At 39.8% G+C, this 288358-nt stretch overlaps 5 protein-coding genes across 19 annotated transcripts; 3 read left to right on the forward strand and 2 right to left on the reverse strand.

The window, feature by feature from the left end:
- The first annotated feature begins 11211 nt into the window (after window positions 1–11211).
- ctps1b (CTP synthase 1b) lies at window positions 11212–18177 on the forward strand. Of its 2 annotated transcripts, XR_003410087.2 has the most exons (19): window positions 11212–11480; window positions 11998–12176; window positions 12259–12429; window positions 13170–13270; window positions 13363–13479; window positions 13595–13678; window positions 14251–14331; window positions 14474–14625; window positions 14729–14861; window positions 15079–15167; window positions 15674–15768; window positions 15972–16034; window positions 16129–16172; window positions 16337–16433; window positions 16595–16650; window positions 16760–16856; window positions 17020–17164; window positions 17426–17626; window positions 17915–18177. XR_003410087.2 is itself a non-coding variant. In XM_027001623.2 (18 exons), the coding sequence occupies exons 1-18, from the start codon at window positions 11416–11418 to the stop codon at window positions 17499–17501; spliced, it is 1845 nt and encodes a 614-aa protein (XP_026857424.2). In that variant the 5' UTR covers window positions 11212–11415; the 3' UTR covers window positions 17502–18177. The 2 variants fall into 2 exon arrangements, 1 of the variants encoding a protein (XP_026857424.2); XM_027001623.2 differs by having other exon boundaries at window positions 17426–18177.
- Window positions 18178–18339: 162 nt separating this feature from the next.
- taf12 (TAF12 RNA polymerase II, TATA box binding protein (TBP)-associated factor) lies at window positions 18340–22832 on the forward strand. 3 transcript variants are annotated; one of them, XM_027001594.2, is made up of 7 exons: window positions 18340–18471; window positions 20104–20200; window positions 20611–20844; window positions 21139–21216; window positions 21624–21738; window positions 22028–22116; window positions 22201–22832. In XM_027001594.2, exons 3-7 carry the CDS (start codon window positions 20674–20676, stop codon window positions 22234–22236), a joined length of 489 nt encoding a protein of 162 aa, XP_026857395.1. In that variant the 5' UTR covers window positions 18340–18471; window positions 20104–20200; window positions 20611–20673; the 3' UTR covers window positions 22237–22832. The 3 variants fall into 3 exon arrangements, 2 of the variants coding, with proteins under 2 accessions (XP_026857395.1, XP_026857394.1); XR_003410085.2 differs by lacking the exon at window positions 20104–20200 and having other exon boundaries at window positions 18341–18471; window positions 22201–22321; window positions 22408–22832; XM_027001593.2 differs by lacking the exon at window positions 20104–20200 and having other exon boundaries at window positions 18341–18471.
- On the reverse strand, window positions 22528–26344 carry rab42b (RAB42, member RAS oncogene family). The gene is made up of 2 exons (XM_027001591.2): window positions 25862–26344; window positions 22528–24770 (listed from the first exon to the last, which is right to left on the reverse strand). The coding sequence occupies exons 1-2, from the start codon at window positions 26077–26079 to the stop codon at window positions 24329–24331; spliced, it is 660 nt and encodes a 219-aa protein (XP_026857392.1). The 5' UTR covers window positions 26080–26344; the 3' UTR covers window positions 22528–24328.
- A 1882-nt stretch (window positions 26345–28226) lies between these two features.
- Window positions 28227–40706, reverse strand: si:dkey-34d22.1 (discoidin, CUB and LCCL domain-containing protein 1). The gene is made up of 15 exons (XM_027001614.2): window positions 40089–40706; window positions 37314–37535; window positions 36016–36153; window positions 34405–34456; window positions 34078–34150; window positions 33751–33884; window positions 33498–33535; window positions 32853–33035; window positions 32512–32624; window positions 32214–32385; window positions 31926–32012; window positions 31507–31609; window positions 31248–31288; window positions 31051–31158; window positions 28227–29537 (listed from the first exon to the last, which is right to left on the reverse strand). The coding sequence occupies exons 1-15, from the start codon at window positions 40186–40188 to the stop codon at window positions 29143–29145; spliced, it is 1959 nt and encodes a 652-aa protein (XP_026857415.2). The 5' UTR covers window positions 40189–40706; the 3' UTR covers window positions 28227–29142.
- Window positions 40707–52976: 12270 nt separating this feature from the next.
- ptprub (protein tyrosine phosphatase receptor type Ub) lies at window positions 52977–190343 on the forward strand. 12 transcript variants are annotated; one of them, XM_035530547.1, is made up of 31 exons: window positions 52977–53247; window positions 94035–94166; window positions 124030–124301; window positions 131812–131887; window positions 135712–135827; window positions 137405–137579; window positions 142609–142902; window positions 147465–147782; window positions 149284–149393; window positions 152978–153179; window positions 155104–155206; window positions 155553–155826; window positions 160357–160393; window positions 163974–164112; window positions 165408–165437; window positions 165639–165799; window positions 166970–167157; window positions 170820–170892; window positions 171090–171166; window positions 172835–172852; window positions 174886–174922; window positions 176027–176115; window positions 177090–177206; window positions 178455–178609; window positions 178788–178923; window positions 179445–179594; window positions 183107–183421; window positions 184323–184448; window positions 186369–186526; window positions 187488–187623; window positions 187733–190343. In XM_035530547.1, exons 1-31 carry the CDS (start codon window positions 53178–53180, stop codon window positions 187793–187795), a joined length of 4347 nt encoding a protein of 1448 aa, XP_035386440.1. In that variant the 5' UTR covers window positions 52977–53177; the 3' UTR covers window positions 187796–190343. The 12 variants fall into 12 exon arrangements, with proteins under 12 accessions (XP_035386440.1, XP_035386439.1, XP_035386438.1 ...); XM_035530546.1 differs by having other exon boundaries at window positions 170820–170889; window positions 176027–176124; XM_035530545.1 differs by having other exon boundaries at window positions 94038–94166; window positions 176027–176124.
- Window positions 190344–288358: the final 98015 nt, after the last annotated feature.

Consider the following 288358-nt stretch of genomic DNA (forward strand, 5'->3'; position numbering starts at 1 on the left):
GTCCTGCAGGATCCCTCTGCTCCAGCCATCAGGACAGTGTTGAAGCAGCAGGGCTCCAGAGCAGTGGGGAGGTGATGGGGCTGGCCCTGTGTGCTCAGGTGACACGAGTGTGATTACAGCTGCTAGATGCTAACTAGGCAGGGATGCTAACTCCAAGGCGACAGTTAGAAGTCACATCTAATGACAGGACACGCAAACAAAGGAAGGCACAGGGAACATTGTCCCTGGAATACAAATCAACATTTGATGGAGACTAGGGCATGATATTAGCAGAGAGAGGTGTAAGGTCTAAGATGTACATGTGCCTCCTGACAAAAAAGCACTATCTAGCACCTCCACCCCTGAGCCTGGATGTTTTTCCCATGTGCCAGCCAGCACTGTGGGCCGATGCAGGCTTGGGGAAGCAGGTCTCAATGCGGCTCAGTGTGGCTCAGTGCGACTCAGTGTGGCTTGAACTGCTTCATAGTAAGAGACAGCTGGCTTCTTTGCTGGCTACCTTGTCTCTGGGGGGAGCAAAGGGCACCTACAAGCAGGAGATTGGGTTTCCCCTTGCATTCAGCCCCTCTGCCCCACTCCCTCCCAGTCTGTTAAGCTTCCCATGTTTCTCAGAATGACATGCTGTTGTGGTGCAGATGACAAGGCCTTAGACTTTGGGCTATACAATTCATGATAGGATTCTACAGAGGCTTGAATACCAGCCTGTTTCTCTAAATGTAAATGTTGACTGATGAAGTGTTTGTGGCATTAGTTTTGTTTGTTTTAAGCAGCTGTCTTCCAGCAAAAACTGTAAACCTCATGTATTGTTGGTATTACTGAAACCACTTAGTTTCTGTCCCATTCTTGTGCTGTTTACATCTCTGTTTTATTTTCTGCTTGCCACTCCCTGCCTATCAGAGGGTGCTTTGATTGGTCAAGTGGGGCTCTTGGATCTCTTCAGTCAAAGCTAACATGACATAAAAAAGTGGCCAAACAGGGATCTGGAGTTATTTTAAGTCTTATGTGAGTGTCTTTCACAGCTCAGACACCAAATATAGATTGCCAACATTACCCCAGCAAAATGATGCCATATCTATGGCCTCAAATCTGTTTAATCATATCCAGCCAGGGAGAGAGTCAAACCCTATGTGCCTGTTTCTGAGAAAGAGGGACAATATTCAGACGCAAACACCTATTTATATCTTTATGATCTCTATGATTCTGCATAATTGGATTGTCTAAAATAAGTCTATTTTGGAAACAGAAGTATGTAGGAAGCTGTTTGTGTCCACTCTGATGTGGAGTAAAACTTGGAGAACAGCAAGCTGGGTACAACCCCATACATCAATGGCTGCATCCTGTGATTTGGAGCACAATGGACCTAAAGGAAGTGAGAAGTCTTACTGGAGCTTTTCTATCAGTGATATTTCATTGGGTCAGTTGTTCCACTGGACCAATACCCCTAAAGGTTTATGGGAGACAATACCATTCCTAGCTGTTCTAGCTGTGTGATCTGCTATAAGCAAGTGACAACATCAGCAACATTTATTTTATTTCTGTAAAATTCACAAACTCTCCAGACATCACATCAAGGGAGCAAGCTAATCTACACCAAGGATTAGGGCCTAATGGGAACACATCCACACACTATATTCCTCAAATATTTTCAGTTCAATTGACAGACTGTTCTATTGTGCAATTAGTTGTCTCCCAATTGATTTTTTAAACCTCTTAATTTTAAAGCAGTTATATTTTAAATATATTTTTCTCTTACAGTTCCCAGGTTATTAAGTTGACATTTAGTATTAAGTTTCCTCTGGTAAGAATATTTAATGAAAAGATACTGAAGAGTTACCCTGCTCTGCCTATTCCAGCTTTTGGAAGAAAAAGACTTTTGAAACCATTTCTTTCACTAGGACTCCATTTATACCTGGTATTACAGTGGGCCCGCAACTAGATTTAGCACACAGTCAGGTTTTAATGGCCACATGCAAATACTCAAAATCGCATTTAAATGAAATCAAAAACAAAATCACATCCTATGTTGGCTGTATGCAATGTGACTGTGGTTGGACAAGTATTGATGGTTTCAGCTGTCAACCCCTCTCTTTCCTTTTAGCAGCTTGTGCCAATGAAAGGAGAAATGTGTTTATATTGTATAGAACTGAGATGCCTTTGAATTTTGTTGTGATGTGCGGTGCAACTTACATTTGTGTGCAGACTATGTGGCTGGAGGTTTCCTCTGCTGCACTGAACATTCTATACTTGCTGATGACTTGCATTCTGATGATCTTGTGTTGGTAGTATCTTGTGTGTAGTGTCTGATCCTGAGCTGGTATGATTAAGCTCTCAGTCTCTCCCATCAAGACTGAGCTGTGTAGCCATGCTAAACTGGCTTCTTTGTCCATGAATACCTTGTCTAGATGTTGAAGGAACTATCCATGTTCTGACTAACTCAGCCTTGTCTTGCTCCCCAGCAACTCTCCAGGGGGCTGTCACTCCAGGGAGCGCTTGGCCCTGCTGGTTTTGTGCTTCTTTAACATCATTATGAAGTTGTCTCTGCCTTGATTGATGTATTTACTGAGGCCTGTGATGACAATGTCATACAATGGCTCAAGTTCGATGAGACCATAGCCACCGTTTCTCCATTTGATGTACAGCCTGTCTGCATCAGCTTTTGAATGGTGGATGACATGCATTGCGGTCAGTTTATGGGTTTGCTTGTCCATGTCCTTGATCTTTTCTGATCTCCAGTCCACTATTCCAAAGCTGTATGTGCAACAGGTACTGCTAGGCTGTTAATGGCAATGATCTTGTTCTTCAAGGTGATCTTAGTCTTCAGTACCAGACAGACTTAGTACTCTTTGTTGATGTTGTCCTTTATCTTGTTGAATACCATCGCTGTCATCTACAGCTATATATAAGGTACTAGATTCTTGTTTTATTCAGTCTGTTTTGATCTTTTCTTTTATTTGCTGGTTTGTGTCACTTTTCATGAAAAACAGGAACCGGTTGAAAGGAATTGTTATGGCATGCAGTAAAATAGCAGGTATAAACCTGAATTATCTTTTTCAGATTTACAGAGTCAGAACTATAAAGAACACTCAGGCAGGTCTTTCTAAACCTAGACACACCTTGTTCAGTGAGTTTAGGTTGTTTCTCATCTTGTCACAAATTTAGTCTGTAAAGATGCAGGACTAACAATTTTAAAAATTCATTTGTCCCTGTGGTTATTGGCCTTTTGAATAACACTTGTTTTTCTGTATAGATTAGCTTGTCTGTGGTGTGTTGATTGTTGTTCATGTTTGCCTGCTGTTTATGCAACAAATTACCCTTTTGGGGATAATAAAGTTTACCTTGACCTTGATCTTAACTCGAATTTGTGGTTCTACTGAAAGCTCTTGATGGTCAAGTCATTGTTTAGCTGGATGCTTTGGATTTGAACTCATTTGCCATTCTTATAGTATAGTATAGTGATGCACTTTTCCAGACCAAACTCCACTCTGATGTCATCAGTGAACATCTTGACAATGTACATTTCCTGCCTCATTTGCTCTTTGCGCTTTCAGAATGTCTTGAAATCATCCATGTAGAACATATTGACTTTTGTTGTCCCCATCAATCTTGTATCCCAGGCTTTGCATGTTGATCATGTTTGACAGTGGGATAAGAAGTCATGCAACAAAGAAGTGGTGATAGTCTTTCTGGAAGACTCCTCACTTGATGGTAACATTTTCTATCTGTACACTACCTTTCTGGTGAAAAGGTGCATCTTTGTGTTCCATTCCTTCATCGATTCCTCTACAATCTGGATAATTGTTGAACTGTGGCTTCAGTGGTCAGCCATTCTGGAATACCTTTGGATCTCTCAAACCTCATTTAGTTCTCTGGTTAGTTCTTGATGCACTGTCCTGAAGCTATTGATTCAGATGATTTGCAACTTGTCTAGACCTAGAAACTACCAGTTTTTGGCATTCTTGTTGATCTTGGTCATGTCACTGGGACTAAAATCACTCAATTCTTAGGTTGTAACTTTCTGGTGTGATCTCTCTTCACCTTGATCCAAGTTGCCTCACTGTTGTGCTTGGTGACATCTTCCAGAATTCCATGCTAAAATGTCTCAATCATTTGCTGAGGAGGGATTTATTGGGACCATCTGCTCGAAAAGATGGTGGTAGAACTTCTTTTAATCTTCTTTGAACATCTTGTTTTGGATGAACTGTACTCTTCTCTATTCATACCATCCTAGTGTCTAAGCTCACCTGAGAAAGGACCTCAAGCTCGATGTGCTCAACTAAAACATCAGTGTTTTAGTTGAGCACATCGAGCTTGAGGTCCTTTCTCAGTAACCTGTTAATATGTTGATGGATGTGTCTTTTGGCTACTCTACTCTGCAGTTCACTAAGGATGGAAAACTCATGCTCAATCTTGCTTTTATACCTTCTCTTTTAAAATTGGCTTTTTTTCTTGCCTTCTTGGGAGCATCCTCTACCTCACTAGTTATTGTTGGGGCTGCTGTGTATGTCTGTTAACTTCAGCGATATTTAGAGGGTACTCCTTAGCAGTCTTTGCCAGTATTTTGTTTGCTGTGTCTATCTCACTCAGGAGTCAGTCAAAAAGCTTATTGTTATTTCAGCTATACACAAGTATACATTGCATTTGTGTCATACAAGAAGCTGCACCCTTTTAATGTTGTTCCTCAGATAAGAAATATATAGTGTTCTTGCTATGTTGGCTCTGATGGTGCAGCTGGTTGTGTTTACTGCCTTCAGAACATGGTGCTTCAGAATATCTTTGCTAATCTGGTTCATTTCAAAGTCATGTAGCCATTTCCTTTTGTAAAATCTTGTTCCTTTGAGTGTTCGGTATATTTTAGGGAAGATATAAGAATTTCTCTGTTGCCGTATGGTGTAAGCGCTTCTGGTCTTTGATGCCTCCATCTTGGTCTTGGTGGTGTAATATGATCTACAGCGGCATAAGACCACATCAGATCTTTGTATTGGTTGATAGTCCACTGTTGTCTTGCCTTTTTGAATAAGTTGCTGGCTGTGGCTCTGGTGTTGGGCTAGCTAGGTCAGCACTGTAATCTGCTTAAAATTGATATCCATTCTGCCTGCTCGATTCAGTATTACACTGGTTGTTTTTCCCTTTGCAGCAGTTTTGTAGGGGAACAGACCCCTGTTAGCACTGCCACTGGGGCACCTGGCTGCAACACCTATGTCTAGCATATAACAGGTCCTATTTATGTTGTTCAATCAATTTCTCTTCATGTATTTGTTGCTTGATTAAATAAATAAATATACGATTTATTTATTTATTTATATTTGGTTTTTTTTCAGTGCATCTTCAGATTTTTTAGAAAAACAAAGGTGCTATGTGAAGTGCATAGTGTGTATTAATAATATGTAAGAAGATTCTCTCTGAAACTGTTAATTAGGTAACAATACAGATGGAAACTGGGAAAACTGGGATGTTGGTTAATTTGATATTAATACCTTAAATAATGCCTTTCCTTTACAAAAATACATTACCCATCTACTTGTTCTCACAAATACCAGTTTTGACTCTCTTTTAATGGTGCATTACATAGATGAAAACACAGCAATTATTCACTAAATATGTAGTATTTAGGAATATTCTTTGTCATTGTGAGGCTTGACCTGGGAGGAGGTTCAGCCATACGGCTCAACTCTTATGCCTCTTGTCAGCGTCAGCTCTGCATTGTCATGCAGCAGTTATAGGGAGCAGCTGGATTGGGAGAGGAAGAGTGCTTAAACAGGCACCTTTTGTGGATCAGCTGTGTCTGTCTTGGCTTTGTCCAGTTCTAGTCACCACCCCCCCCATCCCAGACTGTTGACTGGTTTTGAGATGCTAATGCCATGGCTATTCCACATCGTCCAGCTGAAGAGCATAGCTTAATGTGGTGGTGTCGGGGGAAGGGTGGGTGCAGACAGTAAGTGATTATGGAAATTATCCAGTGCATTTTACCTTGTCTCCTCCACACACACATACACATACTGTACACATACACAAACATACATACACCCCCTCCAACACACACATAAATACACACCTCCCCTCTACACACACAGTTTTGGGCATCATAGAAGTATATGTTTGTCAGACTCAAAAAGAGGCGGCCGGTGCTGAAGCAAATCTTCAACTTTGTCCAGTTCATTCAACCCAGCTAAGCATTAAAGAGTATAATTTTAAGAAAACAAACATAACATGCATTTTAACCACAAAGCACATCCTTCAATGTACTGTGTTTACTTGATTTTGTTATGTTTTGTTATGTAGCAAACAAAAATTGGTGGTGTTTGACATGAGTCACCATCAAGGCCTGACCATGCCATGTCACTCCTCTTTCTCCACATTTTTAAAGGACATTCATTCACATGTTCTTTATAGCTCTCTGTCTTAAGGAAAAATCACTGTAATACTCAGAATAAGATGGATAATTACATCTATTGTGAGTAATGCAAATCTTAAGCAAGGTTAGTGCTCACACTGCCCTCTTCTCAGAACTGGCAGTGCTCCCCCAGAGTTGCTCTCTTTGCCAGAATGTGGACTTGAGGGCAAACTAAACTTTTGAGTTGGACACTTTCTGACATTTGTCTGATTAAATGGAGATGTTCTGGCAGCAGAAAGGTGCATACAAATATCTGTTACCACACCTGCTAACTGCACATGAAAATCCCCAGCATCGAGTTAACAGTTAAGGTTTTGAATTAACCCTCACTGTGTCCAGGTGGACACAAATGAGCAGTGTACTGGTTTATTTTCACAGCCAGTCTTTTGCTGTGGATCTGTCGCCCGTCACCCTCAGTTGGTCCAGCTGCAGTCCAGGATTCCTCTCTGCCTGTGGTCCCCATGCCAATCTGTTCTTCCATCGTGCTAGTGACATCTGCTTCTGGGTGACTGCAGGATTAAAGTGCGACAAGAAGGGTGGGTAAAGTGTGGACAGCACAGCAACTTCCCTAGACCCAGATGGTCCATCCAGACACTCTGTGGTTCAAATGACAATCCCCCTTGCACACCCACATAAGCACATACAATGGCTCAGACAACAGACATTGTGCACATTATTCTTTGGAACTAAAATACAGTGGACTTAACAGAGTGAATACAGTATTTGTTAATGGTTTCTTCATTACACTTGCCTTGTTCTTTATGAGCAAATTTGTGAAACAGTCACTGCTGCAGATGTAATATGTTTCTGATGGTAATAATATCTGGTCCCTCAAGAGCTGTTGTTGATACATGCAGATGGACAGATGAAGTGATATTTCATCATGATTTACAGGATTGTGTCAAGAGCTGCAGACGGTATGCATGTATACTGTATAATTCATCTAAAAACAGTGCATTAAGAGCACTCTCAGTGGTAAAGATCTGTGTGGATGCATGTGTTTTGGTGACCTGTGGGTCCTTCTCCTTGGTAGGTTGACTCCTACCTGAGATGACACGGTCACTTGGATTTGCACCTGGGTGACAGGTGGTGAGTCAGCAGTGCTCTGCACCTCATACTGTTTACAATGGAACTCTGCATGTGTGTGTGTATATGCAGGTGTGTGTGCAAGTGAGTGTGTGTGAGAGAGAGAGAGAGAGAGATACACACGTGTGAACTCAAGATAGAATGTTCAGTGAAGCAGATTAAAAATTTGAATCTAGGTAGAAAAGTCATATGTTTCTTATCTTTAAAGACTATTAAATAACACTTTATTTACCATGCATATGAAATTTTAAACATATGTGCCTGCAATGAAAAACAGGTTTTACAATAAGTATTCATTAAGAATCAACTGCAAACATTGTCTTTAAAAATTAAATAAACACCTTGTTTTCCCTCAAGTTTCACAAGATAAAGCTGTGGAGTTCAGAACGTTCAGTTACCTGTTGGTAGATATGGAAATGAGTTGTGAAATATCCACAATTTCCTCATCTGAACCACGTCATGATGACTGTTCATCTGGAAGAGACTGTACAGTTTATTCAAAGCATGTAAAAAGGATTAAATAATAGAATTAATGAGAATTAATTCCTCTTGACCACTACCTAGGCATTTGACTTAAGTATGATAGGAATTCAAGGAGTTGTGTGGCTCCCAATCACATGGTAAAAGCTATTTTCTCTCAAACCCTAAGTTTCTTATATATCAAATATGGTCTCAGAAATTCAGATTAATGACAGATTGCCAGGGAAATTAATCTGAAAAGAAACCTACTGGATTAAACACCAATATAGAATTGTACTAAACCTGAAATACCTCCAAAATTTCACTGTGTTAACTGTAATAGGATGTTGTGTCTCAACAACAATTCTGAAGAATACATAAATTGCGACTAATCAATTCTGCTTTGACATACAATTACATCTAGGCTTGTTGTTCTTATGGAAAAGCCATATTTGTTCCTCATTATACTGAATGAAGGGTCCTGTGGGGGTACATAGCACAAGCCAACACACATTTCCATTTAATTGCATAAAATGTTCATTCTAGACTGTCCTCAGCCTCATAGTGATCATTAAGTGGGGTCAGAAAGAAAATGTCATGGAGTGTTAAATAGCACATAAAAAAGACAAAAAAAATGTACTCGCTGATCAGTTAATGTTGTCATATCACGAGATCATAAACAGAGAGATAAAGCTCTCAGCATGATCTACAAAGTGTCTCCACCACTCTTTCTCTCTCTGTCTCATTACCCACCTTCATAATGAAATTAGGCTAATCCAGGCAGAGGGAGGATGCTAGTTATACACAGACACACAGCAGACTACACCCTCCAACTGCTATATTGTTTTTCTAGCAAATTGGGGCTTTGCCTAGCTGGGAAAAGGATGTTGTGGGTGGTTTCTGACTGCATAGCCCTGTAACAGTGAATATGTGATTGAGTTAAGTCATGCCAGTAAAGTTATTTGTGTCTGAGTTAAAATGATTTTGTCATTTTTTCCCTCTAAGGCTACATATCAAAGTCCTTTCATGTTTTGTGGTGAATTATGTGCCTGGCAAAATTACAGTATGGAATTGAATATATTTTACTGATTTATAAGTATTCAAGAATTCCACGTATTTATTTCAATACAGTTCACTGGATTAAATTTATTAGTGTAAGGCCAGTAAGCACCATTTGGGAGTCATAAACCAATATAAATCAGTGTTGTATCTATAATCTAGAATAATTATCTGGTGGCAGTTAACCAGTTCCTGTGCAATACAAACCTTCTCCAGGAGCCACCAGGCTAAGTCTGAGTCCGTGCTATAATTAAATAGGCCTGAGGTCAGCTGCTGCTGGATCACCAACTCTGTCTGTGACTGAAGTGTTATTTAATTTAAGTAACAGTAACATCAACTATTATTATTATTATTATTATTATTATTATTATTATTATTATTATGTACTTCTTTTAATTGGTATGTTGCCTTACACCTTACTTATTCAGGTAAGAATAAACCTTTGTAAGAAATATAACTACTAAAAGTTCTCTCATTTTCTGAAGTCTTTTGAAATAACTGATACAAAAAAAATAAAACCTCATTATCAATTTCAGTTGCTTATGAAACAAAAGCGCCACCTGTTGACTATAGATCGAAAAGCATGTAGCAATATTTATGTACACACAATGACCACTTTATTAGAGACACCTTTCTAGCAGTGTTGCACTTCTTTCAGCCTTCTTCTAGCCAGAACAATATCAATTCATCATAGCATAGATTCCACTAGATGTTGAAATCTTTCTACAAGACTTTTGGCCCATGTGGACAGGATAGCTTCTTGCAGGTGCCGGAAATTAGATTGAGGTACTTATGTGCTCTGAATAGCCGGTTCTATCTCATCCCAGAGATGCTCTATAGGATTAGAATCTGGGGACTATGAAGGTCAGGGAAGCAAAACTCACTGTCATGTTCATGAAACCAATCCATGACAACGTTTGTAGCAAGGTACATTGTCCTGCTGAAAGTACCCTTCTGCCAAAGGGTAAACAGCTGACATGAAAGGATAAACTTGGTCAGCCACAATGCATAGGTAAGTCCTATTGTCCAAATGTCCATACACAGGTATCAGAAAACCAAGGGTGTGCCAAGAAAACATACCCTGCACCATTATCAGCCTGAACTGTTGACACCTGAGAGGAAGGACTCATCAGTTCATGCTGTTTGTGCCAATTTCGGACCCTTCCTTCAGCATGGTGCAACAGAAATCTAGATTCATCTGAGCAGGCAATGTTTTTCCACTGCTCCATGATCCAATTTTTGGACATGTTAGTTGGAGCACCAGAGTTGTATTTAGCTGCAATTTGCTTGACTGTGCACCTCCTGTTTGTCTCGACTTCCTCCTCTGACCCATTTTGTTGATGAATTGTTTATGTTCACAGGATTCTCTTTCGCTGGATGTTTTTTCCTTGATCATACCATTCTTGGTACACTCTCAACACCATTTCACAAGAAAACACCATGGGTTTGGCAGTTTCTAAATACTGACCCCAGCTAGTCTACAAGTGATGACCATGCTTCATTTGAATTTACTTGGATCGCTCAGATTTCCCATTCTAATATGGATTCACAATGAAACTGAACCACAGAACACTTGCTCACGTGATTTTATTCTGCACTCTGGAGTCACATGTCTAACTTCCTTACAGGGCAGCTACAATTGTGAAAGGGCAGTTGATGTAATAAAGTGGCCATTCAGTGCATACATAATGTTGAGAAAAATTGTCTTTGTTTTTAGTTTTAGTCCATATAAAATTGAAATAAATAAAAAATAAAGCTGCTCAGTTTTGGTTTGAAATATAAGGCCTACTGCACATGCATTTATTATCAAAACTATTGTACAAATAAGAACATTTCTATGCATTGATAAATAGTGTCAGTATTTGCAATAAAATCATCTAACAAATGTTTTAAAAATTACATTTTTAAAACTGTTTGACTTTTTTCAATGCACAAAATAATTCAAATTAAAATTACATTAAATGGAAGTTTTATCGTACTTTTTTTTTGTCAAGAGTATGCTTTATACAAAACTTCCTACTTAGAATTTTTGGATAACAGAAGGTTCAGAAGAAGAAGGTTCAGAAGAAACTGTTCAGAATTTCCTGTTTAATTGTTCACTGTGGATAAGTAGACCGTTTCCTTTAATCGGGCAGACTAGTGCACGCTACGTGACGTGCGTACTCGCAAGGGCGTGCGTTTGACGACGTAAGATGCTGGCGCTGACGTTGACGTCAACAAGTACATGCTGATTTGCTAACAACAGGAATAGGTCTTACGCGATTTTACAAGACCATCGTTTTTGAGAGAGATTTCGTAGTATGCAACGGCTTTGCTCGGATTTAGTTACACCGCACGTGTTGTTTAAATGCCAAGGTGTATGTCCTTGCTACCTGGCTGACATGAAATACAAATAAGAGTGATATTTGTTCTGTGTAATACGAATGCTTTTAGATAAATATTCGGACAGTGTCATACTGCTGTTTGTGGTATATGGTGTTCGATACTGGTAAGGCTAAACACTAGCTACATATCTTAAGTACTTATGTTGTCTGTATGCTACTCTACGAATTAAAATCTCAGAGTACTTCAGCTATCTTATTAAAATTGTGGCTAATAACACATGCATTCTTTACAAGCGGACAAGGAGCTAGGTCTCTACTAAACTACCTAGCTACATAGATAGCTGTTAATCGAGAACTCATGTTGAGGTGTAAACTTAGCTTAATTGCACTCTGTTATGCCTATATTTGTTGTGCTAACTTGGGAGCTATCTTATCTTGGCATCTAGCTAAGTTAGTGAGCTTCTAAAGCCCTAATATTAGCAGTTTGAGTGTATATATATGGAATCTTTTTTCTTTAATTTGAAATTCATGCTCACGTTTGATATATTTATGTCGAGCTACTGATGTTTGATGTTACCTGGCACCATTTTCGTGAGGGAGACCCAGGAACGATTCTGTATTTCCTGTTTGACATAAACAAGTTTCTAAAATGTATTTATTTATTCATTTTATTATGTCCAGGTTCTGTCCCAAAATGAAGTACATCCTTGTGACAGGCGGTGTCATATCTGGAATTGGCAAAGGTATCATTGCCAGTAGTGTAGGAACCATACTCAAGTCTTGTGGCCTTCACGTCACTGCAATCAAAATTGATCCCTATATTAATATTGATGCTGGCACTTTCTCTCCTTACGAGCATGGTAAGTTTGCAGTCAGTAGTTGCTGTCTTTTTATGTTACCTTCTGGACTGTGACCCATTCTTACATCAGCCTGGGTTTGCAGGTGAAGTGTTTGTGCTGGATGATGGTGGTGAAGTTGACCTGGATTTGGGAAACTACGAGCGCTTTCTGGACATCCGACTAACTAAAGACAACAACCTGACCACTGGGAAGATCTATCAGTCTGTTATAACAAAAGAAAGGAGAGGGGATTATCTTGGCAAAACTGTGCAAGGTGAGTCTCGTTTTTAAACATGGCATCCGTTTAGGAAAGAGATCAAGACTCAAATGCATGAACTGAAGACTTAAACTGAATAGTTTTTTTGTTTGTTTTTTTTCCCCTATGATTGAATAGCCATTTAAATAGGGACCATTACACACTAAATATTTTGGAGCAGTAGTTTTTAATTCCCAACATATTTGTGAAAATATTCTTAACCAGTAGTTAATGCCTTCAGTTCTGATTCATTCACTTGTATACTTATTGTCATCAGTACATGGACGAGTGTAGCATGGCTTGGTACAGGGTTCTTTTGCCCATAGCAATAGTATTCAGTTTTCAATGAAATGGTGCCTCCTGTGTCTTCATTGATCTTTTAAAAGGATTCAATTATGTGCAAATTGAAAGATTTATATCAGCATATTTAATTCCTGCCTTTTATCCGTACTGTCTTTCTGATGAAATACACTAAAATAAGCATTGTTTTCTTAGTTTAGTGATTTGAGTCACAGTAGGGCTGCACAGAATGTTGATTCTTAATCTGTACATTCTTGCCATGTTGTTCCCTGCATCATATAAATAAATGATCCTTAAATATTGTTATGAGTGCATGTCACACTAATAATGAAAGTTCTGTACTTTTCCAGAGAAAGTTATGAATTCATGTACAGGTGTAAATAATCTAATTTGAGGTGATTTTTTTTTTTCTTTTCTAAATGTGATGGATGACTGATGAAAGATCTGTGTTTTTATAGTGGTGCCACACATCACTGATGCCATTCAAGAATGGGTCATGCGACAAGCAAAAGTCTCAGTGGATGATGATGGTGTTGAGCCACAAGTCTGTGTCATTGAGGTAGGGCTCTTTCAGTGTAATATATTTGAGTTTATGGTTAAACTTGGTGTTTTACTATCTTTTATCTTGAAGATATTTGTTTTTTGACATAGTTAGGAGGTACCGTTGGAGACATAGAGAGTATGCCTTTCATTGAAGCCTTCAGACAGTTTCAGTTCAAAGTGAAGCGCGAGAACTTCTGCAATATTCATGTTAGCCTTGTTCCCCAGGTAGGAGAGAACAGTCACCATTCTTTCTTTATCCATACTCGGCATTGCATTTATAGAACTTAAGCAGTCAAACAGAATAAGAAGGTGGTATTATCTTGTTTTGGATTGTTCTCAGCCCAGCACTACAGGAGAGCAGAAGACTAAACCAACTCAGAACAGTGTGCGGGAGCTTCGTGGCCTGGGACTGTCACCAGATCTGGTCAGCCAAATTGCTTTTCTACTTCTATTATAATCGAGTGGACTGAATTGTCTCGCATATAAATACCACTATGGAACCAAAGCAAATATCAGATATTTCTCCAACTAGTCGGCTATTTTATTTGGATGTGTGTTACACTGAAGCAGAATCTTCAGGGATTATCTAGACAGAAAACAAACAAATTAAACAAAACTAATTGGGATCAAGGATAGGGAGATAATGGACGTAACATGGTAGAGGTTAAGTTTTTTTTGGGATGGTAGATGATGGGGCATAAACTCATATGCATATTCTTGAGAGTACTTATTTCTTATGTTTATAATGATCCAGAGCTTGTAAACTCTCCCTTGTAAATGCATGCTTCATGTGGTTCAGATCAGGTGACTGGTTTTACCAGTGAGAAACATTTTCGTTTTTCAACCCTGAAAACCTCCATAGATATTTTAGTAGTATGTTTGGATAACTGTCTTCTTGAAAAGTGACATATTGGGTCATATGCTTTGAATCACGAGCAGTTATTTTTCTTCTCAACACTTTCCTAATTCCATTGTACTTTTCTCCTTTTCATTTAGATTGTCTGCCGCTGTTCCACACCTCTTGATACTGCGGTGAAAGAAAAGATCTCCATGTTTTGTCATGTGGAGCCAGAGCAGGTATCTTCATTTATTAGCACTGAGCTACAGTATCAAAAGTACAACCTGTTGCCCCTGATCTGATCCAAGACTATTTTGCTTGCTGTTATTGAAGGTTAGAGTGAGGCAGTGTCTTAGTTGTCTGCACTTTATTTCTTTTTAGGTGATCTGCATACATGATGTGTCCTCACTCTATAGAGTACCCTTGCTCTTGGAGGATCAGGGCATGGTGGAATACTTTTGTCGAAGGCTGGACCTACCCATTGAGAAAAGGCCCCACAGAATGCTTACTAAATGGAAGGAAATGTCAGATAGGTAAGGATCTTCTTATGCTTTACATTTTAAAGGCATAAAGCAATACTCAATGTGGTGAGGCTGTTTCTTGCCTACTTGTTGTGACTGACATATTTTTCAACAGGACTGACCGGCTTTTGGAGCACACATCAATTGCATTAGTGGGAAAGTACACTAAGCTTTCAGATTCCTATGCCTCAGTCATTAAAGCTCTGGAACATTCTGCCCTTGCAATTAACTACAAGCTAGAGGTCAAAGTAAGGAGCATTGTTGATTGTTGATTGATGACTCCACCAGTTACTTGTGTTTTAAAATTGTTTCCTTTAGTTTTCATGTGTAGTTTTTGGTTCAACCTGGATTTTTTGACTGTGGGGGAAATAAATACACACACACACACACACACACACACACACACACACACAAATAAATAAATAAATGTATTATTTTTTTCATTCTACATGACCATCTGTTCAGTACATAGATTCAGCAGACTTGGAGCCGAGCACCCAGCAGGAAGAGCCAGTGAAGTACCATGAGGCCTGGCAGAAGCTCTGCAGTGCCAAGTGAGGACCTAGTCCACTGTCTCAAATGCACACTTACACCCATCCTACTAGGACCCACATGTATTTTTCTGTATCACAGTTAAACTATGGTCAACAATATACTTGTATGTGGGGTGTGTAATAGGAAAAACAAAACCCTAAATTATAGTAAAAGTAGCATTTATATTATGTTTAAGTTGGGGCAATTTTTGTATATTTCTGTACTGTAATTGAGTAAACACATTGAGTGAATTACTTTAAATTACCTTTGAAATTCATTTCCTATTTTCAAGGTATAGTAACAAACATATTTCCATATATCAGAAAAATGTCTCAGGATGTCAATACTAACTATAAAGTAATAAGAAGTTACTTAAATACAGTAACTTCAAAGAAGCTACTTAAATGCAATTCTTTTTATGTCTCTATTGAAAATATGTCTCTCTTATGGTCCTCGATATATTTACCCTGTACTAAGTGTAACCTGTAAATATGTTGGTTTCTGACTTTCTGTTTTGACTGTTAAGTGGTGTTTTGGTACCTGGAGGCTTTGGTGTACGAGGCACTGAGGGGAAGATTCAGGCTATTAGATGGGCAAGACAACAGAAAAAGCCATTTTTAGGTAAAGGAGGTTCTTGATTTTATTAGTGCAGCAATTATAATTTATGAATAAGTACAAGCTAATATCCAAACTGTTCAAGATGCCTTTTTACTCAGTAGGTTATTCAGTCTTATCTTACCCTCAGAGTTTAGATGTACTGGTGGTCAATGTTTAGTGTCCAAACCAGGATGGAGAAGAAAAAAAAAACATGTTGTGGTTTGCAGGCATTTGTCTAGGCATGCAGCTTGCTGTGTGTGAGTTTGCCCGCAATGTGCTTGGGTGGCAAGGTAAGCCTACAGAGACGATCTGCACTGGCATTTCCAACAGATGTTTGGCAGTCTTTTTTTTTAAAGCTTGTATCCATGTTGTCTTATTGGAAAGATGCCAACTCAACTGAATTTGATCCTGAAACAAAGCACCCTGTGGTAGGTAACCTTTTGTTCTCATGAATGCTTTGTGATGAATTGTGTGAAAATATTTCATTACAAGTGTTGTATTATACAGACCACACTGGTTCTGAAACACATGGTATTGGTAATTGGTAATATCTGCTGTGCATCTGTAGTAATCTTCATTTATGTTAATGTAGGTCATTGACATGCCAGAACATAATCCAGGACAAATGGGTGGCACTATGAGATTAGGGAAAAGACGAACCATTTTTAACAGCACCTCAAGCATACTAAGTAAGTAATCATCTTTGAAGATGGATTATTAACACAGAAGCATTAGGAACTACACTTTTTGTAGAGTTTGGCTATTGTGATTGCTTGACTATTGTGTGACATTGAAAATATATAATGATACTTAGGACTGATGGAATTTTCATTCTATTTTGACATTTTAGGAAAACTGTATGGAGATGTTGAACATGTTGATGAAAGACATAGACACCGCTTTGAGGTTAAAACAATTAAGAAAACAAAACAAAACTAATATCCATTGCATATTTGTGTAGTATTCAGAGTTTTTGTGTGTGTGCATTTCTTGTGCGTGTGCTCTATTCCCCAAGGTGAATCCAGAGCTGAAGCACCACTTTGAGGAGAAGGGACTCCGCTTTGTGGGCCAGGACCTGGCGGGGAAGAGGATGGAAGTTATTGAACTTGAAGGTCAGTGAAGGTGCCTTACTCTCCTATCAGTCAAGATGCATCTTAGCTTGCCTTAAGTCTTTTTTGTGTGTGTGTGTGTGTGTGTGTGTGTGTGTGTGTGTGTGTGTGTGTGTGTGTGTGTGTGTGTGTGTGTGTGTGTGTGTGTGTGTGCGCGTCTTGGCAGATCACCCTTATTTTGTCGGCGTACAGTACCATCCAGAATTTACCTCACGCCCTATTAAGCCTTCACCCCCATATTTTGGCCTGCTTCTAGCAGCTGCAGCAAAACTTCAGAGCTACCTGATTAAAGGATGCAGACTTTCACCACGGTAATGCTTAGGACACAGTCCTAAGATGTTATGTTTAATTGACTTACTGATTTATTAGTAGAATAATGGCTCCTTGTAGTTTATTTAATTCCCCAAATATCTTCTTTTTAATCACTGTTTTACCCATTACAGATTCAAAACACATTAACATTGTCAGCAGTTTATGATAAAATTAAATTAACAGCTTAATGAGTTTAATGGGGAAGATAATGTGTTGCTATTTAAATTATGTCTTGAGACACTTTGTTTATTTCTTCTCAGAGACACATACAGTGACTGCAGTGGCAGTAGCTCTCCAGACTCTGAACTCTCTGATCTCAAATTCCTGTCTGTTTGATAGAAGGGATATAGCCAAATGGGCAAGCACAAAAACTATGGGGGAAAAGTGCTTCTTGCCTTTTTTCACTGCTGCTGAGGACAAAACTGGTCAGCTGAAAAGTTGTCCTCCTCTGAAAACTACATGTATGTTTCTAACTATTGTTGCCTATTGTTTGTACTCATTTTGCTTAAAAAAGAATTTATATTAGAATTTCCCAAACAGAATCAAAAACAGTTGGCTTTTAAAAGTATTTAATATTTTAAGCACTACAACATAACACAGTTATATATTTTTTCTGTTTAGTTCAAATGAAACGTGTATTTATACACAGTCCTGAAAAATACATAAATATGTGTATAATTAATATTTTAGAATGGGTAAGATGTATGTTGTCAGCAGATAGGCCTTTGTATTTTCTGTTGTTTCCATAGAAAAGAGCACTGCATCAGATTGGACATGCATCTATGAGGCACTGCACCTTTTGACTCTGTCTGCCATTTTAGTATGTTTTAAAAGTCTCCAGGTACTGTGTAGAGAAAGTAGCTATTTTGAAACCTGGAAGTTCATGTATTCTCTGCATGGATACTGGGTTAGACAAGAGATACTGATACTTCACCTTAGTGTACACTGTAACTTATTTTATTTTATTGTTTTGTGTCTTAAAATAAATCTTATGAATCACGTTGAAGGCTAACGCCCTTGTCTTCAATGCGTATGTCAATATGACAAAAGTTATGAATCTGCTTCTCATCGAGAGGCTTTTATGCAAAATCATACTTCCGCCGCCGTCGATTTTTTTTTTTTTTTTTTTTTTTTTTTTTTTTTTTTTTTTTTTTTTTTTTTTTTTGATGTTTTCACTGGCTATGTAGCTAGCCAGCTAGTTAATGGCAGGTCTGAAAATTGGCCGGAGCAATACCTTGATGGTTATCGTTGGATTCTAGATGCTGGCATCGAAGATGTGGAAATAATACCACGTTTCTAAAACCAGGTATGTTTTTGTAATTTCTTGGAAAATGTTTCTAGTTATGCTGTGTATGCCTTATTGTCTATTCTCCATTACTGAATAACCAAAAATAACTTTAGCTAGCTAGATAGCTAAATTAGCTAAATGCTAAATTAGCTATCTGCAATATAGCTAATATAGATTACGGATTAGAGTAGCAGGCGGACTGTAATGTAGTTAAACAACAATTTGTATGAAGAAATAATATGATTCATGTTCCAAACAAAAACATGAACAACCTATTCATCGGCTCAGTGCAATTCTAGTGTGCGACTTGGCTATCTTGCTATCCAGCTATTTTGCTAACGCTAGCTAGTAGTTATTTTATCTGATGTTGGTCTCGCAGTCAGGATGGGTAAGATTACCGAGCGCTAAATGTTGTTAGCTAGGTTTAGATAACTAGCAGACTAGCTAGCTACATTTCTTTTTATCACTTTTTTTGCTGTATCACATAGGTTAGCTAGCTACGGTACTGTAACTAGTTCAAGGAAAACAAAACTTTTCCAAATGTTCTAGTTAGCTAGCTGTTTACTTAACAAACATGGCCAGCGTGGAAGTCTGTCATCTAGCATTATACAAATTAATGAAAGAGAAGCTAATGTACAGCTAGTTAGTAGTCTTCCGTGCCACCCGCTGTCAAATTAGATGGTAATTAGCTAGTTCGACGGTGCATGTCAACTAAAACTCGGTAAATCGATATGATGGCTATTCCACCTAATTTTACCTGGCTGGTTGTATAAAAGAATGTTCAGCAGAACATTTTTTAACGCAGAGGTAATTCAGAGTGCTTTGCATAACAGTAATAAGAGCATTCATCGTATAAAAAGGATTATGTAAACTAAATACAAATATAAATGATTAAAGTAGTTTTTAAGTAACTTCACAACGAATAAAATTACTCTAAAACAGAAAGGGGTACACATGCTTAACCAAAGGGACAGGAGAACAAATGTTTTCAGCTTTTATTTTAAAATGGCCAATGTTTAGGCACCTCTTTTATCACAGGCGGTTCCACCTATGGATAGTATAGTAGCTAAATGCTGTCTCACTGCGTTTTGTTGTGGTTTTAGGCTCTTAATTTCTTGTTGATCTAGGAGACTTGTGATTGTCCTTTTCTTATATGTCAGAGATGTATTTGGGCATCAAATCATTTATTACTTTATAAACAAATAGTAACACCTTTAACTAAATTGTATTGGAAGTTTAACTCCGATGGGTATCTTTGTTGACTTGGAACAATTGTCCAAATGCAAGCTTGTAAAGGTTGAATAGGGGAAGTGCAAGAACTGGTCACTGGGAAAGCCTGCTTGTCAATGCGACACAACTTGAACCATCTTAGGACCATTTGGAAGAGGCATACATAGTTTTCTAGTCTTTCCAAAGGTATGACCACCAGTACAGATACTTTGCCTGTATGGGTAAAAGGTGAATGAATGTTGTTTAGAACCTTTACAAGAAAGGTCTCAGTGCTGTGATGTAGCCTAGCCTAGCCTATATTCAAAAATCTGTTTAGCTGATTGAAGGAAGAAAAAAAAAGCTTTCCTATAAACAGGAGGCCTGAAAAAGGTGCTTATGTAGGCATCCAAATTACTATTTTTATTGTTTTTGTTTTTTTAGAGTGACTACTTCAGTTTTCAAACCATACTCTCAGTGCGCTAGGCAGGTGGGGACTTGAGGCACCAGGTTTTTAAGTGCTTTATTGTTTCTTCAAAAGGTAAAGTCAATGTTAGTAAATTCAGACAGAGTACATTCTTTATGGTGATAGGTATGGCCTAGTCTCCTTATTTGACAGGGAAATACTACCAGACTAATATTTTGGATTTTGCCATTTGAAGGATGCAAATTCATTACATTTGTTGGGCAGAGGATTTCAGGGGAAACCTGTGCTGCAGGATTTCTTAGCCTTTCAACAATAGCAATTAGATTGCATGGATTTGTAATGTTTTTGGGTGTAATATCAGAAAAGAATGTTTGTCTAGCCTTTTAATTTAATAAATGTTTCTATTGATACATATTTTGTGATTCTAATTATTTATTTGTGTTACTTCAGTTTATTAGATAAAGATTTAAAAAAAATTATTTAACTTTTCTTTGTCTACACTCAGAATGTTTGTTTTGTTACAGTTGAACACGTCTAATCACAGCCTTACAGGAGGCTCATGATTGGCATCCATTGACTGCCATAGCATGAACCAATATCAACAACAGACTAGCCGGTCCAACCTCTACAGTGTTGTGAAAGCTGAGGCCTCGTCAACACCACCCCTTGCCACTAGTATGGCAAATAGCACTACTATCCCAGGAAAGGTCTTAGGCACACCTGGGCCTGCAGGGAGACTGAGTCCTGAAGGAGGCCAGGTAAGGCTGTGTACCTTCCTAAAAACCTTTAATACATAGAGGCTGTTGGTTTTTTTAAGACTATATGCTGATCTAGCCGCTATAAAATATTTTTGTTTTGGTGCTGATTTATGTCAGAGCAGTTCAAAATCTGTAAATTTTGGTTTGTCTGCTCCCATAATGAACCAAGCATGGCCATTCATTGAAAACGCAGTGCTTGGTGCATTGTCACTTCTTTGTATGTCACCCTGACATCCTGAAATGATATGCATCTAAATGTGTTCGACCCATCCGCAGTATGAATTTATCTTGCAGGTCCTCAGTAAAAAGAAACTGCAAGACCTTGTGCGGGAAATTGACCCCAATGAGCAGCTTGATGAGGACGTTGAAGAGGTCTTTTATCATGCTTTCCTTTAATGTCACTTGTCCATAGACTTTTCACAGACTCCACAGCATTGCCTTTGTATCTCAAAATGGTTTGCCTACAATGAACAGTGAAGTACCAGAAGCATGCAAAATTGCTTACTGTCACTCATTTGTCAAATAATTCACTTGATGTTTCACTTAAATGATTCACTTAATTCACTTCACTAAACTTAACCCCATTTTCTTGATTTATTGTAGAATAAGTCCTGATATTGATTCAGCAGAAAAATGTGGTATCTGGTGGTGTCCTTACAGAAACCTTATGTATGCATTTAGCTCAAGGACATTTTTGAAATGATCTTGTGTACACATTGTGTTGTTCCTTCACTTCAGCTGGGAAATGATCCACTTTGGCTGTTTGTCCTCTTTCTTAGATGTTGCTGCAAGTTGCTGATGATTTCATAGAGAGTGTTGTAACTGCTGCCTGCCAGCTTGCCCGACACCGGAAGTCTAACACTCTGGAAGTAAAGGACGTCCAGCTGCACCTTGGTGAGAACTTTGTCGCTCATTTTTGTGACTGGTCAGGCCTGCTTCCTGGACATCTAAACAGGCATTTTGTTTGTTTTTAATCTGTGAATGTTTGATTACAAATCTTCAAAAGTCTTCACAATCCAGCACATTTTAAAGTTGTTGTCTGTATCCCTAGTCGGTTTTGTAGTATGTAATCTATAATAGACATTATTTCCTGCTTATGGATCTGTTTTTATCAGGGTGAAGTTTAGTAGACATGCAGTAGAGTTCTTTTAACGCAGTGCTTCATTGTGCTCTGATTCCATAGAGCGACAGTGGAATATGTGGATCCCAGGATTTGGCTCAGATGAAATCCGACCGTACAAGAAGGCATGCACCACAGAAGCACATAAACAGGTCAGTCCTAGGATGTGGTATGAACACAAGTGTATGTTGAAAAACAGGTGAGTCATTTTTCTGACTGTCTCTCTCTTATTCCAGCGAATGGCACTGATCCGTAAGACAACCAAAAAGTAGCGATTTCCAGCAGAAGACCAACAAATTTTTCACTCATGACAGCTCTTTGGGGTTTGGCACTGAGGATGACCTATAACTTTTCAAGGTATTGCCATTCAGGAGTAGCAGGCCTCTATATCAATATAATAGAGACAATAATTTCTGACAAGTGGTTCTGTTTTTTCCCCCTAGAATCATTTTTCCAAACTGCTGTTTTAACCCTTTTGTGTGGCTGTATTAGTGTGTCTTGTGATTAGCATGACTATAATAGGCCATACTATTATAGGCCTAAATGCTAAAGTAGATTATCTTAAATGTTGCATGTAATATGAAGATTGGGTCAGATCACTTACTGTGGGCATTCACTTTTTTACACCAGCCGCTATGAAAGTAGCATGTAGAAACTGTCTAGCTGCATATTTATCAGTAGTCTCTTATTCCCTGAGTAGTCTCTCATTTCTTGAGAAATGTCAGTTGTATTGTTTCTTTGGATAATTTTCAAACGGTTTAATTTGTGAGCTTTTTGGTGTAAATGGCCTATAACGTGTAATCGTACTGGGCGTGTTGTGCTTGCCCTTGAAGTCTAATAAAGACTCAGTGCCACATTTGGTCATGTATTTTACTGATTGGGGATGCAGTTTAATAATGTTCATTATTTCTCATTATCTTGAAAGGAGCGATGGTTTTATTAGTCAAATGTGTGATGCAAAGCATCGTCATCATTTAGTCACAATACTCCACCCCACTGTGTGTGTCTGCAGTCATCTCTAAATTAAGGTGTCACTATTTGAATTAAAATTTATGATTGAATTTTGCATGCAACATAGAACATATTGTGGTTCAGCATAATAAATATTTAATAAGAAGCCACATTAATTCTGCCACTCCATATTAGTAGTGCCTTTCTACTCACTGGTAGGTAATTTCAGATTAGCACACTTCTTTCCTCATTGAGCTTGTAGGCCTACATACATACAGTGGTTATTGAGGATATTATTATTATTGTAAATAATGGCAAGTGAACATGAATTGTACTTGTCCTAGAGAAATAGGCAAGCCTTAATATGAAAAACTTTGGTGCAGTAATATTACATTTATTGTAGGTAACAGAGAGGGTACCCAGAGTAGACACATGGTGTCAGTATCATGATTTTAATGTTTTGATGGACCCCTTTCTAGTTCTGCATGTTGTGGTGCTAGATTCAGGTGTTTTCTATTGGGATTTTATGTGGTCCATCAGGGACCTCCTGTATACAGTACTTTTCATTAGTACTCAAATAACATTGGTCATTTGTAGTGTTTTCCATACTAATTTTTTTCTAAGTATCATGCTTCTTTATATAATCCTGTGCTATTGTTGATTTTTATTTTTTATTTTTTGCTTGTTTTACCATAAATAAAAAGATCTGAACATGTAACCTTTTGTGTATGAAGTCAGTAAAATGAGTAGAAATATGCCCTACTCCAGAGTCCTAAGATGTGAAAGTGGTGCTTGAAAAATGGGCACGAAGCCTATAAGGTATGTATGCCTAATAAATTAACCTGTGAGTGTCAGTACAAGTATGTTCAAGTAAGTCAGTGAAAATACAAATGTTTCTATTAAAACCAACGGCAAGTGTACAACACACATTAAAAAAACAGTAAATTAATTAAATAGCTATTATTTTTAATTAAGTGCAATACATGTATTTGTTGATTGTTAATTGACTTTATGATTTGATACTACAGAACACAGCTAGCAATAGTCAGATTAAAAAAAAAAACTTCATCTCACATAACTGCATATTGAAGTTGCTAATCAGCCAAACGCAGAGTTAAAAGTATGACAGAATCTTGTCATGCATATCTGGTTGTAAAAAGCAAAAATCCTAGAGCTGTGAAATCTGGTCCACGTTCTCTTGAAATGATATTTGATGGAACATAAGCAGAGCCCTCTAATTTAGGTGAGAACATGAGCCTCATGAGTGAAGCGGAAGCTCAGTGCTGACAGTAGGCTATGTTTGTTTTAGAGCAGCCATTCAGAGTATTCTCAGGCTTATTGCATGGTCAATCACCGTGGTCAGGTCGTTAATCCACTGAAAGCACTTTTGAAGGACAATTAAGGGGCTCTGGCCTAGCAAGAACAGCGGTCAGTGGGTTTCTCTGGTACACTGCTCTGTGGCTTTCGGAGCTGGTGGGTTTGTGGTGCCGAGCTCTTCACTCCATCCCAGCCCTCACGCAGCTGCACTTCCCCGTTCAGCAGCCCCTGGTAGACACGACGAGTCAGCAGCTCGAAGGCCTCGCGGATGTTGTGGCCGGTTTTGGCGGAGGCTTCCACGTAGGGTGCCCCAAGCTGAGCCGCCAGCTTCTCGGCCTCCGCTCGCTGGACCACGCGCTCTCCAGCCTCCTCCCGGTCATTCTTGTGGCCCACCAGCACAAAGAGCACAGTGTGAGGCTTCACGTGCTCACACACCTCTGTATACCACTCGTGCACATGCTCAAATGAGGCACGGTTGGCCACGTCGAACACCAGCAGGCCTCCCACTGAGTTTCGGTAGTAGGAACGTGTCACTGACCTGCAACAAGCACCACATAGTAGACTCTAATGTATGCACTATTACTGAAGATATTATGATGAATAAATAATGTAACATGACTACAAACAATTTACTTTAAAAGCTGCTAAACTCTACTTTAGCAGTAGAAACTAGAAGCTAAGTAGAACATAGTGCTACTTGTCATTCTAGTATTCCTAGAGCCAAAAGCACCTGATTACTGGCAGGATAGAACATGCTCATTGCTGCTGTATAAGTGCATAAGTGTAGCTGCTATAAATTTTGTAAGTATACATCTACATACATCTGAGCAATTTTCCTATATGAAAAGACTATTAACTTTTTCTACCAGTCTATCTTGTACCAACATTTCTGTCATACTGAATGGATATTTGTATACAAGCACTGCATATAACATATAATTGACTTATAGTTTGTAGTGTTCTTGTACATCTTAGATAACTGCCCAAGATAACTGACCTATTGAATGATAATTTACTTTAATATGAAGATGTATAACACTTATCTGTGATAATCAGATGATCACTATACTGTGAATTGAGAGGTTCTTAACATCTCTTGGCTATACAAATCTTACTGTGATTCAAATTATGAGACCAAATTGGCTTGATAGTTATGATGTGAGAAGTCAACACCAAGTCATCAACAGCAGTTTATAATCTGTAGAAACAAGCCAGACCAAAAGCATACAGCCTAAAAGTATACAAAGCTTATTATTTGCACCTATGAAAATGTTTCATAAAGATTTGTAGCTGGAATAGGCTTTTATATTAACCATATAGGAAGAATGAAAAAGGGGTTTTCCTCTGGATCATCTGAATAACCGTTTCCAAGTATTTACATGGGGTTATGCAAATCTGGTCAGTTGTTTTGTACAGCCAATGTTCAGATAAATACACAATGCTTTTGCACTAGTAATGCACAGATGAGCCTTAAAAATCCATACTCATCTAGGAAATAGCTCATTTGTTTCTGTATTAATAATAAAGTTTGATAAAGTTAATATCCAAAAATGAATAAAAATGGACAAGAACAGCTCTTTACAATAGAATGTCTAACCACTAAGCAATCCCAGCACCATTGGTTCATACCTGAACCTCTCTTGGCCAGCCGTGTCCCAGAATTGTAGCTTAATCCTTACACCGGGCTCCACCTCCAGGAAGTGCACATAGAAGTCCACTCCAACTGTCTGGTTGATCGTCTCCAGAAACAGGTCCTCAGTGTAGCGTTTCAGCATGGATGACTTGCCCACGGTAGAGTCACCCAGCATGATTATGCGGAACTGGTACTGCCACAGTGTGAGGTCCATGGTCACCGCTGGCCAAAGCAGGCCTTGACACACCGCACCTCCACGGCAGATGTGCACCAGCTGGGCACTTTTACCTGTGCCTCTCTGTACTAGACCAGAAGGGAGCAGTGTGTCAGCCCAGGTTCTACTGTGAGGTTTTGGTCTCTACGCATCCTCAGTTGTAACAGCAGGAGAGACAGGTCCACAGTTTTGGTGTTTAGTGAAGTCCCTCTGAGCTTGCTCAGGTTTGCGCACCAGACTGAGACAAGCCAGTTGGACTTTTGAAGGGGTGGAACCTCACTACTTTGATCTGCTTATTCATCTTTGCCTGCTCATACTTGTTAGAGGGAGTGGTTTAAGAGAAAAGAGGAATTCCTTTTTCTTTTTTATAATCATGCCAGAGGGCAGGACTGAGCAATTTCATATCAGGACAAGCCCAGTATTTCCTGTTGAGACCAGCGTTGAGCACTGCTCATTGTATTTCTCTCACAAACTGGGGAAGTTCACTGTTGTAAAGAGTTCAGCATTTGGTAAAGAGTCTGTTGGTGGGTACTGCCTAACTGTGTATGGCATCAGGGTCATATGTAATCTGCTTCAAAAATGTAACTGGAGGAGTTAAGATACTTACAGAAGTCCAAGCACCCCATCCTCCACACCAGACAGGAGGTGGATGTCAGAGCTCTGTCCCATAAGACACAGACAGGATGACTAGAAGGGGCATGCTAAAAAATTAACTAAGCTACAGTCATGCATTGTTTTGTTTTATTGGACCCACAATATGTCTTTATCCATTATTATTTCCATAAACAACTGGGACATACGTGGGTGCAGAAAAGGTGCATGCACATAGTGTTGGCTCCTTTCAAACATCTTACATCAGCCAGTAGGAGTGGAAATGAGCTCCAGTGAAGAAGCAAAACATTTAGTGTTTACCCAGACCAATAGGTTGAGAGAGAGAGAGAGAGAATTTGCTACTGAGTGAACACTGAGTATTTAAATTTTAGTTGAAAGCCCACACAGATTTACAGTATTTAAAGTTCAGTGTCTCTTACCTGATATCAAGTAATAATGTAGAGAGGAAAATGTGATTTATCATTTCCTACCCTAAAGTACCAGGAAACTTCGAAGAATTTGTTCGTGTAGTCTGAGTATCAGCCCCTTAAAATAGAGAATATGCATTCATCTTGAAAATTGCATGCAAGTTAGAACTCTAAATCATGAAGAAATCGTTGAATAATGAGTAAGGCTAATTTTGTTGGGATTCTTTTAAAGAATGTAGTTCTTTTAAAAGCACTATAGAGAGGCTACTAAAGAGAAGTGTTCAGGATGTCTGCAAAAAGCTCAGACTAGTTACAGGAAACACTGGACATCATCCCACATAATCCACAAATCTGGCCCATGTGGTAAAGTGGCACAAAGGAAACAAAGGAATTAATCTTCTACATCTAAACCCATAAATCTGATAACATTAAAAAACCTTCTAATTTAGCCACTGCTTTGTATTGCACCTTGGTGGGTCAAAGTGGTGTTTCTGTTTCACTTTTCACAGCATGAACCATACCCTTCTACAGCTTCTAGTCCAGCACACTGCACTTCATGTCCACTGGTAACACAAAGGCACAGAAGTAGCTGCACCACTACAATGTAAAATAAGTGACACTACATAATATATACATTTTTGCACACCAGAGTATTACAGTAAATAAAATGGGAAAAACATAAAACACAAAATTTTCTTTTAATCACTGATTATCTGACTGGCAAATTTGTTGTTGCACCATTTTTAACATGTCCCTATGTTAAATGAATGAAGATTATCAGTATTAGAGATCGCAAATGACGCAGGAAAAAAATCTGAGAGGGCTGAACTGAGATCACTTTTTGCCTTTCATATCCAAACAAAGACAAATATTTTTATTTACATATTACTGGGTTTCATTATGCTGTCATTATTTTTAACCACAAGGTGGAGACAAACCTTTATTTTTCGCTCGCTCGTAGTTTTGCAAATCAAATCACATTCCGTTTGCAGTAGGACTCAGGAGTTGTTTTATATGCCTGTTTTATAACAGACTAAGCAGTCTGGAATTAAAATTTGTGTTATTATACGTGAATTCACCAAGCATATCCATTTGCAAGTTATGAAACCAAAATATGATGAAAACTGCTTCCTATCAAAAGCCATATAAATTTATTTGAACAGCAATAAAAAGGAACATATATATTTCAGCATATTCGTATCATGTGCACATACTTATCTGATTACTATATATTCTGATTAACCTGAATTATAAAACATTCAGTCACACTCATATAATAAATACACAAAAGGTCAGTGAGCCACCAAACAATCTCATAAACCCAGATATTTAACTTCATATAACAGACTCAATTCAGTGTGTCAGCCATTAGTCAATAACATAAACAAAGAAATTCACTGTTACAAACTTGTGATTTTGAAGGTGCTCTGTCTGTAATTATTCTTACATAGCTGAATTAATATCTGGACAGACCCAATCAAGAACGAACATGAAGTGCTTTAAAGCTGACTGAAACACATCCCTGTCCCAAGTTACTTAACTGTCAAATTGGCGGTGCATGAGGTCGTTGGGGTTGAAGTGGAACTGACAGTGCACGGCACTGATTGTCATAAGGCTGGTTTAAACTTCTGTGAAGACGTAAGCATATTTGCACAGACCTGGAGAAGCGGCAAGGGTACAGAGGCTCACAGAGGAGTCTGTGTGCACACCCCCTGCAAATCAGAACTACATAACGCTAGTCTGCTGTGATGTCCCTAAGTTAATTGCTGACTGGTTGAACAGAAAGTACATCTGACACTGCTGGGCTTGGGAAAATACCTGAAATGGAACTTAACAAAATGCCTCATGAAGTGCTATATGTGCAGGTTTGTTAGCAGATACGTGTGAATGACTGTACACGACGTTCACAGATTCACAGAAGTATAATTCGACCCTTACTCTCCACCTGTCTCTTCATACCATTCATAGTCATCACGTTCCAAGCAACAGCAACACGAGAGGCTTCACATGGCTACAACTCTCCACTAGGGGCTGCTGTGGTAACTCACAGGAGCTTGGTAGGCTGGGGCTCCGCGTAGATCGCACTAGCCCTGCTTGGGCAGGTGCCATCAAGGAGCGGAGCGCAGTACCCATTAGATAGGCCTCGGTGAGCTGGGCAGTCGTACTGTGGCTGCTCTGGACAGGAACTGTCCCCCGGGAGAAGCTGGGAGTGTGGCAGTAGTGTCTCCAGCTGCAGCGAGATGCAGGGATTGGAACACTGCTCGCTGAAGGGCGTGGCGTATTCAGGCTCAGGGGGCAGCGGCTCGGCGTACTCGGGGAGCTGGCCTGGTGTGTCGTAGTGGTTAAAAGCAAATGGGACAGTATAGCCCTTGTCCTGCCCTGGGCGGAAGGTGATTCCCACTTTCTGGCCACCCGCTAAAACATCAGGCTCGGCATAGTCTGAAAACACAGCAAAGGGTCAAAACAGTAGTGTACAGTCAAGTTTGAGAGAATATTTTTAAACGGGAATTTAAAACTGCATGACTGAATAAAAATCATTTTAATGAACAAATGTATCATCATAAATAAGTCAAATTTAGTTATTCTGTCATGTCACTAAAGAAAAAATACTGTGTCTTATGCATGGTACAGATGTCTATGTCTCCTCATGGTCAGTGGCTGGCAATTTCTCTATAATGGTCACAGTAGCATGCAGTGGAGACTTCATTTTCCACTGAAACACATTTAACACCTGACTGCAGTCATGATCCAATAACATCATGAATAGAGCTCAGCCTCTGATTGGCCCTTCTCCCCAGAGAGCCAGCCTCTTACTGGGACAGCTCATATGAAGACATTACAGAACGGTCAGAGGAGCACCCTAAGCCTCCTACCACACTTCAAGGGCCCTAAATCCTTATGCATGTCCTGTTCTCTGTTATTCGCAGCAGGAATCCAAATAGGGTGAAGCTGCTTTAATTAGCATGGCTCAAAAAGGGACCCCAATTGTCTTAGCAGATGACCCTCTGTCCTACTTCTGACGGAAGGCCTCAGTGAAGGGTCTGATGGCCTGAGGCGTGGAGGGGGTGGTCATGAGGATTGCTCCAGCATGAGCACCCCTCATTTGGGCACTCATTAAAGGCTCCCTTTCAGAGAGCCTCAGACAACTAAAGAAAGGCACATTTATGCTGCTGCTGAGCAACTGACAGGAAGGGAACAAGCAACAGAAAGAGAGAAAGAGGAGAAGACAAAAAAATGGAGGAATGCAGTTGGGGGAAGCCGTCAACCCTTCTTGAGTTGCTCGGCTAAACTATGGAGCGGGAAGGAGGCGAAATGAAGGGTTACCCTCCCTTTCTTTTCCCTTCTCTCTGTCCTGGAGTACCAGACACACGAGCCCCCTCATCAGACAGACTGAATTAGCCCTGTGTCTTTGAGAGTGCTTTATTTCTGGTAACTGTAAGAACTTCTGTATCCCACAGTACTATCTTAACAAACAATGTCTTGTGGCCTTTTTTTTATTAACAAGTTCACTGATGTGCATTGAAAGTCAAATGCTGGTGGTACAAAACACTTTTTAAACAATTTAAGCACTTATTTTGAAGAAATATCTTCAAACAATCTTTATAATCTCTGAGTATGATTATAATCCACAGCTCTCATAATTATTACTAAATGCATCTGATACAGGTATGAGATTAATGTGTAGATGATAATTGCTAAAATTACTCTCATGTTAGTTGGCTTTGTATTGAGACTCAGGAGCCCTTAGATTCTCCTGCTTCTATAATCCCCAGTATTTTGCTGTAATCCATGTAATTGGATACAAGGTTAAATTACTGTTGGTTAACCTGTTTAGATTGTTCACAGCCTGAACTGAGGCTGCTAGAGATGATGCAGCTGGGCTTTGTGTACTGAGGCTAAAAGGGCTCATAACCTTCTCCACTGAAAGACTGGATGCCTAGAGGAGACTCACCATTGAGAGGAGGGTTCGGTAGGCTGGAATGCACGGTCCTGGACATGGGGTAGGAAATGAGCTCTGAGTCTCTATAAGGCATATGCTTCCCATGGAAGCCATAAGAGCCTGAATTACAAAAGACAACAGACAGCACTCAACCAGGGAGCATCCTACACACAAGCCTCTAAATACCAGTTAATACACGATATGCCTACCTGTCTCAAGGCTGCCCTTCTTTATATGTACAGCCCCTTTCCTGAAACATAAATAAATAACATAAATAAACAGCATAAAACATTAACAGAAATAAATAAATATGACAATAATACAATAAGAAGAAAGTACTCAGAACAACCACAACAACAAGAATAATTACAGAAATATTGGATAGTGGCTATTAAACAGTAATGCTTAAATGCCAGTTCTGTGGAATCATGTTTTGAGAGAACACATGATATGTGATGTAAAAAGTACCTTCTCTTCCACACGAGCCCCACCAACACCACTGCCAGACAGCCAACACACAGAGCCACACCCAGGATCATACCTACCACCCATATCAATGGCTGGCTTGAGCCTGTAGGGAAACACCAAAAGCCTTGATCTTACCATCTTTTACTTTAGAATTTATAAAGGCTTTAACGAGTGGGAGTACTTAAATTTTCTTCCTCATTTTTTTGTTAATTGCCATAGTAGATTCACTATGACAGTTGTAGTAGCCAAAATATTTGACTGGGTATTTTTTTTTTGTGAGTTCCCTATGAAAGTCAATGCCATACCTATTTAGTCAGCTGTTTTTAAAGATGCTTAACACGTAACAGAAGATATCACTACATCAATGCAGTAGAAATTCTGTCAGAATCTTCTGCCATTCAGTATGTGTACTGACTCACTTGAGCTTGTAATGACCACAGAACTCTCAGTGGAGACATGATTCAGCAGCACCATTTGTGTGGAAAGCGGCTTCACCCAGGTGGATCCTTAGGAGAGGACAGACCAAGCTAATAAATACAGCATTCAGGAAACAAACCAGCCTCAACCAAATAGTGAGCAGCAAGCCATAATTACCAGGACTTATGACCTTTTGCCTAGTGTCTAGGATTTTCTCTTTGGAATTGTGGAACTTATATAGAATGGGCAGGGGTCAGAGCAAAGGTGTGAGTAGAGAGATGGAGTCTCACCACCAACACTAGAGCGGGGCTGGACAGGGGGTGAGGAGCAGCCCAGCACCTGTACCAGGGCTGAGGCCTGGCCATGCCAGCTCAGGGGCCGAAGCTGGAGGTAGCGTGCTGCCGCTGGAGGAACCAGGCTGTTGAGGGCCACTGTGTGGCCATCAGAATAGGCCTTAAACACCTGTACAGAGAGGTGGAAAAGGTTCAGTAATACTGCTCCATTCTATCATGAAAACTGGCAATATACTTGCATTTTGTGGAGCAGGATTTAACATGAGGTACTGTTCTGTTGAAGAGGGTGCTCTACCTTTTTCACTTTGCTGAATGCATCCTTGTAGGCTCTCCAGGTTTTTCGGTCTTTGCTGAGCATTAGCATATAAGTCTCAATGTAGAAGTTTGTCTTCCCCTTTGTTATTATTCCTATAAAGGGACAAATCATTTTATGCCTTTGCCTCATTCCAAAATCTGACCAAATCCAAAATCAGTAAACACAAAAACAGGTGCTATTGACTCATCTCAGCAGTTCTCAGTTCAGCTTTCTGACAGCCATAAGCATAAGCAACTGTCTCATACCAAAGACAGGAACTCAGCAGACAGGTAAAAGTAAACCGAAGGGTGTAAAGAGTGGCGGGTATTGTCCCCATAAACCTGTGATGTTGCTCCGGTTATGGAGCTCCAGCTCGAGCCATGGCTGATGATCATGTTTGCTGCTGGTCCACTGGACGAACTGGCCGCCGAAGCCCCTGTGCTCTGGCGACCAGCCCAAAGCCTCCACCTCATCCATGGTAGAAGAGGCATTGTAGCTCATCACCGACAGCACACTGTCACAGGCTGCCACACATAAGGTATAAGGGGTGGAAAAAGATCTTCGGTCATCTGGTCTATCATTCCTTACATTATAACACCAAGCAAGTAAATAGTACCTTTGCCGTTGTTTGTACGTCATCTTTATGTACAGGCAATATGTAATTGTCCCATGTCTAATGATGATACTATGGCCAAAGTAAGTACCAAGCAGGAGTTGTATCTACCTATTAGTTACACTATAATTATGTGTATAGCTTCTATGCCACAGTTCATATCTCTCACCAGCAAATAACTGCATCTTCCTTTCCACACAAAACTGGGGACCAAAATGAACAAGGCAATGGCTAGTTTATGTTCATTAATCAAATTTAGCCAATAAAGAACTAAATTGTGCCTCTACAAGATGTTTATTATTAACAGCATTAATATTGTATCTGTAGTTTCTGAACTGCTTTATGTGATGTCTGCCAGCAGCACTGGTATTACCTCTGTTGAAGACCAGCCTCTTATCAGACAATGAACCTCTGGGAGAAAGAAAAGGAGTCAGAAAGGAATACATATTTTGTCCAAGTACTCAAATTGCCCAGTTGAACAATCATTATTGTTGCATTAACTAACAGAAGTTAACTGAACCCAAATGGCAGTGATGTCAAATTTGCATGAGCAGTAAGGAATCTGGCACTGGTGATTCTGTGGGGAGCAGCGTCTGGGTGCTGAGCTGACAGAGTAGGGCACTCACGTCCTGGACAGGACCCCATTGGCAAAGCTTGACTCGTAGAGTGTAATTCCCCTTTGCTGTGTCACGGTGACTGTGCCTCCCTGGCTGTCTGATATCACCCCTGCATGGACTGCAGCTTTGCACAGCACAGAGGTCTACAAAAGCACACACTGCAGACATTACATTACAGGCAGTCTGATTATTAGCCTCCATTTATACACACTGTCAAAAAATGCAAAGGTTTGTCTTTATTGGTTCTATAATAGACAACTGTGTTTTCTGTATAACTGCAATAATTATGAAATGCTAAAAAAAAAGATTCCATAGCCTAAGAAATGAAAGACTCACATCTCGGTAGCCTTGCTCATGCTGACCCCAGATCTCCCCTGTGACATCTCTGCAGCCCCCAGGACAGAATACGCTAGGACACAGGTAGGCCAAAAAGTCACATACAACTAGGACAAGAAATTCTGTGTCTGTCTAATCATACAGGTTTTCTACCATGTAAATAATAGAGATGCATGTGAAAGGCATGGTTTGCAAAAGTAAGGGAGTATGCTAAGGTACTAAGGTCATTGATGCATTTTGTGGAATGTAAAGGCCTACATTTTTCTGTATAAGGGGGCAATGGTGGATATTCTGTGCTCTCTCTGCTTTCTGGGGTCAGTCTCCTACCTGAACTGTGGGGAGGTGTAGTGGCTTCCTCGGTGAAGACACGAGATGAGGTCTGGGGAAAGAAAACAATGCACCATCAGCTGCACAGTAATGGAACAAACATCAGCCTCTCCCACATGCTTCCAGGGTCCAGGGCTGACCAGGGTGGAGACACCTGACCTCCAGGTAGGCCCCAAGGGGCAGTTAACATAGACCCTATATCTGATCAGCGATGCAATCTAACGGATCTGTGTGGGATGTGGCTGTGTCTCCAGACAGCTTACACAAGCAAACAAATAACAGGAAACTGTGTGCTCATGTCACAGAAGAGTGGAATGGCCCTTGAACATTCTTTGGGGTGTAAACTTCACTGGCCCTTTCATAGAACTTCTTCCACACTAAAGTAAATGTGATTTAAATTTTTTTTTTTGATAAAGGAATTTTGGTAGATACTAATATGAAAATATAAACTAATATTGAAAGGAAGCAACTGAAACCTAGACCTAAATGCTAAGGTAAGCTTAACATGTCCACATCATAACTGTGCTGGTTAACCTGGCATGCTGCAGCTGGTCCTTCCCTCCCCTGAATGTGGCTGGTCTCCAGGGCCTCTCTTGCCCTATTCAGCATCAAGCAAACACTCTTCAGCTCAGTGAAGCAGAGAAGCTACATTCCAGTAGGCCAGCCTCGATCAAATGTACAAAGAAATGCATATCGCTGGTTCTCTGTGCCTAACAGAGCAGCTTCCCATCAGACAGCATTTGTCTCCTGAGCTGTAGGTGTTTAGCACCTTCAAAACACAGCAGGCAGTCTATCTGATGGGATCGTGTTCTTTTGGAAATCAAAAGGTGAACATGTCTTTTTAATAACATATCAAGTGAATGGACACCTTAGCAGAAGCGACACCTTGTTCTAGTTGGGTCTACTATTATAACACATACTGTGGTCAATTATTTAAGGACTGGCACAGACTAATCAGCTGAAAGGGAGTGACACAAAGTAGTAGGGGAAGTGAGAATAAACAGTTTTCAGGAAAAGCCTTTTAAAGTTGTTATTTACATTTTATTGTATAACTCTCAGAGACAGAAGCCATTTTGAAGGATGAAGTCACACTGACCCTGCAATATTTGGACCTCATTTATTAATACTGAGTGTGAGTGGGGATGATATCAACTTTTTAATTGGATGTGCACAGTACACCTGTCTAAGTTTTTAATGCAGTGGTATTGGCCATGGTCACACACTGTGAATATGGGCAGAGAGGTGAGAGCACATTGCTGTAGTGATACTGTCAACAGCTTGGTCTTCAAAAATGCAGGTAAAAAAATGCTCGCTAGCTGTGAGATCAGACAACAAAAATGCATTGCACAGGAAGATCCTCTTCTCTTTGTACCATCTCCGCTTTTGCAAAAGGCAAGCAGGAACATTATTTTCTGCATTTTTTGTTCTGGGGTCTCAGATGCACTTCACATGGTGCAGTGCATGACACAACACGAGCTTCCCCTGGTGCACTCATCAGTCATAGGCACATAGCACCTTCTCCATGGATGTGATCAAACTGGCTCAAACCCAATAATGCAGGTTTAAGGTAAAGGGGTTCAAGGTAAGGTGCTGTGTGGTGAGGGCTGATACCTGGCTGTTGGTTAGTTGAGTAGGACAGCAGGAAGCCTCTTCCAGAGCGGTGCATGCCAGATACAAACTGCACTGTCACTTCATTGCTGCTCATGGACATATTTCTCTCTGAGGTAGCCAGCTGGCCACATATAGGTCCTGTACAACATGCAGACACATAGGCACAAACAAACACATGCACACACACACACACACACACAGAGAAAGCATGCCCAAGTCAAACCATTTGAACACAAAATGTGATTTCACAGTGAATTTTCACAAAGGTACAGGTATGTTTAGCTACATACAGTACATTACCTGTCTTCAAAGCACATGCATGTCCCTACAAGAGTGGCATAGAAGAGCCCAAAAACACACAAGCCTCAGCAGAGCAGCCTCAGGGCTTTACCATACTCATGCAGTCCCAAACACTCATGCTGCCAAAAAAGGCACATGCTAACTACCATACAGACATGCACACTCTCAGCAGACAGAGTAGGCACCCCAGGGAGCTCCAAGTCCTCCTTCCATATCCCATCAGCCTGTACTCAGTGCATGTGTGTTTAGTGTGTGTGTGTATGTGTGTAAAGAGGGTTAGCTTGGAAGTGTTTCAGTGCAGCTGAGAGAAGGCATGCAGCATGCCTACGTGGACCCTTGCCTTGGCGTGTGCTACAGAACAGCGTGAGGTAGGGCCTCTGGAATTTGCCAATAACAACAACATAATAAGCAGCAGAGGCATAGTGTAACAACACTACAGTAGTAGTGGGGGACGCACTGGATGAGAAGACAAGAACCTGACGTAGCTGGGTGCCTCGGGAATGCTACTGTCAGGCCTCAGCTTATTGAAAGTATGTTCAGAAATGACAGGAGTTTGGATAGCTTTTGAGTATGACTGCTGAGAGATGATGCTTTCGCATGTTGTCAGTGTAAGAACAGTTTATGAAAGTTTCAGCATGTGACATTTTGTGGGCATGCCTACTAGGTTTGCTATAGATAGAGCAGTAAGGGTCAGGGGAGTTGAAATGTCAAGAGAAGAATTCAAGAGGGTTTGTGAACAGCTGAATTATCTACATGGCCACAAACTCATTAACAAACTGCTAAAATGGTCAACAGATAGGATCTGACTTATTATATACTGAAATGATAGGATCTGACTTATTATATACTACATTATTATATGTTACATGTGGTTGATATATCAACTCCTGCAGCTAATTCCCAGCATATCAACTCCTGCAACTGAATATGTAAACTGCATATGTAGTCTTTCCTCTCTTTGCCTGGGTGTGTATGCGAGAGGAGTATAAACTCTTTACCCAGCTTCACAGCTCCATGTTTGTCTAAGATGGTGAGTGAGCCAGACCTGCAGTCCTGGCTCCACTCAAGGTCAAAGTCACTGAAGGCGAGGAGCAGGGTGAAGCCCTGTGGAACCTTCACGCTCCACTCACACTGCGTGTGGTTGGGGTAGGTGCCTGGGTAGTTGAGTGATGCCATAGTGCCACTCACATGACTCAGCATAGTGTGTCCACAGCCATTCCCTACAATGAAGAGTTCAAATTGAAATGGAACAGAAAACATACATATTTACATCTGTTTGATTTCTTGACTACTTTATCAAGATTTATCTTTTTTCAAATGCTAAAACCCTGAGGTCCATGCAGTGCACATTAACACACAAATCAGGGAGTGCTGGCAGCGAGTGGTGTTCTTGGTGGACAGAATAGTGTGCAGCTGGCAGAGCAGAGCTGTGGTAAAAGCTGTGGTGGACTGGACCAGCAGCTGAAGCCTGTGTGGAGGGGTAGTCTGCCAAGTTCACTGCTCTCAGTTACCCTCCAGGGAGTTTTCAGATTTCAGTTCAATTAACGCTGCAGTTACTGTGAGGCCTTGTTAATGACAGCGCTCGGATAAGGGGGAGTGATGCAGAGCTCCAGGAAGCATGTTCAGCCACACTCGTTAGCAAGATTTTGTGAGTCCACCTCAACCTGCAATCTTCAGTTCTAGTAGACCTTAACGAGGCAGTGTAATACTCATGGTGTGCTGAATTTATGTGAGGACTCACTGGGCTCACTGCTCCTCATGTGGTATGTATACTAAGGCTTTGACCCAGTCTGGCTTAGGCTTTATTGTAATTTAAATTTTTGTTCTAATCAGCCCATGATGACATTCCTATGTGGGTTAATGACTGTGCATGTTAGGCTTGTGTGGTCCATTACATTCTATGTTTGATCTGTTCCATAACTGGATCTAGAAAACCTTTGTTGCCAAGGCTTCATCATTGCACAGAAAAACAAATATGCAGACTGTGGTCAGACTGTTAATGACCCTCTTTTGATAAAATTTAACTGCCTCTGCTAGCATGACTCACCATGGCCAAAGGGATGGACTTTGGCTAGACTCTCACACAGTGGGCCTGAATGCTATACCACCAAGAATGGCCACCCCCACCCCCACTTGCTGAGAGTCCATGGTGGGGCCAGGGTCAGCCTCTGCGTGGACATTATGTCTGAGTCCTCCTCACTGACGCAGCTTCCCCCCTCCCTCCTCTGCTCCCTTTGCACCTCCCTTGAGACTCCCTGGAAATACCAGAGCCAAGGCTTGTTGCTAAGGGTGACCAAGTGGCTATCTGAGTTAATATCCAGACCGGAAGAAAAAGTAGGGGGATATTTCTGTGGCTGGAGATTATTTCTGAAGTTGACCGTTTTCTGCTCAAGTTTTATTGTATATCTTGCCCCTACCTGGCCTGCCTCTAGCCTAGAGCCAGTTTCATTATGTATACGGCAATTCCTGCTGTGCTGGGAACTGGGAATGACCAGGGCTTGACTGGGAATGACCAGGGCTTGAACTTCCTGCCATAATCACTTTGAGGATCCCAGTCATGCAGAGAGACATTTGGGTGTGTTTAATTCTGTGATACTACCCTATATTTCTTAAAGAAAAGCTTATCTTACTATTAACCATCACAAGACTGTGACTGTTTTATGTGTATAAATATATTATTACATGACTCAAGCCAAAAGTTTTTATAGTTAATAAATATTATGACATCGGTGTCAAAACCATCACAGGGTCAAAAATATGAATGAATGTGGACAACCAAGTTCTTATGAACATTTCATAGTGAAGCATATTTCTCAGAATAAATGAATCTCATGCTATTAAATGCCATTGCTTGCTGACAGTGTGAAATTCCTTCCAGTCAAGAAAGGCTGACATATATCAGCCAGTCATTATTCACACAGCATCAGGCAACATGTAATTTTATTTTCACCTCAAATTTTTGGGGGCACGTCCATGCAGGCAAGCACTATTGTCGGAGAGGATGTACAGCTGTTTAGGCTGTTATTCCCAATACCCCTATGCAAGTCATATGATAACTGCACATTTACTTAGAGCCTTTTATCTCAGTGCTTTGTCTTGCCTAATTCCCATGACTATTCTATGTCTCTTTGGAATGTTAAATCAAATGATTCATGTAAAGAAATAAGCCCAGTATCAGTCATCTTCCTCTGGGATGCTGCTGGAATCCAGAGGTTCACTCACACTGTGCATTCATAGTCATGGGGACTCTGAGTGTTTGTATGTGTGTGGTTAGCCTATGCTGGCTCCTTGCTATGTGTGGATATGGTCACAGTGATTCACACTGACCCCACAGATCTTGAGAAATACTGTGTCAACAAGCTAAGCACTGGTGTGTGTGTGTGTGTGTGTGTTTATGGATAAGCATAGATGAGACCCTGTAGCTCAGGATGTGTCTGTCAGTGATCAAGCTCTGTGTTTCTTTCCTAGTGCTAGCAAAACTGCCCACTGTACTGTCCCAACAATGTGTCAGATTTATTCACTTAAATTGTATAATTGTATAATTTATTGTTAATACTTAAATAGCATTTTCTGGTTGTGAATAACAAAAAAGCTTTAAATATGTTTAGTTAAATTGCATTTCACAGTGGTGTCATACCAAGATAAAGTAGAAAATAAATATTATTAAGGTTTTAGTAAGTGCTACATATATTACAAAACACTGTAAACTTAATACGTTATTAACGCATTAATGATAAACACGTATTTCGTACGTACAAGATGATTAACCTTACCTTTCTGACCGTATACCATCAAAGTTTCGATACCGAAAATAAACACAACTCGAGAAAACAATTCGACAGCATCTCTAACACCTTCTGGTGTAGCCCGCATGGTATCATCAAGAATACCAACTATATTCCTGAAAACTCATAAGAATGTTTTAAAGGTTTTTAAATCCATCGACAAAAATCACTTTAAATCAACCGCAACCTATGCAACAACCTTATCCACCGTTCCACAATTCCCATCCACGTTAAAAACTGCAAAGGAGCGTTTAGTGGTTAAGGCATGGGCTAATCAATCCCACTGTATTCCTATTGGTCTTACAAAATGCCAATTAAACAACTTGGGGTATTGTACGTCTCCAAATAAGGGAAGGCGTATTTGAAAGTAACATGTTTTCCTAGCACATCGTGATAAACATTAGCTCGATGTTTAGCTTTGATTGACTAGTTAGAAAGTCTTAAAGTATGCATCTAGCAACGAAGCTGAGCTCATCAAATAGAAGAACCAAGTACGGTGTACTTTCAAGTCAGATATAAACCGGCTAGCTGTAAATTCAAATGAAAAAGGACAAACCACCGACTCTGCATACGAATTGTACTTGTTCTTTTGATGCTTAATAGTAGAAGTAGGTCACTGTGTACCATCTTCTGTGATGAATATGCATTTCCAGAAACAGACCAAATACAATCTTCTACTTTTCAGTGCAATTCTCATGCAGGAAAAAAGTAATAGATACATTATGCAATACGATATACTGCCATCCGCTGGTGAAACGCGAGCATATAACAAGAATATTTTTGTAAACTAAAAGCACGCACAAATTCACCTAGATTTAACATCACTTAACTTAGTTATCATTTAGTGTGGCATTTATAAATGCGGACACACGAAGTGTAGAGGTAAAAGTAATCTGGAGAGTTAAATACAAACATACAATAATGAAACAAAACACGAAGTTTATGTATTGGATAAAAGACTACGGCTGTATTCAGATTAGGCTACAAGCCACACTGTTAAGTTCCGGTTTTTGAGAGAACGGCAGAACGGATCTTGACGGTCCCCATTCAAAATTGCAAATGACCCATTTTTGTCTGTAATGTGAACGCATCTGTCCTCCGCATGCGCACATTGATACGTTTTTGCACAAGTCACCTGCGTCACCAACAAAAAACGTCATATTTTGAGATGAATCGTGGTATTGAAACCGCAAAAAGGAAAGGCTAATAACTCATATATGCAGTGGATTTTGCCCTGGATGTCGGCATACAGTTCGTCAGCTGTAGCCAACATGAGTCCAGAAAGCGAAAAAAAAAAAAAAAAAAAAAAAGCCAGACGGTTAGCTTTTGTTTTCGCAGCTACTGTTGTAAATGCTGTTTCTCTCCTGCAGTGTGAAACGCATGCACATAGGCAAAAAGCCGCAGGAATTTGAGCGTTTTCATTCAAGTTGGCATGAATCGGATTTGAATTCGATCTCTGACCACATACGAAAGTGAGGCAAATCTGATTAGCGAAAATCGGATTTTTCCACACAGCCCTGACAAAGAAAACAGATTTATGTCACATTAAGCAAAAATAATATTTGAGAATCTTCGGGTTGGTAATGTGAACGTAGCTAGCTTACGCCACTGCAGAGGGTGTTCCAAATACATTTCAAAGTAATTCATTTCGATGACAATCAGATGTCCACGAGGTCCATAATGTAGAAATGTTGCCTACTTCACATAAAGTAATGAACCACACTCCTGATTATATGTAGGCTGATAGGCCTTGTGCGTTCTCATCCCCCTTATGTTTTTCACTACTTCATTGTTCCTTTGTTTTTATAATGATGTCCATTTAATTCTTAAGACCCCTTTCAACCCTTTCAACTTTTGAATATCTATGAAAATTATGAAGGCCTATCTATATTTAGTTACATTATATTTGTTTCACATCACTCCATTCATTCATAAACAGTTATTACCTTTCCAAGTAAGTTTGCTTTTATTTGTTTTTTAATTATTTGAATAGATTGCTTTTTTGTTTGGTTAATCATTTTACATTAATGCATCAAAATATTTAACTTTATTAATTCATTTTTGGATTTATCATTGGTTTTAATATTATATTCTTATTTTATGCGATTTAGCCTATGATTGATTTAAGTGGGAAATAGTTGTATGGGGTTAGGTTAATTTACATTTACCTTACACTTTTATCCAAAGCAACTTGCAATCATGGCACAACTTTGAGCAACCGAGGGTTAAGGGTCTTGCTCAGGGGCCCAACAGTGACAACTTGACAGTGGTGGGGCTTGAACTGGTAACTTCTGATTACAAGTTGAATACCTTAACTATTGAGCTACCCTAAAGGCTCAAGATTAATTCTAGTTTAGCAGCTAAGTGCAGTCAAATACATGGCAATTAGAAGTCTCAATAAATCTAAAGTTAAAAACTGCTCTGAGGTCAGATGGTAACCAATTGTTTTGGGAACCTGCTTTGGGATGTGACCCTTTATGCAATGTATTCCTTAATATTATCAGAATGTTGCTGTTTCCACAGTCAATTTCTGAATTGAAAATACTATGAAAAAAAACTACTGAGGACCTCTGTTTTCTGTTAGATTTTTATGGTAGTGGATTTCTCATAGCCATACCATCACTTGGTTGTCGACAACTTAAGGGATTTGATCATTTGAAAAATAAATTATAGCAACAATAATACATTGTAGTCATGGCAAAAAGTTTTGAGACTAAGGTATCGAAACATCCCCCAAGAGTAACTTCTCACAATGATCTCGGAGCAATTTGGTGATGAACAATACTTTTTCCAGCATGACAGAGCACCATGTCACAGGGCAAAAGTGCTAACCAATTTGCTCGGTGAACAACACATTGGAATTTTGGGTCCATGGCCAGAAAATTCCCCAGATCTCAATCCCATTGAGAATCTGTGGTCAATCCTCAAAAAGAGGTTGGACAAACAAAAACACAGAAACTGTGATCAACTCCAAGCACCGATTAGGCAAGAATGGATTGCCATTAGTCAAGATTTTGCCCAGAAGCTGATATCCAGCATGCCAAGGCAAATTGCAGAAGTCTTAAAAAAGAAGGGTCAACACTGTAAATATTACGTATTTGCTTAAACTGGATGTATTTGTCAATAAAAAGTAAAAAAAAAAAAAGCAAAACCTTATGAAATGCTTATAATTGTATTTCATTATACCATATAAACATCTGACAAAATGATCTAAAAAAAAATGGAGGCAGTAAACTTTGTGAATATCAAAACAGAATATAATACATACTAGAACACTAACAAGGACATGGCAAGGGCATAGTGGAGAAATAAGAGGTATATTAGGGTTAGGGAAGGTTGTAGGCTAAAGAATTAAAAAAAAAAAGTAAGATTGGATTGCAAATGTAGAAAATGCATGAAGACATTGCTGAAGCTATGAAGGTTGGATGGAAGAATGGTGAGGAGCATGGTTAAGGAAGACCTGAGAATACGAGTGGGTTTGCAAAGAAGAAGAGGATCAGACAGATAATAAAAATGGGAGATTGTTGAGAGCTCTGTATATCAGCAGAAGGATTTTGAGCCATATGTAGGACTTTACAGGAAGCCAGTGGAGATTTAGGAGAATGGGTGTGATGTGACCAGGAGTAAGAAGATGAGTGCTCTAGGAAAACACCCAGTTTTTGAACCAGGGGAAAATAGGATACAGAGACTTCATCAATGAAGAGAGTAAAAGAGACAGGTTTATTGAAGGTTGATTTTGAGTCAATAAGGATGAGTTCAGTATGTCACTTGTCACATTCACCTGGCGTTGCGGTTCCCACAGCAACGCCACTATGTTTTGTTTACTTCCTGGCTTTGGCTTCTTTTGGTCCGCCCCCATATTAGTTGCTTGCCTACCCGATTGTAATCACCTGTATCGTATTAGTCCTTGTTAGTCTCTGTGTATATAAGTCCTGTGTGTTCAGTTTATCTTGGCAAAGTCTAGTCTATTTGGTTGGTACGTTTCTGAGCAGTTGCATATCTGGTTTGTTTGATCTTTGCCTGATCCTGTCTGTATTGTTTGCATCGTGGACTGATTTCTGAATATTGACCCTGGCTAGTATTTTGGATTACAAATGTGAAAGTCCCTTGTTCTCTAATAAAGCTGCATTTGCCTTATTGTGAGCGACTCTGTCTCTGTATGTGCTTGTATCACTATTTAACAAAAAGACATTTCATCCTTTATTTAATTTCTGATAGTCTTGATTCTAAATGATTGACTTTTAATAGATTTGATCTTGATATAAATCTGGGTGTCATCCACATAACAAACCTCAAGAGGAGAATGGAGTGACATACAAAGGCTGCACTTAAATTGAGTAAAATAAGTTAGTGATCATTCATTCCAGACTTATAACAAGAATGGAAGATTAAGAATGCGGCAGTTAGCAGTAACATGTTGATGGTTTACATTTATTGGCCATATAGAAATACTATTTAATGTTAATCAGCTTAGGTGTAACAAAACAAACACATTAAGAATTCATGCAGTATCATTCTTTTCTTTGACACTGAAGCACCGTGGTCTCTCTCCTTATGCTCTGTAGTTTAATGATCAATTTATTAGTCCCAAGCAGTTTGTCTCCCTGGCTGGCAAAGCTACTGGAAGTGAACCAATGAGCTTGGGGGAGTGATGCTCACATACTCCCTCTGTCTCTCTATTTCTCTTTCTTTCTCTTCTTAACTATTTTATGCAAGTTACATTATAAGTTTCATGTGACGTGAAACAGTGTTGAGCTTTACAAAATCCTCAGTAAGATCATTATAATTATATGGATACATATATTGCTATCTAATAATTAAGGTCATGGTATTATGGGTAAACTCCCTAGTTCCCATGGCAATGAATAAAGCTAATCTCTCTGCTTCCTTTCTGTGTCCTGCTCTTGAAATAAAAAAAAGAATATTAAACCAATATTTTCCACCTGACTTTTATTTTTCACTCTTTTTAGGTGTCCTATCTTGCAAGTGCTATAGTATTTACCCATCTTTATACTGGTAGCTAAAATATCTGTTATATCTTTATAGAATAATTCAGATCACGACTTTGCATCTTAACACATCTGCCCAGCACACAGAATGTGAATTTTATTTGTATCAGCAGCACACAACAGACCCTGTGTGTTGTATCAGCAGCACACAACAGCCTGAGCTTTGGCAACCTTTAACACAGTTTTGCAGTACGTTTGAATTAGGAATGTGTTATATATTTGGTAAAGCACTGTTTTGCATGTTGCATGTTTGAATGGAGAGGCTATGAATGAAGAGTTAAGGAGCATGTTGCCAGTACCAAATTTTACACTAAGCTGGAATAATAATGAAAGAAATACTTTAAGGAACATACGCAGTTTTCACACACACACACACACACACACACACACACACACACACACACACACATAAATATATATATATATATATATATATATATATATATATATATACACATACATATATCAGTAAACCTTTAACAGTGAACCAGGATATGGTATGGTATAGCCGATGTATGGATGCTGAGGACAAGCCCGAGGAAGCAGTCAGTGTTTTATCTCCTTCCCACCTCAGCTAGGGCAAACAATGGAGAGGTCAGAATGGACTTTGAACACATATCCTTTAAGGGGGACAAAACACATACATGCACACATACTGCCGTAAATGTCCTGCAGCATTGCAGGCTTGTGTGTTGTATGCTACTGCTGCAGGTGAGCTTTTGGCAAGGCATTGCAGAGCTGGGATGAGGGATGTGGTGCCCGCGGTTGGCTCCAAGATGCCAACCAGGCTGCAGAGCAACACATGCTGCAGCATGCAGGCTTCCATGCAGGAGGCCAGGACTTGGCACTCAACACAAACGTGACAAGTCACACGTTCCCTCACAGTCCATATGTACAGCATATATAGCACATCACTGATTAGACTTTCTCAAAGGGTGGGAGCAGATGCTAAAATATGTTTCAATCAGAGCACCATCACATGTGCTGGAGGATCTCACAAGGTGGTTAAGATGAACTATAGTTATGATGGAATTCAAGTATTTCAGTGTAACTGAAGGTAAGGAAAATGTTTGATGTGTTATCATACTTTAAAGTAACGTTCAAATTTTGTGCATGCCTGTGTGGGCTCGCGCCTGCCAGATGTAATATGGTCCTGAACATCTTGACTCACATGTTTGAGCTGATAGATTCATGGTAGATTTTGCACCTGGACCCTCAGTGGACAAAGTATGGCAAGAATTAGCAGCAGGTCCAAGCCACAGTCAATGGTCAGATGAGGACTTTGAAGAACACAAAGTAGCCCTTATCTACCTAAATAACAGACAGTGAAAGTCACCCACCCTGATGTGAGTTGCAGATCCGATATGGTGCTCATAATAGGGATCATGCAATCTGACTCAGAATTTGACCTCTCTCACCCACGGAAGCTAAGATAACACAAAGGCACTGAGTACAAATTTGCGGGCTTGCAAAAAGATCAGAACAACCAAACACTTAAACACAATGAAGCCTAACACCGTGCCTTTGTTTTATCTTAGCCTCTGTGTTCCCTAGTCTTTGTTATAGCTTGCTTTCCATTTGTCTTCATGTACTTTTGCTTTGTGTCTCCTAGCTTTCGTGTACCCTAGCGCTTGTCTCATTTATCGTGTATCCCTGTACACTCCATGTTGGCTCTGTGACCCTGGAGTGCTTTAACGACACGGAACCCGGGAGGGACTGATCGTGGCAATATTCAATATAACTGTCAGTTAGTCCCTCTTAGCTTCCCTGTTCCATGGTTTCCCAGTCTTGTGTTTTGGTTCCATTCCATAGTTTTGTTTTCTCTGCCCTTTGTTTGGTTTTCCACACCTGTTCCTTGTTTCTAGGCTTGATTAAGTTCATGTATTTAAACTCTGTTTTGTGGCCTTGCTGTTGGCTGTTCATTGAATGTGTTTGAAAGTGTGTTTGAAAGCCTGTTTCTGTAAATTTGTACTCTGTGCCTTTGATTTTATTCTAGCCTCTGTTATAGCCCGTTCTTTGTTTGTTTTTTGTTTATCATGTATTCCTATACTCTGTGTATTGGCTCAATGACCATGGACTGCTCTGACGACTCTGAATTTGGATTTGCCCCTAAAAAAAGCTCTCCCTTCTCCGCACTTATGTCTGCCTCCTTACCACTCACCATAACAGAATGAACAGTCCAACAAGGATGCTGCGAGAGAGCGAGACTATGAAAGGTGGTTGTTCCACTGGGACAAAACTCCAGCTGTTCCTATGCAGTCCTCGTTCATTACGTCTCAGCGCCACCAAACTAGAGACAGCGAATCTCCTGGTGCTGTGGGTACACGGGCATCTCGTTGTTCCCAGAAAAAACAGCATCCCATGTGTTTTGACGACAATTATATCCCAGGTAACTGCCAAGAGTCTACCCCTCTTTGCTAAGGCTGTAGGGAAGAATGGCCTGCAACACAAGATGTGAGTAGTTGGAGTGAAGGCTCAGATAACCTGTTTCTAGGCACTTGGTGGATGCTCAAGCGCAAATGCGAGCTCCCCATAGCCCATTTGTGCTCTGGGAACAGCAGAGTGGGTTCTGTATCTGTTCTTCCAGGGTCACTCAACCTATACCCATAGCCATCTTCATGCTATTTCTGGCGTGAGATGCCACCCAGCCTGATCCTGTTCTACGCTGCCGATCCTGTTTCCAGATCTGTTACCGTGGCTATGCATCTAGACCTACTTGACCTGCTCCCGGACCCACCTTCTGACTCAAAGGCTTCATGTTCCCTGTCCCAACCTGTGTCCTGCTACCTCTGCTCCTAGGGTGTGTACTGTCATGGTTAATCCCTCCCAGCTTTCGTGTTCCATGATATCCCTGTCTTGTGCATTTAGGTTCCATTCCTTAGTTTCGTTTTCTCCACGCATGTCATTTACTTTCACCTGTTCCTCATTTCTAATCTTAAGTTCACGTATTTAAACACTGTCTTGTTCCCTGTGTCTTGGATGTATGTTTTGATGGTTTTGGAAACCCGTAAGTTCGTACTCTGTGCCTCCTAGTGTGTATGTTTATCGTAGCCTTCCTGTTTCTTAGCCTTTGTCATAACCTGCTTTCCCTGTTTGCCTTTGTGTGTTTCTGGTTTGTCATATATTCTCAGAATCTCTGTTGGCTCTATGACCCTGGACTATCCTAACAACTCTAACTTTAGATTTGCCCCTAATAAATATCACCTCTGCCTCCTTACTCTTCACTGTTACTATAACATTTTTACTATTCCATTAAACATTATGTGCCCATTTTTCAAAAGAATCAGTAATGTATAATACTTGCACTACTATTTAATGATCTTTTGTTTTAAAATGCTTTTGGGAAACCCAGCTTTGATTTAGTTTTCTGATAATAGATTCTAATAGTGGACATAAATTGTTTTAAACTGAAAAGCAGTAGTTAGTTTACTACTGCTTGAAATCTAAATTTAGTTTTACACTTAGTGCTTGTAAATTTTATATATACTAAACAATTAACGTAACTTGAAGGTATAACCAGACTGAACAAATTAGAGTTCAGTTGATTTTAATTGATTTATTTTTATTTACGGCATTTAGCTGACACTTTTATCCAAAGCAACTTACAATTATGACTGAATACAACTTGAGCATCTGAGGCCCTTGCTCAGGGGTCTAACAGTGGCAATCTGGCAGTGGGGGGGCAAGAACTGGAACCTTCCGATGACGAGTTAAGTACTTTAACCACGGAAGAGATTATTTTATTCTGTTGATTATTGGAAAACTGAGAACCATAAACTCTGTATAGGCTGCACATACTCTGTTCATAGAAAGATGCACTCACAAGTTAAAAAAAAAATAAACAAAAAAAAACCTCTTTACAGATTGTAAATAAAGAAAGTTTGTCTGGACTCTTTGCAGTACTACTGTTTGTAAAATAGTGCTTCATTTTGTAAACTGGGACAAAAATACACTTGCATGTGGACCTAGACATGAATTAATTTTTTTAGAACAGAGTCCATGGGTTTGAAATTGATTCATTGGGGGTGTGTCATCAAAGACAAATTAATGGCAAAGGATGGGATAGTGTGATTCTTTTGTCTGTGCACGTGCAATTGGCCACATGTTCATTCAGTAGGACGTTCATTTTGGGTATGATTGTGGGTAACCTAATGTGATCTGCTTTGCCTTTGTCATAATTTCTCTTAATACTCCTGTGGTTAACTAATGATCATGACCTATCATACAGCTACACAAAAAAAATGGTTTGGGGCAACAGTAACTGGATTTAATTTTAGAACCCTAAAATAATGTACTACACTTCAGTTCAACACTGTGAACTTTTTTTTCTCACATACTCACTGTATTGAACAACCCTCTACCTCAAATTCAACATAATCCCTGTTTTTTTTTTAATCAAATGAAATGCAGTGCAATCCATCACTCATTTGTCGTGTGTGGCTAAATAAATTAATCTATAATATGGACTCACATACAGAGCGCAAATGTATTTCTGCAAGAGAGTGCATTTGTCTCTCTCAGTTTAATCCAATCCAGCCACTCCAGCAGTCACATGAGAAACCTAAACAAATGATGAACCACGGCACAGTGCTCCACAAAAGTGGTGATTGAATTCACTGTTGGAAGGAATGTTGGCTGCTGGGATATCTTCTGTTGCACACCTCTGCTCTATGTCCCCTGTGAGATTATATGTTTGGATACTGCTGCAGTGTCAGCATAGTAAAAGTGTGCTTCTCCCTGGCCCTGTTGCTGAAGCATAAAATGTGCACTGTAAACATACTGTAGATGGTTCCCGATTGGATAGCTGTGTGAACAGAGATGCATAATATTTGATATTTGGTATTTGACTCTTGCCAAGTTATTTGCCAAGCTTCTGAATGTGTTCTGGCCTTAATTAAGACAGAACAGTATGAAGGCACCATCATTTGACTTCCTGCACATAGGCAACTTTAGTTGACCTATGCTGAAGACCATTCTAGTGCCAGCTTACTCACAGAGCCAACAACCCAGCAATCAACAAGCAGCAGACCTAAACACACCGAATATCACACCAGATGACATTCAGACTGTTTAGATTCCTTTAGTCCTTTAGTCAGAACTATCATCCAGATGTAGACAGGTGAGTGTGCTGTTAGCCTGAACTAATCTTTTAGCATTATTAGGATTAGAGTTCTACTGAACAACAGACCATCACAATGCTTACCTTAAGCCTCCTCCATTGGCAAAACAGCCGTGAAAATAGGACAATGCAGGAGATTAATGTTTTTTAATGCAGGGGTTGTTTACAAATTTGAGCCAATGTGTAAAATTAAATTCATATAACGAATGTAAAAGATTATTGTGATGCTGCAACTTCCTGACTGTAGGGTATGACTGTTCCATCCCTCCTGACTGTAGGGTATGGCTACACCATCCATCCTGACTGTAGGGCATCACTGTACTATCCCTCCTGACTGTAGGGTATGGCAGAACAATAGGCAGGTGAGCTACAGTTTGCAACTGTTGCTGCTATTCATGAATCAATAGATGGCCTCTCTTTTGCAAAGTTCTAAAAAGATTAGTCAGAATCCAGGCAACCTGCGGGCCTGCGTAGATAACATGGCACAGCAGTTATTGGCTGCAGAGCTGGCTGGATAAAGTCTATTGTTTAAGGGGCTTAAGGCTTTCTGGACAAAAGGTCTACTCAGAAAATGTTGCACCATCTCACAAAAAAAAAAGAAGCTGTGAATAATGCCATGTCATGCCAGGTGAGTGTGTCTACTATTGTAAATGAATGTGTGTGTTTGTGTGCAGCGCTATGCTTGAAAAGCCAGTTTTGTAAACAGGATTCTTCACTTTATAAGCTTCATGTTTTTAAGTAGTGTAGATGCACTCCCACCACCCACTTAATTAGTATAACCTACCTGGCACCTACACATACTAACCATTTTATTAAGTTCTTATGACATAGGTGCATATATCAGGTGCATTTTGCCAAGGCGCACTGTGCAATTTGCTGGACAAAAGACCATGGAGAGGATATTACTTGGCTGGAGGACCATTCTCAACACAACATTAACAATGGCATGGTAATGGAATAGGTTAAATATCAATGTCAATGCTGAGTTGAAAGTGGTCCACCATCCAAATCTCTCAAGACAAGTTTTCCTATGGTTAGAAACTGACCACTGGTTGAAGGAAAGGATAACAACAATTGTGCACAAACAATTTTGGCTATAGGTGCTAAAGGTTTTTCTGATTGAGTGTCTGGTGAGTGTATAGTTAACCTTTAAAACGTTTGCTGCTGGTTGTGGATGATATGCATATAAACTAGTCCAGAGCTACACAGCGTAATTATCACAGAGTAATAAAAAAATAGGTTAAATTGGATATACATCAGTAGCCTAAAGCCAAATGCATTCATGCTCTTACAAAATCTGTGCAAATGATCTGTAATTTTGAAATTTGTCCTCACAGCAGTTCCTACAGCTCAAATAACAACAAATCAATATAATAATAATAATAATAATAATAATAATATAAAATATTGTTAATAATAGTTAATATAACAGTATAATAACATTGTTAAATAATAATCTAAATGATAAGCATAAATAACAGACATAATTGTCATGAATGCCCACCCTCCTCACGTCCCAGATATCACGGTTTCCCTGTCTTCCTGCCCTCCCTGGTTCCATGCCTTAGTTTCCTTTTCTCCGCTGAGGAGAAAAAAACAGGGGTGTATAGGGAAATATATATCTATATATATACAAAATATATTAACAATGTATGTACAATATATGTATAGTATGTTTATATACACAATGTACACTGTATCTGTTTAGTGTATGATTGTCTTGCTTATTTAAGCCCTGTGGTTTTGTCTTCTGGTTGTTGGTTATTGTGGTAAGTTATGTCCTTCTGTCAGTTCTGCATTATGCTCATTTACTGTTGTCAACTGGGTTTGTTGTCATTACTTTCTGTTTACTCTGGTAGTGTGTAATTTTACCCTTAGTGTTACCCATTTTGCCTCTGTTTGTTTTACCCTTCATGTTTGTTTCCTCATTTAATAAACTGCCTCCTGCAATTGCATTCTACCTCTGCCTGTTCCTGCTGGAATCATAACAATAATTCAGACAGACAACAGGTTGCTGCCCGTTGCAAAGCCAGTGAACCTCCTGAATCTATTCCCACAGACAGGCTGGCCAATGGTAGGAAGAAGGTCTCCAGGGACCTGGTGTGTTGGTTGCTCTCTGGCATGGTCACCTGTCCTTCTATGTGGCTGAAACCCTGTCTACAGTCAGGACTTACTCCAGCATTCTGCAATGCTGGTACATGCATGCCAGTGGCCCTGGCCTCTGCTTCTGCCATTCAAGGCATTGTGGAATGCACTGGAAACAAATTGAGTATTGCCATTTCCTTGTTCTAAAAAGTCTGAATTAAGGGCAGTTTAAATGTGTCCTAATTAAGGCATTTTTCTACCTGGACCTCATTATGTACAAGTGTATCTGATGACCTTTCAAGGGGATAAGAATTTGAAACACCTTACTGCAGAAGATGCTGGTCACAGAGCTCGTAACTCACATGTACGCTTATAACTACATAAACTACGTAATCATTTTTTTCTCCATCTTGTGTTCTTTTTATTCTATTAATATAACAAAGTATCTCTGTGTATTTTCTTCTTACTGCACTGACTGATTTCAGATGCCTTTTCGTAAATGAGAGGAGACAACTATGTAGTAGTACGAGCCAAGTTATTATTATACTTGTGCAAAATGTTATATTTGAGCACCGGGAAGTGAATTTGCCCATATAAATTCTGCAATGCGCCACACGGAGGCGTCAATCGCACATGTCTAAACGCCAGAAAGTATTCTTGGGAAAAATTCCGGATTTTAAGTGTTTATCCTGACGTCAGTTTGAACGGTTCGTGCAGTCCTCGTATCACTTCGCGCGACTCTCAACTACGCTTCGTTTGGAATTCGAGAATCGATGGACTGGAGTCCACAACCTACCAAATCTGTACTAGTGGAGTCACTGAAATGATTTCCGCTTGTCTTTCAAACTGGACTAAAAACATAAAATGAATACCTGCGCAATTCTTTTGATTCTTGCTGTTCAGATTCACGCCGACAGCGTTGAGGGACCAACAGGTAAAGTCCGGTCTCTCCCGTGTTGTTCGCACTTTAAAAGTTGTTCATGTTTGGGCCATGAAGATACCAGACGAATACTCTAGAAATAATTTAAAGACGGAATTGTCTGAGTTGTTTTAAAATTTTGTTCTGAACTTTTAATGTGGATGTTTAGTTACACTTAAGTTAAAGGGAGAAGATATCTTACGGATAAAAATAAATCGTCGCGTTGTGCGTTTTTTTTTTTGTATGTGTTTCTGGGTATAAAATGTTCCGGATTTGGTTTTGTGATGCATGAAAATCCACCTGGACAGTAGAAGTAACGACTCGTGTGATCGCGTACCCTGATCTTAACAGGCGAGATTTAAAAAAAATAATTATTATTATTTTAAAAAAAGTTTTCTGAAGGTAGGCTAAACTGTTATAGACTTTCCCCTCTTTAATTCACCCGCGCAGTTTTAATAACGATATTAATGAGGTTTTTTAATACCGTTGTCTGGGCTGATTTGTTTTATTTCTTTCCACTGAATAAAATTATAAAAGCAGTGTTTTAGGCTTGTTTCTTAGCCAGATCATACCGACGGTCTTGCTGCTATTTATATTTAATATTTTAATAGGTTAAAATCTATTACGCCAATCTATTTGTCTTTAGGTTACGTTATTTCACGCCAGTGTGAAGTTACATGTTTTTCCATGAAATTGCAGACTTTCAGTATTTTTGTTTTCTCCGTGCTTCTTGCGAGTTCAGTTTGATATGCTCCGCACAGGACATTACGCCTATACCGTTCGAGAATACAGGGCAAAGCTCTCCTCCTCGTCCATCAGCACGAACACCTCAATGATGCATCCACCCCTGGCTTTGTTATTCTATGAACGCATCATTGTGATTGAACTGGTGTTTACCTTGTTGTCCACTGCATTTTAAGGTCGAGTAACACACAAAACTTGCCAAAAAAAACCCCTGAAAAACCATGAAACAACGTGATTGTAATAAACATTACACAATGTGCAGAAAAGATCTTGCCATGAGCTGCGTTGTCACAGCCTTCTAGGTCAGTCTTTTCATTTCTGAGTGTATAGCCCACCTCTGAGAGTTTAATATGTATTAGTGGCAAATGGTGTGGAATACTAAAGTATAAAGGAATCAGTGTGGGCTAAAAGATCAACCTTGTTAAAGTGTGAGCAAAACCAGAATATTTTCATATTGCCATTGCATACAGACACCTCAACATAGGAACTCTAAGAAAAATAAGAACTATAGATTCCCTTTTTTGTAAATCTGTTTATTTAATGCCCAATTTAATGACCATCTAGAGAAAATTAATTAATTTTCACAGTTACTCATACAGTTAGTCCTTCATATATTCTTACACAGAATTTAGGAGTTGTTTCACTAGGAAGCAATGCTACATTGCTGATATCACTTTGCTCCCTCAAAGCCAATCTGTTGTCAACATAGCCTTATAGTTTGGCTTGCCTGAACAACTTGACAAACAGTCATGATCCATTTGAGAAAGTTATCGATTTTCAGTTAACAAAATGGTGTCCATTTAGCAAGCTGTCAAGTACCAGGGGTGTGTTTGTGTTTTGCCTGGTTCTGTGTGGGACATTTTCCAATGTAATCTCATGTCCTATCTTATTAAGATATCTGACATTTTTGTACAGCCTGAGTTGGGGGGAGTAGTATACCTCAGTGTGGGAGGAATAGTATACCTGAGTTTGGGGAAGTAGTATACTTGAGTTTGTGGGGGTAGTATGTCTGAATAGTGTTTTTTTTTCCCCCTTTTGGGATTTTTTCTTTGTCTGGTTGATGTAAGCTCCTCTTATCTAAAATGAGATTAATTCTATTGGTATAATTGTTTTCTATGTACCCTCATCAACACACTCCAAAAGTCTCCTGCAGATTAATTAAAACAGATTAAGAATTAAGTCTCATAATTAAATCTAAATTTTATTTTATTATTAGGTTATTACTTCAGTTCCCCTCAGAGAATGATGAATAAGAAGGTTGTATAGTTGAAAAAGAGAAAGAAATGTCTAATTGCATTGCAGATTATTAGTGGTGCAGGACAAGTTGACTTCTAAAACCTAAAGTAGGCTAAGACTCCTTTGTAGCTGGTATGCTGAGAAAATTCTATTGCCAAAAGTTTAAACTTGAAATTTTGAATTGCAGAGTGGTGAGGAGAGGGACCTCTCATTTATTTCTCCTCTGAAGGACATTTTATTTTGTTCTCCTTGCCATAGTTATAGACTCTGTAATAGTCCAGTTCATGTAGTGGTGCAGAACTCATCCCAGGTCTGCGTCAGCCATAATGAGGAGAATGAAGCACATTATTAAGATGAATAGTTTGAATTATGAAAATAATTAAAACCCATGAAGATAATTAAAAGAACTCAAATGGAATGGTGAGCAACTGCACAGGCTGTGTGAGATCGCTTGAGATTTGAAACGTATCAGGCTTTTTTATCTGCCTTTGTGACATTGCTGGTTTATGGAGACAACTCCCTGTGTCTGGGACAATCTGTTACAATTAGCTCTTGATGGCTCTCACCTGTCTATTTCTATTACAATTTGACATATTTTAAAGAGGCTTTTTTATGACGAAGGCTGATTTTTTTTAATGTGAGAAATATTTTGTATGGTGAACAGTATGTACTGCAGGATTGTGCCATTATGGTTTTTAGCCTTGTGTGCCAAACCCTAAAACAGTTAACATAACATAAAAGCACTCATTAACTCAAGAGGAAAGTTGTTTTTTTTAGTGTTTATTAATTGCATTTTTCAAACTATGATATATATTGTGCTTACTAGGAGCTGTTTTGTATTTTACAAGATAATATATATTGAAAACTCTTGACAGAGTATGAGTTGTATGAGTCATGGGCATGAAGGAAAACTGTTTACATACTTTTTTAAAAACTTGGTAGTTGTATTCTCCATTGGGAACAGCATGCATACTTGCATGCCATCTGTTCTTCCCGGTACCAGCTCTTGTTGTCAAGTGCCTTTGTTTTCGAGATGGCTCCATGCAGCTGTGTGTCTGCAGGGAAGTCTGTGGGGGATTGGGCCACGGGACCAAAAGCCTAGCAGGTGGGCATTCCCCCTCCTGAAGACATGACGCTCAGTCTGCTTATATGAACCTTTGCTCAGACAGACTGACGCCCAGGTGTACAGCACCAAGGTGCGGGAGGCCTTAGATGTTAAAACTGCGAAGATGCCGCACAAGAAACTGAACCGTCCATCCGCCAGACATCACAGTCGGCTCCTTTGACTTTTACTAATTGCAGGGCACCTTTGAGAAAGAGCAATGAGGATGGGCATGACTGGAATTGGGTCCCCTCTTTAATTTCAGGAAATGTTTGTTATTGCTGCCTCTGGATTCCCCTTAGCAACTTGATCTGAGATGACCTCGGCCCTGTTTTTCTCCTAGCATTCAGCCATGGCTGCCGCTGCCAGAGTAATGAACGAGGAAGAGGCAGGCAGAATTTCAGGGCAGCAGCCGAGGGAGCCTCTTCTAGAACATCTGAAGTAGTCCATCTCTTGTCGACATTGTTTTCTTTTGACTTCTCTGCTGACTGTTCTGGGTTGGGTGGGGGTGGTGGTGGTGGTGGTGAGAGGTGGGGGTGGTTGGGTGTGAACTGCCGCAGGGCCCTTTTCTTCACCTCTTCTCTTGAAACAGCAGTTCAGTGCTGAGTCACCTATGATGGGAAACGGGTGAAAACGAAGAGAGCAACTGGGCTCTGGGTTTCCTTTATTGTCTTTGGAAGGACTGGTTGATTCCTCTGAGATTTATTGAAGGTTTTGAAAAGCAAGTTGTTTTTGGAGGCCCTGATGGAAATCTGTTTCAGAGGAATTGCTAGTTGAAGTAGACCAGCAGCACATCAGCTCAGATCAATGTTAATGTGCGGAGTGTGTGGAGCAGTACCAGTTTCCGACAGTGCTACTCCTCAAAGAGTCATTTTAAATCAAGCTTACCCATGTGTGCTTTGTAGTAATTCAGCCAGGTGGCATGCTGTATGATTTTTATGCCAGCTTATCACAGTTCAGCTGGTAGCTGAAGACCTGGGTTTCTTCAAAGGGCTTCATTCCCCTTCTGTTTCTTTACTGTCTGCTTGAATAAAAGGAGAGTTTTGTGCATTCAGAAAATTTGTACAGCAGCTGTTTTCCCTATGAGGCACTGCTGCAGTCTTCAGAATTTTCAGTTTACATGAGTTCTAGTGTACATGAGTTCTAGTTCTAGTGTTTCTGTGCACTGTGGGTCCCAATCTTGGCCCATACAGGATATGCGGGGCATAGGCAGACATTAGGGTGGGGGGTATAGGCAGATACTGAGGAGGCATAGGTGGACACTGGTGGTGGGGGGGGGGGGGGGGGGATAGGTAGGGGGCATAGATAGATACTGGGGGGGCATAGGTAGACAATGGGGGGCAAAGGTAGACAATGGGGAGTATAGGTAGACACAGGTTCTGTGCTGCATCTCTGTAAGGCACAACTTGCTCTCCATGACTATGGCCAGAGGACATTACAAAACCGAGTGTGATAGTCAGAAATCCATCGGAGATCCTGAAAATAGCTGTTGTAAGTAAAGCCACAGAGTCTTAGAAGATAATTGCATGCACCGCATTTTGTTGTGTCATGATCTTTGCAAATGAGGACCACAGATGGGTCACTAAGCAGGGTGGCTCTCCAGAGCCATTGTGCTCAAAATGTGGAAATCTGTTTTTGCCTCAAATGAGTTAAATTAGCTTGAAATATTGGATTCAGAAAGCTTCAGTATTGCCTTTGTTCTCCCTTCATGCAAACATGTGAAAAATGTAAAATTATCCATAAATAGGTTCCCTTTTTGGAACCCTCCACTACAGAACTGTGAACTGAAACAGTGAAGATCTCCCACTTCATTGCCTCATTTATTTGTATGTGTTGAGACTTCACAAACAGCTTTCCACCTCTCTCATGCAGTGCCCTTGGTCTTGGTTGAGTCAAGTGCCCCAGTAACCAGTGAGTTGATCTGGTTTGCTGGCATGTTGATTTGTATGAATTAGCATGAATATGCACTGTTGTTTCTGAAGCGAAAGTGATGCACAGTTAAGATAATTCTTTTTAACGAAATAAGTCTCTGATGTACTGGTGAAGATGAAGGTGCAAGCACCACATTCTTCATAATGTTGCTTGCAGTAGCAGAGTTGTCTCCCTTGCGCTGACCCTCATCCTGGTATCACTGCCCTCATCCAAAACTAATGGACCTCACTTTACAGTGCTGCTGTTTTCAGAGGATTATCATGCTTTTTGGTAATCAAATGCAGTTGCTTTGTGCAATTTTTTATGAACTCCTGTAGTGAATAAATTTAGCAGATTCCCCAGATTCATTTTGGGTATAAAAACCTGCAGCCGCAAAACTCGATGTGGTAAAAGAGAAAAGAGATTTATTGTAAAATATTTTTTTTATGTGTGGTGCTGTTTTTCTTCAGTGTGTGCCTTTCTCTCACAGGGCTTTACAAAACAGTTATGTGCATGCACATAAAATTCAATTTATGACTGAATGAATTTGCCAACCTGCTTCTCTCTGACCTTTTGGATCATGTTTTATGGCAAAGCAAAATGGAAAAGGTCTTTATGGTCTATCTGTTTAGCATTGTGTTTGTGTGTATTTGTGTGGGTGCATGAGAGAGTGAGACTATATGTCCCTTTTTCTGTCTTTGGGCTGGTATAGATAAGTACAGGATTCATAAAAGTGCATTCTCTGGCCATGAATGTGTCATGCTTGGTGTATTGATAGTCCCAGGAGGCCACAGGGAGCAGTGGGCTCAGCGGCCCAATCTGCCTCTGACAGGCGGGAGGATTTACTTCAGGCTTCTCCTTTCCCCCCATACATCCGTGGCCTGATGGCCTTCCTCTCACTGGCCCAGTGCAGGAGAGATTCATACAGTATTGATCCCTGAACCCTGGCAAGTTCATTCCGATACGATTTCATCCAAGTTGTGTCTGCCCAGAGCATTGCCTGTTATTGAAATGCGGAACTATAGGGGCCCCTGGAGAGGTCGTCTGATTAATCTGATTATATGTTTGTGCAGTATGGCATTATAAAATAATGTACAGTGCTGTCTTTTATTATATTTATTGTCACATTTGTATAACTTATTTTAGAATATTTATTGTTGCATTTAGCTAAGTACTGCTATTTCTTGCAATGCATATTTTCTGAAATAAATAAACAAACAAACAAACAAACAAATAAAGGTCAGGACAAATATCTGCAACACTAACATTAATGGGAGTTTATTTTTCTGGGAGAAACAAGCTTGTACGGTTCAACGTGGTAACTACCAGTTACTAATGACGGTGCTTTTGGCCCTTGAAAATGCAGAAATGCAGAAACATTTCCTTGGATCAGAGCTGCATTCTGCCATGCTAGTTGGAGCTCACTATAACGCTGTCTATAGACCACCCACTCCTGCCTCTCTCCAGCTCACTATGACGCTGTCTATAGACCACTCACTCCTGCCTCTCTCCGGCTCAGATGCCCACATGCTGTTGGATCCTCGGCCTGCTCTGCTGAATCCACTGATTGGGCTTCTTTGTTCGCATGTCTCTTTGACACCAGGGGCTAAGTGTGGGGCGGCATGCTGTGTACACGCTGCTCTGGGGTATCAGTGGTCTTGCAGATCTGCCTGCCTGCCTCCGGCTGCCTGCTCGGTGGACTGGAGGCGTGCGTTAGCTGCTGGTTCTTGCTTGTGGCACACAGGCCTTCCTCCATCTGTGTCTCCCTCCCCTCCAGGAGTGACGGCCTCTGCTACCTCTGCACACAAACGGCTCGTGGGTCCTGCAATGCTACTGCTCCTAGCGCCGCTCTTCTGGCTGTCCTCAGAGAGGCCGCTCTCATACGGCTTTTTTTTTTTTGACTTTTCAAGTTCTACTGGTCATCTGAACCTTGTGATATGTTCTGCATGCTGGAGTGTTATTATTAGTTCAGTGGAGGCTTTACTGGTCTGTTAAAGTTCAGTATAAATTAGGTTCGCTTATGGTTAAATCTAAAATTGGCTGGTGGAAAATAAAATAAAATATTAAATACATCCCATTTTACAGGGGTGGGGGTCAGCCGGCAAATATCCAGTAATTCAGGCAGGATTTCTGTGGTCGTGAGCCTCGGTGCTGTCAGGACTCAGTTGATACCATGAAATATAAAACCACTTCATGTGCCAAAATGACTCCTCCATGCCTTTTTTTTCTGCACAACAAGGCCTGGTGTTGAATTCCTTCACAGGGACAGGTGGGATCGCAGGCTAAGCTAGCTGCTCCCATGGGTGTCATAAAGCCAGTGCCCTCATGGTGACTGGGCATCATTCTACCTATTATCACATTGTTTTCATTAAGTCATTACGAGTAAGCGGGAGAACCGTAGCATGCTGCTCTCCACCTAATACCTTGTTAAGTGAATTATAACCACCTGTTTCAAGAGTGCCATGAGCTATGAGAATTCACACATCAAGCTTTAAATGAACGACTTCTTCAGCCACTTGTTTTCTGTCTCGGCCCGGTTTTGTTCTTGTCAGCCTGTCACATAAGTAGGAAGTGTTTGTGCTTGAGCTTTCTTGCTTTTTTGCTTTCTGTCATTTTATCCTTCCCACTTTTTTGTCTCTCTCACCTCTCTCTCTTTTTCTGTTCCCTCCACATTCTGCCATTATGACCTACCATATCTCTCTTTGTTTCTCTCTTATTTTTTTTTAAATATTGTGTATGATATTCACTCATGCTGACATCACTCTCTGAAACGTAGTTTGCATGAAGAAAGATAGCTAATCTCACACTGTTTATTTTCCTGCAAAGCTACTTCCCTGTTTCTTGCGCAATGCCAGAAAAAAAGAAAAACAATCAGGGAAAAGGTGCTGTGTTTGAGCAAGGCTGTAGCCGAAATGAGTTAAGCTAAGTCTGTAGCAGGCATGACAAGGGATTTGCTTAATATTGATGTTCATTAGAAGCATGTGAACCAAATTCTGAAACTTAGCAGTTTTATGTATCTCATATGAAGGGACCCTTAGTTTTCCATAATAATTGCAGAGTATTAAGCTGAGCTTCAGCTCAGTTTTGCCAAGTAGGGTTTACTTTGTGAGCATGACCTGCGAGAACTCTGTAGAGTCCTCTTTACCATGTTCAGACCCTGCACTTCAACAACACTTATGCTAAGAAAATGTTGATGATATTTTGAAAAATGTTTGAAATGCAATGTTCCTTCTCATTCTCTCTGACTCTTAATGTGCCTCACTCCTACGTGTAGTTCTGTGTATGCTTCAGTAAGTGATCTTTACTGCATGCCTTCCAAGTGACGTCGATGGAAAGTCTGCCAACACTCGCTTGGTGTGCCAAAGAAGACGACCAGCAAATCCAAACCTGATGCATAGGATTTGAAGTGCAAGGCTGAGTTATATATAAATCCAATGGCTGAACGAGTGAAGCACCCAGGTGACAGTGAATTGCGCAGACCCAGGTGTTAGCTGTGCCACAGAGAGCAGCAGGCTATCGATCCAGCCAATGCCGCCTGCCAGAAGGAGCTTATTGCTTCCTCTAGAGCCCGACTCCCTCACCCTGGAGTCCCAACGTCCTGTCCCAGGTCACCCTTATAGCACTTCAGGTGCACATCCTCCTCAGCTTTTTTGGAGCTTTTTCTTGATTCCTTTTATTGTTTCTCTCTCTTTCCTGCCCTCCCCTCCCCCACTGGCCTTCATGCTTCACCACGCTGCTGCAGTCAGCAAGCAGTCCCCGGTGTCTGTCCATTAATGTGTGTGTTGGAGTAAACAAGCATGGGTTTGCGCCTTCTTGCGGGAGAAGGCATCTACCTCCTCTCACACCCAGTGGAGTTTCACTGTATGCTCCTGAGATTCTGTGAGAACCTCTCTCTCCCCTTCTCTCTCTCTCTCTCTTGCTGTCTTTCTCTCAGCACCCAGTCCTGACACTAGCCAGGAATGAAGACTGACTATATGAGTGAATCCTTGTGTTTTTCCGGTTGTATCTAGCCATCAGCCTTAGAAAGCATTGCACAGCCTCTGTTGCTCTTTTGCATGTAACTCCTGTCTTCCAGCACTAGATCAATGGCAGCCGAGTGTTGCTCCCTTAAGGGCCAAGGTTGTTGGGTTTTACTCATCACTGTTGTAGCCCGCCTTGCCTCTGTATTTGTACTATACACAAAACAGCCTGGGTGGATGAATGAAACTCATGATTGTGCTTTTTGGCCTTGAGATAAGGTGAAGGAAAATTCTTATTCAATTGAAACAATTAGAAACAGGTGAAAGAAATAAAAGCAAGCCAGTAACCAAATGGGACTGGATGTGTTCGGGTGGGTGGGGTGGCCTCTTTGTACAAAGTCTACTTGGCCTGTCTTACTGCAGGGTATCTGGAGAAGAGCCTGTTTTTCCTCATTTCTACTCCTGGAGAAATTCCTTACATTAGCCAAAAATCCATACCAATGTGCAACATGGACAAGCCACACTCTTCTTCATTTTCAGCAACAAATAAAGGGGATGTGTATTGTGTTTCCCTTTTGCCATTTTCTGTTTATGTGTCTATGGGAGCTAATGGGTTCACATTTTAACTACATGTAAGTACAAAAAAGCTGTGGCCACAATACACAAAGGAGCAGTATCTAGTGAGTGCCTCTGCTGTAAAGAGAAAGGTGGCTCATTCTATCACACCATTCTGTTGCCTTTGTGGAAAAAAAAACATGCATCGGCCCTTTGTTTAACGCAGTATGGTGCAGGGCTCTCCCTGCTGCCTGTTTGCTGGGTGTCCTGGCTAATAAAGGTTAAAGCCAGGGTTAGGAAGGACATATGCAGATGAGAGGTGAGGAAAGAAAATGTTAGAGAAAGAATGGTGAATGGGTATTAGCACACTTAGGGCACTGTAGGAAAACAGAAAGAGAAAGAGTAAAGTCTTGTGGATACTGACTTCAACAGCCTAAAGAGATTTTAGATTATCCAGATACTTTTGTTATGCTCTATTTTTTCTTCTCTCTCTTCTAGTTTCTCTTTTTGTCACAGGTTCTCTTTTCCTTATTAATTGTCTATGCTTTAAAATTGTATAGGATTATAATAGCATATTAGCATATTGTCATAATTCTACTTTGCAGTTTGCTCATATTTGGAGCTTCATTCCAGGGGTGAGATGAGACAACAACAAACGCAAGCGTGTATGCACACACACACACACACACACACACACACACACACACACACACACACACACACACACACACACAGAGACAGACAGACAGACAGAGAGAGACAGACAGACAGACACAGGCACACTAAAGTTTGGGCTATGAAGTAATTAATATCCTCATTAATTTGAGGAAAGAGCTGAAACTAAATCTGGACTGGGATGGCACTCTGGGGTGTCCCAAAGGACAGCTTCAGGATTTCCTATTTGGAGCAGATCGAAGCAGAGAAGCATCACAGACTATATGACATCAGAACTCCTGCCTTGTCTCTTTCCCAGGCCCTTTCCCACGCAGACAGTGTAAAGGTTACATTCCCACTCTGTCTCAGGTCAACCATTTGTTCCACTGTCATATGCCCTCTGAGAAAACCCCAGCAGCAGAGAGCAGCCCTGCCCATGCTCTGTAGAAATATTTTGGGTATAACAAAGCAGCAGTATGATTCCTGTGAGTATGAAGGCCCCTGTCCTCATAGTTACTTTATTTATGTATAGATCTGACATACTACTATAACCAAATTTCACACTGAAAGAATGCCTTATACTTTTATGCAGAGAAACGTAATATACTGTATTATCCTGAAAAGGCCAGCTCCACAATAGAATTCCAGGGTTCGTTTGAAATATCCAATGCACACAATGTAAATGAAAGTCAGAATGGTATTATTGGAGACAGGGCAGCTTAGCGCTGTCATCACTGAGGTGACATTAGCATGAATGGCACAGCAAGCAAATGGAGCATGTTTCATTGCAGCTGGATTTTTGTGGTTTTTGCCAGGGTTAGGCGCTTGGGGAGAGAGCTTCTTATTTAGCAATGAGGCTGCGGTGCTGCGGATTAATCCGGTCCAGTGAACCTGTGTGAAGCTGGAGGTTCTACCTAGGGATGACAGACAGAGTTCTGGTACATTTAAATAGAGAGTAATCTCTTCATTATGAAGTCTCTGTCTCTCTCTCTCACTTTTTATATATATATATATATATATATATATATATATATATATATATATATATATATATATATATATATATATAATTTTTTCAAATTTCCAAATCCAAAGTAATCAAGGTAAATACATGCAGTAAAAAGGCCAAGAAGTTCAAGAAAAGTCCAAAGATGTAGAGATTGTAGTGAAGCACACAGGGTTTCCTGTTTATCTGGAAATCTTTTGTACTTCATTACAATTTTGACTAGCGCGCTCTCTCTCTCTCTCTCTCTTTTTATATATATATATATATATATATATATATATATATATATATATATATATATATATATATATTTAGTATTTAAAAATACATTTTTGACAGTAATGTCTACTTTATAGTAGTCTTGAAGTATTTCTACTTGATAATTTCTGTTTTTGGAGACTCTTTCACGCTACTACATTTGACGGTATTCATTTATTTATACTTTATTTCTTTATACTTCTTACTTCACTACATTTATACAAGACCCATTGTTCCTTGTAACTTTTTAAGTGAAAGTTTTTTGTTTTTTCTAAGTAAACAGTGAAACAGTGACAGAAAACGTTGATAATGTTGATGTTTTTTCAGACTAATGGACTCCTGTCAGGAGTTTTAATGATCTAATTTGCTTTGATGTGTTCAACAGCAGCCTAACTACTTGGAGATCACAAAGAGACACAGGCCAATGACATTTGAAAAGACCTTTAAAAAGCTTGAAAAATTACAAAACATTTGTCATCCTGATGTCACCAGTGGGCTTACTTGAAGGAACCTTTTAAAAATAAATTTAAAGCAGTATTAAATATAAATGATTATTTTTATTATAGAGTTTTGTGATATATGTATATCATAGTTGGCTTCCCCGTTGCGTCTGTCTCACTGTCGCTTCGTGCTCCAGTACACTTACACTTCTCTGGCACCAGGATGCAGCCATGCAGCAAGATGGCATGTGCAGTTAAAGAACATTTACTTGGTAAAATTAAAAATGCAACAAAAAAACACAGTTGATGCATAGTCTTATATAGTTGAATACATATAAATTGAATCCCCATGGCTGTAAAATGTTATAGAGCCTTTAAAAGGACAAGGTGGATAAAAAGTATAGCTAAGTGTTATTGCCTTCCTGTGCTTTCCTATGCAAATTTCAAACAACTGCTGAATAAAGGCAGCGTAAATTGGGGTGACTAGCTTTCAGTAAGGAGTATAGATGCTGGGGTGTGAATGTAATAAATGTGTGATAATTTGATCTGTGTCAAATTATTTTGTCACCTGCATGCTCTACATGGACAAAACAGACTTTGCAAAAAAATTAGCCCAATCCTAAAAGCATCACTATTAGTTCTGTATTTGGGCATTTTAGGGCTTGTTACAGCTCCAGACAAAAGATCATAAAGAAAGCAAATATCATGTACATTCTCTGGTCATATGCTTCTGTGAAGCAGCTAAACACACACACTGAGAAGCAGTGGTTGCATATAGGGCATGTGTACATGATCAACCATGGCTGAGAAGGTGAGACATATAAAAAAAATGGTCAAAGCGATGCTAAAGCAGCCGCGTGGGTATGGCGACTGTAGAAAGCAAATGACAACAAGAAAGGAAAGCCAATTTTAGGCATTTAAAAATCTTGGCTGGCACATTTCCTAGGCCAAAAAAAGAGGATGTATGGTCACAAAAAAGTGTTTTCAGTGTGAGCCTATGCTATATCATTTTTGCAATGTAAATGTAGCAAAGGTAAAGCAAAACATCGATCCTTTTCCCTATGCCCCATCCCTGTAAGGGCTCCTTTTACTTTCTTTTCATTTATAAAATATTGAAATCTATGTCCACTTACACATGACGAATATTCCTGAAGTTTTTACGAGTACCACAGATAACCAAAACTTAGTGAAATTAATGGTAAATACAGTCACAGGAGATAGTAGCAACTTCACACAATGGTTCGTCAAAGAAAAGGTTAAATCTTGGCCAAGGTTGACCTTTACAGTCAGCAGGAACTAGCTAGTTAGTAAATGTATGTAAGTGAATTTGCTAAGCCTACAAGTTTGGGTTCTAAGTATAGTTTTGTTAAACTATACAAAGCTGTACTGCTTATCAGTTGAAAGAAATTTAGAAAAGCAAGCTGGCACATCAGTGACACTTATAAACTTAAGTGCCAATGTTAACAAGGATTCATTAATGAAAAATACTTAAGCTTTACTAAAGGCAGTATTAAGCATTACTAAACATGTATGTAATAGGTCAAATAAATGTTTACTAATGATAGTAATGATAACTAATATATTGTTTTATGTACTGTGTATTAATGTGCACTTCAATATTGTTTAGTAATTTACATGTAGCTACTTTTAACTAACACATTGTATAAGTACTGTGTTATTGTACCCTTAAGTACTATGTAACTGTATAATGTACTCCTGTAAAGTGTTATTACTTACTATAATCTAAAGATGGTGTTATTAAAGGTGACATAGCATCAGCTACTACCTCAGTTGCAGCCACATGGGCAATGCCAAATCAATTCAGCATGGAGGAGATGCTAAGACTGGTGCAGGCAGTGCTTAATTTCTAAACAACGAGGTAAACGGAACACCATGGGTGAGGTGATCCAGCAAGTGGGCAAGGAGAGAAAAGGTTTTTTTCTCAGAACACGATGTCCTGCAAAACTACATTATAACATGAAAATAGCATGGAAATAAAAACATGGGTACTTTTGCTTCTTTAAAAAAAAAAAAGACAACAAAGTCAGTTGTCTTTTTTACGATTTACAATCGCTATCAGCTATCCCTCCTGATGTGTAAGCATGCAAAACATAACTGATAACCTGGTTATGATAGGAGTATAGCTAGCAAAGACATCGAGCCAGTTTAATTTTTGGAAAGGAGCTTACACATCAATAAGTGTCATTTAATCAAAATTAGTTTTTTAATATTACTTTATTTCACATAAAAAATAACACACCACAGAGATGCTGGATTCACATAAATAAGTTCTAGAACACAGTTGCTCCAAATACGAGGTCCTGGATCTTGTTTCGACAGGTTCCAGCACAAATTACACTGGGTGCGGGTATTGTGATATCCTCAGACCTCTGCATCAGTTTTCCATAATTCTACAAAATTACATAGTACCTCACACTACCTAATATCAGGTCTTGGGAAAACATTATTTAAGGTCTAATACAATTGGATATTAGGCTAATTAGCCAGCTGTAATTTGTACAAGTGACATTTAGGAGAAACCAGTGAGCCAATGCAGAATTGTGCATGAGATAGTTTTTGATAGAATTTGTTTCTTACACATACTTTTCATATTGATTTTGGTTAGCTAAAACATGGTACAGGTGATTACAAAGCAGTTGTGACCTGTTTTTTAAGCAGTACTTACAAGCTTTATTTAAATTTGTGGAAATATAGACTGCCACACCGCCAGTGGTTGCTGTAGGTTTATTTCCTTATTGTTGACTTGTAGCCATTCCTTAGATATTTAAGTGTTCAGAAATTAATATGGCTTGTTTTGACTCATCTTCAGATTGCTGAATAGGTGTGTCCTTTGAAATGCTTACTTCTGTTCTTTTTCCTGTTATCTCTTCTACAAACTCAGCGGTCTGGCAGAAACCTCTTATATAGCATGCATGAGTGAGCCCTTTGGCCCATAATGTGATGTTCACTAGCATACTCGCCAGACTGTAAATGAAGTGATATCCATGACTTATAAAATGCCCAACTATAATACCTCCCCTACCTGAGAGGAGGGCAAGAAGAAGAGGTGGGAGGTATCGTTTTGACTAAGAACAATACTGAGTCTGTAATGAAACAGGTGAAAAGCAGTGGACATAAGGAACTATAGTTAGTACTTGGGTCAACTTAGATTTTTTCCAAGAAATTAGTTTGCTTAGCACATCTGTGCTATACCTAACCTCTATTTTTAAGCCTAAAACAGAATAATTCTAATGCAAACCAAGTTGCCTGGCAACGCTCTTATTGAAGGCTGTGAGCTGGAACCCTTCAGCTGTCCAATATACTCCAGGGAGGTCTAGAGCTGACATTAAACATGTGTTTAATTATTGGCTTCCATCTAAGATGTGATTCTTCCCTATTTGAGCAAACATTCATCTGTGACCATCTAACAAATGCTGACACAAAGCCATCAAGCACATGTTTTATATTTTTTGTGACAGATGTACATTTCCTTCAGTGTAATGGAGGAAAATGTATTATTTTGTAGTTTGATACTGTGTTCAAGCTGTGAAAAAGGTGAGGGCCTCACCCTTTAAGCATGATTCCCATCTATTTTGGCTGGCTAAACAAACCTATCCTACAAAATACAGAATCTGACCTTCCTACTACATCGTCAAGTCTAGACTGCTTGCTAATGACCTTGGAGAGCTATTCTAATTGACTTAAAATGTACTCGAGAGAGGCAGTGAGTTTTATCAGGTGCACAAGATGCACAGTTTGGGTCATTTCCGCAGCAACTCTGGAGGGATTTGGATGGTGTTTTGGTGGCATATTGAGCAAGTGGCCTCATGTTCGGTGAGGCGACAGGTCTGAGCTGCAAATCTCAGCCTCACAGCCTCTTTGAAGGCTGACTGTGACATATACACACGCATGCACACACACCCCTATTCCCTGTTTAGTATGGAGAAGCTGACATCTCTTCAGGCAGCAGCAGTTTGGCAGTGCTTATGTCTGTCCAGATCTGTCTCTCAGAAAAGATCAAACCCTGTGCGTGTTCATGCACATTCATGCATGTTATATGCCATCACACATGGCCACCCTCAAGATTATGAAAAGCAAATGTTCGGGTAGATCCCAATCTTTATCACTGCAAACAGGAGAAATTGTTTAACTTGTAGGTATTATACTGAGAGTTGAGAGTGTAGGACACATGCTGGTGTTCAGCTCATTGATCAGTGTCATGTAAAATCAGCAAGCTGACTTTTGACTAGCAGTGTGTCATTGGAGGTGCATGGATGTGAATGGCAGTGGGGTTAAGCAGCTGCAAGTACATCACAAAGCCAAGTTTACTGCATAGCACTGCAATGGGACAGACCCCTCTCGCTGTCTCTTTGTCTGTCTATCTCTCACTCTCTTGTTGGCTCTCTTGCTCTGTCTCACTCTCTCTCTGGCTTTCTCTAAATATTTACTTCCACACTCTAAGTTAAAAGTATGTTGATTTAGTTCCTGATGACAAAAGTAAGGCCACTAGCCTTAAGAATCAATTAGAATTATTAGAGTCTGTTGGAGTATATTGTCAGAAGGTGAATTATTGTGCAGATTTTCATACTTTATTTTTATGCAGATAAATGTATGCATTTCATTCTATTGTAACAGCATAACAGTGATGCAGGTAACATCTATACAAAGTAGCTTCAACATTGTGTTAAGCATCGCAATGTGACCAAAAGGTGAGCATATTCTGTTTAAAAAATTACAAAGAAAGCCTGCTTTTGCATGCTTAGATCATTCTACCTCATTACATCATTCATTCCACTTACAGAATTTTGCCAAATAACTAGGATTTTAAATTTGATATTGTCCTGAGTCCTGGAGGATGTTTCCCACATATATTTTTCTCTGTTATATTTCACCTGTAACTATCAGCTATCTGCACAATAGCCTCTTTTTGAAATCTAGCAGTAAAGTAGTTACCAAGCAGGCATTAGAAGAAGCACTAGGACAAAAAGGTTGAGTGTACAAAGTGGATACAAATAAGAGGGTGTGATGATTAATTAGTATGTTCTCAGCTAATCATATTACTCATATATTTGACTGAGCTGTGCTAAATGTGGTGACTATAATGGCACTAAAATGGCTAATAGACAAATCAATAAGCTAGTACCACGAGCAGTTTACAGATGAGACAGAACTTTTTGGGCATGAAGTGCAAGCCATAACAAAGTTTTCTGGAAGAACATTACTATTAAAATACAGCAAATCAGGTGGAGACATTGTTCACCAATATTTAGCAGTCAAAATGGAGTTCAGTTTGTTTTTTTGCCCTATTATTATTTTTGTTATTTTGGCTACATCAGGTATGGGGAGATCTACTTATGACCTCCAAAATTGTCCATTTATATCAGACTTGGCAATTTCGTATAACTTTTAGTAATCATATCCATTTACTGCCATAAATGCTGATACCCAATGTAACCACGGTAACTAATTACTGTAATATGCTCAGAGTACACTTTTTGTGCTTAGTGCTTAACGGCATCATGACAATAGCAACTAGCAGCTTGACAGTATCATTGAGCTAAATGCAGAGGTCTGTTTGTAAAGTCTTTGTGAAATTTGCAAATACCTGGCCTTGTGATCCCTAATTTTCGTGTAACTTGTATGTCTGTGCAGCAGCTTTATTGCCCTTGCAAAATGCATAAGGTATGAAATGATTAAAAAGCACCTTGTGATGTCAGGAAAATACAAATGTTATCAATCCAAGCTTAAGGACTAATATCGTTCGTACACATCTATATCTGTAATCCAGTCCTGCAAATATAATTAATCATCAGATTCAACCCAGAATGTTGTTCTTTTGAAATGTTATGGAGGTCATTGGAATCAGAAATATTAAAAAAATAGTAGATGTCCTAAGCTACTTACATGGTCTACAACAGTGAGGTACCCATAATCTGTTTCTTTCCCTGCTGTTAGAGAGAGAGTGAGACAGAGAACACAGTAACATGCTGATAGTCTGAGCTATTTTGTGTGGCACAATTTTAGCTTCAATCTGTACATTTTTCTCCTACATTGCAAAAGCTGTCTCCTGGTGTGTTAAATCATTTGTCTCCCCTCCTCCTGTGTGTCTTCACTCCTCCCTTGTGCTTCTGTCCTGGCACTATTCTTCACTTTCTGCCCTGGCTTCTGGGTGTGGTGTCAGTTCAGACACTGCCATCATTTCTAGATGAATGGAAAGATGCTTGTGTAGCCCATCGGCAAAAGTGTAGAGCAGTAGAACTGTGCAGTCCAGCAGTGAATGATTATCTGCTGTTCCTGTATGCTCTAGCACAGTATTGGGTGTATGCGTGTGTATGTATGTTTTAAGGAAAGGATTCATCACTCTTATATTTGGATCATCTGTCTTGAGTTATCTTTCTTGGTAGGATCACATAATTGCAACATTTTTAAACTTGCTTCCTTAACACTGAAGTTCTGTTCTATGTAGACTCTTATCTTCTGTGGGGTCGGCCCCACACCTCTTGCCATTCCTGAACTGGAGCTTAAGCTTTTTTGTCATTGAGAGGCTTGGCGGACCCCATAGAGACATACTTCAGTCAGCCCTCATTGGAGGACCCTGGCTCTCATAGCTCACCCTGTCAGCACCAGTAGCACATCTATGAGCAGTAACCCAGATAAGTAGCACTCCTTTAGGGCATGGAGCTCACCGCTGCCTGCCTGCCTGCCTGCTGACGCCAAGGCTGGTTGTGGAGTCAGAGCCCCATGGCTCCATTTTCTCTTAGACCGTTCCTCTCACGTAGCTGCCAGTGTTACTGTATGTTTTGACGTATACTTAATGTGACAGTCTCAGTTAACAGACATCTTTTCTGCTTTGTTTTATTTGCATGCCAACTTGCAGTTTGAACTGGATCTCCTCCCCCCAGGAAACAACAAAAAAGTCCCAAAGGAGTGTTTCTTTGCTCAGATCATCTCCAATTTTAAGACAGAGACATATAAATATAATAGCAGTGGTACTGAAGGTATCTGTCCCTCAATTAACTCAGAGACATACACAGTGTATTGGAAGTCAGCATCCTTATTCCCAGCAGTGGAGGCAGCATTTCTCCTATACCCTTCTGCTGCTGCCTCACTCTGGGCAGTTTTTTTCTGTAGCTTTTTGTATGAATAAGGTGAGTCAGTATTGCTCTCACTGCTCCATACCTTTGCCGTGGGCCAGCGAGCCATCCACATGCATGCCCTCCATCATGGACTTATTAGAGACGCGTTTGTCTCTGATCGATCCTTCAGGCTGGGGCATCACTCCGCATTAGTCCCTCTGCACTTTGAGTCCGTCACTCTGGAACCTGCCCACTTCCCTGGCTCTGATTCATGAAATGAGCCTGACATATGTGGTGGAGTTGGTGTATACACTCTGACATGTCTTGCAGGCTTCTAGTCAGGTGTGCCTGCGATGTATATGGAGGAGTTCCAGATCTGTGGCAATGTTTAACTTCTACTTCAAAGCCTAAACCCAACTGGGTTGTGATGCTTTAAGATTATGAAGGATATTGTTCCTCACAGGTGCCTACCACTTCTTCAAGCAGAAGAGCTCTGACAGATTTTCCGGTTAAAATGGTGGCATGACAGGCTCACCCCGTCCCTCAGCGTGCCTCGGTCGCTCTGATGCTCTGCGTGATTGACAGATGGCAAACGCCTGTTGTGCTGCATGCAGCTGAAGGTGGACTTTAAACTAACTGCGCTGGTGTCCTGGCAGCCATCTTTTATTTAGCAGTATCTCTGTGGAGAGCCTGGCCCATGGGCCTCCTTAGCACCATGTACACACGGCTTGAGACGTAAGTGCCTGTAAACGCTGCCAGGTGCCGTGTTTCATGTGTGCCCAGAACCGGCAGGCGGCTGGCGCTTTGCTCATACCTCCTGCTGATCATTTTTCCTTACTTAGTTTGCTGAGAAATGCTTGCTCTCCTTTGCTACCTTATTAGAGACACCTTTTACTCTGAACTCAGGGTTGTGTCTTAAAAATGTAGCAACGGTGCATGTTGGCCATGCCTTTCACACTGTGCACGTGTCTCTGCTTTAATCATCTTTCAGAAACCATTGTTTCTGGGGTTTCTTTTTCCCCTTTCTTTAATTGATGGGCTGATCGAACTTAAAACACTCTTTCATTGTCTCCCTCGTGTAACTTAGCAGTGACACTCCCAACCCACTGGCAAGTCACTTGCTCAGAGTGTGTGCGAGCACGTGTGTGGGGATCTTGGAAGGGGTTGGGATATTGGTTGCTTTGCAGGAGCATTTGTTTACTCCTCAATCAGAGCTGGGCTTAATATAATTGCCAGGGCATGTTCCACTCATTATGTGCCAGTCAGTGTTTCCTTGCTCAGATGGGCCCAGACACTATGCTAATTAGCTTACATCTGATGGAGGGAAACAAGGAGCACAAATGAACATGTAACCCAGTGACAAATGGGTGTGCATATTTGTGTTTTTCTTGTGTTTTTATGCAATCTTTTTTGTCAAAAAAGGCTACATGGTTCTTAAAAAGAAAAAGAGATCACACCCAAGGGCCTACCCTGTAAAGGTACCACTTAGTAGACCCAAACGGCACTTTGCTGCAGTTATTCAGGTGGAAGTATCAGTTGTGCCTTCTTACATGTCCTCAACATTTGTGCGGTCTGATAGTAGTATGGAGCATTTCACCCTTCCAAATGTGGTGGTTATGTCATGATAAAAAGTACCCCTCATTGGTTTCAAGGATTTAGAGCTTTGGATTAAAGTAAATTTAAAGCACCGTTTCCCTAAAATGCATATGAATTTGATTGTAATTTTCAGGATGTAAAACATGTAATTGATTTTTTTGTCTTCTGTTGCAAACTGAATCTGCCTACGATCTGGTATGCCCTTTATTCCCTGTTAAGATACCAATAGTTTGAGAATTTCAGCAGGGGTACGCTGTACTTCTGCTGCTTTTTACTGACTACCAGGACATCTGGTAGTCTGTCTGCTATTCTACATAGGACTCTCAGGACACTTGTCAGGATGCTTGCTATGCTACATATGACTATCAGGACACCTGTCTCTCTGCTATGCTACAAAGGATTACCAGAACATCTATCTTTCTACTATGCTGCGTTGAACTACCAGGTGCTATGCTGTCTAGGACTACTAGGGCACCTGTCACTCTGATATACTATATAGGACTACCAAGACGCCTGTCTCTCTGCTATGTCTGTCCTATGATTACCTGGACATCTGTCTCTCTGCTATGCCTCATGGGACTACCAGGGCACCTGTCTCCTCGTTCTCTCACTCTGTTTCTTTGGCCATTTGTTCTTCTTACTATCTATACCATTTTCTTCCTAACAAATTTTCAAGTTATAAGTTGTGTGTTTAATCACACTGGCCAGAGCCTTGCTCACAGCATAACAGAGAATTATTAGTCTGTAATGTTAATCAGGACTCACTGGCACTGCTAACGAAAACACCCTTGAAGTAGAACAGCAATCTGTGCTCATTTACTGCTTCGAGGATTTAGAGCATCGGTCTGAAATGTGTTTCCTGCTAATCATGACTTACTGCATTTTTCCTACCCCAAGTTATCTGTTTTGTGAATTATTTTTAAATGCATGAAAAGATTAATGAAAAGAATAATTACTTGTCTTTTCTGCTCTCACAAACATTTGCCTTTCACCAACTTTTTGCAATTTTGTTATTTCTCTTTTTGACTAACAGTGTGCCTGCAGAAGACTTCCATCCATTTGAATATAGTGCACTGCTCTTCTCATACTTCTGTATGCTAGGTTGAATAATACAGCTGCTGGTGCATCGTTAGCATTCTAAGAAGTGAACTTAATCTCTAGACATCAGATTTGCTTGAATCAACAGTGCATAAAGAGGAGCGAGAATTGGCTTTGATGAATTCAGCTAATTCCTTGTTTATTTATACATGGATTTGCTTCATCCTTTCCTTTCAAGAGGAAGTTTAAAGAAGCCCCTCGTTTGTGTCCATGAGACCTTGATTTGAACTGTGATGCTCAAGGTTGCCAAAGAAGGTGATGCTATAAGCAAGTCTAGACAACCTCATGTTACAGTTTGTCTGTCCCTCCCCATCTCATCCCCTTTTCATATGTGCTGCAGACAAAACCTCTTTGGAGGCTGTTTTTCCCACTGTGAAGCCATGGGCCTGGTTAAAAATAGCAGCCTGGTAGTCCTCGACTCTAGCCATTATCCAAGTACTTGTGTGCTTTGCTTTAATATGTTAAAAACATAGTTGTAAACATAGCAGTTTTCATACATAGAGGTTTTAAGTGTGACTAGAGATTACCAGAGTGAGTTATGGTGAACTGTGGCTAAGTATTTCCATTTACATATTACTTTTTTAATACTGTGAGATACTTTATTAATTCTACCATACAGATCCCACTGCATTATTACATTTTAACTGTAGGAAGTTATCAGTGCTTGTAAACATATACTACAAGAAAATGCACAAAGTTGACAGAACTGAAACATATGTTTCTGAAACAGTATTAATCTTTGAATTTTTTATATGAACCTTTTTAGTTGTGTGCTGCACTCTGATTGGGTACATCTTGCCCTTGGTGAAAATGCTTATTTATGTGAAAAGGAAGAATAACAAATGGATTGTATCAGGTCTTTTGACACTTTGTCTGAATATGCAGATGGCAAAGAGAGAGGAACAGTCTGTTTTGTATGAAAATTATTTCTTCATTATCAGGACCTTCTGAATACATGGAGCAAAATATAATTGTTCTTCAGAAACAGAATACACATAATCAAGATGCCAGATTGCACTCTTTACACCTTTTTACTTTTTCATGTTACCATCCCTATTCTCCCACACATCAAGTTTACCTAGTCTGCTTAATAACTAGAAGAGGCATGTAATAATAGCAAATTAGTGATAATGAAATGCAGTTAAAAAATAACATTTGTTGCCTTGGAAATAGTTTTTTTTTTTTTTTTTTTTTTGTAATTTGAGTAGTAGTATATTGTAATGTTTTTATGAAAACAGAAAACTCTCCTCAGTTGCCTTTTCAAATAGAATGACAATTGAATGAAAGTTATATGGAAATATATACCAGTTCCATGTGACATTTAACTATGGATAGGGAAAGAGATGATTTAGCCTATTTTCTGTTATCGGTCTAATTCTGGTTCCTGTTTTCACAGGAAGCTGGAGTGAATATTTACTCAGTACATGGATCGCATATGCTTGCTGCTTTTTATCCTTTTTTTTTCTTAAAACTCAGCAGAGTTCCCCTGCCATCTGTTGTTGTGTAGCTTCTATAAAAGAACCCAGTAGCATGGTGACAGGGACACCTGGGACCTTGTAAACTGTCCAGCCCTTTCCGGGGCCTAGCTGCTAAAACAGTACTGCCACTGTCAGCCCCCTTTCCTGCTCTGGCACATGGGCCAAAGTCACCCTTTATCTAGAGGTGACCCCCTCCTGCTGAATATATGAATCACCCTCTTAATCTGACCAGACAGAGAGTCCTTCCGCAGATGGAGGGGTGGACTTCAGCGCCATGTCGTCCACTAACAGATGGCATAAATCTTACTCTTAAACGCTGCATTAAGTATTAATCATTCTTGGCCTTGTCGCTGTCACAACAGGCCACAAAAGCTGCAGGCGTGCAAAGTGTGATTAATGGACTCAGCACTTTCAGGAGTCACGCAGCAGGGCACCTGCTTGCCCAACCCTGCCATGCCACCCGTGAGCTCTCTCTCCTGAACTTCCTTTAACTCCAATCAGGATGCTGACCCCACAGGGGGAGGCAGATGGATCCTTCTGGGTAATTAGCCACAGGAAGTGACATGAACCTTCTCCTGTTCATTTTGTGGAGGGCCCCAGGAGTTAGCTCCTGTCACACTGCATACAGAACCTCTCTCCTGAGTAAGACTAGAAAGAATGAGAGGTGCTTTAGGGTCACTGTGAAGTGTAGGGTTTAAGTTTTGGTTGAAAGCCACTTTCAATTTTTACATGCTCCTATGTGAAAAGACCCCCCAGTGGTTTTGAGCAGATAATCAACTGTAGACTACTCCCTGTCATGGCTGTACATGCTGGTCTGAGCTTGATGTGCAGTTATGCTTAACTTTTTCCAGAAGAATTTAGGTCAGTTAAACCCTGCAGAGTAAATAATGTTTTTTTCCAGAAGTTTATGAAAAGTCAGAATTTCTTTTCCAAAACAAAATGAAAACATGGACCCTTGAGACATGCAGGCTATGTCCCTATGATTGTGTAATGATCATCTATGATTGTGATATGTCACTGTGATTGTGTAACTTTTTTTACTGATACTGATATGAGATAAAGAAGCAGTGCATCTCTGCCTATGCCATGTGTGCCCCCTTGCCCCTCCTCTACCGCACTGCCAGCCCCCTTCCTCATTACACAAGGGCAGTGTGAGGAAAACCACAAGACATAATAACGTTGTCTGAGTGAATCAGCACAGAAGGCTTCATTCCTAGTCAAGTGCCATGGCTGGTTGGCTACACATTTCCTCTCGAGCACCATTACTGAAATCAAGCCTTGCCTTGTCAGATTCGTTGTTTACTTCAGCTTGTGATTTATTAAGCAAGTTTTTTTCCTTCTTTTTTTCCTTTTTGGTTGGGAGTTGTTTACATTTTTTGCCACACAAAGAGTTGTGTGTAACTTTTGTTTTTAAGTCAAATTGTATTTTGCTCGCTGTTGCTCAGTGAGCCATTACTACATTTTTATTGTGTCAAAGGTGCTTCTGCACTTTTGTATTTATTTATTTAATTGTTATTATTGTTTCCTGTTGTCATCACTGCCCCTTTTTAATTGAACTGTTTTGAGGTGCTCATGTGCTTGCTGTGGTTGATTAATGTTTATAATGCCTCTTCACCTTTATTGCCTCTAGTGTAGGCTAGGGTTGGTCTTGCTTTGCGCTCAAGGTATTTGCAAGCAGCCTCTTATTGTTACATTAAAGGCTGCTAATACTGCTCCCCATGTGAAGATTTTCTGATACATCAGCAGCAGCAGGAGTCTTCTCAGTGGTAGAAGCTATATTTATTACCACCGATGGCCACCGATGGGTTTTGTTATTGCCCAGTAGAATGGCCATTCCTTACTGCATGCTGATAATGTTTTTGAGTTCAACTCACCTATTAAAGAATCACTTTGTTCAAACTGTGAACTAGGCCTGCAACAAGTAATCAGTGACATTTAAAAAGGCCCATGGATTTCTTTAATGACGAATTAGGTTGCTTTGTAACTAGTAACATCAATTGATTCAAAATGTCTAAAAGACATCGAAGATTATAGCTGATGCTACAGGAGGGCTATATCCTTGCATTTATCTGTCAAAAATAATTAGATTAATTAATTAATTTAGGAATATAATTAGTTTAGACTACAGTAACATTTTATGGCCATGTTATATATTTTTATACAGTTATTAATTTCAATGTCGGTAACAGTTTGCTGTGGTTAATTTATGATTTTATAAAATTTCATGATTTTAGTATTTTATGAAATGCCTGTATTGAAGAAATCTAATTTCAGCTCTCTACCAATCTTTAGTCAACCGCTTTACCAACCATTTTCTAAATTTTTTATCAGTCCTTGAAAAACCCCTATCAGTAAATCACTGGTACATTGACAAAGCCTTTAACCGTTCAGTTGATTTTAATGTCATTTTTAATGTTCTTTGGTAGCACAGGTGACACAAGATCAACTATTGTTTAATATTCTAAGCAATTCTTTAAAACATTAAAGCATTAAAACATTTGATGTAATCAGCCATTTAGGGGTAACTCCTGCTAATTGAGTTTTTCAGATGTGGTTTGTGTAATATGCCCAATTTAATTTTTCAGTTAAGACCTCTTTTTGGGTCTTTTTAGGGGTACAGTCATTAATTGACATAATTGATCAAACTTGATAAACAATTTATTTGCCAGTAAATTGAATTGTCTATTAGTGACATAATTATTTGTATTTTTTGCGCTGACTCTGACATGTAGCTAGGCATTAGCAGTTATTGGAGTGAACAATAGCACAACACCTTCAAGATCAAAAACCTATGAAGTGTGGGAACATTTCAATATGAACAGCCATAATGTTGTGAACTGCAACATTTACGAAGCCTGGCATGGGAGCATATTGGCAAAGCTGGAGCATTTGAAGAGAGGCATGATGGCACTCTGCATGATGAAGACTTGTCTCGATAAATTAGTTAGCTAGATGGCCATGTTACTTCATTCTGTGAGCTGTAACGTTTTCTATTTCTGTGATTAGGCTCTAGTGCTAGCTGCAGATTTCTGTGGTAATCTGTGGATATGTCAAGAAAACAAAAAATATTCTGAGAATGGGGTGATATTCCTGTGGAAACAATAATAAAATATCTGGTAATAGCACAGTAGCGGTATGAGTTTGGTTTATTACAGTTTAATCCAAAACTGTCTCAGCTTCTGTATTGAGATGAGTTTTTTTCTTTGCATGTCAGATATAGTAGTGCTTAAATGTGCCCTACATTTGTAGTCTTACATTGTTGTCATGGCGACACTTACAAGTAGGGAATGTTGCTGCTGAGTGCACAAGTTTAGAGAACAATGGAGATGTTCCATTGTTCAATGGATGGCTTTCTTCAAAGAAAACACACTTGTAACCCCCCAACAAGAGAATGTCCTCACTAACCATGCTGGTCAAAGATATGAGATCACTCTCTAAGGTTGATAGTGAAGAGTTTCAATAATTTATTAGGCAGTTCAACCCTGAACACACCTTTCCAACCAGTACTAATTTTACTCACATGATGGAAAAGAATAGTTCATTATTCATTTCAATAATCTTATTATTTGATTATCAAAGTAATTGTTAGTTGGAGTGCTAGTATAAACACACTTCTTATGGGTCAACATGCACTCTTTCTAGCTATATAATTTCAAACTTTCTTATTTATTTTATCATAAACTGGTTGTTTTTTATTTTTAGCTAAGTAGCAGGCTTGTATAAAGCAGGTTTGTGTAAATCAACAGGAATGATCATTCTTTATTTAGCTCACTGAAAGATGAACTCTAATGTTGATAAATGTACTACTAAAATGAGATGGCTAAATTTGTTGGCATTAAACAAATGTTCACCATATGGAATTGATCTCAAATGGAGTACTCACAGAAAACACTTTGTATAATTACCCATTTCCTACCTTACATTTAGTATTTAGAAATGAGTGACAGCATCTCATGTATTAAAACTGTTTTCACTAATGTAGTGAGAGACTCTCTGTTAACAGTAAGTTTTATATAACACCTCCTTAGCATCAACCATGGTGTTGACAACCTCTTATTTTTCCTCTTCACTTACTGTCAGAGATTGTTAATTGTCTCTCTGGATAGACTGAACTGTGTGGGTTGTAAGGCAATGACAATGAAATGGTATAATTGATACCTCTTAACTGCTGTACTTTTTCCCAATAACATATTCAAAGATTGTGTTTAATTTGGCTATAGAGCACTTAGGGTAAGACTGGACCCATTGGTCAAAGAAAGAAAGAAATGAACTGCTGCCTACCCTGTCACAGCTTTAGAGGAGTAAGCAACGCATGACTAGCCCCAATACTGTTGGAGAGGAGATGGCTGATGTTGTGAAAGCAGTAGGTTTAAGACATAGTTACATAGTACAATTGCTAAGAAAATTCAGATTCCAATTTAGTATCTGGGATTAGGTTAAAATTCACATTGACTTTGCAATTGGATAAAATATATTATAGGCCCTTCTCAAGTCAGTTCTGATTAGGAGGTTTGATGTAAATGAAAGTGTAGGCCTGATTTAGCAGACCTTGTAAAAATGGAAGGTGAATTGCTGATTTATTATGAATAAAGGGATAGGATTATGAATGTGATGTTTTCTGGGTCCTGGCTGGTTTTATGAAACATATTATCTGAATAGTACTATTAGCCCTAAAAAATGGGTATGTAATAGAACCCTGTTAAACAACCTTCTTAGCAGTTTTGCGGAGCATGAGCAAAAACACACTAGCTGTTGCAGTTATCCAACATATTATTTGGCCTCAGAATATAGTACTCCAATAACACTTTTAGTTGCACAAATTAGCCTTACATTCATTGGGTTATTGCAGGGATTTTTAATATCAGATGTTCCTGACACATATTTTGTGTTACTTGACCTTCGTTATTAGTAGTGTTTATTGTCACTGCTGGTGAAGCCTGAATATCCCCAGTGAAACCACAGTAAGAAGACTTGGTTACTAATTAGAAAAAGATAAGATTTTTAATCCACAGGACAAATCTTTCTTCTTTCTTGATAGGACTGAACTAGGTCTTGGACCACCACTCAAGTCAAGTTGTACCACATATTAAATTACTTTGTGTTAATGTGACATTGGGAGCCATTTCGCTGAACAGATGTCAGAGGGGTGATATTGGTTTCAGAATTGAATGAGTCCACATTTAGGGTCTACTAGAGCCCTCTCCCATAGTCATATAGTAATGTTCTTTTAATCGTGTCCAGCAGATGGGGAATTGAGTTATAGATCTCTGGAGTGTTCAGTGAATGCACCATCCAGATTGCTGAGGACACACTGCTGTACAAGCAGTTTACAACTCTTCTTCAGGTGGCCTTAATTGGAAATTTGCTACTCTACGTACCATTTTATCAGCTCACATAAGTACCTGACATACTTGGTTATATAAGGACCTAACCTACATGACTAGTTGTGGACCCATAAAGGCTGGCTATATTCTTGGAAAAATAATTGTGCTATCATATAATGGAACATACCTTCAGTCAAGGACCTGAGGAGGGCTGTCTGACTGGGGCATGAATTGAAGTGATGCATAGCAGGTAGCAGAGCTAAAGGCTTGTTGAAAGTGGCTGCCTTCCTGGAAGACTTGTACCACAGTATTTTTTTGCTCATCTGAAAGTTTGATTTTGTGATGAAGATTTCATCAAAGGCTATACACCAGAGACTAAAACAAGGTCTAGCACCAACATGATAAATAATTGGTTTTAGCAGTAACTGGGTAGTATGGGTATTTGTGGTATTTAATTACTGCTCAGACTGTGAATAATTCATGTTCAATTAAAATGGCAATGTAATTAAACTATCTGCCTCACAGCTCCCAATAGGAAGTGATTTTTTTTTCATTATCTCTGGAAGGCCATAGTTTTTGTTCATTCACTGACCCTAGAGCCCTCCTCGGGGTTGCTTTTAAAGGCATAGTACATGTGCTGCCACAGTCTCACAGCCATCAGTGAGAAAACAAGCAAAGAGAAATTATCTGGGGGATTGGAGAAGAAAGGGAACCTGTAATCTTTTCTCTACTTTGTAGCCAGTAACATGCTGCATCTATTGCCCTTTCCTTCTCATGCCTTAGAGTATAGCTGTAGGAGAAAGTGTTGCAGAAAAGAGGTCCAGCATTTTTAACTGTGTGTAAATGCCTTTGTTCAGCACCCAAGGAGCCAAACACACCATCATGCTGCACAGAAAGCCATTGAACACCCTGCCAGACAAAACTTTGGTTATGGAGAGAAGGGGAGTTAAGTAGAAGCTATGGGCTGAGTAGCTAGAGTACTGGTAAACATCTCAAGTCTGTCTATGGAGGGAGGGAGAGGTTGGGAGTTGGGCCAGTGCCCTGTTCCACTAAGAATGTCTCATTGAGAAAAAATAAAACTACCAGTTAGAAACTAGCAGTGGGAAAGTGAAGCCAGGCTTGATAACAGTGGTGGTATGGCCTCCAACACAGGGACATCAGTGTTTAATGTCATTTTAACTTTCAGATCCTCTCCAGCAAGGCTAGGACCATGTCCAGAACAATCAGGCAGATGTGCAAACTGCTTCTCTCAACTGGCTAACCCTTCACTATGAAGCAACAGCTGCACAGGGTCGAATGATACCAGAGAGAAACGTGAACTACGGTTTTAAGAAAATGCCCTTTTAAACGATCTGGAGTAATTTGATCTGATGATTTACATGAAAAATAATAGGAACTTGCACACATTTTTCATTGCCATATTTTAATTAAAGATATGCTATGAATAAGTATGGTTATTTGTGGAAACAATGTGTGAATCTCCAGAAAAATTACCTTTTTTTATAATAGGGTAATTGGAGTGAGGTGTTACAGTCAATTCAGGTATGCGAATGACCTGTCTGGTCAAAAGCGACTTTAGGGAACCTTAGCAGAAAAGTTGAAGCTAATAAGACTGGGTGAGACTACAAAATGATTTATAAAGACTTGAGCCTTCATCAGCCATCAGTGAGGCAGACAGTTTGCAAATGGAAAAAAATCAGCACTGTTACTGCTTTGCCTATGAGTAGGTGGGAATATAATAGTGTGGAGCTGCCTCAGGGCCTGCACGGCTTGCAGTTACTGAGAAACCAAGGAATTCTAAGATGTATGAGTACATTTTACAGCAGGATATCAGGGCATCTCTGATTTAAAAGTAGTGTAGTAAGAAAATTATCCAAAACAAGAATAATCCAGCAATTTACAAGTGGTTCAAACAGAGGAAACTGTTAGGATTGCCAATTTGAGATCCAGACCTCAATCTCAGTGAAATGCTATGGTATAATATGAAACCCATACCAGATATATATGTAAGCTCACAGTTCTGTACTGAGAAATATGTCAAACTGCTATCTCCAAATTGCTGTGGAGGATTTATTAGCAGCTATGCCTTATATTGCCAAATGAGATAACACCACTTTAGGTAACACTTTTCCATCAGGGACTTTGTTTGTTTTAACCATTTATTTAATAAAGACATGATACTGTGAAATTCTGTGTGTATTTTTTTTGATACATTTGTCTGCCTTAAATAAGACTGCTTTTATTATAATCTATTATAAATTAAATGACAAGATCCCTTTGTAGGTACTGTTCATGTAGAAATCCAGATAAGTTTCAAATTTTTTCTTGTAACTGTAGGTAAGAGAATCATAAAACTCAGATCCAGGAGTAAACACCTTTATATTACTATTTAAGCTTTGCTTATCTCCAAGTACCTTTTAGTACAAAATTCAAGTTTTGCTATGTTTGCTTTTTGAGAGTTCTTCATCTTTGTGTTTGAAGTAATCAAAATGTGAGCTATTGGAGACATTTTGTGGCGAGCATATTTAAAGGGATTGACTATTGAGATAAAAATAAACCAGTAATTGTCTTCCATTAGAACAGCCATTTCAGGAACAGATGGCAAGGATCACTGACAGGAAGTAAGTCTGTTCTCTTTCACCTGTTCCCAGTCAAAGTTTAGTAACTGAGCCACAGCCAGTCGCATGGAGCATATGGCCACTCTTCAAACTTTAATTACCCAATAAAGCCCTGAAAATAAAAGCTCCTGCACAAAGACTGCAGATGCCGGACCCCTTGTTGTTTTATTGGCTTAGCTGTGCTGATGTGGAATTTGTTTTATGCCACACAAACAGCCCCAAGGCTCCTGTGGCTGCTATCTTAGTAGCTTGCCTGCATCTCAGTGCCTGACCTTGACTGCTCTGATAGACGGGAGACTTAACAACAAAATCCATGAGGTGGGAGGAGGCGCCACACACTTTCTCGACCTGGTTGTCAGCATCAGTGGAAAGTGGATGTTCCAACGTGGCCCTTTTGAAGTGGTGAAATATGTCGTGCAGCGAACCCATACACTAGGTGCCTTTGCTCTCACCAGAGGCACTTCTAATTAGACCCTGCACGATGGGCTGCGCTGCATTGGCCCTCTGCACTTTTCAGTGCGGGCCTGAGAAAACCCTCAAACGCTGCCCCCTGCTGCCTGCCTGACATTTAGCAGATGTTGCCGCTTGCTCTCCTCTTCCTTGTGCCTTCATTTTTCCCACATCTTTCCTCTTTGACTTGCTTGACTTTCTCACTGACTAATTTAGCCACATTCAAGTGTGCACTCTCTCTCTCTTTTTCTTCAGCATGACTGGCATGTCAAAATGTCTCACAGAAATAGTTTACCTTGATGTGTTTGCCAGTGAGGGATGCCTGTGACTTAATCCTGTCGTAGTGTATTTGTGCCACTTCCCCCTTCTAAGGCTGTGCAGATGATTCTTTTTTGCTAGTCAAGCTTTCTAAAGTCCTTTTTGGGATAGGTGAATGTCACAAATACATGAATATGGTTCACTGTAAAATAAGAATATTGATCCATGACACATTTTGTCATGTTCCTGTGACAGTCTTGAGCTGATGATTAGCATAATTTCTTCAAACAGTCCAATTATGTGACTTATTCAAAAGGATATAAAACAGTGAAGCAAATGATATGATATAATTTCCACACAAATATTCCTGTATTGCTGTTATAATCGGCATTAAACTTTGCAAAATCCTACTAAAGTTTCTAAAGGGAGATTGTTTTCCCTCTTTATTGCAAAACTCTGAACAGACCTGTTAACAGTTCATTGTAAAATGAACATTTCCAACACGTAGTGGTTCCAGGTGCCTATCAGTATGTAATGGAAAAGGAGAGCTAGAAATGGTACTTCAAAGAGCTGTGAGTGTTGCTGTAGCAAATCACATTAAAAGAACCTGCTTGGCATTTCTGCTAGCACTCAACATGGCTGCAGCAGTCTTCTTCTCCAAATGACTGATGCATGGCATTTAACTGTGTACTTTTTAGCCTGACTAGCTCGTATATAGGAGCAGGCAGCCTTGAAAGTGTCACAATTCCATTGATGAGGCTTCTCAAGAACCACTACCTGTCCTCTTATTTTCAATTAACCTTTATTAAACCACAATAATGTTTCTAAAGTCGATCTGGTTAAGGGGCAGACACTTATTCATTATACTGCAGAAAATGACAATAAACTAAAGAGTTCATGCATTTCAGTGCTTAGCCATCTTGTGTCTTGCTGTGAGGGTGCACTGAGGACAGCTTGTATTATCTGTGAAGGTCATGCATAGAGCCCGCATGTGAAAGAAGTCTGCAGTGTGACGGAGCGGAGCAGCTTTGCAGAATAGCTCAGTAAAAGTGCAATGGATAGAGTGCTAGTGCTCTGTACCACAGTGTCATCCTTGCTGCTGAGATCATCCTTCTCATGCTTCCAGTTTAGCCATCTCACACTTTTGCCTGGAGCAGAATCCTCCAGCTCAGCTATGCTTGTTTCATTGCTATACCCCAGACTGCCGTTTTGGGACACGTCTAGTGTAGTAGCTATAGCTAGATACCCAAGCCTCCATACATTAGTAACTTACTAGAACTGGGTCTTTGCAGTTGTCTTTTTTCCCCCCTAATATTTTTTAACAGTCTCCCACTGTCAGATCAGTTTCCATCTTCAAGATTCTTTGGCTGTGGAAATAGATTAGTAGGTTGCATTGATTTGAGTTGCTCTGAAGAGAAGAATTCAGGAGTCTTCAAAGATGGAGCAAGTCAAGGTGATGTTTGCGTGCTTAGCTGGAAACTGCTTACTTGGTCTTGCCTACTTCTGTGCTAACATAGCATATGCAAACAGATATGTGATTGTAGACTGCCTGTACCCATCTCCCCAGCTGTCCATCTCGAGAGCTTTGCCTGGGAATCAAAAGATGCCTCTAGTTACCTCCACTTAGAATTTCTCATTCTGCCTACGATTTAAATCTGGATTGAGATAATATACTCTACATACAAGAGCAGAACAAACATGCAGCCACACATAGTGAGTGGTCACATGCTGCCTTGGGAGGCTTTTTAGATTATTCAGACTGACATGAAACACAGTCTGGACAAGCATGTGCTGTGGGAGAGAGCTGGGGAGCTGGACAAGGCTCAGGCTCAATATCAGTATACTGTCAACAAACTGGGGTGGGTCGAGGATGTGGGTTGGGGGATGCTGAAGTGAAGAATGGAGTACAGATGGTGAGAGAAGACCAACTCTGGGAGTTGGGTGGCACAGCCTTGGCCCTGACTCCTATAGGAAAAATGGCCTCTCCCCACGCAATGCATGACTGAGCATTCTGCACCAAAGCATGGTGCATGTGAGACTTTTGGCATTCAGAAAGAGTCATGTTTGTCCTTTGACCATGTGAACAGAAGAGCATGCATATGTGCATATACTTGTGCGTGTACTTCTAAGCTGCACTGCCTGCAGGCCAACTGACTTCTAAAAGTTGGACCCATCAAGCAAATCTGTTGTCATGCTGATAGTGGATTGTTCCTCTGTTGCTCAAGCATCACTTAAGTGCAGTGTATGCAGAAGATGAGGTAGGCTAATTAAAAGAGGATCAGGCCAGCCAGTTTAATCATTCTGTGGGCAGTCAACCGTCCATGCGAGATATGCCAGCCGTGGGACGATAGGTTTGGTGGCCAATCTAAACGAGGGCAGACAGTGGGAGTACCAAGAACCCTGAATTCAGATAGGAAAACATTATTGGTGCCATTCAATATAAGAAAATAGTAGAGGCATTTATTATCAGATCTAATGGCCTGTTTTAGTGCATGGAGAACTAAGAGGTATTTGTACTGATACAGATTTTATATTAAGTTACAAACAAAGGTCGAACTGAAGCTTGCCAGCAGAGTTGGACACAGCACCAAATGGGCAGGATGTCTGAGCATGTAACTGGTTTCTCTGTAAAAGATTAGTTCCCTGAAAACCGAATCCTCAATCAACAAATCCTCAATCCACAATCTACTGTGGCATGGATTTATTTTGATTGGTCTTACATGCAGTGCAGTGAAAAACCTCTGTTGTTTTCTTTATATTCTACCTGAGCTGCAAAATTTAGTTGTTGTTTGCTAAAGGGGACATGAGTATATATTCCAAATATACAAAATGTACATAATTGCATGCTCTATGTTGTGACTTTGTGTGGTGTTTCTCTGTTACAGTTATATGGTAAATGTTTTGCATGCTTGGTAAATATAAGCAAAAAATATGAGAATGCCTTTTGTATATTTGTAAGCTTGAACACTAAAAATTTCAGAAGATATTGACAAATTTAACCTTATTAAAAAAAATAAAAAATTAATAACACATAGAGTTCCTGGCACCTTTGCATTTATTACATTGTGTATTTTCCCGATGCCAAGTTTTTCACCAAGTTTAGTTTTTTTGTAATGCTAAATTAGATAGTAAAACACATATAGGAGCACAAAGGGCTCTACAGGTAATTTGGAAGTCCTTCCTCTATTCTTCAGCTTATTCCACAGGTTTTCAATGAGATGTAATTCAGGGGACAGGAATGGCCACAGCAAAAGCTTGATTCTGTGTTCACTGAACCATTTTTGTATGTATAGATCCAGCTACATCTTATAATTGCAGTAAAGGCAGATTTTAATCAAACTTAGACACACAGTGTCACTGATGCAATTCACCACTCTGTCAGTGACACAAAAGGTACTTGATGTGAATTGCTCCTTCTTTAAGCAAATCTATACCCTGCTAAATATGAGTCAGTGTGTGACTTGCAAGCTAGGCTGATGAGGTGTTTTGTGTGGAGTCTACGGTGCCATGTATCCTAACAAGACTAACAAGAAAAAATTTACAAATCACAGATCTACTACTGTAATTCACAGTGCGTACTGAGCTCCCTTCTGCAAGAGCTTGTTGCCAGAAAGCTCTATTGTTTTGGTATCTAGTCACAGAAAACAGTCCCAAAGGCCTAATGATGTCTAGCTAATGTTGTGCATTAATGGCGACTGATGCTTGCTTAAATGATAGTCGAGACTTGCTTTTGGCAAAAAAAATTGTTTTGTGTAGAGGATCTCTTATTATAGTTTTTGAGGGTTGGGTTTTGCCATTCCCTATATGTTGGTTATTTTGAAGAGTTCTGTAATATAAGTCTTAGCAAATTGACAGGAAATCTGATCAATTAAATATAATATTTTCATTACAGGAGCTTGCCTATACCAGCATATATGTTCACTTGCCATTTATATGGTGAAAATAGATAATGAGCAGAAATCTCAGTGTTTAGTCCTTTCGATCCTTGTACTGGATGCCTCAATATGCACCCCACGTCATGTCCAAACCTTGGCGACAGGGTGAAGTCTCGGGGCTTGTCCATGGGCCCTCGGCAGCTGTGTGGACAGGAGCTCCAGCAGCAGGTGTGCCGGAGAGCTTGGCCACGGTGCGTTCAGCCTTCTATGCCCCTACTTAGTATTCCAGCGACAGCCCCTGCCCACTGACTCCTGCTCTCTCCCAGGACCCGCTAGGCAGGCTGCTGCTCATACAGCCCAGGAAATGACCATCTCTTGGGCTTCTGCCACGACATCCATGCCACTTGCTTACCTTACCGCAGGGGGGGTTGCAAGAATGGAAAAATACCACATTCCACACTTTCATTTTTGCCTGATTTTTTTGATATCATTGTTTACTACCATACTGACATGTTTGCTTTTGAATGCTGTAGCTTGTAAGATTATCCAGATGTGAGCCAGGTGGGGAAATCACTAAGAAGCACACACATTTCCTCTAGTTAATCAGGCCGATTCTGTTTTACGGCTTGGAAATCTGTGTTTGCACTTTCTTGGTTTATTTCCTCCTCTTAGAGAAACTGTTATCATACCATATTGTAAATTGAGTTTATCACACTGAGGGAGTTTTAAAGAGGTTCTAAAATACAGTACAGTATTTTGTACTGTATGCTTTGAACCTTGTTTATGACTTTATTACAGTTGTCCAGTGCACTTCAGTGCCATGTAACTCAGGCTGCACGAGCAATATTGCAAACCCACCTCTGCCATTTCCTCACTGTTAAATGCATTATGGAAACGCATATGACTTACACTCCCTCTGCATGAACAGCAGTGTGTCTGTATGAGTGGGTGCTCTGGCTCCCTCATTAAATCTGTGGAAGTGAATGAACAGCATTCATTGTCAGTGCAGAAAGAGCGAGAGAAAGCAGAGCCATCGAGTCCGGGAGAACAGTGAGAAGCCCTCAGCCCCATGCTAACAGAGCTTGTCTGTGTGTACTGCCTGGCTTGTGTCAGCCTGTGTGCGGCAATGCTAATGAGGCTAACCTCGCAGCGCTGCAAAAGACCGGCCGTGCCAGCCCCTTCCAGCTATGTGTTGAGCCGGTCAGGGAATGTCTGACTGGGCTGATTAGTGGCAGCCACACGATGGTTCTCTTGGGGGGGGCATGTGCCCTGGTCGTACCCTCCAGACCCCTCTGCACAGCGGGCCGTTGATCCTGGGGCTTGTGTGGTTGGCTTGGTGGAGGAGTGTCTCCCAAGCCCTATAATTTATTTCATACACTCTGAATTACCTGAATGTGATTTAATAAAAAAAAAGGAGGCACTCAGGCAGACATGGTTATGTCAGTGCAAGGGCCATTACTGTGGGTTTAATAATGAGAAACCATTCAATGCTTTTGAACCACAAAGAACGTTTTTATGAGCAGCAGTGCTTGTAACTCGTGTATGCGTTTTAAAGTGCAGTAGTGAAAACACTTTTAATGGCTATTAATGGGGTTCTGTTGTTTAATGCATGCATGCGCATAAGAGTAGCAGCAATAGGAAGTAAGTGTGTGCACATGTAGGTGCCACACTGAGCCTCTGCTGCTCTGCTGTTTGTGCTCAGTGAAGTGTTTATTTGGAGAGGAAAGTTTGTGGAACAACATATCCCTGAACAAGAGAAGGTACACATCGTGGTGAATAAAGCCTATGTAAATGTTGGATTACCAAAGATTCACTAACAATGCTGCCCTTAAGTCCCTGAGTATAATGCAAGGACTCAATTAAACAGTAAGACTGGAGACAAGCTCATAAAAAGATACTGTAAGAGGGGAATCTAATTTGTTTCAATCAGAAAAAAAAATTGTAAGGAAGGTGGGAAGAGCCTAGAAAAAAACCCAGCAAAGTAGGGCACCCTTTAAATATATGTTCCCAGCGTAGAGAACATATAGCCGTTAAGCAAGGCACCTTTGCTACCCCATTAGACAGAGAAGATTCATTCTCCTCATCATGTGACAAATGCCAATCCCAAGGAACCCTGAAGTTATTTTAGTAGGTATTTGTGCTGTTTTCATCAGAGCCATAGAGTCACCACTGTTGTTTGATGTCGATCTTCTTGAATAATAAGAGGTTACAAATAGACAAAGCCCTGCTGTGATGAGGTGTTACTTTGTGTAACGTTAAATAAAAATGGTCTTATTTCTCCTCTACTGGAGAATGTTGATAACTCTGTCAATCCCTAATGTGTACTGTCAACCAACACCTTATTAGTTACTTGGGTTTAAAAGTTCATAATCTAAACACCTATGGACTATGTCTCTATCATGGTAATTTTGGTAATCACATGCTTCATAATATTATGGTAATTTGGGTAATCACATGCTATCTTCTTAGCTAGAAGAAAAGGATTTATAGTTTTTTGTCTTAAGTTGCAGGAGATTCAGAAACAAGCACCCTACATGGCAGGCAGACCATTCTTCATAATTTAACCAGCTGACACTAAAGGCTCGAGCCTTGAAAGAGTACTTGTTCTCATTAATAAACAAAACAAGCATACAGCATGAATTAGATCACACCAAAGCCTCAGCGCTCTGTAGCCAGGGGGCGTTTTAACCTTGGCAGAGACTCAGACTTGATGTACGACCATATGCCATTGCTGTGCTAAATTAAAATGTAATTACTTATTGGAGTGGGCCGTGACTGGCCTGACATAAAGGTGTGTAAGAGAAGATGATGCTGAAGTACACTACGCAGGTGCTTAATCACAGAACCAGCAGGATCAAGCTCAGCCTCTTGGAGACTGGGTGGTCAGAGAAGGTTTAATTGTTCTTCCTTCATGGGACTTGCTCTGAGGAAAACTCTGAGTACATTACTTTTGCATTTGTAGAGAGGGGTAATATACCACTCTTAGTGCCATATGAGATCAGCTTCAAATACAGTATCTTCTGTGCTGGGCTATTAACCTGTGACCTTAACAGTACATCTCTGCTATACCAGCTTAGAGGATAGCGTAAATTTAACCTACTGGAACATCTAGGCTTGGAACAGATCTCTCTGTCTTTTCTATCTTTCTTTCTTTTGCACTCTCTCTTTCAGTCTCACACAATCTCCTTCGCTGTCTGTCTCTGCCTCTCTTTCACTAGCTAAATGCACTTCTCTCACACCGATGATCGTATGTGAGTGGTATGAGAGCAGGGCAGGTTTTTGTACACCTGTGTTGTACTGGATGTGCCCTCTGTACTTGATGTGCTCTCTGTTCTGGATGTGCCCTCTGTACTGGATGTGCTCTCTAAAATTGTGCTTGAATTAATCAGTACACAATCACATCCCCACAACAGTATATAGTGATGACTGTGTATGAAAGAGAGTAAAGCACGGAATATATGACAGACTTAATGCTTTTTGTTTTAACAAGTTCCTATCTTTTTTTGGGATGGGCACCCACAATGTAGAAATCCTACCTGGTAAGGGTAACAAGTTTTAATTTGCAATATACAAAATTACAGTTGCATGTACTATTAGGGCTGCTAACTAGTACATTTAATAGTATAATTATGAGAAACTGTTGGAATTTTGCTGGAAATGGAAAACAAATGATTGAGAGCCCTGCTAAAGATCTTTATTTATGTCTCAGATGAGAAGAGACATTTAATTAAAATTTCCATTGATCAGAAATAGTTAATAGTCAGCACATAAATACAATGTGTGTTTGTAAATGGCTTTGAATCATTTAATTTGATAATATATCTAAACTGATAATATATCTAACTTGATGATAAGTGGTAGATGGAGAAATTCATGCAGAAGCCATGAAACATTCAGAAACACACAATTTCTGCTAAACTTATTCATTCTTGGATCTTATCAACAGACTTATGGATTGTAGCCTATATTGGCATGCACAGTTTTTATCACTGGGAAGTTTCTGACCAAAGGACATTATTTGGGTGGCAGACTGTTCTAAAGTAAACCCTAGTATCATGATTATGTAATAGCTGACAGTGTTGTATTACTAATAAAGTACATCAGAAATCTTTGGTCATAGCCCTATGAAAATGAACCCCCTCTTCCCTTATATAAGCATCTGATGTGACACAATGTCTGCATACTCTGAGGTTCCAATAATGAGGCAGTCAGCTGCAAGGGTCACCTTGGTCTTATGAATCCTTTGGTGGTCTTTGTCAGAATGGTCCCTTCCTGCTTTTATATCGCTGTTCTCCAGTGTGGCTGAGAGTCACATTACATGGTATCGGGTTTGGGCGTGCTCCTGGTGGGGCTAATTTACAAGACACAGGCAGCAGCAGTGGGTGGAGCTAATGCACAGGACACAGGCAGCTGCAGTGCAGTTTGGGCAGTGAAGTGTGGGGACTTTGGTGGTCAGGGTCATGCTGCCTGTTGGATGTAACCTGAAATAGAAAGCAGCTTTCGGCTACGCTTTCACAGGCGTTGATATATTACAATAAGAAAACTGCTCCCATGGGTGCCATTGTGCCAAATGTTTGCAGTTCTGATTATTGTGTAAGGACCGAAAGACATGATTTGCATGCATATGCGTGTGTTTGAAGCAGAGAGGATGTATCCTATGTGAAAACGTTTGTGTGTTTTTGGAGTATAGGGTGTCTTGTGGCTGACTTATATTAATTGGAAACTGGATGTTGAGGGATATGGATGTGCAGTCTGGCGTATTTCCCCTACAGCAAAAAAACTGAGATCAAAGTGGATAGCATGATGAAATATCACCCAAAATAAGACAAACACCCCTGCTCAATTAGGCTGCTGTCATGGGGTCTTGCTGCTCTCACCTGCAGTAAGGCAAGATTCCCACAGGGCCTGCAGAGTCCCTTATGTTAGAATGCACATTTAAAGCCAAAACCTGCAGGTAAAGTGAACCACAAATGAATTACTCTGGCCCAGGAAGTTTGTCTTAGCTGATCTCATGAATAAAAAGTTGGATCGCATTAGATAGAAAACACAGTAATAGGCTAGTTTTTACATTCTTTTTTAATGAGACTTTGGGGCCACTCCAGTAGAGACTGATGCTCTGTCTCTTTCTCTCTCTTTTTCTCCCTCCCTCTCTCTCTCCCTGCAGCAGCAGGCTGTACGTTTGATGAGGACACTGACCCCAGCCTGTGTGAGTTCAGCCAGGGAGAGGAGGATGATTTTGATTGGCAACTGTTCCGCGCCCACGCCTCTCCTCTCAGCACCTCTGATCTTCTGCGTGGTAAGCCTACCCAGCCTCCATCTGGGTCTGCTCTCATCCCACCAGGCTATTTCACACTGCTCACAAACTATTTCTCACCGCATGACTCCATTTTGAGCGGGCCGACCCTGGGCCCACGACTGTCTCTGGCGGGAGACGTAAGAGCAGGGTTTCTCTGCTCTTGCATCGCACCATTCTCAGACTGTTTCTTCTCCAGCTTTTCTTTGGATTGTAGAACATAGACTACTGGCTACTGTCAGCTCACACTTAAAAGTGCAAGTCACTGTTTATAGTCTTTATTAGCAGACTCTGTGTGTGTGTGTGTGTGTGTGTGTGTGTGTGTGTGTGTTTGTGTGTGTGTGTTTGTAGTGGTTGTACTGTTGTTATTGTTGGCATGTATTGGTTTTATTTCCCAACAAAGTGGGAGAATCTGGGAACACGCAGGCACCTTCCAAGGCTCCTTGGTGGGGCTGTTGTGGAAATGAATGGGATTCCTCACACATGAGCACAGGCAGCTCATCAGGAATGTACAATGTCACACAAATCAACCTTGAGATGCTCTGTTGTGCATAATTCATCAGCCGTAATCATGCAGCCTTCCTGCATGTCCTGTGTGCACGTCCCTGCTCTGGGGCTGAGGCACATGTTCACCAAACCTGTAAAGCCAACGAGGTATGGAAATGTGTTGAAAACTGCATTCACTCCAACACACAGACACACACACTCATGCACACAGACACACACACTGTCCCTGGGAAAGATCTATAGAGCTATTATCAAACTAATGCTCATTATGGGCCCCTCTCCAACTGCCTGTGCTTGTCAGAGTCCAGTGTCAGACAGGAGTGATTACAAAAATGGCCTTTCGCTTGACAAATTGAACTATTGATTGGTGAGTTAGGCGTTAGAACGATATTCACCCTGAAGGATACGTGGTAAGATCTGTGCAATCTGCCTAGATTTGCTCTTATTGACAAATAGCATGAAAAGAAAAAACAGAATGAGCTAGAGTAAATAGTAAATAGTTACTGGGAAGATAGTCATAACTTGTTGAGAGAAATGGCAAAACTCAAAAAGAGCATGTCTTTGGGGAGCTGCGAATCAAAACATTAGCCAAAAGGTCAATTACTAGTGAAGGGAATAGCAGGCAGTAGTAACAAAGGCTGAAAGGCTAGCTCTTTTTAAATAGAGCCTGGTGATTAGGAACATGTGGGACTGCTGATGTCCAGAGCTCATTTATTTCCCACTGTGCTGATGCCATTCTGAATTGACTAAGTCCCATGCAGTGACCATGGTCTGAGCAGGAGCCAGTTCTCCATACCCCATGGTGATGCATGCTGTTCCCACACGCTACACCCCATAGTGATGAAACCTGGGCAATAATTAAGATCTTTCCCTTTGGGTTTAATTAGAGCCTACTGCCCATCAAGTTTGCTCTTCTCAGAGTGTATGTTCTATGTTTTCCCATACTCAGTCAGGGCATATGATACAATCAAGCATAATATTGCCCTGTTGTTATTTTTGTGGTGCTCTAATCTGAATGTCTTTTGCCACATTAATTACTTCACACAATGGAACAGGGCTGTCTGTACTTCCTGGTCTGGGCTGGGTTTGGTCGAAGTGTGTTGAATTCACGGCTTTGTAGGGAGATTTTTGTTGTTGTTGATTTCTGGCACATTCACACTGCCTTTTTCACATATTGCCGCCTTAAAACAGAATCAGGAGTTCTGCCATCATCCTGAGAGTGGAACAGCAGGTGATTGTGGATAACTTGCATTTAGCTGATAAAACTATTTACAGTGGGAGTGTTTAAACTGCCCAGTTTGGGCTACTGTGAAGATAAGCAAACTTTGCTGCCATAGCTGAAGCCAGTGTTTCTGGAGAAAAATTAAGATTTGCTATCTGAAGTGAGGAAGGGAGTGAGAGTGGCAGAGGCAACGGGGAGAATTGGATAGGGTTAGGGTTCCTCTGTTTAGTTTTCCCTCCTAAATGAATGAGGTTCCCATGAATGAGTCTGTCTAGAGAGCTGGGGCTCAAAGTTAATCAGAGCACTGAGGATGTTCCCGAGAGGACATTGCTGTGTGTGTGTGTGTGTGTGTGTGTGTGTGTGTGTGTGTGTGTATGTGTCTGTGATGAGATGAGATGAATAATGTGTTAGATATAGGACCATCCCTCAGGTGGAACAAAAAATAAGATGCAGCGATGCCTCTTATTGGTCATAGGTTCTGCTGGCCGTGGCGTAGAAGACCTCTACAGTCGGTACAGGCCAGAGGATGCTAAGCCACACCTGAGCCCAGCCTGTTCAGCCTGTTCACATTAGAGGCTTGCCTGCGGAATTTATTTTGCAGCCCTGTTTGTTTGTCTCCTGTCAAATTTCAGTTGCATCCAGGTAGATTGCACTGAAGTTTAATATGAAATGAAGTGAGCACCACTTCATCCTGTGAGTGGAATTGCTGTGTCACTCATAAAAAGACTTCTTTCTTAGGCAAAAGAGATTGTTGAATCTGAAAGAGTAAAAGACTGAACCTAATTGGACATGCTCTGCAAGAAACAGGCCTCAGGGTTGACTCCTGATCACTGAGCTAATCTCTTCATGCATATAGAGATTCCCCCTGCTATTAGTGCCAAAGTCATTCGATTCCCTGGCCATGTTGTCTTATTACTTATGTCCTCTGTCAGAGACAGCAAGGCATGCACAGCTGCCATGAGATCTGCAGGTTTTTATCACCTGACCCTCTCTGAGCAGCAGCTGTGAGCCCCGGCGGTACATTAGCTGCCTGCCAGCACCGCAGCCTCATTCATCTCCTGCGTAAGAGAGCCCAAAAGTCCTAGATGGGGGAAGGATGGCGCACAGCACGGCTGGAGGAGCTGCAGGGTCATTATATGGCGCAGCGAGATTCCCTACATGGTCCAGTACTGTCTTCCTCTAGCCCATGGTGTACGTCTCAGTCTCTGCCTTTCTCAGTCTCAATCTTCTCAATCATCTGCAATGCAATTTGCAGTACTGTGCAGTTATTTTGAATAACCCAGGTGTTCCCATTATGTTCAGGCTTAAAAAAAAGGTGAGGTGATGATTTAAAAAAAAAACTGAGGGAGTTAACACCTGCTCCATTTGAACTGCTATACTGCTGGGGTCAGGAGAAAGAGCCAGAAATGTGAGGGTGCTTTTTAACCAGAGAGGATTTAACTTCAAATTTCTATAACAAATGGATTGACATAGCCCTGTGCAGTACAGCCAGATAAGGCTTCATTATATGAAGTGATTGTTCTACAAGCTCCATAATTACACATCCTGTTCATTTGTGCTTCGTCAAAAAGAAGACAATTCAGGGAAATGATTAAACCCATCTAGACAATAAAAAATCCTCTGGTGATGAATTTAAGGAAGCAGATAGCCTCATGTTCTGGTGTAGCAATTCATTTAGTATTCAGCATACCATGTAAACACACAAATTCAGAAGCAATTTTGGTGGAAAAAAGTTCGAGAGTTTTGAGAGGCCATAGATTTATGTGTTCTTTGTGCAGGTGAATGGGTACCAGTGTAACAGGCCAAGAACTGTAGGCTTCTTCAGGGAAAGGTTCCCTTTCTCAGACCGAGAACATTTACTACATGCCTCCCCTGGTGGATCCTTAGCTTTTGTAAACCCTTAAGAGTGGCGATGGAGGCAGACTGCAGGCGATGAGTGGGAATTCAGCCAAGTCACCCCATCCTAGATCACAGCTACGGCAGTACACTCCACTCCCACTAAGAGTTCATTCATCATATGTTCCCCATCACATGTCGCAGAAATCGAGTTAAAACAGTGTGTCTCCTCCTCTCTTTGATCTTTTCATCTGATCTTTGGTAAACTTAGTTTCTGTCTATAGTGCCTTCGATGTCTTGAGTCATCCATCTCTTCTCCATAATGAATGTGAATGTGTGCTTGACAGTGGCCTTCCCCCCAAAAAACTCTTATCACTGATTTAAATTACAGAGCACAGAACTCCTTCATCAAAGCATGTGTAAGATCAAAGCCTGTCCAGTATTGTGATCAAGTAAACTATATGTTTCCAGGTGAATTCCAGTGCTGGCTCCCTTTTTCTCAGGCTAGTAAAGACTGTCTGGATATATACTTATGGTGTTTCAATACGAGAGAGCATAGTATCGTGGGTCCAGAATTAGGTACAGTAAGCGTGCTGTTGTGGCCACGTAAGCGTGCTGTGCCTAGAAAACAATGTAAACAGTGGGTGAAAAGTTTGAAGATCACTGTTCTGAGGCTGCTGTTTTGAGATTTACCTGGCTGTACAGGGTACACATTGCTTTTTTCCCTGAGAAGGACTGGAATATACAGCTGCCTTATTTGTCCTGCGAGGGACTTGGGGAGATAAAAACTGATGTGTTTGTAAATTTTGGGGGTGCCACAGGGACGCAGGGTGAAATGAGAAAATAAATGGCTGTGTAAATCCAGCTGGCCGGACCAGATCCAAATCTAATAGAACGCAGCAAGCATAAAGTAACAGGCTAAGGTTGGCCAAGTGCTCGATTGCAGGATTTTGTATTTATGTAGTGCACAGTGCTTCAAATAAATGAGCAGCAAGATAATATAAGAGTCTTTCCAGATCTACTGAAAGGCAATAAAACTCTGTATCAGTGGTTGTAAAAAGACTACAATTTTGGTAATTTTTTTTATTGGATTTTAAAGATGATATTTGCAGAACTTGCAGAAGTAAACCATGTTGTTTATCAGTGCTGTATGCCTTAGAACTGAGTAGAGGATCCCTCATAACTTAGAACTAAAATGGCCACTCACATTTCCATCCCTGTGCTGTGATCAGGTATTAAGTTATATGTTGATGCTAGATTTGTTAATAGATAGAGTAAACTCTCAAAATGAGCACAAATAATTTTTTCTGCTAGCAGCTATAGTCCCTCTACATTTTAATGGTTACATATGATTCACTGTCTGAGACACAGTGGCTTTTAACTTTTGTCCTAGGAGCCCTTTCCTCACTTCCTAATAAGTAATTAAAATCTAATTAACACAAAATTATCATAGCATGACTGACTGATTGTAGTTATATTATTATGAGATTGTGAACTGAAAGGTAATAATGCTATCACCTAAGTTCCTTGTACTTTGTATAAAAATATAGTGATGAATACTTTATTGTCAGAAGTTTGTAAAGATGATAAAAGTGTGAAATGTTGTGTAGTGGCATAGTTCTGGTGTCTTGCCATTCAAAGTGCTACTGTAGTGAGTGTGGAAGAAGGACGGCTGCTTCTGATGCCTCACTTAGGCTCAGTTCATTGTCTTAACCTGATTATGACTAAGACTTCTTATGTAGGGATGCCTCCACTGATAGAAGTTAAAACAGAAACCGCCCCGCAGAGATGTGACATTAAGCGGGACAGAAGGGGTGGCAGGCGGCTGCTTTGCTAATGCCAACCCCTCCAGCAGCAGCCGTGTGTAATTAATGTCCCTTTGGGCCAGCAATAGGAAAGACCTTTATGAGTGAGGTTTCCTGTTTAACAAGGTAATTGTGAGTGGAGCAGCACACTTAGCACCTGTCCTCGAACAGCCTGGCTGAGTCACCTTGACCTTGGTAAGTCAACACAGCCACACGGGTTGTCTTTGATGGCCCATCTAACGGGAAGAAGTGGAGGCAAGGGAAGGGGGTGTGGTAGATGAAAGGATTGGAGTGTGTGTTTACGACTTTGCTTTGGTGCTGAGCTTTATCCGCAGGCAAAATGGCTACAGCCTGTGTTTGTGTTGTCATGCTAGCTTAGCTGCTCCATGAAGTAGGGAACTTTGGATACCCCCAATGTGTTTTTTTCCTTCCCACTCTCTCTCTCCACCCCCACCATTTCTCTCCACCCCTCCACCCTTCCACTTAAGAACTCTCACAGTGATGCAGAGTAGCTTGTAAAGCTATCACAGAGTGATGTGCAGTGTTTAAGAGTCTCCAGCCTCACAAGTCGACAGATGCTGGACCTAACTGCGTGACACAGATTAGCCCACAAATGCTGGACTGTGTCTGTGACGTGGAATCTTCTGTGACAGCATGAAGCGAAACAGCAGACACTAGATGTTCAATTTGAAGCTTACACTGCACGGATATAACGTAAGCAAATTTCATCCACATCTTGTGTAATGAAACATGAGATGTCTTGTGTAATGAGACCACAGAAGCGTGCTCACTGCCATACCATGGCAATTAGTTTTTAACTCCTCTAATAATTGTATGATTTTTTGTGTATTGCAGCTGGCACTAGTGGTGGTCATGCACTCTTAAATCCTCGCAGAACCCTTTGAAACTACTTTGGATTTATTAAAATTTCGAAGAGGAGAGGTGGCGCTCCGCAATTGCTCTGTTTTAGTTGCCGGTGAAATGAGGGCATCTGTTCTGAAAGCTGCTGACTAGGCGGCGTTTCACCAGTGGAAGTGATGTTGCTTTAGAACTCCAAAGCTGTGATTTTAAATCAAAGGTGGAGCAGTTCGTTCCAGGGCTGCTGCAACCTCATCTGTTCAGAGCCCAGCCCTCAGACGCCACATAGAGGTAGTCTAAAGGCACGCTCAGTCTGTTTCTCAACACACACGTATGGTAAACACAGAGCTCTAAGACAGTTGTGTTTTTGTGTGTGTGTGTGCATGTGTGTGTGTGTGTGTGTGTGTGTGTGTTCATTTTGTCCTCTCAACTAGTTTGGTTGGAGCTAGGGGCTGTGGGGAAAAACACCACCAAATGGTCCACAGAGGGAAGTCAAATTAAACTGTCTCATTATCTCTAAATCTACTTCCATCCGCTCATTTAAGAATGCAGTGCAAGAAGTGTTCAGGGCCATAATGAGTAATGAAGGTAAAAGCAAATGCAGTAGTCCAGTCTCATCCATCAGCCTGGCTCTCTCCACCACCATACCACTTATCTGTGCTTTTAGGTTCAGCTCTTGGAAAGCAAATCATACAGCAGCTGGACAGCTGTTTTCAATTCCTTTATGACCAGATTTATATATATATATATATATATATATATATATATATATATATATATATATATATATATATATATATATATATATATATATATATATATATGCTACAGGCCTACCTCACTAACAATAAGGTAGGTGGGTAGCATCACACTGGTGTAGACGTTACCCAGGTCAGCAAGGTCCATATCTGATGCAATCAGGGCAATCTGATGAAAAGTTGGCTACTGAAACAAATGTGGGAACTATAGGAATTGGAACATTGGAATGGCATTTGGACTGGATAAGTGTGGTCGGATGGTTACAAGGAGAGGGAAGCTCTCTAGAACTGAGGGGATTGTATGTCAGATGTTAACATAATAGATGTGGTGGGCACCTACAAGTACCTTGGAATCCCATAGGCAAATGGGAATCATGGGGAGGCCACAATGAAAGCAGCTACAGCCAAATACCCAAGGCAAGAGTAAGTCCTAAGAAGTCAGCTGAATGGGGAAAAACAAGATCCAGGCTATCAACACCTATGCTCAACCAGTCACCAGACTAATAATAACCTCTCCTAAGGAGGAGATAGAAGCCACTGACACCAAGATGAGGAAATATCTGACAGTGCACAGAGAGTTTCATGCCAAATCCAGTAACTCTGAGATTGTACACTGGAAGTGGAAGGAGGGGAGTGTCAGAGCCACTATCCAGGATGAAACATCCAAGATCCAGGAGTACACCAGGATGATGGCCCCAAGTGATGAAGTGCTTAGTGAGAACCTCAGACAGCAGAAACCCAATGAGGATGGGAATAAGGAGGAGCAGGAACCATCATGGGCTATGTGCCACCAGCAAATAGTGGATGTGGCTGATATGAAGAAATCCAACCAATGGCTAGAAAGGCTCTACCACACTAGGCAGGACCCCAGATGCAGTCTGTGCAAAGGTGCCCCTGAGACAATCCAGCACATAATAGTTGGATACTAGCAGGCAGAGTTTACATGGAACACCATAACAAAGTGGCTGGCATAATAAACAGAAACATCTGTGCCGACTATGGGCTTGGAGTTCCAAGGTCAGCGTGGGATACACCCCCAAAGGTGAGGGAGAATGACCATGCTAAGATCCTGTGAGATCGGACATAGTAGTCGCGGATATACAAAAGAGAGCTGTAGTGATGGATATTGCAATCCCAAGGAATATGAAGCACTTGAGAAAAGATGTGTAAGGTGATGGCAGTAGTGGTTCCAGTAGTAATCGGAGCACTATGTGCTGTGACTCAAAATGGGAGAATGGCTTCAACAGATCCCAGGAACAACATCTGAGATCTTCCTCCAGATGAATGCAATCCTTAGAACAGCTAAGATACAAGATGACCCAAGCTTGAAGGGAAAAGACTGCTCAGAGTAGTTATAAACTGCTATAAAAGCTATAAAATGCTAGCAAAAAATGGCAAAGTATAAATTGCTTAAGGAAAAAAAAAACGATGCAGAAAATTGCTATTTAAATGAAAAATGCACTCAGTTATGTTTTTATAATGCCACTGTTCTAGAATGCTCAGCTGAAGATGGTTTGGGCCCAGAATAAAGTTGTGATGATCAGGGGATAGAAAAGGATCAAGAACCAGTGAGGTTCTCCTTTCAACTCTCAGAAAGGGAGTCTTGCTTGCCTTCACACTCCTCTCCTCAGGTGCAATATATTTGCCAAGGAATTACCATAGTGGCCCATGTCTGACGTGGCTCGTCATCTTCGTAATTGATATGTAGACGGCTGCTAGGCATGGTCATTTACATATAATCATGCTAACTGATATAATGGATGCAGTAGGGCTGATGCAAGTAGAAAACCTGTCCGCAGTTGGATGGCGATTTGAATTTAATCACAGCAAGGAATGTATTATGCCTGGGAGGAAGACTTTTGGCTGTATGCACCAGCCAGTGTTACACAGCGCACCTTAGGTGAATAGAGGGGCCATACAGGTATAATTAACACTGCCCTCCCTGTTTACAAACGCTTTATTTCGCTCCTAATTGCTTGGCCACGCTCATTCTGGTCTCCTTTGAGCGGGCCCTGTCTCCCATGTGCCTGACCACCTGCAGTTTGTTCTGCTTCCTCTGCATCTGGCAGACGCTAAAATCCACTTACTCTCATGTCTGCCACAGGCAGCTTGCTGCGTAAAAGGGGAGTATGTCATACTCATGTTAAAGCCTGAAGTGTTTTGAGAGGATTCTTTTATATAGGGTATGCATAGGATCTAATTAAGGGGCTTAATAATATACTGTCAGTAATTAGCTGTGCAGTGAATTTGTTCACAATCTTTTGCAAAGTGCAGCAGCCTAAAAAAAAAAAAAAAGGCTGCTCGTGGATGTCTTAACTCTATCCCTGCCTATTACCATGCATGATTAATTTTACCTGTGTAAATAAAACTTTTAATTAGCCATTAAAGAGCAATCAAAGTCTATTATACCCTACTATTACTCCTGCTATATTTTTATTAAGGCTGTTCAATAAGGCCAACCCTGCTTGCACCTCAGCACAAATGAATTTGGGAAGCTATTTTGGGTATACCTAGGTATTCTCAAAGGCCTGACAAAGCCTTTCTGCAGAGGAGCTGGTGCAGCAGCAGGGACAGCATAGCTAGAGCAGTGATGGATCAGCGGCGGGGGTGTTGGATGATCAACAAAAAAAGGCAAGGAAAAACTTGGATACAACTTAATTTACTAAGTATACATATCAAACTTACACTCATTTATCTGTATATCTGACAAAACTTTGGGACTGGGACTAGGCATTGAAGGTTCCTATTTCCATTTCGTTATTTGTGTAGCTCCTCTACACATCTGCACTTTCCCTGTGTAGTTTTTAAAGTACAAAGGCAGCCTGTCATGAAAGTGTCTAAAGGGCTGTGATTGGTGGGCTTGGGCTAGAGAGAGAAGTGAGGTGAGTGGGGAATATCCTCAACGAACTTGTGAGCAGGTGAGTAGAGCTGCTTCTGTAATTGGCCTTCGCTCCACAAGGTTCTGACAATCCAGCACTCAGTAGTCCCCAGATAAAGTCAGCTCACCCTTTCCCCTCCATGCCCTTATCCAACTGAAACAACCAATTCATAGCATAATTGCGGGAGTGGTAGAAGACGTTCATCAGAATAAGAAAGGAAAGAAACAAAAAGAAAGTCAAAGATGAAAGAAGAGAATGAGTAGTAGAGAGGAAGTGAGAAAGTAAGTAAGACAGATCCTGAGAGAGGGGCAGTTGTAATATGGTACCAGTGATGATTTGTAGGAAGAACAAAAGTGTGAAAGAGTCCAGGATGCCTGTGTGCCAAAAGACGGAGTAATAATGAAGAGAGGTGGTATGTGCTGTTCAGTGAGAGGCACCTCAGCTCAGCCAAGCAACAGCACTGAGTCAGTGGGGCACTGTGGAAGTAACATATGGAACATGGTGAAAATGAAAATGACCCACTGCCCTTCTGATTTAAGTATTGTTTTACACACATGTACATGTGTGCATGTACATGTGTGTCTTAAATGCTTAACTATTATGGAGATATTACTCATGACCAGTGTTTGGTTGGTGTTGTGTAATGTCACTACACAAATGCTTGGATTGTAATGATACAGAAGGCAAAATTTCATTTGTTGCAAAGTCTTTGCAAAGACCAAAGCATCTTTTGAGATTTGTTTGTGGATAAGATAGAGCATGGATCCATCTGAAGTCTCTCCCAGACTTGTAAATGGAAAAAAAGAAAAAAGAAAAAAAACCCTTCAGAAAACTTTTAACTTCTGAAAACTTTAAACAGAGCTTTAAACTTGCCTAAGACCACAGCTACAGTGTGGTGCCAGCCATCAGCATTGGCCTTGTCTGTATGCGTTGTTTGAGGGAGAGTTAAAAAGCTGGCCGCCCAGTGGATACTAAATCAAACAGCCCTAGACTGCTACTACAAGCTGGGGATTCTCTAGTAGGAGCTATGTGAAGCCATCTACTTAGGCAGAAGCAGTGATGCTACAAGGGGCCGGCGTGAACCGTGTGGATAATGGAATGCGCATAGCTGCAAAAATGTTAACACAGAGAGCGTACACCCAGCCTAATGAGTTGCACAGTTTAAAACATAATTGCAATAAAAAACACTCACAAAAAACACATTATGTTTGGAATAAATCCTCAAAATAAGTAAAATTATCTTCCTGCAGGGTACAATTTTTTAAATGAACTACAAAAATCCAAAAATGAAAATAAACATTTTGCTTATGATTGGTACCACAATGCAGCATTATTTACACTTGTTAAGATGGCAGTTTTCTGCCTACACACACACATGGCCAAAACAACATGTGCTGCACAGGCATTCATGTACACAAAAGGCACACAAACACACACCGCAGCACACACACGAGCCACTTTGACACCGTTGAGCAATTCCATTCAGCAGGCTATGATGGAAATGCCATCAATTTTCTGACAATGCCATTGGCAGCCACTGAGATGAAAGAGCAGCCGGCTCTTCATCACCTCGTTGGGAGCTGCAGCCTAGAAAGGCACTTAGTGCTGCTGCTCATGCAAAGACAGGGCTAAATGAGACCTTATATCTGTGCACTTTAGGAGAATCCTCTCCCTGACCCCTCCTGAAAAATTTGCTGAAATTTTGATGTCACTGGAGTGTGGTGCTTTAACAGGGAGCTTCTGGTATGTCCTGGTTTTGTCCCTTTTATTCCTTCATTAGATGTGTGCGCGTGTTTTGGATTGTTAGCCATGGAATGGTTTTGCGGTTAGTGCTCATGCTGGCCAATATCTGAGCACAGGATGGCTGATGCCACATTCTTCTCAGTATCATCTGTTTGTCCCTCTGGACTGTCTAGAAAGAAGAGATTCTGTCTGTTTCTCTCTCCCTATCTGTCTTTCTCTCTCTCTTTGTCCCTGTTTCTCAGTAGATGTTGACAGGACATGACACTCTCTTGTTGCTCTATTTTCAGTCTTCAACATGACTCATTCCGCTTTGCTAACACCCAGGACCCCCTGGCTATTTGCCCCTCACTAGACTTGCTTCAGTCAGGCCTGCCATTTCAACCTCCCCCCTCACCTCTCTCCCATGTCTCCACCATCCATGCCCCCGGCCTGTCCCTGGGTCAGTACTCACCATGTCCAACCAGCCCAAATCCTCGTTAGAGATGTTCCCAGGGTCGCTATGTGTCTGTGGCCTAGCATTTCCACTCCCTGCTCTCCAAGCAGACCATAGAGGCCAGAGACCCAGCACCACATTTCCGACAGCATCCTTCTTAAGGGACATGATGTGCCAGGGCCTGCAGACAGCAGCATCTCTCAGATTAAGCCCAATTAAGCTCCAATTTCCCACCGCCTTGCTGCTCTAATGAAATATGCTAGTCTCTTGGATTTCATTGAATTAGCTGAGAAGAAGCAAAAGCAGAAACACAGCCACATTTCTTGAGTTTCATTACCAGATGCCTGCTGTGTTTTACATTTGGAGGGGTGGGAGCTGTTTTGCTATATTTTGTTGAGATTAGAGGGGAAGATAACAACAGATTTATTGGCCAAACAAGCCAGACAATTCATTAGAAGCGCTCTGTGTTATTTTCTAAAGGATTTAATCGGGTCAACCCCCCCCCCCCCCCCCAAATCCTGCCACTGTGAGACATGGCATTGAACACTTCAAAGTGAACTAAAGGGTGCTTAAAAGTACTCCCACGTATTACAGAGAATTTTTGAAGCAGCTTTGTGAATGTGATGTGGGAGAATAAAGAGAACCATGATAGAGATTCATACATAGATGAATACACACACACACACACACACACACACACCCCACACACACACACACAACCATTTGCAGCCGTGGGATGCAGCTGTGAGAGTGGCTCTTCTGTGTCTTGGGCGGAAGGCTTAACTGGCTCACCAGTTCAAAGGCTTTTTCTCCAATGCTACTCCTGCCTGCATTCCTCTCCCACCCCCACCCCCACACACTCCAACCATATTCTTCACACTCTGCTTCACTAACCAGCATCTGATCTGACCACATACCTTTTTTATTTCTTTTGATTATTGGTACACCCATATTAAAACCGTAATGCGTGGCTGTGGAGAAGACCCTGTATCCATGCACAGCAGAGCAATTCTGCACATTTCAGCTGCTCTTCCTCTGCTTTGATTACATCTGCACTCTTATGAAATCCTGCGTCTTCAAAACTCTGCTGTCTCAGGAATGTTCTGAGGCTATGAAATATATTTAGAAAGTCAATATGAAACTCGGACCCGCTAAAGGCTTTGCTAGACTAAACATTGCTGGCAATTTGTAGGCTTTAAGCCTTATGCACAGGAAGCGCTATTATGCTTCAGGGATCATCGGCAGTGCTCCAACATGTTAAGACTGACTTAATTTGAGCATGCATTACCACTTTGCATCCTTGGTAATGATCACATTTGGCTGAGCAGTTTAGCGCATTTAAGGAAGCTACAGTTCCGAAGACTTTTTTTCCTACCAGGTTGGGCGATTACAGAACTGTGTTCCCAGCCCCTTGCTGTATGGGGAGCAACTGGAATTGTGTCTGGTGTTATCCAGCAGAGGCATGAATGGCTCCTGTGACAGACATCGTGTTGTGTCTAGAGGGGATGGCTAGTGCTTCCCATGCTGTGGGTGGTGCATTGTGATGGACAAAAGCTTGGCATGATGTAGTCTTGGGTGTAGCAGGTGAATGAGTGCTTCATGGAAGTTCCTCTAAGGCAGCGAAAAGAGTTGGTGGATTAATAGGAGGACTGGACATCCCATGGAGCTGGCAGGGCTGGGGAAGAGCAAATATTGGGAGATTCATTGTTGTTTGTACAAAATTATGACAAGGGGGGTAGTGGATCCTCTCAGCCCGCTTATGCACCAAAAATGTGTCTGAATATGTACAAACACATACTGTGTACAAAGATGTAATTGTTTGTGTGTGTGCATTTATATGGAGCCTAAATATTGTGGACTAGAATTGTGGTAGCAGCAGAGTAACATCCTCACAGGTTTAATACTCTCTTTCCATTATGATAGGCAGTTGACTGTAATATGGAGTGAAACATGAGCAGACTTTCTGTCTCACTGTGTGATTTTCAAAGCCGAGTCTGTTTATGTCATGCGTTGCTGTGATTGATGTTCCCTCTGCACCTCATGATCCAGAAGGCAGGCAAACAGATTTTGAGCCAGAGAGAAAAAGGCCTTGGACAAACAGAGGAAGACAGGGGGTGGGGGTGTGTGAATGTGTGTGTTTATAGCGGTGGTGAAAATTTCTTGATATGTCCATTTCCATTCACACCCTCCCATAAACCCTTTGAAAATTGCACCATTTTATCTCATAATTTGGAATAATAACTTAATAAATACAGTCAAATAGATGATTAAGAAGAGGAGGTTCAGTGCCTGCCTGCCACTTTGTACAATCATTCTGTAATAGGAAGGAAAAAGTGTTGTCTTTCATTAAATGTAGATTGCCTTTAGGGTCAGCAGCACCAATGGGTGTAGGACACAGATATCAACAGGAGATGGACTTTCCTACCAGCAGAATGGACCATAGAGAATAATTGGAACAGGCCATTCATTTTCCATTATCTTGCCACCACGTTTTATTATAGTCACGTGCAGGCATAGCATGTCTCTTTCTGATCAGGGATAGTAAACTGGCAGGGTGAAGAAACCCTGCCAACATCTCTTTTTCAACTAGCGGCTACTCAAGCTTGTCGAACGTCTTGTCCTGCCCTCCTTTCTATTGTGTTTTCTGAGACCCCTGTCCAATGATGGCACAAGATATTTCTGGAAAAGTCAAACCCGAACCACATCATAGGTTTTCCCTCTGCTTTGCTATGCAATACTTTTTTTCTAGTGCACCCTCAGGAAAACAGAGTGTCTCTTTCTTAAGAACAGAGCTAAAAGAAAGGAATAAGATTGAAAGAGCCATTTTTAAAACATATTCTTAGAACAGGACTCTATTTAATTTGAAACATTGTATGCATTATTCATGACTGACAAAAACAACCAAGTGAAAGACTCTTTGTATTTTTTTTTTTTTAAATGAGCAAAAAATCCCTCAGCACTAGTCATCTTACATGACTGAAGAGCCCACATATAATACCCCATGGAACAAACAAATGTAATCGTGTACATTATTAGAAACATGTTGGAATTCAGGCTGTCGGTAACATAACACAGGAACAGCAATATTAGCCAATGTTAGCAGATTGTAAGTGCTGTAGGGCTTCATTTCAGTATGCTAGATAGGGGATTTTGGTGACCCAATTATTTTACTTTGCTGTCGGCACAAAAGTAACTCAATATTGTGCTCAAGCAAACTGGGGGAAAAAAATCTATAAATCAAATTTTCGCATTTTTTTGCATAAACCCACACTTTTCTAATGGAATATGTATGAGAGTTGGGCTCCACTGGAAAATGAAACCTGCATCTAATCATCTGCCCAAGTTATTTCCTGCTCCAATATTATACAGCTCCTTATCTAGTGCAAAGCCAGACATCAGCTTCTCCCTCCACACCTGAGTTGCTGGCTATGGTCATGGCAGGGGGGAGTTGAAACTGAGAGGCAGGAGGAGTCCCCACTCTTCTTAAAAAGCTCCTGCTACAGTTGCAGTAAGAAGGAGGAAGTCTCACCCTATCACACATTGGGCTGGAGGCTTTGTTAATCTGTTCTCTCTAAAGAAACAGATGAAGGCTATTCAAAAAGAGAGAGGAACACATTTAAATGTCTGTTTTCCCTAAGAAGCGTTCACCAAATATGTTTTATCAATTACTCTGATGTATGAAGGCAGTGTGATGGTGTCACAATAAGGCAATTTGTAGGCAGGATGATGCTGAGTAGATTTATTGTCTATTCATCTGACATTGTCTATTTATTGTCTATTCATTATCTGTCTATTTATCAAATGGAAAACACAGGATTACTGTGATGGATGTACATCATTCTTCCAGTCATTATCCAGGTTCTCTGCAGAGTTAAACTAGGAAAAATGAGAATGAAAATACTTAATATTCCCTGTATCACTTTTGTGTCCTCTGTATATATTTGCTTTATTTTAGTTCTTTAAATGGCAACAGGCAGAATGTATTCATTGTTTGTCAAAAGATGCATTTGTGTCACAAATTGGCTATAGGTATATCATAGTGAATTTGCTTGACCTGAATTGCTTAATGTGTTGTTTTTGTGTTGGACAGTGGTCAGTGAATCAGACAAGGGTGAGAGCGTCCTATGGCAGAATGTCCCAAAATATTGGAAGGCCCTCTCAGAAGGAGATTCTTTCTAAAGGGAGATTTTGCTAGTCCCTTTTCTTCAGCCTCTTGTAATGAATTCCCATAAGATACCACAAAACCTTCAGATAACATAGATCACAAGAATTAGTAACTTTCCAGAAATGACAAGAGAGGGTTAGGGTTAGAGGGTAAAGACTGTAAAGGTACACTAACAGAGACCATCCTGTACCAAGTAATGGCTTTTCCAGTGGGTTTGTTTTTGGGGGCTTTATCTAGGGCTGCAGCTGAAATACTGAGGCCAGATGTGAGGGGCCATATGTAGCCATATGCTACCATATTTCAGCTAGGGCAAGAAATAATTCACTGTGTTCACTGAGTTGAAGTGGCGATTGATCCAGACACAGTCTCATCGAACTTAAACAAAAACACAGACTGAGAGGATCTTGCTTGAAAAAGAATGGGAAAAAATAGTCTTGATAGTGAGGAAAGTTTGCTAGCAAGTGTGATTCAGCTAAGATTCTCAGATATTGTTATTTTTTTCCATTTCCTGCTAGAAAAGTGAAAGGAGAAAGCAGAGCTAAATGGACAGTTGAGTATGCTATTTGGACAGGTGAGTATGCTATTTGGACAGGTGAGCATGCTATTTGGGAGGCTTTCTATTTTAGGAAAGCAATGCATGCTTGCCTTCACAGCTGAGGCCACATTGAGGCTACATACCACTGGCCTGATTCTCTGTCTTCATGCATAATTTAGCTTCAGAATGCCCCACACACTGGCATTAAAACAAATAAATGGTGCACTGGACTATATTTTGGTAGGACCAGAATGTGTTCTAATGAAATAAGCTGTGAGCTGTGTAAATTGCTTTGGCTCACCCAGCACGGTGTGGTTAGAGTGCAGCGATGGGTTGGCCTGGTAGTAGTCATGGTAAAAGAGCCTGCGGCTGGATTCTGGGCTCAGCTCAAGGTTGTGGGCGAGGAGCCTGTCAGAATGATGAGTGACTCTAATTGAGACGGAGCAGTGCCGGCCAGGTTGGGGACTGGCGGTTAATCATGGCCATGTTAAAGTCTTGAGCAAGGGAGACCAATGCCCTCCTGTTCTGGTGCAACTCCTTAGCCCCTCTGCCCCACTGCACTGCATGGCCTGTCACCATCCAGGTGAGATTTATGTCATTTCTGCAATGGTTTGGCTTGGCATCCGTCTATCATCTTTTTACAGACCTTCAGGTTGGGCTTCCGTTCCTGTCCATGTGATGTGGCAGTTGGGCATAGCGCACACAGGCCACTGTTGCTTTATCCAAGAATTAAGGGTGAGGCAGAAGTCAGGAGGTCCTCAAACAGAGCCAGGGGCACCCCAGAAGTAACCTGGAGCCTGGTAACAGAGTTTAGGAACAGCATGGTGAATGCAATTGTGAAAAAAAATTATGTACCTGTTGGGATATTCTGGGCTTCTACATGTATGGCTTACACAATGTCATATTCATTTTATATTCATATGTTTTATATTCACATGTAAAATTTTATATATATATATATATATATATATATATATATATATATATTATATATATAATTGGCCAATTCACATTTGCTGAAGAATACTTAGTTGTTCCATAACACACCTAGAACAGTGTTTTGTGCGTAGGCAAAATAAAAGAAAAAACTTTTTTGATAAATATACTCAGCATTTTGTTTAGAAAAAATGCAACAATGCATATGAGGAACAAGACCTCATCCCAGCTAACAAGTGTAAATCAAGATTTCCTTCAATCATTGAGGGATCAATAAATTGCAGTTTGCATTAGGAAAATCTATAGAATAATATCAGGTCTTCTGACTGGAATCTAAAATTCACAAGTTGTTGCAAAAAGACATTGAGTCATGGCTCATAGCAGTGAACAAAAAAAAAAAAAAGGTAATTCAACAACAGCGTGAGTCTAAGAGAAGTCCTAACCTTAGTCTCATTGAAATGCTGTGAAGTTCATGTCATATGAATAGGATATATATGAACTGAAACTGAAAGGAATGTGCCAGGATACCTCTGAATCACTGCATAGAACAGACAGACAGCTACAGAAAGCTTTTAGATACTAATGTTTTGTATTGTTAAATAAGTCTTTATAAACATGATTTGAGGTTACCTTTTTGGGATGAATTTCATGCATAAATTCATCTAATTACAAAGGGTTCCGCAGTTTCTCAGAACTGAATACCAAATGCGCTATTTGCAGCCTGGGTCCAGTTGGTTAAGAGCTTGTCCTGACTGTGGCCTTGTTTTCCGTAATACTCTGGACATAAGTGGAGGTCACTGGTAAGTCCACATTGATGTAACTGAATATAACTAGAAATGCTTCGGAAGTGGTTTGGACCTATTTTTAATTTTTGATAAATGGCTAGAGATACAGAATCAAACTACATTTTAGTCAGGTGCACATGCACCTTTCTGGCACTCTCTCTCCCTCAGACCTTGCAGGGAGGGAGTAGCCTTCTTTTTAACTTGCTTCTTGTTGAATGCCTTGTTATGCTGATTTATCACTATTGATTTTCATTCCAGGGATGTTTGCCTCAAGCTGTATAATTAAAATACTGCACTACAGTGCCTCAGCAGGGTCCTTCAAAAAGGCAAATATCTGCAATTGTGCTGGCTATGTGCTGTTTTTTTCCTCCTGAATAAGTAATGCTTGGTGAGCACATGAATGCCTAAATTAACGGAAAGAGATGCACGTTTACTTTGTTTTTATATATATTGTTTCTCAACCATATTGACTGGTTGAACAATCACAGTAGGTCACTTAAGAACATTGTTAGGGCTCAGCTTGAGCCAATTAAAAAAGTCAGCGTGTAAGGAACCTGTGCTGCTGTTGGCCTGAAAAAGAGCCTGTGCTGCTGGTGCATGTTAGTCAGATTTGGCATCTACGCATGCTGTAATTCACAGCTTTCCATCACACAGGTGCTGCAGATTCTCAGTAAGATACTGTAGATCATCATCTGTGTCATATCAGGCAGGCTGAGATTCAGCAGGCTAGTTCCGTAGAAGCTCAGGAATAGGAGCCTAAGGGTTAAAGTTAGCCTGCATTTGGGACTTTGTATTTGAGTTTGCAGGCCAGGGGCTATCGGAACACTGCAGTGGGAGGATTACTGATGGGGAAGTGAAGTAGCTGCTCCACTAATGTGTCTCTGCATAATGAGGGGTCAGCAGAAAGTTCTCACCCATTGAGACACAGATTTGGCTTGTTGACAATCCTGCAGTGAGGCCTCCCAGAGGGACTGAGTGAGCTGATGCCCCAGATAGTGTAAGACCAGAGAAGATTATTGAAGAGCAGAGGAAGGTAGCACTGAAGAAGGCTTACTTCTGGAAAAAGTGCTTGTCTTGTGAAACAGCTCCCTTCTGCTCTATCAGCGTATATACTTTGTTCAAATATACAGTACTACAGAATGCGTCCCTTTTATCTGTCTACATATTGACAGCAACACCGTCTGCCTGTTGGCTGCCTCTGTCTACCAGACGGCTTTCATCAGCAGATGGCTCCTGGTAGACGAGCCCCTAGCCAGCACTCAGCAGAAGGATGCACTGATATGAGCATTGCCGTAGGCTCTAAAGGCAGGGTGGGACTGGCGATGGTGCATGCTCTATTGCTGCTGCCCTCTTCGCCTCTTCTCTCCCTCTTCCTAGCGCACCTGCTAGCTAATCCCACAAAGCCCGGAGGGCCATTTTAAAGGTCGGAGCATGAGGGGGCCGCAGCTTCCACGCTCACCCGCTGCCCCTGGCAATGTGAAGCGCCTGGGCAGCCCTTGATATGCGCTTATCCGCCCCTCCAGCTCTAGTGTGTTGACTTGCCTCAAGCACCGTGCTTGACTGGTGCCCCTTGCACTGTCTGGCCATTTATTTGGACCCTAATGGTTGTTTTGATTCTGCTGTGCGTACTGCAGTCGTCTGGTCCCTCTTCTCCCGTTCTATGTCTGATGTGCGCTAGCAACATGACAGCATTGACTGGAGGCGGCTGGTTTCTTAGTTTTCTGCTGCTCCCCAGAGTTTGTCTTGCCAGTGGAGGAGACCATTCTTTGAAGCTGAAGGACCTGTAGTCAGCCTCCATCAGGCAGGGAGCAGGAATGGTCAACAATGGCTGACCAAGTCTTGCCTTTACATAGAGGTGGGGTTAAATCAAGACACCTTGTGGGTAAGGCCATAGACAACTTTAGATTCCCTAGACTTTTGATGCATTGTGTTAACCGTATCATAGGTGATAACCGTATCATAGGTGAAGCTTTGCAATGTATTTGGGGACTGTGATGTGTGCAGGTTTGTCTCTATATGTGCGAAGAATTTACTGCTAGATTGATGGTCTGCACTCAGCCTTGTAGGAACATGATGGCTGGCATCAGTGTGCTGCTTTTCAGAGCAGCAGGAAGACAGTAGTGCACAGCGTGGGCCTGGACTCTCTCCTCACTGTAAGGTCATCACTGCAGCTCTGCTTTGCACTCTAATGGACAAGCTCTCTAGAGAGAGGAGAGACAGCAGAGAGCGAGCGAGAGTGAGAGAGAGAAGGAGAGAAAAAGAGAGCGAGAGGGGTGATTAGAGTGTAGATTATGTGTAAATATGGTTATAGAAGCTCTGTAGATAGAACTCCTCAGATTAGTGATGATAAGTGAGGGAAAATACAGAAGGAAAAGTGGATGAGAAGAAGAAGAAAGAGAAGGAGAGTGAGGTGGGTGTGAGGGGAAGGTGAGTAGAGAGATTCAGTCACACCTTGGGCAATGTGTTAGAAGAAGGAGATGTAAGGTTGTCACTCTTTTCTGCACGTATACCACATTGGAGATGGAAAATTGATTTTTGCAATAGAGAAGGCTTGAACTGACATCAAGCTATCTCCTATTTGTGTGTGTATCTTGACACATTTTAATGCCCTCCATGTGGAAAAAGCATTTTACACAGAATTCAGTTCTAATTAAAACTAAAAATTACCTTTTTTCATACTGATGCTAGAGTTAAGGTACTCTGGGCATAATATTATCTACAGTGAATACATTGTTAAGAGAAAATCACCCTTAAAATGTAATATATGTGTGTTCATATACGCTACCAGTCAAAAATGTGGACATACATACTCTTTATTTTTACTATTTTCTACATTTTAGAAACAGTCACTGTATTATTTTTTTTTAATACACATGATCATGATTATGCTGTTTTAAACAAATGCTGACTGTTTAGATTTTATATTCCTCAAAGTAGCCACCCTTCGTTGACAGCTTTGCACTCTCTTCGTGTTTAAATATATATATATATATATATATATATATATATATATATATATATATATATATATATATATATATATATAAGTTTTAATATTCTTCAACCCAGAAATTCATGAGGTAAAACTATTCATGAAGGACTTTTTAAAATTCAGATTACCAGTGATTTCATTATAAGTATTTAATGAACTTCATATTTTGCAAGTTGGAGCCTTGGAGTTTCCAAATTAATAGCTTTCTCACATTATGCACAGTGTATCACCACAATAAGACGTGCTGTAATTGCAGTTTATGAAATAGTAGCAAATTAATGAATGCTAATAATACTTTCTACTGATGTCACAATGCTAAGTTTGATTGAACGATTAAAAAATTTAATTGGTGGAAACGCTGAAAGAAAATAAAATGCAATTAGTTGTATTATTTGCACTGTGATTGCCATTGGGTTCAAATGCATCAGTTTACAAATATTAATTATAAAATGACTTGTGCATGTTTAGATTGGATCTTGTTTATACTGGCTCTAATAATGCTACCTATGATCCAACCCCCCCCCCGAAAAGAAAAATAATGTCAAGAAGATATATTCCTCAGGCTGCAGCAGTGCAGAGGTTACCCTGTGGATAAACAGAGGTTACCACGATGATAAACAGAGGTTACCACGATGATAAGCAGAGGTTACACTGAGGACAAACAGAGGTTACACTGAGAATAAACAGTTGTTGCTACGAGGATAAACAGATGTTGCCACGAGGATAAACAGAGGTTACAACAAAGATTAAATATAGGTTATACTGAGGATAAGCAGAGGTTACACTGGGGATAAGCAGAGGTTACACTGGGGATAAACACAGGTTATATTATGTTTTAATAATTCTTAAAAATTATGTTTTTACTAAAATGGCCATATATCAACTTTTGACAGTTTTTGTTTTTTTTAAATGTACAGAATGAACGAATTAAAATAAGTGCACAGTTGGTTCTTAGCATGCTGAATTTATTAACCCAAGTCCTAATCCCTCACCCTACTTATAGTGTTATCCAACACTGATGTGCTGAATTTTAATGAAATGCCTATTTGCTACTTATCGAAATATTGAGACTGTAGATCCATTCCACCATAGAACTAGACTGAATGTTCACATTTTATCTGTGAATACGATGTTTTCATGTTTTTTGATAATAGTTTTGGGAGGAAGGAAAAGACATATTTCAACCATAGGCATGAAATACTGTAAAACACTACTAACTTATTATGTATTTTAAATACTACGATACGTTATTTTAAATGATAATTACTTAGGTACATTATAAATACTACCAAGTTATTATAGATACTAACAAGCACAGGATGTGTCATATACCTAACAAAAAAATCAGTGAAGGATCCTTTTGAAATACAGAGCACACCAACTTTCATATATTTGAAAATGAGAGAGACCCAGACATAGGCAGTCTATTCATATCTTCACAGCAGACATACATTTGAATGTGTTTGCGGGTGTATGTGTGTGTGTTTATTTCATATTTGTGTCACAGAACTGTGTGAAGTACTAGTATGATTGTGGAAGTCAAAAACACTGTACTAGAATCAGACAACCTTGGGATGTGGTGGGGTAAAAAAAAGAAAGAAAACAAGTCAGTGTTGAACTGTGTTCACTCACTGCATCTCAAACTTCACAAACTTCACAACTCTGCTACTTCCAGACAGTGTGTGTTTGCATGTGTGTGGGGGTGTGTGCTTCTGCATGGTTGTGGTGGTGTTTGTGTGTTTGCTTATATGTGTGTATGCATATGTAATCTGGCTTTTCAACACTTCCTCCATGAAATGGGCTCATTCTGTGATTTTCATTAAGCTTTGGTGAGAAATGCTCACTTCCAACACCACACACTGCTTTTAACTAATTAGCTGCTTATTATGCCTTTAAAATGCCTAAATAAAAATGACTCTGAGATCTCCATTACACATTAGTAAATGAAGTGGGAGGAGGATAGTGGCTGATAGTGGCAGTATTAGTGGATTTGAGCTCTTGCATTAGGCCATATGTGTGTGGGTGTGTTCTTCCCAAGCCCATGGGCATTCTCAACTCCTTGAGCAGATGAGTGCCTAGCTGAGATTTGCTCTACCACTGTGAGAAGTGAATAGCCTGTCTGCTTTTATACCATTTTTAAATGGTTCCAGTTCAAAATGTAGTGCATGATGTCAGCAAACAAAGGCAAGACCACAAACTCCAGTGGTAAGTACCTACAGCTGCAGTAGCCTCTACAAAAACTATCTCTGATCCCATTGTGTGTGTGTGTTTTGGGAGGGATATGAGTGATGTCTGTGTGTGTGTGTGTGTGTGTGTAAGTGTGTGTCAGTATGGTATGTGTGTGTGTCCCCCCCACGGAGAGAAAGCGAAGGCCTGAGCAAACAGTTAACAGAGGGAGGAAGTCTCTGATGACCTTTGAGAAAAAAGTGAGAAGAGGAAATCTTACAGGAGGAGAATCTGGAGGGTTTGGGGATATAGGCGCTGGTGACCCTAACTATTAGAACAAGCACAGCACGCAGTAAGGAGGCCTTTCAGAGTGAAGCAGGATGGATTGATCCCAGGGCACTCTGCACAACCTCCCCTTCACATTCCCTCGTTATTCTTAAGTGCCCCTCCTAAGCTCCTTGATGTCAGACAGGAACAAAGCTTTGGCCATAGGGTCAAACAAAGGAAATAAAGCCTGAAAGGCAGAATAAAAAAAAAAAAAATCAAACTTATTTGCCCTTGTTGTTTTTGTTCCACTTTCTCTCTGCCTCGTTCCTGGTTTCCACAGGCTTAGGCCTCTTTTAATCTGTCTACTCCTCACTCCTTTCTTTTCTCCCTTTCTCCTTTCTCTCACAACTCACTCCCTGTCCCGTACACCTGGCTTCCTGAATCCTCACTAACTTTTTTCCATTTTCGTGTCCTCTTACTCCCTTTCTCCCTCACAGTCTTTTCCTTGCAGTCTTTTGTTCTCTCTTTGTCTCTCTCTTTCCCTCGCTGAGTCTCCCTTGCGCTGTGTCTGCCTCTCTTCTCTCAGAGATAGCATCTCCGTGGAGCTGGCTCTACTCCTGCCGAGCCCTGGATGAATGATGACGGGCCTGCGATCGCTTCTAATCTCGTTATATATGTTCCTCTGCCCTTGGGACGGGCGGTGCAGGATGGACCAGACTTTATCGGCTTTCACAAGCCTCCAAGGCATAATTTGCCAAAGGTCATGTTAGATATTTCTGCTCAAGGGAACACTATGTGTGTGCAGGCGAGTGCGTCCCCCTGATGAGAGAAGTAGTCAAAGGTTACACACAAATGACGCCCAGCATAAATATCACAAAGGCAGGAGGGACATGTGTACTTATTGAGTGGAACAGCCAGGTCCTCTGCTCCACACTCACAGTGAACTCTCACTCTCAGTCTACCAGTTCATGGTTTCACATTTTTTCATGGGTGTAACTTTTTAAACATGCACTACAGTGTTAACTAATGTTATTCAAACTACTTCAGCACAAAGACAGGAGGAAAACACATTCACTGCATTAATAACACAGAAGTAGGGCAAGGTCCTTTTTATTTATGATTCTTTTCAGAGCAAAGCTGTCAGGCAGCAGCCGAGATAACTCTATTTTCCACTAAACCCTTGCTCACCTCCCAAAAGTAATGTTCTGCAGTCGTACAGGCTGATGCACAGGCTTATAATTGAATATGTATAACCATTAATGTGTTGAGCTCTCCTGTCCTGGCTGCACTGTAGCATTAAAGACACCTAATGTTGCATTTTACTAATTTTGAAAGGCACACACACCTTTTATAATAATAATATGTACTACTACTAATAATAATATATAATTATAATGTAATAATAATATCATAATTATGGTTGATATTGTTAATTATCATTATTGTTCTCTCAATGGAACAATTGAAGAGGGTTCATTTATGACTTGAGTCACCTCTTACCAGGCCAGATTAATCTCATCAGAACTAAGAGGTCAGATCTGGGAAGTCAGCTTCCAATGCTGTATATTTTGGTGTTGGGACTCTGCACGTCCCTGACAAGTCTGTCTTTCCTCACCTGTGAATTTCTCTGGTGCTATTTCTGAATTCGTCACTGCACTGTATCACTGGCTCATGCTTGGCTTTTAAAGGGACTTAGAGGAGTTAATCTGATTGGATATTGCAGTGGCACATCTGAGCAGATCTGTTGTGAGATCATGTGATGAGTCTAACCCAACCTGTTTTTGTATCTGTGCCACTCTGTGCTGGATTAGTGCATCTGCGCCAGTCATAGAAATTGCAAGCACCGTTTCTGACCTCACGTGCTTGTGCCTTATTCCTGCACTTGTGCTGTGTCCACAAAAACAGTGCCCATAAGGAATGAGTATTACGCATGCCTCATGTAGACTCAGGCTTTATTACTACACCCCATTGGTGCCTGAGGACATGTTGGAAATATAAAACTGAAGAATTAGGAGATAAATTTTATTCACTGCTATTAATGATGGAAGAACCCTGCTAGAAGGAAATGATTCATTTGCTAGAACAGTTGAAAGGTTTATCTAAAACATCCTGTCCTGTGTGATAGAAAAATTATTTTAATAAAACAAATAAATCCCAGTTGAATGGACTGCTGGACTATTTATAAAGTGAGAGCTTTAGAATTTATATTTTTATCAGTAAAAGTGGATGATTATTGCCTCCTTTGTCAGCATGTTTGTAAAACCCTAGACAAATCCTACAGATCTTTTAATGAGAATTACAGTCAAATACTGAAATATATGCAATGCAGAAGGAAATGTGAATCGTTGTAATTTTTTAGCCTGTAGTGCAGTTTTATGTCATGTGTTTTAGGTTGATCAGTAGTAGATTTTTCGTCTTGAATATTCTCTCACCAGTGTTGTCTCAAGTCTGGCAGAACAGTTCCCCCTGTTTGAGCTGAGCACTGGAGGTTTGGGTTAGTGAATGCAGCTGGCCACACATCCACCAGACCCAGTCTGTGTGAAGGTAACACAGTACATTTTCTGACATAAGAAACTAAATGTCATGGTCAGGTTTCACCAGTCCATTAAAACATTCCACAGCTGTGGAGTGAAGGAAAATAACATGGATGAAAATAATTTCCATTGTTTAAAGAAGCAATGCATCAGTGATAGACATGTAGACTACTTAAAATCAGTACATAATAACTGAAGTGAATGCTAACTGGAATGGATTTTTATTGCATGCCATGATGGAAACATGCTAAGTTGCTATATAAAATATGTTATATAAGGAAATATTTGAGCATGAAGGTCTGGTTACCCTTGAAATTGTTTGACTCAATGTTTTTCTTCAGTTAGATAACCCATAAATCCATAGAGCCACCTTCAAGTCATATTATATATTGTATAAAATGTTATTTATCAAAACGCAACAGAGTGCACCAAGAAGTTTCATTTTATGAAAGGTTTTTCTGCAGTGGTCAGGTTGTCCAGGGATGTTATTTCCTGATCCAGTAACCATGACCTGCCATTTGACAAAAAGCAAGATATAATATGTGGTATGTGGCAATATCAGAGCCATATCACAGCAAACCAACAAAGCAGAAAATCCTGCTTATTGGCTCTGAAACGTCAGGGTTAACACTGTTACAGAGAGCAAATAATTAAAGTCCTTGTGTCTTAAAGCTGCAGTGCTGGAATTGTGTAATATTTTCAATATGTAATATCTAATGTGTTATATTTCTTTTTCTTTAGCATATTGTTGAATTAGAAAAAATAGAAGAGCCAACAAAAAAACTTAGAAAATGTGAAACTTGCAAATCATGCTCAACGCCTGTACCAAACTGCTAATAACAGCAGCCATATGGCAATATGGCTCACAAATGGCGGGGCCGCACTAATATTTTGAGTTTTTGATTTTTACTTGCTTGACTTGAATCTTAGGCTGTCAAACTCGAAAGAACAGCCAAAATGTGCCTCATTTCCTTTTATGACTCTATACCTAGCTTGTGATTGCCACTGCAATAATAATAACACAGCACTTCCTGCTCAGCTACAAAGGTATGTGATTGTCAAAGGTATGTCTTTAGAAGACAGTATTTGAGGAGGTCTCAGTGCAGTGTATGCTCACTCAGCTGTCTGAATGAGCAGCCCCTACAGTGGCTATTCACCTGTGGTGTTTTTATATAGCTTTAAATGCAGGGGTAAATTAGAAGCAGCCAGAGTTTGCGAGGATTCAACAGGTGAGGGTGCTCTCCCTGTCAGAGGCTGCAGAGTGCTGTCATCGTTGGGGAAGAATGCCCTTGATTTAGCCCAGCCGTCGGGCTCATTGGCAGAGCATGTCTGAGCACGTTCCATCCTCTAGCAGAGAGGCTTTGAGTGCTACACTGTCTTCTAACAGGCTCTAGCCTGACTGTTGCCTCCTGGAGCCATCCTACCCCAACGCATGCTTCTCTGCTCTTCAGGGAAGGCAGTTTCCATGCCATTTCAGACAATGCATCGGTCAGGATTACAGAGATTGGACTGGAATGTTTAAACTGTTGTGCTGCCTGCTCTCATATTACAGCACAGATAAGTGTATCCTGGAGACCTCCTGGAGATCTCTGTGGTGTTCTGGTTATTTCTTATTTATTTAACTTCTCTTTTTATCAGGCAATCACATTGTGGCAAAAGTCCCAGTTTTTCTAAGTTTGCCACATCACACACTGCAGATCTGTGCTTAGATACAACAACGATTTGTTTTTCTGGGGAAAAAACAATCAAATTTTTGTCTAATTATACAGCCAATCGAAATTATGCTTTAGAGAAGGATGGTGAATGCTGTCCCCTGCATCTGTAAAATGAATACTGTGGGAAAGTTTAATACCACACTGTGGAGTACTGTGGGGAAAAGACCATAAAGGGTTACCAAGCTGACATTCACAGACCAAGAAGGCTGGGATAGTGTTCAGCTCAAAAGAAAACATTGTATTTAAGTTAACTATCTTAACTGAGGCCATTTACTGATGTTCATGAAATTGATTCAGCTAGAGCTTATTGTAACTTATCTTATTAACTTACCTGTATAACGAACCTGTAATTTTATTCAGTTTGAGTAGTTAACCTTTGCTGAAGAACATTTATGCTTTTTCTACTGTCCTCTTTGCTGTCCTTGCACCTGATAATTCTCTATAAGACAAAATAAGGAGTCTTCTGTGACCAAGACAAGGACTATCTGGTCACTTTTTCTGATGTCTCCCAAGAATTGCCCTTGGAGTAGAAAGATGGCAGTATGTTAGTACATGGTGTCCTAACATGGTTGTGTTAATGTTATTAGTATGTGTGGGTTTGAAGGGTGTTTGGGTCAATGTGTCCTGATTAGATGAGGGCAGTGGGCTTTGTGTGTGTGTGTGTGTGTGTGTGTGTGTGTGTGTGTGTGTGTGTGTACACACTCATTTATGTCCTGGCAATGATGGGATGTAAACTACTGTATGAAAACATTTTCTTTGTTCCTGGGGTTAATATTGAGCTTATGTGTAAGCTTAGTTTTAAGAACAGAAATACCTGTGTGTGTGTGTGTGTGTGTGTGTGTGTTTTGTGTGTGTGTGTGTGTGTGTGTGTGTGTGTGTGTGCGCACACGCATGCATGAATCTCCTCTTTTTAATTTATTTAGCAAAGCTGCATTTAGTAAATGTTAGCAGTCTTCAAAAGCCTGTATTGTTACATACTTGCTGGTTTGTGTGTGTGTGTGTGTTTGTGTGTGTGTGTGTGTGTGTGTGTGTGTGTGTGTGTGTATGCATGTTGCATGTTGCAGGTGCATGCATGTTGCTTTTTCTTTTTAAATGCATTTCGCTTATTTTGTGTACTTGTTGATATTCTTTTAAAAGCATGAGCCGGAGGCTACTCGTAATTGAAAGCCTGCAGCTCTTCTGTGCTATATATTGTGTTTTGCTTCTCCCACTCTTTGGTGATGAGAGAGATGGAGAGAAGCCAAATGTGTTGTTTCCTTGAACTTATCTAAGAGGAAAAACTGTATAAATTAAACAAATAGAAAAAAGGGCTTTGGAAAGCGGGAGCAGGAAACCAGCAGATTTCTTTTTTTATATCAGTGAAAAAAGAAGTGTACCAGTGATGCTCCACTGAAATTCTCCAAAGTGCTCTTTTTTTTTTTTTTTACCGCTATTTCCATTTGTTCAGTCTAAGTTGTTCTATGTTATATAAATAATATTGACTGTAGTGAATACTCATTGGATGTGTGTACTTAATCTTAATATTTGACTAATAAGCAAAGCAAGCTTGTAGTTTTTTTTTTTTATTAATTTAGGATAGATAAGCTCAAATTGTTCATAGTCTCCCTGTTGCTAAGGAACCTCAATTCTACTTCATTAGATCAAAGTCCTTAATTACATATTTTTATGAGTCTTGTCACCATTGCTGTTTATTCAAACTTACCATGGCATGCTGTACCTTGTTTCTTCAGGCTCCTACATGATGGTGAACTCTTCCCAGCATGCCGCAGGCCAGAGGGCACAGCTGCTTCTGCAGGCACTCAGCGAGAACGACACACACTGCGTCCAGTTCAGTTACTTCCTGTACAGCCGGGATGGCCACAGCCCCGGGACGCTGCGGGCATATGTGCGGGTGAACGGTGGGCCCCTGGGCATCCCTGTGTGGAATGTCTCAGGCACACAAGGGCGACAGTGGCACCAGGTGGAGTTGGCAGTCAGCACCTTCTGGCCCAATGAGTATCAGGTAAGTGGTCCATGGGTCATGGAGGAAGCCTTGGCTTCATACTCTTCAGACCTGACACATGGCCTTAAAATTCAAACTAGAAATTCATAAAGAGCCTTGAAATTAATAGAGATAATAATTTTGACTGTGGCTCACTGAAGTACAGATATACACTGCCACTGAGAGGTCGATGTGGCAACAGTGCTGGAAACCTACCAAACTAGTTTTGCTGATCCGTGGCAGTGGTAAATACCATGGAGTCTAATTAGAGTTCCACTACTGGCTGAATATTAGGATGTCATCCTTGCGGTCGATCCAAGCATTGCACAGCAGTGTCTGGGTGACCCCTTTTATTAATCATACGCCTGACTTTGTTTAATTACCATTGCTCTCAGCCTGCATGTAGGTTAATGCTACAGGGGCTGGACAGGCCTGGGATCTATACTAGATGAATTGAGGGCTTGGGATGCTTATATTCAGAAAATATTTAGGAGGTCCGAACACATAGGCATGAATTATGAGAGTTAGCAACCAACAGATATATCAACAGCTCTCATTTCTATAGCAGTCTGTCTCTCAGGCTGTTTGTTCTAAAATCCATTAATTTATACAAGTGTTGCAAAAACAGAATAAACAAACAGCTAGAATGTGAATGTAATAGCCCCTATGTGCTATTTATTTAATAACACCTCCCTCCTCACACACTCATATACTCACTCATTTAAGTTCCATAGGAGCTGCCTTCTCTATCCACACATGCAGTCCTGGCTATCAAGGTAAAGCATGTTTATAAAACTTCTACATCTCACAGCGTATGTCCTACTTCCTATGCCCTGTTTGACTGGTGCCTGTGGTTGCCACACTGGCAGTGTCTTGTAGGCCACACGAGGACACAGACAGCCAGTGTGGGGCTTCGTTCATAAATTCAATTTCTCCTTTTTGCAAACTCCGCACAGCTGTCAGAAAGCAATTAGGTTGAGTGGTGTGTGTTTTATCAAGAACTGTAAATCCCCCCTCCCCCAACTTAATTAACTTCCATATGCCGGTGAAAAGATATGACCTTCATTTGTAAATAATAGTCCGCTCATCAAGCCACAGAAGTGAAAGGTGGGGAGATGCAGGAAGCAAATTAGTGAGCAGCACTCTGCTGCAGAAGGACACATACCTTTCCCACAAACACTGACTGACAGCAGCACCAAATGCACATAAACACACTACAAAAAAAAGTATTCAATAAAGCAATACGCTGCTATGTGATCGTTTGGATTTTCCCCTTGTGATAGATGTTGGATGAATCTTTTTTTTTGCCATACATCAGTCTGTTGGCAGACCTTTGGTCCTTGTTCTCGCTGCTTCCTCATTAAACCACTGAATGTGTGAGTTGCTAAACCACAATGTGTGGGCAAGGTGTGAGAGATTTGCACATCACGCAGCTGTGCATGATAGGTTGTGGGTCAATGATGCCTGTCATCGAAGATGCGATTGGCCCAATGCATTTTATCTCGTCTTCAGTCTCACTGATGGATACCAGCTCATGATGGTGGGCTGGGGTGAAAGCCCGCATATCCAGAGCATGGCTGTGTTTCAGTCCTATGCAATAGTGAATTCTTTTATCTCACCTGTCAAAAGCAGTGTAACACCATTAAAGAAATGTTGTACACAGAGCTCAATGGGTGTAAAGGGTGGGATATGCAGCTGCATTTAAACAGGAATACCCCTACTCAGTCAGAATGTTTTTAGAGAGTGAGGCTGCAGCAGTGTCTGCAGAAGGCATGGTCTTGGTATTAAAGATGTGATGAAAGCTAACAAAAATCCCCATGACTTTTCAGTTATGCTTTTGAAAAGGGTGTTTTTATACTATATCTGATAGGGTTCTATGTAATAACAAAAAGCAGGCTTCAGAAATCCCAAGGAGTTGTGTTTTATGTGTAATTGTCTTTCTGTTCTTTCTTTTTTGATCTCTTCCTCTCTCTGTCTCTGTGCAGTTCTATCACTGTCACTTTTTTCAGTGTCTGTGAGTGCATGTTGCTTAATTTATTCATACTTAGTTGATATTTTGCAATAGAACTATTATCAACCTAAAGAAACACATTGAATTTGCATTTGTGTGTGCATGCGTGCGTGCGTGCGTGTGTGTGTGATTGTGATTAATGTATTTGTGAGGTGGCATGTTTGTGCTGTATATTTACTGATCCTCTGTTGAGGCCCAAGTGTAGTTGTGTGTGAGCAAACACGTATTTGATGCAAGTGAAAAGGTTGTACTAGTGTGTAGGTGACTCCTACTTGAAAGTGCTCTGCCTACCACCAAAGATGAAGGAGAGTTCCAAAGAAAAAAATCTGGATATTGTAGCAGTCGATAGCCAGATCCATTGTACAGTGCTGTCGGCAGGAAGGAAGGAGAAAAATCTAATTAGCTGAGCTCTCACTGTGGGGCCCCAGTTTCCATTTCATTTCTTTCTTTCTTTCTTTCTTTCTTTCTTTCTTTCTTTCTTTCTTTCTTTCTTTCTTTCTTTCTATGCTTTCTTCATGTTTCCCTGTCCTTTTGTCCTCCTGGTTCAGCTCTCTCTTTTTGCTCTGAGCCTGTGCTCCCTGTCTCTCACTATAGTTGGACTTTGTTTAACAGCCTCCTACTTATAAGAGGGAGAGGGAGAGAAAGACTCTGGTTCAGAACTGAACGTGTGTGTGTGTGTGTGTGTGTGTGTGTGTGTGCATGTGTGCATGTGAGAGAGAGAGAGAGAGAAAGAGAGAGAGAGAGAGAGAGAGAGAGAGAAAGAAAGAGAAAGGGAAAGGGAGAGAAAGGACAAAAATGAAACATACCACAAAAGCCATGCAGAACGAAGAGTTAAGCTAAGGTCCCGGATGGCCATCTACTGCTATAATGCACCAGGTCTCACCAGCTGAAGAATGAAACAGCAGTAGAGGAGCCCTGTATGTTCAGCTTTCACAGATGGCTGTGCTGCATTAATGTAGATATCCCCCCTTCCCCATGGGTCTGAAGTGATGGTTTGGGATAAAGAGGTCTACTGCTGTCAAGAGCAAATGAGAAAAGTGACAGTGGGAGCATGTCAGGAAGCCTGCAGGTGATCAGCATGTCTCATATAGAGGAGGACATATGGATGACAGGCACCTCTTACCATCTCCCCATACACGTCTACATGAGATGAAATCCACAGGGCAGCACACTAGTTCATAGTCTTATTATTAAACACTTTACTATTTTCACTTTATTTTCACTTATCACCAGCATAATTAATGTTTTATCAAGATTTTTTTAAATCTCTCTTCCTCATTTCATAAAATTCTCTAAAGTTTCTTGTTAAAAAAGTATTGTAAGTGTAGTGCCAAGGGTTTTACTTTTCTTTCCAAGCCATAAACTGAATCCACTACATCTCATTTTAATAAGTTAATGGTTATGCACAAATACAAAGGATCATGAATCTTGGACCAGATTGAAAAGCTTTTGACTCTGTGGTGCATTAAGGAGTTGAATGTGATAGGTCTCAGTGTCTGTGGTGATAAGATGGCCATCCATATTTATGTGATAGGTTATGTCATATTTCCTCCGATCTCTGCATATGAGAACATCAAGACGACAGGGTGGGGCAAGTGAAAAATTAGAGAAGAGAAGATACAGAGAAATGAGAGAGAGAGGAAGTGAAAGAGAGAGAGCAATCACCTTGAGCGCTTGAAATATTTTATTTGAAATCTTGCTTGTCTGCTATGCACAGTTCTCTATTTCTGCTGGTATTGGTGAAGGTGTGAGAGATCGGAGGAACCTTGTTATCAAATATTAAAGATGTTATCAGGCCCGCCAAGACTGCCAAAGAGTTGGTTTCTTACATGCCTGCTGTGCTCATTTCTTTCTCTGCTCTAACTATATTCATTCTGGACATGACTGACTGACTATGTTAATGATGGGAATGAATAAATGTACCACAATATAAAAGCGGAATGTAAAAGTAAAGCTGTTTAGGAGATCAGCTTAATTTATGCATTAAAATGTAGATTAATGAAATACTGTCTGAGAGATTCAGCAAGTGAATTAAAACTTGATGTTTTGTTGATAAAGCATCATTCATTGTATCATTTTGCATCATTGTTCCTTATTTAAAATATGCAGCTGAGTCTTCTATGTCTGTATTCATAAAAGTACTCAGAATACCATACAGAATTAAATTTCACCTCCAGTCATATTAATCCCTGACACTCAAATAGATGCTAAATACCAATCATAATCATAATGACAATTAGTCACTAATGCAATTTTAACTAATCTTTAATTTCCAGAATTTAAATCTTGTATCAGCTACAAGATGTGCTTAAACATCATGGATATTTACAGCTTTTGTTTACCGTTATGGTACCAGCCTGAATTGGTATACACTTCATTTTAAAAACTTTGATCATAGCTATCACAGAATGTGGAAACCCGGCTTACACTATGAAACACATGGTAAATATGGATCTCTTCATGCATTTTACTGACTTAGTGTACAGCCTGCATTTATAAGCATGGTGGTCTCAAATCAGTGGGCAGAGTTTATGGTTATAAACAAATATGTCAGAATTTCTGCATCAAGGAATAAAGTGTGGTAAGTTGAGATACTTACAATTAATCAACATGAACTATATCAATTATCGACACAGAGGTAGTGACAGCTAATCCTTGAGTTGAAAGTATCTTTCTAAATGAGGACCTTTTAGGCCATAATTGACTGCTTTACCTGGACCTGCACTCTTTACTCTTTAAAATACTGGGTAAATGTGGGCCATGGGCCAGGTGAGTGAAAGCCAAGATCAGCAGACTTCCAGATATGTCTCTCTCTTCTTCACAGTACATCTGCTGCTGGTCCTTCTGGCTTGTTTGCTTCACCTGCCTGACATGTGGACACTATCAGACATAGTCCTCCCGCCTCCTTCTAATTCTCTTTCCTCTGTTGTCTCCCTTCTCTTTCTATCTCTGCTTGCCTTCTTGTATACTGTAATGTGTATATATTTGGGGTGACAGTGTAGTAGGAGATAAAAGTTTCTTTTTTGCACCTGTTTCTCTCTTGAAGTAACACCTCATACTTCTTTTCCTTCTTCTCTCATCACTCTCACTCTGGCTTCTCTCCTCTGTGCTGAAGTAATTCACAAGTATGGTCTAAACAATCTCTGTCTGTCTGACTGTCTGTCTTTCACACGCGCACAACATAACAGCCATCTTAACTTACTGGTGTTTCTTCATGGCATGAGTGTTTCTCTCTGTGGCTGCTCTGCAGAGAGACAAAGTGTCTGGGAGGAAGCGGGAAGGCTAGAATTGACGGGCCAATTTACAGTGGTGCAGTTAAAAAAGTCTTTTTGGAAGCTACTATAATCCCCAGCGATGTAAGCCCTTCTACAGGGTGCTTCATTACCACACAGTCTCAGCGCACTCCCTGGCACTTCTCTGGCCGGCACAGCTCTCAGCCTCTGTGTACCTGGTCCACCAAGCCAAGCCTCTCCCCTTTCTTCAGTGGCCTCTCCAGCACAGATGCCCTGTCAGGCAGCATCTGGGATTGTTCTAGGATCCATTTTCTCAATTTAAATCTCCCTCACAACTGCTGATTTACCAGAACGATGAACCAGGCAGGGGAGCAAAGCGATAAATGTACGTAAAAATACAGCTTTGTGCATGAAGCATGAAGAAATGTTATTGGGATTCATGGCTTATGTATTATGTCTGGCATTAATTGTTATGTGTCAGGCATTAATTCCTGTGTATTCTACTGAAACAAAAGAGAGGACACTTTAATAACCTAATTACTGGGATATACTTGTGTGTTTGTTTGTTTGTTTTTTAAAAAAAAAAAGATACCACTCTCTTTAGAAGCTGATAATGTATTGTAAGAGGCAATTAAAGACTAGCTCACTGTCAAGCTTGAGTCAAGTACCTCAACTTGATTGAAAATGTGTCTCAGTTATGCATAAATTATTTTTCTGATTGGCTTTTCTGATTAATTATCTTCATATGTGTAGGCCACTGTTTTCATTGCCTACTGAACACAGATACATGCACACAGACATGCATTCATTTACATGGCAAACTGTGTCATCTAGAGCCTGTGGTTCAGATGTGGAATTCAAGAAGTTTAAGCCATGCATGTTGAGGTACTCCTCCCATAGCAAAACATTGCATCAGTGTGCAGATCTGGCTCTAGCGCAGTCTGGGAACAGAACACTTCCTTCAGCAGGAGATTAAAACTGGCTTTCTGAGCCTTCTCCAGCATTGGCTGTCTCTCTGGCCGGGTAGACCTGGCAGTCCCCTCTCTTCTCCACTTTCCATTCTCCTTTTCTGCCTCCTTCCTGCATTTCTTGTCATCTTTCTGAAAACCAATCAGATCTCTTGGTTCTGTGTTGGTCCAGGCACGGGTCAGGGCATGCTCAGGGGATGCTGTCCTGCAGATCCGTGATGAGAGCAGGGCTTCCTGCTGGGCCCAGCTTGAACATGTCTAACCCGGTGCAGGGAAAATCAGGACAGGACCAGATGTCCTCTGCCATATATAGAGACTGACAGGAATTTGGAATACACTTTCCTCATTTTGGCCTAATTCATTGCATTGCTTCAGATGATCAGCTAGGACAATCTGTTGGGAATGCTGTTTCTCTGTTCAACACTATCTTGTGAGCAATATTTTTCGGTTTTCTCTGTTCAAGATCATTCTGGCTGACTAGAAGGTGTCAGAATAACGGTGTTAAAATGACTGTGAGCTTTTGCTCAGCTGGCAGACAGTAAACAGCAAAAAGATTGTTTTTCAGTGGCAAGGATTATGAGAAACAATAACTCTGCTGGTGAGTGTGGACAGCCTCACAGTTTAGTGCTGGGAGAGGAAACAATAGCCCCCCCATGCCCATCTGTAATAACATCTCATCATCCCTGTCGTATGTGCAATATCGATTTGATTTCATTGCTCTGCAGAGGCCGACCTTCATGTAGCGGGTCTGGATAGCGTGGCACCTCGGCCAGGTCCCTGGAGATGTGTGTCCCTTTCACTCATTACGAGCGAATGTGTGTTCTTGTGTGCCGCGAGCTGAATGAGTACAATGCGTCATACTGCAGATCCCGCTTTTCTGATGAAGCCATTATTTCTTTATTTCTTTCAGGCCTTAGGGGCCTTTATTTCCTCCTCCTTTCTGAGACTGCCTCACTGTATGAAGGGTTAGGGTTTAGTTGTATACAGTGCACAGATAAAGGCTGGTGTGGATTTATTTATTTATTTATTTTTTTGGTTTGTTGGATTGTTTGTTTTTGTTTTTGCCCTGGCTACATTTTAATTAAGGTGCTAAACACAAACCAATTAGCAAATTCTACCTGTACAGTTAACAAAGTAACAAGAATAATTAACAGTTAATTAATAATGATTGCAATAAACAACATGAAGGCTGATTTGACCAATAAAGTAATGAGTGTTGTCACCCTGCAGAACGTCTCCTGTGCTGATTTAATGTGAATTTGATTTTAATCACTGATGAGTGTAAGAGATTGCTATGCACTTCTTTTCTCTTGGTTCAGGTCTTGCTGGAGGCGACGGTAGACCGATGGGGTTATATTGCTGTTGATGACATTCTGGTGCTGAACTACCCATGCTGTGAGTATCCTAGGCACCGTGCACAGTGTGAGGGGAGATTCTTGGAGCAGATTTGCAGATCTCTCCTTTTACTGAGGTACAATTGTAGATATGCAGAGCACAGCTGGACTGTCTCTCTGAGATGAAGAGATGCACTCTTCTTTCTCACCGGATGCCACCTGAAAGCTGAAGCCTTCGTGCAGTTCTCCTGGCTTTCAGCTTCACTCGAATACAAGCATGTTTAGCAGGAATAAAGGGATCCATGCTTTTATGTGCTTTTCTAAGTACCCCACAAACACTTTTCTTTCTGCTCTGCGCTGTACTTCACCATGCAGCCTCTTAGCACTGTTAGCCTGTATAGGCAGGGCACCTGCAATTTTATTCTGCTTGGGTTCTAGGTAGGGCTTTTATTAAAGCAAAACTGGCCCTTGAAATGCTAATATCTTAAAAATACTGCAAATCAGACGTTTGTGTCCTGAGAGTATCCTGATCAGTTTTATCCAATCCGTGACTGTTTTGTTAGGGGGGCTGATCTGTAATTCATGAAATGCAACAAATCTAAATCATGTCAAAATAGCACAGGCCAGTATTGACATCATAGGCTTAACTGGTGTGTTTCAGTATATTGCACAGTATATTGCAAGGTCTAGCAATATAAATATCACAAGGAAGCATTTTTATAACTATGGAGTAGCCCTAGATCTAGGAAGCAGGGGTGTGCACCCTGCTGTTACACTGTGGGAAGTGGACTATGGAAGTATGCTGGTCCTAGAAGATCATACAGAGGACGATCTCAGCAGTGAGACAGCACTATAAAATAATTGTGTGATGTGTCCCCTTCATAAGGGCCAGAGAAGCTTCATATACAGAGCTGATAGATGCAGTATGGCCATGGGGAGAAGTCTGTTGGTCTGTAAGTCAGCAGAACATTCCATGGTAGGGAAATACACTGTCAAAGTTGCAGGATAGCTCTATTAGTACATTTGAGTGTTTATGGATTTACACTTTAACATCGGCCTTAAAGTAGACTATGCAAAGAAAGAAGGTAATATTGCATCCCTCATTTACATGCCTTCTGGTTGTTGCTGGAAGTTAACGGGCAATCAAGTCATTTTGTTCAAATGAACATTAGTAGTTAATTCGACAAAGACTCATTACTTCCGCAAAACCTGTTGAAGTCTATAAAGAATTGGACAGTGACAATTTTTGTTGCCTTGTATATGTACTCCAGTATACTTGAAACTGAAACATTGGATATGTGTGCAGAATGTTAGCTTTAAGGGAATAGTTTTGTGAAAAATTAGATTAACACTGTTTTCCCCTTATCCGAAATGTAGTTATTTAGCCAGGATGGATTTGGTATCCAGATTTTGCTTTTTTTATTGTTGTATTAGAGCTGAGGCTACCTACATTTGATTTTTTTTTTTTTTTTTTTTTGAGAACTATTAATTCAGTGGTCTTACTCAACATGAATGGCAATCACAGCTCTTTTTTACATAATCTCCCCATTACAGGGTACCATAAGTAATCGTAACATAATCTTAACTGAAATTGTCACATTTATTACTTGGTTGGAAATCCTTTGCAGTCAATGGCTGCCTTAAGCCTGTGACTTATAGACACCACCAGAGGCCTATTTCATTTCCTGCTCCTTTCAAGTTTTTTTTTTCCAGTCTTGTCCTGACTATGTGGAATGTGTACTCTGTGGGGTTCAGGTCAAGTGATTGATTTCACCAGTATAAAACCTTATTTCCAAAAAGCTGATTATGACTGTCTCTGGTTGACTTATTCTGAGTATTTCCAGACTCACAGTGTTTAGCGGGCAATTATATTTCTTTAGTCTTTGTGTTGAGAAACAGTAGCAAAAGACCCCAGATACAAATAGCCCTCTTATGCATTATCTAATGCTGCAACAGCACACCATTTCCAGTTGCCAACATGTAGGAGCTATGAATAAATGTTTCACCCAGCATTGATGTAAATGCTTTCAAATTAGAGTTGACATTCTGTGCTTTTAACCTCGCAGTCAGTGCTTCTGATGCAGTGTGCTGGAATGTAGAAACAAGGCAACAAATACTCTCACTACAATTACTTAATGACTACACTGTACACATTGCTGAAGAGTCCCTGTTGAGGCTGCTTATTTGGAGCTGAATATGTGGCCCTTCAGGGAGATGTGCTGTTGCCTTGGAGTAAACAGGCCTGCTCATAGCTTCCAAGGGGCACCCCAGTGCTTTTACAGCTTCATTAAATCACACTGATATTTATTCATATTTAAACATACCCAGCAAACTGATCTTAGGCGGCAATAAAGTCCAGTTCTAAGCAAGTGAAACACCAGATCAGTGAAGCTCTTCGTGGTAATGGCTTGCACCTCAGCGCCCTGTCACCCGCCTCCTTGCCCCTGCTATTTTGTGGGCAGCAGATGGCATCATATGAGCCCCACTGTGACCATTAAATAATTAAGACTCATCAGGACATGGGGGCATTGTAGAATGGGATGGTGCCAGGCTGTAGAAATCAACATTTGGCATGAATGGGAAGGAAGGCAATAAAAAGCACAGAATGAAATCAGGCCATGTTTTTGGAGAAGGTGCGACAGCACGTGCGGCATTTCTGATGACCCCTCTTGAACCAACTTTTTTCTTTTCAAGTCCTGCAGCTGAATACAATGTTTATTATGCGAATGGGCTGCAGGGCACAAACATACATATTTAAACATATTTCAGAAGTGGACTAGGGCAAATATTGAATGTGTATCTCAGAGAGACTGATCTTAGTCTCATTCACCTCATTCCCTGTCCTTAACACTTGTCCTCCTCTAAGGTGCTTTATGAATGTAAGAGGTGAAGAACACTTTTTCTTCCTCTTTCTTCCTCTCTTCAGGATATTTCTTCTTTTTGCTTTTGTGTACATTTTGCAAGCAAATGAAGGCACATAAAATAGAGATTGGTCATAATAGATCAACGTGTCCACAGGGCATCAGGCTAGCCTCCAGTTCCCAATGTCACAGCCACGTTCCACATTATCTGCCTGTTTGTACAAGCAAATTTGCCAAATCATCTTTTGCTGCCAGAATGCAACAACCAGTGGATGGCAGTACATCAACTAGGCTGGATTTCTTTTGTATCTCCCCTGTATCACCAGCCAGTTGCCCTGACCAATCGATTTAACACACCTCCCATGCATGTACACCAAGACTGTATTCAGTAGCTGCAGTTGCCCAAGGCAGTTGATTCTGAGATTGGTGGGCAGAGCACTGTGTGAAAGCCAGTCCCATGTGTGGCTACTTCCCATAGCCTGTGGAATCGCTTTTACTGATAGAGAAACTCTGCAAGCATATCATATTCTTTAACATTTACCAAAGTAAAACTTGTATTATCATTAATCTTCAGATGTACCACAAATTCAGTATGAACAGACCTCAGTTTACAGATGAACAGTTGTTCATTTATGTTCACAATTCCATGTCTAATGGTTCATTTATAACAGAATTTGTTGAGTTCAGCTGAGAGCCGTGAAGGATTTTTGAAGCTTGATTTCAAAAGCAATATTTCATACTTTCTCCCAATTCTCTAGGTCAGTCAGAACTATCCATATGAAGATTTATTGCTATTCAGTGCTTACTTAATGAAGTCCAAAAAATAGTAGTAGGTTGTATAAGTAGGAAGTTGAAAAAAGGGCTGGACTTGGATGAACCAGCCAAGGGCCAAAATGCCACTCTTGGTATCCACCAGCTTTGTGTCTTCCTGTGCAAAGGTTTGGCAATGCACTGGCAGGCAAGTGTACAGTTGCCACCAATCAAATTGTCCTAAGCTCTTCACTGCCCTCTTGCTCTCCTTTAGATAAAGCTCCGCACTTTTCTCGCCTGGGGGACGTGGAGGTCAACGCTGGACAGAACGCCACTTTCCAGTGTGTGGCAGCAGGACGGGCATCAGAGGCAGAGAAATTTTTACTGGAGGTGAGCACAGAGTCAGCACAGGAAGCTGAAATACAGCAGCTCTTGCTTATAAACAACAATGCTGTAAGTGTAGCACTGGAGTCTTTGGTTTGACTTACATAACATAACATTACACATAACACATAACATAACATGCACTGCATGTCCAACAGTGAAGGCAGGAAGGACCTAGAAGCAGTGGAAAAATTAAGTCAAATGTATGACTTTCATATCTCAAGGACAAGCACTGGACATACTGCTGTGGTGTGACAGTCACCTACAACAATGAATATTCTTAAGGTCTCTGAAGCCTGACCAAATGCAGGGGGAAATATATAATTACATCATCACTGGCATTTTATTTAATTTGTTTGTTTTTTTGTTTTTTCTTGGCTGGGTACCAGTTGCAACTTAGTTTATATTTTTGCTCTCATTATGAAAACCATGCTGACTCCTGCCAGACAAAGGACTCCTTCTGTTGCTTGTGTGGTAATTAGTCCAGATTGTGTGCGTGTGCGCACTGTCTACCCTGCCTCATGGCTGCTAACTCAATGATCGGTGTGATTGTAAGCTAAAACAAAGAAAGCCAGAACTGAGCCCACAAGGCCTGCTAATTGCAGTTCCTTTGTTTTATGTGAGTCTCGATTTGGCAGTTGCAGTGACCATAAATATTGCCTGTCTTAGTGTATCTTTGTTTAGGAAGGTCCAGGCCTCAGTTCTGTGTACTCTGCAGCTAGAGAAAGCCGAAAAAATCCCATCCCTGAAATAAACAAACACTGTGATCTGCTTATGAACAGAGGTGTGTGTTCCAAGCTGCTCATCAATTATAGATGGAAAAGTGGAATGTGTTGACAATGTGGAAGGCTGCTCTTCACACTCAAACCACAGTTTAATTATGTGAATTGCAGTGAAAGGGCTGCTTTTGTTAGGTCTGTTTTTCTAAGAGATGTTTGTTATCTCACCAAGCCCCACGTGGCCATTCTGTGCATTTGATTCTCTTGCAAAGTTCTTTCATTTGCTTCACTCTTCAGTTCCTTTCATTTTGCTCACCATCAGATTCTGTCTTGCAAATAGTACATATTGTTTTATAGGGCCTACTTCCTTTACCCCCCTCCAACTCTGTCTCTGAAGATAAGTTATTCTTCCACTAAAAAAAAACAAGTAATTGCATGAATTGCATGAAGAAGTTTTTGTCATCCATGGAACATGAAATGGTTTGCCAGTCAGATATTAACTTGAGTAAGGCCTGACTGAATCTAAAACTAATGCTTTTTCTAATTTGCTTTAAAATGTTCACTCAGGTCATGCCTCACCATAATCATACCATTCCCCTATAATTACCAATGTCTCACCATGCATTAAATTTTCCTGTCGGGTAATATGGTCAACATTTTATTGAGTCATTTAAACTTGTTGGGGGACTATTTAGTTTAGGTTTTTTTCTTTCTCCCTTTTCCTGTTATAGCTGTTGTGTTAGCTGATGGAGAATTAATGCAGGATATTCAATGTTAATATAAATTTGGAAATGACAGTGCCAGGCTGAATGTGTGCTGTGGTTGGGTTACAAGCTGTTTCCTCGTCCTCTCTGTCCACTCTAGAGGCATAATGGTGAGGTGTCCTCTGGTGCATCAGCCAAGCACCTGGGCCGCAATCGCTTTACTGTGTCCTTCCAGCTGGAGGATGTCCAGAGGCCAGAGCAGGACCTGTATCGCTGCGTCACCCAGTCCTCCAGAGGCTCAGGGGTCTCAAACTTTGCTGAACTTATTGTCAAAGGTAAAGCACATTTGTTTATCTGAGCATGCCTTGGTTTTTATGGCAGTCTTAAGCCAAAAATAACTAAATATATTTTTGCTTCATCTTTAAAGGTGAATACATTTTTGTTGATAAGAAGGTGACTATTAGATTAATATACCTCCATGCTCCATTTCAGCTATATGAAAGGTATAATATTTAATTCCTATGTGAAACCTGAATTTACATTTAGTTTGGCGAGCATGACTTATTTAACTTTTTTTAATTATGTAATTTTTCAGTTATTTTAGTTTCTTTTTGAATTTGTATAACCTTTTACATTAAAATGCTAAAATATGCTTTACTTAGACTTACCTTATGTTATTCATTTAAGCAAAAAAAAATACTAATAATATTTATATTATTATTGTTTTTATTGCTATATTTTACCTAAAGTACATCAAACAATGTCAAGCAATGTTAACTAAAAAAGTCACAAATATAGTTTTGTGCTGCAATGGCTCAATTATTTAATGGCAATTCATGTGATAATCTAATTAACTGAATAGTTGAAAAAAGTGTAAAAGAAAGTATATAAAAAAGTAAAAATGTAGACTACTTTTGTAGACCGTTTAACTGATTATGGAAGTGTGTGTTGCTTGGTCCTATCTGAAGTCCTATGTTTGAGTTGATTGGAATGGTGTGAGTAAGGTGTTGGTTATTCAGCACTATCCAGTGCCAAGCTCCAAGAAAGTGTGGGTGATTGTTTTGTGGCTTAGAGGGTTGGCTTCGCCAATTCATTCCAGAGTTTGCTGCAATTCAACTGATTGTACAAGAGAATGGAAGCTGAAGGTTAACTAGATCTTTGAGAAGCTGAAATTAGTTTTATTCGAGGATCCCATTTATTAGCTAGGCCTAATTTTATTGACCCATTTTCTTTGAATCTTAAGCATCTAATCAAGGGCTGGGTGGTGTTCTTGCTCAAACAGAGGAGTGATGATAAAGGCCCTTCCTCTTTGGTAGTCCTTCATTATGGCCTGGAGTACAGCAGTATTCTAGAGTAGAAAAAGAATGTTTTAGCATTAGTTGGACTTGGATGTATTGCATTATTACAATACATCCATAAAGCTCTTAAGTGGTTTTCTCAAATGAAGGAGGTGTTACACCACAAACAGTGGAATCACATTTCACAGCCTCACATGTTTTATTTCTCAAAGAGCAGGTATCTAATATTATTTACTTGTTTATCTGATCACCCTACTTCTGAGATTCCTGGAGGGTGAGGTAAAGAAATGAGTGAGACTTCAAGGCTCACTGAGTGGGTCAGAGGAAATAAACATATGATTAAAAAAGGAAGATGACTTTGAACCAGTTTAGTAAATAATTTTATAAAAATGTTAATGTGTTTTATAAACATACAGTGGTGTGAAAAAGTGCTTGCCCCCTTGGATTTTTTCCCCCCTTAATAATAAAAACCTTCATTTTGTGTTTACTTGTGTTATCTTTGTCTAATATTTAAATTTGTTTGAAGATCTGAAACATTTGTGTGACAAACATGCAAAAAAAAAAAAAGATATCAGGAAGGGGGCAAACACTTTTTCACACAACTGTATACTCTACATGTATATAAACACAATTTGTATATTTTACATTATTGAAATCATATAGTACCAGTGGTATAGTATTGTGCAGTTAATTTTGATACAGTGAATAGGCACCTGTGTCTGTGTCTGTATGCTTCTTATTGGAGATGCACTGAGTTTTGTGCCATTCTCATGTGGCTGTATTTGTTTGCATGAGCAATTCAGTTTAGTGTATTTTAGTGCCTTACACTATTATATTTTACAGTGGAGTACCTAAAATGCATTTTAGTCTGCTAAAATGCTAAATGCATTTTAGTATGCTCCATATATCTGGGTCTACTACCATGAACTGCATTTATGTCTTTTTTCTGTGATGGCCAGAGTGCCGCAGGACAAGGGGCACGATGCACAAAGGTCTCTTCATGCAGACAGACATTTATTAGACACGACAAAACACATAAACACTAAATGTCAAAGGCACTCATATGTAACACTCTAGTGCAGTATGGTACAAACGATCAATGGTAACAGGTACATAAGCATGAGTATGAAACATACATTTGAGCAAGAACTTGCTAACACCTACAATGAACAACAACCGTACTACAAAACACAGGGGTTTAAGTACAGACATGATATGCATGATATGAACAATCAGGTTTAGGTGTGTGATAACAAGGGGGCATGGTCACAGATAAGGAGGCAGTCACAGTCAACATAGTCAACAGACAACTCCCACTGCACGTGGTGGGCCATACCACATGATAAGTGGGAAGGGGAGCATACCATTATATATTCATCAGAAAATTGTAATTTTATTCAACTTGATATTTCAACACATTTTAAAGCTGAGACAGAAGGTTTTTAAAAATCTGTATGTAAAAACACTGAATATCCTGAAAACACTGAATATCCCGTTTGTGCACAATTTGCTTAATTTTTATTATTTTTTTTCTTATTGTGAGACAATATTTTTATTCAAAAGGTAACATGTATACTCATGGTGCATCGGCTAAACATGATACTAACACCGTTTTGTCCTCTTTGCATTATTGTCACAATTGCTAGTTTGTTAACTCACAAGCAGGACTTCTGTTGATGCATGTTTCTCAGTGTTCAAAAGAATGGCAAAGGAGCTCACAGAAGCAGATCAAGGCCAGGCTGTTTCCCTGGGTGCTGAAAAACTCTCAGAAAAAGATAGCATGGGGCTTATCTAAACCAGTATTCTTCCAGAAGTTGCTAAGCAGTGTCATCATGGTGATTCATTTTGCCCTCACCACTTATCATACACAGCAGAAGCCAAACCTCTCATAACTCGGGCTAGGACAACAGTCAACAGTGAGCAGTCACTTCTCCAGAGAGCCTCAAATCTCAAAACGAAGAATGAAGGACAGAGAGGAATGGAGCTCTTCCACACCATGTCTGCATGTCTCTCCAAACTCTTTTTGAGAGTTTGTACAGCCGCTCCAACCTAATCCTGCTGAAAGAAGTAACAGCAAGGATTATTAAAGTTTAGCCATGAGGCTATTTGGTGCACGGCAAAGTGACCTGGAGACAGAGCTTTGCTAAATCCTTTCACTGTTTGTCATAAATGTAGCATTAAAACCCCCAACATGAAAGCCATGAAATCTTGTAATGCTATAAATTGGGAAAGGAAGTTCATGTCTGAAAGGAAGTTTATTATTTTTGGCCTTCATTGTCATACATTTCACAGCTGCCCACAGAAATGTCCTTCCCTTGTTATTGACTTGCTTAATCTAGTCTAGAACACCTGTTCATGCATGAATTCCTGTTGGCACTTACTTTAATATACTATTAAAATGTCTTTGTTACATTCCTAGCATAATCATAGCTTTTGTTGTTCTGTCTGTAATGCTAAGAGGTAACGCAAGAGCCATTCATGGATTGTGTCTGTGCTGTGTAAGGCATTTTAGGATATGGCTGTTTTCCCTCAGCAGGTTATTGGCCCTGGTCTCTGATGGGGCCTACTTGGACAGCAGGGCTCATTTAATATGCATCACTGCACCCCAATTAAAAGCAGTAGATCGGCCTGTTGGGACAAGTCCATGGACCCGCTACTGCACGCTCCAGTGCCAGGTTGCCTGTTTTCTGCAGCCCTATACACTACTACTCTTATTTCTTCTTTTCAGTTGCGCTGCTTTGAAACCTCCTGTGTGGCTTTGACACACCCCAGCCCCTCACCAATGTACTAATGAGCACCTAATCATCCCTTTAATTATCTTAATCAACTCATTTTATAATTTGCTGTTTCTCAATGGAGGCATAGATTAAGCACCAAAAAGGCTACTGCATAACAGCTAGAGGCCAAATGAGAATTGTGCTTCTGGATATAAAAAAATTATAAATTCATGACATAAATGCTGTGCAGTAGATGAGACTCTCCAAGATTTGCAGAACACACCCAGCACAAACAAGCAGTGGATTTTTATTTTGGCCCCGATATGAGGGCGATGTTAGTGTAGCTGAGTTAATATTATTCTCTCTGCAAGTCTGGCTGACCATATCAGCTCTGCTTTATTGCCCCTCTACCTGCAAAAGCTCTACATCTATCCAGAGGAAGGAGTCTCAGGATTGAGGCGAGCAGGGAAAAGGATTGCTCCAGGGAAGCTGGTGCTCCCCCCCACAGCACATTCCAGCATTATCCAGAGGAGCCATGACACTGAGACCTCTTTCCTCCGTTTTCATCTGGGAATCCAGCCTTACCCTTCATGTCTCCATGTCTTAGTAATTGTTCAGTAGCTTAAATTGCTTTCATGACCTAGTCCGATAACAGCCTTTAAATATAAATGAAGGATGTGACTCTTAACCTTGTAAAATGGAAAAATAAATGGGGTTTGGTGGATTTTCCCCATGTTTGTTATACTGTGGAGTAGTCCTCATAGTCTCTCAAGGGAGCTGATGTGTTCATCTATCCTTAAGTGCTTGTATTTAAAGGTATCACACACACACACTCTCTCTCTCTCAGCTGTTTTGCTTTTGCCCTCTGGAAGGATGTAAAAACTACTAATCCTGAGCTCATGTGCGTGGCCTATGTTATATCTGAAACTGTAACTGCCAAGGTAAATCTCTGTCTCAGATGGAATCCCTGTGGAATTTTGTTGCAGGTTTCAGAATAGGATGTGTATATATACATATTTATATGTTTATGGGAAAATGGTGCTGGTAATGATTTCTGTAGTGGGACAGACATATAATTTATTCTTTGTCCATTCAGTTTCTTTGAGCATGCAACCTAGGAAAAATCTTTTCAGCAATCCTCAGAAGTAAATATATATTTAAATTTTGTTGATTTACACAAAATCACTTCACTTTTTGTACAAATCCTTTTAACTATATGTATGCAAAGATGAATTTCCTGCACCTTATTGCTGATTGGTTTAACTGATTGGTTTAACTTTGTGTGTGTGTGCGTGTGTGTGTGTGTGTGTGCGTGTGTGTGTGTGCGTGTGTACATGTGGTCTTCACAGTGCCCCCTTCCCCTATTGCTCCACCCCAGCTGCTGAGAGCAGGTTCCACCTACCTGATCATCCAGCTCAACACCAACTCTATCGTAGGCGACGGCCCGATCATCCGCCGAGAAATTGAGTACAGAGCTAGCCACGTGCCCTGGTCTGAGATCAGTGGAGTGAACATGGTCACCTACAAGCTATGGCACCTCGATCCAGACACGGAGTATCACATCAGTGTGTTACTCACGCGGCCTGGGGAGGGGGGAACAGGGCCGGCCGGACCCCCTCTCATTAGCAGAACTAAGTGTGCTGGTGAGTGCTGGAGCACTTCACTCACTCTCCAAGTTCAACGTGCACATGCGTCATACACAAAGAGCTGAGTGGTGCCTTCTCACCATGTTTCACAAAGTGGTGATTTTGCTTTTGAGTCAAGTGCTTGGTGAAGTAGACAGGGTATTAACAAATAACTGTTGAAATAGACAGAGTGTTAACAAATAACTGTTTACCTGCCTACGATTTCTCAGGATTTTCAATGACCTATCTTTTAGTAGTCAGAAGTTAGTGAAATTAAGTAGATGGTGCTTATTTACAGCTACTGCCATCTGAGTTTGAAATGAAACTCGGGGCTTCTTTCTCTGGCATGTTGGCAGCTTGCCCAACTGTAAGGGTCCAGCAGTAAGGGTTCAACGTTAAGGGTTTGTTTTAGAGTGGAAAGGAGTTCAATAACGCAGTGGACAGCCGTGGAAAGGAGAAAAATAATGGGAGAAGAGTGAGAGAATTTACAGTAGTTCTTCCATTTCCCCTTTACATCAAACTGTGAAGCTCTTGTTCAAATGGTGTTTATGTGACATCTCTTGTGGTTCCTGGCTACACATGAATATTTGCAGCATTAAAGCTCCTGTCACATTTGCTTAACTGTTGAATGTGTAATTTAGATTTGGTATAAGCACATCAGTGAAGAAATGAAGCTTTCCATACTGTGTGTGCTCATAGACCCACTCCCATTCTGCAATCTGAAAGTGGAGGGTATAACTGACTCCGTGGCTGAAGAGTGTGATTGAGAACACAGCTGTTGCAGAGTACACAAGAAATTAGATTTATCTGACAGGCTTTAAACACATAAATGCTTGAATGGGAAACACACACACACACACCTTTTGTGATTGTTTCCTTAAAATGTAGCATAATGCTATGTTCCTCTTGCTAGGGAGATAGGGAAGAGTAATGTATGCACACACACACACACACTCGTAAATTACTGTTCCATAACGATATCCTTCAGGGGTTGTCTAGAATCAGGCAGCTCAATATCTAGATTAGCCTCAACATGAGAGTGGACTCAAGAGATCTTCCACCCAAATAGAAGAAATGAGCTTTTAGCTGTTGAGAACAGGCAGGCAAAGCAATCAGAAACCCATTTGCCAGTACTCTTGTTAGACTGTTCACAATAAAATGTGATGGAGAATTTATAAATCATTAAAAAGGTCCATGGCATTTAATTATTTAACCAGTAGTGATGTACTTTCTTCAGACGTGGCTTAGCTTTTTTGAAAACCTCTAAAGGTTCTACTACACTAACATTAGTGATATCACCTACACAGTATCAGAAAGGTATCAAATCCCAGATTGAGCTGGCAAAGTTTCACCCTTAAGTCTTTTGAGACTTCCTTAGGTTCTAGTCCCTCTGGATGGGTTCTGCAGACAGGGCTCAGCTTTGTCTTGTCTGTCTTTAAACCAGGTAACTCTTGGCTATTGTGTCACACAGAAAACTTTAACCGTTTCCCCCAGCCTCCTCATGATTCTCTCTAAAATGGCCTCCTTCAACATTTCTGCACAGGGACTCTATTAGCTCCTGTGCCCAGCCACAGCACTGACAACTGGATTTGTGTGAAATGTTCCCAGCCAGCCCCCAAAGACAGCTTATTAGTTTGTTTCATTCCATGGCCGGAAATCTGTATGCTCAGCGCACATGGTCAGTCTTCTCTGAATGGCTCATTATCATTTTATTACTGCTAGACCTGCAGAGGCTTTTCAGACCCTGAAATGAATCCTTCCTCAAAAAGAATGTGGAAAAGTGAAATAAGTGATGACATGACCAGCTTGTTTCCAGCTCTGCCTCATTCCACCACCGGACAGGAATGGCCCCTGCAGTGAGTCACAGAGCACTCAGGACCAGGGGCTTCTTGTGGTTGGAGGAAGGGGTGGAGAGTGTGTGGAAATGCTGGGGCAGCCAGGGACCCCTGATGGGCCACACCATCACCGGCGTGTAGAGTAGTGAACACTAAAACAGCATGGAACAGAACTCAGATCTGATAGACCTCCTTCTGCTCATGCTGCTGCTGCTGGGTGACAGTAGATCTCCACAGGAGACCTCAGCACCCAGAGATCAAATGCAGAACACTGCAGCTCTGCTCTGGAGCAGAGTTTATTCTGACAAATCAATAAAAGGCACTCAGTGTGCTTTTTAAGTTGTTTTACCAGAATAGGAATTCCTGACTATGGCCAGATAGCTTCATATAGACCTATATAGGCTATGACCTCCTGCTCAAGGCCATTGGCAAATGTGATGTGACTGGCTTTTTTCTTTGTTTGAGAAAGGCAGCAAAAGTGCTAGCAAGGTGGTAGCTCAGTGGTTAAGGTACTTGACTAGTAATCAGACGGTTGCTAGTTCAAGCTCTACTGCTGGCAAGTTGTCACTGTTGGGCCAGTGAGGAAGGCCCTCAATTGATCAAATTGTATTGAGTCATAATTATAAGTTGCTTTGGATACAAGTGTCAGATAAATGTACAGCTGCTGTAGAATTTTTCAATTCTTGCTAATCTAGTCCAGACAATATTTCACCCTCTCACTTTAATCCCACCCAACATCCAACCCTCTCCAGAGATATGCATGCATAGCTGACCATTCTGTGTACTCCATGCACTTGAAAAATAGTTAACATGCAAAGAGGTCCATGTCAGATTTTCAGATTGGTGCGGAATCGGGTTTTATATTCTAGTTAATACAGCTAGACTGTGATGACATTTTTAATTGCTGATTACAGAGCCCAGGAACACCAAAGACATAATTTTCTCAGAACTATTTTACTGTAAACTATCAGGATGTAAAGACAGCCAAATAATTTTCCTTAAATAAATTGCTCTTCACAGTTTTAAAAGTCAGTGCAGTTTATTCTCCCTTATTTTCTTGTCTTACTCTGTGATGGCGAGATCTCCAGTCCTACCCTGCTATCAGCCATCTGAGCGGACCAGGCGGAGAACACCAGGCTTCGCCTATGCATCAACATTACCTGGAGTAATAAGGCGGAAACTGGTGCATTTGGACTCCCAGCTGGCTTGGGGCAAACAGTGTGCTGTTCCAGGCCCTTGGGTACCCTCACTGTGTTCAGTCCCATTTCAGAGGGATGCCAAGGCGTGGGCACCCCAGTACAGACTGGCACACCAACAAAGCCTCTGATCTGGGTTAAGGGAAGTGGGGTGGCACAATGGCCCACTTTGAGACCTTCACTGAGCGCTGTGTAGATGTTTGGGTTGTGTTTTCAAGAGATCAAGAGCAAAAGCACCCAATGTGTTTTCTTTAACTAACAATCAGTGGCATCATGAAGACAATCAACACTTGCACTTTCTACTTAGCTGATAAGTATATCCACTATGTAAAGCAATTAGAGGTTTAGCATTTGCTAAACTTTGTCCAATTTATGTTTTAACTCTGATTTGCCTAATGCTCACCAGTGAATTAAGAGAAGGTAATTAATAGTGAATACAATGCATGGTTAAATCAGTGAAAATAAACACATGTCTGATCATAATGATTTAATGTCATTTTTTAAATTTAGTTAGGTCTTCCCCTTTCAGTAGATGTAGCAAAAATACTTCTTCTTTCTGTCTCAGTGTTCATTCCTCACAGAAGCTGAGCTTTAGCCACAGAAATGCATTACCGTGCTTCTTAAGTGAAATGCCTGCAGTACAGTAAGAGTTCCTATAGAATGAGGTCCCTAGAGGAAAAATAAAGACCTTGGATAGTAACCTTATATTTTCTGTGGCTATGCATGGATCCTCTCTCCTCTGTCATTAGCTCCACCTCAGGGCCATTAGTCACAGCCCCCAGCCAGCCCTCCCCTGGCCTCCGCCCTATTAAAAGCATAAAGGAATACAATAGTTTATGTGAAATATTGTTTGACAAAAATTCATTGATTCCGATAATAATGAAGCGTGACAAATGCATTTATTGATAGTGGTCAAGGCGTCCTTGGCTCAGCCTGTAGCCTCTGCGTGTTTCAGAAACACTGAGGGACTGTGCTGGCTAGGACAGTGGCTTTCTCTGTCTCCTCATCCACTGAAGAAGTGGCTGTCCCTTCCCCTCCAGCCTTAATCCAGCAGTGGCCGTATATGCACCGGGGCATGCTGAACAGAGGTGGGCAGTTACAGTGACCTAGCAGGAACTGGCTCTGGCAGAATTGGATGTCCTTGGACGGAGCTCGGATGTTTGCTGCTGTTTGGCCTCTGGGCAGGAAGCAGACAGACACTCGGTTTGCTCAGTGACACGTAGGCGGAAAATGGTGGAAGAGGGAGGAAGGGCACTCAGCAGCCTGTCCTATTAATTAACTTAAGTGACATAAGTTGCACACTTGCTAGCAGGAGCCTGTTTTGGACATGGAGGCACTCACTACAGGTGGCAAGCAGGACACAAAGTGTCTTTTCATAAACTATAGAAGCCCGTGAACAGATTCCCTGCATTGTTAATGTGAGAAGACGATCATATCTCAAATACACATTTGATGTTGAGAAGAGAAAAAAAGATATGTTGTATCTCTTTTTCAGTTCTGACCCTTCTGCCTCTTTGTTTTTCTCTCTCTCCATGCATCTCTCTTTCAGAGCCTACACGGGCCCTGCGTGGCCTGAGGGCTTCAGAGATCCAGGCTCGTCAGCTGACCCTGCAGTGGGAACCTCTGGCCTTCAACCTGACGCGCTGCCACACGTATTCGGTTTCGCTGTGCTACCGCTATGAGACAGCAGGCGGAGCCAGTGGGCACAATGCCACGGTCAGGGAGTGCCTGGCTGTGGAGCGCAACACATCTCGATTCACCCTTCGGGACCTGCCCCCCTACCGCACCATCCATGTACGCCTGGCTCTTGCCAACACTGAAGGCAAGAAGGAGGGCAAAGAGGTCTCCTTCCAAACCGAGGAGGACAGTGAGTAATGTTGGGTTTATTAGGAAGAGTGACTGGGGAGAGGTTTGACTTCACATACATGGGTACTCCAAAAGTAGCAGACTCGATAAAGCTTTCCTGTGGTTTGGTGAGCTTACACTCAATGTTGAGCAGAAGAGATGGTTTGGCAGGCCAGTTTATCTTCATTCATCTCTCAATACACCTCTTGGGAAAAGTATGAGTAAAATGTCCTCTCTTATCCAGTCAGCATAATAAAGACACATTCCCTCTTCTGTGTATGAGGATGAAACATTTATTATTCTCACAATGGTTTACCCATAAGCCAGAAAGAAGGCGTTTTATGCTTATTTCTGCACTATATATGGCCATGGTTGCCTGCTGATTCCTTAATTGAAGGGCAAATCAATTTTTCCACTGTGGAAAAAAACAAACAAACAAAAATATTTCTGGTCTGTGTGCATGTATATGTATGTGCATGCATGTGTGTTGCTTTGTGGGTGTATGCGTGTGTGTGAAATAGAGAGGGAGAAAGAATTTGGCCATTAACACTTTTTCAATCAGAAACACTTTCTCATAGCCTGTCAAAGTGGAAGATTATAGAGCCAGCATGTGTGAGTGGGTTGGTTCTCCACTCCAGCATGTGTCGTACAGGAGAGCTAACGGAGGCTTTTGGAGAATCACTGACAACACAATGACTGGGAAGTGTTTCAGTAAAAAGAGTTGTGATGTGTTGCTACACTAGTGTGTCATCTGTCTAGTTCCTATACTTCATCTCTTCCTCTAGACTGTTGCTTTCTATTTTCCTTGACAGCATTCAGTTCTCTCAATGCTAATGAGTCTAGGCTATTAGTGATGAGCTAAATTAAGGAGCCATGTTATTAACAGCAAAATGTTGAATTGTGTGTCAGTAATAACAGCTTTGTGGTGCCATTCCTGCAAGCTCTGTAGACAAGAGGGCTGACTTCTCTAAATCATAATTGATTCCCTTCTGTGTAAACTAGCTTTGCTCACAGTTAAATATTTCTTTTCTCATTCTCTCAAATTTCTCTCAAATTTAAATGACTTTCTCATTTAACTCAACTTTCTTGCTGTGTATCTCAGCCAGTATGTTTAAGCCATTAAAAATATTGTATCATTTCAAATTTTCCATGTCTGTTTTGTGGAAGTCGGTGTTCTGATGAATCAGCCCTGGACAGAACTTGTTCTTTTCCATGCTCATTACTGGCTCAGGCGTTTTTCATGGTCATGCCTTGACATAAATATTTTTCTTGCTTTGTGTTTGGATGGACCCATGGATAACTGGATGGCTTTCACAGATAAGACACAATCACTTAATGTAATATTAGAGCATGTTTTATTATGACACTTAGCAGTGAGCACAGAGATGAGTGTAGAGCTAGACAGTAAGAGATTGAACCTGGGACAATATAAGATCACATATGAACAGAAATGAACACTGTAAGAGATTTTGCAGTATGTTAGTAAGACAAACCCCTGAAACCATGACATATGTCTTCCATAGTTCCTGGTGGGATTGCCTCTGAGTCTCTGACCTTCACGCCACTGGATGACATGATCTTCCTCAAGTGGGAGGAGCCAGTGGAACCCAATGGTCTTATCACTCAATATGAGGTACATCCTTCATGCATCTGTCACTCCCTCTTAAAAGTATACTGCCTTGCCATTCACTTTGACTATACATGTCAGCCAAAGAGTATGATAAGCAGGACTTACACTACCTATTATGCACCATTTCAAATGGATGAACTTAATTTCACACAAACAAGAAGCAAGCAAGTGAAGTCTCCCCTCTGGTTACTTGCAGTCTTAGTGTTTTGACTGCTGGGCAGCAGTCTCACTATGGAGTTACCAACCAAAGTTCAAGACACACTTACTCAAGTAATTATCACTCATGCTACCACTTTCCAACTGTCATTTATTCTCGTATCCTTTCTCCTTCTTTCTTCAAAGTGTGTGTGTGTGTGTGTGTGTGTGTGTGTGTGTGTGTGTGTGTGTGTGCATGTGCAGGTGTGCGGGTACATACGTAGGTGTGTGTGTGTGTGAGTGTCTATATGTGGGTGTACATCGGTGTGTATGTGTGTATATTTTCTGTGTATGTGTGATTGTGTTGAACTCTATGGGCATCAATGTGTGTATGTTTGTGTGTGTGTGTGTGTGTGTGTGTGTATGTGTGTATGTGTGTGCATATGTGTGGGTACATGCGTAGGTGTGTGTGTGTGTCTGTATGTGGGTGTGCATTGGTGTGTGTGTGTGTGTGTGTGTGTGTGTGTGTGTGTGTGTATGTGTTCATCTCTGTGGATGTGCATGTTTGTCTCTGTGTGCGCATGTGTGTCAGCGAGTGTCTGTGTGTGGGTGTGGGTGTCTTCATGACTGTGGGCATGAATATGTGTGGGTGGGCATCTGTGTCATTTGTGTCACTTCAGCCTTTAAGTGCCATAATATACCTCATGCTGTTAATCTTGAAATTAAAAACATACCTGCACTCATAAGATTGTTATTTGCTAAAAATGAATTCAATTTAAAGTGGGTCAGCTAACATCTATAACTTGTGGAGGCTATGCAATAACTGGATTGTAAAAAAAACAAACAAACACACAGGCATGTAAGCATAGCTGACATCATAATGATTGGGTATGTTTTTCCTGAGTATGGCTGACAGATTGGTGAGTTATTCTAATGAATGGTGTCTATCACAGATGTTCCCTATATGTGAATTCATATAGTCCTATACTATTATGTGAGTTGTCACAGAAGGCTGAAAGTGGTGAGCTGAAAGTGGCCTGTTTACTGCCAGGTACAAGCACCATCAAGGTTCAGCCCAAGGTTTGGTGATCAGGGCCTGGCCCTTCATTCTTCTTGGGGCTCTGGGGCCTCATGAACAACACTTCTGAAATTGGTCCCTCCTGTACCAGCTGAGTTTTTGAAGAAAGAATAATGTCCAACTTCAGAGATCATCATAGTGTCATTTAAACCTAAAGCCAGTGTGTCTTCAGTATGTTGATGATTTCATATTACTAGCTCGTGACTGTATAAGAAACACAGAGAGATGGCATCTGTTTTGCAGCAGATGTGATGAAACAGGGGAGGAACAGGAATGGAAAAATGTGTCCCACATAATTAGAGGCTTTTCTTTGTCTTGCAGCCTTACAGTAGAGCCCCTAGTGCAACCCACAGGTGTGGTCTCTGAGCTCATTGGAGATCTGTCAGTATTACTGTTCTCTCTCACACATACGCCTCTGTCTACCTGTTATCAGAATAGCTTTGCCTCTGTCTCAGAACCAATTTCCATTTAGGTCCTGTTTACACCTCGCAGAATCGTCCTATTCTGGATGTGCTGACAAGTTTGAAAGTGCTCTTGCATTACCAGATGTTTTTTTGTTTTTTTCTCAGATGTGTTCTGATGATCTGTGTGAGCTGATCACATTTCCTGCGTGACATATGGAAATAGTCAAATGCTTGCTAACTGTCACTCAACCAGCTTAATATTCATTAACTAAACTGACCTTTATTTGTATAGCACTTAAAAAAACAGTTTACAAAGTGCTATACAGACAATAAAGATTAATAAAATGCAAATTAAAAGAATATGGTGTAAATGCAACTCCACTTGACTGGTCACTGTGAAAGAATAGATGACTTCTTAATATCAACATAATAGATGCATGAGTTTGCAACTGAGCTCACAATAGCTCAGGAGATGACCTAGTTGATCTAGCTGATCTGATTCCATTCTGATCATCATGTGTTTTGTGCCGGTTTACATCTAGCATTATGTACACATAATAGGTCCAGATCCAGTTTTTAAATGCAAGTTGTAAATAGGCCCATAGACTGAAGATCTATTTGGGTTATGGCCCTGATGGAGTTTGTAGAACTTATAATTATAAATGTTGTTCACAAGACTCTTGGTCCTAAGTAGCTTTGATGCATGAGAATGTCACCTGTCCCATCAGGTGTCAGTCTCTCATAGCTCTTACCTCTCACATCACTCGGTCTGCCTCTCCCCTGTAGCCTGCCTCCTCAGTCCCTGAGCCTGCTCAACCCTGCATTTCTCAATGTCATCTCAAGGATGTTATTAAATGGGATTTGTGACTTGACATATAAAGTGGAGGCAGGGGTGATTTCTTTCTTTCTTTTTTGTGGCAGTAACATCCTGATCTCCCCAGGCAGATGGGGGGGGAGAGAGAGAGAGAGAGAGAGAGAGAGAGAGAGAGAGAGAGAGAGAGAGAGAGAGCTTGATATGGTTTCAGGAGAAATCCTCTCGTATTGCTCTCAGATTATAGCATTGACCACTTTTCACTGAGCCGCATCGAGTGGGATGGCGGTCTCTCAGCACTGGCAGGTCCTGCTCCCCTCCCACTGCTCACATGTACATCTTCCATACAGCGAGGCATCCAGGCCTCCCAATCCTCTCCTCATGCTTATCAGGCACACATGGGCATTATGTGCCTCTCCGTGCTAATCTCCCCGAGCCCTTGGTCTAAGGCAGAGAGGTGATGAATGACATGAAGCGGTGTCTATGGACTCGGGCTCCAAAACTCCCTCTCCTCCTCCTGTATCAATGCACTGTCTGCTCTTTCTGCTCAGAGGGATACTCTGTATGCTGAAAGCACTGCATAGATACTAGTCAGCACAAAAAGTACTTCAAGGTATGGTTAGAAATTTTACTGAAATGTTAATAAAAAAGTGCTGTGTGTGAAAACAGTAGGAATTATGTGTTACTTGGTGAGCACGCAGTGGTATTAGATTTAGGGTGTTGCTTCATATAATGATGCGGACAGGTTTTTGTTTGTTTTTTGCATGCAAAGTGGAGCTTGTTTTTATCAATGTTTATTGTACTTTTTATGTTTTTATATTACTTCTCTCCATTAATTGGATATCTGTATAAAAAATCAATTTTTGATTTTGAAAATTCAAGAATGCGAGACATTGCTCCCTTAATAGACGTAGCACTGAATTCACCACAGTTCCACTATCAGTGTTACTAATGATGGGTAAAGTAATGGAGCACATACATTAAAGAAAGAAAAAAATGTTTGAGATGCTGTCTCTTCCTGTTTGGCTCTGAGAAGTGACAGTCGCAATTCCATACTGCAGAATGGAATCACGACACTGTGGAAGCTTCTTTCTCTAATTTTGCTTCCCAAGCATGAAGTCACATGGAGTCTGTGCCATTGAGTTGTGTCTGATTCTAGATCAGCTACCAGAGTATTGAGTCATCTGACCCTGGAATCAACGTGCCAGGCCCACGCCGCACCGTCTCCAAGCTGAGGAATGAAACATACCACATGTTCTCCAACCTGCACCCGGGCACCACCTACCTTATTTCTGTACGCGCTCGCACTGCCAAGGGCTTTGGCCAGACGGCCCTCAGCGAGATCACCACCAACATCTCCGGTAAGAAGGAGGAAGGGGTATGGCTCTTCTGTGTGTTTGGAGGGGGTGGGCAGGCAGTAGGCGCACACAGGTGCACTTGTGTTTATACCCATTCCACTACCACTGCAATTTAATATTGTAAAATTAGCTCTGAGCTAAAACTTTTCAACATTTCAAAGAAATTTTGAGAGAAAAGCAATTAGAGGGCAATTTTAGGCTGCTATAAATAAACCATTAGCCACAGTCAGAAAACTGAGTAATAGAGGGGGGTGTTGCATGTGTGCACATCTGCTTATCTGCAGAAATACAAGGTGAATACTGTAAGCGTATTCAAGCTATTATTCAAGATGAAGCCAAATTAAATTCAGTCACTCTACATTTCAGCAATTAAGAAAGAGAGACACTATGACAGGAAAATTATATTATAAACAAATACATGTCTATCATCTGCATGTACTCATATATTGTTAAATTGATGTGTGTGTGTGTGTGTGTGTGTGCGTGTGTGTGAGAGAGAGAGAGAGCACATATGCACGTGCACACATTGTATATGCACATTCTGATGCTCATAAGTTATCTTTGACCGAGTATGCCTGCAGAGCACGATTTTGTGTGTGTGTGTGTGTGTGTGTGTGTGTGTGTGTGTGTGTGTGTGTGTGTGTGTGTGTGTGTGTGTGTGTGTGTGTGTGTGTGTGTGTGTGTGTGTGTGTGTAATGACACCCTAGAGTCATTATGCAGTGGTGTTTGGGTATGTGTGCCTGGACGAATGTCACCTGAAGAGAATCACTGCAGCTGTTCGAACCTGAACAGCATCTTGAGAAGCATGATTACATCATTACAGCATTTCCTCTACACTCAAGGGGACTGCAGGACTGAGGCACTGTCATCTCCCTTATGCCTAAGAACCTCGCACACTAAACCACACCATATGGTCCAGTCAGCTACATGGGCAGGACTGATGCCCAAGCACTATTCCTCTAATATAGCCTATAGCAGCATGCTGGAATGAACTGGTCTCCCTGTCCACCATGTTTTTCTTTAAGGTTGTGTGACTTCTTTGTGGGATAGAAATAAAATATCCAGAAGTAATGCTCAGTGTGCCTAATATGAGAACAGGAGTGTAAGGCCCGTCAGGTTAGCAGCCAGACAGGCACTTGCTATGGAGCCAGACAGAATCTTGGAAAAAAGGACAGACTTTAGATATTTCAGACTTCAGACCTCAGAGATTCACCCAGACAAGGCTGTCTGTCTGTCTGTCTGTCTGTGTGTATGTATGTGTCTGTGCATGTGTCTGTGTGCACTAACTTTAGAAACACTTCACAGTGTTTGTGTGTTTTTCAGTAATTGTGTGGCTGACTGGATGTTGATGTGTTGAATGAGTTAATGCCATTAGATGCCTCGCTTTAATTGAAGCCTGCTCTCGCCACTACAGTTTTTCCAAAGCACCCTTTAATACCATAATCATTGATTTCTCTGTAATTGTTTGTCTTTCCCCTCCCTTCTCTCACTCACTAGTGATATTAAAGAAAGCTGTTCGGGCTCAAGACAGAGTTCTCCAGGGAAAGATTCTTGAATTCAGCTTCACTCTGTGTCTTTTAATTGCACTCCTAGACAACCAGTCAGTTCTTGTTTGGAGAGGACAGGCGGTTTGATGATGGAAAGTATACGGTGTTGTTTACAGCCTCTGACTAGCTCGCATGGCAATGGGTGGGATGTGGCAGGCGGAGTTTGGTTAATGCAGGTGTTCATTTGCCTGGGGAGGAGAGACTGAGGGAGGCTGATCATAATCGTTATCTCATCTCCATCATGTTTTCTTGGCTTGTTTCTAATGAGTCAGATGCTTGACGGGCTGCAGGTCCTCACATCTGTTAACATGCTCCACTTTGATCATGACTTAGCAGTATGATATATCAGTATGACATTCTCTCTTTCCCTCTATGTGTAGCACCCACCTTTGACTATGCGGATATGCCGTCTCCGCTGAGTGAGACAGACAGCACCATCACTGTGTTGTTACGTCCAGCCCAGGGACGAGGTGCTCCTGTCAGGTGACATCACCATACCACTACAGCCAGCCACCTCCACACTACTCACCTATGTAATATTGTAATATTACTGTAATATTGCTTGGTGTCGCACTATTTTGAGGATTACCAAACCTCAATGTGTATTCTCAAGGTAATCTCAATCAACTAATTACCTACTATTCTAAAATTAACAAAATTAAAAATTAAATGTGTTTGAGTTCTGCCTTTGTAAAACATTCCACAACATGGACATTATCTCACTTGTACCCTGTAGTCTTGCAGTAAACAGCTAAAACTGACTAGTTATGTGTTGATGGAAAGTGGCTATGTGTTATGAGCAGTCTCTCTACTCTCCTGCCTTTGTCAGTACATACCAGGTGGTGGTGGAGGAGGAGACTGGGAGGAAGGTGAAGCGTGAGCTGGGGGTGCAGGAGTGTTTCCCTGTGCCCACCTCCCATGGGGAGGCCCACGTCCGCGGCATACCCCACTACTACACCGCCGAGCTGGCACCCAGCAGCCTGCCTGAGACCACGCCCTTCACTGTGGGTGATAATCACACCTACAACGGCTACTGGAACAGCCCGCTGGACCCCCGCAAGAACTACCTCATCTACTTCCAGGCCATGAGCAGCTTCCGAGGGGTGAATGTCACATGTTTAGCTAAGGTGGATTTTAGGGTTTCTGGAGGTTTTAAGGATTTGGGTTTAGTATCACAATTTTTAATTTTTCAATTTTTAATTTCACTAAAGTGATGCTGTAGATCTGAATGCAGTACCCTTCACCATAATTTTACCCACATTTGGCCTGAAGGGTTATGTGGTTAAAACCAATATGGTACACATATATAATAACAATACTGTTATTCTGTGAAAAGGCATTGATGAACCTTCTCAAACTTTCTTCATTAAGTTTATTTAAGAAGGCATAATTCATATGCATGTTCAAATCAGGGCCCATATGTGTTGGGTTTCTGCACACTGCTGTAGTCTGATATTATCATATTCACTGAGATGTGAAAAAATATATAAGCACGTTTGCCCAGAGATTCAGCCAACTCCTTATATGTAATAGCAGAGTGCAGAGCAAAATATGGAAAACAAAATAAGTGGTGTAAAAAAAGAAAATCTGTGATAAGATGAGACTTACAAAGGCATTGCCTCAGAATCATCTCATCCTTTCAGCCTGCTCTCATTGTTCTACTCTCTGCATCCACACAGGCTGAGAGTCATTAAAAGTTGGTTGGTCCTGTAGTCGGGGTGGATCGTGATCATGGTATCAAGGGATTCTCTGTCATGCCAGGCGCCAGCCTCACTGTCAGGCTGCATTTAAACAAAGCACAAAGGCGTCTGTACTTACTCCCACTGGCCAAGTGCCATCAGAGTGGCTCAGCTCACTGGCATGGCCCATTTCTCTGGCGTAATTGGACACAGGTGCAGCTGATCAGAAATAGATAATTGGCAGTTTATGTTATTAGTCAGGCCCTCAATGGCGAGAGGAATGTGGTTTGTCACATAAGCAGTTCATTGCTAAAATTAGGCCCTGACAGATGGGCTTCTCCGGCTGCCTGAGAATCCTTCCAGACAACTCTCAGAGAAGTTTGTAGCGCGATCACGTCAGGGCCCCCGGCTTCGTGTGTGACAACAGATCCCAGGCCCTGCCCACTGGTGGAGCACTCCAAGCCACTTACACCGTTTGGTTCATGAAAGGAATTTGACCAAAGAAGTGGGTGGGAGTTTGTTGTGACTGACAGCAGGTCAATGGGTTCTCTCAGGGAGAGCAGCACCAGCCCCAATCAACTCAGCACCCTCTGGCCTGGACCTATCATCCTGACTCCTCTGAAATGCTGCCCTCATGGGATCTGTCTGCCTCCTCTGAGACCTGAGTCTCAGCCTGCAGCTCAAAACACGCACACGCACACGCGCTGCCTTCCTCACATTAGTCTAATCTTCTAATTACCCTCGGAGAGGATGGCAAATGCAAGTGAATCCTCCACATGGAATAGCTCCACTCTCAACCTCTTCTATCTCCACTCTGACAGGCAGCTGCTCCTCCGTGGATCTGGGTGCAACCCCTTGTCACTTTTAGTGATGCTGCTCTCCATATAGACATACACATCTGAGCAATATGTGGAAATGACAGCAAGGGTTTTTTAATGGTTTAGTTGGATTTGATCCCAGTCAGAGAGCTTTCGTCTTCAAAGCGATGCACCTGACATTTAGCAGAAGGTTATCTCTCTGGCTCAGCATCTATGAGCCTTCTTCCACCAGCCTAACTCATTGCTGCTTTTGCACACTGAGGCAGAGGGGCAGACTTGGACCGTTTGGTAATACTGCGCTCTAGACTTTTGTGTGCCTTGGCTGCCCTGGCCACCCACGGCCCCCTGCCCACACATGACCCCCTGCCCCCCAGGGGCCCCCTGCTCCTGCCTGATTGCAAATGTGTGTGACGGTTGTTGTGTAATAGCCGTCACTTTCACTTCACAACTCAGCCACTATGGAGGTGAACTGCTGATCAGCTCTAGTGATTTACACCCTGACCTTTACCTAAATATTCCTTTTCATTTGGTGCTTTTTTATGCTACAGTAATGGCCCTTCAGGGTGGCACTTCCAGCTAAAGAGGGTGTAGTTCAGGAGAGTTGGCCCTTGTGCAGCATTACTGCAGTGCTTGCACTGAACCCTTTAGCAGCTTGGGTCTGTGTCTGGTTTTATAGGAATGGTGATTTTATATCAATTCTTTTGTTTTCTCTGTTGTTGCTTGGGCAGCATCAGAGATATAAGTGACTTCCTAAACATTTTGCAGCACCGTAAAGTAGAAAAGAGTATTTACCCTTTGTATAGTATGTATTGTATCCGTATCTGTATTTGTATCTGTATCTGCCAGTGCGATTGCTTTTGGTACAATCCTTATCTTCTGCTGATTTGATAGATGTGAAGAGATGCTTGAAACATTTGTTGATTCCCAACAGAATCTGGACTGACTCTCTCTGTCTCTTTTAATTTCACCAATTCCCTGAGCTCCCTTCACTCAGCTGTGAAATCAGTGACACTCTCTCCCTCAAGTACATGCATAAATATACATTTGCAAGTTTTAGCTTGAATGTCTGTACCTTCGAGTATAGGGAACCACAGGGGCAACCTATGTGGGACCAGGCATGGGATGTGTGTGCGTGCGTGCGAGTCCCCAGTGAGCACCTTCTGTCTCTTTCATTCACTAATTACTTCCTCTTTCTTTCATTCCCCAATCTTTGCCATGTCATGATGAATGGTCTGAGAAGAAATCTATCACTCTCCCTCTCTTTCTCTTTCTGTCCCCCCTTTCTCTGTTTCTCTCTCTGTACCCCCCCCCCCCACTGTCTCTCTGTCTCACTCTCTCTCCTTCCTCACCAAACCAAGTGTGCTTTCTTCTTCTTCCTCAGGCTGGTTAAATATAGTGCTCATAATTCATGTGCTTTGGCTGAGTTTGCTGACAGATCTCCTTTTGCAGTGGTGGCCATGGGCGTTGTTGTGAATTTGATTAAGTGGGGGACATGGTCTGTGGCTGTGCTGGTGTGATCAAAGCTCACTGACTCCCTCTTGCCTGTCAAACAAACCCTACCGATGGGGCTGCCTCGTTGTGGAAGTCGTATTTTTAAGGGGTCGGGCAAAACCAGATGCTTGCAGGATATGAAAAAGGAGGTGATTTCTTAATTGTACAGGGACAGGAGAATAATCCAAGGTACATAAAGGGGCAATCCAAAATGTAGAGAAATAAGTAGTCCAAATCCGAAATCAAAAGAGCAATGACAAAAAGAACCAGGCAGAAAATCCGAAAGAGGTAGGCAAAAAGACAAAAAAACAGAAATACAAGAATAGGGTACGATACACAGAAAGGCTGCCCAAAAAGAAGGCTCGATATGCTTTAAGATAAACTGTCAGCAATACTTCACAAAGACTGTGAGTCTGAAACATTGTTATACACACTTGTAATCAAGACATACAGGTGAGTTCAATACTCTGGCAACACAGATCTGATTGGACGCCTCCCATTGTTCACGTCATTGACTGGGTGATGAAAGGGCTGCTGGGTACTGTAGTCTGCACTGGGATCTGGCAGAATTCCTTTCCAGGTACTGTGAGGTTCTTTCTTGGGACAGGCCAGACTCTCTACTTGTGTAGCAAAGGAAGCAAACTGCCATTAAATATGCCTTTGCTTTACTCTCATCAGAGAGTGTGTAATAGGGACACCATGGTATATTCATATTTTAATAATGGCTGCCGGTGGAGATAAAGATGAGACACTCTGTAAGTCTGGGTTAGCCTAAATGTCATACGCTGTGTGTGTATGTGTGTTGTTTGACGGTTTGTATTTTTGTATGTATATGTAGAGCGTTGGAACTGTCTTTTTCTCTCCCATGCTGTCCTCCTCCGTCTTACCCCATTTTTGTGTGTGTGTGTGTGTGTGTGTGTGTGTGTGTGTGTGCGTAGATAGATAGACAGCAAGAGAGAAAGAGCCATAGTATAGAATTAAGAAGAGGCTTTAGGAATAAGACAGCTTGTAATGGATTTGCAATTAAAAAAAAAAAGCAATTGAACCTCAGTTTGAGAAGGGGCTTCGAATTCCGTTCCGGATGGGTAAATTTGCATAATTGTCCTATAATGCCTGAATTAGCATCTGTAAATCTTAATTTGATAATGCATTTCCTTGTCGAGGTGGCATGCTGGAATTCGATTATGAGCTTGGATCTCATTACATTATTTGACGAAGGTCCTTTTCATAACACACCAAAGTCATCAGCCCTATTTCTGGCTAATTAATTCCTTTTTCCATTTGTTTGCTGGTTGGAACTTATTTTCTCTGCCTTTTTGTCTACCTTCATCTCCACTTTACATTACAGCCTTTTATCTTCTGACTGTACACACATGCTCAGACACACGTGTGCACACACACAAACACGCACACACACAGAGACACACACACACACATGCACGCATGCGGCGGGAGTAGGAGGCACTGCTGGTGCTAAATGCATTTTAACTCCTCTTTCCCACTTCATGCTGTTGTTAAATTGGCTGAAATCAGTGTGAGCCAATTTAACATCCCATCAGGTATCAAGCAGTACTGCCTCTCCATCCGCCTGCTTGCTGCCGCCCACCACCATCTCTAAATTCTCTCTGTTTCTCTCTTCTTCCAGGAGACCAGGATAAACTGCATCCGTGTTGCCCGTAAAGGTGAGTGCTAGGACAGTTTCCTCCAAATCCTGAGCTAGGTTAGTCTAGGCTCACATATGAGCCTCCTCTCCACTGGTGCAGGCTGGTGCTCAGCTGGGCAGATCCCTGCTCAAGCCAAGAGAGAATAATTCCCTGCCATGTGTTATGAGCCAATCGCAGGTGAGCTTATTCCCCCAGTGCTTGCCTTTCTGACCAGCAGAGCAGCAAGCTGGAGATTTCCCCAGGGCTCAAGTGTAGTGTGCAGTTACCTGTTTCTCAAGTCTGAAATGCTGCTTTTTAAAGACTCTTGGATGCTTCTGCTGGTCTTTGTTTGTCTCTCTCTCTCTCTCTCTCTCTCTCTCTTCTCTCTCTTCTCTCTCTCTCTCTCTCTCTCTCTCTTACTTGATCACACACACACACACACACACACACTCGCACACACACAGACCCACACACACACTCCTGTGTGTACACACTAAACACAAAGGCAGGCAGGAAATGGCGTCAGAGCACAGGTCAGCCTTTCATCATGTTTGTTTTTGGGTGCTGGCAGTGGTGGGGCAGACTGTATCAAAGCTCTCTGCAGGCCGTGGGCCAGTCCAGTGCAGCCAAGCGTCTGGGGAAGGGCTAGTGAGCTCAGCACTCAGGAGAGAACCCTTCACATCAAACAGTACTAATACACTCACCTGTTCCCATCAGCATGATTAGGCCCAACTCTGTCTTATGCCCCTCACCAACATGAAAAAGATGAGGACGCGTGAGCCGTCACCATGGTGGCAGAGGCCTCCAGTGGCCCCTGTGGAGCTGTCAGAGCGTTAGCCCCAGAGGACCAGATTTATAGCTCTATGACTTTGACAGTGTAGGGTGTGTGTTGGGAGGATGTATGTGCTTGTGTTGGGATAGTGTGTGTGTTTGTTTTGGAGGGGAAACAGGGGAGCAAATTGTATATTGATTTGCCCCCCTGTTTTTGACTAAGTAATGTATTCCAGACTGTGAAGCTGATAAGAGCAGCCATTTTGGAACAGTGTCATTTTCTATCTCCCACACATAAACATGGTATACAAACACACACACACACACACACACACACACACACACACACACACACACACACACAGAGTGCAGATGAGCTGTGATTTATTACACATCAACATATTGATGAACAGAACACTCTTTCCTCCTCTCTGCTCACCCAGAGCATTAAAGAGACAAACCATTAAACAAATGAGAGTTGTAAAGAACAGATTAATGAACAGATTAAACCAATTATTTTAGGTTAGATAGGCAACAGAAGAAATGTACTGATTAGGGACTAATATTGAGTGCTGGTTCAAGCATTGTCACATTTCACATAGAATTCACTTTCCATGGTGAAAAAAAAAAGGGATTTAAATGATGCCAAATGTGTTGGAAAGCCAGTAAAATAATCTTACGAACCACACTAAAGCCTTACACAAGTGATAGCTCAGACCTTGAAAGTACTTTTGAAATGTGATTGTTGTCTGACAGCCATTCCCCCAAAACAAGAGAGGAAAAAACATTACATATAGCTGTAGCTGTATAATTGACTGTAATGTCCAGGCAAAAACAATAAAACACTGTTCTATTCATTGAGCTCTTTCATGAGATATATATATATATATATATATATATATATATATATATATATATATATATATATATATATATATATATATATATATCCAGATTCAAGCAATGCTGAAACAATGTAAAATTGAACTTAATAATATTTCATTGTATTTATGTTGCAACATATTGAATCATCTTGTTTAGATGACATACTGTGAAAGAACAGAGGTTAAAAATATAACTTACCCTACTGGAAGAAACACAGTTTAAAAATAAATGATACTCAGTGGCTCATAATGCTCCTAGTGCAATCTCTTGGAGCAGAATGTAGGGAAGAGCGATGTGTTGTCTCCCCCATAATGTGCTCAGAGCATTGTAAAACAGCACAGGGCTGCACAACCAAGCTTCCAGGGGCTCACTTCAACTCACAGGTGACAATTTAATTAACAATCTCTTGGCAGTCTTCACATAACAATAGACCCTTACTTCTTTTCTAAGTGCCAATTTCCATTTTGGGGGCACTCAGCAGGTGCTCACATTAATCTTGAAACAAATGTCATGCTTATGTTTGGCTTAATTGATATTCAGGAAAGAAATGTGTCACGATCATGAAGTTCTGATCACAGCCACAGCGAATGTAATTGATGTTTTCCCATCCATATTTCATGCACAATGCATGCCTTTATTTGCCATTTAGATCCAATAATTGGGGTGGTATGATATAGATTCCAACTGTAAGACCCCCAGATGGGTTCAGATTTGCAGAGAGGAACTGTGAAAGTTTGTGCACTTTCCAAAGTGCTGAACTATAATACTTTTGAATTTAAATTTTCCAGCAAACACTGAATGTATAGTTCAGTAAATCTCAGAGTAAATCCTTCTTCAGAGATGTCAAAATTATTCCAGTGGTTAGCCTTCCAAAAGAGGATGATAGTGATCACACGCTGCAGTGGCCTACATGCAGCTCTTCAGCATTTCTCAATATGAGCGCTACCAGCCTGTTTCCAAGCACCAGAGACAGGGGAGCTTTCTCTGGGCTGGAGCTGGAGGAGAACCAGGGCTTATCCTCTCCTCACTGCCCCAGATCCCTCCATCCCCACCCTTGTATTTTTAGCCCTGGGCCTGTGCATGGACCTGGAGAAGACTTCTTTCCCCAAGCCTGAACGTACTTTCTCTGCCTTTGCCTCTCTTAGGCAGCTAGGACCTTTTGGAAATGCTAATAGCAGTCATCCAAACTAGATCACTAGCTTCTTGACAAAGGAGCTTTTTGCTTAAGTGCACAGCATTTGTAAGAGCTATTAACATCCAACTGTTAGCATAGAAAGGCTTTTAGCAGGCTCATTTGGTCTAAAACGTACCTGAAATTGTACTCGGTATTTTCCTTGTCTAAATTAAAAGGGAAGAGATCTGTTTTCTTTTACTTTAGCTTGAGCAAAGGTGTACTTAGAAAACAGATTCATCTCTATTTCTCCAGAAACCATATAAGGTGCAGCTTCCAGTTCTGCCCAAGCCCCAAACATACATTTCTCTGCTACACAGCTAACGGAAGATGGCGGAGGTGTTGCTTGGTTGCACGTGATTGCATGTTCTGCCTGCACTTTGATCGCCCCAACTTGTCACCCAGTGTGAATGAGAGTTAGGCTTTCCCATTGAGATTTGCCTTGTGAAGTGACCCGTGTCACAGGGTTGTCTGTGGAGACGGGCGCAATGGATAAATAGTTGTGTGGGTGAAGCTGATGTGTTCCTGCTGGAGCAGGCAAGCCTGTGCCGTGCTGGTAGAGAGATAGATAATTCACTGTGTCTGAAAGCTAAAACGGCTGGCTCTTGTTGCCTTTTTGAACACCAGGCACCTCACACGCTTTTCAATTTTATTATTTTTTTAATATTTAGATATTTGTCGAGTATGACTTCAGTCATTCATTCTGATTCTTTGAGTGTTTTGATAACTGAGTTTTTGTGTGCAAATATGCTTCCATGTTGTTTAAACCGTGTGCTTTTGTATGTTCTCCAGCGGCCTGTAAGGATCACCGGCGGGCCCTGGAGGTGACTCAGCACTCAGAGGAAATGGGCTTGATTCTGGGTGTGTGTGCAGGGGGGCTGGTGGTTCTCATCTTACTGCTGGGGGCCACAATCATCATCATTAAGAAAGGGTGAGGACCACAATGCACTTGTAGCCTCAGGACCACATTCCATCTGGGATAAGGCATGTGACAGGGCTCTACCATGTATTGCCTTGATCCACGAATGGCTCCACATGTATTGCCATGATCCATGAATAGCTGTACATCCTTAGGTACTCTTGTCTGATTTCCAAATGTCAGTTGGGTCAGTCATATTTTGAGGTTATGAAGTAAGCAAGGGCTAAATGTGACAAACCAGACCATTGTTTCATACACTATGATTAAAGCTAACATTACCTCAGGGCAGCCAAATTTCATGACTCCAGTCTCCCGCATTGTAACAGGCCACGTGGGGCTTTCATCTTCTGAGATTATCTAGGTGTAAAATATTTAATTATGAAGAGGTGCGATTCAATTACTCACTTAATTAGGCTTGCCCTGGCACCAGCCTGACCCAGAAATGAGCTGATAATTGGTTGGAAAAGGTGTACTTTTTGAGGTAATTGGCATGCTTCTCCAGAGGTCTCTGGATATAGGTGCTGACAAGAGAAATGGCCCATGATCTATTGCACCATAGCCATCCTGAATAAAGCCAATCCCTTCCTTCCCTCCTTTCTCTTCTCTTCTCTATCTATCTATCTATCTATCTATCTATCTATCTATCTATCTATCTATCTATCTATCTATCTATCTATCTATCTATCTATCCATCCATCCATCCATCCATCCATCCAGCCATCCAGCCATCCAGCCATCCATCTCTCCATCCACCCCTCACACACACATTAACTTATCTGCTACCCTAGCTTGAGGGATCTTAGACTAGGGGAAACCCTTGTGCTAAGTATCCAAATCCAAAACAATAGAGTGTTGAGATAACTCAAATGTAAACCAGTGACAGTTGAAATGAATAAACACAAGTATGCCCTACACTGAAAGTATTTGTTTCCTGTTCACGGTGGAATCAAGCACCTTAGATATTTCACTGCATTGGAGTCTGAGACATCTGGGCTGATTATGCTGCTGAGCCTCTCAGAAGTTTCCTCTGAAGCCTACTGATAGTGAGATTCTCCCTGGCTGCAAACCATTTGGTTGATTCATTAAAAATGAACACGGCAAACATGTGATTGGGCCATATCTGCATTGGCTGCTCTTTTGTCTGTCACTGGCTAGGTTCTGCATGTGTCATGGCGAAAGCAGGCCTCTGACAGCCCGTCACTTCTCACACTAATCAGAGCTCTGGTAGTGGCTGCATGTCATGGCCCCTCTCCCTTATTCTCTTTTTCTTTCTTTCTTTCCTCTCTGCTCTTCTCTCTCCTCTCCAGAAGGGACTACTACTCTTACTCTTACTATCCGTAAGTGGCTTCTCCTCCATTGCACACCATCATGGCCCATTGCTTTAGCCAGCGCTGTCCTGAGGACAAATCAGCAGAGTAACAATCTCTCTTGCTCTCTCTTTCTCTCTCTTCTGCTCTTTTTTTGAACTTTCTGTTCCCCTTCCATCTGTCTTTGTGTTTTTCTGTTAACTACCCCCCCCCCACCCTTCTCCTTATCAGTAGGAAACCGGTGAACATGAATAAGACTCCCATTACCTACAGGCAGGAAAAGAGTAATATGATGGGCTCAATGGAGCGCAGCTTCACTGACCAGAGCACGCTGCAGGAGGATGAGAGAATGGCCCTCTCTTTTATGGATGCCCATACCTGCAGCACCCGCAGTAAGATGCACCCACCCAAACACACACACTTAAACTGAACATAACAAGAAAAATGTACATCATACATACTAGCCATCTGCACTACCAGCATAATCCCAAGACTGTGCCACCCACACATGAGTGTAAGGGTCACAGTAGCATGGCCCATTGGTTCCACAGCCAATCGTAGACACTTGCTGACATATTTTCTTGTGCTTTAGGGCTGAGAATACAGAATGCGGAAAGCTTTCTTTCTTTCTTGGCACTATAGCCCTTGTAGTAGCAAGCGCCCTGACTCCTGGATGAATCTCCTCTTATGTTCAGGTCATTTCCAACCTGCGCAGAGTTGAACTAATGACTCCACTCACCTACATCATCCCCTAGGCCTCTAGTTTGTGGGAACTGGTGTTATACAGCTAAGCTCCTTTAGGAGTCTGTGACACCTATTGCAAAGGGTCCCTATGACCCACTGAGCACCATTCACAAACATCAGCTAGGAAGGAAGAATGGAGAAAAGTAAAGGTCAAAGAAATACTATGCAGGAAGAAATAAACAACTTCTTTTCAAGCATCATTATAGTGTGTTCCTTGTGCTTCAAGCCAGCCTTGGTCCTGTCTTCCAGTGCTAAGGAATTGCATAAGAAGAAAAATGGGCCAGAAATACAAATAATTAATTTGCCTCAAAAGTGTATGATTCCAAAAAATGATTAATAGTTGATGTTCAAAGGAGGAGCTCTCTTGATCAAAATGAAGATTTAATACCATGTCTCAGAGCTGTCTCCTCCAGTCTCCAGTGCTCAGCGTGTTCTGTTGCATACATGCTGGCCATGTTTCACATTCCCCATTTCTGACTGCTAATTCACTTTCATGCGTGGCTGAGGACATGAATTTTTAATGCTCTTCACAATCATTGCCCAAAAGTTGAAACAGACGATACCCATGGTAGCTGTTTTTTTTTTTTTTTCATTTTGTTTCTTTATTTGTATGTCTGCATATCTGCATGTGAGTATGTATATGTGAGCATGCACGCATGTATATGTGTGCATGTGTTTGCGTGTGTCTGTCTATCCACATACTTTTCTCCTCAGGTGATCCTCTGAGCATATGTATGTCTATCTATTCACAAATGTTTCTCCTCAGGTGATCCTCTGAGCATTTGTGTGTCTATCTGCCCACAAACGTTTCTCCTCAGGTGATCCTCGGAGCTCCATGAACGAGTCAAGCAGTCTGCTGGGGGGCTCACCCCGGAGGCCGTGTGGTCGCAAGGCCTCGCCCTACCACACAGGCCAGCTGCACCCAGCCGTGCGTGTTGCAGACCTCCTGCAGCACATTAACCAGATGAAGACCGCTGAGGGCTACGGCTTCAAACAGGAGTACGAGGTGTGTGAATCACAAAGCAAATCGGCTGGACATGCGGCCCTGCCATTTCCTTTTAGACCACGTCAGATATGGAGGACCTAGAATTAGTTCGACAGGTTTATTACTGATGGCAAGGTTAGGAGAGCCAAGACCTGCCTTCCTGTAGATATATTTATAGATGTCCCTCAAATGTTCCCACAGATTGCCTCAATTAATTAACAGAGCTGTGCTTGCTCTTAGTCTGTTGTCACCAACTACAGTGAGAGATATTAAACTGTCATGGCTGGAGTAGGTGGCAGTGTTCTTGGTAGCACATGTCTTGTCGTGAGAACTGCTGTCTTCAGGGGTCTCACGTTAGGGGTCAAGCATGGGTGATTTGTCAGACTTGATCATTGTGTAGACCCCAACCCCCCCAAACATGCATAACACAATCATCTACACAGAGAGTCATATACATGACCGTCATATACACAACACACACAGTGCTTTGATTAATGCTTTGATCAAATCATCTTTTAGGCTATTGTATGGTAGCAGATAGGATTATAGTATGTAGACCTAGGCCTGATGTGCTATACATAGGATTTAGGTTAGTGCTCTTTAGATGTGTTCAATAATATGACCAGCATATTGGCACTGATTTTCTAGATTATTGGAGCGTGTATGTGTGCTAAATAGGAGTGAGGGCACATGAACTATTATTGCCCATATTTTTAGTCAAATGCAAGAAAAAAGGTTCACATTAGCTCCAGTCCAGGCAGACCTTTTATCCCATGTGGCATTTTTCTCAGTGCAAACTTAGTTTTTGGATGGAGGTCCAGTACATATTGCTTTCACCTCTGTCTGTCACAACAGTCATTATTACTAGTCAACAAAATAATTACTAGTCTCAAATATAATGGGAATTAAGCAACTGAGTAGATGGTCATGGTTGAATGGCCAGACTGAGCTGCTGGTTTTGTGGTATGAGTGAAGTGCAGGATTGCTGAAGCTCACCTAAAATCATTTTTGACTCTACGATCTTTTTTTTTTTTTAATTGTGCCTTTCATAGGCCAAGATCACTTTAAAAGGGTAACATAAATGCGCAGAGATAACAAATTAAACAAAACTATGTACTACATACTTATGTGTGATTAACAGACTTCTATCACCCAATCTCAGGTTGTGATGAGAGGCATCATTTCACAGTGTTTGAGCACAGGGTGACTAATTGCTAGTCTGTAAGTGTGGATGAAGGCCTTTTCCTCATCCATAATATCAGCACAGACTGACATAATACTATCATAAAAATGGCTAGAAGATGCAGGACTGAAGGACAGCTCTGAGTCATTAGTCATGGCAGCACAAGATCAAGCACTAAGCACTAATTCAATTGAAGCAGGGGTGCATCACACCAGAGAAGAACAAAGATGAGTCAGCAGGGAAAGCCATACACAGAGATATAACCAAGTACACAATATTAGCCGGACACACCCAGCCAATGATACAATATAAGATGGACACACCCAAATCCGAATGGAACTGCAGCATGATGGAGAACAACAAGAGAAAGATCCTCTGAGACTAAACAAGCTTCACAGTGGAATCAAAACAGAAATTAAACATTCATAATAAAACAACCACATACAAAATAGAAAAGCAACACAATGAACCATAAAATTAAGAACAGCAGAAAAACAGTTGGTGCAGATTTCTTTAGCCTTTTGGTGAACCATGAGTTCTTTTTTCTTTGTTCTTGTATTTTAAAACTTCTCTATTTTCAGTCAGCACTTGAAGTCCTTGGCACAGTGCTCGTGTGGACTGATGCCTCTTCTGCCCCTTTTGTCAGCTCTTCCATGAGCAACGCTACGAGACAAACCATCTCTCTCATTGGACTCCCTGTCCAATCAGTGTGCCAGTACAAGGCAGCTTCCCTAGAACTCTGCTTGCAGACTCATTACATGACCCCCTCCTTTTGCTCCCCTTGGGTGAAAGAGAGTAGGCTAAAAATCAGTACACACTGTGTGTGTGTGTGTGTGTGTGTGTGTGTGTGTGTGTGTGTGTGTGTGTGTGTGTGTGTGTGTGTGTGTGTGTGTGTGTGCGTGTGTGTGTGTGTGTGTGCGTATGTTATGTGTGTGTCTGAGTTTATCACTGGACTTCATAATGGGAAGAGATGAAGCAGAGGGTAAAAATCTTAGCTTGACCCAAACAGCAGCCCATAAAGCTTGCAATAGTGGACATTGATCTAGAGCATGATGGAAGGATGAGGCAGGCACAGATAGAGAGAGAGAGAGAGAGAGTGACAGAGAGAGATGGGTCTGTAATGTATTCAAAGCCCCAGCAATTTCCCTGGTAGGTTAAGGTTAAGCAGTATGACGAGTTTATTGATTGTTTCAGATTTGAGCAGAAAAGGAGAACACCACTGCAGATTACTCAGTAAGCACAGTATTCTGAGAACAAGCTCGACTCTCTTCATCTACCCTCATGCATGCTTATACTCTTGCTCCTAAAGTGTGTCCACTGATTGCTTGTTATGCACGGATTATTCTGAACTAATTTTTGCAATCGCTCATATGAGATGAGGTATTGATGAAACATAGATTTATGATCTTGTTTAAAAATGTTAGGTTTCACAGCAGTTTTAGGTCATCAGTTTATCTTTCAGATCAAAGTAAATTTCCACAAACATTTTCAGTTGCTGGCTTTTCTCACTGTTAGAACTGCAGATTATATTGAGTAACACATTACCTCACGTTGGCAGTAATTGGAGAAGTAATGGTGCGACTCATTTAGACTGGAGGGTCCCAATGAAAAACTTTGCCTGTGAGTCCTAACTAAGCTCACTCCTATCGAGGGCTTATGAGGGTCCACTTCAGCTCCTCACTGGGAAAGGCATTGGCTATAATGGACAGTAATTACTGTTGTTTGCCCTGTGGTTAAGTGCTCCACGTGAAGCTTCTCCTCTGCTTTTGTTCAGCTACTCAGCTCGACTAAACCATGCTCTTGGGGTGTGCTTGTTTGCTCGGCAGCCCCTGTGTGTAGAGATATTACTTCAGAGAGCAGCACATGCTGTGAAGAGAAGGTGGCAGTGTGTAATCCTAGACTTTATTTCTTAGCAGGGTGGTTTGACGCCTGGTTGGTGGTATGGAGGAAAAAGTTATGAAATCTACCTGGCCCTCTGTCTTTCTTTATCTCTCTCTCTCTGTCTCTCTCTCTTTCTTACACACACATACATACTCTCACTCTCTTGGATTGGGTGACAAGGTGTTGATTTCACAGTGTTTGTCTTTTTTTTTTTTTTTTTTTTTTTTGCTTTTTGCAGACCATCAAGGAGTACTGAGAACGCTGGTCTTCTCACAGGGGGATCTTGGCTAATGAGAGTTTATTTTAGAATGTTGCCATAGCAACACAGGAAACAGGCATGAAGAAGAAAAAAACAGATTTTTAAGACTTCATACATTGTTATCTCTCATGTTATTCCCCTTTTTCTTTCACAAAGAACTTTGCTTTTTGATTTTTCAGAAGCCCTCTAGCACTTCAAATGTTATTTGGTCATAGATGCTTAGAAGAATTTTCAACTGTTTGAATTCATTCACATCTAACTGTCACAGACCAAAGGAAAACTTACATTTTCTATGTTGTATTTGGGATTTTATATTTCACCTTATATAAGATGCTTATACCATCCTCATCTCTTTTCTAGAGTTTTTTTGAAGGCTGGGATGTCACAAAGAAAAAGGATAAGACAAAGGGAAGACACGATACATTAATGGGTTGTGAGTTACCTTTTACTTCTGTAGTAAAGAAAGTAAAGGTAAAGCTAAATGCCACATTTTCACACACAACTACATCTTAGAACCCCTTCCTGTTGATTTACCATTTCAAAGTCACATGATTTTGATGTTTGCAAAAAGACTTCTCTCTCCAACTTTGTGTGCGTGTGTGTGTGTGTGTTATGGAATATGCATTTCAGATGATCGCCACCGTGTGAAGTTGCACCCACTGCTTGGGGAGCCAAACTCTGACTACATCAATGCCAATTACATCGATGTGAGTCGACAGTGTTGTTGCTCCTGTCTGCGTCCCCTTGTGTATGTTCAGTATTGTAGCTACTGCCCCCTCTCTTTCCTTACTCTGACCTGAGGTATTGGAGACATCATTTTCAGGCAAATCTTTGAACTCTGAATTGAGCTTTCCCTCCAGAGTTCAATTTAAGCTTGAACTTTAAGTGGTTTGGTGCTTTGCTCAGTATATGCGGCGCTGTATTGATTGTGGCTCCGGAAAATCTCATGTGAAATTATTGTTAGATATTCTGTCTAGGCTATCCATGTCACAGTTCTGAAGAGTGTTGTGTCTGAATATCTCTTTAAAGAGAAAGTATGGGGAGATGATTTATCACGATTCATAATGTTTTTCGATGGAAATCATTATTGTTCTATTCAGAACCCATTCTGAGTGTTATGGTGGGAATTACAGCCCTTAAAATATCCATATCCATATGTTTTATGGAACTGTATGAAATTATTTTTGTACTGGGATAATCTCATATGGGCTTTGTCACTCAGGCAGGCATTAGTTAATTAAGGTATGGACTATTTATTCTTTGCCATAAATAGTTCACAATAGTAATATTGTTCATCTAATTAAACAAAAATATGATAAAAAAAAAAGCATAAACCATCTAAACCTATCAAGGCATAATGCATGGATTAATTAGTAATTTAAAACATGAATTTGTTCAGGTTCTGCAATGCTTTTACCCATTATCACTGACTTATCATGTGTTAAACCAGAAACAAAATTGTATTAAAACAAGAAAACCTAGCACATACAATGTTCACAATTTAATAAATATTTATTTCTGGTCATTATCCACCCTGTAACTGCTGGGAATCATTAGTAAAGCAGTCAGTGTGTTTGATTAGGCTGAAGTGATGTGCTCTTCTTGCTAATGCTTTGGTTAAATGAGCAGTAAGAAGAAGCTTTTAGGGAGTGTGTTAAGGTACATTTAGGCCCCCTTATTTACACTCCCCATTATGATGACAGTGGCAGTTAAAGTAAATGTGCATGTGTCCAATGCTCCTGTACCCACAAACTGTGTCTCTGATGGCTCTGGGCCAGTGTTCCCAGAGTACGTTTTTAGCAAATCGTCTCAATTGTAATAGTAGTGTTTAGTAGAATAGAGTTTAGTAAGAGGGTAGCTGGCCATTCCAGAGGCCAGAGCTCTCAGATTTTGTTTCTTATTTCACTTTAAGGTTTTTGTTTAACAGTCTGGTGGATTAAGACAGGATGCTTTTAGTCAGAAGCAGAATGTTACATTGTTATTTGAGCATGTGTGAATATGCATATATGCATATACACACATATACACTACAAACTCACACACACAGACACACACACACACAGAGATAAATGTATATAAAAAAAATACATCCACATCTACTTTCATTCATACAAGTATGAAAACAAGTGTTCCACACTCATACAAGTATATACATCCATTTCTAATGTCGTATGCTAATACTTCTTTCCTTTCTCTGTCTCTTTTACTCACTCTTATTCTCTCTTCCCATTTCTCTCCCTTTCTGTTCTCCAGCTTCCTCCTTTGTGTAATTTGTCAATCCCCCTGCTCCCACATTTCTTTCAGCTCCTCATTAACTAGCCTCTGTCTTCTCTTTTTCTACCCTCTCCCCACCTCTACGACTTTGGACCCTGTAGATTCGGATAAACAGGGAAGTAAGTACTTTGCTGCTCTTCCTCCTCTTCCTCCTTTCCCCTCTTTCTCACACTCTTTCTCACGCTCACCCGACTCCTCTGTTGTCGAGGAGTGGAGATGCCTCCATTGCACGGTGTCACTGATGAATCATGGGAACCATTGTTTAGCAACATGCTGTGCTTTCGCTGTTGTCTTTCCATTCTGTGTTCACCTCCCACACCTCCCAAGGAGCACAAGCTCCTGGCCTCCATCTGTTCTGCACCCAAGCTTTACCATACCTGATCTAATCATTATGAACTAAAGTCATAAACCGACAGACTTTTTGAAAGGCCTCTGTCTCGTCTTTACAGAATTTTTGAAGGTGAATAAATAAAAGAGAAGATAATCTTTGCATATTGACATAGTACCATGAAATTTTTAATTGCTCTTTTAAAAAGACCATGTCTTTAAAAGGTATTTCCATCACAGAGTTAGAATAAATTATTTGAATCACATATTTAGGAGATGCGTATAGCAACATTGCATCTCTTTTACAAATCTGAATAACTGCGAATAAAACTATGGAATAATAGTTCTAATAGCTATTATTTACTGGCCAGTTTTCTGTCCTTGCCATGTTCTTTCAGATAAATATTCATAAATGTGTGATACAAAACATATTTTTGCCAGGTTCTGAATTGATTCACAAGACACAGTACATTTCTAATAAAGTACTGGGACATGTAGAAATACTGACTTTTTCTAGGAGAACAAGTGTGCTGTTTCACTCCACTTTGACATCACTAAATCCTGCTAGGCTTTGGGGCATAGCTCCAAATGATCCAATCAGAAATTTGGGGATGGCTTTTCCCCTCTGGCTGTTCTGGCTGTGTTAGCATGATCAGCTATTAGGAAGGAAAGGTGGTAGTCAGGGACACATTCAGTGCTTTTATGTCAGATTTCTCTTTAATCTCCAAACACTGGGGCAGTTGTTTTGAGTTTGAGCTGCACGGATATCGAGAGATTTAGGGTGAGATAAATTCAAAAGTGCAAGCTGTCTCAAAGCAGAGTCGAAGCAATCTGCTGTTTCTGGTTTGTTCTTTCTACATGTTGACTTCCATGTCAGGTTCCTGAGAGCTGACACAACCCATATCGAAGTCTTCCTGGTCGTGCTAGTATCAGCCAAGATGTAGAAGCCCCATATCCACTTAGCGTTTGATTATCTTTGAGACAAAAGCCTTCCATTGAGTTGGACGTAATCAGAAAGTTGATGCACGTAGCTGTGCCACTCTCTCTCCAAGCACCGCAGACTTGATCTGACAGATCATTTTGCCGAGGGAAAAGTGCTGGGATCTCCATGCACGAATCTCTCTTTTTGTGTTTTGTCTCTGTTCTGTGTCTGTTTGAATATGCGCACGGATAATAGTTTGGTTTTCAGATCGTCTATAAAAGGTGTAGTTTCAGTGCTGCCTAAATGTAGCAGTGACAATGAAAGTCATGTCTCCATTATTTCCACCACTGGCTGTTTAATGAAAACACATCCAATTTGCAGCAGCATCTGCAGATAGCTCCATGACAGAACACTCCCCTTGATGCATCAACGACATGCTTTGCAGTACACAGCACGCCTCGAGTGTCTCTCGCTCTCTTTGAGTGCTAGACAGTGTTGCGCTGCTGATATAAGCCTAGATGCTTCTCCTGATCTAGAGATCCTCTGCTTGTTTCTAGGGAAGTGCTCTGTAGTAGTCCAGGCCCTTATGGATGAATTTGTAAATAGATAGGTTTTTGCAGAATACCAAAGTCAACAGTGCCTTGACTCTGCCCAATTCAAAATAGCACTGAAACATTTTTAAAGCTCATGTTGTACATTTGGAACTCCTCTTGAGGACATTTAAGGTCGAGGGATAGAGAGTAGAGCTAGAGAGGGGGAGAGAGAGAGGGACAGAGCAGGGGCAGAGAGAGAGGAGGTGAAAAGGAAACAGAAAAAGTGACATATTACAAGAGAGGGAGGTGCTCATTTGTCTTACTGAGACACAGATGGCTTACTCAGCATGTTCCCTTGCCTCTGTTTCAGGGCTACCATCGATCCAACCACTTCATTGCCACACAGGGTGAGTATCTCTGTGTGCCCCCACCAGACTGCCAAAGTGCCTGTGTACATGTGTGTGTATGGTTGCGAATGTGTGTGTGTTTGGTCTCCATTCATCAAGATGAGATCCCATTAGGTCCTTGAAAGATCCCATGGGGTCCTGAGACCTCCTCATTAGTCTGTCTGTCTGTCTGTCTGTGTGTGTATGTGTGTGTGTGTGTGTGTGTGTGTGTGTGTGTGTGTGTATGCGTGTGTATGTGTGTGCGTGCTTGCACATGTGCATGCGTGCGTGTGTGTGTGTGTGTGTGAGAGAGAGAAAGAGAGATAAACATGAGAGATAAAGAGAGATAAACATAATAGGGCCACTCATTCTACCTGAAGAACTGAAGGTAATGGTTCCTGAGCAGTGTTAATTACAGCTGTAAACAGTATGTAGGACTGTGTGAAGGGAGACCCTGTAGAGCAGATTACTCTTCATACATGGGCCCCACACTGCTTTGCCCTCCACATGGCAACACCTTTGAACCCTCTGGTCAAGGCTGTGTGTGTGTGTGTGTGTGTGTGTGTGTGTGTGTGTGTGTGTGTGTGTGTGTGTGTGTGTGTGTGTGTGTGTGTGTGTGTGTGTGTGTGTGTGTGTGTGTGTGTGTGTGTGTGAGAGAGAGAGAGAGAGAGAGAGAGCGAGGGAGAATGTTTCACATTTAGGTTTACTCGATCCCCTCCAGTATCTTGGGTCTCTCACAGGCCCTTGATCAAAGTTACTCAAGGTCTACTGCCACCCCTCCTCTCCTTACATTTCAGAACTTCCTTAAATAAATAATTGTCTGTGTGTGGCATATGTGTGTCTTCCCCTATTGAATTTCAAGGCACACTCACACTCAAATTTGCTTTCTCTCCCAGCATGCCACATCCTTTTCTGATGTTTAAAACACTTCTCCAGTCAGCAGAACTAGCTGCTATTAAATGACTCCCTCAGAAGCTCTGAATTACAGCACTGCCTCATAACACACAATGACACTTTAGATATGAAGACTGCTGACTGGCACTGATTGCCATTGAATCACTGTATGGGAATATGTGTGTGTGTGTGTGTGTGTGTGTGTGTGTGTGTGTGTGTGCACGCACGCAGGACCCAAACAAGAGACAGTGTACGACTTCTGGAGGATGGTGTGGCAAGAGAACTGCTTCAGCATTGTGATGATCACCAAGCTTGTAGAGGTGGGCAGGGTATGTCAGCAGCAGCCTTCCCATCTGCACCAACCTGTCCTATGCCCATCTACGTGCAACGCTAATGCCCGCCGCCACAGCAAAGCTCAACACTCATTTCCCACTTCCACCCTCTGTTTATACACTCATCCCTGTATGTCTTTCCATGCATTTCTCTTTGTCTTTGTCTGTGTATACATTGATTGTTTAAAAAATGGTGGGATTTACTGGGAATCGTAATGATGTTTTGTTTGCTGGGCAATCACTGTAATGCCTAGGCTTGCGCTTCTGTTATCATGGCTCACCCTCAGTGCATTTGGCATCATTATTTTGTCCCCTTTCCCATGTTCGTACCGCCTGTCCCTCATTATGCTCCTCCATTTCACACACAGATCACTTCTCTCAGGGTGGACTTTGCTACTGGAAGTGCTCACTAGAATGACTGGGCCCGTATTGCTACGAAATTGTCATCCTATTATGCCAAATACACTTTGCCGAATATGATAAAAGCCATGAATGCCAGCAAAAAAATGGATCAAGCATAAAGCCCCATGCCAGAAGTGCCACTTATTGTAATTGTTATGGCCATAAGAAAAGCAGCAACAACAACAGTGCTCATAAAATGTGGTTAAGTTTGCTGTGCAGTGTTAGTCCCCTGTCTTTGACTGCAAGGCCATAAATGACAGCATTGTTTTCAACTTATACATGTCTTAACATAATGGAAATTCAATGGCCTATTTTTTCACACCAAGGATTTTACAAACCTTTAAAGTTAAAAATGGTTTCTCTGTCTCAGTTTTCACTACGGTGCAGTATCTTCTCTGATCTGCTACATGTGCATCTTTGCTGGAGGCGTTCAAGCTCGTGGTGTGTGTGTGTGTGTGTGTGTGTGTGTGTGTGTGTGTGTGTGTGTGTGTGTGTGTGTGTGTGTGTGTGTGTGTGTGTGTGTGTGTGTGTGTGTATGTTCACGCTGTGTTCATGAGCAGGTTAAGTGCTGTAAATACTGGCCTGATGACACAGAGATGTACGGAGACATCAAGATCAGCCTGCTGAAGACAGAGACACTGGCAGAATACGTAGTGCGCACATTCTCCTTAGAGAGGGTAAGACACTTCCATGCAGCACGCTTACAGCCAGGCCTGAAGAATGCTAGGACTACCCTAGCCTTCTGACATCTCTATGGTCAATCTGTTTAAAGTATGCAAGTGTTTATGGGGAGGTTATAAAATATATTACATATTATTATTTGAAAACAGATAATACTGTAAAAACATACATTACATAAGATCTTGTTGATTCTTTAATGAATGTGCAATACAGCACCTGTACTGTCACTAATGTTAGCATAATATCACAAGTCTAAACTGCTTTTTTAATTGCAATGTAGTCATGTTCTAAAAAGGCCTGTCATGGTGTCCTTGTCCTCTATTGAGGAATGTCACACACACACACACACACACACACACACTCAGACCTACATGCGCGCGCGCACACACACACACACACACTGGTTCAGTGAGAGGACTGCCTCTGAGGATACTAACTCAAGTCTAGTTCATAAACTTCTGTCTGAAACTGTGACTAAGGAATGAGGACACAGGGGACTGGGGAGGGAGGATTACAGAGGGATAAACTGAGTTTAGCCTTCTTCCATTTTACTCCCTAACCCCCCGCCTACTCCTGTTACTGTGCAGAGACACAAGTCAGTTGGAGTTCTTTGATGTGTGTTTTAACCAGCGCCATGCACCTGTCTATCACTCAGAGCCAGAGGTGGAGGGGTGTGTATATATGTGTGTGTGTGACAGCGAGCAACATGCACGGAGCATTGCTACATCACTGTCAGCTGCTCCCACTTCTGGAGAATCCCTGTGCTTATTCGGGGTGGGCAATGTGTAGCACTGCTGTCAGTAATGCTGCTGTAGTCACACACTAGGAACAGGCATTCTCTGAGCTGCACTACCAAGTAAATCTCTGAGCTGTCTGTGTGTAAAATTACTAGTTGTCCTAGCAGGTTTAGAATAGAAACAGAACATGGTTAGCAGCACTCTGGGTGTCACTGGGAAAGGGGCTCTCTGGGTTTGCAATTGCATACTACTTGTATCGAAGACTTTAATAACAGAAAAGCAAAACAGAAAAGTACAATGTTGGGTAGGTATAGAGTTTAAAATGTATATTAAATTGGGTTATATAACTTATTTACACACTTACAAATGCTCCAAATATTTATTACATAACAGAAAATCATCTGTTAAACCCTGGGAACATACATTAGTGTTTAACCTAATTCAGGCATATGAAGAATGTGCGGTGTCATGGAAGTGTCCAGCAGAGCTTTGCTGCTTGTCCTACAGAGGGGTTATTCTGCCAAGCACCAGGTGCAACAGTTCCACTTCAGCTCATGGCCCGAGCACGGTGTGCCCTACCACGCCACGGGGCTGCTAGCATTCATCCGCCGCATCAAAGCATCCACACCACCTGACGCTGGGCCCGTGGTGGTCCACTGCAGGTGTGCCCACCCTCACTCTGCATCATACAGCTAGTGCCTGCTGCCACCCTGCCGCCTACTGCAGGTCTCCATGGGGTGGCATATAGCATCTTTTCTTTCAGTGCTGTAGCTTCTGGCATGCTGCTGAATGAAGATGTTTATTGCTGTGTAACATGGTTTGCTCGTGTGTGCACTACAGTATGGGGGCTGGCCGGACAGGCTGTTATATCGTGCTAGATGTCATGTTGGACATGGCTGAGTGTGAGGGAGTGGTGGACATCTACAATTGTGTAAAGACTCTTTGCTCCCGCCGCATTAATATGATCCAAACCGAGGTAGGAGCACACACACACAATCTTGGTAAAGATTATAGCTTCAGAGTGGGTTTTAAGATTTCTGTGTACATAACTCACTGATAAAGATCTTAATGTATCTTTCTGTTTTGTGTTGGCATTTTGCCTTTATATCTCTATTTGCATCTAAACTTTATTATGTAAATATGAGATTCATTTTGTTTATTACATTTGTAGTTGTTTATTCAACACTTTAATAAAATTTTCCTACAAGTCTTTGTTTGTTTAGAGCTATTTATCTTTAAACACACACACATGTACACTCACAATGTACTTTGAACATTCTAGCAAACATTTAATTTAGATCAGGGCAGGTTAGACCAGTTTTGTCCCCAAGCATTTTATTAACTTTAATCAGAATACATATTGTATCCGATTTCTCCCTCCCACTTTTCTTTCATTAATCCTTCTCCCTCTTTCTCTCTCTCTCCCCCTTCTCTCTCTCTCTCTTTCTCTCACTCTCTTCCACTTTCCCTCTTTTCATTTTCTCATCTCCCATACAGGAGCAGTACATATTCATTCACGATGCCATCTTGGAAGCGTGTCTGTGTGGGGAGACAGCTATTCCAGTAAACGAGTTTGCTCTTACCTATAAAGAGATGCTGAGGGTCGACTCACAGAGCAACTCCTCACAGCTCCGAGAAGAGTTCCAGGTGAGTCTCCCTTCTTCCACATGCTCAGAATCCTGGGACTGTACTCTGCCTCAGAGTGAGCATTTTCCAATATTCCCCACATTAAGTGGACATGACCATAGTACAAGAGTTAATCAACAATGTGTGATTATTTGGGTGGTTGTGTGAGTGGGAGGGTGTGTCACCAAAAGCTGTAGTCATAGGAAACAGGTATAAAATGGTTTATGTTGTTTATAATCAATAACTTGCACTCTTGTTTATCAGATGCAATAAACTATCAAGGTGAGACTTATGAAACATTTGTAAAACACTGTCCACAGCTTTAACAGCCACTCTTGATGGCAAATGTTATTTGAGTCAACAGTGCCAAGGACATGCAAAAATGATGGACTATCATACTCATACAGCCACTTATGATAAGTTTAAGATAAAAGGCACTCACAGTAAAATAAGCATATGAAGACAGTCCCAGAAGTGTCCCAAGCATTTTAAATAGTAATAGCTTTCATGCATTTAACCTATTAAATAAAGACATTATAGTTAAATTAGCATTTACATGATATGATTCAAATTTTATTTCAAAATAGCCCTATGCACAGCAACTAAAATTTCACAATTCAATGTCTCCCAGATGAGGAGAAGTCCTCTTTAAGTCTAGTGTCTTCAGAAGTTCTTCCTCTGTCCATCTCAGAAAGGTAATTTTGCTATGATTGCACTTGGCTTGCTTGTATCTGGATCCAGATTTCTGTAAAGCTGCTTTGTGACAGTGTCTATTAATGAACTGAATTTAATCAAATTATGCTTCAGTGAATAACTCTGAAAATGTGACCAGTACCAAGTGCATAATCAAATATAACCACTAATAGTTTAGGACTAGGACAGCAATTGAATATTTATTTAATGTCACTTTTATATATTTATTTTATCTGCAGTGTGGAATTGTATATTAAACCAATTATTCATTGAAACCTTGCACTCTTCACAATAACATCCTGAGCAGCTAGGGAGTGTGATTATGACACAAGCACTCATCCATAAAGATTTAGAAATTGGCGTGAAAATGGCTTTCTGTTCACTTTGCTGTCAAATCTGATCAGGAGCTCAGGCCCACCATTTGCAGCTGGGCCTGAACAATTTTCACAAAGAGACAGATATGAAGAGATGGAAGGGTTGCACAGGGCACTTCTCTGTGCAGTAAGCTTCTGTGCTGCTTAATGCCTTTTTGACAGCCTAAACACAGACATGTGGCACGCATGCATATCTGTTTGTGAGCACACACATTCACATGCGCGCACGCGCACACACACACACACACACACACACACACACACACACACACACACACACACACACACACACACACACACACAAAAAGAGAGAGCAAGAGAGAGCTTTAGTTGGATCATTACACTTTTTTTTCTTTACTCCTACACATTGGATTTGAAGCAGAACAATGACCAAAAGGTTAAAGTACAGAATGTTAGGTTTTACATTTGTTTTTTTTTTATATCTACATTGGTGGATACCCAAAAGGAATTGGCCCTTTTTAAAAATAATTGGACACATTAACACAACCTTTGAAATCAAAGACTATGGGAAATGTGAGACTTAGACATCTCTCCATACTGAGTACTTTCCCTGGAGCTCTGCTAGTTTGGTTCACTTTCTGGGATTTTCAGCTTCAGTCTTAAGTAAATATAATGCTTGTTTACTGGGGTTCAGGGTGGGTGAATGACCTGGCCTGTCAAGAGCCTTGTGGGCTCCATGAATGGGTTATGTGTTCAATAAAAGCAGCATTGATTTCTAAGCAGTTCACCCAGTGTAGATGTAAATACACTCAAATTAAAGTTGATGTTCCGCACCTTATAATCAATGTTTCATTTCAAATCAAATGCTGGTGTACAGAGTCTCATCACCAACAATCACCACTTCCCAATTATTTATGCACAGCACTGCATGGTGGTGGGACGTGGTGACTGAAAGAATTAGAAGATCCTTAAACAAAAAAAGTGAAAGTGCTGAAAGAACAGCATTAAAATGAACTAAAATAGCTTGTTTGCTGTAATATGTGTTATATATAATGATAGCATTTGCAAAAATATGTTATATTTAAAATACAATAAACAGTGTTTACTAAGAAATGTATGTGTGTGAGTGTGTGTGAGTGTGCATGTGAGTGTGGCCCCAAATACCCTTGAAGATGGAGTCAATTGAGGACTGAGGTTAATCGATTGTACTATTGATTGTGCAATATATTTTCCTGGATTATAGCACATAAATAGGTAATAGCTTTATCCAAATCTCTCTGTGTGTTAGGACTTTTCTGATCTGCAGCTAGACCATTTTCACTTCAGAGGATAAACCTAGCACTTATAGGTTATCTTATCCAAGGCAGAATTCCAAACTGCCAGTTAAGAGCAGCACTATTGATTTAAGGGGATCACATATCAAAGAAATGTGGCACTAAATCATTTCTGCTCTTCTTTCCCATTGAACACTAACACAGTGTTGTACTTTTTTATGCACTATATGATGTATAGTGCATTTATCATCCTTGGTTTCTTACTAGGGCAAAAGGAAGAGGCATAGCATTGTCTGGGATTATGGAGCGGCAGATTATGGTTTCACAGCTGGATGTTTTTCCATGCTTTGATCTGGCAAGCCTGTCTCTGTGACTTTCACTCAGCATTCACCCTTTCTGTCTCTCTAAGTCTGTGTACAAATTTTTCTGTGTAGGGAAAATACATTACTCCAGTCAACATCTTTTCTATTAGCATTCCCATTATCTATTTACACTTTTGATTAGAGAGCAGCATGTGGCTTTACTTAGTATCCACAGCAGACAGGCATTTGTGCACAGAGCTCTATGCTATGCTACACTGCTGTTTTAATAGCACTCCTTTTGACAGGATCATAACATTCCTATTCATTATGGATGAGGCTGGCCTGATTTCCAGTTTCTGTTCAGTCAGTTCGGTCGCTATGTGCCTGAGTGATAGGAAATGTTTTAGAAGTTGAACCCAGAAGCTGCAGAGAGCATGAGTTGGCCAGACATATGTTGCTGCTCGTCCGCAGTGTAAAACACCATAATGCCACCACGCACCCTGAGTCATTCTTGGCAGCTCTTTCCCCCCTCAGTATCCCCTATTGTTTCTCTCTCTCCTCTCTGCGCTCTGCCCTCTCACCTCTCTGGCCTCTCTTCTGTCTCTTCTCTGCCCCACCTCTCTCCTCTCATTCTTCTCTGCCCCCTGCCCTTCCTCCTCTGCCCTCTGCCCTCTTTCTCTCCTCTCCACCCCACTCCTTTCTTTCCTCTCCACATTCTGTCGTCCTCGTCCGCTTTATCCATGGATATCAAAAAAACAAAGAAAAGGAAAAAACAACCTTGGCATTACCAAAGCCCCTACATTGAGCTGTCAGTCACTGACAAACTTGAAGCCATGAAATAATGACACAAAGAGTTCATACATAATACAGTGTACTGTGCTGTGCAATATAATGCCTGACACGAACCCTGCTGCCTGTCTTTCATGCAGACTCTGAACTCCGTGACCCCTCACCTGGACGTGGAAGAGTGCAGTATTGCGCTGCTGCCGCGGAACCGCGAGAGGAATCGTAGCATGGATGTGCTGCCACCTGACCGTGCCCTCGCCTTCCTCGTCACCACCGAGGGCGAGAGCAACAACTACATCAACGCCGCACTGATGGATAGCTTCCACCGCCCAGCAGCACTGATAGTGACCCCGCACCCTCTCCCTGGCACCACAGCTGACTTCTGGAGGCTGGTGTTCGACTACGGCTGCACCTCCATCATCATGCTCAACCAGCTCAACCAGTCCAATTCGGCCTGGGTGGGTTCTGGCCCTTGTGGCCATATGAAACAACTTGGGTCCATAGACAAATAGAAGACCAGTTTGTATGGCATTTTAAGACATGCTTTTTTCCTGTGCTAAATTGCTGTGTTTTTTTTCCCCTCCCCTCCATATGGCGCTTGTTTTTGTGTCTTCCAAGTAGCAGAGTCTCTGCAGACTCTCTTCTCCATTGTCGTCTTCCCTTCATGTCTTGCTGTGTGCTCACACAAAGCCATTTACTCAGTATCATTCTGTCTCAAGTTCTCTTCCTTTTATACTTGACTGGATTAGGGCTTATTTCCTTTTCTTCACATACATTAGCAAGTAGTTTCTCTCTCTACCACTCCTTCTTGTGTGTTTCTCTCTTTCAGTCTCATGTCTCCTTTTTCACTCTTCTCTTCCCTCCTCCCTCCTCCCACCTTCTCTTTATGCAGTCCATGTTTATTAATATTTATTTCCTTGCTTGCCTGTGTCACAATGTTAATACCGCTCTGTCTCTGAAGACAGCAGTCAAAGTATTATCTCTCTCTCTTTCTCTCTCTCTCTCTCTCTCTCTCTCTCTCTCTCTGTCACCTCATTAAGGCCTCTTTCTTCCTCTCACTCCCTCATTATATAATGTAAGTGACTCTCATCGAATGCTTTTGGTATAGGAATACTATCTCCTCTTTTACCATTCAGCTGGCCATTGAGCTAGTTATTGTCTTGGTGCTGCAGAGGTCCTCACTGTGTCTTCCATTGTTTTGTTCTGCTTTAAACCTGGAATGATGAGTCTAACTGAGAGACACTTGACCTTCAATAAACAGAATCTCTGAAACAGAGCCCAGATCATTGTCAAGACTTGAGTGTAAGTTTTATTTCCTTCCTGTAACCTTCATTGATATTCCTTTCTGATATTTACTAGCCGTGTGTACAGTACTGGCCCGAGCCTGGACTCCAGCAGTACGGCCCCATGCAGGTGGAATTCCTCTCCATGTCGGCTGATGAGGATATCATCACGCGCCTGTTCCGGGTCAAAAATGTCACAAGAGTGAGTCACAATCATCATGTCCTTGCAAATATCTGTGTACAGTGATGTCCTTGCAAATATAACTATTGTATTTCTTCTGCATGCTGTTAAAAATGGTTCCTCAAATCCTGGGCCTGTGAGGTTTTAGAAGCAACTATTCTAAAAACTTTTACTCTTGGTTCCTTATACTGATGTGTAGCACCATGCCAAGAAGATACCAAAAATGTTATGAATTTCAAAGTATATTATATGAGCTGTTGCTATGACACAGGCCTGCAAAGTACCAACTAGCTTGTGGGATAACACCCTTCATATTTCCTTATGATACTATTTTCAGAGATTCCTAGCTCTTCTGACACATTCTGTGTAATCTTGAGCAGCAGACCCTAAGTTTTGTTGAAGAGTTAATATTACATTAAAGGAGGAGAAATGTTATTAAAATGGTGGCAAATAAAACCTTTAATTTTGATAGAAATCGAAAATAGTTTAAGGTGTGACACTATTGCTTAAGTAGTACAGTCTAGAAACTTCATTCTTTCATGTTCCACTTTAAAAAAAGGTATTTCTTTTCTGCCTTTTAAAAATTAACCATATAGTCTATAAAAAGTTCACAGTTTTGTAGTACATTTTAGTGTTTTAGCTTTTATATTATTCAACAGTTTCTCAGTTGTATTTTCTTTATTGCTGATATTTGCTGTTTGTCACTGTTTGGTGTTTGGCCATAATGAACTGAGTAAACATTAATGTTGTAAGAGAGCCACAGCAGCATATAGAAAGTAAAGGACCCATATGAAATTCACATAAAGTGCTATTCCAGGCTAACTGTAAATCAGACTTCATCTACCAGACCTGTAGCAAACTGTCTGTTACCACAGACAACATGGTATTTGTGCTCTTAGTAAAGAACAGAACAAATCTAATTCAAAACACACTTGGGGGACAAGTAATGAGTATTATAAATAAGTGTTCAACAACAGTAATGTAAATATTCTTTTATCAAGCATGCCACCAAAGGTCAAGCTTTAATTTTCAGTGTGGACCAGTGCATCATTGGGAAAGAGGTTCCACCTCTGCTTTCCTGAGGATGCATTATAAACCTCCCCTTGCAGTGGGTATGTGGTATTCTGTGGTTGCATACCCCTTTTGCCTGATATGTTCATAAAGCACACCTACCATATTCCGGTGGAGACTGTGACATGCAGAATGTGTGCAGTAGGCATGGCTGGCACCACAGGTGAAGAAAACAAATTGAGGGTTTTCACAGACAGAACGGCTCTTTGATTGACTGTGTTTCTGAGTTGTTGGAGGGGAGTGAGTAGAGACTTATGAGAGGTTGCTCGGTCAGTGGTTGTCCATGTCTGTCAAATCCCTGCTGCCTATCTGCATGACAAGCGGCAGCTCTGCAACCTTGTCATATAATAAACTCTGGTTGCCTGTCGTTCTCCCTCACACTGACAACCCAGCTCAGAAACAGACCAATGCTTTGACTCTTTGTGCTTTACATATTTTCACTTCTAGTTTTCCACTTATCATATATGCCAGTGTGTACATGTACAGAATGAGAAAGATGCTCTGGACCTGATCTTGTTTGACTGACCTGATAAGCCCCTCCCATCAGCCTAAAACTGCTGAAGCTGCTCTTTCTAAAAGTGTGTTGAGCATTGGTCAACACATTGCTAGGCATTCTGTCCTGAGTGAGACTATAAGGGTGCCACAGGGCTGAATATTAATTCAGCTTGAGTTTTGGACCAGAGAAGTGAGGGCATCCCGGCCCATGTGTCTTTGTCTAGTTCTGTGCTTCCCCTGACTCATTCATCAGAATCCAGAGGCCTGCTGAGTCTACACTCCTGAGAGACAAATCTCTGTGCTCATACTCATAAACACACTCACTGATTCATGCAGGATGATATATTATGGCCCATTCTTCTTGTCCATGTTTAGCTCCAGGAGGGTCAGCTGATGGTGTGCCAGTTCCAGTTCCTTCGCTGGTCGGCATATCGCGACGTGCCGGACTCCAGGAAGGCCTTCCTCAACCTGCTGGCCCATGTACAGAAATGGCAGAGAGAGTGTGGCGAGGGGCGCACAGTGGTGCACTGTCTGTGAGTCCTGCGCACACTTACCGCACATGCCATTGTCAGCAGCAGGATCTGATGATCTGACAAGCAGTGGTGGAAATGCACTACAGGAAGAAAGCAGTAATTCTCTAGACTGAAAATAATTTGACTGAACTGATGCAATATAACAATGATCCAAAACATATTTTAAAACTTTCATAGAACTATTTAGACAAGAAAGAACAGCAAGGTGTACTAAGGAAATTGATCAGGCCTGTAATGGATCTCTTAGTAATCCAGTTTATATTGGATTTAACTTACTGAGAATACAAGTTAAAAACCTTTTGTTAATGTTAATTAACTTATTACACAGATATATTACATTTCTGTAATTTCTAGAAGTTTGTGGTCTAAACATTTCGCCTGTAGTGTAGTTGTTTAACAGGTCTGTGCTCTCCTGCATGAAAATTAGTTTCCACATGGCTCAAAAAATAGATTTTTGTTACCTGTAATCATGGTTCTTTCGTTCATACAACCCAATGTGTCCAGAGATAGCAGAGGTTATCAGAGCGCTCCTCATTTGTGCCTACAGGCATGTGCTGCCTCTCCACCTGTGCCCAAGCACCACATCACTCAGAGCTGTCACACAGTGTTATTCTCTGCTAGCAGGGGGAATGAGATTATGAAGATGAAATCAATTATGGTTTAATGCAGAATACAGTAGCTCCTCTCAGCACTGCATCTGCAGCTGCCAAGACTCTGACTGCGATTGATTATCCCACTTTCACCTCATCTAGCTTCTGGTACCGCTCAGCATTGCTCCAGTGGCCCACTGAATGCTGCTTGCTCAGGTTGTTTGACTGTGAAATGCCAAATGAAAGTAGATATGACTGCCCACAGACTTTAACCACAACTTACTGGCTGTACTTAGTGCACTGCAATTGTATATTGAATTCCTGTGTGTATGGCAGCGTGAGGATTGGATGTTTTTCTTGGTTTTATACAGGAATGGTGGTGGCCGTAGTGGCACGTTCTGTGCATGTACCATTCTCATGGAGATGATCCAGTACCAGAATATAGTGGATGTCTTCTATGCCGTCAAGACCCTGCGCAACTCCAAGCCCAACATGGTGGAGTCTCTGGTAGGTGCACAGATGCAGAGCGAGTGGACTGTGTAGTTGTACTGTTTTTGAGATCACTGACCAGCAAGATGACTCATCTGATGTTTGGTTCGGTGTATGTCTTCCCCAGGAACAGTATCGCTTCTGTTATGACCTGGTGCTGGAATTTCTGGAGTGCATGGAGGTCAGATAGCAACACTGGCCTTACAGTGCAGACCAAGACTGCCAGCAGCTTCTTTCTTGTTCTTTTTCTTTCTCTTTCTCTCCCTGTTCTATTTTCTTTTTTCTGTCTCTCTGTCTCTCTCGCTCTCGTTCTCTCTATGTCTCACCTAGGAAGGGACGAATGGAAAATAAATGTGAACAGAGACTTCCACCTTTTGTCCCGGAATGTCTGGATGTGGTTGTCCCTCTGTGTCATAGTTGTTTGTGGTTTAGTGTTGTTTTTCATTGCCTCCCCCCACCATTCTCCCCAGGCTGTGAGCAATCCTCCAGAAATAACCCAAATCCTGCTCTGATACTGAACACCATGAGCGAGTGTGACTTCAATTCATTTTCTCCGAGATGTGCTCTATGCTGTGCTAGGACTGCACAACACCTGGAAGTGTCTCTAGATGATCGGACTGAGGAAATAAAATGGATGTCACTTGAATGTGTTCCCTTTATGTGCAGTGCACTAGAGTCAGACATCTAAGGCCTGATCTGTCCACACACACACACACACACACACGCCTGCATACACTGAAAAAAACTAGATCAGCAGTCAGCGGTCCATCAACTGCCTCTTCAGACTATGATGCCTCTTTAGTGCACCTCTATGCCCAGCTATAGTTTTTCCACCTTTGGACACCGGTTTTCTAACTAGTTTTTGGACAAAATATGATTGTTGTCTTGTGAGTACATGTGTCTTGGACCTCCTATGCCTGGACCACTGACAATGCAGCATATTGGTCTGTAGAGGCGGAGTCTGTTTCTTCCTACACTACATGGTGGTATGCACACTGTTTCCCAGAATGGAGGGAAAGCTCACAAAATCAAATGGCTCCAAGTTGGCTTATCTGATTTACAATGGCACAGTTTTTTTTCTGTTTCTTTTCTCGCTTGTATATACATTTAAGGTCTGCGGAACTTCTCCTTTAAGTTTCAAGTCTGATGGCTAATTCATCTTGTGCATGCAAAAGGAGTACTTTAGCAGGGTGCAGCTGCTCAATGTCCTTAAGCAGGAGGTGAATTACAGGTTGACCCCAGCACAGCACTGTCTTTCAGTGTTTGCATAAGAGAGCTGCTAATGGAGTTTTACAGGAGCATATATCAAGAAGGGGGAAATTGCGCCCCAAGCGAAAAGACGGTAATGAAACTGAAGATGGGGAGTCTGCCTCTGATCATTTTTCTTCAGACTTGCTTGTGTTTGTCGAGTGGAATCTGTTTAATACCTTGTGAACCTTTCATGAGAGGTGACTATGTATGTAAGATGGACTCAAGATATGTTAAAGATACGTATGTCCCTTTAATTTGAAATTCCAGTCTTTGTGCATCAGAAAGTCAGTTCTCCATTTCACTGTGGGAACAGTTTCACTGGTGCTCCTCTTTGCAGCCATTCACAAGACATGAGGAGGAAACCCAAGAATATCACCAACCACACACATGCCTGTCTGTTTGTCCAAAGTGAATCCCACATATACCCACTTCATAGTACAGTTTCCGTTACCATTTTGATCTCAAAGTGTGCAGTTATGCCCATTACCCAATATGATGATCCAACTGCAGAACTGTTGAAAGTGTCATATTAGAGATCCATCACGCTAACTGTCATAGAAAGCCACCCATGCAATTTTAATGCAGCTGGTTTGCTGAATTTATTGCTGTGCATATGTCACCCCAGATGTCAGGCTTCTGAGCTGACACTGAGTGACAGTCTCAGCACAATTCAGCCCAATGACTTACAGAGTCAAGGGAGTCCACTGAATGGTCAGACAGATGGAACAGTTTAAAACAGGAGAGTGATACTGAGACAAGGCCTCGTATAGAGAGCAGAAGTGTTGGATTGATATTTCTTTACAACCCTGGACTTTTGTCAGAAAGTGCCTGGACACTCACATTGGAAGTGAAGAGTATGTGAACATATAGATGTATATTTGTTATGTGAATAGTTTGTGTATAGTATGTGAATAAACCACTATGTTTGGCCAGATTTAACAATTTAAAAAGAACAACAAAAACGTTGAATGTACTGTGCTGTATATGACTTTCAATTTGCAACTATGCCAGCAAATTATATGCTACAACTTCAACCAGCTGTGGATGTGACCCAAGAACCAATCCAAAGCCCTTGAAACTATGGCCACCTGCAGTCCTCCCAGCCCATGTCACTCCACATTTAAAATTCAGTCATTCTCACCTCGCTCCTTCCAAAGACGTATTTGCCATCCCTTCTTCTGTATAGTATGTCATGTAATTGTCTAGTGTATTTCAAGATTGCTAGAGCAGTGTGGAAGAACAGAGGACTTTTACCATCCATTCTAATTGGCCTGCTCTGGAGGCCTTTGGACCGGCTCCTTTCCTTTTTTGTGTACGGTACTGAATGGACTGAAAATACTTCTGTGTTTGGGCCATGTATTTGCATGGGCAAGACAGGAACATGGAGTTATATATGTCACAGTGCTTTGAGGCATAGAAGATTTTTTTTTTTTTGTTATTTTTTGTTTGTCTTTAAAAGAAGATAAATAAAAGGTTCTATGACTGGATTGATTTTATGGAAGGTTTTATTCAAACAGATGTCTATGATTATATCTCTAAAGCGTCAACATAAGTCAGCATAAGGTTTACAAGTAATTCCTATTAATTTTAGGGGAGACTGAAATAAATAGCTTGTTTTTTACACTCAACCTGAGACGTGAGTAGGAAAAAAATTAATCCTCTTTTAATTTTATGTTCATATATTGCAGCGGTAAAGGCTGTGAATGATAAATATGAAATGGCGAAACAGGGAAGCCATACACTTTACCCTTACTGTGGTTATGCCCACTACAGTAAGTCAATTAGATGAGATAATAAAGAGAGTGTCAGTAGGTGAGGCTCCGAGGAACGAAACACTGAGAAACTGGGGAAACTGTTTATTTCGAATTCGGGAGAAAAACACTTTCGTTTTGTTCACCCTAGTGTTGATCTGAGGCTGGAGAGTTTGAATTTGGTAAGTTCAACATCTCACCAATTCACAAACTGATTAGTGAGAAAAAAAAAAAATTGCATGGTAATACTGGCCATTGCATAAATGAATGAACCTACGCTGCTGTTCGTGTAGAGTAATTGATTGCTGAAGATAGGAGATTTGATAATATTTGCTTTATGATTTTTTTGTGAAATTCTGTGTAAAGTACATATCTTTGTGAGTAATACTGAACCATGTGCGCGCGATCTTAGATAGTGAGCCACCCAAGACTTTAGTGAACCGGTATCCTGTAAGCTGTCAGAGATTTTCACGAGGAGAGAACTTTTGAGGGTAGGTAGCCATTGGGGTAGGCCAAACTGTTGCACACATATTGCGCCAATTGCAGTAAAATAATTACATTCGCAAGGATCATTTGACTTGTGCTACGTGAGTGGGATTTGTGTTTTCTTTTGAGCATACTGTGTTATGATTTGTATTCTGCATGTTTGTGTTTTTTTATTTATATTGTTTTAAGTGGTTAGAGCACACTCAATTGATTCTAGTTAAACCAAACTATGTTTACTTAGAATGATTATAATGTTAGTTAGAGAAATAGAAGATCAAGGTTATTAGATCTTAGAACTAGACCCTAAATATAGTGATTAACCCTAAGTAATTAGTTTAACCAGTAGTAGGGTCATTGAACCTACAAAACTGTTAACCATAAGATCTTGACAGTTGAGGTAAACTATAACCAAAATAGAAGACAGACCCATATAGGAGAATAACAGCGATAAGAGATTTAAACATAAAATACAGATTTTATAGGTTTATTCCTTTAATTTTAAAACTTCACTATGATGTTGATAGTCCTGATTTTTATCCATAATTTCTATAAAAGCAAATAAATAAATCACATTAGTCAAAGAGGACACGTTTCATTGTTATAAAACTTTAATTTTGGTCTCAAGGTATCATTATTCTATCATTACCACTCTCACGAATCTGGTCCACTGGTCCAGTGCACCTGTCTGACCAGAGGTGTTGCAAAAAAAGAAATAAAGTTCTTCATTTCCTAAAGAAATGCCACCTTGTGCTGTCCAAAGACTTTTCATGTCAGGCCAAGCTCTGTAGGACATATATGATAAATGTCATACAGGGAGTGAAATGGGAGGAGGGTGTATGAATATGGCCATGACCTAGAATAACACCTTCCATGGCTATGTTCAGATCTGGAGAGCCTCTCAATTTCTCCCTCCCTCTAGCTTGCCTTCTACCTCTCATCACTGACTGTCTCCTCTCCTGCTGTGACTATAGGCTGCAGTGCACTGCAGGCCTCTCTCTGCCTGGGCTTTCAGTAGCCAGTCGACATTGTGTGTGTGAATAATTTAGTAAGCCTTCAAAGTGATCCAGTGTTTAAGCAGAAAGGCTTGCCAGATTAATTAGAGGACAAGACCTCCCTATGTCAGCTTCCAATAACTGATCCAGAGCACAAGGTTCTCCCATTTTTCTTATGTCCATAACCAGTAAAGCACTTAGAGATATTATGTACCCAAAGTGATAACAAGCATGACACGGAGCCTTTGATCTAGCTCAATGCATCGTTTTCAAAGCCTTGGAGTAGCAAATCCAATAGAGGTCCTGTGTCATTTGAGTTTGTTTATCCAAATGTGAACTGATCTGGGAAATAGTGGCACTTTGATATGAAAATGTGTGAGACTGCCAACAAGAAATTAACAGGAAGTGCATATTAGTATTCTGCCTGCTGCAATGTCTCATTTGCTGATCAGATCCAATTTCTTGTATGTGTTTGGATTTAATAATTAAAAAAACATTCTACATAAACTAAGAATGTGTTTTGGAGTCCGAGCAGTCCTTGCAAGGAATTTCTGTCTTAAGCAGGTATGTGATAGCCAGCATTTCCTGTGAATGATTTTCTTGGCTAGATGGCTCAACTGTCAGCCCCTTAATATGCTTGCTTTCTTCTCTTTTCCTCCAGACACCCCACTAATCAGCATTTCCAGATACTAATCTGTACTGTCCTTCACAGGGCACAGCCACTGGCCCTCATCTTTTATCTCCTCTATGCTATCCTGCTGTTACTCTTAAACCCTCTGCTCATCAGTAGACTCTTAACTGTACTGCATGCAACACCATCCCATGGTATGTATATATACAACATGTGTATGCCCACACATGTGTAAACAAATGCCTTGAGCAAAGCCTGTGGTGTTCAGTGGTTATCTGTACCCACTGGTGTGTGGAGCAGGTGGGAGGCTTTATTTGGTTCGGTGCACATTAAAGTGGGCACAGGAGGCCCCAGCCAGATGGTCATGTATTGGATGTTCTTGTGCAGGTTGACAGCTCCCACAGCGGTGTGCATGCGTGGGCTGTGGAACAGGCTGAATGGCCACCATCTCTGCCTAGAAGAAGTCGGGGTGCCGATAGTGCCATGCACCAGACGCATGGATGCCCCCCCCCCCCCCTTCTTTTTTTTATCAGTTTTTCCTCCCAAGCTGTTATGGTTCAGCTGTGTTAGCTTCAGGTTGCTGCCATCTGTTTCTGTTTGCCTTATCTAGTCAATGAATGCTTGGCTCTTTATCATATCAGGCTTTCACCACTAGGGTATAATACTGCCAGTTTCCTAGGAAAGAGAGCACTGGGCAATTAGGCCTACCTGGCAAAAGTTGCAAACCAGTGTGTTTCCTTGGGAGGAAGCAGAAATAATTAAATGTCATTGTTCAGGTACTTAGGGGATGTGCTAATATACTGACCATAGAAAAGAAATAATGTAGTTCACTGGCACAAGTCTTACTATGTTTGTATTTATATTGCTCTTTAGCATATTTCATTTTAGATGTGAAGAAGGCTTTTAAAGTAAATCAAGTTAAATAATATAATTATTTATTAGGAAATATTAAGTTTTAAGATCAAACATCTAGTTATATATTAAAACTGATGTTTTAAAGAATTCACACATTGTCCAACATCTAGAATACGTGTATTCTAATTCTGCAGAGACAAGCCTGCAACTTGAAAACATCTTGACAGTCCATGATTGGAAACATTTGTGACAAAGAGTTTTGTGTACAGTAGAAGATAAATGAATACATGGAGGAGCATATAATCACTGAGTAGCTTTGTAACATATAGCTATGGTTTATAGCTGTGTTTTGTTTTCTAAGTGTATCATAGTCTGTTCATGCCAAGGAAGAATCAATCCCAAACTGTTAGCTAACTAGCTTTCATTGCTTAATTTAAAAGTCTGCATATTTATATTTTTCTGTTTAGTTAATGTTAAAAACAAGGCAAAAATGAAACATTTAGGACAGGATTAACAGTGTTTAACAAAAAATGTATCAAACTTGATGTGAACATTCCATTGTTAAAAATCACATCCATTTGACAAAAAAGCTCAGCAGGTCTTTCTTCTAACATTCATGTAGGCTAACATAAATAAATAAATTTTAAAAATGTTGAATGAAAACAATGACTTAATGTGCACAATGCACTGATTAATATGGATTAATTGGAGAATATTAATTGGAGAAAGGTATAAATTAACAGGCTCCTCTGCGGTTCAAATAGTCCAGAACTGCCACTGGGTTCTCATGTAGACACTTCTGTCTCAAAGCCTACAGCAGCCACATGCAACCTCCTCCTCCTTCAAACTCCAGACATGAAATCTTAAGGCATCTATTTAATTGGTCGCTGCATGATTGTATCAGTAATGTCCCAAAACAGCAGCAATGATAATAATTAATTTGCACTGAAAAAATAAAGGATAGAGAAGATTCAAACTGAGTAACTCCCTCACTATTCTGCCAGCAGACATAGTCTCATTTTCTAAAACAATTGCAGGCAAGTGTTAATCTTAAAGTAATAATCAGGCTTTTTAGTGTAACTTTCTATGAAATAAGATAATGCGAAAATGGATATGGCCGAGGGACACAGATGGCTGCTAAACTGTCTTGTGGATTTCATGGCATGCCTTTGTAGCATTTGCAGTTCCGCATGATGGACTCTGCATAATTGACTCCAAGGAGCAGATCATCCATTCCTCTTTTGTTTGCATCCTTTTGGTGTGTGTTATGGCACTCCATGCCACTCCCTGATCTTCTTTAGCCTAGCTCCTAATGACTGGGAAGAATGCTCTTCAAATTGTAGAGTGGAGTCAGAAGAAGAAGGCTGTAGTACTTTAATAGCTTTTATTTTCTTCTGCAAACATTTTCCACACTTTCTGTAAGGGCCATCAAAGCCCAGTGACCTGAAAGAACAGATCTTGTACCTGTTTATGTAGTCTTTTAGTCTTTGTCTTTCATCTAAAAGGCAAAAAACTTAGAGGGTTAGCTTGTTATCTTTCAGAAAGGTATCCTATATTTAGGCTAGACACACTATTTGGCAGAGTGTACATTCAGCGTCCTTAGTAATAAATTAGCTTACTCATGTTAGATCTCAGGAAGGCAATGATATAAAATTTCAGAATTGGCAAAACATCTTTAAAATGGCTTAGATGTCAGGACTTCATATTAAGACTTTTTAAATCAAGACAGATGCATCGATAGACAGACCAAATCTTTGCCGCATAGAAGAAAAAAAAGGTAAACAGGAGACAAGCAGAACAAGAGGGATAGGGCAGCTGAAGAAAAAAAGTTATGCCCCAATTAAGCCTCCCATGCACCAACAAGAGCCTCTGAAGGCATGTTACAAAGCTACTTCTCTCTCAAACAGACAGCAGATTAGCTCTAGAATCAAATATTAAAGATTCTATCACATCAAGGAGGGCACAGCTTATAGCACCTGGTTTATCTGACTCTTTCATATATCCTCTCACACAGGCACACACACAGGCACTCACACACACACTCACACAGGTCTCACATCCTTTTAAGGGTTCAGGTGAGTTTCGTAAGCTAGCGTGAAAGCAGATGTGGGGAACAGTGTGTTGGTTGCTAATTAAAAAGAAACAGTGATCTTGGAGGACATTATGGGATGCTTGAACATAGCCTGACTGGTGGCACACCCCCTCCTAGATGCAGGACAGTTTATGAACACTCAGTCGTAGGAGAGTAGAACAGCATTGAACATGGCATGGGGAGACAGGAAGTTTGTTCCTGTATATAAAAGAAGCAGACCAGGTAAGCACTACCATATACCTGCCAATCTATATCACTTTTTATGACTAGATTCTTTTAAGTGGTTATTTTAATTCTTATTTCGTTATCTATATGTACACCATTAATGATAATAAATAATAAAAAGTTCATTCATTTATGATTCTGACTCTGATTAATGAAAGCTGCAGCAATGTACTGAAATAGCACTTCTTTGTTACTAGTGCATTAAATAACAGACCTTTCTCTTCTGAAATTACAATAAAACTTGATATGGTTGATATGTTGAACTTATGATTATGTTAAAGCTCTTTCACAGAAATGGTAAAAAGATGTTCCTGTGCAGTTCAAAGGAAAGCTGTATGCCAATTTAAAAGAGACTGCTGTGAAGCTGTAATGGTACACTACAATGTACTACACTACAAGATTCTCAAAGGCAATTGTTTGTAAGAAGGCAAAGTGGCCATAGAGGCTGTTCAAGTTCAAGTTGGGTTTATTTGTCACATACATAGTCATACACAGTATAACTCGCAGTAAAATGGTTTGAGAGTGCTCTGTCCAAACTGAGGAAAATAAAATAGGGGTGTATAGGGAAATATATATCTATATATATATACAAAATATATTAACAATGTATGTACAATATATGTATAATATGTTTATATACACAATCTACAATGTATATATGGATATGTATAAATGTATGTACACAATGTACAGTTCCAGCTTACAATTGAATATTTACAGTTACATGGTGGTGGTGGTCCCAACAGTTTATCAGTTTCCCTGATTCAGGGCCTGAATGGCCTGTGGGAATGGCCTGTGGGGCTGTTGCATTTTTTTAAAATTGTAAAATAAAAAGTAACAACTAAAGTTTTTTGAATGCTGAATAGATTTCTAAAAGACCCACTCAGCACCAGATGCACCAAAACCAAAGTATTCCCTAGAACATGGCCAACTTTGTGGATACTGGGAATGAGATCCCACATTACTGATGTAAAGAAGAGTTTTGTGATTGAATTGGATTGGTGAAATATTTATCTTTATGCTTGTTTATGTATTTCAGTGGGTGTACAAGCACACAACATGGGGCTTGTTAGAGAGGATAAGGACTCAGGGTTCATAAGGAATGTGTAACAGAGTGTTGATTAAAAACTGCACTGTTCAGGAGAGGTTACATGAGTCCAGGACATGGGGTGAGGTTTCTGGAGGCTAGCAATCATCAAAGCAGGTAGGAAGCACAACAAAGATACAAACTGATGAAGCAGGTCTGGTCCAGAGACACAGAGCTCAAGCAGCAGGACACTGATGACATTCTCTTTTACTGCCTTCACATGAACTGAGGAATTTATGTAAGGTTTCTTAATCAAAGATTAGTAGCCTTTCTTTAAGTACATTTTTAGGTGTCAGATATGATGACTTAGATCATTAGGTGCACTGGGGAAGTTATCATTTAAATTAAACCAGAGAAAATAAATCCAGCCAGTCCACTGATCTAATTGGTTGTTATAGTTCTGTTGGTTGTTGAATAATTGAATTTACATGCATTGCAATTTTTTGTTTTTGAGGGGAAAAAACTGTCTGGGCTTCAGTAGTTTATTCCTAGTTTGTTTAGATGTGCTGAATAAGAATCTAGTATTATTTTTGTAATTTTCTATGAGAACAGAGAAATATGCTGATAGAGCTGTGCTAGCATCGCTTCTATCACCAAAAAGACTTTCCTTCTATACAGTTTGTAAAATCTACTGCTTGGTTTGGCACTATTTGTATTTCAACTTTTAGACAGTTTTGTTTTAGAGAGGGGGCTCAAGCACAAAAATTGATCTAGTGATTATTAAACTATATGGTAAGTGTTTTCTGTTCCTCCTAAGATGCACAATGTTATTAAATACAGTATAAAAAGTATACCCTAAACATTTAGTAAGTGTAATGAAATGCTCTGCAAATGAGATACTAAGCAAATGAGCCTTTAAATATCACACCACACTGTAGTGAAGATTAAAAATTATTCCCCTTATGAAGTTCCAACCTGGTCAAAAGGGGGGGCTCTCTTCTACCCCTGGGCCACAGACCAGACCTGGGACATGCTGGTGCCTGGACGATTGACAACAAAGCCATAAATGGCCCAGCTATCAAAATGATCTGGTCCCTGACCCTTAGCCCCCTTCTGGGGTCATAAATTGATGAATGGTAATGTGAAAAGCTCTTACCAGCCTGGGTATAGTAAGGAAGACCATTAATTCCATTAGACTCAAATTTTCCTCATCCCACATATTCAAAAAGTAACAATTTACCATATAATCTACAATGATATAAAATAATCAACCAATAATGTATGGTGATTTTAATATAATTTCCAAATTGCGATGTGTACTTGTGTTGTTTTATAAATACCTGTTGTCGCATTATTCTGTTCATTAATTGTCCTTCATTAATTTGTATTATTTACTCATATTACTTCATCAGTATGTTGCTAAACCTCATGCATATTGTAAACAAATTGTTACTGACTACTAGTAGTGTTTACCAGAAATCCTATATGAACCAATTAGATGTCCGGATGATCCAATAGAACACACTCATGCCGATATCTCCCTCATATGTTACCAGTTGCTATCATTATTAGCCTTAATTAATCAAATTAGATTAGTTAACTTTTTTCCCTCACTTGTGACCCAGCCTTATAACTCTGAATTAGTTCTCCAATTCATTGTTCGCAAAGGCTTTCTCTCCTGATCCTCCTAGTAGACTGTAGGCACACTTCTATTATGAATTTGTTGATTAATAAGTTTCCTTTGTTGGTCTTGATCAGTAAATAGATTACCCGTTTGATTACTCCCATAGATTGCATAAAGCAATCTATTTACATTGTTTCTATCAATCTATTTACACTGTTTCTATTTTCATTGTTTCTTACATTGTTTCTCTAATTCTAATCTAGTTACCTGTATCCACCACAAATTGTTTGTGTTAACTTTAGCAGTTTTACATTGTTAGGCTTTTGCTTATAATGAATCTAGTGAACTATTCACTCCTGGCCATTAATAGAAAGATTATTGTGCATCTCTGCTTATTCAATAAAGATACCTTGCTTATTACATCTGTGAGCCCCGAGTGATATTAAAAATATATAAACTTTGTATAGTCTGTATTCTACAATGCTATATCATGATTTCCATTCCAACAAAGCGAAGCTGTGAAATTGTTAGGTGCACCATTTCTACTTTTGAGAATCTTGAACTGTTTACTCATGTTGGTTCCTGAATGGAATCAGTTGCCAGAGCCAACAGGAAAAGGTCAAGTTGAGGGGATTTTTCCACTGCTCGTATTCCAAACTTCCCTAATTACTTCTCCTAACAAACTTTTGATTGGCACAGCAGTGTACGTCCAACCCCCAGAGATCTGTGAGCATGAACAGCAGTAAAATCAACAATCATGACCTTTTCCCATGATTTCATCAACTTCCCTGACCAGGCTAATTTTACTACTTTTCATCATCCCTAGTTTCCCGAAAAAAGTGGAGTACCAGCAAAGCATTTATCTGGAATCTAGATCAATTAAAGGTGTATGTGAACGCTGGGGAGGGTGAAAGGAAACATTTAAGTTTTATACATCATCTAACTGGGAGAATCAGCCAACATTATGGAATACAATCAAACCAAATTATAAGAGGTTATAGATATGGGAGATATATTTGGTTCATAGACTGAAAGAAAGAAAAATGCAATGCAATGTTTGTTTATAAAAGACGGCTAATGTTACATGATAACATATTCTTAAGACTACATTCAGGATGGGAAGTCTATATAGAGATGTTTGGTTTCTACAGTCTCTACAGTACATTTTTATAGTCATTGTTTTACTTTGATAGCCTATCTGTTATAGTAGTACTGAATCCAGATGGTAGGAAGGTGGAGCTTGATATTATGGGATAAAGCCCAGATGGATCTAATTAAGGGGCATTTCGCTGTGTGCTACATGAAAACATACTTGCCATATAGGCAATCTACAACTTGGGGCTAGATCAAATTAATCCATCTTAGCCAGTTCATATTGTTCTTATGTGTGTAACGCCGAGTGATACGAGGCAGGATACAAACGCTGAGAAGAGTGACGTTTATTGAGAGCATTCCATAATCATTGTTAAAGGGATGGTCCAGGGTCAAAGAGCCAGGGGAATCAAATAATGAAACAGGAACGGAATACATAGCTAACATACATGAAGTCTAAACACCAAATAAAGAAACCAGGGAAACACTAAAGATGAAGGCAGGGTGTAAATGTGAGAAACACCAACATGAACCATCGAACATCCAACACCGCACATTACTTCTATCATCAAACAATGACCAGTTACCAGACAGGGAAAACACAGGGCTTAAATACACAGTATACTAATAGGACACCTGGGGCTGATTACACAGGGGGAGTGTGGATATTAGTGTTCTTTATCCTTGATCAAGAAACACATAAAGCCTTAGTGAAGTTTTAGAACTCATGGCTGGGGAGTATGCATTTATTCTGCATAAACCATCTCCAAATAAGGCACTTCAGACATTTAAAGGTCTAGCATGTGTATTGTCACTGTTCTTTGGTCCTCAGAGACAAAGAAACCATAGGAAACATGGCGCAAGAGGATGGGCAACCGAGACAATGTGGTGATATTATTTTTAGATCCACAGAAGTCCACCAAGATATTTCTTAACAGCAAATAAGACGATGTGGATGTCATACATTATGGATTATTCTAAAGTTTTTATTAGTTGAAATGCAAGGAGGGCTTAGTCACACAAGTCCATTTACCAAAACCTAATTCTAACTCTCATCCTGGCCTTAACCTTAACCAAAACCTATAATACAACTTTGTATGCATTTTACCCCTTTACCTGAATTTATTTAATTAAAAAAAGATAATTCAAAATAATTTTGTATTACAAATGATTAAGCTGGAAATTAAATAAATTCCCAATAATGTAATAAGGTATTGCATTATTGGTAAAAATGTTATAACAGCAACGGTTAGGACATTATATTACCTTATTAGGCAAATTATTACATTCCCATAGTTTATTACATTTTTTATCGAGTTAAGTACAAACTTTTATTACATTTATGGGTTTATTGTAAAGTATTGTAGTGTAGTGTTTCGTGTTATATAACTGTTAAATCCAGAATTTGGCACACTGGTTATATATGGCAAATGTGTTAATTGGAAAAGTCATCCTAAACAGTATGGCTATCTTTTAATGAGAGTAGATGAATGTCTACCTACACCTTTCTCTCTTCTGACTACCCCTGACTTCCTCTCACTCCATTCTACATGTACTCTGTTTAATTACAGGCTCTGTAATGCTGTCATTGTATTGCCAGCCCTCCACAATGTAAATCACACCAACAGAACAGTATCCTAAGACATCACATAATGAGCCTACAAAGCAAAGGATAAAACACTGAGAATTAAGTAGTAGCAGACCAGAACAAGTTCATTTATTTTTGGAAAGAGCAGCACACTTTGAGAAGATATTTAAGATGAGACTTGCTTTTAGTTGTGGCTTGTTTATTTGGGTAACTCCTCCATTTACTGCCCATCTCTCAGTTCTTGGGGCGAAGCAGAGCCCAAGGGGCTTAGTTGCTGTTCTGGCTGTCCAGAATTGGCCTGCCTTTAGGTGCATCCTGAGTCACTCACAGGGAGTGGAAAAGCAATTCCACACACACACCATGCTATATCCGTCTCTGTCGGTTCCGCTGCGGGGTACACTCCAATCAGCCTGGCCCGGCTGCTTCTCCAGCCTCTGATGGCCCTCCTTGCAGGTGAAACAAGTTACCATTAAATGCCCTCTGTCACTGCACTGATCCAGCCTCTCTTCATTCCCAAAAATATAACCGCGTGGTCTTCCTTTTCAGCGGCTTCTTCAGTCTTAGTGGAGGGACAACTGATGCAAATTTGCCCATGTTCTCTGTTGTTGGTTCTTATGGCCTTTGTTTTGGCTTGCTGTAATAACCTTACAATATTTTTCATTAGCTATTTTTGTCAAAAATATTGAATGTTTTCTAAGTCAGATATGCAAACCGTTTCTCTCCTTTCAATCTGGGACTCCAAATATTTTCATCTTAAATCTGCAAAGAAATGTCTCGTATGGATATTCTTTAATCTTCAATTCCTTTTTAAATACAAGTGCAAGTGCATTACTAAAAAGGATACTTGCATAAAAATGGCTTTGCCAGATTATCATACATTTACAGTGCTTGCACGTAGGAAACTCAAAACTAAAAAAAAAAAGATTAAAAATTAATGTTGTCAGTAGGTTATGCCCTATGTAAAGCAAAGAGACAACAATTCAGCCTAAGATATGGAACAGGCTATGTGTCAGCTGTATTCAATATTCTCCTTGTACTGTATATAAAGTAGTATCTTGGTATTGTACTCATATGCACTAGGTCATTCCTTAAATCAAAAATTCCTGTGCATCATGGATTTTATGACTCATTGTGCTCAGATACACACTGATCACTTAAAGCGACTTCTGAACACTATCAGGCTAGATTCAGGAAAGTCCTCTTACACAGTGTAAAAAAATCAAAAATGGATAGAAATAATAACAAAGTAGATCTCAAATGATAAAAAATATAGTTTGGCAGAAGTGTAAATATAAGCTGTTACACAGTAGGTTACTCATGTTATAATTAGAATGCTCTGCTAGTGTGTCAGCCAATGGCAGAAACACGTATGGAAGAACTCGATTTGTAGAGCACAAGAATAATAATGGCAACTCCTCGTGACATGTTTGTGTGCATGTCATTTATCTGAAAACCTGAGATAGAATTGGCATGACACCACTTCACAGACCCATTATTGTATAAGTAATCAATTCTAATTGACATGCTCCAGTTGTTCTAGAGGTCTAGGGCATTGCCTGAGAAATCAGGCTATTTTTTTTTACATTTAGACTACATTAGATGATTTTAGATGGAACTTTGTGCAAATACCTCATTATCTTGCTGAAGATACCAATGTCAGATGTTTGGAAGATCATCCACGCATCTAAAATCATTATTAAAGAAGTGACTATTATTAATCTTATCCTGTCAACATCATGTTTATGAGCACAGATTAAACTAATATCACATCACTGATGATTATGCCTTGCAAGATTCCTTGCAAGTGTTGTTGATTATATGGCTTATATTGCTGTTGGCTCATGTTCATCCATTAATGTTGCAGTTTCTCTCCGAAAATAGTACTGTCTCTCTAAAAACAGCTGCAACCTGATACACACTGGCACTGATATTAGTGCATTTCTAATTTCTAATCCTGAACCTCCTGAAATTGGTTGGCAAAATAAGTTGCCATTAGATGACATAAGCGCTGATAAACACAAAAAGAATTACATTTTTTGTTGTAAAGTAATTACAATAATATAAATCTATCAAATGTATAAAACATCAAGAGGATATATTAAAAAAAAAAAAAAACTCTGCCAGTGACCTAAAACCCATACAGTCCCCATATTGTCACTGATAGTGCTGAATTGAATGGGGAGAATAAGTTTCTAGGTCATTCCTTTTGATAAGTGGATGGCATAGCTCTTGACTGTGAGCAGAATTGTGTAAATACTAAGACTGTGTGTGAGTAGCTTTGCCATTTCACTAGACTCATACTGGCTCCATATTACACTAAATCAAGGCAATATGACAAAATTGTATTTTTACTTATTTTTCATGCCATCTGTAAGATATTCACACATGCTGTTTTAGTGGGTTTTTCTTGTTCGTTTATTTTTGTTCAAATTCAAAAAGCATATCAGTCTGTAAAATAATGATTTAAGAATTCCTAAAATTGAAATGAAACACTGCAGAAACATAAGCTATCAAAGGTGCCACACCAAATATTCCAAATATTTTTTGGAAGTTGATACTGCTATTACTGACTATAGACAACTACTAATGACTGACATTGGCATTTTCATTAGATTTCAAAATGAATACAGTTTTCAGACAAACCTTAAATAGTACATGGGTGGACTGTGGAGAAAAGTACCATTAAATTTCTTAACCACACTATTGCATGAGCTGAGAACAGAAACCTTGATGGATAGAGAATTTGGTTGGCTTATAAGAACTGAAATGTTATGAAAAGTTCTGTTCTGTCAGCTTCAACATTATGGTTCATGGTTTTAATATGTGCTTATCCAAAAAGTAATTAGCAGGATTGCTAACAGACACATGAGCCTGAAATTGATGTCAAATGTTCCTAATAAAAGGTCTTCTAGGCTGGTTAAAACCATTGACTTTACAATTACCAGATAGATGAGAGATGGTTCAGTCCTATTCCATATTTCTAAAGGGATGTATGTATTTTCTTATGTTTTTTTTTATTTTTTATTTTTTTATTTTTATTTTTTATATAGGACACTTTATTCAGGACTGGTTTATTTAATTCCTACTGTTTGGTTTTTATTCCTGCAGGTACAGACAGCAAAACTAATGTTTGTTGAAACTGAGGAAATCTGAACATTATTCTTTAAAACTCACAATGAAGCCTTTATTGGGGGGACATACTTTTGATGAAATATGGCTAGTATAAAATAGATGGCTCAGATTTGACTGGCCTAGAAAAGTTTTTGACACATGGTACATTGGATATGGACTGACATACACATTTCCACCATGACATGGCTTTCTATCACTTCCCACATAAATGTCACACACGGGGAGTGCTGTTCCCAGGAATGGGGAAATTAAATCCCACCCTAAAGCTACCAATAAATCTAAACCCTGTAATGACACTGGTCAATGTTCCTCTAACAACGTTACAGCTGAGTCAGGAGCTGGTAAAAAAGGCTCTTTTTTGGCATCCTGTCAGATAATGCAGCATTATTTCACTGTGTTTGTCAGTCAGTGGACCATGCACCAGAGAGTGTTGAATCGTTTAGTATAATTCCATTTCTCAGGGGACTCTTGTAATAGCTAATAACCACCATGTCATCAAATCATGCATATGCCGTGTATGATAGCCTTCTTGTGATTTGGCCGATGTAATTTACAGTGATTGCCATATGGCCTAGCAGAATTTAACACAAATAACAGCAATTCCATTATTGCACAAAAGAATGGAGACATTTTCTGGCTCATAACCCCCCTTAAGGGCTCTCAAAGGTCTATGTCTGATGCAATGGCCAATAAAGTGGTTCGCTTGACAGAGTACAGACATAAGTGGAACGATGGAGAGAAACAGAGGAGCATGAGGAGAGAGTTGGAGAGGAGCACTTGTGAGCTGAATGCTGTTTGAGTGATTGAGTCTACAAGTGTAAATGATGTGAACAGCCTCATCTCCAGCACAAGACAAGAAGCCTGCTCTGCTCACCCAGACTGCTGATGCAAAGTGCTCTATGACTGTTGTGTGTAGTGGGTACTCAACATAACTAATCATGAGCAAGAATGGCAATATAACAGAATATCTTGTAGAAAAGATTGTGCATTTATATATATATATATATATATATATATATATATATATATATATATATATATATATATATATATATATATATATATATAAAGACTACATTTATATATTTGTGCTAAAAACAACTGATCAGCTATTGGTGTCCATAGCTGAAAATAAAGTTGAGATAACAGCAGAACATATATTTGGATACTTTTTATTGAATAATGTGCTAAAAATTTAGATTTTTTGGCTGCATTCAGTGTGTCCACTGACAGTGTTAGGACATAAATACATTTGAAGGCTGATGATTGGTGTTAACATCACTAATTCTTCTTCTAATTATATTATTTAGCTTGCTGGGTTTTTTTTTTTCAGACCTGTTGGCTGGTCATTGAAATGCATGCGGTAGGGTAATCAGTTTTATGGTGTTATATTGGTAATGTGGAAAAACAAACAAACCTGACTCTCTCACTCACTCACTTACTCACTTGCTGAGTAGTCGTAATTTTGTATGCTGGAACGTAGAAATTAAAGGTATCTTACAAGCAGGTGGACAGTTCTTGTGCATACTATGAAATATAACCCTGCCGGAACCACTGTTCAGTAAGTTAGTCACGTTTTCTGGAAACCCTGACTAGAAGGAAATCCACATTGTTCTATAAAGCTTTTAAGGGAAACTCTAAGAAAGGAGAGAATGTTAATGCATTCATTAAGGAATAATTTCCAGGATCCTCAAATTTAATTTGTATACTCAAACATTGCTTTTATAGAAGCACGTGACTGCAGCTTCTCTGATGTCTTTAAGTTTACTTATATATACAAGCAAAATACTTCATATAGGCTAATAAGCATACTAAAATGTGCATGACACTCGCACCAAGGTAATTCGACTTTGTTCTTAACATTGGACTCACTAATCTTCCTTCATTATAATTAGACAGTCATAAAACATATCACAAGGAATATCATTATTATATGTCAGAATTAGCCAAATAGGATTTATTTTTACTTTATACCTGTGGATAATTTGTATTCAGGCCATTTAAAATAAAAATAAAGGTTTGATCTTATGCAACCCATATTGCCCAATAAAAATGTGAAGAGTAAAAGTGAATGCATTTTTTAATGCTTCTTTTAGTTTAGTTAATGCTTCTTTTAGTTTTAGTGTTTCTCTATTTAACACTAGTCAGTAATGTGCATATACACAGGATTCTAGTTCAAGTAGCCACATCAGAAGTACAAGGGCAATAAAGACCATAATCTTTCTTTTTCTTTCCTCCAGAGGAATTAAATACCTGTTGCTCAAGAGAATTGTAACATTCCAAGAGAATTGTAAAATTGTATTAGAATGAAATGCATACCTTGGATATGCTAGCTCTCTTTGAATAATTTAGTTCTTAATGATCAACATATTTAACATATGTAGGTGATCTGGTTGTATCTGAGTTTGTCAGACTGAATTATTCGCATACTAAATAGTCCTGGAAGCGAATTGAAGTGTTTTAATAACATTAAATGAATAGTCAAATTAAAAATGTAATTAAAGTGCCACTCATCTTTTCCAAACATTAAAACAGATGCTTTCTTTGCTCTGATGTAGAAGAACTGTTATTACTTTGTCAAGTTTCTGCATACTGCAAATCTTACTGTAAAAACACTAGCATATTAGGAAATTACAGACTATTCCTACCTAGACAGTGGCACACAGAACTAAGGCTGGAAGACACATGGGTCTGCAATACAGTTGCACATTGTGATATATAGTGTAATATGTAGAGCAGTTTTATTGTTACTGTGAAAGAATAGGTGTGGCTGATAAAGTGTTCACTCATAGTACAGTACCATTCATTAGTTTCTCTGTACAAGTGTTCCCACAGAACCTTATGTTTCAGGTAGGGGGTGCAATATTCTTTCCATCTATAAGCATGTCTATAGGTTTTAATTGTGTTTTGGCTTGTTTAAACATTCGGTTTGTTGAAATATGCTGAAAGTCAAACCTTAAAAAACACACATAGTGTAAAGCTATAAAAAACCAATAAGGTAAACCTAATACCCAAAGTTTGTTGTAGGGAGAATGGGAGAGAAGTATTTATTTATTATGGAATAACCTTTTGATTATGTTTACAGATATGTGCTCCTTTTCATTACATGTGCCCAATGTAATTGACAGTAGTAGTATTGTAAACCGTATTAGATTAATAAATAATGTTTGAGCCATTACATTTGAATTTATAGTATGTGATACAGTTTTTAATCTTGGTCAGATCTATGCCTGTGGCGAAGATGCTTGTGTGTCTTGATCAACCCAACAACTGTGGCAGTAGTAGCTTTAAGCTCAAGGCAGGTTAAAACAAGCCAGAAGGCATATCTGGGGAGGGACCAAACAAAAGAAATCCTCCTTTACTCAGATCATAATGATTTGCACATCACTGGTGTAGCCTTGATGATAGATAAAGAAAGATTTAATACCTTGATAGGATGAGAATCCATCAGGAACTAAAAACTAAAACTTTGCAAAGAGAAACAGCAAGGTCACTAAAGAAACCTTTTTAGATCACCAAAATGAAGTATCCAAACAGAAAAGAGTTTGTTTCAGTGTCCATGCTGCAACAGTGGAGGAGAACTAAAGTAACTGGCTTTTGAACAAAGAAGAACAAGGAATGGATAACATCAAGCACTTGGGAGGAAGTTGACCATAGGAAATAACTAAAAGCTAGGATGCTGAGCAAAAAATTATCAAGAATTCAGAAACAATTTCTTACAGCTTACAGGAACAAAGACTGAGATGTAAAGAAGTGCTAGGACAGACAAGAGAATCTTCCATGGGACATAGTAACTTAGGCTGAATGTGCAGCCACAGTTGGTGAACTGAGCATTATTTATAAATCTCTGCAGTAGTAACAGATGGCAGTTGTGTCAGACAAAGATGGTAATATCATTACACTAGAGCATGAACAGGCAGAGTGGTGGGTTCAGTATTTTGGTGAGGTTCCAAATAGATTTGACTGTGATGAACAAGCAGATTCCAACACAGTAAATGATATTATTAATATTTATACTGGCTCTCCATCTGATGAAGAGGACAGAAATGCTATCAAAGCTATGTATAAATGGCAAAACTGGTTTACTCTATGTTGAATATGTTGAAGGCAGACCTAGACACAGCAGCTAAGGTACTAACTGATTTGTTCAAGATAATCTGGGAGAAGACTACCAGACCACATGATTGGACTAAGGTACTAAGCATCCTAGGAAAGGCGATTTACAAAATGGACAAATGATGTGCGATCAAATGGTTATCACTAGTAAGGTGTTCTGTACAGAAAAGAATAGAGCCCCCAATTGATTGGACTGTGAGAAGAACAAGTTGTATTCAGTGCTGCAAAAGGTTTTATTGATAAACCTTTTTCATTATGTAACATTATTGAACATTTCTTGGAATGAAATGTGCCTTTGTACATCAATTTTATTGACCTTTGAAAGGCATTTGACCGTGTACAATGGATCACTTTGTATAACACTTTAAGATCACATGATGTTCCTTAAAAAGACCAACAGGCCAAACAGCTTTGCAAAGCAAACGGGACTTACCATCAATATCTTCAAAACCGAAGTTAAGTACATAAGCACCATCATAGATTCCCATGTGTGTCATTGGTGACACAAACCAGTGTTGGGTTCCGTTCTAGGTAACAGTGTGTGAACAATAACAACAAGCACTCTAATTGGGAGTCAACAAACCCAAACAGGAATAAAGTGAAATGGATAGATTAATTAGGAACCAAGTGTATAATGCAAAACAGGCCGAACAACGTGGTAATGTTGTTATGTCTGCCTGTGTGTCTGTCTTCCATGTGTTCCAGGTTTTGCCTCTGCCACACTGGTATTCCCCATCCTGATCCACACCAGGTTATCCAGTGAACAGAGCACAAAATAAAAGGAAGAGGAAGAGACAAAGGGCTCGGCTTAGGGCTCATTGGAGGAGTTTGGTGTTGCTAGTGTTTTTGACTTGTGGCTGCATTTTGAGCTTGTTTGCTTTGCTTTGCTTTGCTGTGTTTGTATGACTTTGGATTTGCCCCTTGATTGATTAATTGCTGGATGATATCGGTTTCTTGTATATAGTTATACACTGGTGGTAGGGAGTGGCTGCCATTTTGTTTGGGTGTGGGTTTATTTTTGTTTCTAACAGTGTAGTCTGTGTAGTCATTGTATGTTTCCTTTTGTTAGCTTAATCATTTGTATTTTTGTTTCTAGTGTGGTTTTGTTTGTTGTGTTGGCCTTGGTCACTCCTGATGTGATTGCACCAGTTTCTTGTCTTTAAACACCAAAACGTGTAAGTATACTAGATCTTTGCTGTCAACTTTGTCTGGTTATTCATTCCATTACTGATTTCTACTTCTGTAACACTCAAACCCCAATGTTACGGCCTCCCAGCCTAGACAGGGTTATAACAATACACACATATGTACAGTGAAAGAGCTAAGCACAGGTGCTAACTTGGAGAGCAAACTTAGACAGTACACAAGCAAAGAAAGAAACAAAATTTGCCACTACCTTGATCTGTATTTTAAACCTCTTACCTAACTTGAATGTAGTGTACAACAGGAATGTAGTGTTGAATGTAGTGTAAAAACGGTAGTCTAAGATAAACCTAAAAATACAGAGGTTGGCACACACCTGCTTACCTAATGTGTATAGACAACATGCACAAACCTATGTGATGCATGTGATGCAGGTGCATGCACCTGCTACCTGTTCTCAATCCAAGCAGACAAGCCAGTGAATAAACCAATACCAAAAGTGTAATTATGTACACTGCTGATAGTACCCAACTACTATTCAAACTCAGAATCCTATAGAAATCCAAGACAAAGTCAGAAGACACAATATATAGCAACAAGTCAAAACACAAATGAGTAGAAACAAACCAACAAATAAGAGAGGTAGTGTTCGAGCAAGAGTGAGAGAGAGAGAGAGAGAGAGAGAGAGAGAGAGAGAGAGAGAGAGAGAGAGAGAGAGAGAGAGAGCCAGAATAAGAGCAGCAATGTATTTAGAGAATGGTTGAGCAAGCTGTTCGAGGGTGTCACAGTCCCACTGCATGTCATCTGTGAGTATGTGATTGTACAGGCATTAATGATGAGGGACAGAGTTAACTGAGTGAATAACCTGCAACAAGGGAAAGAGAAAAAGGGGAAAATATCAGGAAACACCAGCAGCAACACATAAAAGCCAGTCATTAGAAGATATAGAAAACTTCACATACTTGGGCAGCTAGAATAGCTTTTATATGACTTCATTCCATCTGGAAGTTCAATCAGTATAGTTTGAATACCAAAGTATTTACTTCAGTAATGTATATTGCTGTGTGGCTCTGAATAATGGAGTGTTGTGGAACTGGAAATGAAAAAGATCAACGCCTTCCATAACGTCCATCTTAGGAAGATTTGAAAGATCCTTTGGCCAAATAAGGTCTCAACTTTGTAAATTGAATTTGTGATGGTGTGATTCTGCAAATTATGCAACTCCTCCACTCCCTAAAGTGGCTCTCAGAAGGATCCCGCTTGGTAATAGGAAGCAAGGTTGACCAAAGAACATGATGCAGATCCATAGTTCTTGAGCTGAGAAATATTAATCTTTCCTGGGGTCAAGCCAAAAAATAGTCAAAACCTTATGTCCCACTTGGGATGAAGATGAGGAAGATGATGGTCATGCAGCAACTAATGCTAATTACTGAGGTATTTGTACTGTGCACACACCTTTATACTGTATGCCATTAGCTCAGTATGATCTGAGATAGATGTAATTCATTTGTGTACATCTTTGGTAAAAGGTGATGCAAGTACATTTCTTGTCAGTTTATTTTAAATACTTTAACGATTCTGGGATATACAGTAAAATATATTTTAAATCCATTTTAGTTATTTCAATAATAATAATAAGTTACATTTTTCTCAAAGAGAAAGACTGCTATAGTATACACTCATGTGCTGCTGGCCAATCATATCTGAAAATAAACAATTTTTCTTCATAAATCTACATGTTGATGGTGTTTACTGTGAAGTTCCCTAGGTAACTGATGAAGCGAGCATCTGTGATCTAACAGTTTACTAACCAAGCTACTTGCCATCTGTCTTCTGCAGTGCATGCTACAGGGAAAGTAATAACTGTTCTGCTCCATCATTTACTGGAAAGTGTTAAACATACAATACAAAATTAAAAAGTTTCCAGATTGAATGGGAGCAAGGCAGAGCCCACTCAACTACATGGTGAAATTATGATTCTTTCATCTTTTGTCAAATCTATGTCTAACTCCTAACACCTTGTACTCTAACCACTAATACACCTATACTGTATTAACCCCACTTGTACTTATACCATCACCTCACCTCTGTTCTGGTAGCTCTTGATGTCACTGCTGGAACATCCATTCCATTTCCCATATTAGGGAAATAGTCTTTGGAATCAGCAATGAGGGAAGAAATTATTTCTAAAAATGTGGGACCAAATTTCAGCAGGCATGTAGTTTTACAAGAGCAGCTACCAGTAGGAAGAAGGAACACTATCACCTTGTTGCTAAAAGGCTACAACTGAGATCCAGTGACTGACAGGTCCTAGCTTTTCAGTGAATAGAATTTCTTGTGTTTTTATTTGGATTCCTTGTCAGATTAAAATCTTGTCAAATATCCAGTGAAAACTGAGGAGAGTAAGTTTTCCCAGTAGCGATTTGTCTTTCCCAAGTTTTCTTCATGAATTCAATTGTTTTTATGAGATATGTTAAGCACATATACAATTACTGCATGTACTATACACAAATTACCATATATATATTTAAATTGGTGAGCAAAGTGTAGTAGAGTCATATTACCAATACAAATTGTGGGAGTGTTAGATTCTGTTTTCCCCTGTTCTATTCACATTCAAGCTGTCTTCTCATTGTAATTCCTCCATTTGGCAGGAAGAGACCCTACTTGGTTTCTAATGAATCACTGTTAACTATCTAGACATTTCTCACCTATGCATAACACCTCCACTTAGTAAAGAGTTATATGCCAACTTAAAGTAATCAGACTGCTACAGCATGTCATCATATGCTGCTGCTCTCTCCCTTGGCCAATTTTTCTTCATACATATATGTGTTTCAGTGTTTGCTGTGGAGTCCCCAAGGTCACCAATGCAGAAAGAATCTGCAATCTAACACTATCAAGAAACAATTTAGACCGGATCTATCTTTGTTGTTCCAAGTCCTTAATTTTCACCAGGTCAGTACAAACTGAATGGTTTTTTTTTTTTTTGTGCATTATCAGCACACTGTCTCCTAGAGGCCAGGAGGCCTGAGTCAGAGGCCAGGCCTCTGCTTCTGATGAATGCAGTTGAAGTGACAGTTCTGGTTAGCGTGTAATGCCTCAGTTGGACTGCTCTCTGGCCTGCGGACTGAGGGAACTGGAGATAAAGAGAGGAAAGAGGCACAGCTGTCTGTTGGAAGCAGCCAGGCAACTTTCTGCAAACTCAAACAAGTAAGAGACAGGGAGCCTGATTTCAAGAAACAATCCATCTAAAATATTAAATATTAAGAATATTATTAATAGCCAGCACACCACACACTGTTATGAAAGTTCTGGCTGTAGGAAAACCTCTGAAGTCTAACAACCAATGAATGTTGGTAACTCTGGGGCTGTGTCTGCAGCCACATATCTTTTACAAAGAACTGTTAGAGAACCATTACATGTGTTACAACAGACATGAAATCACAAGTCTATTGATGAGTGGGTTCTGCTCTTGGATACATATCCTTTCAGTTCAGCTCATGTGGTACAGTGGGGGAGGGGGAGAATTCCAGTGTATGCATTCTACGAGCACTATTCTGTATTCCGAAAACAAGCATAGCTCCTGTTCACATGGTTAATGATACTTAAGTGCTAGTGTTAAAAAAAAAAACACCACTCAAAATAGCTCAGAGATTGCTGGGTTAATATAGACTTTGGACATAAATGGCAAACAACTGTGGCATTTATTTAGAGGTCATGTCAATCCACTTTCCAAGGCTACTACATTTTTGTATTAAAATGCATTCTTTCTTCTTTTGTATTAATGTTTCATGAGACAAGACAAAACTGTTTAGGCAAACCTGGGCATCTTAAGTGGCCAATTACACCTTGGAACACTACCCCTGACTGTTGACCACTCCCATCTTTCTTGCAGGGAAAAGAGAACTTCTCAGTTGCACTAAGAAGATATCTCTCATTGCGAGATTGTGAGATTGTTTTCCACTTATGAATAATCTTTCTAACTGTAGAATGATGGACAGCAACAATAGCTTCTCTAAGATCATTGCTGATGTCTTTGCTCCTTGGTATCATTTTAACACACACCTGAATGCTCCAGACCAGCAAACCTCTGCTTTAATAGAGGTGATCACACTCACTGATGATCAAATAATCAAGGACATTTTATTAGCAGCAGCTGGCTGCTACTTATCATCTTAATCCCTATGGAAGCAGTAACAGTATACTTAATTTTGTACACACTGTTTCAGCATTTTGGACTAGTTATTGTTGAATAAATAAATATTTTTTTTCATGTGCTCTTCTTAATCGAGGTTTATTTGCGTTTAAAGGTCCTGCACAAGTTGTTTTTTAAAATCGGTGAAAAATAAATATTTCTGCAAAGAATTTTATATATTCCAGTTACCTTTCAATTTTTTACCATAACACAACATTAAAAGGAGTGTTTTGAATTTACTTTTTTTCTGTGTTGGCTCTCACCATTCTTCTTTGTGGACCCCAATGGATTGATTGACCACTTCAGTGTCAAATGTAATCACCGAAGTCAGTATGGTGCATGCTTCAAATCAGATCACATCAATATGGCTTTACCTGTCTGAACTTGAAGTGGTAAAAAGCTGTTAGAGGTCTCGGTCAACAGCAGAATCCATGCCATGTTTAAATAGAAGCTAATCAATTAGAGCATGCCACATTTTACTTTTTAACAACATATTTAGAGCGGTGGTATCATCTGTGCATTTATTACATATTGTTCATGTTTACATTACTGCTGTTAATTAATGTTAGCTAGCTCGCTAGCATATATTCGGCTGGTTAACTAGGTCTAGCTAATAGGCTTTGATTATACATGGGAGGAGCTAAACAGTCAATGACTACTAGTAATTTCAAAAATGTCAGTGTATCATATAACATTATAAAATAAATTTGTAGCTGAGCTAAGTTACATAAAATTAGCAAATGTTAGGCTGCATTATTTGTTTTGTTATATTCTTGTTGCTTACTGCATTATTGAAGAAAGTGTCAAATGAAAACAATGACTGTTAATTCAAAATAAAGACTTACCAAGCTATCAACCAAATTACCTCCAGTAAGTGTTGGGAAAGCTGTTGCTTTAAACTTTAATCTGCTGGCAAATCAAGAGCTCTATTGAACCCAATTAACAAATGAATTCACTGTAAAATGTCTACTCTGAAGTCTAACAACCAAGAAGATCAGTCAGTGTTATCTATGATGTCAAAGATAATCACATACTTCCTGCTAATATGGGTAGGTTGAAGGATATTCTAAATTGTCCTGTATGAATGTAACCTGTGTGTATGTATGTCCAGTGATGGTTGATTCTCTGTCCTGGTCTTAACCTCCTGCCCATCCCCTGCAACCGGTGCAGTCCCCCAGGGGGCTGTGGTTTCCGATAGACAGTACGCTGTGCACAAATTGGCTGCCTCTTCTCATCAGTGTGTGGTTGTAAAAGCTGATATCTGTAAAGTGTCCTTGTGTCTGAGAAAGGCACTATACAAATGTAACTAATAATAATAATAATAATAATACAATATTTTGATTTAGGAGGAAAAATACTGTGCAGGGCCTTTAAAGCCTGCTAAGGACCTTGTGATTTTTTATTATGTTCTTGTGACAGAGGCAGTACAGAGGACGCGAGAGGAATGGTGACCTGTTTGTCTACTCCGGGGCCAGCTATAGAGCTCGCCTGGAGCGGCACAGCCTTGTTAGGGAAGCACCGTCTGTAGCATGAGGGCGCCCACTACAGAATGCGGTTGTCAGTCCATAGTATGTGCGGATTGTGAGCATGCAGCCATGGTAGACCTAGCATGAGAGGGTGAGCGAGGGAGGAAAGGAGATAAAAAGCAATGTGTTCCGTGTGCTCCCCGTCGGTTACGAGGACGACACGGGGAGTGACATGGGTAATGTAACCCGAGCCTACAGGGCCCCCATCCAGGGCCTGCACACTTAGCAGGGAGGGTAGGGCAATGGCTTTTATGCCCAAACTCTTTGCAAAACCCCAGTCCATGACATTCCCTGCTGTCAGCTAGTGCAGAGGCAGAAAGCAGATGGCCCTTATAAAACACTTCAACTGGCACTTTAAATATCGAGCAGATCGGGGAGCAACTCACCGCATTGCTGCTTTTCATTTGTTCTCCTGGCTTGTGCCGTACCCCTGCTGCACCCGGCTGCATAGGCTCCTCTGGGGTGTTGGTATGCCCGGCTGGTATGGTTCCCTCCCATTGTGGCAAACCCCGGTGGAGATAACGACGTCGCTCCTGCAGGAGGCAGTCGTAGGTGATGGCAAGGTGACTCTTTCACATTGTATTAGTTAAATGTTGCTACATGTAAGTCTGTTTGCAATACCTTAACATATAGAATCAATACTGTGGAATCAGATCTATTTCTTGAGGCATGCCAGTCACTTTGGCTCAGATATAGGAAACAAGCAGGTGTTTCAAACAAGTCTACGAATATGGTTGGTAAAGTTCCAGTGCATAACTACCACACAAAAAACAACACAGAGGAAATTACACATACACTTTTACTTACATACATGTTGATTATTCTTACTATAAAATCTCAAATGCTTTTTTTATTCTAAATATTTCTTGAATTATATCTTAAAATTAATATTACAACCCACCTGGACCTTTGAAATTGAGCAAATCACTTGGTATCTCTTGAAATATGGGCTAAATGGCCAGCTGCCAAATGTTGTGACATAAGTCCACTTGAATTGTACTCAGTCATAATTGTAAGTTGCTTTGGATAAAAGCATCAGCTAATTGCCAAAATGTAAACGTAGTTCATACAAAGTTCACTACTAAAAATGAAAATGAAGAAACCCTATAAAAATGAAACAAGAACAAGCCCCTCTACATTCTCCAATGCCTATCAGTCACCATGCACACACTGCTCCCTGTAACAAAGGCTGAAAGCAACCACCCTACCCGGCACTTGAACCCAGGTCTAACAGGAGGTAAATGTGAGCCCACCAGACCAAAGAGCCAGCTCTCTGGCATAGCAGCCAAAGTACCCATTTAACTATCCTAAGTGACAGTCTCAGTCACACCATCCTCCCCTTCAGAGGGGTGACAGTCTCTATCACAATGCCTTCACCTCCGGGGGGTGCCCCTGCACAAAACATGTCCGTGTGTCCCTCCAACTACCCTTTCCATCAGGGCCACACACATGCTCCTCATCAGGGGTCCTTACATTGGGCTACACCATACCATCACAGCAGGGGTGGGTTCATCAACCTATGACATACTCCCGATGGCCTTGCCACCATCCCACTTCTGACATCATGTGTAAAAAAGGCTGACAGCAGCCACCTTATCCAGGTCTAACAGGAAATAAATATGAGATCTGACCACCAGACCAAAAAGCCAGCTCCCTGCATAGCAGACAAAGTTCTCATTTAACCTTCCTAAGTGACGGTCTCCAGCACACTCCTCGTCTCAAAGTAAAAATATATTGCTTCACATAAACTGCCTGGGTGAGTAAAGCAGTGAGCTAGATAAACAGAGTCTCTCAGTGTGTCAAGTCTGTGGGTTAATCAGAAGTGCTCCTGTTTCTCACTAACAAGCTGTAGGCCTATTCAGTAGCACTCTTATCTCTTCTTACAGTGTCTGTTCACTGGGACATCCTCTATGATACCACACCTCTGCACTTCTTATCCATTTATCATACCATTGCAACAAATTAACCTGAATAAAGCAATAAGCTTATAAATATACTGAGCCCCTTAGACAAGCAAACTTCAAGAAATGAAAGACTGTTTAACAATTGAACCAAATTAACCCCCATGATCCATTAAGATCAATGACATTCCCCACCTATTTTAGGAGAAATTCCTATTCACACTGACTGTTTCATAGGTATATGATTACTTACTGTAGCTCATTTACTTCCATATACAATCTCCTCTAACTTACTCATCACCTGTCAGTTCAGGACCACTGCTGACTGGATATTGTTTAGGTGGTGTATTACTCTCAATACAGCAGTGTTAGAAGTGGCATGGTGGTGGCAGTTGCACTGTAATGAGTGTATCAGGTACAGTGGTGTTGCTGGAGTTTTTAAACTTTTTATTGTCAGTTCTGGGTTGAAAGTGGTCTGCCACATGAAAAGATCCAGCCAGGTGAAACAGGATACTGAGAACAGTCTGAGGATGGCCAACACATACTGTAAATGGCAACAGATTGGTTATAGTCTCTAACTGTATGAGGCCTTTTTAATAAATGTTTCCAATAAAATGGGTGATGAGTGAATAGGTGAGTTCTATATGGTATGTTTCAGAGGGCACACAAGGAAAAAGAAGGAAGGGAAAGTGTTGCTTACTGCAGATGTAGATCTTTTTACAATTACAATGACTTACAATGACTCTCTTAAGCTTATTAAGTTTGCAATCAACACTACTTTAATTGCTCTCATCTCTTACAATGCATACAAGGAGGAAGTTAGGTGTCTGATGTCATGGTGTATGTCACGGTTGGCCCCTCCTACTATTGTTTCATTTTCTCCATTCCCGTTCCAGTCCTTGTTTTGGTTTTCACTCTCTTTTGTATCACCTTTGTCTTGTCATATATTGTATTTAAACCACGCGTTGTTCCCTGTTAGTTTACTGGTCGTTGTTATTCCTAGCCTCTGCTTGTATTCTAAGCCCTTATTGTTTGCTCTGCCTGTGTTGCTTAGCTTGTTCGTGTTTATTGTATTTTTGTTATAGCCTCCATCCCCTTTTTGTTATTGTGGTTTTTTTTTCATGTTGTTTATTATGTTTGCCCTGACTCTTTGAATTGACTCTATGACCCTGGACCATGACTATAACTCTGATTATGGATTTGACTTTAATAAATGTCACACTTCTCAGCATATGTGTCCACCTCATGAACACTCTACGTTACAGTGTGGAGCTAAGAACCTCAATCTGAATACTTGAAAACTTGTAGATGACTATTGACTTCAGAAGAAAGCCTAATCCATCTGTTACAAGAAATTCATGTCTCAACCTTCAGAATGTCAAATGGGAAAGACACAGCACTGCAGTTATGCAGTTATGTACTTTCATTTCTTGAATCAGCTAAAGAAATGTGGACTGCCTCAGGCACTGCTGGTCTACACTAGCCTAATAGAATCTTCACTTCCTCCATCTCTGTCTGATTTGGCTCTGCAACTTCACACATCAAGAGTACACAACAGTAGGTTGTACAATATGTAGAGAAAAGCATTGGCTGCTGGCTCTCCATCCTCGAAAACCTTTAATCATCACGAATGAGCAAAAGAGTATGGGACCGTATGCATGGTATCTCTCGCTTACAATGGATCTTACCTCAGCAGAGACCAAGAGAGGGACCGCTAAAGCCTTGGACCAACCGCCACCTCTGGAGCTTCATTCCCCAGGCAGTAAGACTCCTAAGAACAGTTTTTCAAATCCCTTAGTCTTTGAATATTTACACATACATTTTATAGCACAGACTGCAGTGTAGACAACCACTGTATACAACATGCCATAATCCTTCTTGATGAAGACCTCCCTCACTTTCCTCTCCTGTAGTCAGTTTACTCGCACACTTTAATTTGCATATATTTGTGGCACATACTGTATATAAACATATACACCAAGAGAAATTTCATATACATCTGGAACTAGTAATACTGATTTTAATATGACTTCTGCATGTCCCAGCCAGTCTCAGCAACAAACTCCTGGTATGTAAGGCCAGTAAGCCAATCCATAGCAGAGCTCGTATGGATTTAGATTTGTGTCTGAAATATCAGTGGGGTAGTATTAGTGCAAAAACTGTACAAGTGAATTGATCAGGTCATAACTGTCCAACACACACATGCAGACTCAAGACAGTGTAAACACAAAAGCTGACATGGAATTCCTGGTCAGTAAAAAGAAAGAAAGACGGCTGTAAACATATAGGGCTCAGCTATGCTCTTAAGGTCACTTCTTTCTTTTCTTTTCTTTATTTCAGGTTTATTTTTCTTTTCTTCCTTTTCTTTTTTCATTAAATAAGCTACCTGAGAAATTGTTTGATCCTTTTGAACCATAATTTCATAATTTCGAACTGTCCATTTCTCTTTAAAAAATGTTCATTTATCCTTGAGCAAGATCTATACACCTGGATGTTCATAACAAGTTATGTTACAACATGTTGCAAAAACACAATCTGGATTGTGTTTAAAACAATCTGTCACTCCCACACAAACACACATACAAACACTCACAAACACAAACAGTTACCATAACAGATTGAAATTCATGTATGAAATCCAATTCTTTTTCCACTAGCTAAAAAAACTAACTTGGAACTGTTGTCGACAATCCATTTGAGAGTTCCAGTTTATTTCCTTTTAGAACCCAAACTATAACTGATGCAGATTCTTTTGTCTTTCTCTGCAGTTTACTCTTATTTTGAGCACTTGGGTTGAATGTTAACTTTGCATTTACTCTCATATTTCAAATAGGACTACTGCTGCCACCATCTTTTGTGAATAAGAATAGCTTTGCCCCTATTACAACATCACCTTTCACCCCAGCTAAATTTTTGACTGTTTGTCCCATCCTGCAGTTTAGGTGGGGGTGGAATGAAAACTCTGCTTATTGTAGTTGTTGCTGCTATTTGTTCAAACTTCCAGTTTTCCCTGCCACCATAACTTTAGAATAACATGCCCTGAGTTTTGCTTGTTGCTGTACTATGCAATACAAAATATTTTAAAAAATCTTAGACGCCACATTGATTTAAGGGGGAAATGTAAAATATTAATATGACTATTAGTGAGTAGCTGAGAAGTTTTCAAAATTATGTATTTCAAAGAAATATATGAGTGTACGTTAACTGCAGAGGTTTCTTTGTTTGACTTCTACAATGAAGTCTAAAATATTGTTTTCAAAATATTTTATTGCTTTAAAATGATACATTCTGTGTTATTTTACAAGTTCTTGAAAATAAGCTATATGTGGTATAGCCTCACATATTCAAGCTTAAGAGAAATATGTAGGGTGTTTCAAAGATATCTACCTGCGAGGTAGATATGTGCTTAGGTATTAATTTGTGAGTTGACAGTGTCTTTATCTGTCTAGCAGGAGACATTCAGTGTCCTAGTGCAGGTTGCAGAGTGCTGATTGATCTCTTTCAAGGTAAATACTTTCAACAAACCCAGTAAATAGGTTGATAAAAAATCTATATTGTATTTAGAATTGAATAGACCGACAGTGATAGATATGCGATCTTTTGAATCAATTTGTTAATTTTCATTGCATAAAGATAGAGGCAACACAGATGCAGATGAATTGCTTGGCATTTGTTTTCTTACGCAGGTATGTTTGTAGAGGTGTGCATCTCCAGTGTGTGAATGCTAAGTCTCACATCTAAACATGGCAATGCTTTATTGCCTCCCAATACTGTAGTGTCTTATTACATTTATCTCTTACTTCACCTGTCGTTACTGTCTCCTTATGCTTGTTGGAATTGAAGGAGCCTACGATGAAACTTGTTTATTATTGCATCAGGAGACTTGAATATTCTAATAAAGATGCTCCCCGCATTATGATTCCCATTACTACCATTACAGTTACATTTTAATAGCATGACTCTTTAATACCTTGAAGGGTGATCTTCACTCTTCTAGTACCTTGACTCCACAGTGATCTTCATCCTTCTAGTACCATGAATGTCATAATATCATGATTCCACAGTAATTTCTCATGCCTTGGGTTCTCCTCCACTTTTCCAAGACCTGCAAGATCATCTAGAGACATGGATTATTTGATTAAAACTCCACATGAAATCATCAAAAAGAGATTGCTAATATCACCAAAATGTGTTTAAATGTGATTTTTGAGATTGTCAGTTCCCACAGTTCATGTCAGAATGCACTTGAGACAAAACATTAATGATCACCCATGAAGAAGCACTGATAACTTGGTGATCTGAAATCATGACATGATAAGAAATAATTCTGTTTTTTTGTTTGTTTGTTTGTTTTTGCTTTTTTGGACAAGTTGCATGTTACCTTTTTTTAGTTAATATGTTATCTTAGCACATTTCAGCAAGAGGTTTGTAGTCCGAGCATCATCTGCATCTGCATGGTTAGTGTAATATTGTTCCAGTAGTTCCACACTACAGACATATAAACTGTTATACTGTGCAATTAACTGTGGGAATTTATTAGCTAAACCTAATTAAGGACAGCAGTGCTGCATCACATTCCTTTTTGACTGGTGATTTAATCTGCACTGCACAGCAGTGGGATTGGAAGTCACTGAGAGAATGCTTGGCAGATCATTTAAATAGCAATATTCATATTTAGCATCTCAGTGTCAGCTGCCAATGCAGCTGTAACCGTTTGAATAAATTCCTATTCTTAAATCACAAAATAACTTTTTGTTGCGTTAATATACACACTTTGAGATGTTCTGCATTTTAATTTACATTGTTTTATTATTTTAATTGATTTATTTATTTACACCATGTCACACAATTTAGGTGTAATATAATAGGTTTCTCTCCTGACAGCACTGTCAGTCAGCAAAGATGAGGGTTATCACATAATGCATCTGAAGTCAGCCCCTACAGCTTTTGTGCCCTGGCAATGTAGAATGTCATAACACTGATTTAAAATGTGGGAGCAGGACATCACATATGTTGTAATACCTGGCCCAGATTCCCCATAACCTGCTGCTTGAGAATGGAGATATCATAGTAATGAAGGCCTGTAATTCTTTACAGTTCTTTAACATTTTGTTTTACTGCCACAGCACGGCCCCCTCCCCCTAGACTCCTCCCAGTGTGTGTGTGTGCATGTGTGTGTGTGTGTGCGTGTGTGTGTGTGTGCGCGTGTGTGTGTATGTGTTCATATGCATGGCCACACCCCTACCATGTATCACACCTGTTCCTTTTTTAATATTGTTACCGTGTATATATAAAGTCCTGTTTAGTTGTTATTCTAGGTGTCTGACCCCATGTAAGCTGTGTATCAGCTGTTTCGTTGTCTGTTACATGCTGTTAGTGTTTAATGTTCTTCGTGTTTGGTTTAGTCTGTTCCATGTGTTAATTAACATCTGTGTGATATGAACCATGGCTCGTCTTTGCATCTTGCCTGTCCTGCCCTGACACATTTATTATTATTAATATATGACAATAGGCCACAGATACTATGAGCTTCTGAAATATTAGCTATAAATTACAGAGCAAATGCTTAATGAAATAGAATGGCCAAGTACAGTCAAGTTTATATTGAATTTGCTTTCAAGGATCAGTGCAAATTTACATGGTAATTTAAAATAGATCAACCTAAAGTTTATGTAATAGAGATTGTACAGGCTGTTACATTTCCATTTAAATTTTTGGGATTTAGCAGAGACTCTTATCCGGAACAAACCTACAAAAATGCTTTGTAGTTTACTCACAGAATGTATCCTAGTCATTACAATAGGCTAGAGTTCAGGTACCATTGAACTAGAATACTCTTGAAATACAGGGATTAATGTTGATACCTAGAAGTGCAAAAACATATAAGCTCTATGTCAGACAGCATTAAGTGCAATAACAAACAATATCAAACTATACGTGCTAGAGCTTACCCAACAGGTGCAGTTACCCAGTTACCCAACAGTTGCAGGATCAATGATCATTCTAAATATTTCACAAATAGATAAGTCTTCAATCTGTGTGCAAGACTGCAAGGGACTCTGCTGTCCAAAGAGACAGTGGAAGTTTGTTCCACCATCTGGGAGGCAAAAAAGAGAATAGACTCGATGCTTGACTTCCATGAGACTTGAAGTGTGGTGTTTCAAGCTGAGCTGTATTTGTGGTTCCATATATGTTCTATGTAAAGCATATTATTAACCATAATACCTTAAACACCTGAGTTCGTGAAGAGCAGTCAGTCATCTCAAGAAGCACAGATCTTTATTTTTCTGTTTTAGCTGTATTAATATTGTGTAGTGTAATGTATTGTAATTGTTGTGAGGATCAGATACTTTATTGTAATATTTCTGCTGCTCATTTTGCTTCCCCTGGTCTCTGAGGGCTATTAGTGATAACCACTATGCTGTGCCTGTGTTGTCACTGTGTATCTTTTTTGCAGCAGTATCAAGCTCTGTAACCAAGGGTCAAGTCACTGTAATTTGACATGGAATTAACCTTTACAGGTGCAAAATAAAAATCTCAGGCTGAATATAGACCCCAAACCAACTTCATTCATCCCCTAAGTAACAGTTTATAAAAGCTAAAATTAGTCCAGTAAATACCAGTATAATGCTGATGTTTTTGGACCTCATGACAAAATGTTTCAAGCCAAAGTTGCTACTATAGCCCTTTCAAAACACTGTTCATGCCTGATTTAGAGAGAGCATAAAAATGCCTTTATATTTAAATGTGAATGTCCCTGTGATTCAGTGGATGGTTCATAAACCTGTCCATCAGAATATCAGTGCAGGAGTGCACAGAGACATTTTCAGAAAACATCAGTAATACATAACACTATGCAATGAAATTGGAAATAATGACTGTTTTTCTAGTCTCATCTGAGTAGGTGCTGTAAGATGGACCAGGTGTGGGAACATCTGTTTGCTGTATTGTTCAGTGAAGTTTCCCTGGGGGAAAACCTTAAAAAGGTGACATATAGGAGAGATAATTAATCACATAATTATTCATCTTCATAACTCTCACTTCTAAGGTCTTTGCAAATTCCAGAGCACTGTCTGGAGCTCTAAAAAGAATATTAACATTTCTTATGCATTTTTATTTTGGTATATGTAGATACAATGCTTATGGCAATTTGACACCTAGGCAATTCACTTATTTGAAACCCTCTTTTCTAAAACAGTTAAAAATAAGGGGATTTAATATTCTCTGGAACAATTATATGGATTTCTCTTGGCTACCCAATGGGGTTCAAACACATCCCCATGCTGTTAACTACACAGCTCAGCTCTGACCTTGAGCTAAGCAAAACAGGTCAATAGGAACTTGTGACTCACAATACTTTCCCCCTGGTCCACACAAGGCTACAAGTTAAAGACGTTTGTCCTCTCAATCAATATGTTTACCCTCTGGCAAAAAATCAATTGAAACAATGGCAGTGTTGGGTATGTCACCGTAAATGATTAAATGGAAGCACAAGTCTGGAGAGAGTATTGAAAAATGTGGAGACATGAAGGAGACAGAAAATGTGGAGACATGATGACAAAATGAGTTTGCACAGTCCAAATCCCACTCACAAATTTGAGTAATCCTGGTTTTCCACTCATAATGCACAGTGTAATTATAGCTTCATGTATGGAATTATTGCTTGTTGTATAGTAGCTCAAAGTCTGAGAAAAACCGCTGATTAATTAATAACTGCCCAGATTTTGTGCTGCAAGACTTAAGATGATAACTTTGATAATCTAAATGTCACAGTTGGTCCCTACTATCATCCATGTTCCATGGTTTCCTTGTCAGGTAGATTTCTCCATTGTGTTCCAGTCCATGTTTTGGTTTTCACCCCGTTCATGATTTGCCCCTTTGCCTTGTTTAGTGTTTATTAGTTCATGTATTTAAACCTTGTCTGATTCCCTGTGTTGTTGCTGTTCATTGAATGAATTAATGTTTGTATGGATGTGTTTGAAAGCCCGTATCTGTAAGTTTATACTCCGTGCTTCCTAGTCTGACTGATTTTTCTAGCCTCTGTTATAGCCTGCTTTCCCTGTTTGCCATCGTGTGCTTTTGTTTGTTTATCGTGTATCCTCGTAATCTATGATGACTACGACTCTTGATTTGCTTCTAATAATTCTTGCGCTTCTCCACACATGCGTCTGCCTCCATACCGCTCACTGTTACACTAAAAATCTAAAGATGAAACTCTTTATATAGGATATAATAAAAATAAAGTACACACCTAGCTAAATTTAATTATTAATTATATTTTAACTTAATCTTAATAATTTTTTAAAAGTAATTATTTTAGAAGGTATAAGTACTAAGTACTTAGTATTTTCAAAATAAGTACTTATTTACTTAGAAACAGCAGTTAATAAACCTTGTACAAACCTTTAATTGTAATTATAATTCATGTTAGTTCCATAAATTATAAATACAATAAGAAGCTTAAGCAGGCTTTATAAATACTTATTATAATAATGACATTAAAATTCTATTCTAATAAATATTAGTTATTTAAAAACTGTTATCTTTAGAGTTAATCTTTTAAAGATGTTTTGTATTAACAATTGACCAACTGTTTTGAGTCCTCTTTTTTCATCTTTATCATCTTTGAACAACCAATGATTAACTCACTGAAGAAATGTTATAAATTAATAAATGAAATAAACCAACAGAAGGTTTTTAATTTAAAAGAAAAAAACATATATTAATAATAGTCAAATTATGTTTCTTTGTTCACACATTATTTCAACATTTTTAAGTGTTTTTCTGCAGGCAAATGAAAGACATTCAGTCACTTTGGAGTTGGTACAACTTTTATCAATTTTTATTCTATCCATAATTAAGTTGTTTACTCCTTCATTTGAATGGAAACTGACTGATGCAATGTTTATCAGTAGTCAAGTACTCGATGATATCACACCTTATAGTCTTTGGAAACTCCAGAAATAACTTTTTGTATTTGTTGGCACAAATACAAGTGCTCAGTTAAGGGTCCTTCAATATTTGCAGAGCTGGTTATGTGAACCTATTTTGTTTGGTTGTGTAAGGCCAAACCTCGGGATTAAACACATTCTGTTTACTTTGCTGGGCTTTAGCACATACATAAATAATATCTTACTTGATAAGAGAATGCTTCACAAGCTATTGCATTTTTTGAGGTCCAAAAAACACATAACCCAAACTGACTACCTTGCATGGGAACCTCTTTTATATATAAGATGCATTTGCAGTATAAAATACATATTTGTAGTATAAAATGAATGCCTCCACTAACATAGATGCTATCACTGTTGAAATTCTATTTTAATCAACAAGGTCACTTTGTTATGTTCCAGAGACAGGACAGGCTGACAGGTGCATTTTCATGTACAGCTCTGGAAAAAAAATAAGAGACCACTACAAAATTATCAGTTTCTCTAGTTTTACAGTTGATGGATATGTATTTGATCAGGCTATTCTATAAACTACTGGGAACATTTCATTCAAATTCCAGATAAAAATATTGTATTTTAGAGCATTTTTTTAAATGAAAATGACTAATGGTCAAAATAATAAAACAGTTACAGAAATTTCAGACAACAAATAATGCAAAGAAAACAACACAGTACTAATATTTCAACTTAGGATGAGTCAAGAAATCCATATTTGGTGGAACAACCCTGATTTTTAATCACAGCTTTCATGCATCTTGGCATGCTTTCCACCAGTCTTTCACATTGCTGTTGGGTAACTTTATGCTACTCCTGGCACAGAAATTCCAGGATCTCAGCTTTGTTTGATGGCATGTGACCATCCATCTTCCTCTTGATCACATTCCAGAGGTTTTCAGTGGGGTTCAGGTCTGGAGATTGGGCTGGCCATGATAGGGTCTTGAGCCTCATCCACACTTTGATTGATCTGGCTGTGTGACATGGAGCATTGTCCTGTTGAAAAAACAATCATCAGAGTTGGGGAACATTGTCAGAGCAGAAGGGAGCAAGTTTTATCCAGCACAGTTTTGTAAGTGACTTGATTCATGTGTCCTTCACAAAGACAAATCTGCCCGATTCCAGCCTTGCAGAAACACCCCCAGATCATCACTGATTCTGCACCAAATTTCACAGTGGGTGCGAGATACTCTGGCTTGTAGGCCTCTCCAGGTCTCCATCTAATCATTACATGAACAGGTGTTGGACAAACCTGAAAATTGCACTCATGAGAGACGATGGCCTTACTCCAGTCCTCAACAGTTTAATCCTTATGGTCTTTCGCAAACTTCAGTCTGGCTCTTCTTTGCTTCTCATTGATGAAGGGCTTTTTTTCTAGCTTTGCACGACTTCAGCCCTGCCTCCAGAAGCTTGTTTCGAACCGTCCTCGCTGTGCAATTCACCCAAGCTTCTGCATGCCATTCTTTTTGTAGGTCACTTGACATCATCTTATGGTTGTTAAGTGACAGTCGAATGAGGTGGTGATCATCACGGTCAGTAGAGTCGTTTTTGACCTCTGCCAGTATGTAGCTGTTGTTGTTCCATTTGTTTGCTGCTTGACCTTGTTCTTATGAACCGTAGTTTTTGAAATTTTCAAGATAGAAGCAACCTGATGCTCACTGTATCGCTCTGCCAGTAAAGCTACAATTGAACCCTTCTTTTCCTCATTAAGAATCTTTCTTTTCAACTCTTTTGACATGGTCTGTAGCTGTATTTTGACTAGACTTACTTTTTGGATAGTCCTAGCACTGCTTTTCCCATCCAGCTGGTTCTATAACAAGAGAATAGTGATGACAGCAGCAGTGGTTTTTACACTGTTGCTCATTAAAATAGGATTTTGTTAAAGTGATCACCTAGTCAGCATCTCATTAAGTAGAATGATGTGTGTCTGTGAAGGAATTCAACAACCACTTGAATGGAATGGCTGCTGTAAATGTGGAGATGTTGATTTAAGAAAAAATTGGAGTGGTCTCTTATTTTTTTCCGGAGCTGTATTTGGGAAAACAATGTTTTGCCGCCTTGATTAACCTTGTTTGGATTAAACCACTAGCTACAATTTAGAGTCTGAAGCTGTTAAAACTCATCACAAATAGTTTTGAGAAAGAGTAATAATTGTTTCACCACTGGGTAACAATACTAACTTTTATTTTATTTTGCACATAAAACTAGTTTACACAAATGTATCACTGGAAGAAAACAACAGATCCATTTTTCCTTTTTCAAGAAGAACAATATGTATCAATTGTCCACGGTGTCTATGACATCATGTCTCTTAATGATAGAATTGATTTGTTAATGATATATTGTATAATAATATTCAGGCCTCTTGGAGACATACATACACCAACCTGAATTGAAATTCATAGAGTTTATTTCAGTAAATTCACAGAAACACAATAGGAAAATGTCTGACAAATGAATAATTAAACATGAATGAACAAGAGATCAAGCATTAGCTCCACAAGCCTCATTTGTATCCACCTTCACTCTGAATCACATAAGTTCATTTCATTCATGCATCACCACAAAGCAACATTATAAAACAAATTACAATTTCTGTGCTGTCTTAAAACCATCACACGTTTACAATTCACAACAACCCACAAACATACCTATTTATGCAGTCCTCACAGCAGGTCAAAATCACTTATATTAAATGTACTTGGGAAAGTCCTTTAGTCCCGCCATGTTTACCCTCACTCCAATGCCACAGCCTGGCACTTCATTACCAGTCCACCTTGTGCGCACTCGTCTCTCGGTCCAGCAGTTGCTCATTCCACTCTTGTTGGCCCACTATAGTCTGCTTAATAAATAGCTCTTATCCAGTCATAACAATGATCGTATTCTTCAATAATTTCATGTCAACACAGAAGACCTGTAAAATAAATCAATGACTTCAGCCTTGTTTGGCAATTCACCTAATATAAAGAAAAACATATCAAAAACAAATGACCAGAATTCAAACCTCAAAATGATCAAATTTCGTCAATTTGTGACATCTATAGGCAATATTAATGCGTGGAAGCTAAATTAACTTAGTGCTGGTCATTCTTAACTCTTTAGGTCTGTCCATCCACCCTTCCTGAAGCTCACAGCCCACTCTCAGGTTCAAATAACATTTTAATTAAATTCATCACAATTATCTCTCTCTCTCTCTCTCTCTCTCTCTCTCTCTCTCTCTCTCTCTCTCTCTCTTTCTCTCTCTCTCTCTCTCTCTCTCTCTTTTTCTCTCTCTCTCTCCTTGGCTGGGGGCTTATCAGAAGTCTGCAGCTGTGGATGGACTGTCTGTAGAGACCATCAGGGCACCAGGCAAGTTGGCAATGTATACCAGCTTTTCAGTTCCCTAATTTGATTTTGTTATTTATTCCTCCTCTCCTCTAGCAATTCTGTTTCCCTGTTTTTACTTTCAAACTTTCTCTCTCCGGGAGCAATATTGTCATTCTTACATGCTAGAGAGCACACTGTGTTTTTGTTTCTTCTTTTTACTGATGTTCTCTTATTCTGCCAGTCACTGTTAGCAGCCTAACGTCTTTCAATCCATGGCGGCCCAGACCCGCTACCGGGCAGAGGAGTGGCAGTATTAGGAGCCAGCTGTTTGCCTGCCTACATTTTGCTCCTCATCCCTTTTTGGTTTTCATTGCTTGTTTGCTCCTGCAGTTTCATGTGGTTCCTGCTGTTTTGTTGTTACTTGTGTGCCTAAATTGTGGAACTGTTTGGAACTGTTACTCCCACTATGCTATGTCACATTAGTAAACTCCATTAAAAATGAGCAAAGAGCTTGCATACACATTTCTCTCCCTTTTCACAACTCTATAAAATTGTAAAGCAAAGTCATTAAAACATAAGGAAACATCCAGTTCCTACCACCACACATCCCACCAATGTTATGCTCTCATGGAAGTCATGAAAAATAGAATGCATGAGGACTAGTGATGAGATGCTCCACAAGCCTTCTGTTGAAATTGTGCTTTGCTAATATACAGATTTCCAATTTTTATGCAATTATTAATGTATATAATAACTGAGCTAGTTAAAGAACCTCATAAAGTACCTAAACAAGGATATTAGTCTAGCCCATGGTAGTAGTAATAGCAGCACATATAATAGTAACAAAACCTATTATCAACATGCTTCTGGTTCTTTTTAACCTCCATAATTTTCTGAGAAGCTGGTTATGAGCAACCAGTTGTAGCTGATGGGGTGCAGTAAATAATGTGATTGTGAGGTACATAAGCAGTTTTATCTTTCTCATCTTAAATAATGATTTTTAACTCACTTTCATCAAGTACTTGGCTTCTGTTTTGACACAATGGAAATTAAGATTGTTACATAACAAAATAAGAAAATTAAAGTATAAAAATCAAAGTGAAAGTGAAATCTTTTAATTATATAATCATACTATGGCAGTATGTTATTCCATGGAACCTGTTCTCTTAATTGACTATTCGTAGGAATTAATGTGAACAAACTGGTATTAAAAGGATAAGGTGTAGAAACATCAGAATTATAGGCTGAGGTTTAGGTTAAGGGTTAATAGCTAGGTTAAACATTGTAATTTTTCTTTTTTTTCTTTTTACTTTTCTTCTAGTGACTGGGAATCAAGAATGTAAGTGCTTAATCTTCTCAGTCACCTTATTCCTGTGAACATGAAATGTGACAATAATATTGATTTAATTTGATTTGATTTGATTTGATTTGATTTTATCAGGGTTCTTTCCCTTTTCAAACCTTATTAGTACCTTTTTCATTTTTCTTACTCTGTGGATTTTATATGTGCAGTTTTTGTGTTTTAGAGTTCATTTAAGTTACTATGGGAAAGGAAAACATGAAATGGGCATTTGAAAGGCTGACAGAGCATGTTAGAGTATAAAAGAAAATCTAGTCTTTTATTTTTCTGTCAGAAAGACTAACCCTGATGACTACTCTTATTTTTTCCAAAACACTTACTTTTCCAGAATTTCCAGACTTTTTTCCAGATTGGAAGTGTGTATGTCCTGAGTATGTGTACTGGGTCTTTTCCAGAAACTAAGGTCAATAAAAACTGAATGGATCAAAACAGAGGGTGACAAAAAACATTTTTTACCTAAAACTCATAGAACATATTGAAAACAAGGAAACAGTAATGAAGAACCAGGCTTAGAATTGTTAGCATAATTCTAATATAATTATAACATAGCAAGGCTCCACAAAGCACAATAGACCAACATCCAGGGAGGTCATAAGGTGAAGCTAGAATAAGAGGACAATAGGCAGGGGCATAGGAGTTGTGAACTTGTCATCTGCTGCATAATCCAAAAAAAGCATTTATAAGAATAACCATTGCTTTTTTGATTTATTCCTTAAACAGCTTTTGAAAATTTGCAATATATTGATAAAACAGGCATTTTAAACAGATTATTATTACTTTGCCTGTGCCAGTTTCTGTTGCACTATAAAAATATGTGAAGCAACAAACACACTTTAGGCCATGCATTATACCAGTCATGAGCTAAAGCCTAAGTAATGTCATTTTATGCCAAACAAGTAGCTAAGTGAGACCTGTAAATCACTGCTACTTACTAAATCATTAATCATTAGGTTTAGTGTAGTGTTCATGTTCTAAAAATTAAATCGATAAATAGGTAGCTTTCAGTATTATAGGTCACTTAGTTTAATCAAAAATGACATATGAACTTACTTCATAAAAGAAGACACAAGGAGACACGCAGTTCATGAGTGCACTGTTTCTAAGAATGGTTCAGCTTGCAGTTATGAAAATGCTTTGTTGCTGTTTCAATTTGTGATACTCTAACAACATGCTTTGTTCGTTCCATTGTGTGTGACTGCGCTGATGTGTTTACTGTTTTGCACGTTGACAGCACATGCACGTTCTCAGTTTTATTTATCGCTCCATTATGTCATGTATTCTTCATCCCTATGTATAGAAGTCTCAGATTCAGAAGGATAGAATCCATTACTGCACAGAGGGAAAGCTGGAGGTTGTTCCCACATAAAGTGCAAGCAGTAATCCATCCAGTACTGGTGTGGGTGAGGCTGTGTCAGTGACTCAAAGGCCCCTGGAGCACAACTAGAGATGGACCTCCATTACCCAAGCCTTGTTTACTTCCCTGCAGTCTCTCGCCATGCTTTCCACTCTAATGTAAGTAATGTTTAACAAGTGTAGTCGCCTTATCACCCTCCAGCATAGGTACCTCTCAGAAACCCACGACAGCACTAAATCAGGCATTTCCATTGGGACCAAGTATTCAACACAGTGCTCTTATTAAATATTCAAAGGCAGCAGGCAGAGGAAGCATGAGAACAAACAATAAGGTTATGTGGCAGGATCTTATATTAGAAATGGTAAAATAAAACAAACAAACAAACAAAAAAAAAAAGAGCAGAATCAGAACTGATGGTTTCTATGTATGTGTATGTTCAATGTAGGCTGGGTGAACTGGACTAGAAAGCTGTCTTCTAAGATTGTGCCATGATGAAGAGATCTAAAAGAACAGTTACTGGACTCATGTTTGCCTGCATGCAAAATGAAATCATGAACAGCAAGATGCAGATTGAAACAGCAGATACACATGCACACATATTTAAATATCCATGGCTGTTACTAGAAGGACCACTAATCTTGGCTTTTGTTAGCAAACAATTATATGTATTGAGTACTAATATTCAAGACATAGCAAGTATGAAAAAGCATGAATGTAGTTGATAATTACTGCAGTACACCCTAATAAGTTTGATTTACTCAAAAAAAAAAAATGAGGTAACTCATAGTTAAGTTACATGGATCTGGTTTTTACGTTAATTTTATTTAATTAACCATGGAAGTCAAGTGATCTTATTGCAAGTTGACATTACTCAAATTTATAATCTAAGAGTAGTTGGTTTCACTTAAGACGTTGTTTGTACTTAAGTAAAAACACTGGCACTTACCTCAAACATTACAGGCAATCATATAAAGTTTTTAAAACTTGACTGATTTATTGAGGTTTATTAGTTGTTCTACTTTATGTAACTGGACATTATGAAAGAGTTCAAATATGAAGTAATTCTGTTAGTTGGAGAGAGTGGGAGGACTGAAGGACGGCATCTTTATACACTACCAAAATGAAGCGCACAAGTTATTGCTTTAACAAGGGCAATGAATCATTTTCTCATTGTGGCACACTTCCTTAATTTAGATCCCCGAAAAGTCATTAAGAGTTATTATGTGTGTGCTAGACTAATAGTACTACTTTCAAGTTGAAGAGTAGGAACTATAAGGCATTAGTGTCTCTCTCTCTCTCACTCTGAGTCAGTTACCCTGTTCCCATTTGCATTCATCTTCTCATTCTTGGTCATACACAGGCAGCTATGGCAAGCCAGCCGCATTACAGTGCATCTATTATTCAGCAGGCAATGGCTAATAGCTCAGCTAGAGTTGCTGACACTAAGGTTTTATTCTTAGCTTTCTAATTCTGAGTACAACTTTAAGGAACACACGGGCAAATGTACACACACTCTGATGTATATTCACATTCACTGGGGAACATTAGCTTGTTGTCTCCAGCTTTTTGCTTAAGTTTAATTCATTGACTGTAGGTGCACCACTGCAGTGTTTTACACTGTCCTGGCAAATGTGTGGCTAAACACCCTCTGGTGTTTGGTAATTGGTCTTATTCAGAGCATGTTCTTCTAATTTCTGCTGAGATTAAAGTTCTGCAGTCACCTTGCATCAGGGTAAAGCCCAATTCTACGAGACCTATCTAAACTGTTCATTCTCCACTCAGACATGATAGTCTACTAAAAATGCTCTTCAAATCTTATAAAAAGATTTGTTTAGAATTAAATAATATTTGATCAAACTTTCAGTACAGTAGTTTTTTTTCTACCATAAGCATATTAAATGATAGGTAAAACGATAATATATAGGAAAGGCTTTGCTGTAAAATACAAGGGGCAAGAGGCAGATCACAATAGACCAGCTCTTTGTTGAGGAAAGATGAATTAACCAGAATCTGCATAGTCATGCTGAATACCTGTGTTATGTATTATAATCTGCTCTTCTTCTATTTTAGTCACCTGCCAGCATGAGATTAAATTAAAAGTAACTCTCAGTTAGTTGGAGGGAGTGGGAGGTCTGAAGGATGTTATCCTTCTCTACTACAAAAATCCCCACTGACACATCAGCAAGCACACTGTGATCAATGGACTCCAAGAGATATAAAAGATAAGAGTTGGTTTGCATGCAAAACCTCCAGCAGTTAGATAACTTCAAATATCTAATGGCTGAATTGCACAGCTGTCTTTTGTGAGGCAAAAGCTATAACTTTGCTATTGTGAGTATAGCAAAGTATTATTAATGAGAAGCATGTAGGTGGATGTAGGATTATCTGAGAAATGACAGCGGGAAAAGCACAAATTACTTGCATGGAACTGAAGACAGTTTGAGGGGTTTTTTTTTATTTCAGAAGGTTGATGATAAAAAGTGAAATTTCAAGTAAAGACTGCTAATGATTACTGGATTGTTTTCGTAATGGCAACAACAGGGTTTACAGTGATAGCCTTGTCCATATCACAGGAATTAAATATAAAGATTCTTCATGTTATACTTTACTCACATGTCGAATTATTTCACTCCTTAAAGCATGCTCTACTCTGGACCACACCCCACCTGATCCTGAACCACCTGTAACACTTCAGATAATTCACCAGTCTTAGTGCACACACTCGCCAGTCTGCTGTAGAAACCCAGAAATTATTTTGGCTCTGGTACCATGTGTAACCTCCTCTTGTCTTCTTCATCAGGATATCAACCTGACTGTGATGACTGTGATGAAGGATGAGAAAAACCTATGTAAGTAATTAGGCAACTAGTGCCCTCACATAGAAGTTGTTCAGTTGAATAAAACAGATCACAGTTAATTTAATAATCCAAATACATTTATTTTTATGACAACAAATTATAGCAAACTGTTTATCTTAACTTACAAACAAGTAAATGCCATTAATCACTAAAGGGATACACATTCTTGCACACTTTAAAAAAATACTCAAAAGGTGATTCACACTCATTTAATACAAACTGTAGGTATTGAAGTATGCACATTTTTGTTGTTGACTAAATTCCATAAGGCTCAAGAAATGTAATCCAGTTAACTAAACAAAACATTATATTGAAAATGAAGATTGGAACAAATGCAAATGGAGATATTCTGTAAACCCAATACATATGCTCACCTTGGTATTCCACTGTGATCAAATTTCTTTAAAAAGAAAGCTTTACAATATCAGTGAGTAATGCTGGGGCATGTCACTGTTTACATGCCCTATGGGAAGCCAGTAACTTCACACGTTATTGAGGGGTAAAATATAATGGGAGACAGAAAAGCAAAGTGACAGAAAGAACTGCAAATTCTTTGCCATATCACTCACCATCACTGAAACATTGTGTAGGAAACATTCCCAGCAAAGTGTAATTGGATTAGCCTGATATGTGTGAGTAGTAGTAAATTTCCTCCCCAAGATCAAGTAGCAATGGAAGCAATGCTTCTTATGCTGTAATAAAAGTAAACATACTATTCACCAATGCTGATTTAGCACATTTATTCATATCGTGGACACTTTTATCCAAAGTGATTTATGGCTGAGAGAAACCCACAACATAAGCACAGCTGCTTAATCTGATGTTGTTACAAGTGCCATAAAACAACATTTACACTAGCATTTACATGTACATGTGCAAAATAGCTGAACACATATACTATGAATCAAAAGTAGGACTTAGGTGCTAGCAATAGTTAATAGCTATTAGTTATTGCAGGCAATAATTACAGTAGTAGCCCTATGATGAGTAGTAGACATTTAATGAGGTGGTCTGTGAGTTCACAATATGTGTTAATTTGATTCTTGCTTCTCTCACGCTTTTACTTGCATTTTCCATTAAACAGCTCTTGACATGTAGCTTGACCAGTTTCATTTCCTTGCTCATGTGGCCACAAGACATTGTATTTGTAGGGCAGAGCTGCAGATCCTTAATGGCATGAGAGAGCACAAAAGTGATATGAGAAGAAAACTACTGGTGGCATGACACAAAATGTGTTCTGTTTAGTCCATAAGATTCATAGGCATACAATTTGTGAGATTAATAAAGAACTTTAATACCCTTTTCCTAAGAAAGGAGACATTTTATATTCTTAGTTTGAATACACTTAACCTTAAAGGCTTTAATTAGGATTTTGAACAGTTGCCTATTTGTAAGCTCACCACCCACTGGATGAATAATAATTATCTGTTTTATATGTTTGACATGATTTGTTCATTTATGTGCAGTATCATTATTCTACCAGGTTTCTCCTTGTTTAGGGATTGCATTTCATTATGTACATAGTTTGTTTGCACAATTTCAACATATATAATATTATTATTATTATATGTCATTGCTTCCCAGTCAGCATCCAGTCAACCACACATACATGCACACACTGATCACCACTCTGCACATGCCAGTTACCACCTCGATCACTCCTATTATGCCAATCACCATAATTATTAATTCATTGTGTGAACTTATTTGTTCTCTTTTGAGTCCTATCCAGCACGACCCATCCAGCCTCGCTGCCATTCCGAGTGTTCTTTGTGTTCCGAGTGTTCTTTGAGTGTTCTTTCAGACTTCCAAACTTGCATTCTGCTGCTTTTTTTAAAGCCTGCTTCCTGCCATGAGCCCTTGCATGGTTACCTGTTTGTCCTACTTGCATGGTTACCTGTTTGTCCTACTCACAGATGTCTTTTGTTTTGCCGCTCACTCAGCAAACCTGTACTCTCATTTATTTTAATAAACTTCTACCTGCCACTTCACTTGTGCCTTGCACCCTGACTCCAGCACCATGTCACATATGTGCTTTTGCTTTTTCCAGGATGATATTCCTATCTGTTCATACTTATATATTAAGTCTATGTACCATCAGTATTCTCCCCATAAACTGAACAGGGTTCAGGTCTTTTTTTAACTTGTGGAGTCTGCCAATGGCAAGCCCAGTATGCCATTTACCAGACTAATTGAATGCAAGGGGATAAAATACACTGACATCTTAAAGTCAAAACTGGAATGAAATCAGATACTATTGCTATTAGGACAACAATCTGAAAAATAATTTCAGACATCCTGAAATTATATAAAGTATATAAATGGTTTGTAATCTCTAATGGTGCCCCCTATGCTAAAAGGTTATATTTCATTAGGATTCATTATGGTTGGCAATACCTAGGCAGTGCGCAGAGATTCACAGATGTGAGCAGCATGAATAAGCCCATCCTGGAGAGTGGCACATGTGAAAAACCACATAATCGTGTGGGAGAAATTAAATCTTACGGACAGGTATCCACCCTTTTATTTCTACCACTATGAAAGGGTGTTCAGAGGACATGGCAGGTCAAAAGCTTGGTGAGTCAGTAATTTGTCAAGCAAAAGATGACAACAGACACTTCTTTTGATGAAAGTCGTCATGTTCAAGTTGGTGGAAACTGAATTCTTCAAAAATTCCAAAAACTGTGTAGTGGCTCCCCCATAACACAAACCAAAAAAGCATTTACCCAGAGAGTATGTTAAGGATTGTCTCAGATCATTGCATGGCATCCTTGACAGCAGGCCAGTCATAAGGTTTCACTTCATAGACTTCATGCAGGAGCTAAATTTGAACTGGTTGATAACTACCTTGTCGAACTAGACACCTCCCCCCCCCCCATGCCTACGCAAAGTGTTGGTATCTACTTCACTTGAAATAGATTGTAGTGGAGCAGATATCTTTGAATAGTATTTTAAAGTCTAGGAGCCATGGCACTGAACAGTCTACCTGCTTGGGTGGTCAGTCTTCCCTTAGGAAGCACCAGTACCAGAGAAGCTCATCCACATGCACTGGGTTGCTGAGACTGCAAAAGCTCAGAAAGTTAAAAGTTGGATAAAAAGGGAGGTTTTATAGGACTATAGAGATTTATTGCACTGCCTTTGGCATCGTGGCATTGACCTTAGTCAAGATGTAGACATTGTACGAGAGTGGATGTTTGAAAACAGTCCACTGGCAGTAACTTAAGGCAGTTCATTGTAGGATGTCTATGTAGGCAATACCCTTCAGTCGACTTCTTTTGAGACAGAAGCATTTGACATCTTCCACTGACCAGATAATTGTTGCAGTCTCCAATCTGAGACTTCACAAAATAGCCTTAAACAGCACTGAGTCAATGGAATTTCTCTCCTTTGGAGGATCAAGCAGCAGTATCAAAGGCATTGATCCTTTTGCCAATAACTTACCTGATCAGCAAAGCCTGGTTGTAAAGATAGAACATCATGCTAGTCATTTTGACATTTAAGATTCTTGGCATTCTAAACAATACACATAGAGATGTGTTCTTTCAGCAATGAACAGCATATTTGACCTGCTTAGTTTCCACCAAGAAGGCTGTCTCAAAAAGCTCTCCTCTGTAGCCAGTGAGTGGGATGCAACCATAGCTGAAAACAAATATGAAGAATGTAAAATGATGGCAAAACTCCCTGCAGGAGTTGAAAAAGCTGCACACATATTCATCGTCCCACACATTCACATTCTCTCCCGGCAAAGCCCAATGTACAGAAGTATGTCCTTTCAGATGCCTCAGATAAATTTATCTCTGCTGTTGCTTATCTGAAGGTCACAGATCATGACAGACTAAGGTAGGCTTCCAACAAAGTAAGAAGGCCCCACAACCTGAGCTCACTCATAAATAGATTTGAAACCTAATACCGTCAGATTCTACACAGTCAGCAAAGTAGTGTTAGGTTACATTCAAAATCAGTCAAGATGTTTAGTGATAAGTGAAATACACAAATGAGTTTAGCACATTAGGCAGCACACTTTCCCTTAACTAACCAAACTAAATCCTGCTGAGCATCTGTCCCCTGAAAAAAAAAAGCTTGGAAACCAGATGACACAGCAGGTCTTCTCAAACCATACTTAAGGCCCACCACAAGGTTTACTTTTTTGTAATATGATTGAACCAAGCTGTTAAGAGCACCTATTTCCTCTTACAGTTGTATCTGAGTAAAAACTGAAATGTGGACTGCCTTGGAAGTTCTAGGGACTGAGTTGAGAAACATTGGGTTAAATGAACCTCCTTTCTCTACCATCCTAAAATCTATACAAGATCCTAGAATCGTGCTGACCTTGATAAAGATCTGGAAGTGCATAATGAAAGAATCACAGAATCAGCATTAGGGCAATTCACTTCTCCAACTAACGATTTCACATTAGAGCATATGCTCATCTGACATTATTTTGCTGGTGTCTGATTTCAAACATGGCTTCATCTGGCATATGCATAGGAATGGCCTCACAGATTATGTTAATGCAGATAATATTGTTATAAAATGTGCAACATGATGTATTTGCAAAATAATTTAAATGCATTCTGTAAGACACGTCTGTCCTGACATCACCCAAGTTTGAAACTGTATGTCATTTTTGACAGCAATGGCTTCCTGAGTTTGCATAGCTGAAACTAGTCTAGTGTAGAATGAAATATACTATCATTCCAAACTACTGTTATATTACAACTCTATCATGACCTTATGCAGTTCTAGGGAAGGCACATTACAGAAGCAGGCCATCAGTACAAGCTGGCTGTGGATTAAGAAAGCAAAAGAAAAATGCATCAGCATTCAAATCCAAACATGTATATAATGTTATTAATTGTATATAATTTGGTATATGATTTTATGCTGTATATAATTGTATATTATGTAAATTATATATATACTTTATATTATGTTATATAATGGGTATATAATGTAAATAGTAAATTGAAGCACAATGTTTAAAAGGCCTACATGGTAGAACAACTTTCTGAGACACTGTAATCAGATTCCCTTTTCTTACATCAGACATGTAGGTGCACTAGAGGGCCCCACGTTACGGCCCCGCCCCCTCCTCCAACATCTTGGTGTCTGTGTATTTTCGTCCGTGTTGCCACGCCCTTTTGTGTCATCCACCTGTTCTGTATTATGTGTAATCCTCTTGTGTGTGTGTGTGTGTGTGTGTGTGTGTGTGTGTGTGTGTGTGTGTGTGTGTGTGTGTGTGTTTATGTTTCTTGTGTGGTAGCACGTGTTGTTGGTGTTTGAAAGGTGTTTAGTGAGGTGTGCGGTGGATGTGTCGTCTGTGTGTTAAATAAAAATGTATGTTTGAACGTGTCCCTTCTCCACATACTGTTAGCCTCGAATCATCACAGGGAGTCATGAAAAAAGAGTTGGGCGGTGCTATTAGTATGCTTGTGCACACGCATGCAAGTATATTTCTAATAAAAAGGCCAGCTTGTTTTTCTGTATTTACTTAGATGGCACATTAATGTTTACTAGATTTCTGAATATGTCTAGCATTTAGTGAAGCCAGCACAATCGCAAAGAAAAATGGGGGGGAGGAGTAAAAATTGTCCTTTCCTATCCTGAGTTCCTGGATTTTCTTTGTGACTTTTCCATTATTGTGCTGTAGAATTAATGACCAAGATCAAAAAGTTTCCTGACACTTTTGAAAGCATATCTGTGCTTTGAACCAAATATGCATTCTTTGTGGCTCCTCACTTTTCTAAGGGTTAACACAAAAGAGTCCCACAAAGTCCCTAGTCTGCCCTTTCCACTTAACTTTCACTGACTATGGCCTTGGTCCTGATTACTGTTATGTTTGCAAAATTTATTTGAATTTATTAGTTAAGCTCAGGACAAACAAAGAAACATGAAAAGCATGGCCAACTCTTAGAAGTCAAATGTGCTGCTGTGGATGTACTTATGCATATGAATTTGAGGAGCTATTCTAATAAGCAGAAAATTGATGGATAGTTATCTCAAAGTTACTTTCATCTCCTCTGTACTCAGAGACCAAAGTATCTGTCACTTATCAGGCCTATAGTCAGGACTGAGATCTGTGGTGCATACAAATGGTTTATAAGGCAGCTTCTGACTTATAATTAAGTTTGCTAATAGTTGACTAGTACTGCATGTTAATTGTGTTAAGCATATATCAATTGTTATTAATTGCATCAGTTCTGTATGTAGAGCCTCACAGTAGTTTTGATATGGTGTAATGAGCAAGTGGATCTTCAAATGAACAGCATTTTGCCTGAACTGTGAGAAATGTTCATGTCCTGGTTTTTCACTGTTAGTGCATTCTCCTTTCACTGGAAATACCCTTTTCACTGTAAATCACTGTAAATGCTGTCACTCTTCACATCTTTAATCTGATGCATCACTTTAGCAAAGGTCATAACATTACAGATAAAGGAACAGTTACAGGTAGGCCAACCATGAACATGTGTCATGTAAACTGTGTTCAAGCATTTTCATTCTCCAGGTGTGGCATTAACCATAAAACAGTTTCAGAAAAACTTGGAATCTATATGTATATACAAAACATATATGTTTTGGTAACAAAACTACTGTGTGCCAAGGTGGTCAAAAATAGTGAAACGTCAAAAATATTTTTAATTTACTTAAATATACAAAGGGTATAATGTGACAATTATTAACATTAGACAGGATAAATTTAACAACAAATGATACAAGGCTCTTATTATTATTGATGTTATTAATTATCGATAATTATTACTACTACTACTACTACCACCAATAAATAATAATAATAATAATGATGATGATGCCGAATCAATAAACATACGATAAAGAAATGAAATCCACTAAGTAATCAATCCACTGAGTAATAAAAATTATATATAACTGAGACTGTACTCCTCCAGAAATAAGCTACAGGTGGGCACTCCCAAAACATGTAAAAAGGGCCTATTAGCCATGAGTGGGCAAAGTGTGCCAAGGTAAATTCTGTAAGTGAGGTAAGTTCTGTGTATGAAAATGAACTGTATTTGTTGATAATCAGTTAGTTATTGAACCAGAAAGCCACCCAATCAAAATCGGAGTTCAAATCAGGGACCTCTCTCCATAGCTTATCCAGAGGAAGTCCTTTATAATGAGCTGTAAATATTTATAAGCTGTACGGACTAGACCTTTAGGAACTTTACTGCGAGTGATTAGCTCACAATGTACCATGTTAGCAGCGTATTCCATAAGCCACGCAACTTGACCTGATCTGTAGAAAATAAAAAATGCCATCTTTATGAATGATATTAGGGTCCTTGTAAAGGTAATAATGCACCAATTACACAAAAAATAGATATTACTCTGTCAGTTTATATAAATGGCTTAGTCTGACTGTCACACTCTGAAGAGCTGATTATCTAATGTAAGCATGTAAGTTCACTTTCTTGCTAATAATTTTATGCCATTACATTCATTATTACTCAGTGTTTAAAAAAAAAAAACTTTTAAGTAATGCATCTCTTCAAAACTTTGTCTCAAACAAAGCACTTATAATTACAACATGAATTTTGTTACCTTTATTTCCTCTTTCTTTTTAATTTAACAATTTGGGCTAATGCCTTTTTTTGCTCTAGCTGCACATTTTACTGCCTAGCAAATAGTACACATTGTTCCTTTGCACATATGCTGCATGATGCAATGTATTAGTAATATCTGACACAATATAATAAATTACTTACATGGAAAGCCAGTTGTGCAAGTATAAATTGAATTGATTTTTGCCAGATATTTGCATGCTCCCATACTAGCATCTTCATTTGTCCTTCTCTGAAAAGATAAGAACAAAAAGGTGGAATCTGGTATTTCCGGGGCCTGACAGCATGGGGATGTTTCCTCTGTTACTCCTGGCTGAGGCTGACACTGGAGGTCACAGCTAGTAGATGGGTGGGGGGTGGGGGGAGGTATCTGGTGTGCACTGTCAGTGATAAGACAGCTCAGAGTGATGTGGCCAAATGGCAAGGAGAAAGAATAGGGAGAATTATCTGATATCCCCAGGACTTTAGATTTACTGTGAATGCCAGCCAGGAGCAAACAAGACATTGTTCTATTCTTGGCTGCTGAAAGGAATCACAACATTTCAACCTTTTAGCATTTTGGACTCAGCAGGAAGGGTCTGCCTGGGTTTGTTCAGTGATCTTTTCAGCATGACAGAGGGTGTGGCTACCCGCTGGGGGTGTATTTTCTGCTTTTCCACAACATATGTTTAGAGAAAGTGTGTTTCACTATCACAGAGACATAAAAGCAGAAAGCAAAAAGAATAAAACAGACAGTCTGGCAACTTTGGCTTTTTTGCACCCAGCACCAAGGGAGGTCCATACTCAAAGAGCATCTGACATTTACATTTCTACAAAGTCTAACCAATGCCATCAGCATCTTGCGATATCCACTGAAATGCTGGTCATATGCAACAATAAATTCACTTAAAATCCTGTGTTGTTCTGATCACAAAAATGGACTCTTAAGACAGTTGTCAGTACTGAACACTGGTGGTGTTTCTACATTTGTGGATCATGAAAAGCAAAAGCCTAGCCCTAGTGCCCAGTTTATTTTATTAAGCCGCAGCCATCTATCTCAATTGGCATGCCATTTTCCACTTCCTATACTCTCATCTTTTTTATCTATTTATTTATTTCTAAAAAGCAACACTGAATTTTGGTTGCCTCTTTACTTTTTTCCCCAAGTCTACATCCAAATGTTCCTTCTAATCTGTCTTCCTGACTCCTAGTTGAGAAATTTGCTGATTACGTGTATGTAAGGTGGTTCACCAAAACCTAGGCCTTCACCCAGGACTTGGTCTGCCTTCATATTAACTTGAAATAGGCCTTCACAATAATGTATTTACATCCAGAAATTGGGCTGTAGAAAAGGTATAAAAGAAGAAATCTAGAGGTTTTTTCCCCCTTGCTGTTCAGTTCTATGGGACCTGCAAGTGTACTTGAAATGGACAGGTTTGCTCTTTAGAATGTCTTGTTTTTAATAGAGTACATTATGTAAATATATATTGCACATATTGCTCAAGGATTATAATTATTTTCCAAGACAAGAACATAAAGTGTAAGTGTGTTTTACCTTGCATAAAACAAAGTAAATGAAATGTTTTTGTATGTTTAAATATGGTGTTCAATGATATACAAAAAGGTTTCTTTTTGGCCATTCTTGGAATGAGACATATGTACAAATAAATTATAGGATGGCCTAAATTAATTGAATCAGATGTAAAATATTATGTCTTTTATCTAAAAGATACATAACTTAGAGTTATGAATTACAACTTGAGGGTTAAGCACCCTGATCAAGGGCCCAGCAGTGGCAACTTAGAGGTGGTGGGGCTTGAATTGGCAACCCTCTGTTTACCAAACAAGCACTTTAACCCCTAGGCTACCTCTGCATTCCACTTGCGCTTTGATTTGATTTGACTGTGTATTTATATCCAGTGCTTCCCTGTTTGCTTTGCAGTTCAGTTGATTTCATTGCTAATGTAAACATTCCTGCATTCTTTGTGGTTTGTGTTGTAGTATTACTCGTGTTTTGGGCTGTTTCATTTTACTGGATTTTATTGCATTTATTGTGTATTTTTGTATTGTGCTGTTTTTGATCAGAACCATTATTAACAAGAATTGTCTTTCCATGTCAAACTTTCATGTGGATTAATGTGACTGTCAGTTATCATAAAACAGATTTGAGTGAGGAGACAATTTTACAGAGGGAAGAGGTAAGTGGTTTATGAATAACACAAAGAATTTTACAATACCTAAATGTGGTATTTTTATGTTTAAATAGCCATTTACTACAATTAAATTAAAGTCCCTAAAAACATTGTTATCTTACACTTGTAAAATAAGCACAGCAAAGTCCAAGTCTGTAGCTACTCTTGGAGATCTATCATTTTAACCTTATCTCGAATATAGACAATTATATTTACGCTTGTTTGTATATATTAAGAATTGCCTCTGGTTCTACTCCAGAGTTTCTTCCTGAAAATCATGCACTGAAAAATATGGAAAAATCAGTATGTGTAAGTGCAGAATTTCTGTTTTTCTGTGTTCAGGCAATAGTGCATACAATTTATTGGTGCTTTACTTTCAAAGACTTTGTAATAAAGTGACTAACTGTAAATGACAAAGCGAATAAACTGAAATAGATGAAGAAATTATATCAATTTTAAGTTCAAAGACACAATGCTCATAATGAAGCCTCAGCTCCACTCTCAGGAAAGAGAAAATGCTGCGACAGTAGCATTCAGCCTGCAAGCCATCATTACCTGCAAATTGTCCCTGTCTGAGTCTGAATGCACTGATGAAAAGGGCATGGCTTTGATTCACTCCTAAATGTTTTTCTTTTCTTTTTTTTTTTTTTGAGGGCAGGGCAGAGCCCAGTGATATGTGCACAGCCAAAGAATTGTGATTTTTCATAACAAAGCTTTCATACCCTCCATGGCTGGACACAGTGAATGATTGCTGGAAGGTTCAGCCACCTCCCAGCAGGATTCCCATTGCTATGTGTAGGGGACTAGTCTCCTGTCAACCTGCTGATTACAGCAAGCCACACTGCTGAGTAGGTCTATTAAAGCACTCCAATCAGGGAAAGCACTGGTAGAACCATGGAAATGGAGTCTAGTTACACTGTGCATGTGGTTTATAACTAGGCACATGCTCTATAGTGTGTCAAGATGCATTTACTTGAATGAGAACTTGGGTATCTTGGGTATCTTTGGTGCCATATAGGACATGGCAGAATACCACTTTTGGTTTGTACTTATAAAAAGATGCCATGGGCAGCACAGTGGCTTGGTGGCTAGCATGTTTTCCTCTTAGCACTAGGGCCTTGGGTTTGTGTCCCTATTTGGGTGGAGTGTCCATGTTCTCCCCATGTCTGTGTGGGTTTCCTCTGGGGTCACTGGTTTCCTCCCACAGTCAAAAAACATGGAGGTTAGGTCAACTGGCTATCCTAAATAAAGTGTGTGATTGATTGTGTCTGCATGTCTAATAAAGTTATCTTTGTGTGAGTTGTTGTGGGATTGATTGTGTGTGTGCATGTCCAGTGGTGGATGGTGCTCTGTCCTGGGTGTTGTTCTCTCTCCCCTCCCTGATTCAGTTCCCTAGGGGTTGAGGTTTCGGTTTGAGAGTTTCCTGTGCACAATTGGCTGCCACTTCTCAGTGGAATGTGACTAGATGTAAAAGCTGTGTATGTTAATTGTAAAGTGTAATCTTGATGCATCTATGTTAGTTGTCAGATTATATATGATTTTACAAAAATGGATGTACAACAAGGAAGTTCTCAATATGTTTGTTTCCCAGCACATATTTTAGTTTGAGTTTCATCCTCCACTGGTAACATCTTTCTTCCTTTATCCTCCTAGTTCCAGTTCTTTATGTTGGTGTATGATCACTCTAATAAAACAGTACTGCTAGTCTTAAAAACCAGGGGAATCAAGTGGTTTTACAAACAAACAATTATTGGTAGCTGTGGAAAGCTGTTCTTGCAAAAATATTTATAGGAAGTTTGGAGTTTCAGGCAATATAAGATAGAAATACAAACTTGTTGACTTTTCTTGCAAGGTTTTTCATATAGCAAGAATCTTGGAAGGACAAGCCGAGAGCTACAGATTGCATACATCAAAGCATACATCAAAGTTTACTCAAGCTTTAGGAAATATGGAATGGTAAGATGGAACCTTTGGGTGAATAGGAGCTGAAAGAAGCAATGGGATGAGGTCTCGTTGATTTTCTCAATCAGGTTAATTCACATGCTCTCATTTCACATGCCTTTTATGTGGAAAGCACTCCTGGTCTAATTGGAATCTGGAACAACATCCAATTCCACAAGGTGAGATCTCCTTGGGCATTTGAGAGTGTGCCAGCTCCCCAACTCAAAACTCCACTGACCTGTTCTCCTCTGCAGTACTCAAGACTGTGAGCTGCAGATAAAGACCAAATTCTCAACAGGTCCAGTCCTGATAAGCCTTGGTACTCAAGGGAACTCCAGTGTGATATGGCCTCTTGGCAAGCTCACCGAGACGGCTTATCTGATTCAAGAAGTGCTGATCACGAGTAGCACCAGAGTGGGACACATCCCAGGCCAATTCAAATCTCTACAGACACGACCCCTTTCCCTCTGCACAGATATCTGCCTTATCTCCTTCACATAACATCACAAAATACACTGAGCTACTTTCAACATGCCATGCTGCTGGTTTTAGGGAACCAAGTTATGTGCTTTGTGAATCTTTTAAGGATAGGCTGATTAGTATTTATTCTCTGAGTTCAGCTAAAGTTGTATTTAGATTTAGTTTCATTGGCATGCAACTTGCATTTTTTTCAACTTTTTAATTTTTTTAAATTAACTAAAGAAATAAGATATTGTTTCCACCTAAACACATTTCTATCACATGTTTAAAATTTGTTTTATGTAATATATAAATATCTTAAACCAATTTAGTGGAAATGTGATATATATTCTTATGTTAAAATATAATTATACATATTTATATAAGCAAATGAAAATAAATTCTGCAAAATGGCAAAAAGTAGAATTGAGCATGTTACATTTATAAAACAATTTTACGTGAGAATAATGTTTCACAATTTAAAAGCAAGTTTTTGGTTTTTTTTAAGTCAAAAAATATGTGACTGATCTCAACTATATATTAGTTGCTAGAACAACTTCACCCCACTGTATTTGAATAAGGAATAATCTTTCATTATTGTGGCATCAACAGGGTGGGAGTGAGATGCCAGTACAGGAAGCTTCTTTATTCTAAATTATAAAGCAAAAAGTGGCAAGCTGACTCAAAACATAACTGGAACAAAACAATGCTAGCACTAAGTCGCACAGCACTGCACCTTGCGCAGACCTGCAATAGCATGCATGGTGTATTCTTGTGCACAGTGCCAATTAGCAATGCACTGGTTCTGTGACCTTAAATAGAGGCACAAACAAAGGAGACAAAACAAGACACAGGTGCACATGGTTAGTAATCAGGTGATTGGGAGTGAGGCAGCAGTGGGGTGTGTGTGCGTGTGTGCGCCAGTGGGCGTTTCCCTCGGGTGGGGTGCCTGGCACACCGTGACAATAAAAAGGAATATTTTATATTTATACAGTTTTGGTTTAGATGACAATCATATAATGTTTATATATCTAGTTTGTGTCACAGTAGGCCAGCCATCCAGCAGAAGGGACACGTCCACACTTTCACACACACACTCACTGCACCTGTTCTGGTCCCAATCTCCTGCCTATTAGCAACTACACACCTGTTCCTTGTTTCTCCCTATTTTCTTCCTCACTATTTAAGCCCACAGGTTCCTACCAACAGTGCTGCACATTGCCAAGCATCACAAAGGTTGGAGCCTGATCCATTGCAAGCTATCTTTTGACATCCCTTTCATTTTCTTACTGCTGCTTTGCAGCTTGTTTATTTGTTGTCGCTCGAGTCATGGATAATAAAGACTCTTAATTTAGCATCACCTCTCACTCCCTCTGTGCCTCTGCCGTCACAGTTTAGAAATATATTTATATCATATATCTTTTGTCACTGATGCCAAAGTTCAAACCATATTTGATTTTGTATGTAGTTTGTGTGCTTATTGTGATGATTGGCCACCCTCCTGGCATACCTGTTTTATGATTGGTTTTATGTCTTGGTTATTTAAGCCCTGTGTTTTGTCTTCTAGTTTGTTGGTTATTTTGGTAAGTTTGTTCATGTGTGAAGTTGCCATTCTCGGCATTGTTTTATTTGTATACTTAGTTCATGTTTTACTTGCCTCAGTGTTTTCCCTTTGTCTCTGTTTATTTGCCTCCCATGTTTTTGTTAACCTCATTAAATAGCCTCCTACATTTGTGTTCTGCCTCTTACCTTGTCCCTGCTAAAAAATTACACTTCTATAACCATTCTGATTTTGATCATTCTTGAATCTTGAAAATTCATTAAGTTTAATTATTTATTTTGTAATTTATAAAACCTCACATATTGGTTATTATTCAAGAATTGGTAAGGAACAGAATGAAAGGTTGTTCTGTGTTGGATACCTTTCATATCAGTTCAAAAAGAGCAGTGGCTATTTTTGCTTACCAAAATCAAAACACCTACATGGGATCAACATGTCTTAACATGTCTTATTCTCATTTGCTGCAACAGTACTATATAGTCTTGATAGACTTTTTGAGATTTAAGCCCCTGATACAAGCTTTCTTCTGATACCTGCTTTTATATCAAAGTTTACAGCTTATATTTCAGCCACATTTCAGAAGTTGAGCTGCTTTTTATAGGACACATACTGCTACCCAAATGTCACTTTGAGCATTACTTTATTTCAAGATTTTAAATAGTTGTAAGCTTTCTCCAACATGAAACAGAAAAATTGGAAAGGCATGCTTAAATTACATTCTTAAGAGATAAGAGGGACCAGACTCTAATCTGTAATAGTAATTTGTAAAAGAAAACATGTGAAAGAAGAACCCTTTTCCAGGAGCCTAAAATCAATATCATGACTGTCCAAGAACAGAGAGATTGAATTATTGATATAGGAGACTTATTGTAAGTGAATAAACTGACCATTAGATTTTAAAAGAAATTCATGTAAAAAGCCAATTCATATACAAAGAAAATTATTTATATTTTTGGACAAATCAATATTATTTTCATTTCAATGTACACTTAAAGAGATGGAAGACATCACTTCTGTAACTGCTGCATGATACCTGAGTCTCATTCAAGGAACACAAGCAGAATGAATTTGTGTACAAATTGTTCATAAAAAAATATTTACATAAATCTACACATTCATGAACATTGTTGAACGAAGATGTGTCTGTGCAAGTGCATGGAGACAAAGCTGATGCTGTTCCAGGTAATGTCTGCCTTATGTGCACTTCACACTGCTTACTGGTCTGTTGGTCCGCTAATTACACAACATGGGACAGTCTTATTTAAGGCATAAAGGTGGGCATAGTTAAGGCAATATTCACTGAAGCTGATCATTCCGTGTCTATGATTAGTGAAGCATTAAAAACAATGGCAAAGGCATTCCAGTTAGGTACAATGAGTAAAGTGTGCATTATTGCAAAAGACAACCAAATATTTTCTGTTCTTGTAGGCAAAGTGACATCACTCCTTTTTGATACAAGTATCAATGAATTAACTAACTAATGCTAATTCAATATGAAAAGTATTTGTATTAACATAAGAAAATACACTCAGATAATGCAGATGAAGTTCAAAGGTCTAAGAAATTAGTAACACATTATTATAAACATACACTATAACAATGATTGGTGTCTTAAAAAAGGTTTTTGGAACAAATATGTCAGATCTCTACATGTGTCTATAAATGCATTGCACTGACAACCATATATAGGTTGCAAATGATATACATTTTAAGATACATATCTAATATAGCCTATTATCTAGGTTCAATGAACAACTGATAATGACTTAATACAATTAATTAATGATTTCTGGGGATATTCATCAGTTTGCATATTGCTGTCACCATCAGGACATTAGCAATGATCCCAGCAATCAATTTCACCTATATCGATAATGCGTTCATCTAAGCCAGATAAGGTTGATGATGGAGCACTTCATCTAGTTTGAATAAGTGCCTGCCACTGTAAGCTAAATCTTTTTTTTTTTTTTGCATTCAAGCTTCTTGTCAAATGAATTTTTTTAAATGAATGTTGAAGACCTACTGCTTGGATTTATCAGTAGATCTAATAGCTTCCTTTGTGATGGTTATTTGAAATCTATTATGTTAATTGTGAATGAGTGTGGGAACATGCCCAATTTACTAATAACTGGCATTTATTAACATTCACACATTGCACTAATGAATCTGGTGTCTTCACAGCATATGTGAGCCTAAAGGAAGTAATTCAAAAGAGACCACAATTCTGATGCAATTTGTTTGCATATCTGTTTGCAAGCTTTATGAATGAGCCCCAGTATTTTTTTTTCATTATCTACAAACAGGTAAAATATTAATTTCAAGATTTCAGCTCAATGACCTGCATTATGAGCACTAATACCTTTAGGTTTATGACAGTTATGAGTCCACGGGCAATTTTGTTTAATGTAAATAATGCTTCCATTCTGTTTAAGAACAGTCAAATCACATAATAATCTAATCAAGTTAATTGTTATCAATATGAACCAAAAAGGTCTGGATGACTAATAATATGCAATCACTGTTGTTTTTTGCTATTTGCTATAGCAGTGATTTGCATGTTCAATGTTCAATAAAGTGTCAGTACTGGTAGTCTTGGCATTTGTCATGGTATTTTCTGATGTTGCAAGTTTAGTGTGATAAATAAACATATTATTACAAGATCACAATTAGGTTTTGTATTTTCTTTTTTAAGTCCTGACGAGTAATATGGGGACATACATGACCTAAAGGCTTATAAGGGTGCTGGCTACTACACATTTAGCAAAGACTAAATATTGACACACCTTGGAGCAAACAACAGGAAAAAAAACAAAGCCTAACTCTGGGTCCTAAAACAGAGTTAACATGAGAATTATTTAGATTTTACCTTTGTGTCTCACAGTGTTTTTCCACTTTTGTACATAATAGCAAAAAACCTGTATAAAGACAGGCAGGACAGTACAACAGCAGGCAGGAGTCCACCCTGTGGTTTTGTCTTTAGAGAAGACCACACAAACAGCCCCGACACAACCAAACACGGCTGAGAGCCGCACGGCTGGCGACCTGCCACAAGATGCAATTGGTCTGATTAAAGACAGCGCTCAGTTGGTGTCAAGGGGTGGCATGTGTCATTAGTGAATGCATTCTACTATTACAAGCAAGGCCTTCTTAGCCACAACCTATGAAGAGGAATGTAACTGGACATCTGACATGTATGGTCACTCACAATAGGGGGGAACCACCTGTGTGAACCACAGATTCACTGTTCACATACAACCAGTGTTCTGGGTCCAGTGTTTTGTGTATTTATTATTAAAGAACTGAAATTGAAATTAATGAGGAACCATTCATCCAAAGGCATGGTCTATTGTTAAGATTTTTTGCTCAAAGCTGTTTGCAAATAACCAAAATCAACAAATGCAAGCTTAGGCAGAGCTGATTGTTTACATATTCCACTATATTTTTTTTTTCTTGCCTATAATGCAGCCAGCATCTCTCATTATCACATTCTCCTCTAACTGAAAACAGATGACAGGTCTAATAAATAAATGACACCAGGCATCCCTGAGAAAACAGCATGAAAGCCAGGTACCAAGAAAGGGAAGGGAGACAGAAACCACACCTGTATCCAAGAAATGGGAAGAAATCCAATTTCTGTGTTGGTGTTTGAAGCCCCTTTGGGTATTTGGTCAGGAAGCAACTTGTTATTGCATGTAATGTTAATGTCACAGTGTCTCACTGATGGATGATCCTATTTTTCATACTAGAAGAGAATCAAAATGATGGAGGAATGAGACACTTTGTACTCTTCATTAGACAGAATGATCTCCTCTTTCTTTACCTGTCTGAGCTGTCAAGTGAATGATAATTGGTTGTAATATGATGAAAGCTCATGAGACTAAGATCATGAAAATTCCTGAATCACTATATATGATAGGAATACCTTATACCTTATACCTTGGTTTGTCTTCTTAAAATACAGTATATATTGGAGCTGATGATGCACATAATATACCAAACCTTGCAAACAATGACACTCTATCAACTGCGTGACTGTGACTCTGTCACTATTCATACTAAGCTCTCATAAACTGCTTAAACAACTGGAGTAATGTAACTACATCTTAAAGAATCAAGTAACTTTACTGTAACTGTACATTACTTGGCATCATTGAATTCTGATTTAGTGTTGAGACCTCTGATTTAGTGTTGAGTTCTCTAATAACACCAGCACAGTAAAGCATTTTTAATTTTGGATGAATGATTGTATTCAGTTTCTTACCACAATACACAGGAATAGACAAAATACATGAGAATGACATCTTTTTACCGGTTTAATTTATATTTACAGCATTTGGCAGACTGCTGTTGACCCTTGTCCAGAGTGACTTACAGAAATGCTTTGTAGTCTCTATCAAATACATAGAAACGTGTCAGTGTTAAAAATACTATCATGCAAAAATGAAGAATCAAACATTTCAAAACGAGGTAAGATGGTTTGTTAGCTATTGCAAGCTATAGCCAATTCCTGGATTATTCGATAGCCAAAAAAAGCAGGAAACACCTGTTCAGGATTCATGAATACTAATATCTTTGTTTGCTGGGTGGGTGGGTCATGTTTCTAATGAGGTTCACCATGAACAAAGATAATTTTAAAAAAGTAACATAAAACAAGATCATTCTTGTATACCTCATGGTCTTTGAATTGTCTTATACAACAATGAATGATTGTTATAACATGCAAAAAAATTAAGCAAATTATCAACTTATCAAGACAATTCCTTCAATTCCTTCTCTACTTTAAGCTACAGACTACTAAAATCAACTCATTGTATTTTCATCTAGCTGATGAGTATAAGCTTACCAGTAAACAGTTAGAAAGAAACAAACTAACACTAATTCCAAGGTTTCATTGAGTTAACCAGGCATTACTTGAGCTTGTTACACAATTTGAAAACACAGCGATAAACCTTTACGTTATTACTCCATAGAAATAATATCTGTGGAAGAAGAAATAATCATTACAGCAATTTTAATTTCTGGGTGGTACTATAGAAGAATATAAACAATTGATTTTACATATTGATTGCTCTTGCGAATAAAATCATACAGAAGTGTTTTTTTTTGTCTGTGTATGTAACAACCTGATGGGATTTGGAATCAAGAAGTTCAAGAATCAGTAATATGCCATTTAATAAGGTTCTTGCATTCCAATCTGTGAATTACGTCACTTAGGATATCCTGAAAAAAGCAGAAAGTCAGATGGTCTTGAAAGGGGTAATAAACCTTGCTTGCTCAGAGCTTAAGTGTCATTTCATGACTGTGGTTGCTAGGCCTTCTTGTGCCATCAGTTCCAGGAGAAGGGTTGAAAACCTTAAGAAAAACTAGTTTTAAATGGAGGAATAAGGAGTAAGATATCTTTGCTACAGTATTCTGCACAGCAAAAAATATAATTTTGCTTTAGCCAGTTCTACAGAACATATTTGTCTTTGTAAGAAACAAGAAAATAAATTTGTAAAATTTGCTTTAAGTATGGTTTACAGTCAGACTTCCATTTTATAGTGCCTTGACATAACACAACAAGAAGTCTATGCTTCTTTACATTTGCCTCAGCCTTCACTACCTCAATCTTTTGGGTACTAATCAACAAAAGCTAATTAGAGCTTTGATGTTTGGAGTATGGGTTAATGAAACATTCTTATTTTACTCATGCCTACATTTATACTGAAAAATCCTTTAAACATTTCTGTTTCATTGTATTACCAAGGAGACACAAAGTCATTAAAGTGTTATTCATCTGCATTGTTTCACTATAGTTTGTTCTAAGACCTTATTCCATTGCCCCAGGAGTGAGTTAAGACAAGATGATGCTCATATCCTCTGAGTTATGTGTTCATTGGAGAGAACTAATAGGACCCTAGTAAGTGCAAGGGAGTGGATGTCCCTGCTAGCAAGATCACTGTGCTCCCAGTCTGTATCCACAGGCCCTCCACTGTCACTGTCTGTGGTTCAGGAGAAAGTGGGTGTGCCCCAAAGGCATCTACCATGTGGGTTTGTGCAGAGTGGTGGGGTCATTGTGTGGAAGAAAACATGGGCTCAAGTTTAAACCAGATGTTTCAGCAGTGTTTCCTGCTTTGCTGGAGGGAGTGTACCTGTCTGAGTCAGCACTGTATGAAGTTTAATTTCTCACATTGTCATGGCGAGCCATGTTATTAATACTACAGGACCAGAACTTTTTGCTTATCCATTACTTCATTGTAATTCCACTGTATATATCCATGTCGCTTTCATTCTAATCCCACCCTCAACCTCCAAGGTCATATGCCACACAGCCCCTAAGTAAATAAATATTTGAAATATTTCTGATTGATTAGAAATAAAGCTATAAGAGGTCTTTCTCAATATTTTTTTTTTTTTTACATCTACATCTCCAATGTTTTTCCAGGAACATTTATATAGCCACCTGGGCCCTCAAAAGGTATGAATGACAAGGTGGGGAAATTAAAGGGAAGAAATCATAAGCTTTAACACACATTAATTTCATTTTGTGTTACTGATTTTTTCTTAAAGGATTAAAAGATATCTTTTGAGGCTGTTGGCCGATTCATTCCAGTGGTGAACATCAGTTAGAACAATAGTGAGCCTTTCTCCAAGGGCTTTTTTGTTATACAGACCTTAATCTATTAAGTAGCATCTTCTTACTAAATTTATATAATATGTAGCATAAAAAAAGCCATGATAAAGCACCATTGTGAAATCAACCATATTAAAAAAAAACACACAATTCCAATGTTCCAGTGCCTTTTTTTCCCCTAAGTAGCTTTTTCCTGCTAACAAGATAGTTAACAAAGCACAGTAAGGAATCTACTTGCAGATGTGTTTTTGTGTATGTTCTAAAGAAAGGTTGAGAGTAATCCAGTGCCTCACCATTTTTCCATTCCAATACTCATCCTTTCTTTCCATTAACACCGAAAAATAGCCAGCCTGAACCCATGTTATTTTGCCAGGAGCATTTAAAATGTGAACTGCCTCAATCATCAAATGGTGATGGATATTTGTTTCTACTAAATAATTATTTTGGGAAAGATAGCTGCATTGTAATGATACCAAAGTGCAGAAGTTTAACTTTAACATAGCTTTAACATACATGTTCTATTTTGCTACATTTTCTTCATTTTATAGTTTTGGCATATGCCCACACAAACAATGTGTCATACTATTGACACCTTATTTCTGAAAGAAAAAAAAATAATTGATTTGTGTGCATTTGAGTGTATGGCTTGGACAGGCATTGAGGTAAAATACTGCCTTGTTCTTACTATCATTGCTTAATGGCAGTACAATGTCTTTTCATATTGGATGATTCTTTTGAATGGTGATTTGTCCTGGAGTACCTTATGGAATACATGGGTTGAGCAAAGTGTATGCAGGATATCGATTAAATGTCAAGGGTCTGATTTCACATTCTGAGAGAGTGACTTTGAGTTGTCTCTCTCTGGTTGAGGTTTACAAATGAAGTGTCCCATTACAAAAGACAGTAAAATGGCTCTAAAAATGATATGTGCACGAAAGGAGCTGTGTAGAAGGTCTTTATATCAACTACCTGCAAAAATACTTCAGGATTACTGAAGTTCTCTCAGCATACTCAATTGTAGGGTTGTCATAATGTGTGTGGGGGGAGGTGGGGCAGGTAGCAAGAGGAATATAAAAAATAAAATATAATGATAATTTCCTTAATTTTGACATTTGGGAAAAACTTTGGGAGGATTACTTTAAAACTTCAGTTTTGTGCCTCAGTAATCTCTCACTTTATATTAGGGTATAATACTCTATATTTATTTAGAAATGTTCATCAATTATTTGTACAGTTACAGTATTGAAAATGGCCCATATTTATTCATATTTATTCATCTTATGCTGCTGACACATTTCCTGAAAAAGAGTTCAGTCTTGTCTGCTTCACCTAAGAAGGGGCATAAATTAAGGGGCATAAATTCACATAAAATGACTATATCCACAATCCAAATTAAATTTTAGAGAACATAGATAATGGAAGGAAACATGGTAATAGTTGTATTTTTCTGAAATGGTCTTATGAAAGAGGGAACAAATCAGTCAGTTAAACCTGCATACATTTCCATTAAAGAAAAATTACCTATCGTTTTAAATCTTACCTAGATAACCTTATACACTATCAAGCTGGCTGAGGACAGGACTGGGACTTTATGCTTGTTAAAGAATGATAAGATTTTCCTCTGCATCTTCACTTTGAAATATAAAATTGAATTCAGTGTTTCGCTAAGTATAACGTGACTGTGGTGGTAAAAACTTTCAGCTCACTGCCATAAGATTCACATTTATTTACCAATATAAAAAGCTGCTATGCTACCATGACTGGCCAGAGAGCCAAACATGTAAACATCCGGATTGAGGAATGGCTACTGCTGGTACTAGCAATAGCCAAATATCTTGCAAAGCAAATTATGCCTATATTTTTCAAATTCAACTAAGTGTGTATAATTAATAACATTTCATTTTCATGTTGAAATGTTATCTGCATACATTTTGTTTTGTTTGGCTAAAAGGTTTAAATGTGATAGATAGATAGATAGATAGATAGATAGATAGATAGATAGATAGAAAGAAAGCAAAAGAAAGGGGACTCTGCCTGCAGAAATTAAATCACAAAGCCAAGCAACGGTGTTTCGACAAACTAGGGGCAATAAATAACACGTATCCATAAAACTTGGCAGCCCTACATTGTATTACAGACAATGATGCACTGCCTCCAGTCACGTACCCAAAATTTGGTGTGGCACCCCTGCATAGCTGTGATTGCATGCCCAAAAAGGTTTTTGGTTATTGCACCACAGTGATCCAGCAGCACAAATACAAATGTCTCCTCCCACAGAGAAACTGCCTATCATCCAAGCTGTGCAAGGGCAGTTACTGTTTTCCTTGGAATCTTATCTTTGTTGTTTGTCTTGCATACATCTAGCCATAAATTCTACTAATCATTTTTAATTTTCTGGTACTGTGAGAAATGTGGTAAAAGTTGTATATAGTGCTTTCTCGTATTCATACTCATGCCAGTAAGACATTAGTGATTGATATTTATAAGCTAAGCCATCTTGCACTATCATGGGTAGTCTTTCTCCTAAGTAATTCTCCTGTTTATTTTTTATCTCTTGCTACTTTTCTATTGTAGATTTGTTATTCTGTTAGATCATTTCAGTTTTGACTATATAATAAATATGATAAACATTAAATCCTAAAATATTAGTTTGTTTGGCTAATTCTAACTGAAAGTAAACCTCTGACATGGCTGTACTTAAAGTGGTGATTTTTCAATAATTATTCTTGGATTGCATGTCTTTGGCCAAAGACAAAGCCTTAAGGCCATAGCCTTAAGCATCTTATCTTTAACTCATGCTGGGGAACACAACACATTGAAACCTTTCCAACAAGACTAAAACTTTTAACATGTTTTATATTTTGCAGGCAGAGTTAGTTAATTAAGTTCAAATCAAATAGCAAGCATTCACTGCTCTTGTTTCCATTATTGGTAAAAGCCAGTGGAGCAGCGTGGAACAAAGCATATTATGGCAGATGTGAGACCTTCCATTTGCTGGAGTATGTGAGGAGACCACAAAGCAGAACAAACTGCACTGGTTGCTTGCAAATGTTTAATTGTAGGACAAAGAAAGGACAATGCCATCACTTCACTCCAGCTACAAATAGAATTTCAATTACTGTTTATTTGCAAACCTGCACTTAGCATTATGTTTGCTGTAGCAAGTCTAAGTGCTAAGTGATACATTAAGGGCCCATTCTGAAAACTTAAATGTAGTCCTTTTAATATTTTGGTCTAAAAGCTTGGTCATCTGCTGAATTAACTTGTCCTTGGGCTTTGTTTAGGTAGGCAAAATGTTTATTTTTTCTCCATATATCTAATATTTGTTTTTTGCTTAAAGTTGTAAACTCTTAGAACTACAAAATACTGTTGCATTTCCACAACATGTGGTTATTGCGGTTTTGCATGAGAGAATAACTTTAAACAGCCTATAACACTGATATTGCAGAATACCCACTGCTTTTAAATTGGGTATCTATATTAATTTTAGATATGGTTCTTTTTTTGTGGCAGGAATTGATTCAACTAACATAATATTGTTTTGATATGCACTGTTTTGGTAAAGCTTTCCACATTCCTATAATAAAGTATAGTTTATAGACAATAACAGCCAAATGATTGCAATGGAGCTTTAGTCAACAAATTAAATGTTTAACTCTATTGTATATCTAAATATCGATACAGAGAGTATTTCTTTGTGTGAATGTATTCTGTATACACCTATGATTACATTTACCTGACACTTTTATCCAAAGCATCTTACAATTATGATTGAGTACAACTTGAGCAATTGATGGTTAAGGGCCTCGCTCAGGGGCCTAACAGTGGCAACTTCGCAGTAGTGGGGCTTGAACCAGCAACCTTCCAATTACAAGTCAAGCACCTTAACCACTGATCACCAGCACGCTCATCTTAGGCATCTTCACAGTTAAGAAACAGAAAGAGATAGTAGTCATAAATTATTACAAATGTGTATGTTTACAAACTTATGTAAAACACCAAAAACATATCCTGGCTTTCATCTTAAATATTCCTGTGAATATAAATTAGGAACACATAATACATGTGCATGGATCAGACTTGAGAACAGGGTACAAGTATAAGAAAAGTGTTCATCACACAAAACTTCAAGGCAGAATTAGAACCAAATGGAGCTCTATGATGCTAAACAACTACAGAGAGGAGAACTAAACTCAAAACCAAGAAACACAAACTAGAATAGCTTCAAACTGCTCCATGGAAAAGGAAAAAAGGTTGGGAGTGTTTTTGGCATGGTTCATCATCCTGTAAAAGGAACAGGTGCTAGTGTTTAGAAAGTTGGTGATGTTAAGCATCAGTAGACTGGCAGAGTGGTTGAGAAAGCCATTACAATAAATGACCAAAGCCTACTCGTAGCATGGCATTCCTAAAACATGAAGCAATACCAGAACTCAGTGTAACGGTGAGCGGTAAGGAGGTGGGCGTATGTGCGGAGAAGAGAGTGTTTTATTAAAGGCAAATCCAGAGTCGTAGTCATCAGAGTAGTCTAGCGTCATATTACCAACACATAGAGTCGTAGAATACATTATAAACAAACAAACACTCGAAGGCAAACAAGGGAAGCAGGCTATAACATAGGCTAGGAAACACGAAGGTTAGGATAACAAAACAGGTTAATATAAACGAAGGCTTTGAAACACAGACAGTCTTTCATATGTCCACCAAACACAATGAACAGCCAAAACACACGGTATCAGAGAGGGTTTAAATGCATGAACTTAAACGAGTGCATGAACTCAAATGCATGAATTCAAATGAGGGGTGGAGAAAACGAAACTATGGCATGGAACTAAAAAACACAAGACAGTCAAAACATGGAACATGGAAGCTGGGAGGGACTAACCATGACACTGAGACTTTCTTTTATATCTATGTTCAGAATAGGTTTCGGTATGCTTGTTATTATAATTGCTTTAATTCCCACAAATACAAATTCCTAATGTTATAGTATTATAATTCATAGAAATATTTTCTAAGATGAATGAAAACTGATTATCCCTGTTGTAATGATGAACAGTAAGCAGGATACACACTTTTATTTAGGGAAAATCCATAAAATAGATGGAAGAGCAGTCTATGGTTGAATTACCAGGGGAGTTGGACATGGAAACAAAACCAGAGTATGTGACGATCATAAAAATAAAGACATGAAAGCTAAACACAGAAGCAAAAAAACCCAACAAGAAACAAACAGGCAATCTAAATGTAAAACAGACAAGGAATTTCAACACAGGTTTAGCTCATATACATGGAACTTGCAATGATGAGCAAAGAGGCATGACACAGACAGGGCTTTACATACACAGGCTAATGAGACTAGAAATAATGAATAGGTGAAACTAAACAGAGACAGAGAAAACCAAAACAAGGACAGGACCGGGAACAGAGCCAAACCAAATGAAGCACATGACAGGGCTTCCAAGGGCACTGCAATGCTAGTGGAGGGCAAGTGTGACATCTGTCAGTGAGCTTCTACTTTCATTTTGTGGTCCTCCTATTTTTAACTGGAAGTATTTGGTTGGAATATGTGTATTTTTTCCACTTAAGAAAATATTTATTTAAAGAAAATAACAGGTGTCTGTAAATGAAATAGTTAATTTGCCTTTCATATCTCAGTAAATGATTACTTAATTTAATGCCAGATATGAAACATTTTCCTGATTCAAATGAATAATCAGAAGTAAAGTTAATAAGACAGCAATGTCACCAGAGCTGAAGAAATGTTGATTCTAATGAATGGCTATAAACTAGAAATCTTTTAACATTTGAAATGTAATCCTAATTCTAATAATGAAGAATAGAATTAGTGAACAATTCTATTGTTCAAGACAGTAATTAATTGGTTTCATATCATGAGGGTAAAACAAAGTTGCTTGAGCCAGCTGTTTTAAACTGATGTTAGACAAAGGAGATCCTAGGCACTCCAAAAACACAATTGTCCTTATGCATGTCCCAAAGAAAATGGCACAGAGCTACAAGGGCCAGTTTTGACAGGATTTCTGAGTGGAAATAATTTTAATAAAACATGAGCCAAAGTCAGATCTTTGAAAAGCCAACCAAGGGAAAACCCACTTTAAGTGATCAAAAGCTTTGAATGGAATCCACTTAGAATGCTGCCCTTGGTTGTGGGATACTCTCTGTCTTATCAAGGATATGCATAAGCCTATGTACATTGTCTACGGAAAGTCTGCCCTTCATGAAACCCAGTCATGGTTATTAAGACTTTCAATAGATAGTTCAAGTTGTAGCATCGGTGCTTTGGGGATCTTCACCACATTCATTCCAGTGCTTTTATCTTAGCAAATTATCAAACATTAATGCTGCACATTTCACCTGGTAAAGAAGAAAAAAAAGATTTAAAGGAGTTTCATTTAATGACTGTTTCACCCTCCTGTCAAACATAACATTAGAGGAGTGCTTTAAGAACAGAAAGCACTCTAATTATCAGAGAGAGAAACAAACTGACAACCTTTTCAGTAAGAAAAAGGAAATCTCTAGCAAAAATATTCTTCACGCAGTCTTTTCCTTTCACTGCTCTAAACTGTATGTGCTCTTAAAAGTGGCAGAGAAAAACTTTTATTCAGTTCTTGGCTGAAATTTCCCAAAGGTGTTTCCAAATTCACCATTCAAGCTCTGGTCTTCTTTGGTTCAGTTGTTCCTGTCTGATCCCTTGGGACACACCGTCATTCAAATGAATCAGTATACTAGCAAATGTGATGCTCAAGTAGAAATTTGTCAGTCCGACTGAAATAGATTCCAAAGATTTAATTACAGTAGAACTAAGGCAGCTAAGCATCTCAGCAGCTAATGTGCAACCACTTAAATGTGGGTTAAAGTAGCAAATATGAAATTGTATTACATCACCATGCCAGTTTGTAGTTTGAATCTAGCAAGAAGCTAAATTCAGCTCTAAATATATAATTTGTAAATTTCTCAAATTTATTTTATAATTCTTTATCCTTTTATCAAAAGTAAAAATAATAGTTAAAATACCCAGTAAGCCTCTTAAGATTGCATGAGTTTACACTCACGAAATATACTCATGAACTGACACCTAAGCATTAGGGTCATATGGCTATCTTAGCATAACATCCTCATGTGCTCAAGTTGAGTAGTGTGCTATGTATAAACAAAAGATGGACTTAAATCCATAGGTGGAGTGAATTTGGCATAATAATCTTGTCCTCATTTTCTCTCCCTTTAGTCCCTTTTTCTCGTTATATTATGCAGCATAGTAGACTGGTTGTTTTTCTCTCTGACACACTGCTTCTCTCAAAGAACTGCCAAAAGTGGACCCACACCCCAGCTTCAGTTAGGAAGCATATGCAATCATTGTTGTGAAAATTAATTAAGGTAATCGATCAATGCAGTCCAAGAGAAATGCTTTTGACATCTACAAAACATTTTTGCATTTACAGTATAGGCAGTAAGATATTCACCTCACAACAATATGATGAATGTAAAGCCAATAAATGGTGAAGGCTTTTGTTTTACTTTCTTTTTCTTTTAGAGTATGAGTGCTTGCAACATAAGAACACTAACAGAGAACCTTGCACTCTTTCTGCTTTTGCAACCCAAATAGTCCCATTCTGCTAACATTCCACTAGCAATAGAGCTGGGCAATAGAGCAGTGTCATGTTCTCCTTCCAAATTGTTTATACTTTTTTGAAAGCACATGGTTTACTTATTCTTATTAATGTTTTTTTTGGGGGGGGGGGGATCAGTGGATGTGGATCTGTGGGTGGATGGATGGATGGATGAGATTAGTTAGAAAGCATTAATTCCACATCTGATTGGATCACCAACTACAAGCACATTCATTCAAGAATTGTACATGCTTGTTTTGAGTCTAGAGGAATGTATACTTAAACAAATATGCTCCCAAAGCCTATTCAGTAATTCTGCCTCAAGATACCTTTTCCTCATTCATCATAGTTTGGATTATGACTATACTGGAGCAAAGACAAAATCAAAAATATGCTTATAAATCTTGGAACATAAAAAGCATTTTCTTGATTCTGAGAGGAGACACTAAAGATAATGCTTTTTAACAACTCTTCAAGAAATATAATTTCAGTAACTGTCTTATGTTTGATAACTATTTACATAACTCTTCATATTATGAGATTAAGTCAAACCTTACATTCCTTTAAATTACACTGGCTTTGTTGTTGGTTTCTGTTAGCCTTAATAATAATAATTAAAAAAATAAGATTAAAGGATTCTCAGGTATGATTAAACAATTGCCCCACAATAAAGAACATCTGAAGTTCATAAAAAAGAATATTGTGTTTGTTTCACAAAGAGGATGAAGAAATATTCTCTCCGTTAGTTCATTTAAGTGAACCTTTCAGCCTTAGCTAAATTTAGCATTCTGGTATACTGGTTCAAATCTATTCATTATTTCATTCTAACATGGCAGACATTTTGGATACCCATGATAATGAGATGCACATAATGGTTAAGTATTTCATATCACTGTAATTATGATCAGTATTTAGTTTGACAGAAATGGATTCCTAAACTTGATGAGACTAAATTCTGCTGAAACCAAAGAAGCTAATGAAGGAAAGCTTGTACTATCAACCTGAGATATTTTGAGTCAGGACATTTTATGCAATTATATGTTACAACATATTAATATAGGCTATTATGCTTATGTAACTCCTCCAATGGCTAATAAAACTATAAAGAATGTATAATAATGTATAAAGAGGCTTTTACTTGATTTTAATTTACGATTATTTTAAGTGTGATCTGTTCATACAACTAAACAGTGGATATCTATTGACTATATAAAATCTAAATAGAAGATACTCCAAAAAAAATAAATCTGGATAAGGCAAGTAAGTATAACTGATTATAAGACTTTAAAATGTTATGAAAAGATCCAATGTGTCTTGTCAGTTTGGTCCATTAGTTTCACTGTTTGTTTCAGGGTGTAAAAACAGGATTATTCTCTCATTCGGAAATTAAAGCACCCCTATATATATATAGAAAATGTGAAAGTTTTGGGTTATTATTCTGAATTTTATTCTTGATTTTATTATGAATATTGTTCTTGATGTTGACTCAACTGTAAAGCATGTACTTGGAAGCAACAGCTCTCATATTATGAAGTGCAAAGATTGAGAGATTTGGTTGAAAAGGTTAAGATGGAGAATTTATTGTTATCATACAGGGATAAAGTGAAAGGAATAGAAATTCTAGAAATTCCCAAAGAGCATTATTAGGTTTTCATACTAGCTATTATTAGTGATAATGAAAATGTCCTATAGTAATAGAACTAAACACATTACATAGAGAACTAAACAAAAGTAGCACAATATATGCTATTTTAAGGGACTACTATACAAACAGAAGTAATTTTCCATGTTTCCTGTGTATGCTTTAGATAAATATTGCACTAGACAAGAGATACGATCAAAGTACACACAGGTACACATGCTGCCACACCAGATATACCAGATACTATCAAAGATTCATAACACACTGGCCTTTAGCTGTAAATAAGTACTTAATGTGGGAGGAAACTAGGTCTTATGCATCAATTAACCTCTTTTATCTTGAACTCATTAATTTATAGGAGAGAAGAAAAAGATTTTAACATCAGTATACTTTATTTTACTCCCAATAATTTTGAACCATTTGTCCACGCACCTTTACAAATGTAAAGGTCAGTTGGCATTTACAAACTGTAAAAATGAAAGACATACAAAATGGGTTTTCTTATTTCAGAGACTTCTTGTCTCTGTATTGTATATAAATATATCTCAAAGGAGACAGTAAGAGGTTGACTAGAATACTTCTATATTGGTACTGAATGCTTTTGGAGTCAGCACTTTTTAAAGCATTGCAAGTAGGGAAGCTTTATAAATGCATACAAATACATGTATACACAGAGTATCTTCAAAAACATTTTAAACATCTTCTGTATTGATGGGGCTGAGGGGTTGGGAAACTATTTGAACATGAAGATATTTTAACCTCTTAAAGTCTAGCTAGCTATGTCACCATGGAAAGAAATCTCTGGCAATGTTTCCTCAGGCTAGCTTGGCCTGTGCTGGGTGTCCAGTCTTCTAGCACGTGTTCTGAACATGAGCAGAGGCAGATGAAGGAGAATTATGGAAGAGCAAACTAAGCCTGCCGAGCTGCAATTTTAATCAAAAACAAAACTTGAAAGAGGCAGTTCATTAATGTCATTATTGGATTAAACATTATTGATTTAAATTTGAATTAATATAGTGGAATTGAGTCAGTCTATAGCTGCATAGCTACTGATGAGGGGAAGTAAACAATAATATCTATCCACTATACAATGTGTAGTGTGTTCATATCATTCTGTCATCATATATACAGCACTGCATGATTATTATAACATTATTACAAAGGCTTACTCACACCAGTGGAGGAGATTCATCAAGCATATGAAAGTGTTACACTTTATTGAAATGATAAAGAGCTATCAAACTTAAGGTGTTGTGACGTATTGATACACAGCTGGTTTAGTATTTCCATGATGGGAAGCAGTAACCAGTTCATGCCACCATCCATTCAGTAGAAATTCATTTAGTAGATTTAATTTACTTATGTATTTTGTTTACTTGTTGTTTTTAATTTATGTATCTTCTTTCCTTATTTATTTTATTCAAATGTATGCTGTTTTGGGGAAAGTGATTAAGAAGCCTTGTGACACTATTACGAAAGTGTGATATATACTTCTAGTCCACACCTCACTTTGGTTATCTGTTGAATTACCTGTGTGAAATCTATACTTCTCATCCTGATCCATTCAAATATATGCACTTATATACAGAAAAGGTTTAATATACTCCGTAGTCATTCATAGGGCTGGTACATAAGTGATAGCATATGTGTCTAGTTAAACCAGAAAAATATTCTAAACATCATTGGCTTGTGTATTAAATCTTTCAATTATTGCTGTGTATCATGTGCATATGTGTTAAATAGGTGTACATCATTTACTTTACCTCTGCAACATAAAAAAACAGATTGAAACACTGTATGGCCTGTTACATCTAATACTGTGAGGTGGGGCTGGGGGTGGGGCTTGGCATTCTGTTGCCATGGAGTTAGTGTGACAACAAATGATGATGTTGTACCAGCTATTACTAATGTCCTGGTAATTCCATTAAGGAATGTGCTGCTGCAGCTAGGATGTGGAGCCAGGATGGCATTTGGGAAATATTACATTTGTAATGGTCACTGACAAGCAGGGCAGATGATGGCACTATCAGGGCGAGCGGAAGTGAAAGACGGAGACATGAATCCTGTTACCATGGAGTGCATGGAATGCATCCCCAGAAAGTCTAGTCCAGTCACTGCGGGAAGCCATTTATACCTGCACCTATGTTGCCTCTACTCTCCTCTCCATGAGGTTTCAGAATGTTAGATTGGTTGAGGATGACTCTGAAGCTGTTGGCAGGCATGTAGGGGGACAGGTGCTCTCTGCAGCGGCTGTCATACACATGTCATGGTGCCAAGAGTTCATTACATTCAGCTGTCACTCCTGAAAGATCCTTATAATGAGAAAAAAACTGGAGATGGGGCAAAATAGCCATAGGACAACTTCTACCAGAATTTCCTCTAATTACCCTAATTTTACATCAATCATACCGTACATTATACTCTTGTAATACACTAGCTCAATGTACAACAGAATGAAATCCCCAGCCCCACCCAATGTTTGTACCAAAGTGTGATTTCTAAACAAAACAATTAAAATATTATACTTTTCACCTCTTTATCCTATTATGACCTAATAAGAGGAATGTGGTACACATTCCTCTGCACAACTTCCAGATACAAAGACCCTTAGGAATTTGGATTCAATATATCCTGGGTATCAAGAGGTTAAAACAAATAAAACTGCTCAGGCAATTAAACTGCTTCATGTAATATTAATTCTTCTGAGAAGCTACTAAAGACTGACAAGATGAAAATAACTTCATAATTTAATGCCACAGTGAAATATTTTGACCCTTAACTAGATAGAAGACAATCTTAAAGCCCCAGCTCGGCTCTAAATTATTTGCAAAGAAGCGAAGAAGATACATTTTTTATGACCTCAAATGACAACATATTCTAATTAATCAATTTATTACAATTAGAAAACAGTGGGATACACAATTACTCACAACCATAGATATTTTAATCAAGGACTCTTTTTATAGCCACTATATCAGTGTACTGAACACCATGTATTGCTTTAATACAATAATCATTTTTGTAAAAACATTTCAGTTGGTTAATCTCCATATTTATGTTGATAATGTACAGCAATATTCTATGCTCATTGATGATTTAGCCAGAATTATACATTGAAACATCTGTAACTAGTGAAAGCAATGAAAGAAAATCTACTTTGTTGCAACAGCTGCAAAGAAAAAATAAAATATTAAACAAATGGGAATTTGGGTCAAGACTAGTCTTAGCATGATAAATATATGTGATATTATTTACTTTTATTATGAGATTTGGGCATTAGGAATATTTAAAGTTAGATTTCTGAAGCTTTTATAGTTGTACAGTGACTTGGATGCAGCAGTATTAAGCAGCATATTTTGCCAATTGAGTTTGTTTGTTACTTTGTACCAAAACGATGACGGTAAATAATACATAAATTATAAATACAAATTAACAAATATGTAGAATAAGATAAATACATTTTCATAAATTTTTAACGCAAAAGCCTATTTTAACACAAAGAATTGTCTTCACATACTGTGCTACCCTTCAGTTATACAAACAACAGAAAGACATTGATTTGGTGTTCAGAATGAATTTGTGATTAATGAACATACTCTAAAGGATATTTAGCTATCATCAGTTGTATTTCTATTTTCTTTAATGTTCCTTCCTTAAAGTGGGAACATGACATATCTCAAGAAGTGGCACCACAGATAGGTTGCAGTGTATATTTGCATAATAATTGTGTCACGGTGCGCCAGGCACCCAAGGGATGTGCCCACTACTACAAACAGACACACACACATATCTCTATCCCTGCACGCTACCAGGACCTTGGCGATGTATTTAGCTCCACAAAGGCATCCCAGCTGTTACCCCTAGGTGCAGGGTCTACCTGCAGTCATTTAGCAACCTAGCTAAGCCCCTGAGAGACCTGCTGTACAGGCAAATACTCCATTTGAGGTGGACCCCGGTAGTGACAGAGGCTTTAACTGTACTCAAGGTAACCTTCACCAGAGCTCCAGTACTGCAGCAGCCCGGCGTGGAGGTTGACACATCTTATGTGGGGGTGGAGACTGTATAGTCTAAGCAGACAGGTGAGAAACCGAAACCAAATCCAGTGGATTTTTGTCTCAGAAAATAACTCCCCCACAGCACAACTATAGAGTCACAAAATGGGAGCTACTCACCATTAAGATGGCCTTTGAAGAGTGAAGGTACACATAAAGTGTTCCTCCACCATAAGTCACATGGTACAACTCGCCACATGCAGGGGGATCCACATGTACTGTGTTTGTGTTGTAACCACGCCCCCCCGGGATTGCACACATGTGCACAGGGTTTAATGTTAATGTCTTGTATCTATTTAAACCCCTATCTGTGTATGCTCCCTTTGTTGGTCATTGTCACTACGAATGTGTCAATCCTGCTTATTCTAGCCGTAATGTTGTTTTCTGTAATCGTCTATTAATGTGTTCGGTGTCCTATGTTTAATGTTAAGTGTACATGTTTACTGTCATTAAATGTTAAATGTCATTAAATGTTTCACGTTGTCAAGGGAGTCTGTGCATCCTGTCCCACACCCTGCAGCACTCGGGCCAGCAGCAACGATACACTCAAGGGAGCACGGCACTCCTTCACCTGGAGTACCTCCAAACCCTCTTCTTTCCTGGTTTATGTTTCCCATCACCTACAAACTGGAAGTGAAGAATGTGAAGGCAGGTGTAGTCTCCTGTCAGTACAGCATGGAGGCCTGACCCACTAGCCACAAGCCAGTCCTCTCTCCCTTCCTGTATAATGGGGGCTGTTAGCTGGGAACTCGACCTTGACATCGCCACAGCAAACCCCTATCCTCATTGCCCACCAGATTGTTTCTGTGTCCATCTGAGTTGCCACACAGTGCTCATCACCTGAGAACAAACCTCCATAGGAGCAGGACACCCCGGATCCATGCAGATGTCAGAGCTACTAGTGGCGCGTTACTGGTGGCTGGCAATGCTCAAAAATGCAGTGAGACAAATTTTGTTATGTGTTGAATATACACACAGCAATACAAAAGACAGCAGAAAGCACACCAGAAAGCAGAAAGCAGCAGAAAGCTGCACTCCCTCCCCACGATACATTGCCCTTCATCTCATCTGGCTGTTCAGTTTGCCACAGACCTCCCAGCCTTTGAGGGAAACACTGTCAACCTCATCATAGTCGACCACTTTTCAAAGATGGTCCAGTTTGTTCCCCTCCTGGCACTTCCCAACACACTCTAAACAACTGTCCTGCTCTTTCACCACATTTTACAACAGTTAACTGAAGGCATCACTTCAGATCAGGGGTGTTTAGGTAACCTCCTGAGTGTGGCAGGATTTCCTGTGAAAACTCAGCGCGATGGTGAACTTCACCTCAATCTACCATCCACAAGCCAATGGGCAGGCAGAGTAAACCTAGAACTGTGTAATTTTCTGCACCTCCAATGCCTAGAGCACTCTGTCAGCCATGCAGCTACGGGACCTTCGAGTACATACTGGAAAACCAGCCCTCGATGTACCCATGGAACCCTCCAATTTCAGACCAGCTGTCCACATGTGGTGCCATTAGAATAAGCATGACTGAGAGGAATCCCATCAACACCTGTGGACTGTCATCATTACCTACAATTGAAAAGGAGATCAGCAATGAGGAGAGAACTCTTCCTACAAACCCAGAGACCATGGGTGGCTAGAGACAGCTGGATGAGACTGTATGGCATGCTGGTCCTGAAGTATGCAGGTCAGTATTTGCCGCATTAACAACGTCACCTACAAGGTCAACCTGCCAGGGAGCTGGCTTGCAATGTCTGCTTTCCACACATCTGTGCTGAAGCCTGTGATTGTGGTTCTGCTATATGAAATCCATACTCCTGCAGGATCACAATCACCACTTATGGATCTGTAGGAGAGTCCAGCTTGACTCGAGGAAGCAAAGAAGACAGCTGCATTACCTAGTAGTGTTAGAGGGGTATGGCCCATAGGAGAAAAACTGGATGCCTGCATAACAGATTCTGGATCTTTGGTGACCTCTTTCCATTGAGCGCACCTGACTGATGGAACCATCAGAGTGGATTCTGTCATGGTGTGCCAGGCACCCAGCCTGTGGGAGTCACCCACTGCTACACAAACACACACACACACACTCTGAACCAGTTCTTATTTCCCAATCTCCTGATTATGGATTGCCTTCACCTGGCCCTCATTTGCCTTTTTGTTTCTCCCTCTTATTTAAGCCCATAGGAACACTTGTCCAGTGCTGCACACTGTAAAATTTCAGTAAGATTCATATTTCTGTATCAGTCACATTTCTAAAGATTTCATTCTCTAGGACATACACTAATCCAATGGCAGGGACAGCAAAATGCTTGATTTCAAATTCTTCCTTAAGAATTCAGAGCACCACCTTAATCTGAATTTATTGGCATTTTGCAAGGATTTCACACAACACTGGGCAAATGAGCCCAGCCTATGTTTCCTATCCCAGTTTAGATTTCCAAAATTTAAGAAATTGTATATGTATGTACTGTGTGTGTACACTTGCTTTTTTTATCTGATTTCATGTTGCTACATAAACGTATTTCTTGTCTACACTTCATCTCCACTCTCATAATCTCAGGCAACTCTCTAACACATATTTGTCGTTTTCATGCAGCGCTATAATCCACCCAACTCTGAGACTATACCAGCACAATGCTTGGTCTTTTTTAAAGAGTACCTATGATTCTGTACAACACAGCCATTTTATATACTGTTGTAGTACTGTGTTCTGCTGTGTTGGAGTTGCTTTGTTGCCAAGCAAGCAAAGGTTTGTATCGATGGCCCTGCAACATTCTATCTGTGGGCATACATTTATTTTGTCACATTCGAGATCATAAAGAGGATGCAAGGAGTCTCCAATCTGCTGAAATACAGAGTGCTTCTTCCAAAGCCAGTTATGCAACTGCCTCTTGGGTCCAATCAGCCTCAGCCATGATGGACTGTGTTGAAAAACACTTCACAGAGAATCATGCTGGGGTGAGGGGCAAGGCAATGGAGAGGAGTGGTTTATTTGTGACAATGCCATTGCTTGGTACACCCATCTCAGACACATGTCATACTTGTATACATGAGCATCACTCATACAGCCACTCCAGAGTCTTTGCTGGCCAGTGTCTGTTTAGCCCTCTGACACACACAGGGAAACCCTAAACAACCTAATTACCAGCCTCATTACAACACACCAGCCAATACAATCAAGCTTATATCATGCAAAATTAGGAGATTCTATAGTTGTTCAATATCTGATATATTTCCTAAATATTGATTATTTATTGATCAATGATACTATGAAATTTGGGCTGTGGGAAGTCTAGACAAGATGCTTATTGGAAGTGAGATAAAACAGCTGTTTGTGGGACCAGAGTCCTTCTAAACATTCTTTGGAAAGTCTGACATCTTTGATTTCTACAAGTCGAAGCTTGTGCTTATTCTTGTTTAACTCTGTAGGCTACAAGTATGGCTTTAAACTTAAAAGTTAAATGTGACAACCTTTTTAGCAAATCTCCCATCCATGGAAACTGCAAATGCAAGTTTTCTGCAATGCCAGCAAATCTGATTCATGAAGTAGAGTCCCATTATTAGAGTTAATTAGGTATCATAAATGTCAATAAGTTTCTGTTCATGACACAGATGCAATACATTTCTATATGCAGATGAAAAGCTTTTCTTCTGTTAAATGTACATACAAGCTCTCTTTATGGTTACCTGTTACATTGTCATTACAAAAATTTACTTAACCACCATCAATTTCATGAAAAGGTTTGTCAGCAAAGACGATTTCTGCATTAGATTAGTAACATATACTGTATGTTTTAATACATGCTTGCTTTAACCAAATGAAGCAGCAGTTTTATTTCAAGACTTCATTGTACCCAAGCTGTAATTCTGGCCTGTGTCTTTTGCTTTTGTCTTGTTTTCAGTCCAGTACTGATTGAGTGTGTCTTCACATTTCCCCCCAATTACCCAGTGAATGTAGCATAGCCTAATAATTAAAAATCTAAACAATAGTTTCTGAAATTATTCTTTACATTTAATTAAGTGATAAAGCTTGATAAGCTTGACATTAATTTTCTGGCATTTCTTTACTTCCTAGTAAGGATTTTCAACATTTAGGACTCTTAATGTCATGGGTGTGCAAAGACTATTATATGTTAACACATGATAGCATGGTGATGCTACGCTACGGATCTGTGGGTTCTGTTCATTTCTTGCCCTGTGCACTTTGCATTGAGGTTCACTGCAAAGCATGTCTGAAGCATGTCTGAACCAAATGCTGTTATTAATTAATTTAATGAATTTAATGAATTTAATTAATTTTGTTAAATCAAATAATTTCAATTTGATTACATTTATTCATTTAAAGTAACAGGGACAAACAACTCCATGCTGGAAAGTCACTGAAATTACAGTGGACTTCTGTTTTTGCCATAGCTGTAGACTATGGCTGTAGATATATACAGTGACTAACATTTAACCTATTGTTGTCATTTTCAGCTAGGCACTAAGCAATACCAGATTTAACATTTAGTAAACTTAATGCGAGGTATGTGTAAGCAATCTGACTCCTTCAGAAAAATGGTGGCACTATCTGTTGCTCATCACTTTGGCCATGGTCACATTGAAAGGTTTGGCTTGATATACTAAACCATATTGTTTTGTACTATAGAACTGGTTAGCTAGTTTAAGGGACCTCAAACCTCAAAATACTAAAAGCTAGAAAGATTAGCTTCTAATTAATCACTGCAGTCTTCCATTTATGTTTCACATCAGTCAGTCCTTTTGCTCATTTTGCTGATTCCACGTATATGATCTAAAAAGTGTCTTTTGAATATACCCCCATGTCCCTGTGACATATTGCAGCAATTACCTAGGTCAGTGTGATTACCCGACAAGGATAGCACTCCTAAACTCGAACTCTCATTCAAATGCATATTATTAGACATATGCAAATTTTATTCATTTTAATTCAAAATTGACTGATAGTGGCTCTGTGTCTATTTCTGCTTTCATATGCTTCATAATCTCACAGCCCAGTTGGAGAGAAAAATATGGGAAGAAAAGATGGAGGTTGGGAGCTTTGACATTTTTATCACATTTGTGCTTTTGAGCAGGATCCAACTAATTAACTGAATAAATCTCGTAGTCAGTTTACACTGCCGGCAATTTGAACCGCAATACTCCTATTGATCTTTGGGCTCTGCCTGGCTCAGCCTTATTGACCAGGAGTGAGTGAAATTGAGATTTTGTGTGTATGACCCTTTTGGAATTGGGAACTGTACTGGAGGTAGTACTGTAAATAAGATGGAAAAACTTTTCACAAGTAAGCAATTTGATGTCCTTCAACATGAGAAGGTCATTCTCCACTAATAATGCAGAGGATAACAGGAGAAGCAGTTTCTCCTTGTGGGGGAATCAGAAAACTCTCAAAAGCCATGCTCTATCAACACTTGGAAAGCATGGCTAGTCAACTGAGGGACTGAGTGTATGTATCTCTTGCACTAATAACCACATTTCTTTAACCAAGAAAGTATTGTTGGCCAAAAATCCTTTGATTATTCTATTGAGATTTATGACTAGCAGTTTGTCCTTGCCAGCTTTTCTGTTTGAGTTGCAAATCCTGCTGTCTGCCTCACACTCTTAAAATTCACTTTGAGCCTCCCAGTCAATTTGAAGGGTCGATGCAGTGGACAATGATGCATGCGCAGCAAATCCACAAAGCATGAAGGAATAATGAAGAAAAAGTAAGTTGCCTGGGAAGAAGTCTCTGGGCAGATTCAGCTTTTCAGTGATCATTTCTTCCATTAGCATTTGTGTCTTCCACCTAGATGGAAGGTGGTGGCCACGCCCCCCCTGAAAACTAACCTATGGTGTGCTGGATCCTTTTGATAAATTGATTATCTGGAAAGGTTGCAGAATATACTGTCTGTAGGCTTAGAACAGCAAGAGTTATGCCTTACTGATATTTCATAGCTTTTTCAAAGCTGAATGGAAAGCTTTATGTCTACATAGTCTAATTTGGTCCTTTATGTTGAAACTAATTGACATTGTTGATTGACTGAGTTTATATAGAACATATAGTATAAATAATGCCAAAAGATTTTAAATCAAATGATTTGTTTATACTATTTTGTGTGATTATTGCATCAGTGGCTTTACTGATACCGCCCCAACCGTTCTACAGATGATGCCATCTCTACCACACTTCATCTGGCACTCACACATCTGGAAAAAAAAGGGCACCTACGTAAGAATGCTGTTCATAGACTTCAGTTCAGCATTCAACACCAATGTTCCTCAGCATCTGATTGGAAAGTTGAGCTTACTGGGCTTGAACAACTCCCTCTGCAACTGGATCCTGAATTTCTTGACCGGTAGACCTCAGTCTGTCCGGATTGGGAACAGCACTTCCAACACCACCACACTGAATACTGGTGCTCCCCAGGGCAGCGTACTCAGCCCTCTGCTGCTCACATTGCTGACTCATGACTGTGCAGCGATGCACAGTTCGAATCACATCATCAAGTTCGCTGATGACACGACCGTGGTGGGTCTCATCAACAAAGACAATGAGTCAGCATACAGAGAGGAGGTGCAAGAACTGGTGAGCTGGTGTAAGGTCAACAACCTGTATCTGAATGTTGACAAGACAAAAGAAATGGTTGTTGACTTCAGGAGAGCAAGGCGAGATCACTCCCCGCTTGCCATCAATGGCTCCTCAGTGGAGATCCTCAAGAACATCAAGTTCCTTGGTGTTCACATAACAGAGAACCTCACCTGGACCCTGAACACCAGTTCCATCACCAAGAGAGCCCAGCAATGTCTTTATTTCCTTCATTGTTTTGCATCAACTAGTGCTGAAGTCAAACCTCACACAAATAAACTATGCACTCCTGTTGCAGTCTTGCACATTATCCTACTTACTGCTAGAGTACTGTACTAAACCAGCACTGTACTCTGAACTGTTCTGGCTGCTAGCAGTGACTGCTATGTTCAGGGTAACATGTTACTGATTGCTATGCACAACTCGCTTTACATATGCCCAGTACTGTGTACTGTACTAAATTGCACTGTCTACTCATTTTGTATTTTCTATTTGTCCTGTCCTGCATTTATTATTGTTTATTTAATGTTTATTTCATGACATTTTGCACTAAATTGGACTGTTTGCACTTGTGTAGCATGTTGTCTGTTGCACTGTTGTTTTTATGTTGCACCATGGTCCTGGAGGAACATTGTCTCGTTTTTGTTGTGTACTTGTATATAGCTGAAATGACAATAAAACCTCTTGAACTTGAACAAACATTGGGGGGCCTTTATATAGCAAAGTTGTTTTCCTGACTGTAATCTTTTGTAACAACAAACCATATTTTCTATGTGTTTTAATAATATTTGTAAAAATGCATTGCACTTTGTTTTGATCACATGGTATCATCCTCAAAGAGCTATTTTACTATCATAGCATCATAGATTATTGATATATTTCCCTCAGACCTTTTTCAGTTGCCACAATGAAAATAAAGAAATTAATTAAGAAAAACAGCATAGTTCATGACAGTCTATGTATAGGTCTATCTAGCCTGCCTTTGGGAATGAGATGACTTTCGGATGTGTATATTCAGCTACACCAAAGGGCTCTTTACTTCATTTATGGAGAAAATGTAACCTCTTATGAATCTGCCTCTCTTTTTTCTTCTGAAAGTCATTAAATAATAAATTGCAAGATACTAAGAACCACACTCCCCATCACCCTGTTTTTCATTTTCTCTTTTTGATTGAGATGTTTTGACTTGATTTAATAGCATATGCCAATTTAAGTGTAGAATCCTTAAAGTGGCTGCGTTGTATTGAACTTCCAGATTTCATTAAATTATTTCTCACACAGTTTTTCTTCTAAATAAAAACAAAGCTGTTTTAATTACTGTGAACTTTGAGGTGTGTAACGCCTGAGTGGTGGAGAGGAGAACACACTTGCGAAGTGCCTATGCGCTGGATGTTATGCGAAGCGGGACTAACAAGGGATGCCATAAAGAGCGTGACAAATAGAATAGAATAAATAAATAGGTTTAATACCAAAATCAAATCACAGAACAGAACCAAGTACAGACAGCAATAACGGATTAACAAGGTGAGTGCAAGATTCATGAAAATAAGGAAATAAACAATAAAGAAAGACTAACGGAGAACAACAATGATAAATACAACTAGAACATGCAGGGCAAATACCGAACGAGAAAAGAGAGTGGAGTCAAACAAGTCAACATTAACGGGGAAGGCAGCGTAGACAACAAACACAGAGTGAGAGTACAATAGTCGAGCGAACAGCAGAGAACTATACAACGGAGACAGCGAAGGTAACTAAACAGGGAGCGCGGGTAGAAAGTACATAGAAACGACGGGCGAGATCAAACGGGAAAATACTAAACACGTACGACCGAAGAGCGAGTACAAACGAGAGCTAACCAGAGCCAATGGGAGACAATGAATGACAAACAATGACCGACAAACAAGAGACGCGGAATACAATTAGGGACAAACTCGAAGCATCTGGACAAAGTGGAGGAGACACGGAACCATGGAAACTGATAAAAACGCGGAAGTGACTCGGTTGCTAGGGAAACGGGGAACGCTCAGGTCTGCGGACGTGACAATGTGATTCATTATTCCACTAAAGCTGATGTGTGACGTATAATGTTCCACTGACTAACAATATTAAGACATTCATATAGATTAATTTAAGAATATGTTACATTAAGAATATCTAAAGGATGGGAATTACAGAGGATCACTTGGTAAATCTTACTGTGGTAAAGCATTCTTTCCTCAAGATTTTCTTTTGTAGGTTAATAAATTACTGGTATGATCCATGGTGCGTAAACAAAGCAGTAAATGTTTTCTAATTTTATCTTAAAATTCCTGAGCTCTTTTGCTCCTATTTGTAAATGGAGGGTTTACATGTATGGATATGTCCCACAAACAAGTCTCTCAAATTTAACATTATAAATGGTCATCTCAATTGACTGCCATATACTTTTATATAGAGATAAAAACCCTTCTAATATGTCAATCATTTAGTTCTGAAGTACTCTGCAAAAACAAGCACATGTAACCTGACATTGGCCATACAAAAAATAAACAGGAGTTCAGAATGTACAATACATTAAAAGAATGCATATATACATTCATGCCTAACTTCTTTTCTCTTCTAACATTTTGATTTGCCTGCCTTTGGCTATCTCATCACTTAGCTCATTACATGTTTATCAGTGCAGGTTCAGAGTTGAGGGGGTTGATGCCACTATACTGGCTGCAGGAGGAGCCAGGCCTTGTAGCTCCATGTCTCTCCTGGAGCTAAGGAAGCTCCATCATGTGGCCCTGTGGGGGTAATGCTCTGCTCATGCTAGGTGCTACAGATGAGTGCCACATTTAGCCTGTCCTTTCCAAATCAAACTCAGCATGTGATCCCAGCACCTTGAACATATGCACTCTGTGTGTGTCACTGGTAAAGCTCCAAAGCAGAGGAAAACATCCAATAAATTGTGATATCAAGTCACAGGCTGCAATTATAGAGATTACAGCAAATTACTTTAGTCAAGATGGGTTGCAAAATGTATTGTAAGAGTAGACGGTAATGATTATTTAATTCATAAGATATTCATATCCGAGTTAGTCCTTTGTAGTATAGAATCACATCACCTGTGTCTTGCTGTGCAAATACATTTGAAGCCTGCTTTTGTGTTAAACAATTTGAAGTATTCCATAACCTAATGACCTCATATAACATTATGGTGCATGTGGTGTTGTTTAGGGCAGTGTAATATTGAAATAAGGAGAGTGTGATGAATGTCCAAAGAGGAGGTAGACACCTCTTGTATGTTTATTATATTTCTATATTTCTGCAGAAGAGTAACAATAATGTGTATGGTCAGCACTAGGTAGTGAGCATAAAAAACAGCTCATGGCCTTTAAAAAAAACTGATTCTACCTTGTATTTAATATTGCATTGAGGTTGAAAAATGTGCCATTTACCGCACTGTGCTTTCTTTATTGTAGCAGTGCATGCGTGTGTGATATAATGGCTACATATATCAGGCTGGAGTTACACTGCAGGGCTTCACAGAGTTATCTTGCTAAAATGTAAATGATAAAATGGGCCACTAGTTCTTGCGAAGTCTGTTTTTATATTCTCCCTCCTCGATTGGATATTGCAATGATTCATATTTTTAATTGCAGAGCTGTTGATGGCTTGCTCTCATATTAGTTGCTGACTCCTTTCATACTCAGTTTTTAGTCCTTCTCATTTCACTGATTTAAGCAAAGGTAATCAGATGCATCCTGTGCCTCACATCTTTTTAGTTCTGTAAGTGAGAGAACTACAAATAAGCAGACCTGTGCTAAGTTGAGGTTTCCTTGATATAGAAAATAGTGCCTTGATTGTAGAAAATTGACATCCTGTGTTATTATAAGCTTGATAAACCTTCATTATATAATGTAATATATGTGCCAAGGCAGGATCAGTTGTTTCTTCAGCAAAGTAGCTAGTATTGTCTTGTAATTGTCTTGTTTCTGGCCTGGCTACAAAAAAAAAAACAAAAAATTAAATAGTATATTAGTATGCTTGACCACTGAGATATACATGATGATTTTAATGCAGGGGAGCACTGAGAAATTTCGTTTCAGACTGGAATATGATCATCTATGGCATACAAAGATAGCCACAGAGAGTTATTTTGGGACCATGGCAGCAGTAACCTCAATAACCCACTTTAAGCATAATGGAAATTTATGACAAATGAAAATGTTTATCAGTAGTCATCAACCTTTTTTAGAATAAGATCTCCCTTTGACATCCAAACAAAATAGACCTAGTCTACTCTAAAAAAATAAATAAATAATTTTTTGTGTCTCTATAGCTTCTAGTTACATAAAATACAAAAGTGACAATTGACTTGTGCCCGATTTCATCTTTGTTTTTAAAGTCTCTGAATAACAAGTCAGTAGTGACCGCCATTTCATCTTCTCCATCTGTGAATGTTTTGTGTGTGTGTGTGTGTGTGTGTGTGTGTGTGTGTGTACTTTGGGTGACTTTAGTATATTTTTGCCATTTTCTAGTCCTTTTGTGAAATCAATTTTTGAGGCTTAAGTGAAGCTTTCATCTCTTTAATGTTTTTGATAGAATTTAATTTCTTGGAAGAAAAGTGTCCTTGAATGTCAGATGCATCATTGAATGATGATGCTCCAATCTCTTTTGGATAAAACTACACTATTACACCAAACTATACTATATTGTCACAGGCCACAAATTTTAAGATCATACAAATAGTTTTGTCCTTAACCAAATAAAATCTCATTCTCCCACTCAAGTCTATTTCAATAGCCCCTCATCCGTCATTATTTCTCAGTCAAACTTGAGGAGAGTGACAGAAAAACACTCTAGATATGTGTAATAGTCCTACTTAACAAGCTATCTTATGTGTTGACACAGAGGGATGCAAAAAAAAAAAAAGATAACTGCAGCAGTCACATAATTCATATGGCAGAAATGATCTGCATGGGAGATCTGGGAGGTTGACATGTCAATCACAACTGGTTGGCAACCACTGTCATGGATGAATATGACAGCACAGTGAACTAATGAAAAAGCTATTGTCACATTTCTGTCAAATCAAGCTTATGAAAGTGCAGTAATAGTCATCCATTTAAATATCTTTTACATTTATGGCATTTAGTAGACACTCTTATCCAAAGTGCTTCACTTGTCTACTCAGAAAAGTATCCTTAGCTAACATAAATACATTAGAGTTCCAAAATATAGTTAAGTGAGACACTGCCAGAAACTAGTATCAGTGGTGAAACCTAACATGGGAGACTCAATGCACTACAGTTTGAGACTAAATATTAAACAAGACAGGTAAAGTGCAAATATACCTGATTAGCTTTAATTTAAGTGCTTTTCAAAAAGATGAGTCTTCAACTGGCATTTGACTTTGTAGTTCAGATGAACCAGTGTAAGTTAATTCCACTAACTGGGTGCTAGGACAATGAAGAGTGCTGATGCTTGTCTTCCATGAAGGGCTCAAAGGTACAGATCAGGTTGTGACCATTGTCCATGTACTGGTGATATTGTAGCAGCTTGATATAACTGGATTTGGTAATAGCGAATTCAGTGGCTTTTGTATAACAAAGATGGCCATAAATGTGAATTATACTCAATAAAATAGGGCAAATAACAAAAACTATTGAAAGCACAGCAATGCTGGCTAATGTAAAATAAATCTAGTATTTTTACTTTCAAGAAGTGTGTATAGTTTAATGAAACAGAACACAGAAAGCATGTACTAGTCTGCTTGCTTTAACACTAGATGAGTATTCTGTGGATTGTGTCTTGCTTCTTCAAGCACACTTGCTCACACTGAGTGAAATAGAAACAGAAGTGTGGAAGCCTGAGGATTCCAGCAAGTACAGCACGCTATCTTTGAGGCACTCCATTCAACACTCTCAGCCAAACACATGCACCTCATTGGCACTGATTTTAAATTCATCCAAATGTGAAGCTTGTAATAGTGCACTGGCATTTACAATTCACAGTCAACTAGAAATTCAAAAGACAGCCATCTGTGCACATCAAAGTAAATAGAGTGCAAATAAAAGATACAGAATTTCTCATTTTTTGATATGTGATATCAATGCAATACTTGACACACAACAAAATAGGTTCTCTGATACCTTTTAGAGCTTTTAGCACTATAGGAAGGCCAAACACTGTAACAGTATATATTATCATTTGCCCACTACCTCCACCTTGTATGAGCTCCCATAATAAGTCTCAAGATTATTGGTATAACATTACTTCTGGAAGAAGGAAATTAAATCATGAAAACATGCATTTCCCCACACTTCTTTGGTCAGACCATGATTAATAGTTTAGGGCTTCACATCTTCTCCTTACCATGCTTCTTTTAGAAAGATCCTTTCATGCCTACCTTATTATTTCAGCACATCCTTCAGGAAATATAACCTAGAGTTATCCTTTGAGCTGTACAATTTAAGCAATAAACTCCAAACAAACACACAGTATAAAAGGCGTGTAAGAGACAGTTATGAGAAGAGAACTGGGAATTGGTCATATTGGTCATTGGCCACATTCATGTATAACTTTAGCAAGTTAAGTGCTTAGAGAAATGACTTTTTTGCCTTCAATTTGTATGAGAAATATAATATTTGTAACATCAGGCAAGCTAAGACAAAGGTGAAAGCAGGTTATATAAAACAGCATCGTTAATAACAAAAGCAGCAGAGAAATTGTAAGGTGAGGAAGGTGGAGAGCGAATACACTTGCAGAGTGCTGGCACCTTGGACATGAGATGGAACTGAAGTACAAAGGGAAGCCATAATAGAAGGGACGGATGGGATAGTATAACTAAATATGTTTAACAGACAGACTAACAATACAGAATAGAACAAAGAATAAAACAAAGACAAACATAAGAGTAACAGGCTAACAGAACAATAACAGGCTAATAGGGTGAGGGCGAGACTTGGGCAATAAAAGACATAAAACACTAAAGAAAGGCTAACAGAGAACAACAGTGATAAACATAACTATGCACATTAAAACTTGGACAAACGGGGATTACACAGAACCGGGCTACGCAAGATAAACAATATCCAAGAGGAAGACACAAGTAACAGGACTAAAAGGAAAGCCAGACAACACTTGCGTACATGAACGGGGGAAAGGAAACCTAAACGGAGTGAAGAGAGGAAAGAAAGCCAAACGGGAGAAGAGATGAGAATAAGTTTGACAAATATTTACAGGAATTAAATCCTAGACTAAAACACACAGAGAAAATATTACAGACACAGGAACAACAACAACTGGCAAACATGAATTGGGAAAGTAACAGATGGACTGGGTAACTAAACATAGAGCTAGGGAAGAGAACATAAGAACGCGGGGCGAGGAACGGGAAGCAAGATTAAACAGATTACTAAACACAGATGAGCGAGGACAAACGAGATCTAACCAAAAACACAATGACTGACAAACAAGAGACGCAGAAACAAGGTTTAAATAAGACTACAATTAGGGACAAACTCAGAACAGCTGGAGACTAGGGGGAGGAGACAGGGAACCATGGAGACAGACGAAAACTGGAAAACACGGAAGTGACGAGGTTGCCAGGGATACGGGGAGCGCTCTGGTCTGTGGGCATGACAGAAATCCGAAGATGTAATCCAAGAAACAGGCTGGGGACATATGCCAAAAGAGAATAAACAGTCATAGACCATTAAATAAGGGAAATAACAGGTGAGGTTAATAGACAGCATCTTGAGAATGGACATAACAGGTGAATTATGGAAAGTGGAGTCTGTTTGAGCAGTGTTAGTTAAGTAAAATTTATTTATATAGCACTTTTTACAGCAGATGTCTCAAAGCAGCTTTACAAATGTCAGAGTCCAAGCCCCCAGTGAGCAACCCAAGGGCAACAGTAGCAAGGAAAAACACCCTAGAGCATGAGGAGGAAACCTTGAGAGGAACCAAGACTCAAAGTCACCCCCATCCTCCCAATCCACCAAATACTGGATGATGTTGACATGCTGCAACAGGAATCAGGCATCTGTCAATCTCCAGAGGAGGAGGTGGGGTGTCTTCAAGACTAGGAACACTCAGTGGATCTTCAACATTATATATATATATATATATATATATATATATATATATATATATATATATATATATATATATATATATATATATAAAAAATGTATATAAAAATACACATATATATATTTTGACAGCAACAACCTGCAAGTCACCACGTTGACCCTTGACCATCTGCTAGACTAGGAACAGACACATTTGGCTTGGATTCATCTTGCCCTAGCCCTTTAGGTGCAGATCACGAGCGGAAATCCAACCTTCTGTCCAAGGTTGTATGAGGGAATGGGTGCACAACAGGTCCTTAAACCACCTAATCACCTGCTCCAAATGTTGCTGGCCTTCTTCCACTCATCCACTGCAGGGGTCATGGCACAAATGGAGACTGGTAGCCCAACACACATTGAAAGGGGGTCAGACTGGTCACCGAGTGCACCAGGGAATTGTGGGTTATTTCTGCCCATAGGAGGAAACATGACCATTCAGCATGCTGGTCCCAGCAGTACAACCTGAGGAATTTCCCCAGCTCCTGATTAGCCCTTTCAGCCTGCCTGTTAGTCTAGGGATGATAACCCAAGGTTAAACTTATTTTCACAATTTTTTTTTCACAGCACCATACCTGAGAGGTGAACTGGGGACCCCAGTCTGACAGAACATTGTCTGGGACACTGTTAAAAAGGAAACCTGCTGGGAAGGAGCTGCTGTTTCAAATGAGGAGGGCAATGGTGGTAAAGGGATACAACTCATGTATCTTTAACAATCTGTCTACTACTGTAAGGATGGTTTTGTATCTGTTAGAGGGAGGCAGGTTGGTCATGAAATCCACTGCGATGTTCAGCCAGGGTCATTTCAGGATGGGTAAATGCACTAGTTTGGTTGAAGGCAGTGTTTAAAGTGTATTATCTATGAGAGAGTGGTCAAAAAATGATTTTCAAATGAACCAGAACCCACCAACTCCAAAAGTTGTGAAGTCTTCTCTATTTTCTGGCAGCCAAAGATGGAACTGAAAGCAGGAAAGATTAAACACAGATTTTAATATTAAAAGCAGTAGGGAAATCCAAAGTGTTATGACTCTGTCTAGGCTGGGAGGCCGTAACATAGGGTTTTGAGTATTACAACAGTAGAAGTGAGTAATGGAATGAATAACCAGACAAAGCTGACAGCAAAGATCTAGTGTATTTACAGGTTTTTGGTGTTTAAAGACAAGAAACTGGTGCAATCACGTCAGGAGTGACCAAGGCCAACACAACAAACAAAACCACAATAGAAACAAAACGACATTTTGTTGACTAGGCTAACAAAAAGAAACTTCCAATGACTACACTGTTAGAAACAAAGATAAACTCACACCCAAACAAAATGGCAGCCACTCCCTACCACCAGTGTATAACTATATACAGGACAATATACATACAAGAAACATATATTATCTAGCTATCAAACAAGAGGCAAATCCAAAGTCATACACAACATCTATCAAAATATAGCAACAAGTACAAAACAACAGCACCAAACTCTTCTCGAATGAGCCCTAAGCTGAGCCCTTTGACGTTTCCTCTTCCTTTTATTTTGTGCTCTGCTCACTGGAAAACCTGGTGTGGATCATGATGAGGGACACCAGAGAGGAAGAGGCAAAACCTGGAACATAGAATTACGATGGACATAACACCCTGCCCCTTAAGCATGGACTTCTCCCCAGAAGAAGTCTATGTTAGGAAATAAATCAATACCATCAAATAAATCTAAGCCTGGGACAGGGCATCTGCTACCACATTCTCACTTCCCTTTTTGTGTAGGATATTCAAGGTGAACCCCTGTACAATGAGGGACGAGCACATAAGACGCTGGTTGGTGTTTGCCATATGGCTAAGAAAGACCAAGGGGATTATGGTCAGTATATATTGTAACTGGCTGAGAACTGCCTCCAATATAAAAACTTCAAAATGCTGCAGCGCTTACAAAAGAGCAAGTGCCTCTTTTTCTATGGTGCTGGTTTCTATGGTTACAAATTTCTTTGAAAAATAACAAACAGGGTGTTCTAAGTCTTGGGTATCCTCCTGTATGAGGACAGCCCCAGCACCTACACCACTAGCATCAACCTCCAATATAACGGGACATGAGAAGTCAGGTGCAGCCAGAACAGATGTATGGCATAACAATGCTTTAATAGCATCAAAAGCATCCTAGCACATAGGGGACCACTCAAAGGGAACTTTCTCACAGAGTAAGTTTGTTAAGGGTGTCACAATTACAGAAACATTTCTACAGAAATATCTGTAAAAAACAGCCATACCCAGAAAATGTCTGAGACTCCATTTGTTGTCCGGGACAGGAATGGAAGGAATGGCCTGGACTTTGGCATCCAAAGGAAGAACCATCCCATGGCCAACTAGTTTGCTCAAGTATGCTACTTGGCCCCTATCAAAATCACATTTGTCTAGATTCAAAACAAGCAAAGCATACTGCCACTTTCCAAAAACCATTTCTAATGTTTGCAGGTGTTGCTCCCACTTATGAGTATAAACAAATACATCATCCAGGTAGGCTTCACAATTCGGGACATCACCTAACACAATATTCATAAGTCGCTGAAAGGTTAAAAGTGCATTTTTGGGACCAAAAGGCATAACCATGTACTGCAGGAATTTATCAGGGGTGGCAAAAGCTGAAACATCTGAGACGCGAGGAGTAAGTGGCACCTGCCAATAACCCTTTAGGAGGTTGAGCTTACTCACAAAATTAGCAGATCCTATTCTGTCAACACAGTCCTCCATATGAGGCATAGGGAATGAATCCTGCACTGTAATAATCATTCTCTTTACGATAATGCAAAAGTGAAAGGTTCCGTCAGGTTTCAGAACCAGAAGACAGGGAGAACAGCAAGGGCTGTTATGGATAGCTAAACCATTATCAAGCAGATATGTTGTTTTCTGTTCCAACAAAGCACATTTACAGGGGTTTACTCGATAGGGATGTTGTTTAATTGGAGGGTATGAGCCAACATCTATATCATGCTGAACAGCAGTAGTACACGAAGGAGTATCAGAAAATAGTGATGGGTATCTTTCAATCAGAGCAAGGAGGTCATCCCTACCTGAGGGTGACAAGTCTGAATTGGGTAGACGTGCACACAGTAGACAGTTGCGAGCCAGGTGTAACCCGTATTGTTCAAGGGAATACTTAGCAGCAACCATAACTGTAGCCAGGGTACAAGGGATTGATGATTACAAGGAAACCACGTCTCAACCCACATAAGGCTTTAGCAAATTGATATGACACATACATGTCTTTCATCTATGATCAGGGGTAGCCAAAACATAATTGGTAGGGGACGATCTTTTATCTATCTCATAGGGATCTGCAAAGCGTGCACTTAAGGAAGATCCCAACATAGGCAAAAAGGCTAATACCTTGTCACCAACCTCAAATGAATGACCAACAGCTTTTTGGTCATAAATTGCCTCCATAGCTACATGAGAGTCATTAAGATTGCGTTTGGCTAGTTGTCGAACAAAGTGCAATCGATTATGTAATTTGGCAGAAAAATCACAAAGAGGGACTTTATTTCGGGGACTGGATGACAACCATTGGTCATATAAAACCTTCAATCGACCATGCACTGTGCGTCCAAAAAGTAATGCATTAGGGCTGAACCCCAAAGACTCTTGAACTGTTACGGATAGCCAAAAGAAGCAGAGGAACACCTTCATCCCAATCTTTATCATACTCAGCACAGTAAGACCTCAGCATATTTTTAAAAGTCTGATGGAACCTTTTTAATGCACCCTGAGACTTGGGGTGATATGCACTGGATAAGTGGTGTTAGATATTTAACTCACGTGTTACTTGGGCGAATAGGTTTGAGGTGAAATTAGTCCTTCTGTCAGATTGCATACATTTAGGTAGGACAAAGGTAGTACAGAACTTAATCAATGCTTTAATTACAGCTTTAGATTTAAGTGAATGAAGTGGGATTGCTTCTGGGTACCTAATGGTGGTGCACATTATAGTCAACAAGTAATGATGTCCTGTCCGTGTCTTTGGCAGGGGACCTACACAATCTATGAGAACTTGTTCAAAGGGTTCACCCACCACAGGAATTGGAACCAAAGGTGCAGGGGGAATAACCTAGTTTGGTTTCCCAACCAGTTGGCATGTATGGCAAGACCAATAGTAGTTCACTACATCTTTTCGGACTGACGGACAAAAGAAATGTCTCAAAATCTGCTGTGGTCTTTCGCACACCCAGATGACCTGACAATGGGTGATCATGTGCTAAAAACAAGTGGCACAGTATTTAGCTGGTACCACCATTTGTGTCACTGTTTTCCACTCTTCACTAGGGTCAGTCGAAGACCACTTCCACATTGAGTATTGCCTTGAAAACAAAGTGCTAATCTTATGTCCTGTAGCTTTTTCTCCTTGTTTATCTATGAGGGTGAAGCAATGTAAAAGGGTGCTGTCTACTCTCTGAGCCACAGCCAGCTCCTTTTCTGACATGAGATCTGGCATCTCAGGCTCAGGAACAATGGGCACAACTTTTTATTTAGGCACTGCAAACACAGGTGCATCATCACCTACTGGCACATCACACATAAATGTTCCTTTCAAGGGAACCACATCACCGAGTTTCCATGCACAGGTCAAAACACAAGCAGGAAATGTGACTAATACCTCTTGTGCACTAACCTCCATAGGATTCTCTATTACCTCGGGCACAGGGAACACCATACCACCAGCTGTGTCATTACCTAAAATGAATGTTACACCACTGATGGGCAGTTCAGATCATACCACCACTTTAGCTGGCCCTGAATACACACTTGAGCGTAGGTGCAAATTATGTACAGGGAGCCTCATAATACTTAGTCCTACACCCTGCACCAACACATCGTTCCCACTATATGTGTCTGATGACAATGGCAACACACTTCCCAATATCAGGGATACAGAAGCCTCAGTATTCCTTAATCCTGTGATTGGCCATTGTCCCTCATCATCAGTGA

The sequence above is a fragment of the Electrophorus electricus genome, chromosome 10 (assembly GCF_013358815.1).
Source record: "Electrophorus electricus isolate fEleEle1 chromosome 10, fEleEle1.pri, whole genome shotgun sequence".
Classification (NCBI taxonomy): Eukaryota; Metazoa; Chordata; class Actinopteri; order Gymnotiformes; family Gymnotidae; genus Electrophorus; species Electrophorus electricus.

Excerpts from the sequence above, each read along its gene's own strand:
- ctps1b (XM_027001623.2), top strand. The coding sequence starts at position 11,416 with ATGCTTTTAGATAAATATTCGGACAGTGTCATACTGCTGTTTGTGGTA. Across the intron at positions 11,481-11,997 it reads GTATATGGTGTTCGATACTG|GTTCTGTCCCAAAATGAAGT; the intron begins GTAAGGCTAAAC and ends TATTATGTCCAG. Across the intron at positions 17,165-17,425 it reads GGATGCAGACTTTCACCACG|AGACACATACAGTGACTGCA; the intron begins GTAATGCTTAGG and ends ATTTCTTCTCAG.
- taf12 (XM_027001594.2), top strand. The coding sequence starts at position 20,674 with ATGAACCAATATCAACAACAGACTAGCCGGTCCAACCTCTACAGTGTT. Across the intron at positions 20,845-21,138 it reads TGAGTCCTGAAGGAGGCCAG|GTCCTCAGTAAAAAGAAACT; the intron begins GTAAGGCTGTGT and ends TTTATCTTGCAG. Across the intron at positions 21,739-22,027 it reads GGACGTCCAGCTGCACCTTG|AGCGACAGTGGAATATGTGG; the intron begins GTGAGAACTTTG and ends CTGATTCCATAG.
- rab42b (XM_027001591.2), bottom strand. The coding sequence starts at position 26,079 with ATGGACCTCACACTGTGGCAGTACCAGTTCCGCATAATCATGCTGGGT. Across the intron at positions 24,771-25,861 it reads GCTGGCCAAGAGAGGTTCAG|GTCAGTGACACGTTCCTACT; the intron begins GTATGAACCAAT and ends TGCTTGTTGCAG.
- si:dkey-34d22.1 (XM_027001614.2), bottom strand. The coding sequence starts at position 40,188 with ATGCGGGCTACACCAGAAGGTGTTAGAGATGCTGTCGAATTGTTTTCT. Across the intron at positions 32,625-32,852 it reads TAACCGGAGCAACATCACAG|GAATAATAACAAAGGGGAAG; the intron begins GTTTATGGGGAC and ends GTCCCTTTATAG. Across the intron at positions 32,013-32,213 it reads GCCCCGCTCTAGTGTTGGTG|GATCCACCTGGGTGAAGCCG; the intron begins GTGAGACTCCAT and ends TCCTCTCCTAAG.
- ptprub (XM_035530544.1), top strand. The coding sequence starts at position 53,178 with ATGAATACCTGCGCAATTCTTTTGATTCTTGCTGTTCAGATTCACGCC. Across the intron at positions 183,422-184,322 it reads ACCAGTCCAATTCGGCCTGG|CCGTGTGTACAGTACTGGCC; the intron begins GTGGGTTCTGGC and ends GATATTTACTAG. Across the intron at positions 184,449-186,368 it reads GGGTCAAAAATGTCACAAGA|CTCCAGGAGGGTCAGCTGAT; the intron begins GTGAGTCACAAT and ends GTCCATGTTTAG.